The following is a 288,358-nucleotide window of genomic DNA, read 5'->3' as shown; positions in this document are numbered from 1 at the left end:
AGATGTCCCCTGGCACAGGGAAGTTGGAGGAGGATATAGGCGAGGGGAATGAGAAGCCGTAAACAGAAAAGGTATCAGGCAGGGACCTAAGGGGAAAGACAGTCCGTGAGACTTTAAGGAGATTTAAGAATGGAGATGTTGAGTGTTACATTTTTGGTTGTTTCCTGTTCTGCACTGAACTGTAATTCACTCCTGATATCACTAAACCTTCCATAAAAGTCTGCGTATTAGTTAAGGTAAAGGTTAAGCTGCTGTAACAAAGAACCCCCCAATGCAGTGGATTAAGGAAGACAGAAGTTTATTTCTTATTCGTGAAACTGTCCTGAGGTGAGCGGTAACTGGAATATGTCAGGCTTTCCTCCACACCCTCGCTCAGGGACCCAGCTTCCTTCCCTGACATTGTCATCCGTGTGGTTCGGTTGCATCGAAGCACATCCTTAGGCCTTTGTATAAAGGGGAAGGAAGTAAAAGAACATGATGCACAATTTTCTTTTAAGCAAATGTGGCAATGCTAAACATATCACTGCCAGGCACATTCCATTGGTTAAAACTTAGTCACGTGGTCCTGTGATGCCCCAGGGGAGGCTGGGAAATGTAGTCTTCAACTGAGCAACCATGTGCTCTGCTCTTACTATGGAACAAAGGGAGAATGGAATTTGTTAGAAACTGAGAATATCTGTTCTAGTCTTAGTCCGGGTCTGAATCACCAGAGCTCCTTACCTGCGTGGTTGTAATAGTCTCCCACTTGCACTCTGGCTCTGTTCAGTCTATTCTGAAAGCAACAGCTACAAGTCCTGGAAAAATATGTTATTCTCTGCTCAAAAATCTCCAGTGGTCTCTCGTATGTTCTGAGTAAAAGCCAAAGTCCTTGGAGTTGCTTACTAAGCCCTAATCCTAATTCCTAAATCCTACCCAGTTCTAACTTCATCTTCTAATGCCTCCCTCCAGCCACACTTTGCGCTGTCTTCTTAAAAAATGTCAGGCATGCTCCTACCTCAGGACCTTTGCACTTGCTGAACCATCTTCCTGAAACACTCTTTCCCAAGATATCCATTTGGTTCATCCCCTTACCCCCTCAAGACTTCACTCAAATGCCACCTTCTCATCCAGGCCTTCCCTGACTGACCCCGCTCCATTTAAAATGATTCTCTTTAACTCTCTTCCTCTGATTTTTCTCCATAGTACTTACCATCACACTACATACATCATATATAATGTATGTGTGTATGTGTTTGTGGCATGTGTATGCACATCTGGCTGTCCTCACGATTAGGATGTGAGCAACAGAGGGCAGGGATTTTTGTTAGATCCACGTGTCCATGCCTTCAGAGTATACCAGACTGGGGTTAAGACACTGGGTCTTAGGCTCTTACAGCGACCAGTGTCTATGCCAGCTGTCTTGGAAAGGGAATGAGACATTGGGCAGTGTACTCTCCTCCAAAGCTTGGGAAGTAAGCTTGAGGGGGATCTGAAAAGTGTAGCATAGTGCCCCCTACTGGAGTCATTCTGTGGATCAGATGAAGAAGGAGTCGGCGCAGAAACCGAGAGACAAGCCAGAAACACCTGGTGGGGAGTGATCTTCCAGGTTGGACGTGGTGGGGATCCCTAGTGACGGAAGGTACAGAGGTGGGACCGCACAGGGGGTCTTCATGCATTGTGAAGAGCTACCCTTCCTCCCAGGAAACAATGAGATGCATGCAAATGAAGGTTTGGGGGCTTTGCTGTTAGTTGGAAACTAGATGCCCCATCCAGGGAATGAAGCTCCGTGGTCCCCACACTCTGAGGCTGGCTCTTTAAGATCCAAAGGACAAAGCAAACCAACATACACATTCTTGGCAACCGGGTGCCTCGCAGCTAGTCCCCAGTTTTCTGATAAGCTGTGTCTCAGTATTGATGGAGTGATTACATTTTGTGCTGAACAGACTCGGGTCCTAAATAATGTCTCTGTAAGAGACCCACTGCCTGAGATGCCAACTGCATCTGTCCTGTATTTCACTGGGGCTCCCAAGGCAAAACAGAGCCCAGTGAGTGGGGAGAGGTCATGGTCTGAGCACTTTACATTCTGCAAGAGTTCTTTGTGGTTCAGCAAAAAGGTCGTTGGATTGGGGCTTCAAAACCCAAACTTTCAGGCAGGAATAGTGACTCACTGCGTGGCTTCGGGCAAGACATTTCTTTCTTGGGCTTCGGTCACCCCATATACAAATGAGTGGAGAAAGGAGGACATTCATTGGTCCCTAATGGCTCTTGAATATTCAGAACGTTTTCCTTTTAGGGAGGGCTTACGATGTTCAGAGCACTTTATAAGGATTATCTCATTTAATCCTTACAAGAATACTATGAGGTAACCATTTTATTTTTTTAAATTTTTTTTTCAACGTTTATTTATTTTTGGGACAGAGAGAGACAGAGCATGAACGGGGGAGGGGCAGAGAGAGAGGGAGACACAGAATCGGAAGCAGGCTCCAGGCTCTGAGCCATCAGCCCAGAGCCCGACGCGGGGCTCGAACCCACGGACCGCGAGATCGTGACCTGGCTGAAGTCGGACGCTTAACCGACTGCGCCACCCAGGCGCCCCTATGAGGTAACCATTTTAATGTTCATCTGACAGGTGAGGAAACTATGGCTCAGAGAGGGTAAGTAACTTGTTCCAGGGGACACAGCTATTTGGTGTTGGGTCAGGATTTGCGTGCCAGCAACGGAGCTTACAGTCTAAATCCCTCTGTTTTAGCTTTGCTAGCCACACTCTTAATGGTTTAGACAATTTTTAACCTTACGGTTAGGGGAGGATTATTTATCCAAGGTCACATACAATTAGGTTTGTAACCTCCAAATGTCAGTCCGATGCTCAGCTTGCTCTCCTGTCCTCTGCGCTGTCTTGCCCTTGGACTGGAATCGTGTGTAGGACTCCGTAGAATGTACTTTGGTATTGTCCCAAAAGGGCCAGAGTTTGGAGCGGACGTGTCGGGGAGGTCCTGACTTGACCCTAACAAAACTTTTCACCGTATCGACCAATCTTAGCCTGGCAAACAGCCAGATCTCATCCTGCCTCAAGTTTCCCTGGACTCTCTGCCTCTTAGATTCTCTGCAGCTGAAGCCTCAGGAGACAGCCAGGTCTGCTCTTGCTTCCTGCCCGCACAGCTAGGTACAGCAGGCAGCAGGCGGAGGGTCCCTGAGGACTTAACACTTGCGGCGGGAAAGAAACCTAACCCAAGGAGCCACATGGTCGCTTGTGAACCTGCTTGGAGTTTCTGTGTTGGTCAGGGTTCAGGGAGAAGGGCACTCATATTTTCTGTGGGTGGTGGAAATAGATACCTTTCTGGAGGAAAATTTTGGCCACTTGCATTGAAACTCTTGAAAATGTTCCTGTGGATGGTGCTCTCATTGAATATATAAATGTATTTACATGGGAAGGAGACTGGAGGTTTAACCACGGAACAGTGAACAGTGGTTGTTTTGTGTGGTGGGTTTTTATGGATATATATTTCAAAATTAATGGGTGTTTTTTAAAGCAATTTTAGATTTACTGCAAAATTGAGCAGAATGTACAGAGTTTCCAGTACTGCCCACCCCCCCCCCGTTTCCCTTATTATTAGCATCTTGCATTGGTGTGGTACATTTGTTCCTACTGATGAACCAATATTGGTACATTATTAATAAGTGAGGGCCACAGTTTACATAGGGTTCACTCTTGGTGTACGTTCTATGGGTTTGACAAAAGAATAGTGACATGTATCTACTATTACAGTGTCATACAGAATAGTTTCACTGCCCTGAAAATCCCCTATTCTCAACCAACTCACCATTCCCTTCCTCCCTCCCTCCTTCCAAACCCCTGGCAACCACCGATCTCTTTATTGTATCCATAGTTTTGCCTTTCCCAGAATGACATGTAGCTTGAACCATACAGTATGACCCCTTTTCAGATTGGCTTCTTTCACTTTGCAATACACGTTTAAGGTTCCTCTATGTCTTCTCATGGCTTGATAGTTCATTTCTTTTTAGCACCGAATAATATTCCGTCGCCTGGGTGGACCACAGTTTGTTTATCCATTCACCTGTTTTTTTTTTTTAATTTTTTTTTTAATGTTTATTTATTTTTGAGACAGAGAGAGACAGAGCATGAACGGGGGAGGGGCAGAGAGAGAGGGAGACACAGAATCGGAAGCAGGCTCCAGGCTCTGAGCCATCAGCCCAGAGCCTGACGCGGGGCTCGAACTCACAAACCGTGAGATCGTGACCTGAGCTGAAGTCGGACGCTCAACCGACTGAGCCACCCAGGCGCCCCTATCCATTCACCTGTTAAAGGACAGCTTGGTTGTTTCCAAGATTTGGCAATAGAGAATAAAGATTCTGCAAACATTCAAGTGCAGCCTTTTTTGTTTTTGTTTTTGTTTTGTAGAGATGGGTTTTCAATTCATTCGAGTAAATATCAAGGAGTGCAATTGCTGGATTGTATGGTAAGAATATGTTTAGTTTTGTAAGAAACCTTCAGGACTGTCTCCCCAAATGGTTGTACCATTTTGTATCTTCACCAGCAATGAATAAGCATTCCTAACTGTTCGACATCTTCATCAGCATGTGGCGCTGTCAGTGTTCTGGGTTTTAGCCATTCTAATAGGTATGCAGTGGTGTCTAATTATTGTTTTGATCTGCAGTCCTCTAATAACCCATGATGTTGAGCATCTTTTCATATACTGAGATGCCACCTATATATCTTCTTTGGTGAGGCATCTATTCAGATCTTTTGTCTTTTTTTTATGTGAATTGCTGGGTTCATATTGTTGAGCTTTAAAGGCTCTTTGTATATTCTGGATACCAGTTCTTTATCAGATATGAGCCTTCGAAGATTTTATCCCATCTGTGGTTTATTTTTTCTTTCTCTTAACAATGTCTTTCACAGAGTGGAGGTTTTTAATTTTAACGGAGTCCAACTTAGCAATTTATTTCTTTTGTGGGTCATGCTTTTGATACTGAATCTAACACATCATCAGCAACCCAAGGTCATCCAGATTTTTCCTATTGTCTTCCAGAAGTTTTAGAATTCTGCATTTTGCAGTTAGGTCTATGATCCATTTTGAGTGAATTTTTGTGAAGGTATATTATCTACGTTTAGAATCTTTTTTGTTTTTGCTTTTTGACATGTGGATGTCCAGTTATTCTAGCATCACTCGTTGGAAAGACTAGCCATTCTCCATTGAATGGCTTCTGCCTCTTTGTCAAAGATCAGTGGACTATACTTGTGTGAGTTTATTTCTGGCTCTCTATTCTGTTGCATTGATCCTTTGTCTATTCTTTCTCCAATACTACACTGTCTTGATTATAGTGGCTTTATAGTAAGTCTTGATGTCAGGTAATGTCCATCCTACAACTTTGACCTTCTCCATCAAAATTGTGTTCGCTATTCTGGGTCTCTTGCCTCTCCACATAAACTTTAGAATCAGTTTCTCAATAGCCTCATAACTTGCTGGGATTTTGAATGGGAATACTTTTTCTTTCTTTGCTTATTCTATATTTTCTAATATTTCTTCAAAAGTATGATGATCTAGGGGCGCCTGGGTGGCGCAGTCGGTTAAGCGTCCGACTTCAGCCAGGTCACGATCTCGCGGTCCGTGGGTTCGAGCCCCGCATCAGGCTCGGGGCTGATGGCTCGGAGCCTGGAGCCTGTTTCCGATTCTGTGTCTCCCTCTCTCTCTGCACCTCCCTCGTTCATGCTCTGTCTCTCTCTGTCCCAAAAATAAATAAAAAAACATTGAAAAAAAAATTAAAAAAAAAAAGTATGATGATCTAGAACATGGCCTTTAGAGCCTTCAAATCTGGGTTTGGATTCTAGTTCCGGTATTTATTAACTTAACAGACGATTTGTGTGTGTTGTGTATGTGTGTGTGTGTGTGTGTGTGAGAGAGAGAGAGAGAGAGAACAAGCAGGAAAGGGGCAGAGAGAGAGGGAGACACAGAATCTGAAGCAGGCTCCAGGCTCCAAGCTGTCAGCACAGAGCCTGACCTGGGGCTCGAACTCACGAACCAACTCATGACCTGAGCCAAAGTCGGCAGCTTAACTGACTCAGCCACCCAGGTGCCCCAAACCAGTGTATCTTTAAACTCTAAAACCATGCTCAGTGTGTCAAAGATGTCTTCACCCTGACAGACAACTGGGAAATGACACCAACTGGGAATTTGATGAATTCATGTTTCCCATCTCATGCCTGTTCTGGGGCATACACTTACTGAGTAGAATAAAGAAGCATAATTAACAGCACACTTGTGCTGATATTTCTCTTTTTATCTTAACTTTTGAGCCTCCCATTAATCATATTTCATCAGTTCTAAGAGGCACACTTTTTCTAATTTTAACCTCTCTGCAATTGAGATGCATTTTCCAGTCTGCTGCCGGCCAACCAGCAGGCATGATGTGGTCCATTCCCTTGTGTCCAAGCAAACTTGGCCATGGCTGTTCAAACTGTCGTCACTTCCGCTGAGTTATGCACACTGCGGGTCCTTCACCGGTTGATTTTTTTATTAAAAAATTTTTTTAAAAAATATTTATTTACTTTTGAGAGAGAGAGAGACAGAGCACGAGCAGGGAAGGGGCAGAGAGAGAGGGAGACACAGAATCCGAAGCAGGCTCCAGGCTCCGAGCTGTCGGCACAGAGCCCGACTCGGGGCTCGAATCCATGGACCGTGAGATCATGACCTGAGCCGAAGTCGGAAACTTAATCAACTAAGCCACCCAGGTGCCCCCACAGGCTGATTTTAGTTGCTGCTTAAAATGTCTTCCAAAAGATTACACTGTGATATGTTTTGGCATTGAAGTGGAAAGTTTCCCTATACACAAAAAGGCCTCCAAGCAGAACAATGGGGTAGAGGTTGCACATTAGTGAAGCAAATGCTTGTCTTTGGGGGAATGACTCCAGTCTTATATCCTTTTGCAAGGTAACAATCAAATTTTACTGCACCGCTAAAAAGTAAGAAACCACAGTAGATGAGGCTGTATTGCATTTTGTCACCGAGATAGCTGCCGAAGGATTTCTTGTCACATACCGAGTCAGGAAACAAGATCCAAGAGAAAGTGTCACATCCCTCCCTCAGAAGAGATGAAGGGAATTTCAAAGGAGGCATGGCGTGACCAACTAAGGTGTTGAAAAAGACTATTAAGGCATTGAGTGGTAACAGAATTACAAGAGTTTATAAAAAAATTTCTTAATTTTATGAAAAATCATGGTGCATTGAGATCAATGATGGGAGTGCATGGCTGGCTCAGTTGGAAGGGCATGAGATTCTTGATCTCTGAGTCATTGAGTTTGAGCCCCACAATGGGTGTAGAGATGACTAAATAATAATAATAATAGGGGCATCTGGGTGGCTCAGTCGGTTGAGCGTCCGACTTTGGCTCAGGTCATGATCTCACGGTTGGTGAGTTCGAGCCCCGTGTCGGGCTCTGTGCTGACAGTTCAGAGCCTGGAGCCTGTTTCAGAATCTGTGTCTCCCTCTCTGTCTGTCCCTCCCCTGCTCGCACTCTGTCTCTCTCCGTCTCTCAAAAATAAATAAACATTAAAAAACAAAACAAAACAAAACAAAAAGAACAGGAAAAAAATAACAGTAAACTAAAAAAAAAATCAATGATGGATTTAATGACAGTTGAACTCAAGTTAGTTAAATTTCTGTGATGCAATTCCAATTTCATAATCAAAGAAATCCCATACTCTAACATTGAAGTGTTGCTATGTTTCTCAACACATCTAAACTATTCCTTCTGTCTTTCTGAAAATGTCTCCCAACAAGAGGTAGGAAAGGGGGAAAAGAATCCCTTCGTTCTGATACCAAAATATATACGCATGTGTTTTGCGGACGTGCAACAATAATCAGCAAAACTGTGTATTTCCATTAATTCAGAAATACGGATCCTAGGAATTTGTCCTGAGAAAGAAAGCTGGAGTGAGTGCAAATATTACAGATCCTAGAAATTTATCCTGAGTAAGAAAGCCAGAGTGACTGCAAGTATTTAGTTGCTGGGATGCTTACCTCAGCTTTGTTTATAAGAATGAAACATGAGAAATCATTTACACGTGCGTCAATAGGAGACAACTTAAGTAAATATAAGACATCCATATAATGGAATAGCGGAGTCGGCAGACATCCAGAACGAAGTCAGTGTTTCTTGGTGTGGAAAGGTACTCGTGATGTATAATAATAAAAAAGAGGATACAAGCCAAGCTTGATACCATTTTTGTAAAATAGTAATTGTCATAGTGGTAGTAATAATAATGATAAGGTCTCTATTCAAAATATGAATGTGGAAGAGAAAACGAATCATAATAGTAGTTACCTTCTCTGAAAGAGGGGAATGTGAGTGATTATTTTCTTCTGAGTTTCTAATTCTCCTTCAAAACACATTTTTATATAGGGGTGCCTGGGTGGCTCAGTGGGTTTAAACGTCTGACTTCGGCTCAGGTCCTGATCTCACAGTTTGTGGGTTTGAGCCCCGCGTTGGGCTCTGTGCTGACAGCTCAGAGCCTGGAGCCTGCTTTGGATTCTGTGCCTCCCTCTCTCTCTGCCCCTCCCCCACTTGCGTTCTGTCTCTCTCTCTCAAGAATAAACATTAAAAAAATATTTTTTTTAAATTTTTTTTTTCAACGTTTATTTATTTTTGGGACAGAGAGAGACAGGGCATGAACGGGGGAGGGGCAGAGAGAGAGGGAGACACAGAATCGGAAACAGGCTCCAGGCTCTGAGCCATCAGCCCAGAGCCCGATGCGGGGCTCGAACTCACGGACTGCAAGATCGTGACCTGGCTGAAGTCGGACGCTTAACCGACTGCGCCACCCAGGCGCCCCAAAAAAATATTTTTATAGAGTTAAAAAATAATAAGGAGAGGGGGCAAAAAAGGAATTGATGTAAATCCTGTGAGAGGAAATGAAGACAAGCCGCCAGCGAAGGCTTCCTCTGTGACGTCTCTTTAAATGTCCACAGGCCCCTATTCCAGTAATGACTTTGTCTGCTGAAAAAAATCCTCATCATACCACTAATAAAAACATTTTGGTGGCAAATATGTTTAGTTTGGTAAACTAAGGCTGCAGTAATGGAAGCCTCGGGTGACTGCATTTGGGGGGGACGTCAGGGAGGGCTTTGCCCACTTGCCAAGTTTGTAAATACTCCCTGCTTGGATGAATATTTCTTTCTTTTGCCTTTCCTCTCCATCCCCTGTAGGAGGGAGGAAGCTTTTGTTTTAGCCACCAGCAATTTCTTTCTCAGTGGGTGTGCGTAGGAGAATGCAGCAGGGAGGTGGTGAGACCTGGAAGGTTTGTGTTCCCCACAACACTCGTATGTTGGGGCCCCAACCCCCAGGTTGGCTGTGTTTGCACGTGCGGCTTCCAAGGAAGTAACTATGGTTAAGTGGGGTCAAAAGGGTGGGGCCCGGATCTGATAGGATTGGTGTCTTTATAAGCTCACTGTGTGTGCGCACACACATGCACACACACATGCACGCAGGAAAGGCTGTGTGAGGACACGGCTGTCTGCAAGCGAAGAAGGCAGGTCTCACCAGACACCAAATCAGCAGCACCTTGATCTCGGACTTCCAGCCTCCAGAGCTGTGAGCACTAAATTTCCAGTGTTTAAATCACCGGCCTGTGGCATTCTGGGTAACCGTGCATCTGTTCGGGCTGCCTCTCTGAGACCCTGAGATTTCTCCTGGCCTGAAGGCAGAGATCATTGTTCCTGATCAACGCCCGAGATGTTTGGACTCTCATCCCCTCTTCTGCCCCCTGCTCACCTTCTTCACTCGAGTCTCCCTCTTCACGCCAAGGATGTTCTGGCAAACCATTCTCACTGCTGCCTTGTTTTGCAAACGCTGGTCTCTCGACCGGGGTGTCATCCCCTTCCTGCCCCGTCTCCCCAGTCCACACAAGTCTCTCCCTGCTCTTGCCTCACGACCATCGTAAGATGTGCGTGCCTGTGTCACTCAGTGGACCCTTGAGTTGATTTGCTCCCTGCCAGGAACTGTGTCTTGCTCTTTGCTTTATCCCCAGGATCTAGAAAAGTCTGGCATATAGGAAGCACTCATTAAATATGTGTTATAGAACAAATGAAGATGAATGAGGAACTCATGAGTGCTTGGCCCACAACAACCCCAGATTCTTGGACTTTCTGAAATAATCTAATCTAACAGTTACCAGACTCACTGGTCTCTGGTAAGTGACACTCCCTTGACACTGGATCCCTTGACTCTCACTGGGGACCCCCAAAGAGTGTGCTTGTGTGGTTATATCTGCCATTATGTACCATATTAGAAATTAAACTGATAGATTTTTAAAATATGTATGTATAAATCCATTTAAAAACAATAATAGGCCCACGAAATGCTTAGAGAGGTTATGTCAGTTGCCCAAGATCACACAGCTGGCTAGGAGTAGAAACTGGAATTCAAACCCAGAGTTCTGTGTTTGAGTTTTGGCTCAGTCCATTATCCACATTCCGGGAACATAACTAAAAGCTTGTGAATTGAAAAAAATGAAGAGGGCAGGCTTCTCTCAAAATGTAGCCTTCCCTCAAAGCCCAGAATGGGGAGGAATACCCCACAGGGTCAAGGGCAGAGCTGGAGGGTCAGGACTCTGGCCAAAGTTGGAGGTGAATCTTGGTGGACTTTCCTCAGATCTCATAAGAGATGCGCTGAGGCCAATCCACCAAAAATTCCACCAAAAATCCACAAAAAATCAAATCTATGATATGTAGTTCTCTGAAAAATCAAAATGCTAATGGCCAATTGTTCAAATCAAATTTTCCAATTTTTCTAAACTTTATTTAGGAGAATTCTCATCAAGTATTGTTAACGAATATCAACATACTCCTCTTGAATGTAGCCAATGACTACATTCTTCTACATACGGTATTTTAATATGCTCACTGATAATCTTCAGTGAATTTATACTTCTCGAATACTCTTATCAAAAAATTTATTCAAGATATTTTAATTATATTCAAGACTCTAAGATATTCAAGAATATATTCTTCATTAGAAGATAGTCATAAGAGAGTTAAACAGCTCCCATGATATTTAGCTTTTAGACAAAGTGAGCTGCTGAGAATATATTTAAGACCAATTTATTAAGAAGGCCATATTCATAGTCACTGAACATCTTCAAGAAAGCTAGTCTTCAAGGCATGTTTGGTAAACTTAGCAAGCTGGTGAGTTGGTGATCTGGCTTTGAGCATGTGATGGTCCGAGGCTCTTCTGCCCGTCTGAGACTGTGCATCTCTCGATTCTGGGAAGACGTGGGAGGGACAAGTCCTGTTACAAGGATAAGAGAACATTATGCCCCCAAACACCACCTTCACCTCCGTGAGAGGGAAAAATACAGAAGAGAAAAGGAGAGAGAGGCGCTCATGGTGGCTGCAACATACTGGCAAGGACTTTGTAAACATTATTTCTTTTAATCAACCCAAGGAGTTGAAATGAAAATTACCCTTTTTCCTAGTGAGAACACTGAGCCTCAGACACGAGAAGTGACTTTCTCAACATTCTCCAGTTACTCAAGGGCAGAATGGGAGTATGAACTCAGGTGGAGTGGGGATTTGAACTCAGGCAGAGTAGGGGATATGAATTCAGGTGGAATAGAGGATATGAATTCAGGCAGAGTAGGGATTTGAACTCAGGCAGAGGGGGCACATGAACTCAGGCAGAGTAGAAGATAGGAATTCACACGTGGAGGATATGAACAAAGGCAGAGTAGGGATTTGAACTCAGGCAGAGTAGGGGATATGAACTCAGAGAGAGTGGGGGTTACGAACTCAGATGGAGTAGGAGATTTGAACTCAGGCACTGGGATTTCAGAACCAGGGGCCTGGGCCATTGGACTGCACATTCTTCCACAAAGATGAAAAAGAATCAGTGAACAGAGAAACAAATGTATGGAGGCATGGGGCTTTGCAATGAAGGAATTTGGGAGCCGTAAGGGCATTTGATGGCATGTCCATTTGGATGTTGGAGGAACCAAGAGAGAAAGCCGGAGAAGGAACTTATGAGTTACATGGACAAGCCCCCTTTCCTTTCTCTTTGCCATCTAGAAATGAAGATGATGGAAATTCTGATGATCTACTTGTCTATTTATTTGTCCCATTGTCACTCAGAGCTTAGATTCAGCTATATTATGTTCCCTGAGACATAAGAAAAAGCTAAGCAGAGAACCATGGGAGACCAATGTTAGCCACTGGCATAGAAGCTTGCAATGCTTCAAGCAGCCACGTTACAGTTTTCCAAAATACTCACCGCATTCTTTCAAGGGGGAAAAAAGCCCTTTTATTTTGTTCTTTATTATCCAAGTAAGACACACATTGCCTATATATTGCTGATAAACAAACAAGATACATATAAGCTAAAATAATAAAACAGAAATCACCAATAAATCTTCCCTCCCCTACTCCAAAAAATCATTGTTAATAATGGATATATTTTCCTCCAGGGCTTTTGTTTTTATGCAATTTTCAAATGGGATCGCATTGCACATGTTATTTTGTAACCTGATTCTTTCATTATTATGATCCTGTTCAAAAAAACAAAAACAAAACAAATCCCAACTTTGCATCATTTTTATTAATTGCAGATTTCCGATTGTTGATGATTTTATTCTCTGTCCCCAAAGAGGTGAGAGACATGGCGATGAGGACTTACCTGGGGTGTTGGCTGACAGAGTCAGGGACCCTCAGATGGGACTTAAGAGGGTTTAGTGGGTGGGTCTTTAAGGAGGGGCCACTTGCAGTGGGTCCCTGTAATCGGGGCTCAGGAGTCTTCCTATGGGGAAAGTCTGGGAGCCCTTACAATAACATTCCGCCAGTGGCTTGAGGCTGTGGGCAGGTGCCCTCACCTTCTTAGGCTCCTCTGTCAAATGGGGCCGTTTGGAGAATTGTATGTAACAAACCCAGTGCGAGCCCCTTCTCCCTCTGAGATCAAACACAGACATCTCCAGTGATGCTGGAGAGTGTGCAAGCCCCTCCCAAGGACAATGGGATTTTAGTAGAGTTTGGCAGCATGCGGCAGAACTTGGCAAGGCAGCATGACCAGGCTCCTCTGAACGGCGGGAGCTTGGCTCTGAGACCCTGGTACCCTGGACCTCAGCATCCTTTCTCTCCCCACGGAGGTCGTGGTCTCGCAGTTCACGGGTTTGAGCCCGGAATCATGCTCTACTTCGTCAGTACAGAGTCTGCTTGGGATTCTCTCTCTCTCCCTTTCTCTCTCTCTGGCCCTCCTCTACTTATACTCTCTCTTTCTCAAAATAAATTAATTTTAAAAAACTTAAAAAAAAAAGAATAGGCATCCTCAAAGTAGTCATTTTCCTATGCAAAAGAAAGTCCTGGACAGTAACTTATTTCTAGCCTGTTAGTGAGAGAATGTTTACTTTAAAAACTCTCCAAAATGCCTGGCACATAGGAAGCACTCCGTATGTGCTATTACTAGAAGTCTGATCATTTTTTTGAAAAATGTTTATTTATTTATTTGGGGGGGGGGCAGAGAGAGGGAGACAAAGAATCCCAAGCGGGCTCAGCACTGTCAGCACAGAGCCTGACTCGGGGCTCAAACTCACAAACCTTGAGATCATGACCTGAGCCCAGATCAAGAGTCGGACACTTAACCCGCTGAGCCACCCAGAGCCCCTTGATCATTTTTAAAGGCAGAGAAAGCATGAGGACTTTGCTTCTGGGCATCGGTGGCAAGTCTGAGGCAAACACTATTCTGTGAAGAAACCCTCTCTCCCCTCCCACCCCCGCCCCTCCCCCCTCCCGCTGGAACCAGCCCCGGGCAGGGTGCTGGCTGGGGAGTGTTTTCGTACCCCCTCACTGCCTGAAGACAGCCAGGGTGTCACCAGGCAGATAAATGTGCTCCTCCTCTCCTGCTGAAATTGGCATGTCCGGTGTGGGGCCTCGATGATTTATTTACCGGTGACAGTTCTGCTCAGGGGTAGAACTGCCCTGGTTTGCTGACTGGTTCATTCATTTGTCTTTGTTGGCAGTGCAGGCCCCGTGGGATCCCCATCTCAGCTCCTGCCAACGCCTTATTCCTTCTGGATCTCGCTGCTCACACGGAGGGGGTAGGCACGAGGTGCTCGTGGTAGGTTTGCCTCCCCACCGGCAGACGCACCCTCTTGGGTCTGCTTCGGGTGGGGAGGTCCCTGGGGTGGTGCTGGAGGTGGAGGGCGTCCGTGGCATTAGAGAAACCACGTCTTACAATCGTGGACCTTTTTAAGATGCGACAGGAGTCAGATTGCTCTGGGCTCAAATACTGTCTCTGCTATTTATGAGTTGTGTGGCCTCAAGCAAATGGCCTGACCTCTCTGATCCTTGAATTCCTCGTCCGTTATGAGGGAATAATAATACCCATTTCCCTCTATCTCGTGAGGATAGAATACCTAAAGCACCTGACACATAGTAAAGTGAGCCTGACATATGTAGGAAGCTCTTAATAAAAGGCACCTATTATTCCTATCTGTATCCTCATTATTATTCCCCTGGGCTCACAGCTGGTCCCTGGAGAAAAGGGAGTGTTTCCTTTAGGCGTTTGAGATACCAGAGCAGGAAGAAACTTACAGGACAAGCCGGAGAACTGGGTTGAAGATCTGACTCCCTATACTTTCTCTACGTGAGATCTTTTTTTTTAAGTTTATTTTTATTTTGGGGGGGGGAGGGGCAGAGAGAGGAAGGAGAGAGAGAGAGAGAGAGAGAGAGAGAGAGAATCCCAAGCAGATTCCACAGTCAGTGCAGAGCCCCAACACAGGGCTCAAACTCACCAACCTCGAGATCATGAGCTGAGCCGAAACCAAGAGTTGGACACTCAACTGACTGAGCCACTCAGGTGCCCCTTATCTGTGTGAGACCTTAAGGCAAGGTACTCTGAGCCTCCGTGTTCCCCATCTGTCAAATGGGGATAATAAAATGAGCTACGTCATGGAAAGTATCCGGCCTCAGGGGCATTTCACGAAGATCCATTTTCTTCCACCTTGCAAAATGCTTTACAATTTACAAAGGGTCGTGACAGTCATTATGTGATTCCCACCGAGACACTGGAGCCCCATGGATGGATCATAATCCCTGACTCATGGAAGCTCAGGGGCTCAGGGAAGTGAGGCCAATTGTCCCAACTCGTATTCATTCATTTATTTAACAAATATTTATGGAGTGTCTGCTGCATACCAGCTTCTGATATGTCAGTGAACAAAACAGAAAAATATCCTTATCTTCATAGAGCTTACATTCTAGGGGTGCAACACAGACAACAAACAATGGAAATAATAAATGCATAAATTAGATAACATGTTAGAAAATGACAAGTCTTGGGTGCCTGGGTGGCTCAGTCGGTTAAGCGTCTGACTTCAGCTCAGGTCATGATCTCACAGTCCGTGAGTTCGAGCCCCGCGTCGAGCTGTGCTGACAGCTCAGAGCCTAGAGCCTGCTTTGGATTCTCTGTCTCCCTCTCTCTCTCTGCCCCTCCCCTGCTCATGCTCTGTCTCTCTCTGTCTCAAAAATAAATAAAAACATTAAAAAAAATTTTTTAATATAAAAAAAGAAAATGACAAGTCTTATGGAAAAAATAGATCCTGATGAGGGGGCTCAGGAATGATGGATGAAGGAGAGGTGGGCTGTAGTTTTAAAGAGGGAGTCCAGGATGAGCCTCAAGAAGAAGGTGACAGCTGAGCAAATGCTTGAAGGAGATGAGAGTGCCAGCCACGCAGAAGGAGGAAGAGCATTCCAGGAAGAGAGAAGAGCATATGCAAAGGCCCTGAGGCAGCAGTGTGCCTGAGGTGTTCACGGAAGAGCGAGGGGTGGAGTGGGGAAAGTGGGAAGGGGTGAGGTTAGAGGGGCACAGAGGTAACGCAATGTATGTGCAGAGAGAATCCTTTAGGGCTTTGTAGCCATAATAAGGACTACAGCTTTTATTCTGAATGAATTAAGGAGTTTAGGAGGGTTTGAATAAAGTTGAGTCATGGTCTGAGTAATACTTTCCCAAGATCACTCTGACTGTCCTGGATGAATTGACCGTGGGGTATCCAGCAGCAGAGGGGTGTATAAACAAAATGTGGTGTATCCATACAATGAGATACAGTCATAGGAAGGAATGAAGTTCTGGCACCTGCTACAGCAGGGACGAACTTGAAGACACGACGTGAGGTGACAGCAGTCAGACACAAAAGGACAACTATTACGGGATTCCACTTCTATGAGCTATCTAGAGGAAGCTCATTCACAGAGATAGAAAGTAGGTTAGAGATTACCAGGGACCGGAGGAAGGAGAATGGAGAGCCAATCGCTTAACGCCTACAGAGTTCCATTTGCAGTGATGAAGAGGTTTTGGAACTAGATAGTGGTGATGGTTGCATTATTTTTTTTTAAAGTTTATTTATTTGTTTTGAGAGAGACAGAGACAGTGCGAGTAGGGGGGGGCAGAGAGCGAGGGAGAGAGATTCCCAAGCAGGCTTCGGGCTGCCAACGCAGAGCCCGGCACGGGGCTCGAACTCTCGAAACCGTGAGATCATGACCTGAGCCGAAATCAAGAGTCGGAGGTTAACCGATGGAGCCACCCAGGTGCCCCATGACGTTTGCATTATTAATTCTGTGCATTGATGCCACTGGATTGTGCACTTGGGTTAAATGGCAAATTTTGTTATATATTTTATTTACCACCATGAAAATATTTTTTTTTCAACGTTTATTTATTTTTGGGACAGAGAGAGACAGAGCATGAACGGGGGAGGGGCAGAGAGAGAGGGAGACACAGAATCGGAAACAGGCTCCAGGCTCCGAGCCATCAGCCCAGTGCCTGACGCGGGGCTCGAACTCACGGACCGCGAGATCGTGACCTGGATGAAGTCGGACGCTTAACCGACTGCGCCACCCAGGCGCCCCCCACCATGAAAATATTTTTAAAAAAATTGTGGGGACAAGGGTGGAAGATGCTGTAGCATCTGTAGGCTCAGATCACGGTGGAGGCAGGTCAGAGGTGTTCAGATGCCCGCACACTTGGGACTTACGTGTTTCCTGACAGGTTCCAGATAGAGCTAGTGATTCCCAGGGCCGTGCTGGAACCCGGGTCTCCGGAACCTTCCCTAGGATCCCAGGACCACACAGCGAGTGTTTTGTGCTCACTGCAGGTCACACGCGCCCAGCCTCCCAAGGCTTTCCACTCCTGGTCGCCCTGCCGAGACTGGATGTTGGATGGCTCTGGGTCCTTTCGGGGCATATCATGGTAACTACGTAGAGGAGAGGTTCTGGGCTGGAGCCCTTGCAGACGTCAGTGGCCCCCAACCACCACCACATCCTGGACTCGCACCAGTCCTGCCCTGGAAGCTATCTAGGAGTTGGCAGGTCCCCTCTGTTTGTTGCATCACTCTGGTTGTCTAGGAGATTAGCCCAGATTAGGAACTGGGTGGAGCAAAGTGGATCAGATGAGCTCACAGACAACACTGTTGCTGTTTGCACGGGGGACCTTAGTAACCGGCCAGAAAGCGCTTGGCCCAAATCTTGTTCCTCCTGAATTCGGGCACATGGACTGGGGCTCCTGGGAGAACTGAGCATGGGTTATGGTCTCAGACAGTCCCACGTTCAAATGCGAGCTCTGCTTCCTACTTCCTGTGTTGACTTTGGGCAGATTGCTTCTCTTCTGATTCCCCATTTTCCTCCAGTTGAGGATACTACCCACCTCTGGGACTTCTAAGGACTAAGTGATAAGCAGGTGGATGAATGTTGTAAAGTGACCACACCTGGACAGAGAAGACTCATGTGACGGAGGACGTCAGAGTATGTACACTGCCTGGTGACCGGCTGATAAGAAGGGGTGTGTGTTAATGCCTTGTTCTAAAGTGGCAGAGGAAGGGAGGGAGTGGTCTGCAAGAAGAGACACCGAATTCTTTTTTGCAGGTGGGGAGTTTGAGAAGCCCCTGCACGGAAATGTCCAGGAGGCATTTGGAGCTCCAGAGAGCTGATCTGGGCCAGAAATGGGTGTGCTAGCTTAGACGAGATGGCTGGTGGGGCTACGGAGTGTGTAGAATAATCCCAGGGAGACTCACAGGGAGCTTAGGACAGGGTTCCCAGTGTCACTGGATCTGTGGGATGGTTCCAGGAGACAGAGGCTCAACGGAAGAGGCGGGAGGACTTTCCCAGCGTCACGGAAGGAGTCAGTCATCGAGCTGGACTAGATGTCCGGGTTTCACCTTGCAGTGGAAATGCCCCTCACCTGCCGTCCATCCCTCTCCCTCTCCCTGTCCCTCTCCCTCTCTCACTATAATAGCAGCTGATGTTTGTCATCTTCAAGTGAAAGAAATAGACTCCGCCTAATTCAGGGGAAAAGGATGTGGTGTAGCTCAAATAATTGACAGGAAAGCTAAGCACTGGACCCCAGAAAGGCCAGGAAGGGGGCCACTCCAGGGATCTAGGAAGTAAGAAAAATGAACATCTCTTCAGGGGACTGTCACTGGGATGAATCAGCTTCAGCTACTTCCCATCCCAGAATCTTTGCAAAAATGTCACATTCCCACGAGAAAGGCCTTGATAGGTTTGGCTTGGGACAGGGCTTTTTGATGGAAAGTCCCTGCAAAGCTACGCATAATCACGAGCTATCGAGGGGCTGAGACCAGAGGAAAGGGTCACAGATGCTGCCAGGCAGAAGCCCTAGGTAAGCACCCCAGGGACCTGCACAGGGCCCTCCGGGGCCTCCGGTACAGAGCTTAAAGGGCATCCCTGGAGACTTGAGCACAGATGCATGTGATGGGGCAATGTGATTCATTCATCGCTACCCACCTAGGCCTGGCAGGGCCCCAAAGGCGGGACAGGGTAGCTTTAACGAGAGGAGGAAGCACAAAACAAGACCTCAGCCATGCAGACTAGTCATTAGATCGAGGGCCGGGTAGGGGAAGGCGTCTATATTGCCAGGAATTGCTCTAGTGTTTTACATATCTTAACTCATTTATTCCCCACCGCAGCTCTACAGGACATTCTCTCAGCACCCCTGTGTCGTTGCCCGCAAGCCAGAGGCACAGAGAAGTTAAGATCTTCTCCCAGGGTCACCCAGTAAATGGTGGAGCAGAATTCAAACTAGGGCAGTCCCTGTATGCAGACTGTGTACATAATGATTTCTCCATATGGTCTGCAAATGCCACGTTGTAGGAGAGGAAGTGAAATCTGTATCAGGTGATGCATTACATCAAAGCATCCCTTACAAGAATCGAGTCTTAGATTTAACCACTCGGTTTGCTTTTCGTTGTCTCAAAGGCAATACATTCTCTATGCAGAATATTTGGAAAACCCAAAAACGCACAAAGGAAAAAAAAATAACTTGAACATCCACCTTCTTCAAAAAAAAAAACCAAAACACCTTATTTTTAATGTTTATTTAATTTTGAGAGAGAGAGAGAGAGAGAGAGAGAGCGTGCAAAAACAGGGGAGGGGCAGGGAGAGAGGGAGACACGGGATCCAAAGCCGGCTCCAGGCTCTGAGCTGTCAGCACAAAGCCCGACGCGGGGCTCGAACTCACAAGCCGTGAGGTCATGACCTGAACTGAAGTCGGCTGCTTAACTAAATGAAGCCACCCAGAGGCCCCCCAAAATAACAACTTTTACACAAATGTATAACAACTAAGTAACTAAAAAGCAGCTGCAATTTTCTTTTTCTTTTAAATGGACTATCCTCCATACTGATTATCTGAGGCCAGCTTTCCCCGTGTGCTATTTCCGCAACACTAAATCATCTCCAGGAGCGTGAGAGTTAATGGCTGCGTACTTGTTCCCAATGTATGGAAGGACCACCATCTGTCTACCGAACCCCGTACCTTGAGCCATTTTGTCATTTCCAATTCTTCGTGAGTATAAATGCAGCAGACACTGCCAGCGGTCTGCTCGGATTTCCTCTACACCTTTTTCTGTCTGTGCACACCTCGCCAGGCTGCTGGGTACCCTTGTGACACAGATTTGCATCTGTGACTCTTTGCAGAACTGTCCTGGGGCTACTAGGACCACTTTGCTCACAGGGTCAAGGAGCCTGATGTCTGCACACTCCGCTCCCATCCTGGAGGAGACCTTAGCCAATGAGTGTTGGCATGCAAGAATTAAAGCCCAGATCCCTTGACTCAGGTTGAAACAGACTCTGATCTGTTCTAGGTTCCTTTACAATGGGTCCCAGAAGTAGCCTACAGCAGAAGTGACAGCATGCCATATTCAAGGCTACATAGATCACAAAAGACATGTCAGACCTCCCTGCCTCATGCTCCCTCTGGGGCCACTTGCTCTGAGGGAAGCTAACTGCCGTGCCTTGAGGACACTCAACCAGCCCCATTGGAAGGCCCATATGGTGAGGGACAGAGGTCTCCGGCCAACAGCCATTACAGCGAGCTCAGAAGCAGACCCTCCGGCCCCAGTCAAACCTCCAGATGACGGCGGCCCCGGCTGACATGTTGACACAATGTAATGAGACACAGACAAGAACCACCTGGCTGAACCTCAGCCAAATACCTGAACCTTAGAAACTGTGCAATAATGTTTATTGTTTTAGGTCAGTACGTTTGAGGGCTAATCTGTTATCCATCAAGAGCTACGGGCTGTTCTTGCCTTTCGCAGCTCCCAATGCACATTGCCAGATTAAAGAAGGACATTTAAACAAATTTTTTAAAAATGTTTATTTATTTTTGAGAGAGAGAGAGACAGAGCATGAGCAGGGGAGGGGCAGAGAGAGAGGGAGACACAGAATCTGAAGCAGGCTCCAGGCTCCGAGCTGTCAGCACAGAGCCCGACACAGGGCTCGAACCCACGAACTATGAGATCATGACCTGAGCCTAAGTCGGCTGCCCAACCAACTGAGCCACCCAGGCGCCCCTAAAGAAAGACATTTAAGTTGGTCTACCCCAGCACTTTCCAAAATTCTATGGCAGTTGAACACACCCCATTTCTTTTTCTTTTTATGGAACTCGGGGAGCTGCCAATCTAGTGTGAAATCTTGGACGTACCCAGAGATTCTCAATTTCTGTCACTTCTGAAAAGACATTATTTGCCCTCCAACAACCGCGTCCGTGCCGGCTCGGATCTGAGGGTCTGACGGGCGCGTGTGTGCGCACAAGCATGCACAGCTATCGGCAGGAAGTTCTGTCATCCTGTCTGCTGTGGATTTTAGAAGCTGTCACTGTCAGGACCAGAACAAGCCCATCTGTCACGCAGCTCTGACAGAGCACAAACAGGCATAGGAAAAATGAAATCGTCCCGTGGTATCAGGTCACGAGGCATCGTTTCCAAGACAGCTGGCCACTGCCTTTCCTCTGCTCTCCCTGCTCTCCTGAGCCGCCGAGGTAGTGTCCTCTGTAGTTAATAAACTTTTTGCTCATCTTCCCAGCCACCTTCTGGGGGATACTCAGGGTGGCAACAAAGGAGTCCCACTTTACAGATGAAGACACAGAGGATTAAGGGTTCTGTCTTTTCCAAGATACACGTCTACTTGGACGCCAGAAACTCTTACCCCTTCGCCCGCCACCTGCTCCCTGGCTCAGGTAACACAGTGATCTGGCACCAGTCTGCCGGAGTTTAAAATGGTCTTAGCTTCTGTGCCACTTCCCAGCTGCAGGACCTTGGGCACATTTCTGGATCGTTGCAGTTTGGCTATAGATTAAATGGAAAACGGGAGGTGAAGGGCACAGACAACACCCATTTGGTAATTGCTATTGTTGTTAATACTAATCCTTGGGGTTTCCACCTTTGACATCAGTTCTTCCTGTTAGCCCCTGATAACCTCCCAATCTCTGTGGACAGAATCCAAGCTTCCTCTGGGCTCCTCCTGTGAGGCCCCCGTCCCAGCACCTTGTTCTCCAGTGGTTCCTAACCCTGGCAGCCAGTTCGAATCCCCCGGGGGAGCTTTTAAAAAATATCCACGTCGGGGCACCTGGGTGGCTCAATCGGTTGAGCATCGACTTCGGCTCAGGTCATGATCTCGCGGTTTGTGAGTTCAAGCCCCGCGTCGGGCTCTGTGCTGACAGCCTGGAGCCTGCTTTGGATTCTGTGTCTCCTTCTCTCTCTGCCCCTCCCCCACTTGTGCTCTGTATAACAACAATAAATAGATGTAAAAAATTTTAAAAAAAACATATCCATGCCCAGACTGCACCCCCACCCCCCCACTCCTAGGCCACTAACACCAGAATTTCTCGAAATGTTTCTAGAGCATGAGCTCACCCTTACCCTTCCCTTGGGCCAGTGAGAGGTGCTGGAGGCTGGGTGTCTGGGCTCCAGCCGAGGAGAGAATCTCAGCACCTCCGCTTGGGACCTGGAGGGGGAAAAGTGTGAAGCCAGCCAAGCAGGGTTCTGAGGGAACCTGCTTCCAAGTCTTCCAGGGAGGAAAATGCTACGGCCAAACCGTCAGTGTGTTCTCGGCCCCTTCCCTCTGTCCCTCCCTCTGTGTTCTCTTTTTAAATGAACCCTCTCCACAGTTTTGCAAGATATCCAACACTAACAATGGTGCTGATAACAGGCCATGTTCTGAGCCTTTGCCGTGCCCTAAGGACTGTGCTGACGGCTGAAGGGGCTCCAACCCTCCTCCTCTTTCATTAAAAATGCTGTTTTCTCCTGATGTACAATAACAGGTTCATTCTTAGGCAGGGAGTGCGCTTGGCCACTGAGGCTGTGGAGGTGTGGTGTCTGCTTTCTTCTAGAGCTCGGACAATGGAAGCTGATATCCCTCCAATGCCCCTCATTTCTGCTTTTCTTCTCCCAAATGGAGACCTTGAGCAGTGGGAGGCAGATGCTGGGAAAGTGTCAGCTCAAGGTGCAGACTTCAGGGTCTCCAGTGGTTCAGTAACCCACCATGGGTCCCTGGAAGACCCTGGACTCAGTTTCTCAGGAGGGGCCGGGCTGAGGCCACCTGCTGCTCCTTGCTTACTGTGGCCTTGCCCTGCGCTAGCACCTGTGGGCTCAGCCTTTCACACACACCTTGGATCCTCATATCAGCCTGGCATCACGACCCTCCGTTCTCGTGGGTGAAGAAACAAAACACTTGCAGAGGTCAAGTGACAAGGCGACACACACAGTGGTGTCTGAACGCAGATCCCTTCTGGCCCTAGTGCTTACTGATCTCAGAGCCCCTGCTCAGTCCTGCCCTGGAAACTGCTGTTTTCTTTGCTCGATCATTTATTGCCTGAAACCCCATTACACCCATGAGGGCGGATTCCCACATCTGTCCTGTTCTCAGGGTCTAGTACTGTCCCTGATACAGAGTAGGCTGGGCAGGGCGGGGTGATACTCCAAACCTTTAGCAACCGGCAGGGCTGGGCACTGACTATTCAGAATGGCCACGGCTCCCAAGGCAGTTGCTTATTCCCAGAGAGACTCGAAGGGCAGGGGAGGTATCTGTGTTTTAGAATGGAGGTTTTGTGATTATTTGGTTATGGCAAAGCCACAAGATCAGGAGATGATGGACTGTTGAAAAAGTTGTTCTTTATGCTCACAGGTCCCAAGAGGAGATGGCTTGTCACATTGCAGGGGGCCGTGTGGAGAAGCACCAGAGTCCGTTAAGAGGCGGAGGGAATGGGGAAATGTGAGCAGGAGTTTTCCCTGTGGTCTCTGCAGGAAGGAACAGGTGAGGCAGGGTAGACACGCTTAGCATCGGCTCGACCGAATAATTTCAGCCAGCTTTGGGGAGCGGGGGCTGTCTCTCAGTGTCTGGAACCTGACCTTGGACGATGAACGGCAGTGAACGGCCGGTGGATAGTGGTTCAGAGCGTAAGGCTGGGATGAAGAGCGTGGTTGGTATGGGCTCTGGATTCATTGGTTTTCATACAAAAAGTGTGCCTGCAGGTGCGCCCTTTACTACCTCTGGGAATTAGCCAAGCTTGGGGCGGGGGGGAGGGGGGGGCAGTCCCCAAGCAAGTCCCCAAGTGGTCAAAGCATCAGAATAAAAAGACATGCTTGAGACAGGCTAGGACAATGGGGTCACCTTAGAGGCTCAGGCAGTGTTGCTTATCAAGCGGTACTGAAGTATTTCAATATTTGGACACCTGTTGCCGCCCTACCTGGGCATACAGTTGAACTGGTGCCGACCTTGAAGAAAGGCGCTCAGTGAATAGACCTTGAATCGCTGAATTGGGGGGCTGGGCCTGGAGTGTCTCCCTTTCCCCATATCTCAGTTATCCTTGGAGAATAGCCACGGCAATGCTGTTGCACGCGGCTACCCTTCCCTTTCCCTCAGGAATCTCCAGGTAGAGCACCTCTGCTTGCACCCAGGAAGGCTTGGAGCTGGGGATCAGGTGCATTATTAGCCTTGCTGCAGACAAGGTGACTCAGCCAGCCCTCAGCAACCAGACAGCAGGTCCCCCAGCAGGCCTTGAGCCTTCCACCCCTTCGACAACTCCCGGGCTCCGGACATTGTGTGGGAAGGGACCTCCCAGCAGCCCCACCCCCTGCCAGCTCCAGGTGTTGGCTCATTTAAGAGACAGTATTGATTTTCACATTATGATGCACAACTCGTGAGGCCCCCGGTGGGGGGTGGGGGGAGAGAGAAGCCAGCGCTGATTCCGGGAATTTATTTCAAGACACATTAATTTGTTTCTTCCCTTCAAGGTCAAATCAAGGCATCTCCATATATCACCATTGGCAGCCGCTGGCTGGCAGGCAGTTGGGAGGGGGCAGAGGTGGGGGCTGAGAATAAGGCTTCCTGAGAGCCAGGTCAAGGGAGGCCGGTGGGGAAGCAGGCTCCGGGCACCCCCTGTCCCAGCATCATCATCGAAGCGAGGGCTCAGGAACAACACTCTTTCATTTCGCTGGAGATCTCCTGCAAAGGGCCGAGTCATCTAGCTTGATGTCAAGGCTTGTGTCTTTAAGCTGGAAGCTCTCAGAACTGAGATCATGCCTTTGGCCCAATTTTCCAGGGTGACCTACCCTCGCCATTCATTTGCTCACTACACATTTATTACTTGATGTCCGGAACATTGCACTTAGCACAGCAGACACAGAGGGTGGGCTTCCCACTCTCCCCACTCGGGGTCCCCCCGTTCATGAGCCCAGAAGTGGCAACCGTGGAAATAATGGCTTCGATTTCCTCCCTCTGTCACCAGACCCTCACAGTGTAAAGGCACCCGCTATGCTGTGTCACTCGTGGTAGGTGCCCAGTAAATATTTGTTGAACAAACATCAACGGAGTAGAAATTTTCCTCCTCCCATCCTTGAAAGTAGGACAGTTAGGGTTACTTTTGGTTTTTATGATTGTTATTACTTCTCCCGCTGCACAGACACCCAAGCTGTTATATGGTGTGCTGTGTGCGGATAGGGGTAAGTGAGAGGGGGCTCTGGCCAGCCTGGTGGGAGTCTGAGCTGAGACCCTAAAGAATTAGCCAGTGAGGAGGGTGAATTAGCCAGAAAGGAATCATGGAGAGAGAGAGAACAGTGTATCCAAGGTTCTAGTAGCAAAGAGAGGGCTTGTCTGGTTGGAGGAACAGAGGGGAAGTTAGGTGGGGCTGGAGGGTGTGGGTAAGGGGTTAAGGTAGGGCAGAGAGAGATAGCCCAAGGACAGATCCCATAATGCCTTGCAAGCCTCACCTAGTGGCGGGTACTCAATCCGTCCAACAATGGGGAACCATAAAAGGATTTTAAAAGGGGCATGCCTTTCATCTGGGCTCATGTGTTCTGCTGGTGAGGCCTCTCCCCCCACCCCTACCCCTACCTGCCCAAGTCGTGCAACCCTGCCCGTATTCAAGTCTGACAGGTTCTCCCCCTCTTATGATTACCCGTCATCCCTCTTCTCCTCCCCCTGCAAAGCCCCAACTTGAAATATCATCTCTCTCCTCTTCCCACAAGGTGACGGACTCACTGAACCCACCCTTAACATTTTCTTTGTCGAGAGAAAGGCAGCACGAGGTAATATTTCATAGTAAGTCTGGAGTCAGATTGCCTGGGCCCCCTACTTACCAGGTGTGTGATCTGGGGCAGCGCCCTTAACCCTTCTGTGCCTCGGCTCCCTTATCTGCGGTTGAACATGCCGCATAGAGTTGCTGAGCAAGAACACCGATTACACACAGGAGGCACTAACATGGTGTCTGGTACACAAGGAGTTAAGTGAGGGACAGGCATGCTTTTATCTGCCTGTTTGTTACGGATCTGTGAGCTCCTATGGGCAGAAATCGTGGCTCGTTGTTTACTATATGCTTGGCTCCTAGCACAGGACTCAGCAAGTAGGTGTTCGGGAAATGTTCACTGACTTCTGCTGTCATTTGTGGGTTTAGAGATGCCCTTGAAAATCAGCCCAGGAGCGCCTCGTTAACTCTTCTGAAAGCAAACATCTAGGTTCAAGTTCTGTTGTTATCCTGTGACTTACCAAAGCCACTTAGCGTCAGCTTTTTCATTGCAAAATGGATGTCTACTTCTCAGGGTTGTCATGGGGATTAAATGGGATTGGCTCCAGGGATAGAGCATGTGGCCCAGTTTTGGTCAATGAGATTTAAAAAAAAAAGTCTTCTAAGAGCTTCTGGAAAATATCTTGTGCACTTATAAAAAAGAAAGTCAGAGGAGAAGACCTTTTTTTTTACCCCCACCTTTACTTTCTATGTGTTGTCATGCGAAGATGAGATGACTGGAGCTGCTGCAGCCATCTTGCAAACATGAGGACAGATCTTGTAGCCCTGTCAGAGATGGCAGAGGAAGAAGATCTCTGGGCTCTTGGTGGCATAAGAACTGAAAAAATAGCTCTGAAATCACTCACCCCTAGACTTCTTACAAAGTTAGACACAGATGTTTATGTCATTTAAACCACTCCTCGTTGAGTATCACTGCTTGCAGCCGCGAGCATTCCCAATATTGGGTATCTAAGTGGCATAGCATTTAGTTTGTCATCAAAAGAAGCACACAAAGCTAAGAACATCAGCTTTTTTTTTTATTATTATTATTATTATTATTTACTGTTAATTCCCCCCTAAACAACAGCACAATTCAAATAACAATGACACACACATCTCACTCATATACACAATACCACTAGCCTGCCTGCCAGTCTGTCTGGCCTTTGCTTGGTTCCTGGTGGAGCTGTTTGGAGACAGCCCCCTCTGTAAAAATCCCAAATTGGACATAGGAGGCACGAGAAAGGGGAGACTCTAGCCAGAGAATACATCGGTTTCCAGAGTCCTCAGGGAGTGCCAACTTGGGAACATGCTATAAATGCCTGGGTGAAGAGCAGAAGGCACTGTTTTCATGTGGCTGTTGGATAAATCCCATATGGGGATGTAAGACCTATCTATACCCCTTTGTAGACCAGGGCTGCAGAAACACAGTGGGGTGAGCCAGTGGGCTCCATCAACCAAACCATGGAGCAGGCATGGAAACCAGGAGCCCAGACTAGGAATCTGGGTGACAGGGAGGTCCCCAGAGAAAAGCAACCTTTTGCATTAGCTGCAAGGTAAGATACAGTGTGAAATGTCATGTCCCCTTCTATCTGTTCTGCAACTATAGAATGTGCAACATTTTCATCATGATAGAAAAGGTAAAGAAACAATCTCCCAGCATTTTGGCCTAATGCAATTGAGCAGGACCCTGCCAATTGTACCGTCCCGTGGAAAAACCTACTACTACGCTATCCAGGGAGTCCGTGGTCAGTCCACCCCCACCCCTAACATTTTAGTCACTAAATCTATGAATTCAGCTAAAGTAATGTACTCTGGAATACAGAGAGGCCCTGCAGTTGGGGAGGGATAAAGATGGGCCAAGACTGGGGTCTCAGGAACAGGTGACTTCCTGGCTGTCTTGGGGAAGCTCGTTGTTGAAACTGCTCTCTCCAAATGGTGAGTAAGGGGGGACCTGGGGGGCTTCGATGATCAGCAGGCCCTCTGGGGAAAGCGAGGCGAAAACCGTCACAGGATCCACCTCTGCAGGAAGCCTAGGAGAGAGAAGCACAAGACACTCTTCATGTATTATTGTTAATATCGCTTAAACATTCTTTTTTTCACTCGAAAGAAAAGTTTTCTTAACTATTTTTTTTTTTTAATTTTTTTTTCAACGTTTATTTATTTGTGGGACAGAGAGAGACAGAGCATGAACGGGGGAGGGGCAGAGAGAGAGGGAGACACAGAATCGGAAACAGGCTCCAGGCTCCGAGCCGTCAGCCCAGAGCCCGACGCGGGGCTCGAACTCACGGACCGCGAGATCGTGACCTGGCTGAAGTCGGACGCTTAACCGACTGCGCCACCCAGGCGCCCCTCTTAACTATTTATTTTGAGAGAGAGAGTGAGAGACAGCGTGAGTGAGCAGGGGAGGGGCCGAGGGGGAGAGAGAATCCCAAGCAGGCTCCGCACTGTCAGCTCAGAGCCCCACGTGGGGCTCAGACTCACGAACCGTGAGATCATGACCTTAGTTGAAACCAAGAGTCGGATGCTTAACCGACTGAGCCACCCAGATGCCCCAAAAGAAAATGTTTCTGATATGAATTTGGGCTCTTAGGGCATACAACGCTGGGTCTGAATCCTGGCTCTGCCCTTTTCTAGCTGTATGATCTTGGGAAGGTCACTCAATTGCTCTGAGTTAATTTCCTCATCTGCAAACGGAGATAGTAATATTAAAATTGTATAGTATTTGAAATGAGACAGAGTCTGAACATGCTTTGCAAACGGTAAAGTGGTGTTCGAACAGTAACTTAAAAGGTCCCTGGGGCCCAGATATTTGATCCTTGGTTGAGGTCTCTCTACTCTCACTGGACCGGCTGCTGGCAGAAATGGCCACCACTCCCCTCCCTTTGTAGAACATAGGTAAGGTGTCACAGCAGGCAACACATTTTCATCTGCCATGTGCCTGCTGAGAACGCGTTATTGGTGAATTACTGATGGAACAGGATGGTCGCACAGTAAGCTACTCTATGATGCTTAGAATGAGTCTTGAGGGGCGCCTGGGTGGCTCAGTTGGTTAAGCGTCTGACTCTTGATCTCAGCTCAGGTCATGATCTCACAGTTTGTAAGTTCAAGCCACGCATTGGGCTCTGTGCTGATAGTGGGAAGCCTACTTGGGATTCTGTCTTTTCTTCTCTCTGCCCCTCACCTGCTTGTGCTCTCTCTCTGTCTCAAAGTAAATAAATAAACTTAAAAAAAAAAAAAAGAATGAGCCTTGATTTGGGTCACATCTGAAGCAGCTCTTGGCAGGTCATAATTGCTTTGTTCTCAAAACACATTTATAGGCTTTACCTGGCTAGAACTTTATAATGATCCTCCAATGGCTAATAGGTAGGAATTAATATGCCTGTTGCATAAAACATTTAACAGAGACTTGGGGAGATCAAGTGACATGTTCAGTGAGTGAGAACATCAAAGACAGGATTTCTGAATCCAACTCTGGTTCCCGTTCTGAAGCTATATATTATAATTTTTTGGATCGTTTTGGGTAAAATGAGGCAATCTTGAGACATGGTTCCTTCATCAAACTACTGGTATTGTGAGAACATGTTCATGGCCTCACTGGGATGCCATTATAAATAAAGATGATGGAAACTATGACCATCACCTGCATATCATCTCATTTAGTTGTTAACAATAATCCCACCAGGCAAGTTCCCTCACTGTCCCGATTGACAGACAAGGAAATTGAGGACAGAGACGTGAAGCGATTTGCCCGAGGTCACGCTGCTGGTAAGAAGCATATGGAAATGGAATTGGAATCTTGGTCTCCAAACCCATGATGCTCTGCTCTACTGCGTCCCCTGGCACCAAACTTTTGAGAAAAGGATTATGGTAGGGAAGCTAGGAGGGTCAATCAGCATAGATCTTTCCATTGGTCCAGGATGACTCTGCCTGTTATAAACGCAGGGGTTTTGATGACAGAACCAAGAAATGAGGCAGATCCATTCCTGGCCAGGGCAGGATCCTTCCTGAAGGGGCTGGGGAGTTTTCTCTGTGAGTAGCAACATGTAGCCACATGAGTGGAATCTACCCAGGAGACTCCTGCCAAATTAGAGCCACGGAGATTAACAAGGGGCCTTCTGGGAAGGATGGAAGAAAAAGAGGGAACTTGGGCAGGCACCAAGTCAAACTTGAAGCACAGACAAGGCCAAAAGTCTGGACCTCCGTCCCACTGCTGGGGATGGGCTGACTCCGTTTAACTATTTACATGCTAACCCGTAGCATACCTGGTGCAATGGGGCAGGGCAGCCATGGTCCAGAGCATGGCCCTTGCAGGCAGGCAGATCTGAGTTTGAATTCTGACTCTTGCTGACTGTGTGACCTTGGACTGGTGATCTAGCCTCTCTGAACCTACGTCCTTATATGAAAAGTGGGTTAACAGTTTCTGTCTGGGAGAATTACATGGGATAATGAAAGCAAAGGGCTTAGCCCAGTGCCTGGCATACCTTAAGTGCTCAATAAATGTTAGCCTCTACATTGTTACTACGGTCACTGACCATTTAAATGGGAACCTGGATGGCTGTGAATATTTTAGCACACATTGTGGTATCACCAAACTAAAAAATGTCTGAGCCTAAAAGAATCTTCTTGATTGTTCAGGACAGTGCTCTCATATTACATATGGGGAAACTGAGACCCAAAGATAAAAATAGACTTGTTCAAGGTCTCTCACCAGGTGACCTATATGTTGAACCACCATGGTGGGAAAATTATTCTTCTTCCATTCTCTCTCAATCCTTCCATTTGCATCCAAATGAACATCTCAGCTAAGTGTTACCATGATCTTTAACGCTGTTAGCCTCTATCCCTTGCTATTGTCACTTTTTAACAGAGACAGAGCTGATCTAAAGCTTAAACCCTTAAGCAGGTAATGCTATCTAGTTGGAACTTATCCACATTTTTCTTTCATTGGGTTTGTTTTATGACTGCCTTCTTCAGTGAACATATTAGTAGTAGTACTTTAACTTTCTCAAAAGCAACCTGATCAAAAAGGAAAGAAGTCTTAAGCAACTAATAATATGGGAATGTAAACACATAAAGCAGAGAGTAGTTGAAGATGGTCTTCAAATGACTGCAATCCAGTTTCCTCTACCCAGGCAGGAAGGTCATAGGCTTTGAAGGTGGGGAGATCTGTGTTTGAATCCCAGACCTGGCTCATCACTAGCTGTGTGACCTTTGTGGAATTCCAACATCCCTCTGAACTTCAGTTTTCTTATCCACAAGATGGACTTAATAACACTGGCTCCACAGGATTCTTTTACACGTGAAATAATATTACACCTATACCCCTCTTATGGCTCTTGACACATTACAGGTGTCAGTAAATAGCAAAACAGATACCTGGGAAGATGGAGAGCAGGGACCTAAAGTTTGCTTTGACTCTGAGCATCCTCCATCAATGACTTCCTGCGTCCCCTGCTTCCTGTCCTTACATTCAAGTTGGCTATGGAAAGATCCCATCTACCGTCTTGCCCTGCTCCCAACCCACAAGATCTCTCCTGCACCCCCTCATCCAATCAACATGGCACCTTTCACATGGGGATGGATGTGTTGGGACGAATTTCCTAGTCATGGCTAAGGCAAACAGCTGTAGCATCCTGCCTAGGTGGAAAACTCCAAGGATCTCATTCTGGCTGAAGGAACTTCCCCCTGTTCTCTGATGACCAGAGTTTTTCCGGGGAGAGTCAATGGAGCCTCCTGAGAGTGGGCCAGGGCCATCTTTGGTGTCTAGAGCCTGGGCAGAGCCAGGGGGTCCCGGGAGGTCCCAGCTGCTCTCATGTGACTCCAGCCTTGCAGAGTTTTTAAAATAATATTAGTCCTCACAGACTGAACACTGAGTCTTTACCCTGTGCTGAATGTTTGACACACATGTTCTCATTCCCCATCACAACTTGGTCCAGAGGAAACGCGGGGACAGAAGCTCAGAGCAGTTCAGCTGGTTGTTCTAAGTTACCCACTTTCTTTATCATGGAGCCAGGTCTCCCTATACCCAGAGGTGAGCTTCAAAATATTTAGCAACTGGCACAGCTGGACAATGACCAGACAGAATGGATGGATACATAGCATAGGGATGGAGGAGGGTCCTGGGGACCCCCTGTTGTTGGCATGTGGGGAGGCTCAGAGGATCCCAGAGACAGGATCAGGAAAGCCAGGTTGGCTAGGGAGGGCACTTGTGGGGCTCAAGACAATGGCTAGCCCAATATTATAACAAGAAGCTCAGCTCGGTTGCTGGACCCCAGCCGAATAGCAGCCTGTGCTTTGAGAAACTTTAAACATTTCTATTGGTCAAATCACCCCAGCAAGCTGTTTTCCCGGAGGCATCAGAGATGGGGAAATCCATGTTTTTAAAAGATGATTAACCCGCTGACTTCTTTCCAGCTCGATCCCTTCCACGGAGTTGCCCTGTCGGTGACTCCATCCTGAGACCTTATTTGAGTCTCTTCAAAGAAACATCAGCTCCCCCGCACTTGTCCCCCCTTCTTTTCCCCCCTCTCCCTCTCAGCAGCGTGTGGTCTGGCCGCTGTACCAGGAAGAGGTGTGGGTCTTGGGGATGGCAGGGGAGCCAACGAGCGTAAAGAGAAACAGCTGTTTGCCTTACTGGGAAGCGTCCATGGGCTTCTAAGAACTCAGAGGTGCCGGGGCGGGTCAGGAATGGGCACACGGCAGGAGAGACAGGACTGCAGAATCCCAAAGCTGAAGGAAGCCTCAGAATTCAGCTGGTGCAATCTCTCCAGACCAGGACATTTTGGCCAGGGCCGAGGGTGGAGTTGAGACTCCATAACCACACCAATGATAGTAATAATAGCCTGCCACTTATGAGGACCAGCTGGGTGCTGGTGGCTGTGCTCTGATCTCATTTCATTTTCAGTCGGCGGATTCCGGAATCAAGAGCCACCCCCATCCCTTTTACAGGTGAAGAAAGGGCATCCTTTGCTCCGGGGCACGAGCACTGAACCGAGTTCAGGGATCGGTTTGGAGCTAAATTCTAACTGTAAGGACCTTAGGTAGCCCCTTACACCTCTGGGAATTTAGTCTCCCCGACAAACAAGGAGGGTAATGTCTCTTCTGCCCGCTGCAAAGATTAAAGGCATTGACTGGGACAGGGCTTTGGAGCCAGAGTGCACACAGTGGACAACTGCTGAGTACAGGGAAGAGGTGTTTAGCAGCAGCACCCGGCTGTCGTCTCCCTCCCTACAGGCATCGTCCTTAGGGCCCCCGGTGTGGCTTCGATTCACTGGCCCAGCCTGGTGGTCTTCCGGCCGCTCCCATGATTCCCCCCGCTCAGCCCTTCCCACAGCCCTCAGCAAAACCCACCCTTCACATGTCCCAACCTCTCAGCCTCCAAACCCCTCCCAGGAGGAAACAGCAATGTCAGGACAAGTTCCGCCTTCATTCCTGTGGATACCGTAGGGAAGGCGCACGCTCTCCCGCGGTGGGACACTTAGAGCAGGCACCCTTTGGAAGGATCCACTGGGCACTCGGGCACCAAGGGAGGGTCTTTCTTGATGGTGGTGGAGATCCTCCCTCAAGCGTGCCACGGGATGAGTGCCTCGATTTTCACCGAATCACAGACAAATCATTTTGCTTCTCTAATTCTCGGGCTCTTCATCTGTAAAGTGACATTGTTAACTTCCCACCTCGCGGGGCACGGAGCCCAGGTGTGACGGCATGATCTACGTAACCTCTTCCGGGACCCTACGGCAGGTTTGCTGTGACACTTTCTCCCCTTTAGGTGTGAGGGTTCGATTCCCTCACTGGGGCTCGTCTGGAAAGAGAGATGCCCAAGACGGAGACGCTCCAGATCTTGGGTCCCAGGCCCTACCCACTCCTCCACCCTCACCCTGGAACCCACGCCACCAGGGCACTTACTGGATCTTCTTCGTGAAGTTCTTGGAAACGATGCCACCTTCTTGCTGCTTCTCTTCATGTTTGCCTAGAAGAGAGCGGAATGCCGCGCGTAAGCATCGATGTCCCCCAGACTTTGGTCAGGACTCAGACTTGGGTTCGAATCCTGCCCCTGCCCCTGCCTCGCCGTTTGACGTGGGGTCGGAGACACCAGTTTTCTGAGCCTCTCTGGTCCCTCGTCTACTAAACGGACCCCCCTGAGCCGAGGCTGTCGTAAAGATGAACTAAGACGACGGACCAGACAGGAGGCCTAGACGGTGGTTTGTAGGCAATTACAAGTTAGATTTAGGAAATCACGGAGACTGAACCACACGTTGTATCTTTTAAGTCTTGCCTCTGGGCCCTTTCCCCTAACCAGCCAGTCGAACCCTGAAGCTAACATCCCAGGAGGGGTGATAGAAAAGAAGTGGGGTCGCATGCTGAGCCCTAGTCTGCCACCCAGTTGACTTTACGACGCACAGAGTCTTTCCTAGCTCTGAAGGTGGGCTTCTTTCCCCCTTGGTTACTGATGTGGAAACTGAGGCCCAGTGATGGGTCCAAGGTCACCCAGCAGGTGTACGGCAGGCCTGAGCTCTGAACCAGCTCCCTCTGAGTCTACACCGAGGGCTGCGGGTCTGATGCCCCTCTGCCTGTTCCAGCCTGAAATTAGCTCTTTGAGCCACATTATCTCTACCTAAAACTGGACAAACTGCCTGGAAATAATGTTTCAATCTGCTAAAACAAACAAACAAACAAACAAAACAGAAAAAACCCACCCAGACTCTCGAAAGAGGGCTTTCTTTAAGAAATGACACCTTAGACACCACAGATTTGAAATTCCACCTGCCCCACCTTCTAGAGGGTAGCAGGGGTGGGGCTGTTTTCTTTCCTTAGGAAGAGAAAAGATAAGAAGGTTTGGGCCCAAACTGGCTATCGCCTTCAATTTACATAGCAACTTCTGAGCCTCTTGACTGCTCCTTACTCCTTTTTTATTAATTTTTTTAATGGGGAGAGTCTCTAACTTCTCTTTAAACAAACCAGATTAGGGCAGGGAGGAGCCCTTCAGCTCCTATCTTTATTTGTTCCTCATCTGTGGGGCCACATTCCCAGGCCAAGAACCCTCATTTCCACGGGGACACCCTTCTGAGAAGCTGTGGAATCCAGAGTGTAAATCACCTCGTGGGATTTTTTTTTTTTTTTTGGCAGCCCCAGTCTTAAAAAAACTGACGACGTATAGGCGATTATGTTATCAATTGCTTTTTCATTATTCCTAATTTCTTTATTACTGACTTTGCTCTGACTGTAAGATAATACATGTGTATGCTAGAAAATGTAGAAAATGCCGAAATAAATTATCAAAACTACCTGTCCTCATCACTGCGACAAGACCACATTTTTTGTATACGCTCCAGACTTTTCTTTCTATGGACATAAGTGTTATATAGGATAGATACATATCGCAGATTTTAGGAAATGGGATCATATTGCGCGTTATGCTCAAAACTGTTATCTCTTGCCAACACATCATAATCATTTCTCCACGTCTTGCCAAATATTCTTCGGCAACATGATTTCTTTAACTGCTGCGCAGCATTCCGCTGTAGGGATCCGTAAGTTCATTTAGCCAATCCCTGGCTTTTTGGGCAGTGAGACGGTATCTGACCTTAGAGAGAACCACACATTCTTACAGCTGGATCTTTGCATCTGGCCTGATGACATCTTTAGGATAAATTCTAAGTTCTAGAATTTCTGAGACTTGCTCTGTATTGCCAGATTGCCCTTAGGAAAGGTTGCATCAATTTATTCTCTCACGGGCTGGGTGGAAAGGGGTCCACTGTCTGGTTACCCAGAACATGCTATGCTTTGAACGCGCTGCCCCCGGGAGAGTTGATTTGGGCCCGCCAAATCCGTGAGTGCCAACTGTCCAGCCCTAACCGGGCCTGTGGCCCAGGAGCACTGTCTGTTCTCTGACACCCTCCCCCCAGAGCCTGGGCCTCCAGAGAGGCCTGCTTCCCCTGGGGACTGGCCAGTGCCTCTGACTCAGCCCTTTTGCACCGCTGGTGTCCTGGGAATAATAAGCAATAACGAACTCTTATACAGCGCTTTCTTGGTGTGAGCCACTGTCCCAGCCCCTTACTAATAGCGACTCCTTTAATTTTCGTGACAACCTTAGAAAGCAGGGACTCTCATTATTACCATTTTGTGGATGGGGGACAGAAGTTCAGAGAGGTTAAGTGATATGCCCAAGGTCACACAGCTTGGAGTGCTGGAGCAAAGGTATTTGGGTTTTGGATTTCAGTCTCTGCTCTAACACTTTCTAGCCCATCTCTACTCTTCTCTGAGCCTCAGTTTATTCTTCTCTAAAATGGGGGTGACAATAGCTTCCTAATTTGGGGGTTGCTGTGAGCAGCAAATGAAAATGAGTCACAGGACTGCTTTGTAAGTGGTAAAAATATTGTGTGAAGGCGAAGGCTTGTGGCTTCTTTTGATGTTTGGAGAAAGGACTACTCCTGAAAGGCTAAGCTTCCCTGTCCAGGCCCTGAAAATAGGGTATTGGGGTTGGGGGGGGGACGATGTCTGAGCAGGGGCAGCTCCAAGATTTCCATAAAGAGGAGCCTGGTTGAAAGTGGATGCTGCTACCAGAGGCTCATCGTGAAGCCTAATTTGCATATTATTTGAATATCTATTTATTGGGGCAGCTTAAGGATTAGGAGTGATTTTTAATTTCTTATTTTGCTTTCCTAGCTATGTCTTCTACCGTGGCAATATTTTATTTTCGTAAACAGAAAAAAGTAATTATGATTCTTTTTTAAAAAAAGAACTCATCTGGAGGCAGGGCAAGCCAGAGGCCCCTCACAGCTGCTGTTTTTTCAAACATGCCTCAGAGAAGTGTAGGTACCAAGAAGCAGGAATCAGCACTTCAGGGAAAGCCACTGGCCCAGCGAAAGAAAGAAGGTGCTGTTTCCAGGGGAGGCAGAGGCCCTGGGATTAAGGAGAGGGGGTGGGAATAAGGCCTCTGGGTTTTCCAGTTTCTTCTTGGCCAGGGCTGGGCCCAGTGGCCCATGAAGAGAACATTTCTTGGCTGCGGGCTGCAGGGTGCGAGTTGGGGTGTATAAGCATCACGGAAAGCATCTAATCTAGCATTTTCCAAACACTTGCCTGGAACTATACACTCATATATGGTCAGATAAGACAGGGCTGCCTCCAGAAAGCCATAAACTACATTAATGTAGCAAATCAAAGCTCTGATAAGTCCTGCAGTAAGGAGACCTGTTTATAATTTTGTTTCCTCTGGCACCTTTTAAAAATCTGTACCGCCTTCCTTCCATTTCTCAGGTGCCTCGTGATATCTTAAAATGTGCTGTTTGGCAAATACTGATTTAGTTCAACTCCTCCTAAGACCTAAGGCCAACAGTAAAACTGAAGCCCAAGACGTGGGAGGATTTGCCCGAGGCTGCATAATCAGAAGAAAATCCAGCCATCCTGACTCGGAACTGTCTCAGCAGGCCTGGCTTTGAATTTCAGACGTTGCCATGGACGACCAGGGGATCTCAGGTGAGTTACTCTCTCTGAGCCTCAATCTCCTCCTTGTAAAGTGGGTGTCACAAACCTACCTATATTTCCTTGCAAGTCCACATGAGGAACCTGGGAGCCAACATTTGTAGGCATTTAGCACAGTGCCTACACCGAGTGCTTGAAGAAGAATAGGTCTGTCATTATGAGATATAGGATAAAAGATTGGAGCTGATTTTAAATGGAACCCTGATATCAATCTGATTTCATATCCATTTTATGAGAGTCTCTATATATACTTTCAGGGGATTTGGATTCTGTCAAGCTGAGGGTGCTAAGTACATACCTATGAGGCATTTTACAACCTAAAAAGGCTTTGTCTGTCTTATTGAAGCACCCAACCACCCCATTTTACAAATATGGAAACTGAGGCTCCATGATTCACTCAAAGCCTCATTCAGTGCCATTGCATTAGTAAGGTGCTTAGCTGAGATCTCAGCCTGGAGCTGCCAGAACCCACCTGTTAAGAAGCATCTAGAAGGGCACCTGGGTGGCTCAGTCAGTTAAGCATCTGACTTGAGCTCAGGTCATGATCTCACGGTTCGTGAGTTCGAGCCCTGCATCGGGCTCTGTGCTGACGGCTCAGAGCCTGGAGCCTGTTTCAGATTCTGTGTCTCCCTCTCTCTCTGCCGCTCCCCCTCCCACACTCTGTCTCTCTCAAAAATAAATAAACATTAAAAAAAAATTTTTTTTAAAGAAGCACGTAGAAAGGAAGAGAATGGGGGAGATATACTTCAGGGGTCTCCTGGAGGGGCCAGAGGGCACGGGGACACCTCCAACCAAGGGTGGAAGACTCTGGAATCCGAATGAAAACCAGAGACGGGAGAGGTGGTGATAATAATCGTTTACAGAGTGCCAGGCAGACACTATTATTAGCTCCATTTTACAGACTCTCTGCATTTATTATCATATATTGTCAGCTCACATTTAATCTTCTCTACAGATTTGCAGGAGAGATATTATCATGATCCCCATTCTGCAGATAAGACAACTGAGGCTCAGAACAGTGAGAAGACTTTCTGAGCAGTCTTCCATCGGGCAGTGTTGGAATTTGAACCCAGGTCTCAAAGAACATCTACGATCTATGGTATATTGGGACCTTGCTCTGTGCCCAGCATTTTAATAACAGCAGCATCACAGCAATAACAATACTGAACCCTTGTCCGCACTTGACCCCCGTCAGCTCATTTAATACAACAATCCTCATGCACCAGAACCCCGATTTCCAGATAAGGAAACACAGCTCGGGAAAGATAAACATTCTGTGCATCCTGCTGGTTAGTGTGGCACAGCCACTTTCAGAACTCAGGCCTGGCCACCAGCCAACTCGGAACGCCCTGGCTGAACCCCTCCATCCGCACATGGCCCCAGCGTGTCTCCTGGCCCACCACCCCCGGGCAGAGCCTCTGATGTTTACAATTCCGCCCTGGGAGGCTTTGAAAACTCCCCCTACACACCGCCTGCCGCCTGCCCCACCAGGGCTTGTATCCGCCCAGCCTGCCTTGCAATGGCTTTTATTGATTCTCTGGCCTGCCAGCCTGTGCCGGGAACACACTCTTTTTAATGGAGCGTTAATTGGGAGGGAAGAGAGAGAAAGCTGTTCCCCTGCCCAGCAGGGACTGAGTCTCCTGTCTCCTCCTCCTTTCTCCCAGGCTGGGATGTGGCGGCAAGGACCCCAGGCCTGGCGTCCTGGGCAGGCCTAGACTCTTCCTGCTGCTGACTCATGGCGTGACCTCGGACAAGTTCCGCTTGGGCCTCAGCCTCCTCAGCTGTGAAATGGGAGCAGACAGCCCTGCTTCTCAGGGCCGGAGTGAGGATTACTTGGAAGAAGGAATCTAAGAGTCTTAGTCCAGTTTTTGGTACCTAGTAGGTGCTCAATAAATCATCAAATCTCTTCTGGCCTCCCAATTCCCAAGACAGCCTGAGTTTGAATCTGGGCGGCCTTGGACAAGTTACTTTCAGCTTTCTGTGCCTCAGTTTCCTCATCTGTGAAAAGAAGAGACAGACAGGCCCCACCTCCTCTGGTTGCCTTCACTGAGATGCTACAGGTAAAGGGCGGAGTGCGGTGCCTAGCAGAGAGTAAATGCTCATTCAAGGTCCCAATTAGTCAGCGCCCTAATCTGGAACAAGGGGCCCCATTCCTCTTGAAACCTGAGCTGATCATTAGCTCTATCGTGGCACAGCACTTAACACACTCTTCTAGACTGTGCTGTGACACTGTGCCCCATCTCGTCCTTGTCTTTGTATTTCTTCTCTATCTGTTTGACTTACCCTTTCTATTAATTTTTTTTTCCTGTCAAAACCTGTGACGTGGTTTCTACTTCCCTGACTGTGCTCTGACTGATAGATACAGCCCTCAAAGGCCCCAGCCACTGGGTCAGGTTGAGGTGTCTCCTGGAAGCCAGGGAGAGCACAGCTTTTCCACAAAGATAACTTCTGTGGCCTGCATTCCTGAGCCCTGAAGTCACCTGTGTCACGCCGTCACAGCTCACCCTCTAAGGGAACAAACATTCTCTTGGCCATTCCTGGGGCTGAGGCCTACACCCTTCTCCCGGGTTCTCTCTCACTCCTGCCCCTCACTCACCAGACACCTCCACGTATCCGTCCTTGGTCTTCACCATCAGCTCCTCTGGCTTAAAGCTGTGCACGTTAACACACACTTTCCAGGGCTCCCCAGGGAAGGGTGGGGGGCTCCTGCCCTGAGCAGGTACCCCGAACCTGGCTGCAGCCGTGGGCCCCCGAGGCACCATGCCTGACCTCAGGGTTCCAGGCCATGCTGGGGAGAATCGAGGCAGGGCCCAGTTGTGCCAAGAGGCAGTCAAGTCGTCCGGGAAGGGGTCCATGCCAAAGTCATCATCCAGCAGGCGCGAGGGGAGGGATGAGTCTCGGAAGGGGTCTCTGCGCAGGCGGCTTGGGAGGTGGCAGGAGAAGGGCATCTGACCATCAGCCATGGCTGCTGAGCTGGAGGGGAAACGGAGGCTCAGAGAGAGGGAGCCACCTGCCCAAGGTCACACAGCAAGGTGATGTGGGTGGGTTGGCCCTCCAAGCTTATTTTTCTGCTTCAGAAAATGCCGAACCGTCCACTGCCAAGGACAGAGGGTGTGCACCCGGCTGGGATCCCAGCCCCCAAAGACACTCCAAAGGCTACCACCAGCTGGTCCAGCAGAATTCCAGAGGGCCCCTCTCCGCTCTGCCTCACCAGAGATCCGCCAGTCACTGTCCTCCCAGACTGTCCAGGCTCTCAGCCAGAGCCACTGAGATGTCTAGAGGAGAGTCAGGAGCTTCATAAACCCAGGGACGCAGGCCTAGAAACTTCTCCTTGCTTCTTCAGGGCTGAGAGCCTTCTATTTATTGCTGCTTGGGGCTGGAGGCGGGTTTTTCGAGCGCGTCCTGTCACAGGAGTATTCGGAGGTGATGAACCAGCCCCTGAGAATCCGCTGAGGGAACAGCTGGGCTCCCAGGGGTAGGGGAGGGGCCGAGTTCAGCCAGCCAGTCGGACACTCTCCTCCCGCCCCCCTCCCGGCTGGGCTCAGCTCCGCCCCCTCTCCCAGGGCTCGCTCTGGAGCCGCCTCCCCACTCTCAGTGCAAAGGCCGGCTATTAATAACCCTCTGCCTGCTGAGGGCTCAGGTCACCCTCGGGTAATACCTTCCCCAGAGCCTGCTGCCTCCTGCAGAAGGAGGGGAGAGGGTTGGGAGCCCAGTGCATTTGAAGGCAGGTGGCTTTGGGCCGCAATGCCCACTTACAACCCGGCGTGGACACTTGCCTTCAGTGTCCTCTGAGAGCAGTAACATTATTCCCCAGCCACCTGTGAGCTGTCAGTTTTCCCAGCTGTAAAATGGACCCCATAGTAGCCACTGCATGGATGTGTCATGAGGAACACATGAGGTAACCATCCTTAAACATTTAGCAGACTGACACTTTCGCATATTCAGTTTGGAGTTCTCCATTACATGATGCTTGCTGTATGCTGGGTCCTGTTCTAAGTGCTTTCCACATATGAAACCGGCTTCAACGGCACCACCAATCCCGGGAGGTAAAGGGAGTGCCACTATCCCCATTTTACAGATGAGGAAACTATCACAGGAAGTGTTAGCCAATGGTAGCCCTGCATGACTGTTAATGATGATAATTGTCAGAAGGTGCTGTACCGGGGCAGGCGGTCTGGTCTGACACAGGGAGCCCACAGAGGACCTGTTCTAGACTTCCCTGCCCCTCCCACATAGCTTGGAGAATGAATTTGTAAACCGTCCTTCTACCTAACAGCCCCTTGAGCTTGGGTTCTAACTTTGATCTGTCCCCAACAACAGGTGGGCAGTTGGGCGTGCCATTCTCCCCCACCTCCCTCCCTCCCCCGTGGGCTTCAGGGTCTCAGCCCTGCCTTCCTCCTGGGGTGGGGTGGGGTGGGGTGGGGGTGTTAAGGAATTCAATGAGTCATTGGTTGAGAAATCGTTTTGATGTTCAGCAGTGCCTGCATGAGGCCGTTTGCTAAAAATAATTCTATGGAGAGCAACAGTTACCATCATTTTTGGCCTCCCCTTATGCTTCTGTGGCGAGCACGTGCCAACCCGTTGAACCCTCGCAACATCGGGGATGTTATCACCACCCCCATTTTGCAGGTATGCACACAGCTGCCAAGAGACAGGGCTTGGGGGGGGGGGCGGCCAGGGTCTGTGCTGAGCTGACTGGTAGAGACCCCACCCTCCTTCCCCCACTAGCAGAGAGAGGAAGGCTGAGGTGCCCCCGCTCCCCCATCCCGAGTGACTGGGTCCCCACTTGACTCTGGTGAGATCATCAGGCTAGAAGCTTGAGGCTGACGTCATGGCTGGGCACAGAAGCCTCAGCGCACCTATAATTACAGCAGGGGCGAGGCTGGCTGGCTCTGAAGCCAGAACGGGGAGAATCACGGTGTGACCCAGAGAAGAAAGCCGGAGCTGCCAGGGACCTGGGCCGGGGCCAGGGTGAGGTTTCTGGGTGGGTGGCTTGGTCCCCAGCCGTTCGTGTGTGGATTTGAGCGGGTGGAGCGCTTAGTGTGTTTATGTGTTTACTTATGGGTGAGTCTGCTGATGGGTGCGTTCTAGAAGACCCTCCTACTCCTTCCTCTCTAGGCCTCCTTCCCACAACCCCACGGAGCCTTCATCCGCCTTCTCATTTCAAGGATGCTGCCAGCAGGAGAGGAGGGAGGGTGTGCAGCTAGAAAACAGAAATAGCAAACATTAGCATTTATCCAGCACTTTCCACACTCCAGGTTCTGTTCTAAGCACTTAAAATTTATGTATATTAACACATGCGATCCCCCTATAGCCCTATAAGGAAAGGACTTTTATCATCCCCATTTTATTGCTGAGAGAACCAAGGCTCAGTGAGATTGCACGACTCACCCTTGTCTGCACACCCAGTTAAGTGGCAGAGCTGGGATTCGAATCTAGGCAGTTTGGCTCTTGACCCCTCTGCTGTACTACGGTTTATAATCACCATCATGGCTTACATTTAGCTGAGCGCTGACTGTGTACCAGACCATGTGCCCAGCACTTTATTCATGACCTCAGTGGACCCTCATGGCTCAGAGAGGTGAAGCCCCTTGCCGAAGGCCACACAGTGGGACTTGGGAACCCCTGGTCTTGTCCAGTGATCCTCCCACATGCCTGTTGTATGTGCTGCCTCCCCCAGCCCCCGCCCCCAGATTCTCACTACGTTTCTGGGTCAGGCCAGCCTTCCGTTTTGGGAAGCTGAGGGAGGCAGCTGCTCATCCTGCTGACCTAGCCTCCTGGAGAGGAGTCAGTAAGCCCTACAGACTGTCATCAGCCAGATGAAAACATGGGGCCAGGACCAGGAGAAGCCAGGTAGGGGAGGGGGCCCCCAGGCTGGCTCTCTCTGGGAAGGAAAGACCCTGTGGAGTGTGTGTGTGTGTGTGTGTGTGCACACGTGTGTGAGTATTGGGGCAGGGGTTGGGGGCAATATTCGACCCCGGGTCCCAGAACAAGTGTTTTCTTGGCTACTTTCCTCTTAGAGCTTTCACATGGGAAGGACTGCAGTTAATTCTCAAACAGCCCAGGGGGAGGGTGACATCACCCTGCAGTCCGGAAACAGGGGCCCAGGAAGGAGCAGTAGCTGCCTCAAGTCACACGGGAAGCGCCAGGACGCAGACACAATTCTGTGCTCTTCCTGTGCTGCCTTTCCATGGCAGCAAGACTCCACGTTCAGTGCTCCCCTAGGTATTTCCAGCCCCCGCACCACACCGTCCCACCCAGCCTCACCACCCCTGAGCCCTAACTCTACGGGGGGCTGGGTCTGTAGGGCCTGCAGGGGGGGCCCCTGTGGCTCCCTCAAAGGCCTGGCTTTCTGGATGTCATTTTTGCTTAGTGTTTTCTCTACAATTCTAGGGGTCTGGAGCCCTTGTTGCAGGCGTGGGCGCAGATCCTGGTGGCCTGGCGCATTCAGGCTCCAGATGGAGAAAGACCCACGTCAGAGTTCCCTCCGTTGGACACCCCAGGAGCCCAGCACATCTGCAGCAAATAGGAGAGGTGTATGCTCGTGTCTTTTTCCATTCCCTTTCTCAGACCCCCGATGGAATTTCCAGCACGTTCGGCTCCACGGGGGCAGGACCCTCGGGTGTCTTGCTCGCAGCAGCATCCCCGGTGCCTGGAAGGGTGCCTGGTGCGTTGTCGGAGCTCGGCAGGTCTTTGCCAAGCAGGTGATGTCCCGTTAGCGACCCAGTGTCACAATTGCCTGGCTCACATGTGGCAGACCCTGTACTCAGTAACAGCATTAGAATAGGGCTAGAATTTCCAGAGTGCCTAGAAGGTGCCAGCACCCAGTGGAATGCTTTCGAAGCATGCTATTTATTTATTCCTCACCACAACCCCCTCCCAGAAGTTCATACCATCATCATCTCCATCTGACAGATGAGGACACTGAGGTTCAACACGGGAGGGAACTTGTCCAAGGCCACCAGCTTGTGGGTTCTAAACCCAGCTGTGTCTGAACTTCAAGCCCCGTCCTCTTTCCTTGGCCAAATGCCCGGGCAAAAACAAGATGATTAATAAATGAAATAAATAAACAACCCACGTGGTCCCTCCCTACCCAAGTCAATGCCCTCATAATCCTACACAGCTAATGCTTATTTATTCAGCCCTAGCTTCCTGCTACTATTATGTCCAAAATTCTTTCCAGAATGTTCTGAATAACAATAATTCACGATAGCTACGCTTTCTGTTTTGTGGAGGAAAGTTTTATTAATTATAAGGGAAAGGGAATATATGGAATTAAATAATTCGAGTAAACATAAAGAGGGGGAGAGTATAGAGAAGAACAGAGAAGGGTTAACACATCAAATCAGGTACTCGCAACATCCAACCTCTGGCTGGGGGAGCCCCTCGGTGAACAGCCCCCTCTGGAGTCCCGACTGAGGGTCCTGGGCAGAATGTCCTCCCCTCGGGTGAGGCTTCCAACTATTCCCGCCAGGGCAATATATACACTACCCATGTGTGATCTCTGGTTAGTCATGAAGTTTGCCTAAGTGCAGTCCTGAGCAAGCTGGGTTTTTTCTCTGTGTCTCTTATCCTATCTCACAATCTTAGGAGCCTGGGCCTGTGCACGTTTCTCTTCCCGCCCTGATCCATTCCAGGGGACCAGCCTGGTCTGGCTCGAGAAGGTGAGGCAAGTTAATCCCCCTTGGCGTCAGGAACAGAAGGGCCAATTCTGATCCCGAGGCCAGACACGGAGCACAAGCCAACTAAGCCCCCCATGACGGTGTATGTGTGGCTCTGGGCAGAAATGCATGACAAGTCTCACAAACACGCTCTATACAGAACACAGGGATCGCTTCCTCTGACCACCTCTGCAAGTAATAATAATAATAATACTTATTTAACATTTTGTAATAGTTGTCTTTTGCATAAACCGATTTATTTAATCCTCATCCAAATTGCTTTAAGATAGGTATTATTATCCCTGTTCACAGACGACAATATTGAGGCACCAATATTGAGGCACAGAGAGGTTAAATTACTCGCACCAGCTCACACAGCTACAAAGTAGCAGAGCTGATACTCAAATCCAGACAGTCTGGCTCCAGAGTCGGTGCTCCGCACCACCACGTGAGCCTGTGGATAACAGCTCCCCAAACAACAAAATAGTAATGATCTCCACCATTGCTGGAGAACTCTTACGTGCCAAGCTCCACTAAAGACCCCCTACCTTACCTCTGTCATTCCTTATGACAACCCTATGAGATAGTAGTATATTGTTAACTGTTTTCTGTTGAAAACTAAAGGCACAGAGGCAGATGTGTGCTGATTGCTAAGCCTGTGTGCTTCGCTGTCCAGTGGGCTATGCTATGTGGTCCCTACTGAATGGCCAGAGCAAGCGCTGTCCAAACCCATAAGGGACCCGAAAGACCACAGTTCACCAGCCCACCTCTCCCTCCACCTTCTTGTTGGGCCTCCTTCTCTGGAAACTTCTTTGGGCCCTTCCAGACGTTGTCGGTAGAACAAGTGACACCAGGAACTCACTGATATTTGGAAGCCTGGTGGCTGCCTGGGACAAGCCATCACTGTGTCAACCAGAGAGATCCTTATGTGTTACCAGTGTGAAAGCTTCTCGGAGCCAAGGGCTCAGTGGACTCAATGGGAGCTCCTCTTAGCGGCATATGTCCCTGGGAGAAGGGAGTCAGGGGTCAGCTGTGGGAGGAGAGGCTTCACGCAACCCCCTCTCCACCCATCTTCAAAGAGGGACATCCCTAGCCAAGGGCTCTCAGGGGCCCTCTACTTATTCCTGGGCCTTTATCAGGGCTTTTGAAGTCCCCTTTCACAGCCCGAATAGTCATTCTGCAGCCAGGGAAATAGTATCTCAACTAACCAGGCTTTTTGTTTTTTGTTTTTTTAAAGAAGTAACAATGTTGGTACTTACTGCTTAAGAAAGATAGCGAAGCCTGGGGGGTAGGAACCTGAACAGACCCAGATCGGCTGCTCTGGGCCAGTGGCCTAGCCTCTCTGAACCTCTGCCTTGTCATCTGTAAAAAGGGGATGTCAGAAGTACCTACCTATCTCACTGGATAATTGGCATGGATCATGAGGGGGGAAATGGTTGGGGAGGTGGGCATGGGCCAGATGATGTAGGGCCTTCTGGACCCCATTTAAGAGTTAGGCTGAGCATTTTGAGGACCCATTGAACTATTTGGAGAAGGAGAGTGGTATGATGAGGTCTAGGAAAATCACCTACTACTTGTGGAGAGGGCACTGGGGGACAAAACTCCAGGGAGACCAGAGAAGAGGCTGTTGTAGGGTCCTGGGAACATGGTGGCTTGGGCTGGGTTGTTGGCTGAGGAGAGATAAAGGGTGGACACAATCCATGATGTATTAAAGAAGCAGAAACATTTTGGCTGAGGGATTGGACTGGAGGAGAGGAGAGGGCACATCAGACTCCCTGTCTGGTTGTAAGACATGGGCAACCGCAAGTTGGTGATGGCGATCGTTGACCATGTGTGGAGGAGCAGACACAGGGGAGTGGGGAGACTCCATTCATTCATTTACTCATGTGTTGATTCATCACATATTTACTAAGTTCTTACGTGCAAAGCACTAGACTAGGGGCTAGACATGAGACACAAGTCTGTGTTCTCACGCCTATCGATAAGCAAATCATTAGTCAACAGTTAAAACAATTTTAGATGCTACAAAAGTTTCATGAAGCAAATTGAGGCTCCTGGCTACCTTTCTGATCTGATTCCCTGCTGTCATCCACCCCTTGCTCACTGTGCTGGAATCTTGGTGGCCTTCTTTCTGTCCTTTGGACAGAAGAGCCACACATATTCCTGTCTGAGGACTTCCCTCATGCCGTTCCCACTGCCTATGACACTGTTCCCCCAGATTTCCTCAGGACTGGTCTCTCACTTCATTTGTGTCTCTACTTAAATTTCACCTACTCAGAGAAACTTTCTCCAACCATTTGATGTGAAGTCATGTTCTCTTACATCAGCTGGTTTTTCTTCCTAGCGCCGGCTGCGAACTGAGTTATATTTTAGGCCTCGATTGTTGTCTGCCCCTTCCATTAGAACCTAAGCTCCGTGGGGGCCGAGGGTAGGGACTGTGGTCTGATTGTTTAGGGCTGTGTCATGGGCACCTAGAACAGTACCCAGCACGTAGTTGGGATTCAGTAAAATTCAGGGCATGTGATAGGAAGCAACACACTTCCTGGTGCCATTGTGGTTGGTAAGAGCCATGTAACTAGTTGTGGCCAATGAGTGGTGAGCAGAGGTGATATCTGTCACTGTCAGTTCCAAGCATGTGAGTAACCCATGGGAGACCTCCGCTCCATGACGGGAGGACCCTTGGTTGATTTCTCTTCCTTCTGCACTATGGCCACCAACATCTCTGATGGGTAGGGTGTCCCTGCTGGTCCACAATGGACATGGCGGACAGATGAACCTTTGTTCCCTTAAGACTGAAATTTTGGATTTGTTTGTTTGCTCCATCATGATGCAGACAATTCTGGTGGATCGACCTCCCAATTCTGTGTTTTTGTGGTTGTTGGTATTGCTTCAAAAGAACTTCCTCAATGTGAATATCATTCTAATAAACCAGTCTATCTGCTTCTCTGCCAAGAGCCCTTGCTGGGAAAGTGGTACCTATTCCTCTCAGTTTGAGACCTTTAGGTAGAGTGCCATTGGAGGCACAAATGCAGAGGGGTGGCCCTGAGATCCTTCCAGGGAAGGAGAGCTGGAGAGCCTGTGATCTTGAGGCCCCCTTTTTCATCTCTGAGGTCAGAGCAGGAGCTGGTTTGACCAGTTGGTGACATGACACCGGGCAACTGCTTTGGAAAGTTTGTTTTGTGTTGTTTTTAGGTCTGGGAATGACAGCTCCTCGGAGGGTTTGGCCTGAAAGGGTTCTCACGGTTTGTGCTGGGAGGAGAGGAAGGTTGGAGGAGATGAGGAGGACGTATAGAGAAGGACAAGGATAAACAAGATACCTCCTTCTGAGCACTCTCTTAGCCTCACCCTGAGTATGAATTAAGATTCATTTTAGCTGTGAAAAACAGAGGCTCAAAATAACCGTGGCCGAAAGAGAAGAGAAATTTATTTCTTCTTAATAAAGCTCAGAGACATTCTGTCTTGTTACTGACATGCTACCCCTGTTCTGCAAAGCCCTCAGAGACTGGGAATCTTCCATCTTCTTGCTCTGTTTATATGGGCTCACTTCCCAAAGCCACCTCATGGACCAGGGAGCCACTTGAGTTCCAGACATCACGTCTACATTCCAGCCAGCAGGAAGAAGAAAGGGGTGAAGAAGAAGGGGAGAAGCACATAACAGTTTCTTTTATTGAAATGTGAGGAAATTCTGCCTGTATCTCATTGGCCCAAATTAGTCACGTGGCTATACCAGCTGCAAGGAACATGGGGAAATGCAGTCTTTATTCTGGGTGGCTATGAAGCTCGTTAAAACAGGGGTTTTACTACCGTGGATAAAAGGTAAGTGACTGCTGGGCGGCAACTAGAAACTGCCATACCCACGAGAATAACGACAGATTTTGCTGAAGCATCCTAAAGGCTTCAAGTTGGGCTCCTCTGGAAAATAGCGGGGAATATGTGCTTCTCTGCACCTAAATGCTGGTATTTTCATACATTAAAAGTTTGCCCATGATTTCAAAGGATTCACAGATTCTCTGAAGCCCAAGCACGGGAGGTCATGGAGCCTTAAGCTAGAAATGGGCTTCAAAGTGAAGGAAAAAAACAAACCGTGTGTGCGCGTGTGTGTACCTGTTCCAACCCCTTTCCATTTGGCAACATGAATATATCCGATGTGATTGGTGTTGTTTATTTGGGGTTTAGATTTGAGAGCAGATTGTCAAAGGGACCCAGTGTTACACCTTGAGGATGCATTTGACTAGTTTCACTGGCAATGGGTCAAAAAAAGACCCAAAGAAAAACTGCTTTGAGTCATCTCATCACTGGTGGGCCACGATATAGGATGCGTTAGAGCCAGGATTCAGAGGCAGTGGAAACCCTGTGGCTGTGGGAGGAAACGCCTGAACGGTGCCCCGTGTCGTTCCTCTAGTAGATTGATGTTAGAATTAATCTGGTTGAGGGGCACCTGGGTGGCTCTGTTGGTTGAGCATCCGACTTCAGCTCAGGTCACGATCCCACGGTTCATGAGTTCCAGCCCCGCATTGGGTTGCTGCTGTCAGCACAGAGCTTGCTTTGGATCTTCTGTACCCTCCCCCCAAATAAATAAGCATTAAAAAAATAATTACTCTGATTGAAGATGATCAAATATCAGGGTGGAGATATACCCGGGGAGATCGCCAAGTTCTTAGGAGACTCTAGATTCTTCTGAGAGAAGATACTCATGGAGGGCGGCGGCTGGGAGTGCCTCTCTTGAGAATTTGGTATTCGAGGTGATGAAAGGTGAGAGGAGAGGCTGTGGGACTTTTGCCAAGGTGACCTGAAACCCTTCCAGAAACTTATGAGCTCACCTGGGCAGCTGAGCCTCCCCCCACCCCCCACTTTTTTGGTATCAGCAACAATGATACTAACTCAGGCGCTGGGCAAAGTGTATCACCTCTGCTTTACGTTTTACCACCTTGGCTAATCTTCATGAGACCCTTATGAGATTGATTCTTTTAGTATCCCCGCTGGAAAGATGAGGAGCCTGAGGCTCAGAGAGGTTAAGCCACTTACACACAGACACACAGCTAGGAAGCAGCAGTCAGGTTCAAACCCAGATCTTCTGACTCCCAAGTGCTTGCTCTCAGACACTGCCTTCTAAAGATCACACCATCCTCTTATCCTAGGGACTACACTCAGTCAGTGCTGGGTGAATAGTAGGTGCTCACATGTGTCTGCCTCATCCCCCACGCTGCCTTCTCTCACTTCCAGGGAGGGACACAGCCCCTCGTTGGAAGAATGTGTGCGTGAGAGATCCTTAGGGTCCCTGTGTGGGACATACCACTGCTTTGCCAGAGTCTCCTAACCATACTCCCCAACCTCGACCTAAAGTAAAAATCAACCAGCTCAAAAATGCATGGGACTGGGAGGGAAGCAGAGCTGGTAACCCAGCAGATTTAATCATTTGACAGCTGCCCCTGCTGGGTACACAGGGACGGGGGGGGGGCGGGAAGGGGGGAGATGAATGAGGCAGCAGACAAAGCTTCTGTCCTCTTGGAGATGGGCAATGAAGACGTGAACAAGTAAACCAGTTACGTAGAACTGTGGAAGGAGTGCCCAGGGTAGGTGGGGGACCAAAAGCCTACTTTTGACAGGTGGAAGTCATTGCTCTGTTCCTGTACGCACGCACTTGTTCCTGCCTGGGATCCCCTGTCCTCCTCCCCTTTCCTGAGCTCCCTTTCCTGGCCTGACCCACTCTGCTCATTTCCCGGGCCATCAGTGAGTTTTCCTGCGATGCCTTCCTTGAACCTCCTAGGCTGCTTGGGGAGTCCCTTTGAACTTACCCACATCCTGGGGTCCAGCGGTGCCCCCCTGACTAGCTATGTTAGTGGGGCGACCGGTCTGTGCCTCAGCTTCCTGCGTCTGTGAAATCAGCATCAAAATAGTACCTGCCTCCTAAGGACCCTGTGAGGATGAAATAATGTAATTTATGTTGATATATGTGAAGTGCTTGGAATCATGCCCGGCACACAGTGGGTCTTAGGTAAGTGTTGGGTGGCGTTGTTGCTGGCGTTATCAGCACCTTTGTGGCGGCTGGTAACACGCCACACCTCTGATACCACACCTGAGAATTTAAGGTGACATTTAAGATGCCATGTAATTCAGTGGTTCCCAATCCTGGTTTCATATCTGCATGACCTAGGAAGCCTTTAAAAACACTGCTGGGGCGCCTGGGTGGCGCAGTCGGTTAAGCATACGACTTCAGCCAGGTCACGATCTCGTAGTCCATGAGTTCGAGCCCCGCGTCAGGCTCTGGGCTGATGGCTCAGAGCCTGGAGCCTGTTTCCGATTCTGTGTCTCCCTCTCTCTCTGCCCCTCCCCCGTTCATGCTCTATCTCTCTGTCTCAAAAATAAATAAACGTTAAAAAAAAAAAAGTTAAAAACACTGCTACCTTGGGACGCCTGGGCAGCTCAGTCGGGTAAGCATCTGACTCTCGATTTTGGCTTAGGTTATGATCTCACGGTTTGTGGGTTCGAGCCTCCACGTAGGGCTCTGTGCTGACAGCACAGAGACTGCTTAGGATTCTCTCCCTTCTCTCTCTTTCTCTCAAAATAAATATTTTATTTTTTTAACGTTTTATTTATTTATTTATTTTTTTTTGAGACAGGGAGAGACAGAGCATGAACAGGGGAGGGTCAGAGAGAGGGAGACACAGAATCCGAAACAGGCTCCAGGCTCTGAGCTGTCAGCACAGAGCCCGACGCGGGGATCGAACTCACGGACCTCGAGATCATGACCTGAGCCAAAGTCGGCTGCTTAACCGACTGAGCCACCCAGGTGCCCTTAAACATTTTATTTATTTATTTATTTTTTTAAATTTTTTTTTTTTCAACGTTTATTTATTTTTGGGACAGAGAGAGACAGAGCATGAACGGGGGAGGGGCAGAGAGAGAGGGAGACACAGAATCGGAAACAGGCTCCAGGCTCCGAGCCATCAGCCCAGAGCCCGACGCGGGGCTCGAACTCACGGACCGCGAGATCGTGACCTGGCCGAAGTCGGACGCTCAACCGACTGCGCCACCCAGGCGCCCCTTAAACATTTTAAAAAACACCACTGCCTGGCACCTACCCTCAGCAATTCTTTTCTTTTTAAAAAAAATTTTTTTTTTCAACTTTTATTTATTTTTGGGACAGAGAGAGACAGAGCACGAATGGGGGAGGGGCAGAGAGAGAGGGAGACACAGAACCGGAAACAGGCTCCAGGCTCTGAGCCATCAGCCCAGAGCCCGACGCGGGGCTCGAACTCCCGGACCGCGAGATCGTGACCTGGCTGAAGTCGGACGCTTAACCGACTGCGCCACCCAGGCGCCCCAATTCTTTTCTTTTTAAATGTTTATTTTTGACAGCGAGAGAGACAGAGTGTGAGTGGAGGAAGGGCAGAGAGGGAGACACAGAATCCAAAGCAGGCTCCAGGCTCTGAGCTGTCAGCACAGAAGCCGACGCGGGGCTCGAACCCAGGAACCGTGAGATCATGACCTGAGCCGAAGCCAGATGCTTAACAGACTGAGCCACCCAGGCGCCCCAAGCAATTCTTCTTATTGGGGGTGGGTGGGACTCAAGTGTGGGTGGCTTTGTAAAGTTCACAGCTCATTCTGATGTGTAGCCAGCATTAAGAACCACTGGCCTGACCCAGTTTCTTCAGGTGAAATAACTAGCACTCAGAGAGGGGCTTGATTTGCTTAGGTCACAAGACTCCTTGGCCCCTGCCTCTTGGGAAGTTGGATCTTCTGATGTCCTCCAGAACCCCTGTTTGTCTCACGGCCTTCACCATGAGGAGGGGCTGTGTGTGTCCCTGGGACTGCAGACGCTAAGGGTGCTGGCTGCATGCTACCTCAGCTGCACCCCTGGGCAGCTGCTAATCTGGCCTGAAAGAGAGCCATCTCCAGAAGCCGCTCTCCCTCTCTAGCAGCCAGGACGGTGGAGGCTGGGAGGGGGAGGGGGGCCTCTTCAGACCAATAGCCTAGCCAGAAGAACACCTGATTCCTGCAACCAGGAGCCAGAGCGGGACACAGAAAGGTGAAGGCCTCTTCCGTGAGTCACTGAGGGATGACTGGCATCACAGGGACAGCTTCCCGGCAGACACATTTTCCAGAAAAAGTCATCAGGGGCCCTTACGGAGGGCTAGCTCTGAGTTATGGGGCTCCTGCCTTCAGGGGTAAAGAGGTGCAGCAGAAACGGTCCTGGGCCCACAGACCGAGGTTCAAATACCCACCGGCTCCGTGGCACTCCCTCTGTGACTCTCAACTTTCTTATCTGTCAAATGGGGCTAAACAGGGTTGTTATGACAATTAAGGAAGGTAATGCCTGATAAGGTTCTGTGCGTGCATGATCATCGATCCATAAAAGGTAACTATTATTATTATGACCACTATTATTTATCAGTGAAGCCTCATAAGGGGACTCTGGTTGCTGCCTTACGACAGCCTGTTTGGGACGAGAGAAATCCATGTGTGTGTGGTGGTGTCACGGCGGTTGTGGCAGAGAGCAATGGATGTACCCCAGCGAGGTTAATCCCACCAGTTGATCTTCAAGGGAGATTTCTAGAGGGGCAAGCTACAAGGGGAGGTGACAGTAGGTAACCTATTTTGTTTGCTCTTTCTCCCCCAGCTGATACCCTAGTCGGGTGTAGACATTCTGCTAGACAAGGGGCTGTATTCCTGAGGACGGGGGACCTGTCTGGCCTCTGGGATGATACACATTATCCGTATGTGTGTTTGCATAACTTTTTTTTTTTTTTTTGCCTTTGCATAATGTTTGAAAAAAGATGGAGTTAACGCACGTTTTGAAAATCAGGAAATTTTGTCTAAAAATTCACATTCTCGGGTTACCTGGGTGGCTCAGTCAGTTAAGCGTCCGACTTCGGCTCAGGTCATGATCTCAGGGTTTGTGAGTTCGAGCCCCACGTCGGGCTCTGTGCTGTCAGCTTGGAGCCTGGAGCTTGCTTTGGATTCTGTGTCTCCCTCTCTCTCTGCCCCGCCCCCACTTGTTCTCTCTTTCCCTCTCTCTCTCTCAAAAATAAATAAACACTAAAAATTTTAAAAAATAATGAAAAATAAAAATTCACATTTTCTTGAGAAATGGGGAGATCTGGCAATCCTGAGCTGAGCTAGCGATCTGGCAATGGTGTCCTGGATTCCCCGGGTCCCCACAGTCCTAACCCTGCCGCCTTCCCTCACCTGCCTGTCCCCATGGGTGTTTTCAGCCTCTGTTCTCTACGGCAGGAAGCTCCAAAGTCGGACACCGAGAACATTTCTGGAGGCCTCCACAGGGCCTTGCAGGAACCCCACTGTTCCCAGTTGGCCACTTATGGCTGTCGCCACGAGCCCCACTCCCACGGCTCAGTCTCGGTTTAGGGAATGGTAGTCACGCTCACTAACATTCACTGAGCACTTCCCACACACATGATTTTTTAGAGCCGCCATCCATTTAATTCCCACAGCAGCCCAGGGAGGGAGCTACTGTCGTTTCCATTTCATAGATGAGCAAACCAAGTCCCAACAGGGTGTCGTCCTTGTTCAGTGCCACACAGCTAGTAACGTCAGGGTCTATATTAGAATCCAGATCTTTGGGGCCCCAAATCTGTGCCCTGCACTGAACTTCCTCCTGACCATTAATGCATGGGAGAAAAATTCTTCTACCGAAGAGAACTGATGACCCTTTGCATGAGCTGAAGTCTTGTGGGGCAGAGCAGTGAACAGTCTGGGATCTGGGGTCGGCCTGCCTGGATCCTATCATTGAATCTGTGGCCTTGGGCAAGTGACTTTGCTTTTCTGAGGCCTCAGTCTCCTTCTTTGTAGGAAGGAGACTCTAATGCCTACCTCATAGGGTTGCGATGACTAAGATACTGCATGTAAAATGCTTAGGGCAACACAGTGCCTACAGGTTTGTTTTGAAGATTAAAGAAATGTGTTGAGCAACGTGACAATGTGTGCATGCAGCAGGTACTGCTTAGATGTTCTCTGTCCCCGTCTCCCTGCCACCCTACCTCCCTCTCTGCTTCTGGGCACCCCCCATAGACAGAGGATGCTGGGCCACATATGAGAACACCATACCATGGAACCTTTTATTATAACAGAGACATGTTTCGTACAGGCTGAAAAATCAGAAACCCCGGAAAGGTTATGCTTAGCTGTGGACACCAGAAATCAAACAAGCCATGGCCACGGTATCACTAGGTGGAGGACAGGGTCCCAGGATGCTGGAGGACACAGGAGCTTCCTCCCTCTGATGTGGATGTCCCAGGCAGAGGCTGGCTTCTCAGGCCGAGCCGGGCTGGTACCGGGTCCCCTTGTTTGGGGTCTTCCGGATGAGAATTCCAGCCCCCGGTGTGGAGAGGTGGCCTTGGGGTGCACCAAGCCTACTGGGCTGATATAGTGGATCCTGCTAGGTCCTTGGCCAATGGCTGCTTGAGCGAGCAGCCAAGACTTGGGAGAGAAAAGACCCTGCAGAGAGTTCTCAAACATGCACCTGGCAAGAAAGAGCTACGGAGAGAGTGGGACACGGAGCCAGGTGGATCTGAGCTCCAGGGAGTTTAGGCATGCCAGCTCCCCCTTCCCAGGCCTCAGTTTTCTCATCTGGAAAATGGCAACATGACCTATGTCACTGGCTTGTTAGAACAACCATACAAAATACGTCCTGACACGTAAACAGTGATTAAATCCAGCGAACGCTGAAGCCTTCTTGGTCTCTCCTTTGAGATCTCTGGATGTCTGGGCTTGGAGAGAAGTTCAAGCTGAGAGAGAGGGCTTCTTTAACCCAGGATATAAGAGTTATATAAGGTGGCAGCACTAGAAGGCCTCCCATTTTTGACTGCGGGACTCAGCTACTACAACCTTACCCTGCAAATGAAGTCCATGCTTGGTGTTTTATTTCCTTCCTTGGGAGACATCCTTCAACCTATAGTCGGCAGAAGACATATGGACCATACATCTGACAGTTTGGAGTTCGTGACATCAGAGTTAGAACCCTTTCCCTCCACCCTGCCAAGAACACTTCGGCCAAATCCCATTTTACAGATGGTAACACTGAGGCCTGAGACCCACTCCGTTTCATCCAGACAGACACACACGGGCCAGAGAATCACAAAGGAATCCTGTTCCAGTCTCTTTGGCTCAACTCATTAGAAGATGAGGCATATCTTTTCTTGGCCAGAGAAAAGGAATTACAATTTTGTCTCTCTCTCTCTCTCTTTTTTCAAGGAGTTGTGACTTTTTAATAGAAGTTGGTTCGTGCACAGGCATTTTATTCCTCAATTAATTTCCATCAAAATGAGGTTTTCCCGGAGATAACCAGTGTTTTAGTTCCATTTGAGTTTAATTTGTATGACTGAAGACTCCGTTTCTGCCAATTCCAATTTGCTGGGTGATTCTAGCACTCATTACCTGGGGGATAATGCCCCTGCTGCAGACAGCCACACCCAGAGCTGATTGATGGATCGATTTCCAATAGCAATTTAGGGGAAGAGGGGTCCCTCTCCTCTCTCAATACCATTTAATAAATAGGGAATAAATTATTAAATAAGCCATGATCTGATGAGGGGGCCCCATCATGGTATTTACAATGCAAAACCCAAAACCCAAAACCCTCAATAAATATAAAAAACAAAACAATAGCCACAGACAGAGGGGAGATGCCAAGTCTCAGTACCACTGGCTCATGCGTGCAGAGATGACAAGGAAGAGGTTTCAGGAAAGCATTGCTTGATGACACTGTATCTAAGCAGAAGTTCCTCAACTGGATGCAGCTGGCTGATGGAGGAGGGAACATTTTGAGGAATCCTGGTTTGTTTTTTAATCAAACTTTTCGGTTTAGCTGGAGAGCCAAGCAAGGCAAGACAGATGCTTGTGAGACGATTGTGAATATTCATGGAAAAGAATATAGCAGGAGACATGATGGGAGTGAGACTTAAAAAAAAAAAAAAAAGGGCTTTGGAACCTTTAGGAGTACCCAAATGTTGGCTCTCTTCAAGGAAAGCCTTTGGGAAAGAGGACGGTTCTGAGCTAATGAAATGATGGGGGCTCTCTGAGACTGAGACCCTTGTGTCTTTCAAACATCTCAATTTTGTTTTTCTAAAAGACTGACTTTCCTTCACAAAGAAAGGAAGAGAGATAGGAATGCGTGTGCGGTCAGACCTCGAGGGGGCTTTGAGTGAGTTAGCTTTTCTTAATTGAAGGAATTCACATACGTTTTATTCTAATGATTGAGAACCTCCTGAAAATGTTTGAGGGTGTTCTCCTTTTTGCTTCTCAGTCCTGGTGAACTCACTCTGTCTTTAGACAATTTCCCAGCCCTCAGGTCAACATTTTGGATTGTATCTCAAAAACTCGCCTAAAAAGGGGGAATCTTTGGCCCAGAGGAATGAAGCGATCTGTCCCGGTTCATTCATCCAGAAAGGCTGCCGGTGGGCTGTATGTTTCTGGGCCTCAAGTCACACCCCCCAATGCTGGCTTTTAAAATGAATGCTCGCCACCAGCAGATTTCAGCCGATTTGTCTCATTCCCTGGAAGCAGAAGGTAATGTGGGCAAAATAGGCAGAGAAATAGGGATGTGGAGGTGTGGGGGGGGCCGGGGGGGGGGGGCTGGGGCCTTTGGTTAAGCAAGGTCACCAGCATCCCAAGAAGCTGTTTAATTTTGGATGCAAAAGAAAGGAAATGTAAAGGTAATTAGAGAAGCACATTGGGCAAGAGGGAGGCACAGAGGTTTTCCCCCGGAGGCATTTAAGCAGCCTTCTTGCAACTTTCCCCTGGCTGGAGGTACTTCTTGCTTGGGATAGAGCAGGGTAAAGTCACATTGCCAGGGAAACGACCAGGGATGTTGCAAAAGTCTCACCAAACTCAAAGCTGGACCAGAGAATCTGGCAATTTCAAAGCAGTGAATGATGACTTTGGAAAGAGGGTGGGGGCGGGGCCTCTCTGGCAGGCAGCAGGAAGACACTGCCAGTCAGAGGGGCAGGACTGGTAAAGAAAGGCCTCTAGATCCTGGCTTGATGTGACCCTCAATGACCTTCTTGGGGGAACTTCCGGCTGCTCCTTTCATCTTTTTTTTTTTTTTCCCGTTCTCTAATTTCTGAAATAGCTTTGTGCTCTTCCCTGATGGAAAGCAGGAGATCCCAGCAAAAGGCTTCTACGTTGGGTCTGTGTATCTCTCCTAGGGAGGTTGATACCACTCCAGGAAGCAGTGGGCCTCCTGCAGAAGGAAGAGAGCAGCCTGGAAAAGCCTCAGTGCTTGGGGAGAAATTAGCTACAATGGAAGCAAGAAGGATGTGTAATTTACACGAAACCCACCAGGATGCTCAGAGACGCTTAGGGAGTGATCCTGCCTACTATTGTCTCTGCTGGAGTAAGGGTGAGACCCCATGTGCATCTTCTCTCCACTCCCTCAGCCCAATTCCTGCCCTGCTTTCTCCTTGTCCACTCAAAGTTCGATCCCAGTGCTAAACCAGATGCCAGTTCAACCACCATGGCCCCCCAAACGCAAGACAGCTGCTGCAGTACTGACGAAGAAGCCTCATCAGTGGGCGACATACAGTACATCCGTCTCCCAGCAGGTGCCTCCCTAAAGCACTCACACCGACGATTTTGACGCTGCAAGTTTTACCTTAGCTTATGCTAACTTTAGACTCCAACCCCCATGTGAGCTGTGACTCCAGTGTATCATTTCAGGCCTTTAGCTCACAAGCCTTGTGGATGTTTTCATTTTTCTGATACCTCAGTGAGGTAGCTGGTGGGCAGGGAGCTGGGGAGCAAGCCTGAACCTCACTGACATAACGAACCTTAGGTCTGAGGTGTCCCCCTCCCCAGGCCAATTCCAGGCTGTTTGGACTTAGAGCTCTGTGGGTCTCACCTGCGGGAACAAAGCCAACATCCCTAGCCACATCCGGCCTCTCAGATCTCATCCACAAAAACACGAGGGAAAAAAAAGAGATTCACAAAAATAATTCAGAAGCACCCCGCCCCCTGCCAACACACACACACACACACACACACACACACACCTCTCCATATAAATAAATAAATAGTTGAATACTGCTAATGGCAACCAAGGGAGAGAGAGAGAGAGAGAGAGAGAGATCATCACATAAATAAATAAATAAACATAAATAAATAAAATAAATAATAGGTTTGCTAGGAGCCCCAGGCAAAATGGTCCCCTAGAGTTGTCTGAAGGCAGTCTGACAGGAGGCTCCCAGGCCTCTCTCACTGCTGTCCTGCTAAGGAGGGTCCGTGGCTCCAGAGGTTCTGCGGCTCGGAGAAGACTTTGTCTCCGTGATGGGAGACTGGAGCCCAGGCTGGTTTCCCGGGCAGGGAAGAGGGTTATTTACAGTTGCTGTACATGCCCTCCCAGGGCACCTGCCCCTGTCCCAGGCACCTGCCATCCGGCCTTCTGTGGTGACAGCACTGGCATCTGTCAGTCTTGGCGGGTGGGGCCCAGGGCCGGGCCAGAGGGCATCGGGGGAAGGCCAGGTCACCCCATGCTGTCTGGGGCACCTCTCGCTGCTCTCCTGGTGGAAGAAGGACTTGCGGGAGTTTGCAGGGCAGTTTCTGGCCCCACGGGCTGATGGACTGGGAAAGACGAGGGGTCGGGGAGACGGGTCACTGATGTCAAGAAAAGGGATTTTTTCCCAAATGCTGTCCCTGGGGTGTGAAGGAAGAAGAGTGTTTGGTCCCTGCTTCCCCATAGCTCACCCCCCAGTATCCAGAGCTGCGGACTGTCCCCCCTCACTATCTCCCTCCATGCCCTGCCCTGCCGCTGTTGCCACCGCAAGCTTGACATTCACCCACAGGGCTCCGGAAGGCCGGTCAGCTGGTGAGGGGGGTGCCCAGGAGTTTATTTTAAGGAACTTCTCCCTCACACCCCTGTTCTCAGTGCCTTCTGTGGGTGAAGCAGCTGGTGGTGTTTGTGTGTCAGAGATCAGCTTACCCATGCTGCCCAGCCCTGGGCAGGGGGAAGACAGGGAGAGGGCAGAAATAAAGGTGGGCTCTGGCTGACAGGAAGCCTCGGAAGCCATGGAGTTCCCAAGCCCCTGTCCCCCCAGACTCTCTGGACTTGAGTCTTTCCCCAAAACCTGAGCTACTATGCCCCATCCCAGCAACATTCCTGAGAGGCAAAGGGGGTAGCTTAGGCTGAGGGCGGGTTTAGATGGTTCAGCCACACTGGGTGGGATCCAGGGTGTGGCAGTCTGGGCGGTGGGGAGGGGGCAGGCGGGCTCCAACTGGAGGGTAAGGCCAGACTGGCTGGCGCTGGGGACTGGCAGCCGGCCACGGCCCTGGGGAATGTTCAGCAGATGGTCCTGTGGAATTAAGCTGGTGCCAGCCAGTGGGGGCTGAGGCAAACTTGGGATGTGGGGCTGCACACCAAGCTGTCCTGACTGTCCACTGTGTCTTTTCTCAGTGAGGTTCACGGGCCCTGTGAACAGCCAAGAGGCTGTCTAAGCCATGTGGTGGCCTCTCCGTTGCTAGAATCTACTGGACTGCTCTTCCTGACTGTGCCGAGATCTTGGGAGCGGCAGAATGACCCTTGCCCTTTGCTGCTATATTCACAGGCAGAGAACCCATCTCCTACCTCCTGACACTTCTTACCAACTGAAACATCCACATTCCCCACTCAGATAGGTCCCCTTCTATCCCCCGCAAGCATCCTCCGGGCCTTTGCTTGGGCCTGTTTGGGGAGGTGAAAGGCGCGACACCCTCTCCTGGGCCTCACTGCTCTTGGTTTCCTCTCATCCCCTCCCACCCCGTGAGGGTCCACACATGACGGGATGAGAGGAGAATGAGGGCAGGTGTGACAAATGACTCCTAGCCTCCCATATGCATCCTGTGAGCAGTGGGTTAGCAAAACTGTTTTTCCTGGCCAGGCCCAAACTGTTGAGTCACGAACCCATCGCTTCTTACAAAACCTGGAGGGTTTTTGTGCCAACAGAGGATGGTTCTCTCCATATGACCAGGCCTGTGTTGAGCCCCAGGGTGGTGCTGGTGGAGGCTCCTAGCAGCTTGACATAGAGGCCAAAGCCCCTGTACTTTCGTTTCCTACCCCCCAGGAGAGCAGGAAGGACAGGGTCCAGGAGCCCTCAATGTCTGTCACCAAGGAGAAGGCAGGGTGGGCAGGGAGCAGGGGAGGCCGGCAGAGGGAAAGGGCCCCCCACCCCCCAGGCAGCCGGCTCAAGGGAGGGCCCTCGTTTAGCGCCTCGTGCTGGAGTAGCTGTCTGCTGAGCTGTAGCTCCGGCTCCGGCTCCGGGAGCCCAGGCTGGGGCTGCGGGAGCCCGAGCTGCTGCTAGTGCGGGTCCTGCTCCGGGTGCGGCTCCGGCTGCGGCTGCGGCTGCGGCTCCGGCTGCGGCTGCGGCTCCGGCTGCGGCTGCGGCTGCGGCTCCGGCTGCGGCTGCGGCTGCGGGAATAGCTGCGGCTGGCAGAGCGGCCGCTGCTGCCGCTGTACCAGGAGGAGGTGCTGCTGAGGCTGCTGGATGAAGACGGGCTGGGCCGGTAGTAGGGGATGGGGCGCTTCCGGGCACTGCGGAGACCAGAGGGAGCTTGCTCGAGGGCCAGACTCCGCCCAGCCTCGACCCGGGCCGCGCCAGCCCGTCCCCCCGGGAGAGCGGCATGGCCTTCCACTTCCCAGGCCCTTGGCAGAAACACTCTTTTTAAGCCCCTCTCGCTGCCCTCAGACCGTCCAGGGCAAGGTCTCAGCCCTAGCGCTGGTGTCTTGAGAAGTGATAACCTCACTTTTTAACAAAGCAAGCCGGGGGCTCAGAGCCTCCAGCTGGTGAAGGAATCTACGTCTAGACTTTAATGGCAGTTTTGTTTTGCTATTTTTACTTTTACTGGAACCTTCTATTTATATTAAGAGAGGCTGATTTTCCATTTACTATAGTATACTGTGGTGTATTCCTTTTGAATTAGATGTATGGACCTCTAAGAAAGGGCATATCTATTTCCAGACATTAAGTAAACAGTAGTACACTTCCTAAACAGACGAAGCAAAAGATGCTGCTGGGTGACTGAAGTTTGGGAAACACTGAATGGGTTCATCAAGATGGACTGTTCGAGACCGACTAAGGAAACGAGAGAGCCTTTTAGAAATGCCACTTTGTCTCCCTCCAAGTCAACCCCAAGGACACCTTTGGTCACCTTTGGTCAAGGGTGTAGGAGTCCCTGTGTACCACGGTGATCTGTGGGATATCTGAGAAGGTGATGCCGTTACCCCCATTTTATTGTTTGGGGCACAGGTTCTTTTTCCTCCTCCAGGTCCTCTCTGGGGAGGAGGAACCAGGCACCCGAACTCCGCCGCAGCCCCATCCTGTGGGTCTCTGGAAGGAGTAGCTGACCCTTGGAGGGCCAGGAGGAGGAGCCCAACCGATTGCCAGGAGCCAGTTTTAGGGCAGCTCTCAGCCACTCGTCCCGGTTTCAAGGCCTGAGGAATTTGGGTCCACTCAGACCTCAGGCTTCTCTTCTATGGCTTTTCTCTGTGAAGAGCTTACTGGTTAGAAACCGTATCCACCTAGTCTGTCTATGCAATCAATAGCAATGGCATGCCTCGGGTTTCAGTGTTCTGCATTTAAGTTTACAAAGTGTGTTCACATCTCTTTGCCCCCTTTCATTTCATTTTCATGATACTCCTGGGAGTTATTTCCTTCAATATTTCATGGGTGAAAACACAGCGTTTGGAAAGTGAAGAGACTTTCCCTGCTCATCTGGAAAGTGGCACAGCCAAGAATGCACTCCAGATTCAGTGCTCTCCCCCTCTTAAGTCCCTCTGGCACCCAGACGATCCTTTTGCCCTCTCCTCAGTTGGTGCAGGGTATGATCAGAGTCTACCGAAGCCTGGCATGTGGGTCTGAGGGTGCTGGGCCTCCAGTGGCCGGCTCCACCCCCAGACAAAGGCCCTGCCCCACTGCTTTGGCCCGCATTGCCTCGACGCTACCCCAGCTCGCTCCACAGACCCTGGCCACACCCCCTCGGCCCACCAGATTCCTCAGGCTGGCCCCGCCCCTGTCCCAGGCACCCACCCTGGCCCCGCCCCGGAGGCCCTGCCCCCTCCTTGCAGGGCCCGCAGCGTCCCTGAGCTCCCACAGTCCTGAATTCCAGCTCCAAGGGGACACGGGGAGGGCCCGAGGCCCCAACGGTAGGAGGGGTGGGAATGAGGGTGGAGATGGGCACCCCCGGCCCTCCTGGCCTCACCTGGTTATCCTCCGCGCCTCCAGGTGGCTCGGGGAGTCTCTCCGGCGCTTCCGCATGGGCGAGTAGGACCGCCGTCTCCGACGCGCTCGCTCGCGCTCCCGCTGTTGCGAGTCCTTCTCGTTGTACTTGGGGTCCCGCTCCCTGAAGGGGTGCGGGGGTTATTGCGGCTGGCTTTCCCGCGTGAACGCGTGGGACAGGGGCACTCACTGCCTCTCACCTGTGCCCTTCACCCCACTGGGGCAGGTGGTGGCTTCCTCCCGAGGCCCCAGGGGGCTGTGGGTGTGTACTGTGGGGGTGAGGCTGGGCACGTGCAGGGGTGTCAGCCTTCGAGGGTGGGCATTACAGGGGCGCGGCTGCCACGGGGGCGAGGACGTGAACGTCAAGAGGACTCTGGTGCGTGCGTAAGAACTGGGGGCTCTGAATATGGGGAAGGGGAGTATTAGGTGTGTGAAGAGGCCGGGGTGTGGGAATAGCGGGTGCATTAGGGTCCCCAAACATAACTCCAGCGAAGACGAGGAGGCTGGGTCATCTTCCCATTCCTACTCGTGCAGTGCTGGACAAAGGGGGAAGCGGGGCGGGCTTGGGTGACGCTCCCCAGACGTGAGCTGGGAGGCGTGGCCTGTGCCTGGGGGGCGGGGCCTGTACCTGCTCGGGCTGTACCGCGAATAGCTGGGACTGCGGCGCGATCGAGAGTTTCTGCTGGGGGGGCTCCTCTTGCCAGACTTGGAGGAATAGCTGGAAGAGCGAGAGTAGGACCTGCGGGAGAGTAAACAGTCTCCGAGGGGCCTGCTGGGCTTCGCCGGGGTCGTCCCAGAAGTATAGGGTTTTATTCAGCTGGTCCTCAGGGGGTGACCTTTTTCTTTCTGGACTCCGGGCAGAGGAACCTGGCTGGCCCTTTCCTGGGCAATTAATAATAATATCGACCACTTCCTCTGATTGAATTCTTACTATCTAAGGCTATTTATTAGCTGTGTGACCTTGGGCAGGTGATTTCACTTCTCTGGGCCTCTGTTTTCTCATTTATATAAGGGGGTAAATAATCGAATTTACCCCATAGAATTGTAAATGAGTAAATTAGGGCAAATCACATACTGCACAGAGCCAGCACACAGGAAATGTTAGCTATGATTGTTATGTATTTTATTATGTGTCAGACATTGAACTAATGCTTTTTGTGCATTATCTCATTTAATCCTCAACAGATCCTAGGGTTAGGTACTATTAAGCCCATTCTGTAAGTCGGGAAACCGAGGCACGAGAGGTTAATGTTTTCATTTTACAGATGACGAGACTGAGCCTTGAAGAGGTTATCTGTGGCCCAAGGCCACCAGCTAGGAATGGGAGTAGTGGGCATTCAAACTCAAATCTGACTTCTTTCACCGGTGGGTCAAAGGACATGTCCAGTTACCTTAACTAGCTCCCTAAGAACGAAAGCGCTGCAGAACAGAGGTCAAAACTGCACTCACCTTTTCCCGGAGGAGGTGGATCGGCTTCGGGTGTACCTGGGGGAGGCCCTGGGGTTTGGGGATCGGGAGGAGTGACTGGAAGAGCGGGTGCTGGCATAGGAAGGGCTGCGGGAGCATCCTCTCATGGGGGAGCTCCGGGCTGTGGCTGGGACCAAACCGGATTTCTTCACCTCCGCGCATTCCAGACATGGCGACTGAAATCCTCTGCAGATGTGGGGAGAACACCTGTTAGCACTGGCCTGACCGCTAGCCTGGAGGCATCTCTAGGTAACACTCCTCTCCCTACCTTTGCCCAGGCTGTGGTGCCCTCAGAAACCCCTTTCCACCTAGTCCCATCTTACTACCTCTGGAAAGACTTTCTAGGCCACAGCTGGTAGAGGAATAGGGACAGAGGGGGATGCATTCCAGAGGGGGCACTTCAGAGTAGGTCAGTGGGCACGGGCATAATGGTAAATAACATCAAATCACATAGTGAGAGATTTATTCCCTTTTGAGTCTTTTTCAGCCCATCTGAGTACATTAGAGACACTGGAATGGGTACTAGTGGGTTTTCCACCATTTCTGGAACACTGGCAGTCTCCCAGACCTGGTGCTCAAGAGCCTTGGGCAGGCAACTGTTACTAGCAAGAATTAAATCCACTGTCTTTATGTATTTTCATATAAAAAAATCATGTATTTTTGCAGGTGCTTTCTATTTAGGATGAGTGCTATAAATTTTCTATGTAAGACAGTAGTATAAGTTTCCTTATATAAAAAAAAAGTGAGTTTGTCAAGGTAAATACGAGTACCAGTAGTACAGGGATATGATTAAAATCAAGCAGGTGCCATGTAGGTGGTTTAAGTTTGGGAAACTTTCGGTGTAGCCCATTTTGCAGATGGGGGAATTGAGACCCAAAGAAGAGTGATGGCTTGTTCAAAATCACCCAGTGGCAGGGCCCTGTCTTCTGTATTTCCACCCTGCCTAGGGCCATATAAAGCTCCTGTTGGATTCTCAGTAAGGGCATGTTCATTTGGCTTGTGCCAAGAGTCAAGTTCAAATCACATTAATAGAGTTTCCAGGCTCATAATGACCCAACCCCTGCTCACCCCTCCAATCTCAGCTCTTGGCATTTTCCTCTCTTGACTCCAGCCATAATGGACTACTTGTTCCTCATGAAATCCCCCTGCTCCTTCCCTGTCTCCAGGCCTCAGAACATTCACACTGCCTGCAACCCTCTTTCCTCCCCTCCTCACCTAACAATAACTACTCATGGTTCAGGTTTTAGTTTGACCTCACCTTTTTTGGGAAGCCTTTCTTGACATCCCCCTAAGTCTAGTTGGGTGACCTCCAATGTGTTGCCACAGCCCCCAGCCCCTAGGCACCACCCCCACTTCCCCTCCACCCCTCACGCCCCCGTCCCTAGAAGACCTCACTTGGTCTTAAAATTGTCTCTTCCTCCTCCAGTCACTGAGCTTGAGGGAGAGGACTCAGGTCTCTGGATACTGTATCCCAGCACCTTGGACAGAGCCTGATTCATCTGGCCTAGGTCATGAATAAATAGTTGTGAAGTAAACATTTGAGCCTCTTAGTGTCCTGGGTGCTAAACAAGAATCATCTTGTATGGTCCTCCCAATGACCTTATGGAACTGGCACTATTCTCTTCAGAAGGGTTAATTACTTCCTCAAGGCCACTCAGGGTCTCAAACCCTGATCTGTCCAGCTCCAAAGCCCATGCCCCTTCCACTTCATCAGTCTCCTACCTTCACTGTTGAAGGTTCCCTTGATTTAGAGCCAATGATACCTCTTCCATTCAGCCCTCTGCTCATTGCTGATATGACATACACAGCCATGACTTTAGAGATCAGTTAATTTCAAAATGAAAGGCTGGGTCTAAATTATTTAATTTGGCTGTCCACATAAGATCAAACTAAACAGGGAACTGCTGGATGCCACTCAGGCTTTAGCTTCAGCTCTATGACAGATACGTGTTTGAATCCTGGTGCTGGCCCTTATGAACTGAGTTTCTTAACTACTCTCTCAGTTTCCCCATCAGCTAAAAAAGGTCTATCGTAATGCCTATGCCATAAAGGTTCAAGGAGGAATCAAGGAAGATTGTCCATGGCAAGCACTTGGCATGGCCCCTGGCATATAATAAGGGCTCCACAAATGTTAGCAGCCATTATCATTATTGTGGTTGTTAGTGCTATTCTATTTTCTTCTGCCCTGAAGTATGTCCTTCGTCTCATCTGGGGACATCACTCCCTCTTCTTTGAGATGTTGACATTTGTTCTGACCCAGCCCTGGGAGCCCTGCTCCCAGGCAGGCTTGGGCGTGAACTGAGGCCAGAGATGTCCTGGGGCTGGCAAACCAGAGGCTACGTGTGGGTGCCAAGTTGTTTGTCCAGGACTGAAGTGGGCTGTGTGTGCTGGGGACAAAAGGGTGCTCTGTCCTTGAAGAAGCCATTAACAGCTTCACTGCTAGGGCTTCGGCTATCATCCTGAAATCTTGGCCACTCTGAACAAAAGCAGACTCCCACCCCCAGAAGAAAGAAGACCCCACTGTTAGCATGGCAGAATATACCCGCAAACCTTTTCCACCCCTCTTGTATCTCTGCATCCGCCCCATTAATTACATGCTCCCGAGGAAAGGGACCATGCCATTTTTGTATCTCCAGCACCAAGCTGAGTGGCTGGCATTCAGGAGGTGCCTGAAAACTAGGAGAGGGATAAGTAACTGAGTGAATGATATAGAGTAAATGATCAGCGATTTTTACTAGCTATTATTGTGACATTATCCTCAGTGATTAGCATTTTGCTGTGATTTCTTGAATGAGAGAGTAAGGGGGTAATGAACTAGAATTACAGCTGGCTCATAAGCAACTGCATGAAAGGGTTTTCTGCAGAAAAACTGCATCTAGCAAGTGGGTTAAGATACACATGCGTGCACACGTGCGTGCACACACACACACACTCTGCAGGTATATGGGAACCCTCTGTACTTTCCACACCCACAACCTCCCCCGCCTTTCAATAGCCCACACCAGAGTGATACATCTGTTATGATCAGTGAACCGCCGCTGACATCATTATCCCCCGAAGCCCAGAGTTTATATTAGGGTTCACTCTTGTGAACCCAGTGAGTCTTGACAAATGTAAAATATGTATCCGCCACTGCAATGTCACACAGAATCTGTGCTCCACCTGTTCATCCCTCTCTACCCCCTAACCGCCCCCCCCGTCACCACTGATCTGTTTACTATTTTCACAGCTTTGCCTTTTCCAGAATGTCATATAGTTGGAATCATACAGGATGTAGCCTTTTTAGATTGGCTTCTTTCACTCAGCAGTATACATTTCAGGCTCCTCCCTGTCTTTTCATTGCTTGATAGCTCATTTCTTTTTATTGCTGAATAATATTCCATTGTCTGGATGGACCACAGTTTGTTTATTTATTCATGTACTGAAAGATGTCTCGGTTGATTGCAAGTTTGGGCAATTATGAATAAAGCTGCTACAAACATCCAGGAGCAGGTTTTTCTGTTGCCACAGATTTTCAATGCATTTGATCTTTTTAAAATGACAGTTGACTTTCAATGGATTTAATGTTAGACTTTCTCCTGAGATTAATGGTAAAACTGACATTTGTTTTTGCCTGCCCAGCCTCTGTCCTTCCTTTAACAAAATTTTTTCAAAAAAAATTTTTTTTTGAGAGAGAGCGAGCATGAGAGCGAGAGTGGGGGAGGGGCAGAAAGAGGGAAACAGAGGATTCGAAGCAGGCTCCATGCTGTCATTGCAGAGCCTGATGCGGGGCTGGAACTCATGAACGATGTGATCATGACCTGAGCTGAGCTGAGCCGAAGTCGGAGGTTTCACTGAATGAGACACCCGGGTGCACCTGCCTCTGTCCCTCCTGATATCAGTACCCTGACTTTTCCTTCAGAGAACCAGACCTCCCCCAAGTTTTGTGTATGTGGGAAGACTACTCATTAGCCCTGATGGTAGCGTGTGACAAATTCTTGCCAAAAGCACAGCATCTCCTGGGCCAGAGTGATTGATCCGAGGGTGGGCAGATGAACCAAGATGGGCCAAGCAGAAGCAATGAGAATCTGCCTTGGCAGTTTGCTGAAACTTTTGGGAAAGAGGCATTCTGCTTCCATTGGCTGGCTAACCTGCAGAATGGTTGGCGTATGTGCCCATGCTTGGGAGGGTCTGCTTGAGAATGAAGCCAATAGAGAGGGAAGCAGAGCTCAGAGATGTAATGGGAAAGATAGATTCTCAATGATGTACTTTTCAGCCCCTGGATCCAGCTGTACCCGAAGCTGATATCCTTGGATATATATTTTTTAAATTATGCCAGTTTGAGTTGAGTTTTCTCTCCCTTGCAAATCAAAGAGTCCTGGGTTAGGAGTGGGGAGTGGGTGGGTAGAGGGCTAAGGTGAGAGACTGAGAAGGTGGAGCTAAGGCAGGACCCCCCACCCCCCACCCCCACCCAGCCTAAGTGCACTGACCTTGACTCTCTGCCCCTGCTGGTGGGGGAGAGATTCTCCAAAGTGGCCCCCTTGTTCTGGGGTGAGGAGGTGGTGAAGGAGTTCCCTGAATCAGAGGTGTTTCCACAGTTGAGTTCCCGGCTCTTGTTTAGGCCCCCACCGGGGCTCCCCTTCTCTTGACCCCGTGACCTGGCTGAGCTGATTTGCGTGGAGGGTGGCGAGGAGGTGTCATTGCCTGAGTCATACTCCTGGGAGCGTCCTCTGGAGGTGGTGAGCGGGCTGGCTGTTTTGGTAAAGAGGTCAGCTGCAGACCCCGACCCAGTGATCTGAAAGCAAAAACACCCGTTGGACACTGCTGATCGCCGGGCCTGTGCACTGTGTCTAAATAACCAAGAAATGTTTACCGTCATGATGCACTGTAACGAAAGGAAAGAGAGAGAGAAGAGGAAAGAAGAGACGCCAAAAAACAAAAGCACAAATTCCTGAAAGAATACCACAGAAAGGAGATATTTTTTTTTTACCCCCTGCTAGAATAACTGGAAGATTTAGGTATCATGCAGAGAAAAAGCATGCGATCCAGATTAAACAAAAGAAAAAGGAAATTATACAAAATTTAATTTCTAATGAATTAACTCAAACAAAACAGACAACTCAATCGAAAGGGGGGGGTGTATAAACACCCTTAAGCTAAAACAATAATAAAAATAAAGGAAGGGGGAGGGGAAAAGAAATGGGGCAATGGACATGAAAAACATATCTTGGAACTTAAAAAAAAAAAAGATAAAGCCAAAATTTTAAACTTCAACCAAATCCTCAACGAATTTGACCTTTTTTTTTTTTTTTAAAGAAAAAAGTTCCCTGAATAGAACCCTAAACAAATATGGCAAGGGGAAAAGAAATGAAATAAAGAGAAGTTTTTTTTTTTTTTTAAATATAAAGTCAAGGTCACAAAATGACATTTTAGTAGTTTTCAACTAAAGGGGAAAAGAAAGGGGGACAAAAAAAATGGAAGTCAAATAGTCTGACTGAAAACAAACGAAAAAAAAGCTCTCTACGATTATTTGTGTGTGTCCTTTTCCCCCTGGAGAAGGTAGCTAAGGCTCTCGAGTGGCTTCTAATAAATTCTCTCATGTCTTTGCGGATTATATCCACTTACCAAGCAAGAGCTCCTCCTTTAGTAGGTAGGTAAGGTGTAAGAGAAAGGGAAGAGCGGGCAACGTGAGTCCATCATTAGAGTCGAAAATGACAAGAAAAAACACACACCTTTCTGCACACCCTCACACTTGGCCCTCAGCTTTGAGTTTTGGTTTTTCAGTGTTCCTAACAGGTGAGGCATCAGATCTGTTTGGTTTTCTCAGCAAGGGGACCTCAAGGCCATCAACACTAACCTCATCAGTCCCTTAATGCCCAAGTTGGATCAAGAAACCCTTGCTGAAAATGCAGTAGGGGCTAGAGCTTGCCTCTGTCTGGGTATCCAGATCACGAGGGTGTGCTTGTGACAAAGGGCTTTGGGAGGGGCTTGGACATTTGGATTTGGGGTGACTGGGAACGGGGAGCATTTCCCAGAGTCCTGTTTGGGTCTGAACTGGGACAGATGAAGGAGGAAAGGAGGTTGAGCCAGCCCTTGGGAAAGCAATGGTGTCTGTGTTTAGAAGCACAGTGGGTGGTTTTCTTAAAACGTTCAGACCAGTGTCACGGCTGTGATTGACACAGTGGGTTTGGTCTGGCCCCTGCCAATACTACTGTGCTTCTTTAGCTGTGGGTGAGAGGAATCTTTGCCCTGGACCTCTTCCAGCAGTAACTATCCTCATGGGGCAAGAGATCTGTGAGGCCAGGAGGGCACTACCAGTTCATGGGTACCTGAGATCCCAGAATTCTCTGTTCTCTATTTAAATGGCCCTTGGGACCCCTTTCAGGATCTTTGCAGGCTCATCCATGGATCTGTTCTCCTGGGGACATAACCATGCTTTAGGTGTGCACACTCTTAGGTCCAAGGGTGACTCTTTGTACAGAGCTTAGATGTTCAGGCTGGGGTGTCTATGTGCATGTGTGGGAGGCCCATCACGGTGTTGGTTGGTGTAAGAGGCAGGAGGAGAAAGGCAGGGACCAGGGCATTGAGGCAGGGACACCGCCCCCACCCCCCACTGCCATGTTGTGGCCGGCCACTCTGAGGGGTCTGAGGTTCTAAATTCAAACCTGACTTTCCAGATCATTTTGGAGGTATGTTTGCCAGGATAGGAGAACATATTTTGTTTAGGTTTGCTGGCTTGACTTATAAACATTTAGACATCCAGTATGTAGGCCTCCTTCTATACTCTTGTCCTGGGGCCACCAATATCAGTGAGACCTCACCATCAAGAGCCTGCTTCCCTCCCACCCCTTATTACAGGTAACTTGGGCCTAAAGGAGTGGGACTTTTGGGCTTTCTTAAAGGACCATGTCTGCCTTCTCAGCAATTGGTCACGAGGGTGAGGCACAGAGACACCCGAACTGCGAGAATCACAGCAAACTCTGGCGGCTCAGGATGTCAGCTTCTGGACTGGGGAGGCGGAACTTCCTTTGTGGATTCTCCCAGGAGGCTTTGCACACAGACAGGGTGATGGTCCAGCGTTACCAAGTTCTCCCCAGCACAGCCGTCCCTGTCATCTTTATCTGCTTGGTGATCTGGCAAGCTTTGCTTTGGGACAAGGGACCTCAAAATAATGTTGCTCAAGTGGAGTTTTGTTGAGTGAGACTTCTTTAAAAAGAAGGTAAAGGCCCTGTTCCCATTCAGCGCCTCCTTTTTTGTCTTCCCATTTGCAGTTGCGGATGCTGTATCTTTCCCACCTCTGGGAGTTCATTGGCAACACGTGTATTTCTACCACCTCTGTCAGGAATGAGAAAACTGATGGGCTCTCAGACTGGAGCTTGGTTCCAGAATGGGTGCAGGGAATCAGGCAAGCCCTTTTTGGGGAGAACAAGGCTAGAAGGTAACTCAAACGAAGGGGCCTGTGAGTATAACAGCTTCCATTATCTATCCATTGTAACTGGCTTGCTACCCTGGGGCATCCAGGCTGGCCTTTCTCTTCCCAGGTACTTGTTCCCATCCCTGGCTACCACTTCCAATGCATTTGCCCTGGTGCATCATGGGTCCCCATAGGCAAGGATTTCCTGAGTGTGAGGCCCCTCCAGGCTAGTGGATACAGAAGGGGACTTTGCCCTGTTCGCCTTCTCAACCCCACACTCTGAGCTCACAGAGACGCTTTCAGCTTGTCTCCACCTGACCATGACTATTATGCACACGTAACTTGTGTAATTAGAACTGAGAACTGTATAAGGCATCATGCTTTTCCATCCTTCCAGAAAACAGAGATAAAGGTCCTCTGAAATGTTCTCATTGGGTTGACTCTGGTGCCTGAAAATACCAACATCTCCAGCTTGTTTAAACGTCCCATTTCTTCGGATGAATATAAATTCTTCAAAATGGATGACAGTATCCTTTGCAACCCACCCCTGAGTACTTCACAGACCTTATCTCTTCCATATACCCCCACCGTGACCCCCACAACCTATGCCGATATGTTAGAATTTTCTTGGCTTTGCCACCACATCTTGCCCTCCCAAGCCCAGGCCATTTGCACATGCCATTTCCTCTGCCTAGAATACTCTTCCCCATTACTCCATTTCACATGGCTAAATTTATACATCCTTTAGGTTACACATCACTTTCTAGAAAGCCTTCTCTAACCCCCCAGTCCATAGTCCATAGCACAACAGTCCATAGTTCACTCATTCATTCGCTCTTTCATTCATTTACTCCTTCAAAAATGAGTGGCTTCTGTGTGTCACAGCACTGTTACTCAGTGGGGCAATTTCTTGTTTTATTGCCTGTCTCTCCACCTGAGTGGGAGTTTGTTGAAGACAGAGGCCACGCATGACTAGTTCAGCGTTGTACCCAAGTAACTACCAGTGCCTGGCGCAGAGTAGGTGCTCACTAAATCTGGCTGAATGAATGAAGCTGCTCCATAGTCCTTTAGAAGCCTGAGCTCAGAAGCCTGGGCCCTTCCTAACTTAATTCAGGGTGAAGATGGCTGAGTGATCAGGCCCTGGTGAGGCCCAACTGGGTAACTGCCAACTTTGGGAACTTACTTGATGGCTTTTTAAAAGAGGGACTGGCCTCCATCATATTCAAAACAGTTCTAAAAAACTAGGTTGATTCTTAGCTGAAGGTTGATGTCTCAAGACCAGCTCAGGGCTGGCTCTGTGATCAAGAGATAACGTCTAGAACTGAGTTCTAGGTCCAGGCCTATGGCAGAGAAGGAATCACCTTCTGTTCTTCCTCTCCTTCTTGGCCCTCCTCGGACCCAGGACCCTTGGAGAAAGCACACAGAGGCTCTGTCCACATATTTCAATGGCATCAAGTTCCATGCTAAGGTGAGAAGCTCTGGATCTGAGAAGCCTTCCAGACAAGTTATGCTTGGTCTCCTTAATTCCTTTCCATCTTCTACTCTGGGAGATCAGTTTACAAAATGGACTGGGGCTGGCCATTTGCACATAATGGGGCTGTTAGCCCATACGGTGACTTTGTTCAGATTACAAAAAGGTGCTCCTCCTGGGTCAGGAGTTAGAAACAGGTGTTTCCTCTGGCCAGACAGATTAGGAAAAAGATATACCTTTCTCTAGGCTGAAGCAGCTCAGGTCAGTATTCACGGTTGCCTTGGTGAATGGAGGGTAGGTGGGGTTTAATTCCAAGATGAGTCACTTGCATATGGGGCACAACCAGCGTTCCATAGCATCCCTAGCAGGCACTGGACATACAAATCTTCTGATTCCAATTGACCTGCTTAAAGGGTTACTCTGTGGATGCCGTAAGAGGTGGGAGCCCAAAGACCTTCATTTCTGCTTCTTTTGGCTTAACCCTATTTGGTTTTGTTTTTACAAGCCTTGATGGGCTCTGTCTATATTTCCAGGTGAAGGGAACATTTTAATAAACTCATTAGAGATGTTTGGATAGTTTAATGGCCTCTTAGTTTCAGACTCTCCCTTTTCCAGAGCTCTCCATTCACCCTACACAAAGAACAGGAAAGATATGGAGGGGAGCTAAGCCGAAGGTAGGATGTGTGTGTGTTGGAGGTGTGTGACAGCCATGATCATGCAAAGGAGACCTTCAAGTCATGGACATCATGATAGACAACAGAGTCCTCTGTGTTCTTGTCTCTGTCCTCTCATCTCGGAGTGGCTCCTTTCTAGACAAATACTCATATAATATGCAAACAGTTGTCCACTTGACACTGACATGACAAGATGCCTCCTACTTGCTCCTCATTTAGATAACAGCCTTCGCAAAATTCATCTTTGAAGGGTTCTTCTGTTTGGAATTTCTCTTCTGTGTATTAACTGATCTTTGCCCCTGTCCTTGTAGCTAGGCTAAAAAATGGTGCTCAAGATACTTTCTAGGAAGAGTCATTCTAGACCCACCGTGATCCAGTAACAATGCCCTCACGGGACCTGGCATAAAACTCTTTAAGGCTTGGCATAAAAACTCAGCCCCTGTAAGATCTGCTTAATTACTAGGTGAAAAAACATCTGTCTTAATATGGATTATCCCCAAAATTGAGACAGGAATTTGAATGCTGGTAGTTATCTTGAGAGGACAGGGAACTTCGTAGGAGAGTGGGGAAATGAGGTGAGGGAGAGGAGGAACCAATGAAAGATGGGTTATCACAAACCGGCAGCCACGGTGAGCAGCTGGAGGACACTGTGGGAGCCAGTGAGGAACCGACTCCAGAGTTGATCTCAGCCAAGGAGGGAGCTGGGGTGTTAATGTACCTATTCCCCACCACTCATAAGTTGAAGGCTGCACCCAAGGGGTGTCATTTCGCTAATATATCCAAACTGCCACATGGCCAAGCAAAATGGTCTTTGGCGGCCAGAGAGCATCTTCTGGAAGCTGGAAGTTAGCTGTGTGCCCTGAAGTGGAGAGGGTGAAGGGATATAAATGAACAGCGTCTGCTTCAACACCCCACATCACCACTGGAAAACTGGCAGGCCAAGTGATGTTTTGTTTCAGCTATGTTTTCTTGAGCCCACTTAGTATATATGTGCTTAGTAGGGAGCCTGCTCGACAGTAAATCTGAATTAACTGCCAACATTGTAGAATGAGACAGTTTCACATTAACAACTCTGTCTCTGGTTTGTGCCAAAGACTAAGATCTGACAACATTGGGTCCATATTCCTGCTCACTAATAATCGGCTTGAGAGAAGTGCAGCTGCCCATTTTAGGTGGGGGGGGGGGCATGAGTTTTTCTGGCCCCCAACCCCATGGGGTTCCAGTTGGTTATATCAATTAACTACCTGGCCCCTGAGACATCTAGGTTTGTGACCCTGTGTTCTAAGTGTTTGCTGCTACCTTGACCGTGCATCCTGTATGCTCCATTTCTCCCTGTCAGAACCATGAAATAGATCTCACTGTCTTCCCCATCTCCATCCTTTGCATCCTTCTTAGGCTTTTGTCAATGGAAGGAACTAGGAGACCAAAGCCATTAAGTCATATCCAGACCCTGGAGCTATTACAAGCTATTCCCTTCTGGGTCAAAATTGCCAAGCTCAGATTTTTTTTTTTTTTTTCCTAAGAACAAACTGTATTTCACAAATCTATGACCACTGGGAGAAAGCAAACAAGTGTTTCCCCTTTACTCCCCCTCGGCCCCCTCCAATGTGAAGCTCTGATTTTTTTTTTTCTCTTGAACTCACAAGTTTGACTCATCTCCTTGTTCCTTAATATACTCCACATTAACACTTGGGTTTTTCTAATAAGTAATTAAATCCCCCCACCACAAACCCCAGTTCCTGGCGTTTCACTGGGAGTCTCTCTCAGCCCTCCAGGGAAGCTGGCACTGTTATTTATTGTTTTTGTTTCAAATCATTATTTAATCAAGAACGGGGGAAAAAAGGCAACCTCTCACTTACACTTCAAAATTTAATTTCAGCTGAATTCTGAGATCAAGAGGCAGCACGGCCTAATAGGTTACAAAAATACAATCAAGAAGAGAATTCCAATTAAACTGAACAAGTCCATTTACTGAGCTTCAAATGGCCCCATGGAGAGAAATGGCTATAAATTTTTTTCCCCTCCCTGCCATATGGGGGACTGGGAATTCTCATGTGAATATAGAGCTGTGTGGCAGAGCTTTTAGCTACAGGGTTCTGGTTATTCCTTTAAAAAAAAATCCTTTTGTTTCACAAAGACATTAAGTTTATTTTCCTTGCTGTTGTACATCTTCCTTTGTACACTAATTAGGAAGACAGCAAAAGAATGGGTTCATTGACCTTTGGGAGTTCGTGTGAGAGCAGGCGGGATGTGGGGACGGCGGGAAGATGACAAAGTCTTTCAGGACTGGGTGATCCCTCAGAGTGATACGCTGCAATTGACCTTGGACCCAAGGAGGTGGTCCAGCCTCCTGTCTCCCTCCACCCCCTCCCCACCACAGGAAGCTGAGAGGGAATCGCAATTTCAGTCCCATCATGCCTCTGAAGCCCCTCCTGCTGGCCCCCAGCCCACCGGCTCTCAAAACTCTCTATATGGATCCAGTCAGGCAAATTTTGCACCAGCCCAAATTGAACTGGAGGAAAGTAAGTTCACTGTAATGAGTTTTTCATCCGGCTGAATGTGTTTGATTCAAGGGCTCATCCTTTCTTCGGAGGGCAGGTCAGTACTACATCTTCTGGTGGTAAGAAGTCATTTACGTGATAGAAAATGGTGGTTTTCTTTTATTCTGAGCTGACGTGGTGGAAGTTGACAACCTCATGCCACTTTCCGTTAAAAAAACAGCAACGGCAACAACAACAACCAGAACAGGTCCTGCAAATTCCCATTTCATACTGCCCTTCCTCTGCATTCTGGTCCTTCTCTTCTCTATACTGCAGTGAAATGGTGTGGCATGTGGAGTCTCTCAGCTGAGCGAGAGCTTGAAAGGCTTTTGCAAGGATGTGTGAGAGCCTGGACCAGGGTTCCGAAGACCAGGGCTGCCATATGCTTTCCCTTAGCCTCCTTTTCCCTGCCTGCAAAGTGGGATGTATACCTCCATCCTGCCTTTCTTCTTGGCTTGTTCTGAAGGTCACCTCAGACCGTGGATATGATTAAGCTTTTTGAACCCATCACATCTGGGTTTATTAGGAGTAAGCTTAATAACACCACTACGATGACAAATAATCACACTAGCAATGATTGCATATGGAGTGTCGATTATGTCCCAAGCATTGGGCTAAGTTTCTCATACAGAACTGAAAGTGCATGAGGGTAGGATCCTTGTCTGTCTTGTTCACTGCTGTTCAACCATTGCCTGGAACGGTGCCTGGCACACAGTAGGTGCCGAATGCATATTTTTTAAATGAATGAACACCTCAACTCACTCCATCCTCACAACCGCCCTATGAAGTAGGTATGATTATTAGCCCAAGGTACAGAAGAGGACACTGAGGCCCAGGGAAGTGAAATGACACAAGGAAAGTCTTATAATGAAGCACATGGACTCTGAGGTCAGACTTTCTGGGTTTGGATCCTGGTTTTTCCATTTCATGTAGCTCCTTTTCACTTAATTGTTGTACGCCATGGTTTCCTCAATGTAAAATGGGCTCTCTTGAAGGGCTCTTATAAGAAACAGGTGAGGTGGCACGTGTGGAGAATTCAGCCTAGCAACTGGCACATAGTTGGTGCTCAGTTGGCTCCGTTGGTTGTTGTTACCCAGGGTCTCCCAGGGAGACAAGATCATGACCCCAGAGTCTACAGATCTGCTCCAAAGCCCATGTCTTCATCACTGCCCTCTCCTGCCTCCTCCTGTTAACAAATTTCATGAGGCCCTCTTTTATGGATCTCAGGTTCTTTCTGCTACCATTCTACCTTCTCCTTCCTCCTCTTCTTCCTCTTCCTCTTCTTCCTCTCCCTCTTCCTGTTCCTTTCCTTCTCCTTCTTCTCTTCTCTTCCTTCTCCTCCTCCTTCTCTTTCTCTTCTTCTTCCTTTTCTTCTTCTTCCCCTTCTCTTCCTTCTCCTTCACCTCCTTCTCCCTCTCCTTCTATTTCTCTTTTTCTTATGGCGTCTGCAGGTTTTTGTTGGCAAGGAATACATGGCAACTGTTGGCCAAAGCTGGAGGCTGAAGGAGGAAGGGAGCCTGTCCTTCTCCTTGGTCTAGCGTCCTAGAGATCAGCCCTCTTCCAGATTCCCTCTCCAGTGAGGGCAGATTTAACAGAGAGCCCCATGCCAACAGGGAAAGGGCTTGGCCAAGGCTTCGCACCACCAACCTCTCTGCCATCCAGTCGGTCCTCTGGCTATGAAAGTAAGCTTCTGAGACACAAGCCATGATACATACCAGCTCCCCTTCCTCCCAGCTGGGCCACCTACCTAAGTCTCTTTGGCTCTGTGAGCCTGTTTTTCTCTCTGAAAAATGGTGATAATAGTTGCATCTACCTCAAAGAAGTGTTTTTGAGACCAAAAAAACCCCAACAGCTGTGCAAAATATGGGATAGTTTATAATGTTACTTTACTTTTGTTCTAACAAAAGTGCCTGGCACATAGCAATATCTCAGGCTCCCTTTATTCATCAGCCATCTCAATTTGGGGAACCCATCCTTCAAAGCTCAGCTCAAACGTTCCTTTATTTGTAAAGCCCCGTCAGGCGCCAAGGCAACACTGTCTGGTCCTTTCTCTGTGGTCTTACTACCTATTATACTTACTTCCATCACCACCATGGTTGATAGTCACAATAGTCAGTAACTGGTTGAGTGTGGATACTGCCTCATCCAAAGGTAGCTGGCCTTGGTACTAAGGCTATCAGGTGTCACTCTTCAGTTGCGGAACTTGTGAGAAGGTCCAGAGGTACTACGGGAGGGAGGGGATACCTTTGGTGACTTGGGGGTAGTGTGGTGAGAGGGTCTGTTAACCAACTATTGTGCACGTTTTTGAATATTGTGGCAACTAAAGGGGGAACTGGTGCTCACTGACTCAATCTCAGCCCTAATCACAACACTTATTTCGCTGCACTGCAGCCTGCTGTTGACTACCAGACCGAGCTCTGGAGTTCAGGAAGAGTGTTTTATTCATCTCTGTCTCCCTGATGCCTTGGACAGAGATGGTTGAGTGGAGATAAAGAACGTGAATGAGACTGTGAAGGGTCCCTAAATCATCTCCTTGGGACCCTCCATTTGGATTTGGACTCTGACTGAGCAAGAGGGCTTCAGGTTATCTTTAGCTCACCAACTAGGATTTCAATAAGACAGAGCCCTGAATTTGCATATTCATGTATGCAGATAGGCCCCCCTTGATGTAATGTGCCGGTCCTTGATTTTTTAACGAGCCGTGCATAGGAAATACCTGCAGTGGAGTGTGGCAGGAACCATGGCATAGAAGACCCTTCACACTCAGGTTCCTGCTTATCCCCAGAACCCCATCTCTTGGCCTGGAATTCTGTCTCCATCCCTGACTCCAGTCTTTGCTTCCTGCTTCCTTTGGCTGATTCTTGCTCACCACCAGTTTCTCAGTTAGTTGTTACTTTCTCTGCCCTAACCTAATGCTAGCCCTAATTCCTTGCCCCGCCTGCTACCTCCCCCCCGCATCTCAGCATCTCTGCTTCGTTGTTGTGTATTGTCTTTTACAGTCTTTACCTTGTCTGTCTCCCTCGTAAGAAAGCACAGACTGTTCTATGTTCACCGGATCCTGAGAGTCATGGCACGGCAGACCCTTGATGGATTATTTTGTGGATATTTGGTAGATTTGAATGAGTGATTGAAAGGATTCTCCAAGGGCAGTGCCTTCGCTGTTCTCTTTAATAGGGAGCTCAGGAAACCTGTGGTCCAACCTGGCACCTTCATCCATCTCTGCCTTTTTGCAAGAGAGAAGAGGAGAAAGGGTCTAGCATGGAGGGCACTCGGAGGGCTAGACTTGGGGGTGTCTGATGCCCCCAGAAGTCAGACAACCGTGAGTAGGGTGGGGCTAGCCCCTGGGGCTGCAGCTGCTATTTAGGATGGAGGAAACTGAAAACAGAGGAAACAGAGGCCCCGGCTCTGCTCCCAAGTCCTGCGAGGACTAGCCTGGGCCTGGAGCCACACTCTCATTCCTGCTGCTACAGCTCCTGTTGCTACCAGTGCTGCTGCTATTGTCTTTGCCCCATTACTATTTCCACTATTGTTGGCAGCGACCGTTAAGTAGCATTTCTTCCTCTACTTCTGTTCTAACAAAAGTGCCTGGCTCATAGGGCTGTCTCTGTGTGTTACAGTCTGGAACGTTTACTTACATTAACTCATCGAATCCTCGTAACATCCCTCTTACAAGGCAGGTCTCACCGTTCCCCTCATTTTGCAGATTTAGAGAAGACTGAAGCACAGACAGTTTATGCAACTTGCTCAAGGTCCCACAGTTGCTAAGTGCACAAGCAGTACCCGGAAAGCTGTAGTCATAACACCCACTAATATTTGCTGAGTTTTCCCCTGGGCCAAGCACTGAGCCGAACAGTTTCTCATACTAGTTTGCTTTTGTCCTAACAGCAGGGTTTTTGAAGAAAAGACTTATTATGTGCATTTTTTTTAAACAGATGAGGAAACTGTGGCCCGAAAAGGTTTAAGTAACTCTCCCTAGCTCAGGGCCAGTATTTGACGGCATAAGCACAGCCCCATGTTTTGAACAACTCTAACTTGCCACAGCCCACGGAAGTCATTTCTCTTCTCTGAGTCTCAGTTTTCTCTTGGAATCAGGGCACTGAGCTGGGTGAGCTCTTAATGCCTGTCCCTTCTAAGTACAGATGGGCCTTCAGGTCTTCTGAGAGGGGTTGGACCCGTGGGAGGCACTGAGACTTCAAGAACCGATAGCCAAACTGGTTCCTTACCAGCTGGTGTGGGAGGACCACACTCTTTTGTTTTTTGTTTTTAGTAACATCCAGCCTTTTTCAACATCTGGACAGACCTGGCCTGTTGGGAAACCATCCCAGGAAGGGGATCAAACAGGCCAGTTGTGCCCAATGGCACTTTTTAGCGAGAGTCAGTTGGGGCCACCAATTGGGCTGCCACAAATACCAGGACCAGAAAGACAGGGTGAGTTTTACTCATTTAAATTCTTCTGCCTCTTCTTGCTGCTATTGTAAATTGATTTCTAACTTGGCAACAATTCCCCTGGGAGACAGATGAGCTTGGCATGCCCATTTTCCAGGTTTGGAAGCCAAGGCTGAGAGGAGTAGAAGGAATTGTCCAGATAAGCCAAGACTTGCACCACCTAGGCCTCCACAGACTCTCTGCCATGCTGGGAAGACATTTTATAACACATCAATGGTGGTGGGCTGGGGGGGGGGGGCGCGGAATGCAGGTGGGCATTTTCCATCAGCAAACTACTCAGCAACCACAAGGCCCTTCTACAAAGAGGGGAGGGAGCTGGGAAAGTTGTGGATGGTTCTAGCTAGGCAGAGGATGTGGACAAAACGAGACCTTGGTGAGCCAGGGTGCCTTGCCTGGTAAAGAAGAGTTTCCCAGAATGCACTGCAGGTGATAACTTGCGTCAACCAGGCCCAGCTAGTGTTTACCATGGCCTTCCCTTCCTTGACCTTCCTGCAAGCACCCTGAACTTCTCCTTTCTTTCACCTCATCTGAAATTTTCAGATTCACTCATAGCTAGAAGACACTCATAGCTGTCAGCTGCGACTGGAGTCTGTGTCAACGTTGCATCTCCTCCCGTTTGTGTCTCTATCCCCTGAGCATCGACAAAAGGCCTTCGCATACTTTATCTTACTGGATGTCCCCAACAACCCCATATGCAGGTGGTATTATTTCAAGTTTGCCAATGAGAATGCTGAGTTTCAAAGAAGTTAAGCAACTTTCCCAAAGCCACACAACCAGCAAATAGCAACGCTAGGACCTGAGTTCAGATCCAACTCTGAAGCCCTTGCCCGGGGAAACTTCCTGGTGTCAGACTGTCTGAAGCCACATTCCAGCTCCTCCTTATTGACCTGAGGGGAGCGTTCCAGGATTCCATTCAATGTGGGGTTGCTCAATCGGATTCACTCTTGCTTTGCTCTGTGGCTTTACCTCAGACCGTAACCTCTCTGAGCCTTGGTTTTTCTGTCCCATCTGTGAAAGGCACCAGTGAGAGCAGCCATACCCCCAATTCCCTGAGACCTTGTGTAGACACATGAGAGGACACAGATCAAGTGCTATGAGCTCCTTGAAGGAAAATTCTCATATACAGTCAAGGCCGTGTTTATATAGGTGAAATCAAATCCCAGCTGCTAATCAATGCTGCAGGCGAGCTGGTGTCAAAGATGCAGACTTCACTGAAATGCTGGAATGCCTCTGATACATCAAAGACCCCCTCTTTTCCTTCCTTCCCAAAGAAACCTCCTCCAGTGTCTCCTACATGCATTCCTGCAGATGTCACTCTGGAGACCGACATGTAGTTTTCAATGTTTCCCTGATAAGAAGCCTGGGTGTTTTAGCTTTACTTCCTCCCCCAACCGAGTGCTGCTAAAGGCTGGTGAATGACCCTTTGGTTAAGCAATACTGAGGTCTGAAAAACAGTGGGGTATTTGCCCAAAACCGAATTAAAATGTGCCGTACACTGCCCTGAACTTGTGTCTCCACCTCCCCCCAGTGTCATGGCCAAGACTGGCCGAGGAGGCTGTGTGGAATACTTACTACACCCCTGGCCGACAGGAGGCTGAGCATCTGGAGGGGCTGGCTGGGCGGGTGGCTGGAGCGGGCCTCGGGGCTGGCCTTGCCGAGGGTCTTGGAGCAGCGGCGGGAGTGCCTTCGGCGGGACTTCCGCCCTTCCTCGGGGGACCTGCCGCGGTGCCTGGGGGGCAGGGGAGACAGGCGTGAGGGTCTTTTGAAGGGGAGCATGGCAGAGGGGTGGCTGCAGAGCCAGTAGGATCTGAGGACTGTGGAATGTGTTTGGGTGTGTTTGTATGAACCACGTGTGCTGCCGTTCTCCCGTCCGTCCATCTGCCCATCTGCCCCCTGCATCTGCCCATTCATTCACTCACTCTCTCTCTCATTTGTTCATTCCAAAAATGTTTCTTCATGTACCTGACACTGTCTTTGGGGCTGGGAATGTAGCTGGGAGGATAGAAAACATCCCTAGCCTGATTGGTTTAGTGTCCTTTGCGTGTGTGATTGTCAGTGTGGTTGTATGTGACCGTGTGTATGCCTGGGTGTGTCCCACTGTGTTTGCCTATAGATATGACCGGACACATCCGTATGTCTTTGTGCGTGACTTTGCCATCTGTGACACAGACACATCCTATATTGACTGCCACCCAAAACTTTTGAAAAAAACGTAGCTGACAAAAATGCAAAGATGCCTTGCGTAAGCTCGTCAAGCTGTCTGCAGCGGAACCCAAAGGAATCTCTGACTCTTTAGAAAGGGCATATTTAGATTCTGCTAGCCTGTTAGCTCTGGGTCACAGTAGTAATAAAAGTAACACCTTACTGATTTGCATGGCACTTGCCCTCTTAGGGCATTTTTTGCAACTTGAAGACACAACACAAACACGGCAGGTAGTTCCCATTTTACAGACGAGGAAGTTGGGGCTCAGTGCTGTTTGGGAACCTGCCTGAAGTCACACAGCTTGAAAGTGGCAGCACCAGGGCCAGGGCAGACTTTTCCGCCCCACTAGGAAGCAATGCCTCTTGGTCATGCTCTGAAATGTCCCTCTGTACTCTGGGACCTCCCGATCATTTTCACTGGGTGTGTGGCCAGTGCCTACTGGAGCGTCCCTCAGCCCAACAGGCACTGGGGAGCTCAGACAGCAACATCACCAGGAGCAGTGACCGCAGAAGGGGGCCGAGGCCGGGGTCTGCAGAGGTAGCCATTTCGCTAAGAGGTGAGGTAGAGGGCAGCATGCTGAGGGCAAGCTCTCTTCACTGTCCTCTGACCCAGGCCAGCAGGGCTTAGCCGCCGAGAGCCGATTCAGCCTGGGCCTGGGGTCAAGGGCGCAGGCTGGGTCACCTCCGGACCCGGGTCTCTGTCCCAACTCTGCCAGTCACTGTGACCTTGCTCAGATGCCTTTGCTCACCACGGTGGAGTTTTCTGCATTTCCACGTCAGTGATGCACCTGAGCTCAGTGTGCCAATGCCCTCCGGACAAAGGCCACCAGGAGCACGCCTGTGGCTGAATAAGCGTGTTTACTGCTCCCTGCAGTGAGGGAGAGCACACACCATGGGGACGTGTAGGCTGTCCCTGTACGGGAGTGTTCTGGGCGGGCGGCAGGTGACTTCAAGGAACTGGGGCTTTGTTCTGGATTGGATGCTGTCATTAAGTGGAGGTGATCCTCTGGCCGGGTCTCTTCATAAATCTTGGAGCCCAGACCAAGGCCAAGGCTAAAACTGGAAAAGGAACAACAGTCCCTCATGCTAGCCAGGATAGGGAGACGCTGGGTCACTTTTGGGCCTTGGACAAAGTTCCTGTTTTATCTGGGCTCCAGCCTGACAACAGAGGGGCCTTGTTTTTTTCTGGCCACTCAGGGTCACAGAGCAACCTTGTCTGATGACGATGCTCTTTATGGTTTTTGGTGTTTAGGGGAAACGCCAAGACTTGGTGACGGCAGCACACGTCGGGGTCTGCGTTTCCTTCCTCAAATGCTTCTCACGCTCGGCTCCACATCTGCCTCGTGAAGGAAGATTTAAAAATCTCACTGACCTGGCCCCACCTCCTCTGAACTAGATCGGAACATCAAGAGGGTAAGATCCAGGAATTTGGCATTTCAAGAATTTTCCAAGGTGACCGTAAAGTACAGCCAAAGTGGAGAAGCCCTGGTCTAGTTGATGGTGTGACTGGGATGATCAAGAGAGAAAATGGGTGGCTCAGCCGGTTAAGCGTCTGACTTTGGCTCAGGGCATGATCTCATGGTTTGTGGGTTCAAGCCCCGTGTCAGGCTCTGTCCTGACAGCTTGGAGCCTGGAGCCTGCTTCGGATTCTGTGTGTGTGTGTGTATGCGTCTCTCTCTCTGCTCTTCCCCTGCTCGTGCTGTCCCTCTCTGTCTCTCTCAAAAATAAAAAAAACAGGGGCGCCTGGGTGGCGCAGTCGGTTAAGCGTCCGACTTCAGCCAGGTCACGATCTCGCGGTCCGTGAGTTCGAGCCCCGCGTCAGGCTCTGGGCTGATGGCTCAGAGCCTGGAGCCTGTTTCTGATTCTGTGTCTCCCTCTCTCTCTGCCCCTCCCCCGTTCATGCTCTGTCTCTCTCTGTCCCAAAAATAAAAAAACGTTGAAAAAAAAAAACATTAAAAAAAATTAAAAAAAAGAGAGACAATGTATTTGAAACTGTAGCACACTGCCTGTAGGAACTAGGAAAATATTCCCCCTCTCCTCTTTCTCCTTTTTCCTCTAGACATTGATATAAGTGGGATGAGGTGGGACCGGACAGTGACTTTTTAACTTAATTTAATTTAATTTAATTTAATTTAATTTAATTTAATTTTATTAAAAAATTTTTTTTAAATGTTTATTTTTGAGAGAGAGAGACAGAGCACGAGCAGGCAAGGAGCAGAGAGGGAGACACAGAATCCGAGGCAGGCTCCAGGCTCTGAGCTGTCAGCACAGAGCCTGACGTGGGGCTCGAACTCACGGACTGCGAGATCATGACCTGAGCCGAAGTCGGACGCTTAACTGTCTGAGCCACCCAGGTGCCCCTATTTTATTTTATTTTTTTAAAGAGTTTATTTATGTATGTATGTATTTATTTAGAGAGTGAGCATGTGGGGCATGTGAGCAGTGAGGGGCAGGGACAGAGGGAGGAGGGGCACGTGAGCAGTGAGGGGCATGTGAGCAGAGAGTGAGCAGTGAGGGGCAGGGAGAGAGGGAGGGAGAATTCCAAGCAGCCTCCACGCTGTCAGTGACAGCCTAACGTGGGGTTTGAACTCACAAACCATGAGGTCGTGACCTGAGCCAAAGTTGGACGCTTAACTGACTGAGCCCCCCAGCCCCCCCAGGACAGTGACACTTTAAAATCTCCCTGGGTGACCTGAGCGTGTCGCCAAGCGTGTGGGAAGCCCACAGGGATGAACAAAGCAGCCTGTGACATCCAGAAGCCGGAGGCCTTGGTGCATCCTCTGGCCATCAACAGTTCCAAACATCGACATCAACAAAGCCGCGCTCCGTTTCTTCTCACCCACAAGAGAGCCCTCCTCCCCTTTCTGAGGCCGGGACAGCTAATGTGTCAGCACAGAGAGGGTCCTGGTTGGGAGAAACCCGACTCGCAAGGGCCGCAGAACTAGGTACTTGGTGCTTTCATAGGCTGTTCAGCTTCTCTGTGCCTAGAGCAACGCTTAGAGAGTGCACCAAGTCCAAAGCCAGACTCCGCAGTTCATTCCTAGCTCCGTCACTTAGTAGCTGATTAACAAGTTCCTTAACCCCTCTGTGCCTCAGTTTCCTCATCTTTAAAACGGGGGATAAGAACAGTAGCTACCTCATGGGGTAGCAGAGGGGATCGTGTAGTTACTTCAGGGAGAGGGCTCAGCACCTCACACCATGGCAGTGGCAGTGGTCACTGGCCCTTAGGAAACACACACGTGTGCTTACTGTTGTTCCTGTACCTGGAGGCAGCCCGTCCCTTTTCTCTACAGGGAGGTGTTGACAGTGTCGGGGGAGGCTCCCTGGGGAGAGGGGTTACCTGCTCTCACAGCTTGAGGAGCGGGTCTCCGAACTCTGGGACCTGGAGGGGCAATGGTGATGGCGGTGACGGTGAGACTTTCGGGGCCGGCTTCGTGATCTTGGGGGCGGTGAAAAGGAGTGAGTCAGAGGAGGGGAGAGAGGGAGGGGGAGGGAAGGAGAAAGAAAGAGGGAAGGAGAGGGTGGGGGAGCAGGAGAGGGAAGAGAGTGGGGAAGGGGGAAGAGAGAGGGAGGGAGAGAGAGATTTTGATCTTGTGACATACATCATCCTCTTGCACCAGAGTCACTGTCCCTCCCAAAGTTAGGCATCTCCCCCTACCCACGCCCCACTCCCCATCACCGCAGCTCTTCGGGCGGTTGGCCTCTCCAGCCAGCCATACTGAACACAAGTGAGTGGCAAGGCTTCCTCTGGAGGAGCCAGCCTGGGACTCAGCCTGGGTCTCGGGTTCCCACCCCGCTGCACCCACCCGCCCTGACGCAGACCACACCTGCCAGGAGTGTCACGTCCCCTCGTCACCTCTCTCCCACCTAAGACAGGGATCTCAATCTCAGCCAGCCACTGTACTGTGTGAATCAGTCGGGCAAGAGCTAAAGAAAGAAGTGGCCTTGCCTCCAGAATATTGGCGTGCTGTTGGATCTTCTAATTTTCCAAGTGAATGTAGAAATACAGATTTTTATGCAAAAGATTCCTATTTTTAAGTGGAAGGTCATTTTTTAACAAGACACTGGGGGCAAAGAACGCACATTTGCAGAGTAAATTAGGCCTTTGGGCTGCCAATTTATAACCTCAGATCTGGAAAATTAAGTCCAGATTCTTCACATGGAGTCAAAGACCCACTTTCAGAGTTAGAAACATCACTGGCAACAGGAATTACAACAAACAATCGACAACCACCACTACCACTAATAGTGGTATTATTACAGGTTACTTCAGTTCCCCCTAAATGATAATAATGACCCAGAAGTAATAGCAGCAGAGACAATGGTCACTGAGTATGTACAAGGAATGTCAGTGGTTTGGGCCAAGGCACAATGTCAGTGGGAGTTAGAGAGGGCTCTATCGGGAGGTAGCCTGCTTATTCCAACAAAGGACTCAGGGATTTTTGCTAATGTGATAATCAGACCATATCCCTGCCCTGGTTAACCCTTCCCATTGCCCTCATGTCAAGTACGCATTCTGATCCTGAACCCCGAGCACCTTGAGGAGTCAGCCCCTGCCAAGCTCTCTAGCTTCCTTGTGTGGTGTCTCCTGCTGTGGCTGGGCAGGCTCAAGGAAGTCCAACTGCTTGTATTCTGGCTCATGTATGTCCCAGCTCATGATGTCCTTCTGAGGATGATGATGACAGGTGGCCCATATTTAACACATATTGCCTGCCTGGCACCATAGTCTAAATGGACCCATCTCTGCCTTCACAACAACAACGTATGAAGTAGCTTCTCTTACTTCTCAGATGAAGAAACTGAGGCAGAGAGTTTAAACCATGTGCCTAACCAGTAGCCTAGAATGGTTACCTCTGTCCTCACTCCAGTCAGTCTAGACACTTCCTCCTGTAGGGAGCCCCTGCTCACTACCAAGCCTGCCACCATGCCCTGGGCTCCTAGCCGCCATCACTGTGCTGTGACCTGTCCCTCGTCTGGCTCCTGTGTTCCGCTGGGAACTGTGAGCATCTTGAGTGTGGAAGAATATTTGGCTAAGCTCTGTCCTCGGGCCCAGTCCAGGGCCTGCCATGTATTAGGGCCTTATTAAGGGATGTTGAATACAAGCAGGCTCAATCTCTCCAGAGATCACTTGTTTAGAAGCATCCCCGGCCATAGAACCTGGCAAGAAGAACCATCCTTTATCTTAGGGGCGCCTGGTTTTTCTTGCTTCTCCCTCTCCTGATGATGCTTGTCTTTTGCATCACCTAGCAATTTCTGGGGCTCATCCAGCTCTTGGCACCAGGGAGGGTGGCCCCCTTGCTGCCCTCAAGCAGTCAGCCTCAGTGATGACCACCCCCACAATCCCCACCAGTGCTCTTAGAGTCTCGGTCCAGCCCCTGGTTCTGTGTGTCTATACTGCAGCCCCACTGGACAAGTGATACCGAGGTCTCTCAGAGTATGTGCTTGGTCTGCGCTTAGTGTGAATGCCTTTTGACTTGAACTGAACAAGCTTGATGATCGGGAAGTTGTTCCCTGAGCTAATTCAAGGCTCTACTGTTTCCTTCTGGAGCATTCCCCAGGCCCCTGTGGGGGTGGCTCAAATGCTCTTCTTTGCACTGACCTTGGATGAAGTGACCCCTCAGGCAGCAAAGCGAGGTGCCCTCCCTCTGCGTCCCTGCCTCCTCTTTTCCCTCCCCAACAGCCAACCGCCTTTCATCCTATTGCATTTGGTCCTCACTTTAGAAGCTTCTTGGCGGGAGATAAAATATTAGTTGATTGGAAAACACATGTGCTAACATTTGCAGGGTATAAAGTAGGTGGGTTGTAACCACATTTACTTTTAATTTGTCTGGGAACTGAACTCCGCAGGCAGCACTAGCTGATTTGAATTTCTACCACCAGCTATACACCGTGAACCAGCTGGGGCCCCGAGACCGGGGGCAGGAGCTTCGCTGCAATCTCCATGATGTAAGCCCCCGCAGCCAAGGCTCGGACTCACAAGCACACTCATGCGTGTGCTTGCACGTGATCATGCCCCCATGACCACTCACGCACACACGGCACACCTGTGTGCACAGGTAAAACCCACCCCACACCCTCCATACGTGTAATGCACGCGGGTAGATAAGCGGTGCACACGCAGGGTGCAGAAAATCAGCACGCGGGCAGACTGCACCCACGTGCACACTGTTCGCGTTCGTGCTTACGTAAGCAGAAGCATACAGAATGCTTCCGTGTGGACACAAATATACACCACACACAGACTATCCCCATTGCATACGTTTGTACACGCCTTCCACACAAATGTTTTCAGGATGGAAAAACGTACAGACATTTGCAAACAATGTGCATACTATACATACACGCCTTTCATAGAAATGTATCCACAAGGCACTGCAGGCACACAGACGCACATCATTCACTTTCACGCACACACAAATACACGCACGTCACATACACAATCTCGTGCACTTACACATACCCAAACCCACAACTGCCCTTCATCAGCCGGTTCTGCCTTTCCCTGCTTTCCTTCCTCTCACCCACCCCCACCTCACGTTTATTTGGCCACGCCCACACTCTGGCTATGCGGAGGTCAGGTTCCCCGCCTCCCCCCCCACCCCCGAAACTGGAGAAAAGAATGTTCCAGGTGCTCCCTACTTACTGTTTTTTGTGCCTCTTCTCGTCCCTTCTTTTGCTTTTTGGGCTGGAGGAGCTAATGGAGAAATGGCCAATTAATTAAAAGATGCAGAATCCAGTTCCAGATAAAAAGAAACAGTAGTTAAGATGCTTTACACACCAGGGTTACAAGACCCAGGCAGTCTGGGGACAGACGCTAATCATTTCCAAGAGGAGAGCAGTCACTGCTGATCTTTTCACCCAGCAGGTTCAGCTAGAGACAGTGACCCACACAGACTGAGAATGAGGTGACGCAGGGGGCCATGGCCAGCTCTGGGAGCTTAATTATACAGTCGTAAATAAAGGTAATAATAATACCTGCCATGTGTCAAGGATTTATTGTAAGCAAACACTGCTAAATACTTTTCGTCAACAGTCTTACTTTACTCTCCCTGCAATCTGTGGGCAGAGGCACATTTACTTAATACGTACTCATTTTACAGATGTGGAAACTGAGCCTCAGCTAGGCTGAGAAACTTGGCCGGGATCACACAGGTGAGCTAGGATGTGGCCCCAGACCATGGGTCCCCAGAGCCTAGGCTATTGGTTGATGTTCAATCAGTTTCTAAGAGCAAAGAATGGAATATATAGGGAGACACTCTGAAGCTTCATGAAGCTTGGCCGGTTCTGTAACGCACTGCCCGTGATTATCTAAGTATCTGTTGTTGTTTTTTTAAGTCAGAGGGCTGGGGTACGGACGGGTCCGGTGGACAGTGATGAGGCGGGTTCCCAGCATTACCAACTAGAGGCCCCAGAGGGAGGGTGAATGCTATTTGGTAGTTCAAGCCAGACTGGCTTCAGGGGGGTCACTAGGAATGCAGGACCGGCCTAGGTCCTGGATAAAGGGAAAACCTTATACAACTGCTGTTGCACCTTGACGTCAGCCGTGTGATTTATCTCCGTGTTTGAGACTCAGCCTGGGCAGTGGAAGAGCCCAGGACCTCACTGAAAGGTCCAGGTTCACGTCCCAGCTTTGCTGCTCAGTCGCTGTGTGACATCAGGCAAGTTACCTGTCCTCTGGAAGACCCAGTTTCCTTGACCGTGAGGTGGGGCCATTGCTCAGGCTGCTGGGCTGGGAGGCTGGCTGACATTGGTAATCGCTCTCTACCTGTTAACTGGATAAACAAAAGAACTTTGCACCCTGCCAACTGCTCTAGGTGTGGCTGTTATTTAAGAAGCCACTGTAGGGTGTCCTGATCCTGTGTCTGACAGACGTGGGTTTGAATTTTGGCTCTGTCACCTGACTCTGTGTCTGTGGACATGCCTGTCACATCTGTCTAAATCTCAGTTTCCTCATCTGTAAAATGGGAAGAATAAATACATCCACTGTACAGGGTTATGATGGAGATCAGTGGAGGTTAAATACGCACACACATGGCAGGGGCTTAGTGCAGGATCCAATTTATAGTGGCTACCCTGTAGGTGACAGCTCGATCTGTGCTCACCTAGTGTTCCAGTCCAGTAGGACTTGGCCTCTGTCCCTTGGCTAAGATCTGAGAAGGCTTTGGTGGGGTGGCTGGGGCCGATGGTTCCCTATATGCCCCAGCCTGGGATTTCAACGTGATAAAACAGACTGTGACCAGGGTAGCCAGACTTTCCAGGGAGGGGTATTGGTGGGGGCTGGTCCAGGAGCAACCATCCAGCCTGATGGAAGGCAAAAGCTGGCTTGGAAGTTTCAGGGAAACCAGACCAAGGCCCTCATTTTGGAGGAAACTGAGGCCCAGGAAGATGCAGGGGGTGTGCTCAAGAGCACAGAGATGGAGACGGAGAACTGACTCTAGAAGCTGCCTAAAACCTTGTTAGGAAAGCAGGAAGCAGAAGCAAGCAGCCAGAAATGACAAGGTTCTTACCTGTGCCTTCTCTTCTTGGAGAATGACCTGATTAAAGGAATTCAAAGGAAGAGAGACAGGGAGGGAGGGAAGGGAGAGAGGAGGGAGGAAGGAAGAAAATAAATACAGGTGAGTGTGAGGTTTGTTTTCCTGGGACAAACGTATCAGTGCATTTATGATCATGCTACACGGGGGTCAGGACACCCGGCGAATCCTCCTTCTGTCACAGATTTCGGACAATGGACACCACATGGGAGATACTGGTTTGCATTTTGAATTTCAGTCAAACCCACCGGAGCTTCAGTCCTCACCCCAAAATTGTCAGAGAGCCTGTCTCAGTTGGGGGTGGATGAAGGGGGTATACAAGAGTCCTCTGCCTCCTCCCCTACCCCCGGGGGGGGTGGTGAGCCTAGCGGTGGACTCTTCATCCTCCTCCTCCTCATCATCACGGGACAACCAGCTCCCACGTGTGGAACTTGACTGCGCCAGGCTCCATGCTAAGCGTCTCCCACACGCTCAGTCTTCACCCAAACCCTGGGAAGTTCTAGTAACAACTATTTTGCAGACGCTGAAGCTCAGAGAAGTTAGTTAAGTTGCCCAAGGTCACACAGCTCCACCCACGTAAGTCCTAGGGATTCTTCAGAGCTCCGCTCAGGTATCACCTCCTTGTAGCATTTTCTGATCCCCTCAGGCTGGTTGGGTGCCCCAAGCTTGGGTGAGCTTCTGAGCTTGGTCTTATACTACCCTCTGCACATTATAATGACTCATCTTCCCCACTAGAAGGTGAGCCACTTGAGGTCCAGGGCTGGGTTTTGGTCACTGTTCTGTTCCCGAAGCCCAGAATCTTATTCATGGCATATACTGGGTATTCAATAAATAGATGTGAAAAATGGGATTTTTTGTTGTTGTTGTTATTTTAGCCCTGAAGCCATGTTCATGGAGGGGAGAGAAAGAAAAATCTCTATGCATTCCCCACCCCTAGCTCCTATCTCCAAAAAAGTCCACTATCATTAACCCAACATCTCAAGAGCTTGGAGAAGCAGGGCCAGAAGTAGGGTGGTGCCTAGCAGGTGGTTTGGAAAATACCAGCAATAGCATCTTCCCCTCTTAATCTCCACCTCCTGGGCTAAGCGTGGCTGGCAGAAAAAGCCATTCCTAACTTTCTGGCACAGTCTCTTTCTCAATGAGGAGAAACCCTTGAGTGAGAAGCCATTTGACTTCTAAGATCCTGATATGGAAAGGTCCCCCCAAATAGGACAGATTGGTCAGCAGAGGAAGGCGGCATTGCCGCCACAGGGGACCCCACGTCGGGAAAGGTTTCTAACACCAAATTAACAACGTTTTGCTAATCAGCTTTCCCACATGTTGTGCTAAGCGTGGACTCAACAGTCAAAATGTCTGGGCAGGCAGTGGACATAGCTTGTGACACCAGACTGAGTTGAGACCATTCTGGCAACAAGGGCTGAGATGTGGCCACCCCCCTGGCTTGGAAAAAGCCACTTTGGGGGCAACTTTGAGCCAACGGTGGGATGCAGGGGGGAAACCCACATGCACTCTTCTCCTTTGTTCCACTGTGATTGTTTAATTGCACAAGTAATCCACCACCGATGTAGGCAGATTGGAAGAGAGGGATAAGCAAAAAAGGATATATACCGCTCTTTCCGTACCGTCCACAGCCAAACATAGCAAAGAACTTACACTGGGAATTTCAAACTCCCTGCCCCCCAGGGCCAAGCGGGCTTCGTAAATGTGTGTGAGGGGGCGCTAAGTGGGGCCTGTAGCACACGAAAGCACCTATGCTCTGTCTAAATGCACAGCGATCCCTCAACCCTAGCTGGTGGCCTCCTGTGGGAAAAGTGGCCCAGTGAAGGCAGAGCTGCTGATTTAACGGAGGAACTGGAAAACTTGATTTTTTTGTTTTATTATGCAATCTCCCAATTATAAAATGCTGAGTTGGCCCATGAGCCACAGATTTGAGTCCTCTGGTGTACATCCTTCCAGTTCTTTAATTCTCCCCCACCCCCCACACATTCATGTGTGTGTGTACGTGTGTGAGTAGCGGGCACCTTTCGGAATGTGTGTCCAGCTCACAATGGCCCTTAACAACGTCCACAAGGGTGGACAATCCCAGAAGCCATGTTTTACATGATCCCATCCTCTAGGACAAGTGGGACCCACCAGAGAGGCCCTTCCTTGGGAATCTGGAATAAGGAACAAGCCAGAGGGTTCCTGTGTCTTCTTGTGGCTGGGTCTGCCACGCGAAGACATGGGAACAGGGTGCAGCCGTGTCTCCCCGTGTGGAACAGGGACTGTGTATCCTGCTTGGGTGCTACCAGCTCTCCACACCCTGGTCCCAGCCCCTCACTGAGGCCTGACTGGTTCCTGAGACACTCCTGCCTCCTTATCATCACACATCCCTACGGGCCGGAGTTGGCTTTAGTGGGCCTCGGGTCCTTGCAACCAAGTTCCAAGTTAGACAAGAAAAAGGAAATAACAACACACAGGTGAGTATTGTACATAAGTGAAATGATAAGTTTCCCAGTGAACTTTGGGCGCCACCCACTCCCACCCCAACCCCCACCCCACCCGGAGGAGGAGGAGGGTGTTTGCCGAGGAGGAAGAAGGACAATACCTGTGTCGCTTATGTTTCTTGGAACCTTTCTTCTTCTTTTTCTTGACAGGCGATGGACTGTATGATGGGGACCTGCCGGGGGAGGAGACACCTTCAGAGGGATGTTCTTAAGGGCCAGCATGGGCTTTCAGAGACCCTTCTCTGGTCCCCACACAGGGTCTCAGCTCTTTCGGTAACACACACAAGGATAATACTGATACTGACATTAACAGTACTTGCATTTATCTATTTGATATAATCAAGTCTGCATTTGTTTTCAACGTTACCATGTGCTTTATAGGCATTACCTCATCTAATCTTTCCACACGCTCCCCACGTAGGGACAATTGCTACCTTCCTTTTTCAGACAAGGAAAGTGAGGTTCAGAGAGGTAAAGTGACTCGTCCAAAGACACACAGCTAGGACGTGCACGAGCCGAGCTTCAAACTGAAGCCTCACTGAGAGCAGGGGCCTTGCTCTCAATCCGTTTTTTGTCTGCTGTTCTCCCCTCAGCTCTGCCCTTCCTCTCAGATACTTGAGGTTTCTCTTGTGCCTCACCCTGTCTTCCCGGTAGGGCCGAGCCCTTGGAGGAGACCTCATCAGGCTGTGGTCGGCACGGGTGGTGCTCTCAGGGGTTACCCAAGAAACAGAGCCACCCCAGGAACCTGACTATGACTCAAGACTCAAGTTCAAGTGACCTGAGTTCCAAGCTTGACCCCCGACCCATGAAGTCACCTTGGGCATGTCACTGCTCATCTCTGCATCTTTCATTTCACCACTGACAAAATACCAAGGCTGAAACAGATTAGGAGTTTCAAAGTCAAAGCCAACAGGGGCCTCTCAGCAGGAGGGGTGTAAGACAATAGAGAGTGGTGAGGACTGTGGTGAACCAGAGAGCATCTGCTTCTCAGATCGGCCGGAGGTCTTATGTGGGAATGCAGCCCTGGGCTTTTCAACACAAGTCACCAGAAAAACACATCTTCGTGTGAAATCTGGTTTTTAAATGATGGCCACCAATTAAAAAGACAAAAGAGGAGCACTTGGGTGGTTCAGTTGGTTAAGTGCCCTGACTCTTGATTTTGGCTTGGGTCATGATCTCATGGCTCCTGGGATTGAGCCCTGTATTGGGCTCTGTGCTGACAGCGTGGAGCCTGCTTGGGATTCCCTCTCCCTCTCTCTTTTCCTCTGCCCCTCCTCTGCTTTCTCTCTTTCTCTAAATAAATAAATAAACTTAAAAAAAAAAAAAAGACAAAATAAGCCCTTGTAGGTCAAACAGAACATGTCTTTGGGGGGAAATGCAGGGTTGAGAACAACTTCTCTTAGGGGACCACAGCACCTGTCCCCCAAACACATGCCCAGGGGACATTTATTGGATGAACAATTGAATTAGTGAAGCCTGATTTCCTTCTTTGAAGTGTTCTGCCCACCCCTAAAATCAGGAACCTCAAAGCCACTTGCCCCAATTCCCCCCCTCAACCTACGATGTAGGGTCTTCATTCACACTCCCCTCTGGGTCTTCTTTGGGCCTTAGAACAAGGCTAAAAGGGCATAGCAAGAACCCAGAAAATCTGGAGTTGGGGCCCGAGTCGTCCAGACACTGCTCTCTGCTGCCCCCTGCAGGCCTCTTCAAACACTGCCTCAGGTTTGGCGAGACTTTCAACCTGACCCCCTCTGGGTCTGGAACACTGGACATAATTGTCGTCTTGAAGAAAATCTGGAAGTACTTTTAAATTAAAAAAAAAAAAATTAGAAGAGGTTTTACAAAGAAAAAAAATCCATGGGGTACAAAAGACTAATTTCTGGCCAAAAATATAAACTTCATTTTCCTTGGCATTCATCTGCTAGGTGGGAGTAGTAGAATCAACTGAGGAGCCTGGGATCCCTGTAAATCTGTCAGCCTCTGTCCCCTGCCTTTTTTTTCTCATCTCTGAAATGGGTACAATAATGTTTGGTAAATTGTGGTCAAAGGGAAAAGACAACATGGAGATCACAGTGCTTAGAGCATAGCCCTCCACACAGAGTAAGTTCTCAAAAAAAAAAAAATCATATTCATGGTCATGATTCTGCTGATTCACTGGTCATTTGTTGTGTGCCAGACACTATGACAGCTCCTTCCACAGCCATTTTTCTCCATCTGATTCTCACAAACGCCAGGTGTAATCAGTATTTTATACAAGTGGAAACAGGCACAGAGAGGTGAAGGGTCTTGCCTAAGTCACACAGCTAGATAAGAGAGATTCAAACCCAAGGGGAGTCACTGTTTGACTCTGAAACCCATTTTACCCCTACTTCATCCTTTCTCCCATCTTGAAGATTTCATCTCCCCTTAGGACGCTCACCTCCTTCTCTTCTTCCGGGTGGATTTCTTCTTTTTCTTCTTCCCCCTGGAGGAAGTTGGTGGCGTCAGGTCTTTGTCACAGGAGGCACTGTGGGGAGCACAGAGTCAGGTATTAGAGAACCCAGGACGCCCCAAGCCCCAACCAGGGCTGCTGCTGCCGAGGAAGAAGGACCCAGTTCCTTGGAGGATGAAGGACCCATGGCGAATACCTAATTACCACCTCATGGTTGATTTGGTCATACTGCAGATTAAGCACTTCAAATAAGGAGTTAATGCCGACCTAATGAGACAGACGTTGTACTGTTACCCAAACACCAATTGATTATTTAAAACAGAGTTATAGAGGTTAACTGCTCCTTAATAGATTTATTATTGAATTTGCAAATGGCTCACCTTGGTAAATAAATCACTTTTTAAATAATTAATCAGCAGTTCAGCACCCCCCCCCTCCTTCCCCAGTACTTCATGTCCATCGTTCTTGCCGGAAATTTAATAGGAGGAGGAAGTTATGTTAAGTAGCAGCTGATTATTAAAAGTATATTTGCCGAGGTCTAATGTAATGAGATACATATCTTATATCGCTTCACAGAACCTCAAAAACCTCTGCTCTTCAGGAATAATTATTTCCCATTCAATTAAATTCAAATGCTCTGGCTGCAGCTGAATGAAGTCAACTTATCTCCTTTTATAATTGGGGCAGGCTCCAGGGATTTTTTTTAAAACACTATCCTGTGGCAAAAGGAGATGGGTTTGGGAAGAAAAACTGCTTGGGGACTGAAACATGCCCACTCAGTTGAACGTTACCGGGAAAATGTAGTATCAATAAGAATACTATTGTCGTTGTTAGCGTTAAGACCACTATCATTGATCCCCTTATTATGTGCCAACCGTTTTACATATACGAAAACACTTTGAGGGTGGTATGACTTTTAGGGTCTCATTTTACAGGCACAGACCATAAAGCACAAAATCATGAACTGGCGGGGCGCCTGGGTGACGCAGTCGGTTAAGCGTCCGACTTCAGCCAGGTCACGATCTCGCGGTCCGTGAGTTCGAGCCCCGCGTCGGGCTCTGGGCTGATGGCTCAGAGCCTGGAGCCTGTGTCCGATTCTGTGTCTCCCTCTCTCTCTGCCCCTCGCCCGTTCATGCTTTGTCTCTCTCTGTCCCAAAAATAAATAAACGTTGAAAAAAAAAAAATCATGAACTGGCTTGCCCATGGCTGCATCTGAGGTGGGACTGCAGTCAAGTCCTGTGTAATTCCCACCCAGAGAGCTTTCCCACAAAACCAACTGCCTTCTCAAACTGGTTTATGTGGACATTTCTTTTGGAAGTCACCCAGCTCTTTAAAGGCCATCATCAAATGCTGCCATATTGAATTCCATTCTAAGAATCTGGATCATTATGGGTAGTAGAAAAAAATGACCAAGCGACTAGACTATCTGTTAAAGTCTCTGCATTGCCAATAAATAAAAATTGTATAGTTATATCTAGAACATTTTCAAGAGAGTCACTTTAAGCAGGCTTAAATCAAATATCACAGGATTAAGTACCTCACTACTTAACTACACTTATGTGTTATAAAGCACAAAGCACAGTACACATGTCCAGGAAGCAGACGGGCTGCTTGTGTAACTGTCGTAGACCACTTCCAAATTTTTCTGGCAACAAGTGCTTGACACAGAGTAAGAGCCTAATAAATATTTGTTGGGTGACCTAATGAGGGGTGAATGGATGCAATAATTTAGCCACTTGTTAAATTATCTTGTTTCACATAAACACTTCGCAGTGTAACCATTGCCAGGAATTTGAAAGAAAAAAGAAACCCTAAACATTTAAGGAAGAAATGCTTAAAAAGGAAAAAAATCCTTAAAGCTGTGTCTTATAAAATAGAGAAAGATCTCAATGTTTCAGACAATTATTCTCACTTCTTTTTCTGGAACCCCAGGGTCCCAGGGAAGCAGGCTTGGGAACCACTTACCCTCCTATGTGAGCGATGGGGTCAAACGGAGAAAGGCCTTGACTTTGGATTTGAGGTCTGTGAGGGGAAAATCAACCCCTTCTGCAAATCCTTTTTCTTCCTCCTGTACCTGTGTGCCTAGGTGTGCCCTCACAGCAGGGCTGGAGGGGCCAGACTAGTGGTTAAGTAAGTACACCGCAGTCACACAAGCAGCCACGAAATGTGCAGCAGTTAAGTGTTTAGTGATTACACACGGAGTGGCTCCGTTCAAATGGTCAAACATGCAGACTCTGCAACCATAAAGAACACTGGCTATAGACGCTGACACACTCCCGCTCCATTACCTCCTCGCTCAGCTACCTCTCCGGGTATCACGTGCATCATCTGTGAGATGGGAATAAAACATGATACCCGTGTCTCACGTTTGTCACAAGCAATGAGGCCCTCACTCATGCAATGCGCCCTGGTCTTCGGCAAGTTCATGTAAAAATGGACTTTCTATTATTGTTTTTTTTTTTTTTTAGCATGTCAGAGAGCGGGTCTCAGATGAGAGAAGGGAGCAACACGCTCCACAGTCAAAGGGACTCTCTGCAGCCAAAGTGACAGCATGGTATCCCTGTTGAGATTTTCATGCCTGGAGCCTGCTCTTCGGGCCCCGTGGCACCCCCACCGGCATTTCCAGCGCCCCCCACATTCTAGGTTCACGGTCAAGATCTGTACATGAGTATCTGATTTAATCCTCACTCTGATTAGGAGATATATATCTCAATATTCCCATTTTATAGTTGTGAAAACTGAGGCCTGGGAAGGAAAACTAAGTGCCCAAAGTTGCTCAGTTAGTACACGTCTATCTCTATGACACAGTCTCTCCCTTGGATTGTCTGAGAGACAGTGTTTTCGAAGTATAGAAACGCCCTTTCTCTCCCCTCTCTCCATCTCCCTCAGCCTCTTATGGAAACAGCTTTTTTCCTGTTTCCTGGAGAGAATTCTCCAGATCTGATGTTGACCTTCACTTCTCCAAGCTGATAGGACTTCACTCTTTCTCCCCCATTGACATCAGAGCCTAAATAAACCCCGTGGCCAAGACGGTAGGCTGGGTAGAGAAGTGGACTTCACCTGTGAGTGATATTCTGGCTTCCCAAACCACTTCTTCAGAATTCAGATTCTTAACTAGACAGCCCTGCTCATGGGCCTTGGGAGTCTACGAATCCTCTGAAATGGTACGTGGAATTTGGGGAGTTTTCTTGGAGCATATCCACACTTTCCCTGGTGGCAGCACTCATAGCTTCCATGTAATTCTCAGATGGGTGCCTAATATAGTTTAGAGTCTGTACCTTAGGAAACCAACAACTCCAGGACATAAAGAGAGAATCTGGACCAGATCAGGGGTCCTCAGGCTAATCTTGATCCTGCCACCTACTGTCCTCAGTTTCCACACCTGTAAAATGGCTTTGACACCCTCTGATGCAAGAGGTAGGGATTATATCTAGGGCACACCATTGGCAAGGACACTAGGTTCATTTTCCACGTGTCACTGAGGGGGTAGGTACAAGCCCAGGGTAGTGAGAGAGTGGTGAGTTAGTTTCAACCAGCTGATAAAACCAGATAATAAGGATGATGTTGTCAACAAAATTGATTCTCCAGAGGCCAAAGACAGACTAGGCTTTATATGTGCAAGGTGCAAAACTTGAAAATAGAAGCCAGGGGATAGATTAGCTTTTTCATTAGCATCAAAGTATAACATGGTAGGTGTTAGTCTAGGATTTAAGATCAGAGAGACCGTATTTCAAAACTTCACTTTGCCACTTACTGGCTGCCATATTTTTGGCAAGTTACATTACCTCTCCGAACCTCAGTAAAACGGTGTGTCCTCAGATGTCAGCACCGTGCCTGTCACCAATGGGTGCTCAAGAAATCCTGGTTGAATAACTGAATTTAAGGAATAAATGCAAAGATCTGGATCTCAGGAGACAGATCTGGGCTGAAGTCATGACTTGGGAGTAAGTAGCTTATAGAGTCATTAAAATGGACAGGAACTAGCTCGATCATCTAAGGCAAAGGCAACAAACTTTGACCCCCAGGCTGTATCTAGCCTGTCTTTATAAATAAAGTTTTATTGAAATGCATCTATACACCTTATTTACGTAGAGTCTGTGGCTGTTTCTGTGCTACAAGGGCAGGATTGAGTAGCTGTGGCCAAGTCCATCTGGTCCTCAAAATATTTGCTATCTGGTCCTCTACAGGAAAAAAAAAAAAAAAAAAAAAAGCGTGCTGACTTTTGATTGGGTTTAAGGGTCTGAAAGAGGAGTTTGCAAACAGAAGGAGAGGAAGAGTGGCCAGAAAGACAAACTTCACTTCTGCATTCTCAACTTGAACCTCCTCACTGGACCCCAGAGAGGGCTGGGTCAGCGTGTCACCTGCGTGCTCTGGCAGGGCTGAGCTCCCGGCAGGCCTTGTCTCTCTCCCAGCTGTTGGTGCCCAAGGCCTCGGTGGCCAGATGCTGGCTCAGCTTTTCCGAGGGTCCATCCTGAGCTGGAACCACAGGGCTGCTCTGGGGTTCTGTCCTACAGGGGAACAAATAAAGAGGCTGAAATTGTTAGGATATGACAAGGTCTTTGCGTTCATCAGACATTCAGAGACATCCTAATATGGCCCAACTTTCCTTGCAGTTAGGTTGGCACCGTGAGAGATTATCTTTGGCCACTGGTCTCTCGGTGGAAGTGACGTGTGTCATTTCCGATTTGAGCCAGCAAGGTCTGTGTGCCTTCTCCAGCTCTCTCTCCCTCTGTTGCAGTGACCTTGGAGGTCACAAACCCAGAAAGGTGAAGCTACTTGACGGAGGGGAGATGCCTGAGCCACATCGGACTTTGCATGATAGAAATAAGCCTTGGTTGGGTTGAGCCACTGGGATTTAGGGGTTTATTTGTTACTGTGGCATTGCTTATCCTATCCTATCCTGACTAAACCACAGGGAGAGGCTGGAAACCAGTGTTCCACATCCTTGCTCAAAACATTCAGTAGAGGCCAAAGCATGAGAGAATCCGTTCCAATGCCCCTTTGCCATTTCTGTCCATTTCCCTGCCTTATCTCTGGATGGAAGAGGTGTACATAGTTGGATTCAAACACTGTTTCCACCACTTAGTAGATAGAAGACTCCATCTCTCTGTTTTGCAGTTTCCTCAGTGATCAGATGACGAGTAACACTAGTCCTTATATTGCTGGATGGTTATGAAAATGAGATAACATAAAGCAAACAAAACGGCCTTAAAAAGTGTCTGTTCCATTCCCCTTTGCTCCACTTTGGTGTCCTTGGCAGGTATGAGGCCACCTACCTGGGATGCAATTCCCATGAAGGCCTGAAGCTCATCCCTCTGCCTCTGAGAAGAGCCCCAGACAACTCTAGGAAAACTACCTGAGTCCCACTTCCTTCTTTGGGACCCAGAAAGGAGAAGGAAGTCACCTAGGTTCTCAGTCTTTGAAGACACTGCCACTCATATCTCCTGGCCCCCAACCTCAGGAGTTTGGGAGGAACAGGTGGATTTGGCACCATCCAGCGAGTGCCCCTCCCTCCTCACCCTGCCTGCAGAGTCCGGGTCAAGCACTGACCACAGGCAATAGCATTTCTCCTGCACCAAGCACCTGCAGCCAGTGCGTCAAGACTGGTTTTATGACTCAGGATGAATGCATCTGATACGCCCCCTGCTCCTTAGGGCTGCCCAGAGAGCAGGCCAAACCCAGTCAATACTGAAGGAAGGGCAGCAAAACACATCTGTCTCTGTCAGCCGCTTATCAGTGCATCTTTAGAAGCAGAGCTGAGAGATGCGGCAAGCCCAGGAGGGATGGAGATTCTTGTCGGGGCCGTCCAGCCCTCCTCACTGCCCACGCCAGGCTTCCAGAACTCCGGTGTTCCCTACACCTGTCTGCTCTGCTTCTCCTACTCTGAGGGCTCCATTCCCATGCCTCCAGTCTCTTCATATGGAACTCTGTCCTGATTCTGCTCAAACAACTCAGAGTTTACAATTTCTGCCCAGTGCCCAGCAACACTTGCCTCCTGTCATACTTGACCGGGCCTAGGCTAACCTGCGTCCAGGCCAGTTCTAAGTGTGGGGCTGCAGTGAAGAAGAGAGAGGTGTCCCCTGTGATAACGGAGTTTACATTCCAGACCGGGGGGGGGGGGGAGCAGGTCTAAGCGCATACACAAGTAATAACGTGGCTTATTGGATGGCAATAAATCATGGAGAGAATGAAACAGTATTCTGTAATGGGAGGGGGTGACTGTTCTTTTGTACAGAGTATCAGGGAAGAAGGCCACTCTGGAAGTAACCGGGGGATGGGGGCTTAAAGGAATAGGAACTCACCTTGCAGTGAGTGGTGGTTTTAAAATGTGTTCACAGAGTCTTTGACAGCCCTGCCATGAAAAGATGCAACCTAATTTCCTTCCCCTTGAATACTGGCAGGGCTTAGCGATTCGCTTTTAATGACTCGAAGGCAGTGCAAGTGATAACACGTGACTTCCGAGACCAGGTCACAAAGGCGGCTTCTGCCTCGCTCCCTTTGGACTGATCACTCTGAGGGAAGCCGTCACCACGGGGTGAGAACCCTCAGGCAGCGCTATGGGGAAGCCCGCTTGCAGAACAGCCGAGGCTTCCGGCCACCAGCCACGTGCACACGCCAACTTGGAAGTGGACCCTCCAGCCCCAGTCGTGACTCATCAGATGACACTGCAGCCCGGGCTGACATCTGCCCACAGTCTCACTCGAGATGCCCAGCCAGAGTGGCCCAGCCAAATTCCTGACGGGGAGACATCAGAACTGTTTGTTGTTGTTTTAAGCTATAAGATTTGGGGGGGGGGGGTTGGGTAATCCGTTGCCTGGCGATGTACAGATTCTACACAAGTTATCCATGGGAAGTGGAAAATGTGCTCTAGGCAGAAGGATGGCAGGTTCAAAGACCCTTGGCATATATTCACAAGAAAGAGCAAGCAGGGCTAGTGTGTGGTAAGAGGGGAGACCAGAGTTCTCGTCTTGTAGGTCATGGGACTCTGCGGCTGAGATGGCACGGCTTTTGAACAGAGGACTGACTCACATGGTCTGCCTCACATTTTAGAAGGATCAGCCCAGTGGCTGAAGACACTAGACGCAAGGGAGGAACAACAGGGAGGGAGGTGCATGCAACTGTCCAGGTTCGGATCGGTGGGTTGGTGACGGAGGTGATGAGATGTGGTCAGATTCTGATATTTGAAAGTGGGACTCTAGCATCATTTGCTGCTGGCTAAAGGTGGGTGGGAGAGAATAAGAGAAGGGGAGGGGTCAAGGATGACTCCAAGGTTTTGAGCCTGAGCAACCGGCAGGATGGTTCCCCACTGATAAGGTAGAGATGGTGACGCCGGGGGCAGACTTAGGGGGAGATCTAAGCCCTATTCTCGGATATAACAGTCCTTTTGCTACTGTGACTGCAACTCCTGATATGAGCTGTTGCCATTTCATTATCTTTCCTCACGCCAGACTATGAGTTCCCTGGGAGTGGGACTGCGTCTCACTGCCCCAGAGCCCACTGCGTGGTAAACACTCAACATTTGTGCGATGAATAAATGAAAGAGCACATGCATTGGCTAAAGAGAACACGCATTTGTTTCAAAGAGTTAGAAAGGGATTTTGAGACGCTTTGAGTTAATCCCTTCACGTCACAGTTGGTGGAAATAAACCAGCCAATGCCTCAGTCAACTCCGATGGCTCAGTTGATGCATTTTCTATTGTACCCCGTATTTCTCCTAGAAAAGTGATCAGCGAACTTATCAATGGATGTGTGTTGCCTTGAGCTAGACACACGTAAGAATGGGGTTTTGGACTCTGGGGCATTATAGGAAACCATGACCCAAATCTGTATCTGAGGCAAGCCCTCAAAAGGGAAAAATAAACAACAATAACTGATGTAAGCAATGTGGCAGTGAATAAATAGACGATGAGTAAGAGCTGGCATTGTGTGGAAGGTCTCAGTGACTTCCTGCTGCTGGAGGGAGAGGAGGCATGGGTTATCTGTAGCACAGGGACAGATGGGGAATGCTACTGCCAGGCTCTGGTGGGCCAGGCTTAGGGTGAGGACAACCCTCATCCATCATCGCCAGCATCAGGGACTGGCAAATCCTGATGATGTTTTGGTGGGGTTGCTGCTGTTATAACCTGATACGGTCGATTGTTCTTTTCCCCCCATAACGCTGGCTTCACCTTCCTTGTGTTAGGTACCCCATCTGCGATTTTTGCAAACAAGCTAAAAAAACAAACAAAACCCGAATTAATTCTACCGGGCGGATAGGGAGTTGTGAGGGAAGGAAGAAAGGAATTCTCCATAATATCATACAACTTTTAAGATCTCTTTTCAAGATGTTCTGACACTTGGCTTCTCTGCTTCCTGAAAACTGAAAGAGGCTCCGAGACCATGCAGTCCCAGGCTTCCCAAACCTGGCACAGTATCAGAGGCTCCCAAGGAGCTGTTAAAAATACAGACTTCTCAGTCCCAACCCAGCCATAATAAATAGTCTCAAAGGGGTGAAACTAGGAAATCTGCATCTTAAAGAAACATCCCCGGTAATTTCCCCTCCTTTGGATTAAGAGTAAATCCAAACTGATTGCCAGAACTAAAAGGCTCTGCATGATCCGGCGTCTGCCCCGACCCTAGACCCCATCTCTCACCCTTCTGTCCATCCCTCACTCTGCTCCATCCACATGGCTTCCTTACTGTCGTCCCTCATGTGGAAAAGGGCCTTTGCTCAGAGGCTTTGCCCTTCTGTTCCATCCATCTGGCATGCTGTTCCTCCAGTTCTTTGCATGGCCAGTTCCTTCCTTTGGTTCAGAAGTCACCTTCTCAGAGAGACCCTCTCTGACCCCCTTAAGTGATTTTGCCCCTCTCTTCACCTGCCGCCAGCACAGCAGTCTGCTGTCTCTCCCCTCAGGGCACTTGTTACTATTTGAAATGACTATTTTATATGTTTGTTTGCTAACCACTTGTCTACTAGACTCCAATGTTAGCTTCACGAGAGTGGGAACTAGCCTCTTTTCTCACCACGGAATCCCCAGGGATATGGTGCCTGGCATAGTGTGCCCTTTTTTGCTCAATAAACATTTGTCGAATGAATGACTGATGGATGGATAGGTAAATGATGACTGATCTCAGGTGGGAACCACAGATCAGAGGCAAACTCTCCTTAGTATAAAGAAGCAGTGGTCCAAGGAGAAGGGCCCGCCTCAGTTGAGACAGCATCTCAGCGGACTCAGACCTCAGCCTTGGAGCCCCTCTCCCCCAAGCCACCCCCCGCCAGCTTCCTTCCCCACCTCCCGCTCTGCAGCCTTGCAGGGCTTTAAGAAAAATTCCGTGTTCTGTCTTTGCTGAGGAGTCCCGGCAGCTGCCTCATTTTTACCACAGGGCCCTTCGATGTTGCATAAAAAAGCACTTAAAAGGAGGCGAGATCTTCAGGGGACAGCTAAAACAGTGAAGTCAAGGGCCGGCACACTCCACTTCACAGAGGGAGGGAGGGGGCCGTGCGTGCTGAATTCCTCAAGGCCTTCCCCGCTCTGTTCCTGCTAATCAACGACCTGGAGCTTAGATGCTGCTCTCTGTAGTCATGGCAACCAGCAGATTCCCAGCCTCCGATAAAAGTCAGGCCTGAACTTTCTACAAAACTCTCCGAGATGCCCGGCTCCCTAGCTGCTTCCCTGCTTCTCACATCAAAGCGCCCTGCTCCCAGCAAAGTGCTCACCGGGCCCTGGGTTGGGTACAGATCCCCGTGCCCAAGAACTAGATTGAGTTAAACACCGACTGGGGAATAAGAGACAAATCATGTTGGAGGGGAGTAGGAAGGGCCCCCCACCCTGGCTCTCCTCTGTACTGAGTGGGGAAACTGAGGCCCCAAGAAGCAAGGGACTTGCCCAAGGCTGCACAATGAGTGACTCATGTCAGAGCTGTGGCTGAACCATGGCCTTTTGACCCCCAGTCTGGTGCTCTTTCCGTGTCACTAGATCACAGCAGCAGAGACAGCATTTATCAAGCACCTACTCTGTGCCAGACACGGGGGCCATGCACCATCTCATTTAAGCTTCCACAGAAACCCAGGAACAGGCATGGTCGTCCCTACTGTACAGGTGGAAAAACTGAGACCCGGGGATAGTAAGAGGCAAGAACGGTAGCTGCCCTGCCTGTTTACAAGAATCAACTGAGGAAAAAGGAGAGAAATCTGGAAAACACTTTGAAAATGTAAGGAAGTCATACGTGGGGGTATAGGGTGAATCTTGGTCATTTCATCATAAGACAGGGACTTGTTTTATGTGTTTGGAGAAGGGGCTGTATCTCAAGTTTGGCTTGGATGTTATATTCCACAAAGAGGAATGGCATTTGGTCATTAGACTGGGGACGCTTACTGCCTTCATCCCCTTAACGGCTTCTCCTGGGTGTAGAGCACTAGTCCAGCATCTCAACTGAAATCGACAACCCTCTGTTAGGTGCCCAGTGTAGTGAACTTATCCCCATTACACAGATGAAGACACTGAGACCTGGAGAGGAAAAGGCTCTTGCTTTCCATCCAAGGTTCACGCCTCAGGTTCTTATTCTACACGTGCATTCAGGCCTGTGGATGGTCCGTCCTTGTCCCCACGCCGACCAGATACCTACAGTCTGCCTGTTTCAGTAAGAGTGAAGGCCCACACCCTCAGCTCACGAGTCCACTAGAAAGCTCAAGCCTTATCACGGGGCTGACTCAGCCTACGGACAAGATGGATTGGGCTAATCTGTGCCTTGGTTCCTGGGCCTTCAGTCTGGGCCCTATTAATATCCTGGCCTGAGGTCTTGGTACCAAGTCCTTTTCAAGGTTAACTAAGCCTGGTTGGGGATAATCTGCAGGAGCTGTGACTCTTTGAGTTTGCTACCATGGCTAGAAAAAGTATAGGGGCTTGGGGGAAGACTGGGGATTCCAGAGAGCCACTGAGGGAGACATAGCTGGGCTCAGGGTCAGTAATGCTCATGCCACTAGGAACCGAATGAGAAATAAGAAATTTTATGAAGTTGGCATCTCCCTCATTATTTAATTCATTTGTTCAACAGCTGTCTGCTGAACCCCTACTTAGTATCAGATTTCAAGGACTGTATAGTAATTAAGACTTGTGTCTGCCTTCAGCCTGCAAGGGGAAGACAGATCCCTCAACTGGAAATATGGTATGGTAATCTCAGAGGGCCATGGAACCACAGAGAGACAGAGAGAGAGAGAGAGAGAGAGAGAGAGAGAGAGAGAACACTTAATCCAGCCATGGGAACGTGGGCAGGTGGCCATGGAAGGCTTCCTAAAGATACATGGAAATTGGTCAGGAGAGTGCAAAGGCCCGACATCAGGACACAGCAGTGAACTTCACGTAACTGCAGAGGAGGCAGTAGGCTGAATGAGACAGTGGGGTGGAGGGTGGAAAGCAACAGTTGAGCCTGGTTTATTTCACTTCAGCAAAATACCCTTAAGGTCCATCCGTGTTGTCACAAATAGCAGGACATCCGTCTTTTCATGGCTGAATAGTATTCTGTTGTGTTTACGTCAAATAATTTCTTTTTCCATTTACCCACTGATGGACATTTAGGTTGTTTCCATGTCTTGGCTATTGTAAATAATGTTGCAATGGACATGGGGTGCAGGAAAAAAAGAAGCTGATACCGGGGAGGAAGGCAGGGACTGGGTCCTTGAGGGTCATATGGAGGACAGACAGGTGCTTCTCACACCCTCACGTGCACATGAATCTCCTGGGGATCTTGTTAGGCTGGAGATGCTGACTCAGCATGTCTGGGTTAGGGCCTGAGAGTCTACACTTCTAACCAGTACTCAGGTGCTGCTGTGGCCCCAGGAACCCACACTTGGAGTAATCAGATTGTAGATTTCACAAAGGATTTGGACCCGACCCTGAAGGCTTGCCTATATAGACAAGCACAGCCCTCCGGCACACTCGCTCTTCGGGCAAGATGACAATGGTTTAGTTCAGCTCTCACGGCTGAGAGCATTTGAGTGTGGGAACATGTGTATGTGTGTGTGGTAAACACGCTTGTATATCAAAAATTGTCCAGTTCCCAAGTTCAGGTCAAAGGACAAAAGAACCATATGGAGAAAAATCAGCTCAGCATTTCTTACCCAGCTCAGCCAAGCAGGTCAGGCCCCCGACATGCCTGGGTTGTGGACTCTCATCACTGAACACATCCATCCTCTGCCCTCCCATCAACCCCAAATTCAGCCAGTCATTTCTCCCTCCCCAGGCTGGCCTGTCGATTGCCTATTTGCCTAGGGAGAGGGCAAGTGACTGAAAGGGGGATTGGATTGGATTGGATTCTTGGGACTGCCTGGAATATAGGCTGCCCGTAACTTGGGAAATAGCTAAGTTCCAAAGTGCTGTGGTTTTCCACTTGAACGGGCTGCAAAAAGTAATTAGGTGATGCTGAGAAAGTACAACGGTCCTGGGGTCCTAGTGACCTGGGTTCAAGCCCTGATTCCTCTAAGCTGTGTCACCACAGGCAAGAATAACATCTCTGGCTTCAGCCCAGGGCACCCTCAGGACCTTTCTACCAGCTGGAATTGCAGACAGGGTTTAGGTTTCTCCACAGAGCATGAGTGGCTGACTATATTTTCCTGCCGTGGGAGGGGCTGTGCTAGGTGAGTCCCTTTGGGCATCGTTACAGCCACTACTGGAGGAGGCACCAAGCAAGCAGGATCTTCTGGGAACAGGACAGAAGCCTCCAGTCCAGGGTAGGGAGGAGCCTTGGTTCAAGAGCCAAGAGAGTAAAGACTGGTTCCAACAAGTGCTGCCAGGGACCGTTCGCTTATTCTTTGCTCAGTCACTGACTCAACAAATATTTATTGAGCACCTACTATATGTAGGCCATGTTCTAGGCACCGGAGACACAACAGAAAACAAGGCAGGAACCATCCCTGCTTGGCAGAGCTTGCATTCTACTGGGATGGGCAGAGGGAGGAGGAGAGCAGAAAATACACATAATTAAGTGGGAAATACGTAGGCTATTGGAAAGTGCATACAGAAGAGAAACAGAGCATAAGGAAAGCTGGGAATGCTACTGGGAGGGGGCTGGAATTTTAAATGTGACCAGAGAAGGCCTCCCTTCAAAGGTAACATCTGAGCAAGACTTGAAGGCACTGAGGGAGGGAGCCTCATGCATGCCTGGGAGAAGAGCATGATAGGCAGAGGGCACGGTCAATGCAAAGGCCCTGAGGTAGGAACACACTAGACGCAATGAGGCTAGAGCTGACTAAGGGGGACAAAAATGAGGAGGGAGCATCAGACAGGTAATGAGGGACCAGATCATGGACTGTCTGGTGGACTATTGCAAGAACTTGACTTTTTCTCTGAGTGAGACAGGAAGCCATTGGAGGGTTCCAAGAAGGGGAACAATGAGATCTGACTTAGGCTTTACAGGGTCTCCCTGGAGGCATGCTGAGTGTAGTGGGCAAGCCAGCCAGGATAAATACAGGAAGACGAGTTGGGATTATTGCAATCACACACCTGACAGAAGATGGTGGCTGGGGTCAGGGTTATCACTGCCGTAGTGGTGAGAAGTGGTCAGATTCTGGACACAGGTTGAAGCTGGAATCCATGGAGTTTGCTCATGGATTGGATATGGAAGTGTGAACAAAAGGGGTCAAGGGTGACTCCTAGGTTTTCCTCTGAGAAACCAAGAGGATGGAGCTGCTGGTTACTAAGCTGGGGTGGCTGCAGGTGGAGAAGGGCATTTGGGACATGCCAGTTTTGAGATGCCAATTAGAGATCTATGTGGAAATGGCAGGTAGGCAGCTGAGTGCCCAAGACTGGAGTTCAAAGAAGACATTAGCGCTGAGGAAGTGCATTTGAGGGATGTTGGCATTTAGATGGTATTTAAGGCCATGAGATTGGATCTTCTTGGGGTTAGATAGGGCACCTCGCCACAGTGAGGTGGGAAACTGAGGAAGTCGGTTAAGCTCTGTGCCAGTGAGGTTTTCGAATAACAAGATGGCTCAACAGGAGTGCCCCAGCCTGGTGGACTGGCTCTTAAAATATACAATGGACCGGGGCGCCTGGGTGGCGCAGTCGGTTAAGCGTCCGACTTCAGCCAGGTCACGATCTCGTGGTCCGTGAGTTCGAGCCCCGCGTCGGGCTCTGGGCTGATGGCTCAGAGCCTGGAGCCTGTTTCCCATTCTGTGTCTCCCTCTCTCTCTGCCCCTCCCCCGTTCATGCTCTGTCTCTCTCTGTCCCAAAAATAAATAAACATTGAAAAAAAAAAATTTAAAAAAAATAAAAAAAAAAAATATACAATGGACCATTGAACAGCACAGGGGTTAGGGGCACCGACCCCCGTGCAGTCAAAGATTCATGTATAACTTTTGACTCCCCCCCAAACTTAACTACTAAGAGCCTACTGTTGACCAGTCAGCCTTTCTGATACGTAAACAGTAGGTTAACACATCTTTTGTATGTTATCTGTATTATGCACTGTATCCTTACAACAAAGTAAGCTAGAGGAAAGAAAATGTTATTCAGAAAATCATAAGGAAGAGAAAATACATTTACAGTCCTGTGCCGTATTTATGGAAAAGAATCCACCCATAAGTGGATCCTGTGCCATTCAAACTTGGGTCAGCTGCACTGTAAAGTGTCTGACTCCTCCCATTCATTCATTCATTCATTCACTTATCTGTTACGCCTTGTTTTACTCCTGGTGGAGGGTCCTTTTAAGATGCTCCAGACATGCTCCTTCCCCCAAGAAGGCTTTCCTTACAATTCAGAGGAAGACATGGGTCAGGTACATAAACTCTCATGAATGAAAGTGACCCAGGAAAGGAGAAGCCCTAAGGAAAGAGGACAAGGTTGGAGGAACAAGACAGGCCGTACAGACGGGGAAGACTGATTGGTCTCCGGAGGGTTCGGTAGAGCATGGTGATCAGACTCATCAGACAGATTCTGCCCGGCCGTTCACCAACTGGGTGGCCTTGGGAAAACCTCTTCACCTCTCTGGTGAAACACAAATCATATGACCCTCATAGGGCTGGAATGAGAATAAAATGGCACGATGCACGCCCAGCACTTCCACGGCGGCATTTTAAATATCAGCCACACTTCTCAGGATAGGTCACGTTGTTCTCTAGCCTCACTGCTGATTCTGAGCCCCTTTCCCCAAAGAGCCCAAGGCAAGGGATTCTGCAGAGTGGGAGCGCAGGGAGGTTGGTGTGCCCTTGAGTGTCTCAGGAGCTCCTCCCTACACCGGGACCGTGGCTCTCCACCACCAAGCCGAGTGGCTACCTCAGAACCTAGCAATGGCCCTTGCCCCATTCCCTTCTGTGTCCTGCCTTCTTTCTTTTTCAATAACTCAGGGATGAATTTGTTTCTCCCTGTCGTCCCAGAGCCACCCACTAGACTCTTTCATCATCTAGAACTACAGTTGAGGCTTCTGAGAGTATGGTGCAATTTGGACTTCGTATTCCTGTAGACATATACACACACATGCACATACGCCTCCTTCCTGATGCTGAGGTTTGGAAGAAAATTCCTAACAAGCAGAGAGTAAGCTGCCACTGAAATCTCAGAGAGGACAGAACAGACAAGCCACAAATCTCGATGGCAGGCGGCGAGCAGGCGGTGAGCTCCTGAGGTCTGGGCTCGTTAGTTTTAAAATAACACAGCAGAGCAGTGAGATAAAGGGCTTCAGTGGGGGAAAGCTGTCAGACACCTCGCCTCACACTGTTGGAACCACCCGAGGGGCCCCGTCTCTCCTCCTGGGTTACAGAAACACAGACTGCCAGCTGGGGCAGTGGGCCAGATCACAGAGTCAGAACCTGTCAGAGCTAGGCCAGGCCCGGGAGGACTTTGAACCCAAGCCTGGAGAAGCTGGTGTCCAGAGGGGGCAAGGGCTACATTCAAAGACACTTGACAAATTAGGGGCTGTGCAGGGACCACCACTCAGTTCCTTTGCTGCTGTAGTCGATGCTGTTGGTCAGATCCTAGGCTGATGTGAATATTGGCTGCGAATGCCTCACGGGCGCCCCTTTCCAGAAGGTTATGTCCACCCCTGGGTGGGGCAGAGAGGCAGTCCATAGCTGATGACTGACTCACTGTCTTAAAGTACAAAAGACCTGCCCACTTGCCTCAAAGTAGGACCAACTCTAAGGTTTAATTCACACTCCAGAGCTCCCCCTGGCATCAGGCTGAGGCTACACTCCAGTAGAAACTACATCTTCCCTTAGCTTTCTGCCCCTGACCTAGCATGCTCCCTCACTTCCTTTCTCCTGCGAGCACAACCTTAACAAGTCATGTGCACCCCAGTCTCTGTTTCGGGCTTTATTTCTTGTGAATTCCATCAAAGACCCAGACCCAAACCAAGTGTTTCCTCTATCAAACTACTAAATGCAGAAACAATGGTTAGTTAAGTACTGTAATTTCCGGAGTCAGGCAGACATAGGTTTGAATCTCCACTTTGCTACTTCTGGGCTGTGTGACCCACAGGATGTTAAATTTATTATCAACAAGCCTTAGTTTTCCCATCTGAGGATGGGAAATGTTAATGGGGTTGTTAATATTACCTGCCTCATAAGGTGGTTATAAAATGTTTAGCACATTTCCCAGATACATAAGAAACGCTCAGTATATGTTATTTGATGATGATGATGACAACGACGGTGGAGCCAGAATAAATGGAGAGGTTGGTCCATCAGAACTCCACCAATCAGCGGGAAGCTCTCAGAAGACTCCGCCCCCGCAACTTCAGCACAAATCACCAGCGAGTTCTCAAACCACGCCCTCTCCAGCCTCCCCGCCCTCCTTTAGGCTTGTCCCAGAGGCCCCATCCTTCGCCATCAGGGTTCTTTCCTGACAAAGGATTCCCTGCGGGACAGAGGGATCTCTGGAAGGAGCAGACGTCTGGCTTTACACAGAAGTGGTCATTTCTCAATGCCAGCCCAGGCATCCAGCTGTCCCACCTGTAGGAAATGGCTCCTCCACAGTAATTCTGATTAAGGAGTTGATGGGAAAGGTCTGTCCCTCCACTGGGACTTTTATCTGCCTTTTAAAAGTCAAACCCATTACCGCAGGATTGCGGGTTTATTAGAGAGCTTTATCTTTATTAGGCAGTCAGCTTCGTGATTATTGCCCACCAACTTTGATGGGTTCCTCTCGGCTCTAGGAGGACTTGGGAGCAGGAGTGAGTTGTGGCAGGGACACAGACATCACGGGAGATGTCAGGGGATCTTGGGACAAACCCCTCCCTAGCATATGGGCAGAGGTCTTTTTAAGCTCCGAGGTATCTCTGTGTACCCTGGGGAGCACCCAGGAGCCACCCAGACCTTTGGAATCAGACAAACTGGAGCTGGGAAGCTGGTTCTGCCGTTTTCAAGCTGTGATCTTGGACGAGTCACTTCATTTCTCTTCTGCCGAACAGGGTTAATGATATTGTCCGGCTCGTAGAGACGATGCACATGAAGTGCTTAACACCGTTCCCGGTGCAGAGTAAGCACTTAATCAATGTTAGCTGTCATTGTAATTGTAATTATTCATTGTAAATAGCCTTTGGGACACAGGCGCCCAACTTCCCTGTCTTTGCTCAGGCTAATCCTTCTGCCTGCGGCGCCCCCTCTTTCTTTCTCTGTAAAAAAGAAACCCACCCATCCTTCAAGGTTCAGCTCAATAATCATACCCTCCTTTTCTGACCACCCCCCGTCCCTGCCCGTAGCCCTATGAGGAGCACATTCTTTACTCCACCAGGCTCCAGAAACTCTGCAAATCCCTCTAAGATATTACAGCATGACCTTGAGCAAGACCTCTCCTCGATTTTAACCTCAGTTTTCTCATTTTTAAAATGGGAATAATACTTCATTGAGGTGGCGGTGGAAAATATATATTTATTTTTTATTTATTAAAAATTTTTTTTAATGTTTATTTATTTTTGAGACAATGCGAGAGACAGAGTGCAAGCAGCAGAGGGGCAGACAGAGGGAGACGCAGAATCCGAAGTAGCTCCAGGCCTCTGAGCTGTCAGCCCAGAGCCCGTCGCGGGGCTCGAACCCACAAACCATGAGATCACAACCTGAGTGGAAGTCGAACGCTTAACCGACTGAGCCACTCAGGCACCCGTGGTGGTGGTGGAAAATACACGCTTATTAAACTAAGCACAATATCACATTATTGTAATTATAATTTCAACTCTTATTGAAAGGGGCTTGATAGCTCCAATGTGAGAAGGAACTTCTGCCTGGTGGGGAGTCTTGTGGATTATCCATTTCCCCTCATCTTTGAGGAGTTCATGACTTCCAATCTGCCTAGAAGAGCTTGGGACCCTGCAGACCAGCCCCAATGACTTCGGAAGAGCCTAATTCCAAGATTTTCGTTAAGTCAGAGGCTTCTTTGGGTCTAGATCATCTCCATCTTCTGACCTTTTTCTGAACACATTGGGAATGCCACAGGAGGGCTCAGAACCTACCAACATGGCCCATTAGCCCCCTATTTAAGGATGAGAGTTGTCACCTACAAACATTTTCTGAGTCCATAAGCTGAAGCACAGGTATACTGACTAACTCACGGTGTTAAAGTAATGGCACCTCACATTTACTGAGTACCCACCATGTGCCAGGCAGTTCATCAGACATTTAAAACTCATTCTTTCATTTAAGTGCTATAATAAACCCTTGAGATGGTGTTGTAAGGGTTGGTTTTGGGTCAGAAAACAGAGGCTCAGAGAGGTCTAGTGACTTGCCTTAGGACATACAGCGAGCCAGTGAGGGACCTCAAGAGTTCTCAAGGAACTGTGCCTGGGTGTCCCTGGTCTCCAGACTGAGAAGGGCTACACAGTCCAGCCTGTGTCTCCCCAGCTTTTGGTATAACTGTGTCCCTCTCTGCTGCTGACCATGTCTTCGCCTCCCCCATGCTGACTGGCGTTCTGTCTTCTTCCTATTTCCTCGCCTGCACCCGGTTCCCTGGCTGCTGTCTGCACAGTCTATTGACCGAGACACTCAATCAATCAGCCAGCTTGCTCCGACAGCTAAAAAACACCCCGTCGACCAATTTCCCCTCCAGCGCCTTTCCGCGGACCATGAAACCTCACTAATTTGGAATTTGCAATGATTTCTGACACAGAACCTGCATTTCTCATTCTGGCAAAAAACAGTCTGAATGAAATGTCATCACATGAACCCCTGGGGGTTTCTGAGCAAGGCCTCGGCAGCCAAAAGGGCCTTTTGCCACTTCTTCCTCTTTGTTCCCGCTCCTAATTTCTTCCACCGGCATCCATTTTTATGTTGCATTTGTTTATTCTGGCAAATCTTCGCCACAATTATTTGAGACTGCTACAGTTATCAACCCTGTTTCACCAGTGAAGAAACCAAGGCAAGGGGAGAAACTGCTAACAGGTGGGAGAGACAGACCGTCTGCCTCTCGAATCCATGGTCTTAACCCCTACAGCATAGTGCCTTTGGGGCTGGGCACCATGGGGGCCGCTTGTGGACCCCGTGAAACCCAAAGTGTCTCCTGCTTTGGGCCTCTGAGAGCATCACGCAATGAGCCAAGAAAGCTTTGTGTCCCACAGCTGCGTGATCCATATCTAGAGCCGGGGCTTGGCGGTCGTGGAAAAGCTGCCTCCTGACTCCATCACCATGGGCAGAACTGAGAGGCACAGAGCCTTCAAAAGAAACTGGTGGCAAAGAGTTTGAGAAGGATATTTCCTAGGTTCAAAATCCTGTTTGAGAGTGTTGATCACCCTTAGGGAGCCACCACTGAGCTAAAGCTTTGGTTTCTTCCTATAGATATTTTGCTATATGCTGGCGGTAGAGATGAGAAACACACAGCTAGAAAGCTATATGCTGTCCTACTCATACCTTTCCTGTGCAAAGGCCCTGTGGCATCCTTTTGCATAAGCCCCGAGTGGACTTGCCTTTGTAGATTTCTGGTAGGGCATCTCCCTTTTCATGGAGGGAGATACTGGCCACTCAGTTGCTTTAGAATATAGTTTGAGTGGGACAGAAAGCTATGCCATTAAAAAAAAATCATTGGGGCGCCTGGGTGGCTTGGTCGGTTAAGCGTCCGACTTCGGCTCAGGTCACGATCTCACGGTCCGTGAGTTCGAGCCCCGTGTCGGGCTCTGTGCAGACAGCTCAGAGCCTGGAGCCTGTTTCAGATTCTGTGTCTCCCTCTCTCTCTGCCCCTCCCCTGTTCATGCTCTGTCTCTCTCTGTCTCAAAAATAAATAAACATTAAAAAAAAATTAAAAAAAAATATCATTGAGGGGCACCTGGCTGGCTCAGTCAGAACAGCATGTGACTCGTGATCTCAGGACTGTGGGTTCAAGCTCCACGTTGGGTGTAGAGATTACCAAATAAATAAAACTTAAGACAAAATCATTGAGATGGCTTGATCCTACCAATTGCCCATTGGGCTGGTGGAGTGTAGACAGAGCCTTGGTTCCCTCAACAAACTTCTCAGTCCCTGGTGTGGGACCCGAGGGCTGAGACAAGTGTGGGCGCCTGGCAGGGCTGAAGCACAGATCTTTAGATGAGTCCAGTGCTCCTCAGCCATAACGATGCTGCCGCCCTAGGAAGTGCATACTCATGGCCACACTTTTTTTTTTTTAATTTTTTAACGTTTATTTATTTTTGAGACAGAGAGAGAGCATGAACAGGGGAGGGTCAGAGAGAGGGAGACACAGAATCTGAAACAGGCTCCAGGTTCTGAGCTGTCAGCACAGAGCCCGACGCGGGGCTCGAACTCACAGACCGCGAGATAGTGACCTGAGCCGAAGTCGGCCGCTTAACCAACTGAGCCACCCAGGCGCCCCTCATGGCCACACTTTTACTTGCACCCAGAATGACTATTCACAGGAACACACAACATGTGTCCAGATGTGTGTGTGTATAAGGCAGGCGGAGCCTGGACCCAGATGTTCTCAATGTCAAGGCACGTCGTGGAGCAGGGTCAGTTATGTCCAGAGTGACCGTGTAATTCATAGTCCGCCGGGACACTGGGGACTAAAAGGGGGGCACTGACGGTAAGTGTCCTAGGGGGGTATAGTCACCCCAGTTATTTCCTGTCTCTGACTTTGAGACTGGAGTGTCAACCGTCCCTTCTACCTCTCCTCCTGAAGGGCCTCTGGCGCCTCACCCCTCACCTGTGCAAACCTCACTGGCCCCACCACTTTCCTCTAGCTCCGCCTTCTACCTCCTCATCCAAGCGGTGACCTGGCCATCACCCTGGACCCTCTCTCTCTCTCTCACATCTGCATCAGCAGATTGAGCATCCTCATTTCAGAGAACCCCAACATCCATCTCCTTCTCTTCACCTCCTCTGCCACGCCCCTAGTCCAAGCCCCCCTTCATCTCTCGCCAAGACAACAGTGGCAGCGTCCTCTGTCCCCCTGGCCCTGTCCAGCCCACCCTCCGTGCAGCAGGGGGGGTCATTTCCCAAGCAAAGGTCTGAGCACGTCATTCCCTTCTGCAGAGCCCCGAGGAGCAAGCCCCGCCTTCTCGACATGGCTCTGGTGGTGGCCTTCAAGGTCCATGGCCCCAGGGGCGCTCGCCACGTTTGCCATCCTCTGAGGCTTCTCAGCCATTGTGCTCCACCTTAGTTCTTCATCTATAAGATCTATAAGATGCGGACAGTAAGAGTACCTACCTCACAGGGTTCTTTCGTGGATTAACAGTGAATAGACGTAAAGCTCCTGGAACAGTGCCTGGCACACAGTAAGTGCTCTGTGTTTACTAATTAAGAAATGATGTCTCTTACCCTGCCTTCTTCGACTTGAGGACCTCCTGCCCATTTTTCAGATTGCGATTCAGAATGTTACCTCCTCTAGGAAGCCTTCCCAGACTACTAAGTCTGTTGTGTGCCTTCTCTATTCTCACAATACCCCTCCACTGCGATTGTCTAATTCTCTGTTCCCCACCACAAGACTATGAGTCCTTTGAGGCCAAGTCTGAGCCTTTTGCTGCACTGCATCCTCAGCACCTAGGAAGGTGCCAGGCCCATCGTGTATCTTCAATAAATATTGGTTGGATGGGAAAACTGAATGGATAAATAGCCTAATCAAGCCAGTGGCTACAGACAGCCTTCTAGGGACAGTTTCTGAGTCCCGGGACACTGACCCGAGTAACCGATGTTTCTCCAAGGTGGGCAGGCACAGAAGGGCGGCCAGGTTTCCCCTGAGGACGCTGCACGCAGAAAGGGCGTGTGGCTCTCCCCCTGGCTGCCTGCTGCAGGTGTCCATCCGTTCCATCTGCCAGAAAACCAGCTCCTCAGCTCCAGGGTGCAGAGGCCGAACTGAATCCCAGCACTCGGTGTCCAGGGGCCCCCACCCCCACTGGCCTCCCTCTTCTCTCCTCCAGGTGTTCCCCTCCCGCCGGTCAGACTTTCTGAACCCAGAGGCCTGGGTTTGGATCCCAGCTTTGCCACATACTGGCTATATGACCTCGGGCAAACAAATGCACCTCTCTGTGCCTTGGCTTCCCCCTCTGTAAAGCGGAACGTGTAATAGTGCCGACGTCACAGGGCCAACGTAAGTGTGCCAATGTCTCTGTGTCGATGAACACAGAGAGGTCACACATTTTGTGATGTGTCCAGTACACGGCAAGAGCGCAACAGTGCTTTTCAAGACTTTTTTTTAAAATAATGCTTGCAAATTCCATGTCTTGTTCGTGCTGTTCTCCCCACTTCCGAAGCCTTCTCCCTGCGTCCCTGCATAGCCAAGTCCTGTTGGGTGGATTTCCCCTGTGCGTCTGGACACCCCACCTGCTTTTACATCCCCTAGAGAAGATCCAGGGTCACGTCAGACACCTGGCAATATGTGGGCAGCTGCACTGTCCCCTTGGCTCTATCTGAACACAGTGGGTTTGAGCCCTTTTCTGAAGCATCATCTGACCAATAAATGTCCCTGGCCTTTGGGCATGGGACCATTCCCTTTCTCTTACGTCCAGCCTTAGCGAGAAAGACGAAGGGGCAAGTCATTTATTTGTGATGTGATGCCGGGAAGCTCTGGCAGGGGCGTGGGGAGGGAGGATCTGGAAGCAAGGAGCCACTGATGGGTGTGATATCAAGCCAGTTACCACTGTGGGCACCAGGAGAATAATCCCGCTGGGGAACCCTGGAACCCGCAGACCACACAACACCTGAGGCACCTCGAGGCTTTATTCTTCAACTCTTAGCAGCCACGACTGAAGGCCTGCTCCCAAGGGGCACTAATTCCTGCCCTGTGTCTGGGCGGAGTGGGCTCGGTGGCCAGAGAGAGCCCTCAGGTGAAGCGACACAGGTCTGTTGGCTGGAAGTCAAGCTGGCATGCTCAGGAACTCAGTGGTCACTGAGGGTACACGGGCAGGGCAATCGCGGCACCCCTGCTTCAGCCATGCCTAGGCACCAAGTGAGGCGTGCCACTAGGCAAATGCCTGACCTCTCTGGAACTTTCACAAAGGAGTCCCGAACTCGGAGAAACGCTAGGCTTCACTTCTCTTGTCATACCCTCCCTTTCCTGCTCCCCTTTCCTTTCCACTTTCACTTTCCTTCCCCAGACATTCTCGAGCATGCGCTCTTCCAAGCATTTTTAGGGTGCAAAGACTGGACAGGACGCTAAGGTTCCCCCAGCCCAAACCCTTCTTCCAAAAGAGCACAGACAGGGGACCCGGCCTGCTCCAGTGAGGGGCAGACGCCAGCCCTGTGCTGCAGGCTACCCCGCTGATACTCTTCCTGGAAACTGCATCCCTGCCCGTCTGTTCGGCCAGAGCTGCTTCCTCTGGCTGGAGGCCCAGGGCAGGGCTGGCATGAGGAGGAGGAGGAGGAGGAGGAGGAGGAGGAGGGGGAGGGGAAGGAGTATGAGGAGGGGGAGGAGGAGGAAGGGGAGGGGGAGGAGGGGGAGGGAGAGGAGGTCAGGCCGGGCTGCTGGGTGCAGGGCTGGCAGTGGACGAAGCCGTCCTCCCACCTCAGCCAGGCTGGCATGGCTCAGCATTTCAAACGCATCCTTATGTACTGGAACAGTCTCAGGAAGAAAATAGGATTTTTCCTTTTGTTGCAATTTAAAAGAAGGGGGGAAATCACAAACACATTCTTCCCTCTCGCCAGAGAATGGCCCATTTGAGAAGATCAATCAAATGTTTTCAACCAAAGCCTGTACAGGTCCACATTTTCCCAAATTACCTCAGCTGAAAGGAAGATGGGAGAGACAGAGGAAGGGGCCATGAGGCAGGGGTGAGGGGGGTGGTGGTGGAATTAGCCACACTGGAGTGGAGGGAAGGGGTTCTACTGTCCGTCTTCACACCTAGCAGAGGACAGGAGGGGCGGGGACAGAGACTGGACAGGGTGTAGGGCTCCTTCTCTTTGTGGAGAGTCTCGGCTTGTGTTCGGGAGAGGTGCAAAGCCCTCCAGAGACCCCCCCACTGAGAGATCAGTCCACTCTCCGTCACTCGTGGATCCTGAGACCCACACGCCAGAGCCAGGGATGCTACCAACTCATGGGAGAAATGTCTCCCTGAAGAACGACTCCACGCTTGTCAAGCATAGCATGACACGTGGACCCATCACGATCAACTGTATACTCTGTCATGGGTTTGTTCCTAATGGTAATGAAGGTCAAAAATCTGGGAACAGTTTCCAATTAAAATAGATGTATAATATATGGATCTTCATCATCTCAGTTATTAAGTTAATCCTCTCCTTTCAGGAGGTAACCTTGGAGTTGTCCTTGACTTTTCTCTCGCAAGGCCCAGGTCTGACCTATCAGCAGTCTAGACACTGTCTTCAAAATATATCCGGCATCCAATCATGCCTTTGCTCCCAGGTGGCTTCCACCCCATCATCTCTCACCTCCGTTTTTGCAAGAACCTCATAATGGATCTCCCTGCTTCCGTCTTGTCTTCCTGCAGTCTATTCCCCAGAAGGCAGCTGGAGGGATCCTGCTGAAATTCAAGCCACATCAGGCACTCCTCCCTTCAAAACCCTCCAGTGGCTTCCCTAAAGCCAATATAATTACAAGGCCCACACAGTCTGGCCTCTGTTGTCACTCTGATCTCACTTACTACTCTTTACTCCTGCCCCACTGGCTTCTGGGCTGTTTCTCCAACATGTCAGTCATAATCTTGCCTCAGGACCTTTGCATATGCTATTCCCTGAGACATCCTACTGCCTGAGACATTCTTCCCCCAAACATCCACATGACTTCCTCCCTCACCTCCTTCAAGTCTTTGCTTAAATGTCACCTTCTCAGTGACATTTCTTCCCTGACAACCCTATACAAGCCCTATTTAGAATCACAACCTCTCCCCATTGTATGCTGATCTCTTCCTGCTTTACTTCCCTCTCTAGTACATTTTGTACTATAACACAACCATTTACGTGTTTGTTTTGTTTAGGTATGCGTTACCCACCCCCCGCCCTTCCAGAATCTAAGTTTCATGAAGGCAGGGATTTTTTTTTGTTGTTGTCCGTTGTGTTTCCCTAGACTCTTGAATAGTGCTTGTACACATTTAGGGTCCTGTTCATATCTGTTAAATGAAAAAGCGAATGGACTCAAAATTCCTCCTATAATAGAATCCTTTACCCTGAGTTGTGTTCTGAGATGCTTCCTAGAGCAGGAAAGAAAGGTGTGGAATTCAGTTTGTGAGCTGAATTGTTATCATTATGTGATCTGGGGTCTATGCAGGGGTATGTGATGTGTAGGTGAACGTCATCTGTTATATGTATGGACTGTTGGGGGAAGAATGTTGAGAAAAATAGGATTAAGGAGCAGCTTTAGGGTATGGTATAGCCCTTAATTGCTGTGTGACTTTAAAGAAGTTGCCTGCCCTCTCTGAGACATAGCTGAGGAACAATGGGACCATTACTGCACTCAGAGCACTTTGGCTCGGGTCCCAATTCTGCCACCACTAGCCGGGTGACCTTGACTAAAGAAGCTATAAATAGAGGCTCATGTTCAACACGGGAAGAAAGAAGCCACTAGGTAGGAGGGGCGGCATATGTGAGTGTCAGCTTTGGAATTGAGATGGGGACTTGAATCTTGGCTCAGCCACTCACTAGCTGTGAGCTTCCTTTTCTATACCTTGAATGGGAATAACCCAATCCCACAGCAATATAGAGGATTAAGTGAGTCACTGGACAATGATACAGAAATAATAACATCTCAGCGATATTTTTAGCATTTCTATTCCAGTCACTGTTCTAAATCTTTTATATATAACTCTTTTAATCCTCATGACAAGGCTATGAGGGCAACATTATTATTCCTCCTATTTTGAAGATGAGGAAACTGAGACACAGAGTGGTTAAATAAGTCACCCAATGTCACAAAGCAGAGCCAGGTTTCAAAGTCTAAAACCAGCCCTTCCTCTCTCCTCCCTCTCTAGCCCTGAATAGAACCAGCTGGCTCCTCAACACCCTGACACCTCTCACACCAGCTAACCAAGGTTGGGGATCCTAAACCGACACCCTACATCTTCTGCACATGGCCCTACATCTTTAAGCGCCAGAGTTCTCCTAAGCATCCGAGTAGAGAAGGGCACCCAGGTAGCTGAATTTGGGTTGATTAAATCAAGGAGAAAATCAATTAAATTTAAATAAAGAAAAAAGATTGGAAATCAGGCACAATGCCTTCTTAATTACAGCACCTAATCACTGGCTGAAAAAAAAATAACTCCAGAACGTTTCATTTCATATATGGCCTTGTGTATTTGAAATGAGAGGCTCCTAATGAAATGCACATTACCCCACTTGACTAGTAATTGACTAGGCGATCCTGACAGTTTCACGGGTGGAAATGATCAGGCATAATAGAGCTTTTTGAGGATGGGACAACACAGGATACTTTGGGGTTTACTGGGGGGTAGCCGACCCCAAGGTCCCCTTTCCTGGCAGTACAACTCACAATGCTTCCCACAAAGAATGCGTCCACTGGTCAGGGCTGAGTGTGCAATGCAGCAGGCGGGCATGATTAAATGGCTTTTCTCTGCACCGTTCAGAGTTGTTGCAACACACGGGGCTGGGGAAGATCGCCGGCAATCAGTGACCAAATGCCTCAAAGAAATTACTCTGACGAGTATCTTTGCAGTTCAGATGCTGGATTATAGCCTTCTAATTGGTCTCCCCGTCTCCCTTCTCTGCCCTTCCAATCTCTGTCTGCGGCAGCTAGGGGCATCTTTATAAAGCACATCTCATTAAGTCACTTCCTTGATTAAAATCCATCATTGGATTCCTGTTGATGTCAGAGCAGCCCAGACTCCCTACCACGGATCAGAAGGCCAGACATGATCTGGTCTCAGACCATCATTTTCCAGCCCTTGATTCCCTCTCCTGCCTGAATTCTTTGTTCCAAGCACATCAAACCAGTGGAGTTTCCCCAAACCTTTCATGTGCTCATGATTTCATGCCTGTGCATACGCAGTTCCCTCTACCTGAAACACCCTTCCCTCCCCTCCCCGCCTAAGTCCCGACATCACATATTCCCGAGCCACTCCCTCAGTGTCTGGTTGGCCCTGCATCCCCTCTTCAATGCTGTCAGAATAGCCACGCTTTCTCCTGTGATGCCAAGCATTACCTGAAATGGTAATTGTCTGTGAGCGCAGGGAGGGCAGGGGCTTAAGTCTGTTGATTCTTTTTGTCCCCAGAACCTAGCACAGTGTCTAGCCCTCCTTAAAGATGTTGTTGAATGAGTGGGCATCGACTTCACAATAACTGTTGTGATAATGTGGGTGATTTTCAGCCTCCTTGCAAAACAAAACATCAAAACCACCATCTCTCATCTGGGAGGCTTTCTTGCCTCTTTGACTATGAGTGAGTGTGATAAGGCTTAATGTTTGTTTGCTTTTCTGGCCCTGTTAGGATGTGGGCAGCAGTGACAAGAGCTCTTGGGGATATCATGATTCAGTTATCAGTCATTCAGTCAACCAGCCCCCATTTACTATACTTCTGCAGGAAGTATACTGGGATTGAGAAAGCTACGGTGAGATCAGGAACCTACAATAACTCACAGTTCATGCACAACAGGTGTGCAAATGCTCACGACACCAGGGTGTAAGCGATGGGTAGATCCTTGCAGCGGTTCCTTTTACAGAGCAGAGGACTGAGGCACAGAGATGTGCGATGGCTTTCTCAGGATCACAAATATGATACCCAGCAGATGTTTGAATATCATTCATCCCACCTGCCCCCCCCTCCCCAAGATCCCCATGTCTTCTTGAGGCGGGGGAGAATCTTCAGAGCCACCAAATAAGTCAGATCCTGTGGAGCCATCCCTCAGATGGATGCATTTGGGAGTGGGTGGGGTTTAGAGTGACATGAAGATTAGGGTTGTGACAGCCACAATGACTCCAAGAAGTAAGGGTCTAGAGATCAAGAGCCCCATGCACTGGGTGTGTTTGTTCCAGGTACACCTTACAGTGTTGGAGAGGGGAAGGTCTCTCAAAATCACTCTAGTCTGTGGTTCGTGGAAGGCAAATGTTGAACCACTCACTGAACTCATTCATTCATTCATTCATTCATTCATTCATTCATTCATTCATTCATTCATTCATTCATTCATTCATCTATCCATCCACCCATCCATCCACCCATCCATCCATCCATTCAACAAATACATATGTGGCACCTACTATGAGCCAGGCAGTGTGCTAAGAGCTTTGCAGACATTTTCTCGTGTAATACACAACCCTTGAATTAAAGCTGATTTTTAGATATCATTATAATTATTCCCACTTTGCATATGTGGAACCTGGAGTCAGAAAGGAAAATAACTTTCCCAGGTAGTTATAATTAACAATAATGATAATAGTTAACATTTGTGGATCATTCATCACATGCCTGGCACTGTGCTGAGCTATTACATTGAATGTAATTCTCACAACAGAGTTACAGGGTAGGTGCCATTAATATCCCATTTTATAAAGGAGGTGATTGGTATTAAAAAAGGTGAAGTAAATTGCTCAGAGATAGTAACTGCAACATGACAGAGCCGGAATCTTATCTTAGGGCTGCTTGACTCCCTTCTCCAGTATTTCTCAGGGTGGTCCGTGGATCACCCTGCATCAGGATCACTGGGGATGTTTGTGTAAAATGAAGAATCCTGGGCCCACACAGAGCCCCGGAATCTGAGGCCAAGGCCCAGGAATCAGCATTTTCTACAAAGTTCCCAGGCGATTCCTACACTCACTGAGGCTTGAGAATTTTGTTGCCACTCTTCAGGTAGCGACCCAGCAGCTTTCAACAGAAAGGAAAATATTCCATTTGACTTTCTCACTCAGTTGATTTGGAAAAACATCATGAAAGGAAAAAAAAAAATCAGTGAAACTCTCCCTGGGTCCCAGGAGGGCTGCAAGAGATATAAAATGAAGACGATGAAGACGGCAAAGACATTTTGATGCCAATACTCCAGCAGATGTGTTTACGCAAGTCGGTTTGATTACAGGTGCTAAAAATACCCCCTTTAAATTTAGGAGCCCAGAACATTCCCCACTGCTTTACCAAAAAACAGTTTTTCAAAAAAAATTTAATTCATTCCTAACCCCCACCTCCTTCAACTAGTTATTAGTATTGATGCTGGAGTCCTGAGTTTGTTATCGAGAATTATAATGGCAAATCATGGAGACATTTCCTCTGATTACACAGATTCTCAGTGTATTTGGCTCCCATCTCCCCTGCCAGCCGTTCCTCTGAATCAGCAAAGTGCCAGCTGTACTCTGACTTCCTTGGGGGGGAGGGGCGGTTGAATACCAGACCTCGACAACTTCTCAAAATAAATCTTCCATTCCAGGGGGCCAGCCCCCACTTGCTTCTCCCCAATCTCTCTTATATTTTTGTATTTTACACCTTTGAGTCATAAAATCTTAAGACCTGAGAGGTTCAAAGACTTAATTCACATATAAGGAAACTGAGGCACAGAGTGGGGTGAGGAATCACTCATCTGAATTGACAAAGAGCACGCGAGTCGCAGTGCTTGGGTCCAGAACCCAAGCATCCTGCCCCTGAGCCCAGGGGTCATCTGATCAGACCAGGCTGCTCCTCCTGGAATTCAGATCTCTACCCATAGCTTACGACAACCTTATGGAAGTTACTAAACCTCTCTGAGTCTTGGTTTTCTCATCTGTAAGACGGGGAGAGTCAAAAATGCTACCTCAAAGGGCATTGTGAAGACTGAATGAGTTAATCCATGCAAAGGGCTAAAAACAGTGGCTGGTACATAGTAAACCCTCAATAAATGGCAGCCGGTCACCATCATCCTCATCGTCATCAGGTGGTCCAGAACACACGCTCACGCAATGAGTGGTTATTAATATAAAACTTTCATTGATTTTTTTTTATCCTGCTCACATTTTTTTTTTTTTTAAATAAGAAGAAACAATGCCTGGTAAGCAACATCGTTAAGCGTTCAATAAAAATGGGTTAGATGTTTTAGGAAGGAATAAGAAAGATCCAAAATTACTAACCTCAAGGTTTTGACCAGCTTAACATTTATTTCAATTGGAGATTAGGGATGACAGCCACTGATTAACCTCACACAAATCATCAGCCCTATAGAAGGGACACTGGCCTCTATCATGGTTCCTCTTTCAAGAAAGACTCACTCAAATCCCCCCTCCCCCTGGGATCTTCCTCCATACCCCATGAGGGTTCATTATTTCCATTCTCCCTGTGTCTGAGGTATCCTAAGGACGAGCATGATAACTCTAGTGTGTCACATACACTAGATGGGGTAAATTCACTGGCTCCTTCGTAGCCAGCGATAGCCCATCTAGCACCCCTGCCCTCTAGACCTGTGCCTCACACAGAGTCACCAGAGAAGCTTTTTAAACATGGTGTTTCTAGGTCCATCTCCCATCAAGTAAACACAATCTCTAGGACAGGCACCTGGGCACTTACATTTCTTAAAAGCACTCCCTTCCTCCCAGAAATTTATTCCCGTATATAGCCAGAGGTGATAACCACTGCTTTAGAGCATTTAAATAATGTTTATATATATGATTTTCTAGCCCGCCTGGCTGGGCTCTCAATGGGAACGGATCTTACTGGTTTTGTATCTGCAGCCTTACCAGAGGGATTAATAAGCACTTAATATTTACTGAATTAAGTGGCGGTAATCTTCCATACTAGACACAATGACCCTTGCTGGTTTGTGAAGATGGGGTTTCTGATCCATGCAACCTCGCAGTCTCAGTTTCCCCGCCTCTGTGTTGGGGGTGAAAATAACGTCTATTTCTTGGAGCGATTTATGGTGAGTAACGAATAAGGATGATGTTGGCCAAGTGGCCTAGATGGAGCCAGGAACGTCAGAAATGCCCACAAAACATGATTTGGCTTTTTCTTTTCCCTTTAGTAAGTCCCATGGAAAGCAGAGGAAAGGAAGGTAAGAAGCAGTGTTTAACCTAAGGGGGAAATGTACCCAATACCCGAAATGGCCACAGCTCACCACCACCAACGTCACCATCAGCCACAGCATTATTAATGAGACCACACTCTGTGTAGGCTCTTAAGAAAAAAATAAAAACACTTTACCTATATTGTTCTTTTAAGCCATGACAACACTACAAAATAGGTAGTATGATGCTGGCTTTCAGATGAGAAAATGGCTCCACAAGGCTCTGACAGGTTACACAACTTGCCCAAGGTCACACAATGAAGTGGTAATGCCAGAGTCAAGCCCTCTTGCATATTCATCACTGCCCTTCCCTATTTTTCAGGGACAGGCAATTCATTCTGCAAACTAGCTCCAGCTCTTTCCTTGGAGAGTCCTATTCTTTCCTTCTTTGTGTGTCCAGCTGAGATGACACAGGCCTCTTGTCCCAGTGGTTCACTCACGTCGCCGGACAATGGACAAGTTGGCTGTTAGGTGTTGGCCTCATTTATTTGTTCACTTTCAGAGGCAAGAGTGACTGTGGGCACATCTGAATCCACTTGAGCTAGATTCACATCAGAACCTTGACTCGCTCTGTGACTCTTGGGCTAGTGTCTTAAAGCAGCTGAGCCTCAGTTATTCCTTCTGTACAATGGGGCTAATGAGAGTAGCCAGTTCGCTGGGTGACCTTGAGGATGATGTAACAAAGTACCTTGAATCTAAGGGGGTGGGGGCTCAAAACAAGCTAGGCAAGTGGTGGCAACAGCAGTTACTGTTCCTCTTGGGGGAAGATGGTCTAGCTGCCCAGAGGCCGGCCACCTGCCTGTAACCGGAGCAGACTGGCTGGCTGGGACCCGGAGATGTCCGACGTCTCCGTTCAATTACCTCCATCTGTGGGTAAAACAGCCCCTGCGTAATGGACTGATTAATCTCCTTATCGCACGGAGCACACAGTGTAATTACATCAGAGAATTCAGATCCCCAAGCGCGACATCAATCAACTCAGAGAGGGCAGCTCTGCCCTCCCTTCCCCAACAGCCTGGGGGGAGAAAACAAGTCTTCTTTCTGCCTCCCTTGTTCACGCTTCCCTCAGATGCGAGATCGAGATCGGGGACTAAGAAGGCGTGGGAAGGGCTGTCTGGGGAGCAGGTAGGGAAGGAGGCAGACAGGAGGGATCTTTCTTCAAATCCGTTGCCCCTCTGGTTCTGTGACAGCTGCCACTCTCTCCCTCTACCCTCTAGTAAGTCAATTTGCTCTTTTAGTTTGGAGTAAGTAGAGGGGGAAAGGACCCCGCTTTTCTTAAAGAATAGCTGGGGGCGCCTGGGTGGCTCAGTCGGTTAAGCGTCCGACTTGGGCTCAGGGCATGATCTCACAGTTGGTGAGTTCGAGCCCCGCGTCAGGCTCTCTGCCAATAGCTCAGAGCCTGGAGCCTGCTTCAGATTCTGTGTCTCCCTCTCTCCCTGCCCCTTACCTGCGTATGCTCTGTATCTGTCTCAAAAATAAATAAACATTTTACGGGGCGCCTGGGTGGCTCAGTCGGTTAAGGGGCCGACTTCGGCTCAGGTCATGATCTCGTGGCTCGTGAATTCGAGCCCCACGTTGGGCTCTGTGCTGACAGCTCAGAGCCTGGAGCCAGTTTCAGATTCTGTGTCTCCCTCTCTCTCTGCCCCTCCCCTGTTCATGCTCTGTCTCTCTTTAATTTTTTAAAAAATTAAAAAAAATAAACATTTTAAAAAATTTAAAGAATAGCTGGACTGAAGAGTAGTAACACCTTCTCATGGTTACCTTTGATTGAATTCTTCCTCTTGTGCCTGCAAAGAGTTACCTCCTGATCTCACAACAACCTGAGGAGGAAGGGTGCTATAATTAGTACCCATTATGCAGATGAAGAAACTCAGGTTTGCATATTGCCCAGTCACACCCTAGGGGGATAGTGGAAGGGTGGTCTTGGGACCAGAAAAAAGGACAGCCTGAAAAGGAATTAAAGCAAATTCTCAGTCCATTCTAGCTCTTGTGTGGCCAGGAAATGAAGCTTTTCTTGCTGGCTTGGTGACCGATTTCTGTGTGATCCTTAGTCTTTCCATTTGTAGATGTGGTGGCCAGCTAAAACCTTCCCCCATAAGACAGATAAAAACAGAGCACTTCTGCTTGAAGCAGTGTTGGTAATTTGGATACCTCAAGGCAAGCCCTGAGATAGTGCCACAGAGTGCAGTTTGGAAGCTACAGAGATAGGTGAACTCTAAGATTTTCTAGTTCTAAAATATGACGAAATTAGGGGGCTGTGGTCTGTCTCATTCATCATTGAACCCTCCACGCCTAGAACAATGCCTGGCCCCAATAAAGAGATGTTGAGTAGGCAGGTGATTCGAAACTCTATTCATTTAGAGGCCAGGTAAAAAGTGGTCAGATGCTTTTTTATTTTTATTTTTATTTGAAAAAAAAAAATCCCCTGTGTGAAGAAGCTCCTGGAAGGAATGAGCCCATGGACGTGTTTTGGTTGTACTGCACAGTACTTGTCAAACACTCAAATTTATTGCTAACATTTCCAAATTAGGCATTTTGTGTACACATTTTAGTTTTAAATCATGATTGGAGACAAAGGACCTGAATTCCTCTCCTGAGGAAGCCACTGGCCAGATCTAGCAGTGGTCCCAGTGGTACCCCCCAACTCATCTAGCAGTGGTCCCAGTGGTTCCCCAGTGTCTCCCCCCCCCCCCACTGTTATCCTCAAAAGTGCTGGGAACACACAAAGCTGGCCACATCTGGGTCCAACCTTACCAAGCAGCCATTACTTAGGTGATAGTTGGTAAGCTGGTGGTGATTCCAGGCACCTCTAAGAAACAAACTGGCCTCTGTAAGGCTGGCCCAGAAGATAGAGGCCCATCCTTTTCTCTTCCATCCAGGAAGCAAGAGGGTGGGTGTGTATCCATCCCATTGCCTAAGAGTGCTCCAGGAGCTGCCCACCTTAGCTCAGCATCTGCGTCCTCATTTCCCTTGTAGGAAATACACAATCAGTCCCCCACCTGCTCCTTTTTCTCACAGGCTTCTTTTCCCCAGGTTCCAAAATACAGGCTCAGCCCTGATCAGGTTTGGAGCGCGCCATGAAGCTGACGCTGTGGTTTCTGGCTGCTGGCGTTATATTTCAATTATCAAAATCTATGGTTCCCAAATGTGTGTCTGCAGCCTGTGCTCATTGGGCTACTTCAGAATCACGGAAGGTACTTTCGGTAAATGCACAATCCTGGGCCCCATTCTCGGGTTGGGGAGGGGTAAACTCTAGTATCTATATTTATAGAAAGCTCTCCAGGCGGGTGATTCTAGTGCCCAGCCAGGGGTGTGAACCATAGATAACAGGCCAGACCACTCACTTTATTCTACCTGCTCTGCTTTCCATCTCTTTAAATGTTGACTGTACTATGTGGGGCTCTCCTGTTTCTATTTTTGCCTCACCTTGAACTTCCCTCAAGGATATCTCCCTAAGCCTGATGGCTCTTTCCTTCATTTTCTCCCTCAGCCTGCTAAATTACATCCTTTGGGCTTAGCTCAAACCCCCAAATGCCCAGTTCCACAGTGCTACACAGGCAGGGAAAAAGGACACCCAGAACAGTATCTTCATGGAGAGGCACTGCCCTACCCCCACCCGAAGCCTTGATGGGGATTTCTCCCAGACCCCAGGCCTTCTTGTTCCTTCTCCCCACCATCCCTGTCCTCTCCATTTCTAAGCCTTGCCTTCTTTTCAGGATCAGTTAATGGGAACTAGTGTCATTTTATCTCTAGGCTTTGGAGACCCATCAGCTGTTCCCGACACCTCCATGGCGGGTATTCGGAAGGAGTCAGCTCTGAGCAAGGGCAGTAGAAGCTCCGTGGCATACCGAGTGTGGATTACCGCGCCCAGGGGTCCACCACGGATGGGAGATAAATATCTAAAACTCCCAAAGCCATGGAAACAGCAGCTCTTCAAGGTGATTTTGCACACACACAAAAGGAAAAGCCAGTGGAGTTCCCCCACCCCCACTGCAGCCACCCAGCCTTTCTCTTTGCTGGTCGGAGGGACCAGTTTAGGAAGGGGAGGAAAGGAGAAAGAGGCAGAACAGAGGATTCGGCTGTGGGGTAAGCAGTCTGCACAAAGGCTGCTTTTTCTCCAGCTCCCAGGCTGGATCACAATAGCAATGATGGTGGTTATGATGATGATGATAGCCAGCAGTAATTCAGTGCTTGCCACGTGCTGGCTTAAGCCCAGCACTGTTCTATGTGCTCTATTTGCATTGGATTCTTGCAACAGTTATGACATAGGTCCTGTGTTACCATTGCTGGATTACAGATGAGAAAACTGAGGCACGGAAAGCCCTGAAACTTGCCCAAGCTCATGAAGCTGGGAGGTTGAGGAGCAAGGCATTTCTCATTCTGAATCAGGAGCCTGACACTTAAGTGCTAGGTTATGTGGCTATGGTCCCAGGCTCTGTCCCCACCTGGATGGACATCCCCAGTTGACTTGCATTTTGTGAACATCCTCAAGGTAGGGTTATGCCACCACTATTTGATAGCTGGGAAGACCTGATTTAATAAAAACCAATCGCTAGCCCACATCTGCCGGGCACTGGGCTAAGAGTTTTACGTGCAACACTTCATCTAATCTCCCCAACTACTCTATTATTCCCACTTAACAGGTAAGGAAACTGAGGTTCAAAGCGATTAAATCACATACTCCAGTTCACAGAGGCTGTGGGTAGAGGAGCTAGGATTCAAATCTACACTTGTTGGCTTTTAGAGCCCAAGCTCTGACCCGACAGATTCACAAAAATGTAACAAACTATACTAGGGTGGTTATAATATGGTATGCTGTGATGGAAAGCACAGGGCTCCAAGGTATTGTCTGTACAAATTATTGAGCACCTACTATGTGTCAGGCATGGTTCTAGGCTCTGGGGATAGGCTGTTGAGAAAAACCGATATGATTCCTGCCCTCATGGAGATTACAGTCCTGTGGAAATGCCAAAGGTACATAATTAAACCAAAGAACTATGAAGGCAGTGGACAGTGGACAGTACTGGGTGGCCATGCAGTAGGGGTGGCTGGAGCAGAAGGAGGGAGCAAGAAGAGAAATGAGACTGGAAAGGCCAGCAGGAGCCGACTTTGCAGAGCCTGGTTGGCCATAGTACTGTATGGACTTTATCCTGCGGGCAGTGGGGAGCTATTGATGGTCATTAGGCAGGAGAGTGACATGGTCAGGTCCACTCTTTGGAAAGACCCCTCTGGCTTCAGTGTATGCATGATATTACGAATATGTATGTGTGCATGCATGTATGAATAGTGTGGAGAATGGCCAGAGCCAGTGGTAGGAAGGCAGGCAGGAGGCCCCTGAAGGGATTCTGACAAGAGATGACAGTAGGTTGAGGAAAGAGGGGGCGGTTTATATAACTTGTTCCCTGGCACAAATTCCTTCCCTAAATCCAGTCGGTGAAGGAGTGTAGATAATTTAGGATAAATGCAGCTGTGAAATCTAGGGAAGCAACTTTTCTGGATTAGAGCAGTGGTTCTCAAGATGGGGTGGGTATCAGAAACATCTGAAGGGTTTTTTTTTTGTGGCATAGATTGCTGGGGGCCCCCTCCTGGAGTCTCTGATTTGGTAGGTCTGGGATGTGTCCCAAGAATTTGCGTTTCTAACAAGCTCCCAGGTGATGCTGCTTCTGCTGATGTGGGGACCACATTTTGAGAACCAGGAGAGTGGAGTAAAAAGCACCCACTTTGCAGCTGCACTCATTTAGAGTTGAATCCAATTTCTGCCCCTGTTTAGCCTGGATAGACCTGGACTGCCTCTCCAACAGTCAGTATTTTTCATCTGTAAGATGGGGCCAGCATTATCAACATTGTGAGTTTGTTGTATATTTATAGTAAATCAGGTAAAAGCCTTATTACAGTGCTTGGCACATAAAGAAGGCTCAATAAATAATAGCTGTTGTTATTGTTATTACTCAGGGGAAAAGCTTAAACCAGCACTTAGCCAATGACACATTATGACTGGGACTGAAAAAAATGATATCTTCAGTGAGCACTCAAAACCTGGGGCCACTGAAGTGATGGGTAGCTAATACCGGTGAATAGTAACGACAATTTGGTAACACATATTGAGGGATTACTCTCTGTCAAGCAAGACTTCAAAGGTAAACAGGAAACAAAGGCTACTTCTTCATGGATCCTAAATCAGCTGGTCTATCTCTTTATCCATCTATTAAGTGTGAAATCCATCCATCCATCCATCCATCCATCCATCATCCACCATTTTTCTATCTATCCATCCGTCCATCTATCCATTCATCATCTATCCACCCAACTACCTACCTATAGATTTTTCTAAACCCCTACTTTGGATGAAAAACTGCTCTAGCTACTCTGAAGTTCAATGGAGAACAACCCTTACTCAAGTGCGTCTATGATTTGTGCTCTTCTGGCATTCCAACCATCTCACATTTCCATGTTTCATTCAGGGGATCTGACTTACCCAGAGCAGACTACACCCTGGTGGAGGTAAGCAGGAGGCAAAAAAGAATAGCGTGTCCTCAACCAACATGAAAACCAAAGGAGAGAGGTGATTAAGAATTGAGCCCCCAGAGACAGATCCAAGGTAGATTCCTGATTCTCTACCACTTATCAGTCCAGTAGCCTTGGACATGTGTGAGCCCCAGTTTTCTTCTCTAGAAAAGGGGAGTGCTAATAGTGCCCATCTCATGGGGGTGGATGTGAGATAATATATATAAAGAGGTTGGCACGATTTCCTGGTGTATATTAATTAAATGCTAAATAAATCATAACTTAATGCTAGCAATAGAACAGGGGACATATGGGTTGATGGAGAAATCTGCTCAGATCAATGTCTTCATCAGCAGAAGCTAAACTTAGCTTGGGGTTTTCCCCGAGACTATATAAAAACTCCCAAAGGGACAAACAGGCTCCCCCAACCCTTTCCCACAACTTTCTGCCAGATAAATCAGTGTCTTATTTAAGGAACAAGGAAGAGTTATCAATCTAATTCTGATATTCATAAAGCACCTGCTGCATTTCCAAAGCATGTTTATATCTTTTTCTCTCATTGCATCCTGACCAAAACCCCAAGTTTTAAATAAACGAAGTTTTCTTAGTCCCATTTTTCAAAAAGAAGAAAACAAGCCTAGGGAGGTTAAGTGGCCTGCCTATAGTCACACAGCAAGTTAATAGCAGGGCTCTGCCTAGTTTTCTTAAATATTCTTTCCACTACACCACATAACAACCTAAGTTCAATTTCTTGGTTTTCCCCCTTTTAATAAATAGGAAACCAGAGGACTTTGGCTGACTCCTCTGCTTTTTTTATACTCTAATGCCATCACTGAAAAAAATATGTATATGCGTGCATTTTTGGCTATTGTGAATTATTAATGACAATCTCTTTAGTGTGTCAATTCCATTTCTTTGTTCGAAACATTCCTTTTGGCATTGGCAACAGCACTGAAATAAATAGTTTATTTGCCAATAACATAGCTTGTTAAATTTTAATCAAATAGAGTATTGTAAGCACGTAGTTACTGGGATATACCCCTTGGGAGTGAGAGAGATCACTTTAGAAATGAATTAATAATGGAGACTTTGGAAGCCAAAATGAAATGGCCAATGGAGCCTTGATGTGGATTATCCCTATTTGAGCTATAAATCAATGGAGTTGGTTTTACCCCACTCCAATTAAAATTTCCTTATAATTATTTTCAGAAGATAACAAGAACAACCAGATGTGGGGGTATTGTTTTGTTTCTTATTTTCTTCTGAAAAGCATGAGCCCTTTTATGATGTTTTAAGAATGTAGTCTAATATCACTGCATGTTAAATACTGGGAATCTGATGTTGTGGCTTAGGAATAGAGGTGGAACACCAGACTCATGGCTTCCATTAATTTCTCTCCATCTTCCTCCCTCGTTTTCTCCTGTCTGCTCTCTCCTCTTCACGCTCAAGAGAACAGGATGCCATATTTTTTTGTGTGGGGTGATGCTTCTTACTCATCACTAGAAGGATGGAACTATTGGGTTGTTTCTGGGGAGCGCTTTAGATCGAATCCTTCACTTTTGCTCACAATATCCCCCCACAAGCCAAATGGCTAGCTTTTATAAAATGGCTGTGTAGTAGTTATTAAGGCCATTAATCAATATCTCAGTTCTGCTTTCAGGCACATAGTAGGATTATACTTACCCTCCCCCTCAAATTTAAGTAGGATGCCATGACTTGCTTTGAATATGAAGTGTGAAAGGGATTTTTGTGTGTAACCTCTGGATAGAAGCCTTTAAAGGCAAGTGTACAGTTCACCATTTTCCCTTTACCCCTGCCCTAGTAACTACAGACATTCCAAGTGGTAGAGGTTCATTTGATCTGGGCTCTTGACAGAGGACAACATGGAGCAGAGATTCCTGTAAACTCATGATGAACATGTAGTGTGACCATAAAAAGAAACCTTTGTTGTCATAAGCCTGACATTTGGGGGTTGGTTGCTGCTGCAGGAAGACTAAGCCTATCCTTACTGATACATGCAGGATAAAGTTTCATGCATACTTACCATGGGAGTCACATGCACTTATGACCATGAAATAAAATCTGGGACTTCTGGTTCTTTGGGGAAAGAGACAGTACCTTATTCATCTTTGAACACTCACTGCCTAGCAGAGTATCAACTATTTAATAGATAACAGCAATGCTTTCTGAATGAATGATTTATAAATATGACAGCATGATCTCTGGAGTTAAATGGCTGAGATGGTGATGAAGAAGGAGAAGGAGAAGGAAGGAGAAGAAGACAACCACTTTATTGATGATACTAGTATCTATTGAAGGCTTACTGTGCCTTAGCACTATGCTGAACAAGTTGACAAACGATAGCTTATTCAGTCCTTACAGTAGCCCCATAAGGTAAATACAAATGTTGCCATCATTTTGCATATGAGAAAGAACCATGGAGCACAAAAAACAACTGCCCAAGGCCATTAATAAGTGGCAGAACCAGGATTCAGATCCGATACATCTATTCCATACATTCTCAATAAATGCCGGAGATTTTGGCCTCAGAGGGCATTTGACAATATCTGGAGACACTTCTGGTTGTCACAACTGAGGAAGTATAACAGGCATGTGTGTACAGGCTGCAGATGTTGCAAACATCCTACAATGTACAGGGCACTTCCCCAGACAAAGAATTATCTGGGCCAAAATGCCAATAGTGACAACAAACCCTGATATATTCCTACAATGCTCTTCACCACTAAGTCATACTATATCCTCTAGATACATCTATCTTTTCAGAAATCGGGACGACTAAAGCTTCAAAACTCCTACACTAACCTCCTGGAAGATTTATTGGAAATATATAAATGTGTTTCTGAACGGATCACATTATAAAATATAGATTTACATAGAATTTTTCAGGACCACACATTTCTCATAAAGAGATATCTGAAAGGTGATGTAACTAGTAGGTTCAATAGGTAAGGATGGCTAGAATTGCAGCCAGGTAAGTGTTCCACGGTTGTATTCACTGCATCTTTAAATTGTTTAATCAATGACCGCTGTCCCCGGTGCTGAACCACTGTTGGGCTCTCAGGGACATGAATCAGCAAAGCCCCTGGGTTTGAACAGAAGTTCTGCCTACATGCCAAGTGCACGCGCAGGGCTACACCTTTTTCTTTTCTAGTCTCCAATCTCAAGGACATTGCCCCCACCTTTGGAACAGATTAATTAACATGTGGGAAACATTGCTATTTTTGAGTCCATCTTGAAGAATTTTCGGTCTGGGGCTTGACAAGGGGGATTGTTTCCCTTCCATTATTCATTCTTTCAACCTTCAAGGACTTTTCTGCCACTGTGTACACAGCCCTGCCACACATGCTGATACACACACACACACACACACACACTCCACATTAAGAGGTGCAGGGAGGGAGCAGGCATGTTCAGATGAAACCAGGAAGCAGGGTGTCCTAAAGGAGGAGGTGGGGAGTAAAGTGATGGAGTATAGGGCTTCATTATTAAACTAGCCAGTGACCAGAATTTGATTGACTGGTGAGGATTATGTTCGGCCCTCCCATCTCAGACTATGAGCTAAGGTTGATAAGATGCTTGATAAGAACAGGAGTGAGTGGATCTCATCCCAGAAGCCTGTTTTTGGATGTCATTATGTCTTTAGTAAGTTGGAAGACCTGGAATTTGAGATGCAGAGAATCCAGCATATGGAAATTGTTATCCAAGGCTTAGATGGAATGGGAAGTTGAGTGCAATGGAGCTGAAGTCTCTGTCCTTATACTTCTCTGGGCCAAACTTGGGAGAGATTCTTGTCAAAGACATACAAACAGGGGCACCTGGGTGGCTCAGTTGGTTAAGCGTCCAACTTCAGCTCAGGTCATGATCTCATGGTTCGTGGGTTCGAGCCCTGCATTGGGCTCTGTGCTGACAGCTCGGAGCCCTGAGCCTGCTTCAGATTCTGTGTCTCCCTCTCTCTCTCTTCCCCTCCCCTGCTCTCACTCTGTCTCTCTCTCTGTCTCAAAAATAAAGATTAAAAATAAAAATAAAACAATACATACAAACAATGCATGGAGGGGTTGACTAATTCCCAATCAGCTAACTCAGACCTCACCTCCTTTGTTTCCACTAAAACTTGGCTGAACATCTTAGGGCCTGGGATATTCTGCTTGTGTAGGCTCTAAAAAATACAAGAACTTATTCTTTGTGTGTGTGTGTGTGTGTGTGTGTGTGTGTGTGTGTGTACCAAACTCAGGTACAACGGTAGAACATTTACAGAGATCTGACCCCTGTAAAGAATATTTGGGGTACTCAGGGAGTTTGGGTAAATGGATGAGGGTGTGTATGAGTGTGCATGTGTGTGCATGCATGTGCATGTACACACATCTAGTCATCCATGTCATGTATGTGTGAATATATGGGAATGCTTGCATGGACACACGTGGAAATGCCCATGAATGTTTAGCAGTGTGGGACAGGAGCGTCACATCAACACATCAATAGCCATTTCTCCTTGGGACCCATCATTCTCTTTAATTTTGTTTTTGTTTTGTTTTGTTGTTTTGTCCATGTGTCTGCCAAAGTGGTTAAAAAGGGGGATTTTGCATCATGGACTGACATATGAGATGTTTTCAGGTCTCAGTTGTCTCCAATATCATTTTCCTTTTCTTCGATACCCACTACACTCATGGAATGTTAAAGTTGAAAGGTCCTCCAATCACTGCCTTTTATAAATGGAAAAACCAAGGTCCAGAAATGTAAGTTAAATCTACACAAAGTCACACAGCGGTCAAGGTCAGTGCCTGGACTCAGCCCACCCTAAGGCTACTTCCTCTCTACTAGTCATGCTCCTCAGCACCAAGGGATTGCATTGGCATCAAGCAGAGAACTGCCTAATGAGCCAATCAGCCCAAACCTCCATCTATCTCCAACACGAAGTGATCGTGCACCCTCTCTCCTTTCCCCAGAGGTGCTGAACACTTCGGTCTTGATATATAGCCTGCTCTGGGCTACCAGGATCTGATGTGGCCCTGGACAAAGTTTTCCTAGGAGAGATACAAAAGAGAGGTCAAGAACCAGCTTAGCACTGACATGAGAGACACAGAAGACGTAACTGCCTAAAACCTTCTGAGGCTTCCCATTGCCTTTAAGGTAAGATCCTGACTCTGATGCTCAGGAGAATTCAATCCCTTCCTATACTCACCATCTCCCTCTCTTTCAACTCCCAACTACCACGCTACATTGTAGCCATTTCCCTAGGTGGGCCTGGCTTTCTCACTTCAGTCTGCACGTATTGGGTTCACCTTCCACTACTTCTCTTTCCTAGCCAACTCCTATTTATATCTCAGTTTCTGTCTTGTTTATATCCTAGTCATCCATTGTCCTATTTGTCCTAGTCATTACCTCCTCCAGAAGCTGTCCTTGGCTACCCAAGCCCTTGATAAGTGTCCATATTCTGTAGCCCCGTCACCCAGGGAGAGAGAAAAGGTAAGTTCTTATCAGGTGTCTGTATCTGGTTGGCTCAGTGTTATACCCCCAGAGTCTAGTTCAGTGCCTTTCACAATGAATGAATGAATGAACGAATGAGTGAACATTACTGAGCCTCTTCAGCAGAGTAGGCAAGGGACTAAGGGTGAAGTAGAAGTCCTGAGGAGGGGGTAGGGGAGAGGGCATTTAATTGGTAGAATCAATGTTTCTTAAGCCAAGACGCACACAGAAGTGATTTCAGGGCTGGGAACTGCCCTAGGAGCCCCAAAATGCTCTTCTGTTATTCACAGGCCTTATGCTTGCTGGGCACGCAGGAGGGCCGGGCGGAGGTGTCTCCGGCTAAATAGCTGCAATCCAGGGAGAGGTAATTGCAGGATTTGAAGGCAACTTTTTCCATGTCTGGCTCTGCTCAGGGGAATAAATGATCACAGACCTCTCAACTGGAGAGTCCGCTGAGTATCAGAGACAGCGGCAGGTGGGGTGGGTGGTACTGAATTTGGCCACCATGGGCAGGGACAGCCTTAGAGAGAAGGTGAAGCGTGTTAAGGGGACAAGTGTCTGCGAGAAAAGGGAGTGGGGGAGGGTCAGAAGAATGGGGCCAGAGGGTGTGCTCCAGGAACAACACAGTGGCTGGCGGGTCTCCAACTGTAGGGAGTATCAGAAGAGGTGGAGAGGGATTATGCAAGCGGCTCACACTTCTCAAGAATGCTCCTGCCATTATTTCTGGAAATCTTCTGTAACATGATGGACCCTCTTCCGAAGAAGAGTTACAGGAGGGGCGACATGACCACTTGAGTTATGAACTTGAGTGTTTGACTTATGTTGTCTGGATTTCAGTTCCAGCTTTTCTACCTACCTGAGTGACCTGAGAAAGTTACTTAATGTCTTTTTAAAAAATCTTTTTAATCTTTATTTATTTTTGAGAGAGAGAGAGAGAGAGAGAGCGAGCAGGGGAGGAGCAGAGAGAGAGGGAGACACAGAATCGGAAGCAGGTTCCAGGCTCCGAGCTGTCAGCACAGAGCCCGACGTGGGGCTTGAACCCACGAACCATGAGATCATGACCTGAGCTGAAGTCGGACGTTTAACTGACTGAGCCACCCAGGCGCCCCTAGAAAGTTACTTAAGGTCTTTAAGCCTCCACCTACCCCTCTGTAAAATGGGCATGACTCCTGTACCAGTCTTAGGGAGTAGATCTCATTCTTAGGATGGTAATGTAATGAGATAGTCCAGGGGTGCCTGGATGGCTCAGCCGGTTAAGTGTCTGACTCTTGATTTTGGCTCAGGTCATGATCTCACGGTTCGTGAGGTCGAGCCCTGCGTCAGGCTCTGTGCTGACAGGATGGAGTGTGCTTGGGATTCACTCTCTCTCTCAAAATAAGTAGATAAACATTTTTAAAAAAATGAGAAAGTCCACATAAGGCACTTAAAACAGTGTCTAAAACAATATGGGCTCGATAAATATTAACTAATATTATAGGTGTCTTGGTTTATTATTTACCTATGTATTTCTAGTGCCCCCCAAATGCCTGGCACATAGTAGATCTCAAGGAAATATGGCACAAATAAATGAATGGATGGATGAGTAAGTTAAGGAAATATTTGTTATATGCTCAGTGCTTGCTATGAGGCACTTACATGCCTTGCATTTCCTGTTCCCTCTGCTGGGACCACCATCCCCCATTCTTCTTTTTCAGTGATCAAGTATCCATGAGTTAAGATTTAGTTCAGTCTGTTTGCTCGGAGGAGACTGTCCTCGCATCACTTGGGGAAAATCATGGTTGCATCACTGTTCTAAAAGCAGCTGTGAGGGGTAGAAAGAACCCTGGATTGAGAGTCTGAAATGAGTTTTGATTTCTGTTCTGTTCCTAGCCTTGAAGGTTACCTTGGAAAACTCCTCCATACTTTGTGCCTCTGTCTTTTCATCTGTTGAATGGGGGGTGGTGATGCTTCCCATATAACATTGTGGTCAACATTACCTCTCCTTCAGCAATATTTATGGAGCTGCTCTTATGGGTCAGGCACACACTGTGATCTGGAGAAAACTTCGTGAACAAGACAGGTAAGGTCTCTACTGTAATGGAGCTCACAATTTAGTATGGGAGACAGACATTAAAGAAATAAATGTTCTGAAAAAATATAATTATAATTTGCAGTACGTGCAACAAAGGAAAGCAGGGTTGAGAGGGACTAGGAAAGACTTGATTGAAATTTGAATGGCAAGAAGGAAATAGCCATTCAAAAGAGGGCTAGGTAAGAGCATCCAGGCAGAGACAGCAGCATGAGCAAAGGCCCTGAGGCAGGAGAGAGAGTGCTTAGGGAGTCTGAAGACCTAAAAAGAGGAGAGACAGGCATGAGCAAAATGGAAAAGAGGGAAGAGAGGAGTAAGATCATGTCAGAAAGGTGGGCACTGGAATTGGGTCTGGCAAAACCTTACAGGCCACAGCATGGACATTATAAGCGAGACAGGGATGTTGGCTTTCTTAATAAATGGGAAAGCCACGTGGAAATGTCACATAAGACCATGGCTATGGACCTGTAACTAGCCTTTTGATTTCTCTGTCAAGGCAGTGAGGTAACATCATCTGTCCAGCCTCCATCCCCAGCCAAGTATAATGACAGGTGTGACTTCTCCTCACAAGTGAAATCAAGGTGTATCCCTACATGATGGCATAGCATGCCTAAGCCTAATTGTGGCTGCATCAGGCACTGTGGCCCTGGTTATGCCAGCATTTAGACAGGGCTGAGCTATTATCAAAGGGGAGGAAGCATCCTGCAGGCTGTTTTGGAGCCATGATGTATGTGGCTATTCTGGGCCTAGTGGGAGGGAGCCTGGGAGGGGGGCTGGCCGGAAGAGCAGAGTTATTTCAGGACATTGCAGCAGCAATTTGTAGCCTGAGTATACAGAGCAAATCTGGACAGACTGGAGGGGCCAGAGACCCTGAATCGCTGGAAGCTAAAGATGACCCCAGAAGAGATGTGTTTCTGTTGTAAGGCAGTTTGGCCTGAGTCTGGAGGCAGACAGGGCTGGAATTGGAGCCCACCCGCCCTGTGACCTTGGGCAGGTGTCCACTAGGTGCTAGGCATGTTGCTAAGCACCTTATGTTCTACAGCTTATTGTGTCCTTCCAATAACCTTACGACATAGCTTCTGTGTTGTTCCCATTTTACAGATGAGGAAACTGAAGCTCAGGCTTGCGGTGGGTCCTGCTTCTATTTTAGAGGCAGATTTGAACTCAGTTCTCCGGCATTATTTGTGTTATTTGAACTTGGCGTTATTTGAACTCGGCTCTCCTGTGTTCTTCTCCCTGCCTCTTGTTACCCATGACGAAACAGTTGTCAGGGCAACAGAAGGAGGTGGTGCTTGCAAAATACTCAGCACAGCTTTTGCCCTGTAGTATCTTGGCATGTAGACATCTTGGTAAGATGTCACTTGATTTCACTTGTGCTCTTTGAAACTGTTTATTTCAAAGTGCATACTGAATGTTGTGGCCCTTTATTCTTGTGGTACTCTATTCTCGATAAAGGCAAGCCTTAAAAATCCAGCAGGGACTGGTAACATGGGGATTGGGAGAGGATTATTAGCTATTTGGGAAAAGAACCCCCAAAACCTGGACTAAAGTGTGTTTTTTTATAGAAACCATGGAGGAAGAAAAGCTGCAATGTTAATCACATTTATAAATAACACTATTTCATGTGCTCTTTAAAATAATCTTGGGAGGCATGATGACAAGAAGTCACTGAACAACCAAAGACACAGAGACCCACGAGGGCTTACAGGGCTGTCCAAGGTCACAGAGCAAATCTGCAGAAGAAAGGTCATGAAACCCCAGTCTGCTCCTTCCTGATGCAGGCCCCCAGCCCGTGAATCTTCTCAATGAAGATTATAAGATTTTGCAGGCAGCAAAGTTTGCCCTGCTGAGCATCCATTTGCTGAAGTTATAACATAAGCACTGGGTTCTTCTCTGGGGGTCCACCCCTTTTCATTTTCAGTCCACCTGACTCAGGCAAAGGTGTTTTCAGGCCAGCTCCAGGCCACAGTGATTGGCTCATAGGTAGGCACCTATCTAAACCAGGCCAATTAGACCCAGTAAGACTCAATTCTGGGACTTCTACTGTAACCATTGGGAAGGGACCTTCCTTTGCTAGGAGTTGTTAAAAAGGATAAGATGAAAGTTTGGAGCTAATGAAAGCCTTCTTGTCACTCCAAGAAGAGAGCTTGCCTAAGAAATCAATAGGGGGACAAGTCTTTAAGCTCCTGGATCCAGCTAGACCTGTAGCCTTTCAACTTTTAAGTTATGAGAATCAACACTTCTCTTCATTACTGGAGCTACTTTGGTGTGGTTATGTCCCTGGAAACCAAAGGACTCCTAACTAATACAATCTCTCTCATCATCAACAAAAAAATTTACTATGCATCTACAAAATATAGGGGCTTCTGGTATCCACAAGAGTAGTTAAAAATTGTTTTTTCATGTTTGTTTTTGAGAGAGGGAGAGAGACAGCATGAGTGGGGGAGGGGCAGAGAGAGAGAGAGAGGGAGACACAGAATCTGAAACAGACTCCAGTTTCTGAGCTATCAGCACAGAGCCTGATGCAGGGCTCAAACTCATGAACTGTGAGATCATGACCCAAGCCGAAGTCAGATGCTTAACTGACTGATCTATCCAGGCGCCCCTCCATGAGAGTAGTTAAGAGCATGCATGCTAGAATCAGGCTGCCTGGTTTTGAGGCCTGCCTCTGCCGCCTTTTAGCTGTGTGACTTTTGGTAAGTTACTTTACTTACCTGTGCCTTACCTGTAAAGTGGGATACTAATATCCCCTAACTTTGTGGAATCACTGGGAATGTTAAATGAGATTAGACATGTCTAAGGCTTAGAACAGGGCTTGGCACAGAGTTAGTACTCAATAAATATTCCTATTATAGGATGTTGAGCAGCAAGTTTTTAAAAGTTTTTTTTTTAATGTTTATTTATTTCTGAGACAGAGAGAGACAGAGCATGCATGAGGGGGGGAGTGGCAGAGAGAGAGGGAGACACAGAATCCGAAGCAGGCTCCAGGCTCTGAGCTGTCAGCACAGAGCCCGACACGGGGCTCGAACTCGCAAACTGTGAGATCAAGACCTGAGCCGAAGTCAGTCGCTCAACCGACTGAACCACCCGGGCGCCCCAGAGAGAAGTTTGTTTTACCCCAAACCTGATACCTTTACAGGCACTATGTATACAAACTAATGTTAATCACAAAATATGTATAGTGGGAGTTATCCCTTTTTGAGCCTTTACTATGTATCTTATATGATTATTTCACATTAACCATATAAGATAGGTAATTTTCTATCCCTACTTAATTGACTATAAAACCGAGACTCAAAACCTTGCTCAAGACAATACAGTTAGTACATGAGGGAGCTGGCCCATAACCCAGACCTGGTTTCTCCAAAGCCACGTATCACTCGAAACGTTTCCTAAACCTCAGCTGCTCACACAAGGCCAGTCGTGATTTTTGTCCATTTATGCATGTATTTCTTATACCCGCGTTTGTTTAATATTAGTTTTGAAATTGACTTGCTTTTTGACCTAATACATTCAGTTTCAAAAGAAACCTCATCTCACATCTGAAACTGTTAAACCAGTGTCCTGTTCAGAAACAGCCCTAAAAATAGATATGATGAAAACAAAGGAACATTATTAAATTCTAGCTATCTACTGCTACCCGCCCCAGGCTCTGAGCTGACACCTGCTCCCTCTTTTGTTAAGAAAGGAAGATTAGCGAGTGTTGAGAGGTGTTAAAAACATGGTTGTCCCAAACTGAGACAACTCTTTGACGACAGGGAAGGATAGAAAGCATATTGAAAGGGCAGTTACTTTCTCCCCTTGTTTATTACATGTTATTTCAAGCTGTGTCCATGGGGCCACCTAAAATATCTCAGACAAAAAATAATAGGGGTCCAGTACCCTGGAAAACACACACCCCAAACTCTATCCTCTAAGGACCTTTTCTTTCTATGTTCTACCATGTCTTCTCTCTCTGTCACTCTCTCTCATCAGTTGGGCACCCTAGATTATCTCTATGTTGGTACTTGGTTGGAATTAAGCTAAACTAAAAACAAAAGTCTTCAATTCCCAAGGATCTTACCCCAGGTGCGTCTTGCAAACATTGCATTGCATGCTGACATATACATCCACCCAATTTCCACCTGACAGACACACATGGTCCTTATCAGATGAAACTCATGCCCTACTTCTCTCTTTTGGAAAAGCCAGCACCCACCCACATCCAATGCTACATGGGAGCCATCCACATCCACACAAGAACAGCCGCTGTTGCCACGGTGATATATTTTAAACAAGGCAGGTGATGTAATTCTCCTTGGGAATGTGGCATCAGAGAGATGATAGGGACCCACTGCGTCTGATTTAGGCTCTGGAGCAGAAAGACTTCGCATTGAATCAAATATACTCCCAAGAGTCAGAAAGAGGAAAATGATAAATAAATGCCTGCCAAGCTTTGAAATGTACATGCTACTTGTGTGGCCCTGGATAAGTCATTTAGCCCAGATCCAGACACACCAGATGACTCGCCGAACACCAAGACTTGCCTGTGGTCACACAGACAGTAACAGAAGCATACACAGACCCAAGGGACAGGGGGATTGTTTGATAATTCATTCCATGCTTGACTAAGCTATAAAGCTGCATTTACCGAAAAGCGCTGCACTGAACACTGGCTCTATGTTAATGGTTGCTTGCTCCCCTATATGGCATGAGAATGGGACCGTCTACTTAAATGGGATTGAGAAACACTGGGTTAAACAAAAAAAATCAAGTTTTGTTGCTGGGACTTATCAGAGCCTGTAATGTATTCACTGCAATATGAAAGCCCAGAAGGGAATGGGTTATTATGCAGCCTTTCTCAAAAATCTGTGCAATAGAGCCTTTGTTTTGTAATCTTGCAGGCTAGTATTCCATGGAGTACTGTGGGCAACACAGCCCCATGGAGAAATCTCAGTCAGAATACCTTCAATGATATGAAACTCACTCCTACTTGAAGAAAACTCTGATGGCTTGAAAATTCTTCCTTAACTGAGAAAACCTAGCCTCCTTTTAACTTGCACCCTTGAGTTCCATTTCTGCTCCCTCCTGAGACATCACATCTCTGAGCCTCGCTCTCTTTTTCTCATAAAGTGGGAGTGATTCTAGCCCTAGAGAATTACAGAGGACACCTCAACTTTGTAAACTGTCGAGTGTTATAGATATGTGAGCTGTCATCCACCAAGTAGCAGCACAACCTCATGTAGATACAAAGTGCCTCAGGTGGACACCCTTTGGACTAGCTCTCATGGAGACAGATAATTCAGGACAGGGTTTCCTAATCTTGATACTACTGTTGCAGGGGGTTGTTGTCCTGTGGATACAGGATGTTGAGTAGCTTCCCTGGCCTCTCTCTCTAGATGCCAGTAGCAACCCCTCAGTTGTGGCAACCAGAAACATCTCCAAATGTGGCCAAATGTCCCTTGGGAGAGAAAATCACTCCCGGTTGAGAAGCAGTGTTCCAGATCAGCGATCTTTCTGTACTGATGGAGATGCCGTGTATCTTGTATCTGCGCTGTCCTTAGGGTAATCACTAACACACGTGGCTACTGAACACTGGAAATGTGGCTAGGGTGACAGAGAAAATGCCTTTTTAATTTCAGTAATAACTTTAATCTTAAGTAAATAATACACTGAATAATGAAACTTAATTTTGTTTAATTTTTAATTTACACAGACAGAGGCACAGGTGGTGAGTGGTTACCATATCAGATAGTGCACCTTGAGGTCCATCTATTCATTCTGCAAGTATTTGCTGAGCACCCACTGTATGCCAACCATGATGCTACATAGTAGATATGTAGTGAAAAATGAGAGCCATGACGCCTGTCCTCACCAACTAGTAGATGCCAACAAGTGAGCTAGTATCCAAGACAACATATGCTTCAGGTTCCAAAGAACTGCAAGGTCTCTAAAAGAGGAACATTTATTAGCACCCATTGACTTATCAGGATGGGTTTGTTTATGTGATTGGATACCCTGAACAAATCTCTAGGAGCTTCCTGAAAGTACAGCCCTGTCCTGCTCAGCATTATCATCACTGGAGCCTGGCACAGTGTCTGGCACATGTAAGTAATCAGCAAGTACTTCTTTTATGTTTACTTTATTTTTTTAAGTTTATTTATTTCGAGAGGGTGGGGGAGGGGTAGAAAGAGAGGGAGAGAGAGAATCCCAAGCAGGGGCCGTGAGATCATGACCAGAGCTGAGATCAAGAGTCGGATGCTTATGGGAATGCAAGCTGGTGCAGCCACTCTGGAAAACCGTATGGAGGTTCCTCAAAAAACTAAAAACAGAACTACCCTACAACCCAGCAAGTGCACTACTAGGCATTTACCCATGGGATACAGGTGTGCTTTTTCGAAAGGACACATGCACCCCCATGTTTATAGCAGCACTACCAACAATAGCCAAAGTATGGAAAGAGCCCAAATGTCCATCGATGGATGAGTGGATAAAGAAAATGTGGTGTGTATATATGTATGTGTATATATATATATATATATATATATATATATATATATATATGATGGAGTATTACTCGGCAATCAAAAAGAATGAAATCTTGGGGTGCCTGGGTGGCTCAGTCAGTTGAGCGTCCGGCTTCAGGATGCTCAGGTCATGATGTCACGGTTTGTGGGTTCAAGCCCTGCATCGGGCTCTGTGCCGACAGCTTAGAGCCTGGAGCCTGCTTCGAATTCTGTGTCTCCCTCTCTCTCTGCTCCTCTCCCACTCATGCTCTGTCTCTCTCTCTCCTTCAAAAATAAATAAAAACATTTAAAAAAAAAGAATGAAATCTTGCCATTTGCAACTATGTGGATGGAACTGGAGGGTATTATGCTGAGTGAAATTAGTCAGTCAGAGAAAGACAAAAATCATATGACTTCACTCATATGAGGACTTTAAGAGACAAAACAGATGAACATAAGGGAAGGGAAACAAAAATAATATAAAAACAGGGAGGGCAACAAAACAGAAGAGACTCATAAATATGGAGAACAAACTGAGGGTTGCTGGAGGGGTTGTGGGAAGGGGGATGGGCTAAATGGGTAAGGGGCACTAAGGAATCTACTCCTGAAATCATTGTGGCACTATATGCTAACTAATTTGGATGTAAATTAAAAAAAAAAAAAAAAAGAGTTAGATGTTTAGCTGAATGAACCACCCAGGCTCCCCAGCGAGTACTTCCTGAAAGGAGATCCAGACAAGATTTAGAACAGTCTGTTAAATATGGTGAAGGTTCTCAAAACCATGTCATGTCAAGAACAACTGAACAGCCTGACTGTACTTGCTTAGTACAGTATCCCACTACCTGGAACAGAGTCTGTGCTTAATAAATATTTGTTGACTAAAGAGTGTGGGGAAGGGGGTAGGAAAAGGCTCAAAGTGTGTGTCAGTCCTTGGGTGGTATTGCTCAGACAGAAGAGTGTGTAATTGGCTGAGACAAGAGACGTCCTAAATGGGGCATAAAGATAGTAACAATAATTTACAATTAGGTTTTTAAAAATTTATTTTATTTTTGTATTAAAAATTTTTAATGTTTATTTTAGAGAGAGAGAGAGAGATAGAGTGGGAAAGGGGCAGAGAGAAAGGGAGAAACAGAATCTGAAGTAGGCTCCATGCTTCAAGCTGTCAGCACAGAGCCCAATGCAGGGCTCAAACCCATGAATAGTGAGATCATAACCTGAGCCAAAGTCAGACGCTTAACTGACTGAGCCACCCCAGCACCCCAATTTACTAGTGCATTTGTTATTACTATGTATTATAAACTGAATTGACTATGTCTCCCCAAAATTCATATGCTAAAGTCCTAACTCCCAGTACCTCAGAATGTGACTGCATTTGGAGATAAGATCTTTAAAGAGGTAATTCAGGTAAAATGAGGTTTTATGGGTGGGCCTTAATCTAATATGACTGGTATCCTTTTAGGAAGCAGAGACTAGAACACAGACAATTCAGAGACTGATGGAGGACCATGTGAGGACACAGAGAAAATGCAGGCATTTCTAAGCCAAGGAGAGAGAGGCCTCAGAGAAACTTGAACCTGCTAACACCTTGATCTTGGCCTTCCAGGCTCCAGAAATGTGAGAAAATAAACTAGAGTTTAAACCACCTGCTCTGTGGTCTTGTTACCAAAGCCCTCAGCCCAAGCCAACTTATGCACTCCTGATCATTTAAAACATATCAGGCTCTGTATTAAGTAGTTCACATGTAGTATCTCATTAAATCCTTGCCCTAGTCCCCGTAAGTCTGTTCTCTTAAGGGATGACCCTTTCTAATGGAAGTCAGACTGTGTGTCCCTGTTCTCCTCAAACCCAGGCTGCCCATCTCACTCCAATATAAAGAGTATAGATCAAAGTCCTTATAAATCACCCAAAATCATTGTGCAAACTGGCCCCCTGTTGACTCTCCAATTTTCTCATTCTCCTCTTCTCTCAACTTTCCCCAACCATCCTGCATTTGCACATCCCTGCCTGGGAAAGCATCCCCAGATGTCACCTGGACTGTTCCCACATTTCCTTCAAATCTTTGCTCAAATGTCCCTTCATCAGTGAGGCCTTCCTTAAACATGATATAAAAGGCACCTGGGACCCCCATCCAGTTCCAGGCTTTCCCTACCCCCATACCCTGATTTATTGTTCCCGTGGCATTTATCACCATCTATCACACTGTGTATTTTCTGGTACATCTGCCGATAGCCTCTTTATTTCCACTAAAATTTAGGCTCCACAGGGCAAAGACTTTCTTATATTTATGGCTATACCTCTAACATTTAGAATAGTGTCTGGCACATAGTAGGTACTCAATAAATATTTCTTGAATTAAGGAATGGGTCCTCACAACCTCTTTCGGCAATAGCTATTATTATTATCCCCATTTCACAAGTAAGGAAACTGAGGCTCAAAGAAATCAATTCACATACCCAAGATCAAATTACAAATAAGAGCTGGAGGTAGGATTTGAACCCAGTTCTCTTTTCCATGCCCTTCAACACCAGGTGGCATTTAGAGAACTCTACCATAGGAAGATAGTGAGAATAAACCCTACAGCATATGATTTATGCTTATTCTGCCTGCTCTGTCTAGCTCCTTCTTCCCCATCACATGGGCAGACTGAATATGTCTTGATGGTTTGATTCTAGAAAAAAAGAAGGAAGGTAAGAGAGACTGGGAACCATCTCCTTCCATATGAGATCCTGGATCCAGCTCTGATATGGGGCTGAGGTAAAGGGACCCAGGTTTAGGCCAGCTCTGTGATCTGGGAGGTGAGACCCAGTTCCCCACCCCCCCATTACTACTCTTGAGACCCAGTTTCCCAAACTGTAAAACGGATGTTCTAATTCTTGTGTTGTGGTGAAGGCAACATATGAGAACATTTGAGAAAGGGAAACTTTGAAAACTGTAAAATGTCATGCATACATAAGGCAGTATTAGTTTTCAAACTACTGAGTTCAAATATTTGCCTCTTGTAAGAACTGCCAGCATCTACTGTATATTGTGGTAGATTGTATTATTGTTCTCTGTTCTTCCTGCTTCCTTCCGTCCACACCCTTTTTCATGTGACTTTGGAGTTCCTCCCACTAGGAGTAGGTTTATTTCTCTACCCCACTAAGGTTGGGGAGGCCATATGGCTTGCTTTGGCCAATGGAGTGTGGGTGGAAATGACAGCATCAGCTCCAAATTTGGGCCTTAAGAGACATCGTGTGCTCTTGCTTGTCTCTCTTACGCTTCTACTATCCCATGAGAACTTGTCCTGGGTAGTCACTTGACCCAAAGAAATGAATGATCTAAACCCAAACCCAGCTAGACTCAACCTAAACCTGCCGATGCATCAATAAGAATAAATGATTAATGCTTTAAGACATCTTGAGGTGAGGGGCGCCTGGGTGACTCATTGGTTAAGTGTCCAACTTTGGCTTGGGTCATGATCTTGTGGCTTGTGAGTTCAAGCCCACGTTGGGCTCTGTCCTGACAGCTCAGAGCCTGGAGCCTGCTTCGGATTCTGTGTCCCCCTCTCTCTCTGCTGCTCCCCCCCCACTCTCTCTCTCTCTCTCAAAAATAAATAAACATTAAAAAAAATTTTTAAAAAGGACATCCTGGGGTGATTTGTTACATAGCACTATTGTGGCAATAGCTAATAAACATATTTGCTAAATGTTACTTTACGGACATTATCTCCTGAACTATGTCATAGCTTCAATGACTATCTCCATTTTAAAGATAAGGAAACAAGAACAGCCAGTTTGAGAGGTTTGCTTATGCCATCCAGTAAGGAAATGGAATAGCCAAGCCATAAAACACTGAACTTTGTGAGTGCAGAATCCTCCCATGTTCTACTTCAGGCCATACTTCCTTATACCTGTGAAATAGAAGCCAAATTGTATTCAGATAATTCAGGCTGAAGCAATGTCACATCAGTGTTCTGGATATATCTGGATATATCTAATCAAGAGAGATTAGACAATGAAGAGTTCAGGTACACCATGGTGAAGTGAGACACAAACAAAAGATAGTAACAACAGGTCCAAAAGAAACCTGGGTTCTTATCCCAGATTTACCACAAACAGTGGGTCCTTGGTCAAGTTCTCTTGCTTCTCCGGGCCTTAACTGCACAATGATGAGACTGAACTCTGAATCCTTCATGAAAATAATTTATAAAATGTCCGCTAAGCTCCACAATGTTTCAGAGGTTTTCTCAATTAATCCATACAATGACCCTTCCAGGTCCTGCTGGCAATCTGAGACTCAGAGAAGTTAAGTAACTTGCTAAAGGCCACAGAGCTGGAATTCAAACACAGACCTCCAGACTTAACCCAAAGTTCAGAGTCCCTTCCAGCTCCAAGATTCCCTGGGTGAGCTTCAGTGTGGACAGGAGCCAAGAGATCTCCTTACCCTGGCTAAGAGGTTACACTTGTGATTTCCTCTCCCTCCCACCCTCACAGGGGCTGTGGCAAAGGCTTTTTGATGGGGGTAAAGCAGGATCTCTGCTTCCCTCCCATTCTGTCCAGGCCAGTCTAAGAAGAGATAAAAAGGCCCAGAACACCAGCTCTGGGATAATTAATGGTGCCGAAAGCAGACCTCTTTTCTCCACCAGTGAATCGTTGAGATTGTTAATTATTTTCTTTATAAAAAGAGTCCCAATCAAGACAGGAGCTCTCCCGAATTACAGCTCATTAGCTACACATGCATTTTTTCTGTTCCATAAAAAGTCATGTCACCCCCATTTCACAGATGAATATGAAAATTACTGGCCCCTGGAATCAGCACTGGAGGCACATCCAGCCATGTTCCCAGTTGGTTACTATCAGCCACGTTGACTTAGCTTTTGTAATTACACTTGGAGAGGGAGGCGTGTCCATGTGTGTATCTGGGTGTGGATGCCTATGTGTGCTGGGGGGGTGAGAGGCGGTAGAGAAAGGTCTGGGAGTTCCAAAGTCTGGGTCACAACACTCTCTGCTGTCTCTCCTCAAAAGAAGGCATCTGCATCAACGATGTGGCTAAGGCTTGAGAAGCTACACATTGCTGGCAATGGGGAAGGGTTGGAGTGGAGGGTCACCACCTTTGGAAAGTGTGGCAATGTGTGAAGACTCTTGAACAGGGATTCTGGAGTCTTGGGAAATCCTAAGCCAACGGTCAGGTCTGGGGTCAAATCTCAGCTCTGCATCAACTGCATGTGCCTCTGGGTGTATCCACCTTTTGGTCCTTGGTCCCCACATTCATATACCCCAGTAATACTAATAATGAGATCTAACAGGTATCTAATACCTACTAGGGATCAGATCAGACCTTGCTCTAAGCATTTCCTCCGTATTACTCATTTGATCCTGGTGAACAATCCAGTGCGGTAGGAACTAGTGTCATCCCTGTTCGAGATGAAGAAACTGAGGCATGGCAAGGTTATTAACTTGACCAAGGTCATTCAGTAGCAGAACTGGAATTGAAACACAACCATTCTGGTTTATAGGATTCATTTTCATAATCACAATGCCATATAGCCCTTCTCAAGTCCTAGCTAAGGAGAATCTGCCTGACTCTTCTGGGTGTCTCAGTGCCTTCTTTTATTAATAATAAAAATCATAATATATCAAGTACTTTGCATGTGCCAGGCTTTTTCCAAATACTTCTGATATATTTTTGTCTCCCTGGTGCCTTATAGCAACCTTGATCTATGTTTTACAGAAAGTGCAGCTCAGAGAGGTAAATTAACCTGGCCAAGGCTGCACAGGTGGATCTGTGTGGGTCCGACACCTGTACCCACAACCACTGCATGAAATTATCCCAACAACCCAATGTTGGGGTTCCGGCTCTGATCTAGGAGGCAGAACAAGCAGCTTTGGAAACTTCACTTCTGATTCCATTCCCTTCTTTGGGCCCCCATCTCCCTATCTGTGAAAAAGACTATGTCTTTGCAGATCTGAGATGCTACCAGTCTGTAGCTCCCAGCTGGATCTCCTTGTCTCCAGAGGTATCCACAGGGAGCTGCTCATCTATATGCTCATCCATCATTCGGATGGACAGAGCACTGATGACAAAGGAGGGCTTCCTTTGCAGGAGACTGGAAAATAGCCTGGACCATGGCAGGCAGACCCCTGGTGCCCGCTAGTCCAGAGAATGTCTAGCCAATGAGTCCTCAGGAGATGCCTGGGACATAGCTGTGTGTGTGTGTGTGTGTGTGTGTGTGTGTGTGTGTGTGTGTGTGTTTATAACTCATTATTCCCCTTACACAGGCATACCTCATTTTACTATACTTCATTTTAGTGAGCTTGTTAGAGACTGCGTTTTCTACAAAGTGAAGGTTTGTGGCCACCCTGCATTAAAGAAGTCTATTGGCACCATTTTTTTTTCCAACAGGATTGCTCACTTTGTGTCTCTGTGTCACATTTTGGTAACTCTCACAATATTTAAAGCTTTTTAATTATCATTATATTTGTTATAGTGATTCATGATCAGTGATAATGACTGAAAGCACAGATGATGGGTAGAATTTAATAATAAAGTATTTTGAAATTAAGTTATGGACATCGGGTTTTCTTTTTAGACATAATATGATTGCACACTTAATAGACAACACTATGGTGCAAATATAACTTGTATATGCACTGGGAAACTAAAAAATTCATTTGACTTGTTTTATTGCTGCGGTCTGGAACTGAACCTGCAATATCTCTGAGGTGTGCCTGAATTTTTTTTAAGTTTATTTATTTATTTTGAGAAAGAGAAAGAGAGAGCAGGGGAGGGGCAGAGAGAGAGAGAGAGAGAGAGAGAGAGAATCTCAAGCAGACTCCCTGCTCAGCATGGAGCCCAATGCGGGGGTTGAACCCACAAACCATGAGATCATGACCTGAGGCAAAATCAAGAGTTGGACGCTTAACCGACTAAGCCACCCAGGTGCCCCTGAAATTTTTTCTTCCTTCCCTGCATCCTATCTCTCTTGTTTACCTTTTCTTTGCTTTTGCCCCTTTGAGCCTCCATACTCTGTAGCTTTCTGACCCCCTTGGTCTCCATTGATCCTGACTTCCTCTTTGCTGCATTGATTTTCTTCTGTCTTCTCTCCCACCCTCCGCATTTCTTTTCCCTTCCCCTCCTTCTCTGTCTCTATCTCCTTCCCTCACCTCCATCCATCCTACCTCTCCACACCACCCTGCTTTTCCTCTCTCTCATCTTCTGTTATCCCCCCCTCCAACTCCTCCTCTCATGTCTGCCATTTGTGGCTGTTTGTGAAGCCTGTTTGTGAAGCAGTGCCCTCAGTGGGCAGTGGACCACACACATCAGAGGTTTGAATCAAATCAAACCACAACTGAATGACACTAATAAACCAATTAAATGCCATTCAAAAAGTAATTTCTGTAGCATTCCTCCTATTTATTGCAGATCTTGTTTCTCTAACATCATGCCTCCTCCTGTTCCTTCCCCATCTCCCCTCTTCTCACCCCTTTCCCTCTTGGCTCTTTCTTTATCCTGTACCCTCAGCCTCTTCCTCATTTCTCTCTCCCACCAAGCCTGCCTGCAGCTCCCTATGCCCACTCACCCCACTGCACAACCTGCTTCGCCAACCTGGGATTCTAACTACATTATGGACTGCTGGTCAGATGGAAAGAGCACTGACCTGGGAGTCAGGAGGCTTGATCTCTGGCTTTTGGCTCTGTCACTAACTGGCTTTACGTTCTTGGGAAAGTCCTGGGGTCTTTCTGAGGCTCTTTTCATCTTCCGATTTGAAGACATTCGGCCATGTGATTTCCAAGGTCATTCCTAGATTCTGAGGTCTGTGGTTTCATGACCAGATCAGCTTATTAGGCTCAGATGGAACTGGATTTGAATCCCAGATGCGCACCTATTAGCTGGGTGTCTTAGGCAAATGGCTTCACCTGTCTGTGCCTCAGTTTCATCACTTGAATGATGGGGGTAACATGTCTTAGACAGTAAGGACTATTATGAAGATCAAATAAGTTAGTATAGGTAAGAAGCTTAATATGATGCCTGGATCATAATGAACAATCAGTAAAGTGTAGCCTCTATTACTACTGTTGTTCTCATTGCCATGGATGTTGGGACAGGTGCCTCTTTCCTCCTTCCCTCACATTCATACCTTGCCACTTAGCAGAGGTGACTTCCACCCATTCTGTCTCCATTCTGGGAAGGTTATTAGGAGAATTTCTGGCCTCTTCTGCCAGGTGAACATTGTCAGTCCAATTGGTCAGAGTATGGAAATAACTAGGTCATGTTTAATCAGTGTGTGAGGTCATTGCATACAAAGGCAGTGCACATGCTCTACACACGTCTGTCTCCTGTCCCCACGTCTAGGTGGGTGAGGAAAGCTTTCTCGATCTCCAGCCACTTCTGAAAATGTGGATGTCAAGTTCCAGGATTTCATTCAGGTATCAAAGGCAAATGTCATAATTCAGCCTCAGTTCCAGGTCACATTTTCTATTCCAGCTTTCCCAAGTCCAGCACTGAATATCCATGTCAGTATTTTCTTTTTTGTTTCATTATTCAGCTGCCACATTTTTTATATATTACATTGGTAAGATGTCCAGCCATCTTGGTTTATCCAGGACTCGGGGTGGGGGGCACTCCTGAGATACAGGACTTTCAGTGCTAAAACCAGGAAAGTCGTGAGCAAATCAGCACCAACTGATCACCCTGCACATTGGTTCAAACTTTGATGTGAGGAGTGATATGCTAAGTTCCCAAAACAAATAATAATAATATTGGTGATACTAGTGCTAAAACATGAAAATTATAGAACATGTGAAACATGCAACAAAAGAAGGAGAAGAGGGAGGAGGGGGAAGAAGAGGAGGAGGAAATTGAAGTCACCCCTAATCCTATCACTAGGGGACTACTGCAGCCAGGTGCACCTGGAGACATTCCTGGGTGCTCAAGGACATGCCCTTTACACGGGCTACAGTGTAAACATGCCTTCTTGGCACTGTGCAATATGTCAACACCAACCACAGCACCATGGTCTTGTGCACTAAGGGGAGCACCAGAAAGCTCTATGGCAGAACATCATATGTCAGTGCTTGTTGGTGATGAGAACTCATTTGATTCAACTGTTAGAGTGCTGTGAAAAATAAAGGTTGAAATGATGCCTGTTGTGTTTGAGCCAAGTCCCATCCCTGACTTCCTTAATTCTAGTGGCTTCTTGTATTTAAACAGTGTTGACACGAAGGACTGAGGCAGGCAAATCTGCTCTTAGTAAGTGGTGCCAGATACCAAGAGATCAGCTGGACATCAAGAGGCCCATCCAACTCTTTCCCACCCCCTTGCCTCCCATCTTCATGGAAGGTGAGGGACAGTGAGGGAGAATCCTAAGCTTTCCAGGAAGAGCTGAAAATAACCTGGGTCTACGTGGGCAGTGAGAGTACTCATTAGCAAGTTCCTGGGGACACTATATCCTTGTAACATTCCATGAAGATGTGGAAAAGAGGAGGATAAAAAAAAAGAGAGATGGGGAGCATGAATGCAGGACACTCGATATTGTCTAATAAGAAGGAGAAAAAAGATCAGGCAGAAAAACAAGGAAAACTTTGCCAAGTGAAGAATGACTTCTATCGGCAAATCAAATAGACTTAGCAAGTTCTGGGAACAAATAATGAGAAAAGACAAACACCTAAAAATCTTGGTAAATGTTTCGACTTTCAAAGATAAAGAAGCAAGTCTACAAGCAAAACAAGGAGGAAGGATTAGTTATGCGTTTAGCCACTGGGCTGTGAGCATAGTGAAGACAGTGATGGTGCCTACTTTGATCATGGCTGTGTCCCCAGCACCTACCAAAGGGCATGACCCATAGTAGTTGCTCAATAACGGTTTTGCTGAATGAATAACTAGACGGATATAATAGTATTATTGCTTCCTGCTGTAGTATTCCTACAGTACTCTTTTTAAAGTTTATTTATTTATTTTTGAGAGAGGGAAAGAGAGAGAGAGACAGCATGAGCAGGGGAGGGGCAGAGAGGGGGAGAGAGAATCCCGAGCAGGCTCCACGTTGTCAGCACAGATCCCAAAGTGGGGCTCAGTCTCATGAATCGTGAGATCATGACCTGGGCCGAGATCAAGAGTCGAACGCTTAACCAACTGAGCCACGCAAGTGCCTCCATTCCTATGTATTTAAACTTAGTCATTCCTATAGTCTTTCAGCCACAATGAAACCTCGCTGACATTTTAGACCAGCAGGGAATATTGCTACCCCCATTTTACAGTTGAGGAAACTGAAATTCAGCCAGATGATGCTATTTACCATTTATGTACCCAGCAACTAAGGGGTCTGAATAAGAATCCAGGTGTCTTGGGGAGCAGCCCTGGACTCAGAGGCAGCCCAGATACATTTTCATGCCTTCCTTCTCCTTATCTTTAGCAAACGTGTTACAGGGATTTTACCACGTGCTCAGGCAACATATATATAAGCCAGCTGTCCCTGTGGTGATCACAGTCTGAGAGGCCTAATGGACACCCACAGGGTACACATATAAATAAATCAGCCATGTTGACCCATAAAGCAATTCCATGTGCTAACGTGGCCCTTGGCAACAAAACCTTGATTCACACAGAACTATTTTCCTTGGTAGGCCTGGGATAATTTTTCACCCAGACTGTAATGTGATGGAGAAGCACAAAGACATCTATATAAATTTAAGAGAAGTCCAATCCTTATTCTGAAGGGTTAGTGGTGCCCTGTCTCTCTTCTTGTCTTCTAGTGTCCCCTCCAGCTCCAACCACATGGCCTCACTCTCTTGCATTCTAAACAGGAAAGTCTATTTTCCAATAACAGTCCTTAACTCCTACGGCATTTCCTTTCTCATATGGTATGGCACTATGCAGTCTAGATGGCATTCATTCTGAGATTTCTCTCTCTCTCTCTGTTTCCCTCCCTCCCTTTCCCCTTCTGCCCCCATCCTCCTCCTGTCCCCATCTGAGCAAGAGAGGTCAAACCAGTGATCTACCCCAGACCTGGAGGAAAAGAGATGGTGTTACTGCTTGCTTTTACCAGCAGGGGGTGTGGACATCTGCCTTACCTTCAGCATCCCCTGTTGCTCCCATCACAACCTATTTTTAAGACCTGTTGGAAACAAGACAAAAAAAAAATTCCTCTGGGTGCTCTCTTTCCCTCGAGCAGCAGGTAGCAGAAGTGAAGAAGACTGGCAAGGAGTTCACCCAAAACAGTACCCTTAGCATCATCATTCTCCTCAAACACCACCAGAGGATCTGGGGACATCCTAGGGACCCTCGACATAGTTAGCTAGAGCAGTGGAAGATACCATAAGGTTCAAGTGGGCATCACAGACCACCTTGTAGGTTCATTCTCCTCTCTGTTCTGTGTCTTCTTTCTTTACCCCTCACTTCGTTACCTTTCTGCACTCAACTTCTTCTTTTCCCCTTTCTTTCTCCCTTAAACTTGGACAGTTATTCCCTAAGGCACTACTCATAATTGCTGTCAAGCAATCAAGAACTCCCCAGGGGTGTTATCCACCTTGCTCCCCTTGTGGCCCCCAAAATGCCATCTGAAATGACTAACAGACCATAAACATAGAGAGAAAACAGTGTTGTTCCTTTATTCGACCATAAGACGCTCTGTTTATGCTAAAAGCTGAAGAAGAGCAACTCTCACTAGACAGAAGAACATTCAAAATTATCAGCAAGGTATAGGGTTGACACGAAGAAAGGCCCAAGCTCAGTTTTAAGCCACTGTGTGGTGAAAACAAAGGGCCTAGAAATAAATGGAAGAGACAATAGCTGAACCTTATAAACACCTGGCAAGAAGCCAGGGTGGGCTATGAAGTCATCAAGGGACAATTTTGGAACCCACCAGTATCTCTGGAAAGTGAAGTGAAGCCAATGGCCACACCAGATGGAATTCACTATGGCACTGATTCATACTTGGGTCATGAAGAAAGTCAGGGCACTGCTGTGATCTTGCTGACCAAAACTGAGGCCACTTCTGGCTTCCCTACAAATAAGAAAAAGAAAATCTTTTGTACAGGCAAAGCTCCTTGCCAAAGATATCTTTGGCTCCAGCTACCTCTCTTATCTCTCCAAGCAGCTGAATCTATGAAAAGGAAAAGGAAAATTACAATAAATCTAAATGTTTCCCTTTTCTCTCCATCTGGCCTGAAATATCCTACCAAAGATCTACTAAATCCCTCTTAGAACCCACACAGGCTTCCAATTTATAACAAGCTTGGACCTTACTCTGTAAGCATGGGCAAACAGAGAATAATGCTTGGCCATATGAAAAGACTCAAAGTTTAGAAGAGGGGAATAAGAAGACTCAACCATAAAGAGTTAATATAAATGCCCTCTTGATAAAAGAGAGCATTGCATCTATATAGCTAGAATAGATCATCAGAGAGTGGTACCCATGAAATCTGGAAAATTCCAGGGAAATGAAAATCATGTTGGCTGAATTCAAAATAAAATTGCAATAGAAGCATTAAACAGTAGGTTGCATATTACAGAGCATTAAAAGAAAAATGTATAGATAAGTTCAAGAAAATATCCCCTGATTCAGAAACATGTAAAGGAAAAAAGAAAAATAAAAGACACAGAGAATGGATCCACAACATCCAACATTGTGGAATGAGGAGAGGCAAGATCACCAATAAATAATAAAGAAAACTTTGCTGAGCTGAATAATTATTTTTATCTGCAGATCAAACAGACTTAGCAAGTTACAGAAAAAAAATGAAGAAAGACAAACAACTATATATCTTGGAGAAATTTTCTCAGTTTCAATGATAATGAAGCAATTTTACCAGCAAAGCAGGAAGAAAGGTTAATATTAAGGGGGAAGAAATCCCAAATCAGGCAGTCCTCAAACTTCTACACCAAGAAATGTAATGAACAGTACAGTTTTGAGGGGAAATATCATGATCCAGAGATTATGTACTTAATGAAGTCAATGTTCCAACTGAAGAGTAAAAAGTCCACATTTTAAAAAGGTAAGTATTGAGGCACCTGTGTGGCTCAGTCGGTTGACCATCTGATTTCAGCTCATGTCATGATCTCACAGTTCGTAAGTTTGAGCCCCACATCAGACTCTGTGCTGACAGCTCAGAGTCTGGAACCTGCTTCGGATTCTGTGTCTCCATCTCTCTCTTCCCCTTACCTCCGCCTGCCACCAGATATAAACATTTAAAAAATTTTAAAGACAAATAAAAATTTTTTAAAAAGGTAAGTATTAAATGTTGTAATTTATATATTCTGAAAAAAATTCAAGAATATAGTGCGGCCCAGTAAGAAATTAATCAACATAATGAATTCTATAGTTCATACATTAGAAAACAGAAAATGAAGCAAATATTAAAATAAGACATAAAGTAAGATGTTATATTGGTTATGACTATAATTATAAAGGGGTTAAATTCCATTATCAAAACACCAGTATTCTCAGTTGTGTGTCAAAAATTAAAAACCAAAAATTAAACTTTACTATATGCTTTTTATAAGGGACATACCTTGAAAATAACACAAAATGCTTGAAAATAAAGGTATGGACAAAGATATATCAGACAAGTAAAAGGAAACAAGGGATGAAAATATCAATGAACACAGAATCCAAACCAAAGGAAAACAATATTCAAAGAGGGGGTTTCATGGGCAGGAGATTCATGCCATAATGAAGATACAATATTGTGGGTATTTATGTATTGAATGGCACAACTTCAAAAGGTATAAAGCAAAAATTATAATAAATGAATAAATAAATTAATTAAATAAAAAATACAAGGAGAAACAGTCAACTCATAATTACTTGAGAATACTTTAATATTCCTCAACAAACCAAGTAGATAAAAACCAGTGAGTTTGAATTATATAGATTACATATGTTAGACATTTAGCCTTCTTAAGAATAAACATGATTCTGGAATATTGGCAGATAATTTATAAAAAAATAAATCCCAAAGTTAGAAATTTCTGCAACTGTAGTGGAGACTAGGATATCCTACCCAGATCCATTTTCAATAATGAAGAGTGTATTCTCCCAGCCCCTGGGAGTCCTGCCAGCAGACAGCATTCAGCTGTCAGACCCTTCAGAGGCTGCTCCTACTGCAAGAGTCCAAAGCTTTGCCCCTTTCAGAGGCAGCCTGCATTCAGTGATTGATGCGGGTAATAAATGCGTTCCCTCACAGTTGCCCCAACTCCAAGCAACTCTGAAGGGTTCTCCCAACTTCAAAGCTCTCTGTGGGGTTAGTTGAGGCTTCCATGGAGACTCTCTTGCAGCTCAACTTGTTCCCCTTCCTTCCCTTCCCTACCACAGGTGTCACTTGACCCCAGAATCCCTTGTCATAAATTCCTTGCATGCTAATCTCCTCAGAACCTGCTTCCCAGGGAAAGCAACCTGCAAAACAGGTCACACTGCAATAAAACTGGAATTGCTTCAAAAATACTTAAACAAGAAAGCTAGAGGGATATAAATGAACACATGTATTGATTCCATATAGTTATTAGACTAAGAACCAAAACTTTAACTGTAGCTAACTTTGAAAACTGTGGTATTGAGAATATTACACATCAAATTTATTAATATATGCTGCTAGTTCTGTACTCAGAAGTAAATTCATAGTTTTAAATGCTTTTCTTTTAAGAAAGAATAAAAAATCAATTAAGAAAAAGCAATCTAATAAAGTAGAAGAAGAACCACAAAATATATCTAAGGAAATTAGAAAAATATTTTTTAAGAGATGCATTCTGAAGTATGCAGTGATTAAATGAAATGATTTCTAGGGTTTTCTTTAAAATATGTCAGCAAATACAAGAGAAGAAAGGAATACAAATAAACAAAGACATTAATGAATTAGAAAAAAAACTAAAAGCTAATAGAATTGATATTTAAAAAAAATTTTTTTTAACGTTTTATTTATTTTTGAGACAGAGAGAGACAGAGCATGAACGGGGGAGGGGCAGAGAGAGGGGGAGACACAGAATGGAAGCAGGCTCCAGGCTCTGAGCCATCAGCCCAGAGCCAGACGCGGGGCTCGAACTCACGGACCGCGAGATCGTGACCTGAGCTGAAGTCGGACGCTCAACCGACTGAGCCACCCAGGCGCCCCTAGAATTGATATTTAAATACAAAACTTCATTCTAAAATAGATAATTCATCATATCTAATCAAGGATAAAAGAACAAATGAATATATATATGTATATATATATGTATATATATTCATATATATATATGAATGTATATATGTATATATATATGTATATATATTCATATATATATATGAATGTATATATGTATATATATAATTAGGAACATAATTACAGATCAAAACTTATGACAGGACTATAATTATAACTTTTAGCTGATATGTTTTAACACTTTCAATGAAATAGTCAACTTATAGGGGAAATATAAATTACCATATTAGCGCAAGAGGCAGAAAAACTGACTAGACCAGTGATGGGAGAGAATCTGAACAGTTTGTTACATAGTTAACTCTGTTAAGAGTCTTGGACCCAGATAGCTCTAGAGAAAGATCTTTCAAACTTCCAAAAATCAGCAATCCCATATCTTATAAAATGTAATGAAACATAGAAAAAGGAGAAAGTTTCCCAAAGTATTTAAAAAGATTAATATAAACCTAGTACCAAAATAATAGTAACAATAATAATAATAATAATAACAACCAATTATCTCACTGTAAATGCAAATGCCAATCCTACATCAAATAACACCCAATGGAAACTAGAAGTTTATTGAGATAAAAGGGCCATAACCCATAAGATTTATCCCAATAAGTCAAATAAGAAAAAATATTGGGGTTGCTTAAGTTAATGCCCCCTTAAAAACCAACACTCATTATAGATAATTTTGAAATGTTCCTGAACTGGGAATAAATTTGATAAAGAATATCAATTTCAAATGAACAAAAGAACATCATGCTTCATGACGAAACACTAGGAACATTTTTGACAGACACCTGCTACTATCTCTTATTTTACAATTTCCGTCAAAGGTTACAATCAATGCAAGAAAGCAAAACAACAACAACAAAACTAAAAACAACCCCCCTGAAATAACAGGACTAGTGTCTCCACCCTCCATCCTTTTCCTCCATGCCACTGAGATAGATTCTGACACCCTACTTGGGGCCCCTTGCTCTCAGTCAGAAATCCACACTAGTGAGGTGCTATCACACCATCACCCAGCTGAGACAGGAGAGAAAAGATGAACCACTGGTTTGTAGAGTTGAAGATAAATAAGGCAACAATAAAAGAATTATAAAAAATAAACTTTAGATGCTAACATACCTGATTTGGGGGTGGAAATAAAGGTAAAAGAAGAAATCACAAAGCACATGATTGTTGGATTTGACCATGTAGAATATTAAATATTTTTGTAAACTTCTCAACCAAGATTTTAAAACAAATGACAAAACCTGAAAAACATCTAAAACATGCATTACAGATAGTTATTGAAACCCTTATTATATTAGAACTGTGAACAGCCTTTAAAAAAAATGGGCAAGGGACATGAATTGGAAATTTATAAAAGAAGAAACACAATGACCAATTAATACATGAAAAAAAATGTTATGGAAAAAATACAAATAAAAACAGGATAACACCTTTTCCCTATCAAATTGAAAGGACTTTTTAAAAAATGAAAATAGGCAGCATTGGTGAGACTGCAGACAGCTAGGTCCTCTTGTTTACTGCTGGTGGGAAGACAAATTAATGCAACTATGGCAAGGGGAAATTCATCCATAAATCTCAAAACACTAAAAATTGTTCTTACAATTTTACCTAGCAGTCACTTCTGGAATGTGATAGCCAGACTCTAAGATGACTATACCCTCCCCACCAAATCTCCATCTCCTTGTGTAACCCCCTCCCCTTGAGACCTATGACTTGCTTCTAACCGAAAGAAAATGGCAAAAGTGATGGGCTGTCTCTTCTGTGATTCAGTTACATTAAGATTATAACTTCCATCTTGCTAGCAGACTCTTTCACTTGCTGGCTTTAACAAAGACAGCTACCATGTTGTGAGCTTTTCTATGGAGAAGCCACATGGCATGGACCTGAGGGAGGTCTCAGGTCAATGGCTGACAAAGGCCTGAATCCTGCCTACAACCACCTCAGTGAACTTGGAAGCAGATCCTACCCCAGCTGAGCCTTCAGAGGAGACCTCAGCTCTGCCCACCCCTAGATTCGGCCTTATGAGAGATCCTGAAGCAGAAGACCCAGTTAAACCTGATCCATGAAAACTAAGCCAAAAAGTGTGTTGTCTGAGCTGCTAGTTTGTATAGAGTTAATTTGTTACACAGCAATATATAACTTGCATGTAAGGATTTACCAGAAGGAAATAATCATGGATGTGTGCAAAGATCTGGACACATGAAGTTCACTGCAAAATTTTTGTAATTGAGAACATTTGGGAACAGTCTAAATGTCAATGAATATAAGGCTGGAGAAATCAATTATAATACCAGTGAACCATATGAAATTGCCATTTTTGTAGGTTAAAACCGGTTGAATATCACTTATTGTATGTTTCAACCAGATGTATTTATACAATATAGGCATTAAAATAGTATTCATGAGAAATAGTTTTCAATATGGGGGGGAACTCATGAAAATTTCATGATATATTGGTAAGTGTGAAAAAGACAGTTTCTAAAACTATGAATTTATAAAATATGATTTTAATTTCGCAAAACAGAGAGATGTATGCGTATGCATAGACCAAAGACTGCAGGGATATCAATAAAAAGTTAACAGTATTTATCTTTAAATTATGGGATTTGAGGTAATTTTTATTTTCTTTTTTGCTGTACTTTCCCCAGTGAACACGTATCATTTTTTATAGTCAGAAAGCAGGCTTAATTAATACAAGTCAACAATGGAATAAATTCCTAAGCCAGAACTAAACTTTCTGCTTAGAACACGGTCCCTGGTTTCTCACAAATCATTCTGCCTGATTTCCTGGGCTTACAGAATCACTAAGAGTGCATTTATAAGTGCCCTATGATATCATCAACAGCTCTGCCGGATTAGCTTGCTGTTTTCTGGAAATCTGTCATCCCTCCCTTGCGGTTAGGTTCTTTCTCATCCTGTGGCATACCCCAGGTTCTCTGAGTTGCTCTTTACAAATCCCTTGGTTTCTGACATTTCATGATGCTGGGCAGTAGAGGGAATTCTGAAGACAACATGTGTTCTGAGAAAATATGGAAGCTCACTGTGTATTTTTCTCTCGTGTTTCAGTTACCTCCGCCCTTCTGTCGCTGTTCAGATTCATCTGTTACCCAGCTAATGACCCTATTAGAGAGCTGAAGCGCTCCCCAGCTTCGTCGTGAATGGCTGATGGATTTTCTCTCTCAGACCCCAGAAATGCCTTGGGACAGCTGTGTGGGTCCCTGAGGGATGCGCCATTAGCTGGGAGGTCGTCCTCATGGAGAAACGCATTCTCCTACATCGGAATGCACTCCTATCACGTTTATGTGGTGCAGCCTGCTTAATGTGTCCCTGACCATGTCATGTCTGCATTTAATCCAAGGCTCCCGCTCCCTGGAGGAGAAAGGACTAGGAGTGATGTGACTTTTGGCATATTCAGCAAGTGTCATTACAACCAAAGCGTGTATTATTACTGCAGGAAGAAGCGGGGGTATAGGACAAGGGTTAGTTGTGACTATACACATTTTCTCTCACTGAAAAATAGCTTAAAATATTTTAACTTCAAAACTAAGCCTAAGTTGTAACAAGATGGACTTAGACCAACGATGAAGGCAACAACCATTTCTGTTTGACACAACGAGCTCTTAGGACCATTCCTGGCACAGAGCAGAATATTGGCAGATCATTTATAAAAAAAATAAATCCCAAACTTAGAAACGGCTGGTTGGTGAATGGCTCGATGACCGGATTGACAGATGACATCAAGAATTATTAGCACGTTCTTAGTTTGGGATTTCCACCTATTGGTCCAATTTCTAACCTTGATGACCACACAGCATAAACCTTCTCTCTTCGGTGTATAGTTTTTGAAGTGTTTGCTCACACTTGTGTCTCTGTCTTCATTGATTGTTTCCTTGAGGCTTAACAATTGCAGTGCCTTCAGTCACAGAATATTATCACTTTTCATTCAATGACAAAGGAGAAATCACTGCCCTTGTCCTTGGCTTTGATTGAGGAAATTAGTATGGGAATAAGGGAGCAGATTCTGATGGGCACATATCCAAGCCATGTTCTTCATTCTTACTTGAGGGAATGAATAGGGGTGGTGTAAAGGCTACTCATCCCTTCTCACGAAAGAAGATATTGCAAGTTGTTCCTCACCTTTGGGTATGGGGCATAGTACTTACTTTCCCACCTGTGTTTACCTTTTAAGTGGTTTCCTTAATCAGTCCCTTCCTGCCTCTGAGATCCCTGCTATTATCCTTCTCCAGGATATGTAATCTGCCCATACCTCCCTTTTATGGAGCAGCTCTTACTGTGTGTCCTCACCACAATGCCTCCCACTAAGTAGAAATCCAAGCAGGAGTGTTTGCGTGCTATAATGTGGCAAGACCAGTGTTCCTCTGGTCATGTCTATAGCTGGAAATGGCTAATTTAAATTCATTTTCCTTCAAGGTCTCCTCCTCCTCCAGGAAACCTTCCCTGAGCAGCCCACAGTCTTCTCTCCCAAATTTGTGGTGCATTTCTATCTTGAGGTATTGTGGTGCAATAGATAGAACATGGACTTTGGAGTCAGGCTGAACCAAGTTCAAATCCTGGGTCTGGCACTTACCCACCGTGAGGTATGGGCAGATGATTTGTTTACTATAAGCCAGTTTCCCCGCTTGCAAAACGGGGGTGGGGGGTGGGGGGGTGGGGTAGTAATCTCTCCTTTACAGAGTTATTCTAAGGCAGTGGCTTTCACAGTGCATTCAGTATCACCTGGAAACTTGTTAGAAATGTAAATCCCAAGACTCCCCTTCCCATCCCGTACCTGCTTAATCAGAAACTGGGGGTAAGATCCAGCAATTTTTTCCTTAACAACCCTTTCAGGTGTTTCTAATGCATGCTTAAGTTTGAGAACCACTGAGGATTAGCAATAACATGTGCAAAGTACCTACACATACGTGTTTAAGAATTTTAGCTATTATCAACCTGTATGTACACCATTTGGCTTCATTCTATCTTGCATGAATCAATCTCTGTTAGGAGAGGCAGTATAGCATAGTGGTTAAGAGTACAGGCTCTGGAGTCAGGCTGCCCTAAATTCCATTTATACCAGTTTTGTGATCTTGGGTGACTTAACAGCCTCTCTGTGCCTCTATATCTGATATTATTATAATAGTAATAATAATAATAATAGTAATAGTAAATAGCAATAATAGTAATAATAAATAATAAATAGTAATTTATTAATAATAAATAATAGTAATAATAGTTATAATAAATACTCTGTTGTCTGTTGTGAGGAATAAACTCTAAGATGTATTGAATACTTATCCCATTTTCTAGTACACAATAAGTGCTCTTTAAAAATGATCCACTATTCTAGTCTCCAGTTATGTTCATTTCTCCTCAGTTATATCATAAACTTCAAAAGCAGGGCTAATAACTAGGTCATCTATGTCCTCCCCAATGATTTGCATCATGCAGAGTATACAGCAAGGGCACAATTAGTGCTTGTAGATCTGACTCTCATTGCCCTGTATTTTAAGATCATACAGGGCAAGAGATCTAGCTTTATCCTTATTAATTGATTTGAGTTGACATCAAAGAGGAAAGTTGTCAGGGTACCTAGTTGGCTCAGTCGATTAAGTGTCGAACTCTTGATTTCGGCTCAGGTCATTATCTTGTGGCTTGTGGGTTTGAGCCCAATGTCTGGCTCTGTGCTGACAGCATAGAGCCTGCATGAGATTCTCTCTCTCTCCCTCTTTCTCTGCTCCTCCCCCACTCTCTCTCAAAGTAAATAATAAACATTAAAAAAACAACAAAGAGGAAAAATGTCATTGACAAAAGAAAGTGACCTTGTCAGAAGACCTGGGATTGTGTTCAGACTCTGACATCTATCATCCATGATAGATAACTTTAGGATTCCATTTACTTATCTATAAAACAGGGATTATACTTTGTATGTGTTTAGAAACAGAACGCTCTGGCTCAAACTGCCGCAAACCGTAAGTAAATATATATGATCTTAACTCCACGAAGTCCAGCTGGTCAGGTGGACTACAGGGTAGGTTTATCAACTGACTTAGTGATGTCTCTGAGAGCCCAGGTTCCTTCCATCTTTTTGCTTTCCCATCCTTGATGTGAGGGCTGTGCTCTCAGGCTGCTCTGTCATGATTTCAAATTGGCTGACAGTCCCAGACATCATACGCAAATTACCAGAATGTCCAGAGAAAGGAAAAGACCATCTCTAAATATGACTTTTTCTTACAAAGGAAAGATCTTTCCAGAGTCTCCCAGCAGACTTCTCTTTATGTCTTATTGTCATAAATTGGGTCACACACTCATTCCTAAAACAACTGCAGGTAAGAGAATGGGATGTCCACAATTAGCTTAGGCTGATCACTTGGTGTGGTGTGGATGGACTGGGGGGCACCAATGTCACTATCTAGAACCATAACATTTACCAGGTTGTTGTGACAATTAAACGAAATTGTTGTACCACATACTATATTTAGCACACCAATGATATGTGATGGATGTTCTCCTCATTCTGTCTCTGTCTCTTTGAGTCCTTGGTTTCACCTCTCACATACAGCCACCAAGTTCGAATTATTTGTCTCCTGAATATAACTTCAATTTGTCCATTTCTGCATGTGACTGACCCATAACCCTCAAGTCCAGGTCAACATCATCTCTTCCCTGTGTTTCTACAACAACTCCACCCCATAATTGTTGGTTTTGAACTTATTCTATGACTGATTTTTCCCTACCTATCCTCACCACTAGAGTGATGTTTTTAAAAAATAACATAAATTGCTTAAAGCCTTCTGTGGCTTCCCATTCTCCCCAGAAGAAAATCAAACTCAGATGTGACAGTCATAAGCATGTATCTCCCATATCTCCAACCACGGGCAGCATAACTGACCCAAGACCTGCAATGCTGAGCTCTGACCTCTGTAGAAGGGAAGGTCATACTTCCCACTTGCTGCTTCCAGTCAGAAGCTGGAATACTAGCTGGATACCAAAGCAGGGACACACACAACTCCTCTAATGGCCAACTTTGGCTTGAGGACTCCCCAAGAACCTTGCTGAAATTTCCACAGACTGCACAGCTGGCTACGATGCTTCCACTCAAGCTTTCTTCCTCCTCCTTTCCCTCTTTCCAAGGTCTGATGCTCTCCCAGCCTTCCCAGTCTCCCTCCCCCCACCCCCATTTATCTCTCAGGCAGTTCCCCTAGTAAAACCCTTCCATGTGTAATCCTGTCTTGGCAACTGCTTCTAGAAAACTTGGATTCACAGAACTAACACCTCTATAATCTGGATTCTGTCTACATGTCTAGCCTCAGCTCTCACTGCTTACCTCTTGCATTAGATACACTGACCACCCTGAAATACAGACAACTCCCCCTTATTTCCTAGTCTTTGTACGCACTGCTCCTCTGCCCCAACACTACCCCACTCCTACACTCCGTGTTTGGCTAACGTCACAGTACAAGTGTCATTGCTTGTGGAGATCTTTATCCTTTGTGTACACACACACACACACACACACACACACACACACACACTGAGGTTCCATGTCTTTGCTCTGGATACCCAGAACAGTCTTCCCAGACCCCTGTCAAGGCACTCCTTAGTCTATGTTGTATTTTTTTTTTTTTTAACTCAGGTGCCTCCCCACATACAATGCAAGCTCTGTGCAGGGCAGAAGCATGTTCTCTCATTTTTCCTATTCGCCCAGTACCCAGAACGGTACCTGACACACAATAGATGCTTATCATTTGATGGTCTCCTTCTCCTCTTATAGCCCCAATACAAGGCTGGGGAGACACATAGAGTCCCTGATAGAGCTCTGAAAGACATGTATGTTATGCCCCCCACATTGGCCTGGTTGGAATGTAGAGGGACCAGAAAATGTCTTAAGGCCCCAAGATCCAGCTTAGAGACCTGGCCAGACTGTCTGTCCCTGTGCTTCCATGGGAGCAGCTCTCAGCCCCAGGGAGGCTCAGTTTAAAAGCACGTCAATCATGCTCTGGCGAATCCTGGATTAAAAGATCAAAGCTGACAAGCTGCCTGTTGGAGGAGGGGGCCAGCCAGGACATATAAGGAAATGTTTAGAGTAGAATACACACAGCGCAGGGACTTGTGAAGAGCAGGGTTTCTGTGTGTGTGTGTGTGTGTGTGTGTGTGTGTGTGTGTGTGTGTGCAATTGATGAGTTGCACAAAGGCGTCCAGCCTACAGGACTTGTAGAGGCTGAACCCAGCCCACATTCCCTCCACCACCCTGTGTGCCCTGCTATCAGGCTGCATCAGCCAGAACTCAACCACCCAGAGAGGGCACCTTTGGTAATCACACAGAAATGCACCATGAGCCTCCCAGGCTCCAGGAAAGAACTTAGGGCTGGAAGCCAGCAGAATTGGGTTCTGGCCCTCATCAGCCCCTAATATGCTGGATGATGCCAGACCACCCTGTTTCCAGGGCTTCAGCTAGTATTTTTAAGCCCCATTATGTGTCAGGCACTGGGAATACAGGGAAGACAGAAAGATAGACAGTCCTCTTGAAATGCACAAATAGATGGAGAAAACAGACATTAAATAAATAACCACATAAATACACCAAAAACAACTGTGATAAGCACAGTGAAGAAAAGTCTAGCATTCTGTGAGAGAATTGCAGCGAGGGTTTCATTTGCAAGAAGAGAAGGAATCATTAAGGAAGAAGCATAAATAGGAGTTAACTAGAATGTGGAAGAGGGGAAGTAAGATTTTTGGCTGGGGAAAAGCAATTATCCATGCAACAAATATTTATTAAGCACCTATTATGAATTGGGTGTGGGGCAATGAAGAAAGGGAAAGAAGTCGAGCAAATGGAGGAGAGGCAGAATGGTGTGAGTTTACAGAGAAGCAAATCATTCAGCACTGTGGAGGGTAAGTTAAGGATTTGGAGTTTTCCTCTCGGAATAATAAGAAAAAAAGATGTTGGAAGGTCTTAAGCAGCTTGGTGACATGATCTGATCTGCATGTGAGATCACACTGGATGCTTTCAGGAGACCAGAGCCTGGTATGCACTAAGGTCTCAGTGCCTGTGGGCTGCTGTTGGGATGATATTAAGGACTTGCCTAGCTCTGCTCCCCCAAGACAAAACAGGTGGCCCTTGGCCATGTGACCTGAGACCTGTGGCCTCTTTCTTTGTCATATGGCTCTCAACTGGGACCAAAGGAGTTGCTACACCTTTTGGGATCTCAGCTGTCATAGTCCCCCTAACTCCTGGTCTAGAAGGAGTGAGGGAAGAATAAAGATACCTTACCACTCAAGTGGTAAGCCAGTCACAGTGTTCATCCCTTTGCCAAGTGATCCAGGAATGAGTCCTTGTTAACCAGAATCCTGATTCTGTTCAGGCATTTGGGCTGGGGCAAGACAGCGTGCCTCACTGGGGGGAGGCTGGGCTCTCCCACCGTACCAGAGAATGAATTTTGATTGATTGAAACCAATCATGGATGCCCATTCTCCTCAGCAGTAATTGGCTTAGGTACAGCACGTGATATAATTCTACAAGAGGACGTGAGAAAGTATGCTCTGTCTTACTGTGTCTGCACATAATGGAAGGAAGTACTGTGACCTTCGCGTCATGGTGAGGGGAAACATCTTTAACACCCTGAGAATGGCAGAACCAAACCTGAGATCTAGTTGAGTTGCTGAGTTAACCAATCTTCCTGCAGGGCTTCCTGTAAGTGGGAGAATACATTTTCCTTATTATTTAAGCCATTTTCCATTATAGTTTGGGGGAGGGGTAGGGCAGTGACTGAAAACACTCTAATTGGTGCAGTGGTCTGAGCCTCAATTTGAGGTGTATATAATGATTTACAAATTTCACAATCCCTCTGCCAGTACTGGGTAGGCTATGGCCTGCAACTCAGCTCCATGACATATGAAATCTATGTCCAGTAAAGCTTCCCTCCTTCATATCCAGCAGTCAGGAAGTTCTGCTTGGCATCTGGCTTAAATTTTTACTGCTGACTTAGGAGCTCTTTGTCTGTGAAGAAAATCCTGTGGAGATCCTCTCTTTGCCTTCAACAGCCACCTAGAATCTTGCCCCTTGGGGTGATCGCCTTGGCTGTGGTTATATCCCTAGCATTTAGACCAGTGACCAGCACAGAGTGTTGAAATGAACACACAAACATGAAGCCCGCATCAGAGGGTGGAGTGGAGGTTTCTCTGTTAGAGAAAGAAAACAAGCATTCTCCTCTTCTGATTGAGACATAAACACATCCAAGTCTACTAACTTCAGTTCAGGCATAGGACCCCTGGTGGGATAGGACAAAAGCCTGAATTCACAGCCCTGTAGAGGGATTCTGGCCTCAGCGGCCACTGGGGGGCAGTGGTGTGCATATCCCCTCATAGGTCCATTCTCTGGTCTGCCCAGGCTCCTGCCTGCCCAGGTGACCCAAGGTGTCCCAAGAGTCCTTATTCTCTTGATGAAACCATACGTTGCCCTACCTACAAATCAGCTGATCTCTCCTGACTGTCACTGTGCCTCTTTTCCATAACTCTTTAGTTGTCTGCCTTGAATTCCAGGTGGCCCTTTCCCTACAGATTCTATTTCCTCAGAGAGACTCTGAATACAGGGTCAGCTCCTTTTCTTTGTTTAGGCAAACTTTTAAGAAATAGATACAGACTTAACAGAAGAGTCCCCAGATTATCAAGGCAGAGCTCAATGAATTCCACCAGATTAAGAAACAGAATATTCCCAATACCTGGAAACACTCTCCCGTGCTCACTTCTTTCTGGTCACTCTCTCATCTCTCTTTGCTGACTGTTCTAACTTCTAGATGAGTTTCGCTTGTTTTTGCGCTTAAATGTAAATGGAATCACACAGTAGGTGCTCTTCATGCCTAGCTTCCTTGGTTCAACACTAAGTTCGCAACTGTTGTTGCCTAATAGAGTAATTCACTCATTGAAGAAACTAAGGCTGAGAAGTAGCAAGTACCAGCAAAGTCAGTCAGGCAACCAATGGAACCCAGGGTTCCTCTCCATTGCCTCTGAGTCACTCACCTGTTGCCACGATAGTGCCCTTTTGCAGGGCAATCAGCATCCATCCAACAGGACCACATTTTCTTTGGAAAAGACCACCTTCACCCCTTTCCAAAAAAAAAAAAAAAAAGAAAGAGCCCTTCCTCATTCTTGGCTCCAAAATAAGATCCTCTTTATCTCCCCAGCTCTTTCCTTCCTGTGCTCTCGATATAAAACCTTTCGCCGGCTCCGCAATTACCACTGAGAGAAATCTCATCTATTTTGGGCGATTCATTTGTGCCTTCACACTGGGCCTGTCTTTAACACACCTGAACAACCCTCTTCAGGACAGCCTCCCCCTTCTGAGTGGCACCTTTTCAGTGCCACCAGCCCCGACTCACGCCCCCTCCATCCTGACTCTTATCCTTTTCATGATTTCATTCCCTGCGCTGTTGGAAACGGATCATTCAACCCAGACTGTACTGATAAGGCGAATAGCTCTTCCCTGCCTGGGGCCACTGGGTTTACCAACACTTCAATGTAAGCATCTTCTACAAGGATTTAATTTAGATATTTAGACAACAGATTTTTATCTGCTACACTGGTGGCTTTGCCTCGGAGTAGAGTGAGGATAATCAATTGGCTATTTAATCAGGAGGCAGGTGGGAGGGTCTGTGTATGTGGGGTGAGGGGGATAACACAAGAAGGGCGCAGAGTCAAGACTCTCAGCCTAGGTAACTGACTCCGTGTGTGACCTTGAGAATGTCACTTCCCCACCCTGAGAACTCAGCGCTCCATCAGCAACATGAGAGTATGCACTAAACTGGAGAGGGAAAGCCCTAGCAGGGAGTTCACACAGGGCTACCACCCTCAATTGTACAAGTGGCTATCTGCACAGGGATACTCTATTCAGGGGGTAAATGGAGGCTGAAGTCCATCCAGAGAAGGGGACCCCCTTCTCTAATTCACAATGGCACCTCGTGGCTATGCAGCAGCCCTGGTACTGTGATATGTGTGTGATTTTTTTCTGAGAAAAATGCCTTTCCAGCTGCACGAAACATCCTAGTCTGCAGGATTCAAAACCGTTAGTTCATGTAGCCTCTTGGACCCCTTGATTCCCTGCCATTCTATGAATTTGCTGGTATTTCCTTTCCCTTTCAAACACCCCCCTTCCCGCTCTGAAATGCTCAATACTCACAGAGCCCTACTCTTCAAATAAAATAGCTGGAGAAGGGATGTGTGGCCGGGGCCATAGATTGCATTTCTCAGGGAGACAGTTTGACTTCAGGGAGACTGAGGCAGGATGTCTGTGTGGACAGAGAAAGGGGCTTTTCTGAAGTGTGGGGTTAAAAATGAACAATGTGTTATTTGGGGAGGTAACAGGGTGAAGTGGCAGCTGCTGTCACAGAAGGCAAAATGCTGCTGTTGTTTGGGGTTTCGGGCTGCGAGTGAAAAAATGAAAACAAACGTAGCTGAGGTGGGTGGGTGGTGGGAAAATGCTTGGGGGAACTTAAATCCCAGGGATCTGCAGGGACTGCTGGTTGCGGGAATCCCATGCTGGTTGCGGGAAAGGAGACAGCAGGCTTGGGTCTGCAGGCAGCTTCCGCCTGCAGAAAATTGGTGATTTTAACCCAGGGATGGTCGACATGTCTTGGATTAGGGCTTCGTTGTTGATATTGCACAAAGGATTTTGTGTTCAACTTCCTTTTTTTAAGCCTCTCTTAAAATATTTAAGGAGCCAGCCCCTAGAGCATTTAAATTAGGATTTGATTTACGTCAAATTGATTTGCACGTCGCCTCTGACAATCAGGTCCTCTCTTCAGGGAATGTGGAACTGAGGACAAGGAGACTCGGTCTGCCAGTTGTGGGGAGCAGATTAGGAGGTGATGGAGAGCGAGGGCTGAATCTGGCAATTTGGAGCAGTTGTGTTCTGGGGGAATCTCTCTGTGATAAACCCCTTTCTACTGAGTGAGTCTGGGATTCTTGCAACCAAAGCATCCTAAGGGAGACACAAACTTCAGCCACCACTAGGAATGACGGCAGGATGGATGCTCTAGAATCTTCAGTGGGGTCCTCGTGACTCCTAGGGGGCTTGAGAGTGGATACGCCCCACTTTAAATAAATCCAGGATATCAAACTTCAACTTATAACAAAGAAAATTGGACAGAGTAATTCCCTCTGTTACTCTGGAGTACTGGCCATGGGATTCTTCTTCAGTGTGAGTGCTACCCAGTATTTTCAATTAAACCCATTCATCTCGGTCTTCTTTCTTCAGGTGCCTGAACAAATGCATTTCTCTCTCCCTCCCCATTTCTCTCCCTCTCCCTCTCTCTCTCTCTGCTTCTCTTCTTCTTCTGATAATTATAATGGCTAGCATGTTGTGAGCTCATACTATGTCCTAACGCTGTGCTAAGTCTTCTGTTTACAATATTTCACCTAACACTCACAACAACCTACTAAGTTATCCTCCCCCCATCAGTGATGAGGAAATTGAGGTTCACATGGGTTAAGTAACTTACCCAACATCACAGGGCCACTAAGTGGTAGAGGCAGGAATTGAACACAGGGCAGTCTGAGTCCAGAGGATGGGACAGAGAGCAGCTGGCGGGTGGGAGCAGAGGGCTGGGAGGAGTGAGACAGAGCTGCACTTGTCGAGGGTGGGAAAGAGGGGGTTGAGGGAGGGTCTATGCTGGAGTTAAAATGACGGGTGCCTGGGTGGCTCAGTCGGTTAAGCGTCTGACTTCAGCTCAGGTCATGATCTCACGGTTCATGGGTTCGAGCCCTGCATCTGGCTCTGTGCTGACAGTTCAGAGCCTGGAGCCTGCTTTGGATTCTATGTCTCCCTCCCTCTCTGCCCCTTCCCTGCTTGTGCTCTGTCTCTCAAAAATAAATAAAAATGTAAAAAAAAAAAAATGAGATGGACCCCTCCCCAAAGGATGCCAGAAAACCTTCACTCTGGATCGCTTTCATTCTTCACCTCCTTCAGTGTAAAGAATTCACTCCTATTTCCTGCTTTTAGGAATCTCCAAGTCCCCAAGATTCTAGTCTCCCAGTGTCCCCTGCATAGTCCTACTCACCCACACATGTCTCCACCCCTGCTTCACAAGACCCTTCTAATCCTGCCACCCTCCCCTCCTCCTGCTTTCCTCCTGGCTTCCCCAGCTCAGGGAGCACAGCAGCTGCCTGCCCACTGAGCACGTGCTTCATGGGCAGCCCAGACACCCAGGCCCATGGTCTGTAGGGGAAAACTGCAGAAGAAAGTATCCAGAGACAGGGCAATGTCTCACCCAAGGGCCCTTTAGTGCACAGTGTGCCACTTTAGGCATAGAATCAGGGAAACTTTAGAACTGGAAGAAACCTTAAGGTACATCAGTTTCACGCTGAGGAGAGTGAAGTCCAGAAGGGGACAATGACTTGTCTACCATGGTGCACCTGATGGGTGAAAGAACTAGGTTTCATCCATTCATTCACTCATTCATTCACTCATCCAACCAAGATTTCTCAAGCAGCTATCAGTGCCAGCCATAGGAGCTGGAAATACAAAATGGAATAAAGAACATCAAGGAGCTTGTGGCCCAGGCTGCAGAGGGACAATGAGGCTCCCACCTCAGGAGAGGTTTTTTTCACGAAGATATTGAAGTTGGCTACTTAACAAGCACAATAGTATTTACCATGTTCCAGACCCCACGGTATTTATAAATATTATCTAATTCAGTCCTCACCACAATCCTATAAGGTAGGTATTACTTTATTCCCAGCTTGCAGATGAAAAAAACTGAGGTACAGAGATGTGAACTAACCTGACTCAGTGAGGCCGCCGAGCCAGTAAGTGTTGGAGCTGGGATTCAGACTCAGGCTGCCTGGCTGCATTATGTCCCCTTGCCATTCTCAAGCACTTTCATAGCATGATGGTGTAAAAGAAAAAAAAAAAAAAACTACCAATATGCTCTTCAAGCCACAGTAAATAGGTAAACACACAAATAAAGGATGCAAAATCAGAATTAAGAGAAATAAATGACACTCAGAAGTCAAGGGTAATGAAGGGAAAACAGCAAGGATTTGTAAGGTACAATCTTTCCCAGGGTCACGAGTGTTCATCCACAATTGGGGTGTGAGTCTCCTGGTAGACAAAGAGGAAAATTACAAAGTCTGAGTTATAGGATTTGCATAATTCTTGATTAGAAAACTAGTTCTTTTGGAGAAGTGCAATAGCCTTTTGTTTTTCTTAAAAATCATATATTACTGGCCCCTGAATTCTTGAGGGCAAAGACCACAGCCTATGCATTTCTAGGAAGGATCCCTTGATAGAGTGATGTGGAAGGTGTTTAGGGGCAAGGGTTGATTGGAGCAGGGGTGTATTAATTTCCTAGGGCTGCCACAACAATGCATCATGAACCAGGTGGCTTTTAACAATGGAAACTGACTCTGTCACAGTTCTGGAAGCCATAAGCCCAAAATCGAGGTGTTGTCAGAACCATGCTCCCTCCAAGGACTCAGGAGAGGGTCTCTCTTCACTTCTTCCAGCTTCTAGTGGCCCAGGTGTTCCTTGGCTTGTGGCTACGTCACTCCACCTCTGCCTCTGCCTTCACATGGCTGTTTCCTGTATATCTGTGACTCTTCTATTCTAATAAGGACACCAGTCATACTAGCTTAAGGGTCTGCTGTACTCTATCTAGTACAGCCTCATCTTTTTTTTTTTTTAATATGAAATTTATTGTCAAATTGGTTTCCATACAACACCCAGTGCTCATCCCAAAAGGTGCCCTCCTCAATACCCATCACCGACCCTCCCCTGCCTCCCACCCCCCATCAACCCTCAGTTTGTTCTCAGTTCTTAAGAGTCTCCTATGTTTTGGCTCCCTCCCTCTTTAACCTCTTTTTTTTTCCTTCCCCTCCCCCATGGTCTTCTGTTAAGTTTCTCAGGATACACATAAGAGTGAAAACATATGGCATCTGTCTTTCTCTGTATGACTTATTTCACTTAACATAACACTCTCCAGTTCCATCCATGTTGCTACAAAGGGCCATATTTCATTCTTTCTCATTGCCATGTAGTATTCCATTGTGTATATAAACCACAATTTCTTTACCCATTCATCAGTTGATGGACATTTAGGCTCTTTCCATAATTTGGCTGTTGTTGAAAGTGCTGCTATAAACATTGGGGTACAAGTGCCCCTATGCATCAGCACTCCTGTGTCCCTGGGTAGTACAGCCTCATCTTAAATTGCAACTCCAGTGACTCTATTTCCAATTAATGTGACATTCAGAGGTTCCGAGTAGACATGAATTTGAGAGGAGACATTTTCCACTCACAACAGATGGCCAGAGAGGGCCTCTCAGAGCAGGTGACGTGTTTGCTAAGATCTAAAGAATAGGGAGGACCTGGCCATGCACAAATCTGGTGGAGGAACAGTCCAGGGCAAGTGTGCAGGCTCTAAGTCTGGGAGGAACATGGTATACAGGAGGGCCAGCAAGGAGACCCCTGTGGATGCAGCAGCATGTGGAGGAAGGAACGGTCGGGGGCAGATGGGGGTAGGGAGTAAGGGTAGAAAGAGGCTGAGGTCATTGCCATTGGGATTTCATCACAGTAGAGGAGAGCAGGTTTTGAGCAGAGCAGTGACAGGCACTGGCTTGGTTTCTCAATGACCACTCCAGTGACTATAGACAGCACATCTTGGTGTGGGTAAACAATGTAAACAGATGCAGAGATTTGGAAGACGGTCCCTAAGAGCCCAGGTGAGAGATGATGGCAACTCTGACTAGTTCAGAAGCTCTGGGGATGGAGAAGGAGTTCAGGCTACATATAGAACTGATAGACTTGCTGATGAATCGATTCTGTGTTGGGAAGCAAAGGAGGATCCTTCAGTCCTAGTTATTCTCCTATCCATCTGTCCACCTGCAGCTGGCATTTTTCACCCAACAAAACACCCTCAGGCCCTCTTCCCATGCCCAAACTTAACATTTCAGTCCTTTCAATTGCTTCGTTGAATTCCATAGTTTGGGTAGATGGTGATTTATCATTTATAAATTCCTCCTTTGTTGGACACTTAGGTTGTTTCTAATTTCTCACAGTTGCATCAATCCTACAGTAAGAAACATTAACCCAATCAGTCATGTCTTCAACCAATTTCTTGAACAGAATTTGGACACATCTGAGGATTTCTCTAGGCTAGTGTAACTGGGTTGTAGGAAATTCTCATTCTAATGGGATTTAGGTTTTTGCCAAAATATATTCCCATGGGTTCAGTGGCCATTGATGTGCTGGTCCCTCACTGAGCAGAGAAAGCACATCCCTTCCCCACCTTCTGAAGCTGAATAGTCCCAGAGGAACCCCCACCTCTTCACTTCCTGTGCCTTCCTAAATTTAAAATCTATGGAGTTCCTGTAGGCCACATGCTACCTTATGTCTGGTCTTTAAAAACATGGGAGTGGCATTTTGGGAATGGGGGCCAGGCTGCTAACTGTAGCTTGGATCTGGGAAATAGCAGGATCCTCCTTGCAGATGGCTTTTCTTTGTCCTAATACATGCCCTCATTTGAACCCAGGTCCAGTAGGAGGAGAGGAGATTAAGTCCTCATACCTGTTCTGACTCATGGCTCTCTACCTGTTACAGCAAATCATTGTTGGTATGAGTAGGACTTGGGAGGGAGACAGAATCCAGCTTCACTTTCTATCTTTTCTCTAAAAGCCACCTATGATTTTTTTTTTTTTTGGTCTGTTCTGAATCTCTATTCTCACCAGCAACAAAATAAAATTTGAGGCAACACACATGACAGATAGAAGAATAATTCCCTTAATATGCAAAGAGCTCTTACAAACTAAAAAAAAAAAAATCAACTCAATTCTACCAAATGGATGAAGGACATCAGAGGTCAAGCAATCACAGAAAAATACAAAATGACCAACAAATATGTGAAGATGTGTACTTTTATTCATTATTAAAGTAAGGGAACTTAAATAGGCAGACACTACTTCTAACTCTCAGAAGGGCATGGAGGAAAGAGATTGATAATCCTCCCCATTCCCCCCCTCCCCCGCCCCCGCAGTCTCACAAAGGTCAAGGAAAAAGACCATGCCCTTGGGAGGGGCAGGGGTTGCAAACTGTGGGGAGAGCAATTGGGCAGTATCTTCTGGGAATTTCTAACAATTCAACTGCCATGAATTTATAGCATATATACTTACTCCCAAAGTGTATAACAAAGATGTACCCAAATGCTTATTGTAGTATTTTTTTTGTTGTTGTAGCAAAAATCCTGAAAACAACCTGATTGTGAGTCACAGGGCATTGATTAAATAAAAAATAGTACATCCACACAAAAGAATACAATGTAGCTACTTCTAACAAAGAACATGGAAGCTCCAAATGTAGTGATTTTTTTTTATTTTTATTTTTAACGTTTATTTATTTATTTTTGAGACAGAGAGAGACAGAGCATGAACGGGGGAGGGTCAGCGAGAGGGAGACACAGAATCCGAAACAGGCTCCGGGCTCTGAGCTGTCAGCACAGGGGCCCGATGCGGGGCTCGAACTCACGGACCGCGAGATCGTGACCTGAGCCGAAGTCGGCGCTCAACCGACTGAGCCACCCAGGCGCCCCCAAATGTAGTGATTTTTAAAAAAAATTTTTTAATGTTTAGTTTTGAGAGAAAGACAGAGTGTGAGCGGGGGAGGGGCAGAGAGGGAGAGGGAAACACAGAATCCAAAGTAGGCGCCAGGCTCCGAGCAGTCAGCACAGAGCCCAACACAGGGCTCGAACCACGAACCGCAAGATCATGACCTGAGCTGAAGTCGGATGCTTAACTGAGGCACCCAAGTGCCCCTGTTGTGATATATTTTAAAACCCAAGATACAAAGTTAAGAAGAAGAGACACATTTCCTGAGGCAGTGTATAGTATTCTCATAGGAAACATTTCTAGAAAGATGTATAAGAAAGCAAAATAGTAATTGTCTCTAGCAGATATGAGTAGTGAAACGCCTTTCACTACTTTTGTAGTATTTTTGATAAACTATTGCCATGTGTTACTTTCATGATTAGAACTTGTTTTAAAAATAGCAGAAAGCTGATGATTCAGTACTGCCCTTAAAATCTAGAAATCAGTATGAGTACTCACCCCAGCTCATGTTCTATTTACACCTATGTTACACTGAGTTAACTGCTCAACCTCTCTGGGCCCGATTTTCTCATCACTGAACTAGAGATACTAGGAGTCCTTTAGTGGTGTTGTCATTGCTGATGTTCTTTACGCTGCTGGAGGGATAAATTGGTACAGAAAAGTAAGCAGCTTAACTGTTTAACTCCAAAATTTGTTTTGTTTATTACTCATGTGCAAACATCGATCTGATATTCTTGGAGTTCATGTCACTTAGTTAAAGAAATAATAACGATGCTTCCCCATTGTGCAGGCATATCTGGAGACATTAGAGGGGGATCCAATTTTCACCTATCCTTCTGTTAATTACACCTGTAGCCCAATGCATGCTGGGAGTAAATAGCATTATCTCCGGGTTGATGTAAAACACCTGGTGAGATTTTTCTCTCCTGCCTTCCCTAAGGTTGAGAAGGTAATTGGGTCAGACTCTGTCTTGGGTAGGAGTAAACAGAGACATAAGAAATGTCAACAGAGAAAATCACTAAGCAGGGGTGGTATTATCAATTGGGACAGGAAAACTAGAAATGCTTAGGTAAGGGGTAACTGACAAAAAACAATAAAGGAAATCTGCAGGGTCTTTGCAGAAAAAATAGCAAAGAACCATGGTTTAAAGAGCAAAGATGGAGGCCACGTGGCGTTGAAGGGAGAAGTTGGTTGAGTCAGCTAGAGTGACGCTGAAAAAAGAGAGAGGGCCACTGTTGCAGGCAAAGATAATCACTGGATTGATTAAAAGACGAGGGGGGGGGAGAGGGGCGCCTGGGTGGCGCAGTCGGTTAAGCGTCCGACTTCAGCCAGGTCACGATCTCGCGGTCCGTGAGTTCGAGCCCCGCGTCGGGCTCTGGGCCGATGGCTCAGAGCCTGGAGCCTGTTTCCGATTCCGTGTCGCCCTCTCTCTCTGCCCCTCCCCCGTTCATGCTCTGTCTCTCTCTGTCCCAAAAATAAATAAACGTTGGAAAAAAAAAAATTAAAAAAAAAAAAAAAGACGAGGGGAGACAGGCAAGTTGAAAAACAGGAAAAATAACAGAAAACTATATTATTAAGGTTGCCATCATTTTGCCCTCCAATTCCGAAATGAGAAAAGGAAGACAGGTAGAAAAGGCTGACTATGGAGGCAGGGAACATGGGTGGTAGAGAATGGTTCACAGAAAGCTTTGTCTCCAAGCAGTGTTGCTGAGTCAGGGGATGTCCTCCTGGGAATTGTGTCATGGGAACCTTGATTAGAAAGACACCCAGGTGAGTCCCAGGTCAGATGCCAGGTTATAGTGGAGCACTGGAGCTCTCTGTGGGTGGAACCCTGTGTGATTCATCTCTGTCCAAAGGAAGTGGTCCATAGTGAGCACATGGTAGACTCCTGCTGCATGAATGAATGAACGGTGCCCATTCACTTTAGGGCAGACATCTGGCCTTCGGGGGGAGGTGGAAAAGAAAAACTCTGATGCCCTTCCCCATGGAAATCCTACTGGCTTATATCAGGTCAGTGGCTAATGTTCAATCAACAACATTGCCGTCCAAAGCATTATGGCCACCATTTACTGAGCACTCAACCATACCAGAACACTGGTAAGTGCCTGCAGACATTATCTCATTTAATCTTCAAACCCAACCCACAAGATTGGTATTATCATCATCCCCCTTTCAGAGACTTAGGATGGTGAAGTGGCCTGCCCAAGGTTACTCACTTGGGATTTGAAACTAGGTATGTTGATTTCCACCCAAGCCATTTGTATCAAGACGCCCAAGACCTACAGTGACCCACATAAAAGAGATGCTAGTCTCCCCATTTCATAAATGTGAAGATGGCTACCCGGGAAGCTGTAGGTCAGACTGTCAGACTCCAACTGGGCTCCTTCCACTAAGCAACTGCTCCTCCCTAGTCCCATAGGAAGGCAAGAGACCACTCAATGTGGGTTTTTTGTTTTTTAATTTCCAAAGCTTTCAGACATCTTTTGATTGGTAGCAGTTGCCTTAAAGTCCTGATTGTCCAGCCATTTTGGACTTCCAGGACTGGATAAGTGGGTGCCAACCAGTGGCAATTTGGCTCCCCAGGGGACATTTGGCAATCTCTGGAGACATTTCTGGTTGTCACACTAGGGGGCAAGGGAGATTCTACGGATGCTGCTAAACATCCTAGGCTGTAGGGTGCACAGGGAGGGTCCCCACAATGAAGAATGATCTGGCCTCAAATGTCGACAGCACCAAGGTTGAAAAACCTGACTATGGAAATCCTAAGCTTCTTTGTAGGACTTGTTTGTTTGTTTTGCTATTTATTTGCCCTCTACCCATTCTTTTTTAAAATTAATGTTTGTGTACAAAACTAAAACAGAGAAGAATCTTGACATTTATGAAAACATTCTCATTAAATACATAAGCCACCGAGATCAAGCTAAAAACCCACCAAGTCCCAGGCCCCTTCTCCAGCAGTGACATGTCACTTGCAGTTTGGTGTACATCCTTTGAGAAATTTTTCTATGCATATATATTTATATACAGTATATGGTGTCCTTTGGTATGTTACTTATACAGACACCTAGAGCGCTTTTGTGTACGCACAGCGTACAAAATATTATCATCATGCTGCAAATTGCTTTTTTCTCTTGCAATCTCTTAGAAATCTATACTGATACATCCTTTTCAAGTGTTGCACTGTATTTCACAGTTACGCAGTGTTTCTTTAACGATTTCTCCTACTGAAGGGTATTTGGGCTGTTAGTGGTCTTTCTTCCGCAACAAACCTGGCTGCAATGAACACTCTCGAACTCACTTCCTTTTTTCCTCTAGAAATGATATCAAAAGCTGGGCGTAGAGTAGGCAACTTTTTTTTTCTTTGACAAATTCCAAACTATCATACAAGTTTATACTCCCACCAGGAATGTACAGGTATACCTGTTCTTCATCAAAATATGCTGTTATCACACATTTTAGTTTATGCCAATCTGGAGAGTGCAAAATGTCTAGTTTTTAACTCTAAAAGAACAAAGAGGATTTTTGAAGTGCATAATCCCCTCTTGGCCTCCCATGTAAGGGCTGGTCCTTTCCACCCCCCACCGCTTAAGATATGTAGGTGTGTCTGAAAATATTTTCTGAGCACCTGCTATGTACCAGGCGCTGAGCTTGATGCTGTTTGACACAGGGAAAATATACTTGCATTGGCAAACAGTCATGAAACATTAGAATATCCCCTTACAGAAGTGCCACACACCAGCTCAGAAACTAAGAAAGAAAGGGGAAAAATTGTTGTGGCTGACAGGAGAGGAAGGAAAAGTTCCTCGAAGTAACTGGCATTGTGGCCCTAGTCACAATTTACTTTCTTTTATTAGTTGGTTTCCTTGTGCATTGTTTGCACCTCCCCTCCTCCCCTCTCTCTTATGTTCTCTTGTAACTCTGACTAGCATAGGGCCTGGTACACCACAGGCCCTCCATAAACATTGCTCTTTGCATGAATGATCTTATCTGCTTCAACAACCCCATGAGTAGGTATTACTGCTATTTCCATTTCACACAGAGGAACCCCAAGGCTCAGAGGGATGAAGTAGTTGGCTCAAGGTCACAGAGCCAGCAAGGAGCAGAGCTGAATTAGAACCCAGATATGCAGAGTCCAAAGCCCTGCCCTTGACACCTGCCTTGCTTTGGAAGGTAGACCTGTCGCCTGTGTGAGAGAAAGCCATGCAGGGCAGATGGACCCAGGAAGAGAGAGGGAACCTGCAACTTCTCCAGATCTTTTCTTCAACCCCTGGATTTGAGAAAGGTCTGGCTCTTTGTGGCGAGGAGCCACGTGAATTTCCCCGTCACTCCTCTCCATTAGCTAGCTAGCGCACCCCTTCTTGCCCCCGGATGGATTCTCTTATTTAATTGTCTTTCTCTCCCCTGCTTTCCCTCTTCCCCATTTCGTCCAGTCCCTGGGGGCTGCCAAAGATGCCATTCGGTAGGATAATTAAAGTTCCCCTCCTGTTAGCATTTCGCTCCTGAGCCCTTCTAGCAGCTGTTCAGCCGGAGCAGGCCAGAGAGAGCTGCACAAAAGCTTTGCTAATAATTGTGTCTATAAGCGTGTGTGTGTGTGTGTGTGTGTGTGTGTGTTCCAGCTCGAACTCGTGTTTGCGGCCAGCATGTGCCTGGTCTCACCCCACCCCCTTGGGCGGGGGGCCACAGATTCATTACAGATTTTTCTTGGTGGCTCTGAGAAGAGGGAGGGGAAGGGGACCAGATGGCAGACAGGCGGGTGGCGGTAGGCCCTGCCTCCTCCTCCTCTCACCAAGCAGATGCCCTAGGAACAAGGGCCCCCGAGGCAGAGGCAGGATTAGAGGGAATACTCCGTATCAATTAGTGTCAAAGGCCCAGAGAGCTGGTGGGGGAGGGGAGGCCAGTTGGCTCTGGCTGGTGGGGGAAGAGAAAAAATCATTGATGGAGGAGAGGAGGCAGACCAGGCCTGCAAGGGTTAACATGCATTCTCATAGGGAGCTGGGAGTGAGAATAGAATCACCCTCAGAAATCATCAAGGGAAGCATCCTGCTTTCAGACAGGTAAACTGAGGTCAGCGGAGGTAAGGGGACTTGCTGGAAGTCTTACAGCCCCTGGACTGGGGCTAATACTACTATTAGAGCTCTGATATTATTAGATATTAGATAGCATGAGATAATATTAGGTATTAGAAAATGCTAATAGATATTAGATTATATTAATATTATTCATATTCTTGTAAGTAATAATACCAAAAATTCTAGCAACAATGGAATAGTATTAGCTTCACCGTCAGGCACCCACTATGTGTCACATACTTGGCAAGCAATTTCTTGTCTACTCTAATCCCCCCGATGGCCTGATAAGCTAGATTTTAATAGTCCTTTTTTTATGGATGAAGAAATTGAAGCTCGGAGAGGGGAGTGAGGCTGCCCAAAGTCACACAGCCAACAGAGATCGGACTGAGACTCTAACCCAGAATTGAGTGAACTGAAAAATCAGTAAGCAAGGCTTGTCTGGATTCCCCCTTGGAGTGAGGTTGGTTCCATATTGGTGTAGAGCACTAGCACTCTTAAACCTTCACTTCTTTTACCCTAAAAAAGAGAACTGAATTTCAAGTCCCAAGACCCAAGTTCAAGTTCAAGTTCTTATTTACAAGCTGTGTGATTTTGGGCTAGTTACTGACCCTCTCTGAATTTGTTTCCTCCTCTATCCTACGATGTCACCCAACAATGGGAGATGAGTAAGTGTTACTTTTGATAAATATCTGCCATGGAAGACTATGCAGGCATTAAAAATGATGAGGTGGATGGGTATTTACTGGCATGGGAACATACTCAGACTATATTGTTAAATTAGAAAAAAAATATGAAGTGAAAAAAACATACCCAATATTATCCCATGTTGAGTAAGACGTAGTGAAAGAAGTAGTAAGATAAAAAAACGAGAGAGGGGGAAAGAATAAGAGTGAGTTAGTGAATCCAGAAGACTAAACTCCAAAATATTCACAGTGTGTAGTGATACTTTCTTCTTTGTACTTAATATTTACCAAAATTGGTGTTAAGACAATGACAAATATTAAAAGTATGTTCACCTCTTGCACTGTTGGTGGGAATGCAAATTGGTGCAGCCGCTCTGGAAAGCAGTGTGGAGGTTCCTCAGAAAATTAAAAATAGACCTACCCTATGACCCAGCAATAGCACTGCTAGGAATTTACCCAAGGGATACAGGAGTACTCATGCATAGGGGCACTTGCACCCCAATGTTCATAGCAGCACTCTCAACAATAGCCAAATTATGGAAAGAGCCTAAATGTCCATCAACTGATGAATGGATAAAGAAATTGTGGTTTATATACACAATGGAATACTACGTGGCAATGAGAAAAAATGAAATATGGCCCTTTGTAGCAACGTGGATGGAACTGGAGAGTGTGATGCTAAGTGAAATAAGCCATACAGAGAAAGACAGATACCATATGGTTTCACTCTTATGTGGATCTTGAGAAACTTAACAGAAACCCATGGGGGAGGTGAAGGAAAAAAAAAAAAGAGGTTAGAGTGGGAGAGAGCCAAAGCATAAGAGACTCTTAAAAACTGAGAACAAACTGAGGGTTGATGGGGGGTGGGAGGGAGGGGAGGGTGGGTGATGGGTATTGAGGAGGGCACCTTTTGGGATGAGCACTGGGTGTTGTATGGAAACCAATTTGTCAATAAATTTCATATATAAAAAAAAAATAAAAAAAAAATAAAAGTATGTTCAATCATCAGTCTTGCCCAGCCCTGAGTATCGTGAGGATCCAAAGAATCTGGCTCTGCATACTGTTAAGTGTCCCATACGTGCAAGGAATGGTTTGTCCCTGGTGGGGGGAAGGGAGTGGTAAGATGCGGGCCAGGGTCTAGTCTACAGCTCAGTTAGAGACCTGGTAGCTTCTGTGGGTCAGGTCAAAGTCAAAACTAACTAGTGTCTGAGGGCTGCTGGAGAGGGAAGGGTTAATGCACAAATCCATAAAGCTGACCCTGGGGTGGCCCACTTAGGAGACCATCTGCCGGCAGGTCTGCAGCTGCCAATCCCAGGCAGGCCCTGCCTTCTCCCAGGCTCCTCCCAGCCCACACAGCTCTGAGCAGCCCAGATGCCTGTGCCTGGTTCCCCCCCATCCCCCACCCCGTTCTGCTCTCTGGCCAGGGGATGGGGCTGGCGGAATCAGCTCATCTCCCTCATCCCCAGCAGTAGTACTGGCATCAGAGGCAAGAGAGGAAGAGAGGTTACAAACCTCCTCACTAATGGTCTCATTTGACCAGTAGATATACAGGTGGTGGTTTTCCCATCGCATGGCTGAGGAACCTGCATCTCAGAGGAGTTACATGATTTGGCTAAGATCATCAAGGTCACGAATTCCCCTAGGGAGACAGCCCAGGCTCCTGGGGGAAGCAGCAACTCCCACCTCCCACCCCCCTAACTCCCCCCCCCCACCCCGCCTCCCACATCCCTGCTCTAATCTCTGATATTCTGCCACAGGCACTAACTCTTCCAAGAGAAGTTGAGGGACTAGAGGAGACCCATGTTCCAAAGCCAAGCACTCAGCATTCAGAGCCATGGGGTGGGGATGGTATAGCACAAGAACACTAGATGGGGGCTCAGGGCACTGGGTTCAAATCCCCACTCTACCTCTCCACTCTGCCTGGAACCTGCTGTTCCATCTAGAAGATCTCAGGAAACTTCCAACTCTTCCACTGGCTGAAATCCGAGATCTTTGGCTCCTTCCTAACCCCAGGGAGAGAATAAGATGAGCACCTCTCCTCACATACCGTCACCACACACTTTGGAGTCAGATATTGGGCCTGGTAGGCCAAATGAGGAGAGAGAAAAGAGTTAACTTGAGGGGCAGATGGAGGAGGGGCAGAATCCTCCCTGGAACCTGCCCAAATGTCAGACTGAGCAGTTCAGGACTGGCGGCCAAAGGAGGCAGAGAGAGACCCAAAAGCTCCCAGAACAGATGGGCCAGCCAGGGCACGAGGGGGATGAAATGGCCGTCATAATCATAATATCTGAAATTCCTCCGGTGCATTCCCGTTTTCAAAGCTCATTCAAATCCATTATCTTATTGGAATCTCACAACTTCTCTGGATGGTAGATGGCCAAGGGCTGTGAGATCCATCTGGCAAGATGAGGCGACTAAACTCAGAGAGGTTAAGAGATCTGCCCAAGGTCACACAGCTCGTTTGCTGTCAGAACAAGAGAATCGGGTCTCTTGAATTCCAATCCCTCCATCAACGGACTAGCAATCTGAGCCTCCATTTCCCAACATGGGGGCTTGGGGTAATGATGTATATTAGTAATACAATCTCAACAATAATGACAATGATAAAACCAACAAGTGTTGATCACTTACAATGTGATAGGCGCTGCTTTAAGCACTTAGTGTCTATTATCTCATTTAGTTCCTACTTTGACCCTATATGGCGTAGATATTACCATTAGCTCCAATTTACAGATGAAGGACACTTAGGTGCACACGAATGAAATCGTTTGCTCAAGGACACAGTTATAAAATAGTGGAGCTAAGATTCAAACACAGATCTCTCTGTTCCTTCACAGTTGCTCCATCGGTTCACAATCATCATTGCACATTAGAATACCCTAAAGAGCATTTAAAAACTCCTGATGCTCAGATATCACCTTGAATCAATTAAATCAGAATGTCTGGATGTGGGGTCCAGGCATCCGTATTTTGTAAAGATCCCCAGGGGATACCACCGTGCGGCCAAGGTTGGCAACTGCCATATTACAGTCTCCCTGGGGACAATTCCACTTAACATCTCAGAAGGGCTCCTGAGTTTCTGTTTCTCCATCTGCAAAATGGAGCCCATTCAGCTTTGAGAGATTAGGATCCAGCCTCTCTAGGCTCAGGCTAGGAAACGGTTAACCACCAGCCTCCCCCCCCCCCCACTCCTAGAACTTCATGTGGAGAACTTCAGAAGGGGGAATGGTCCCCCCATGTCCTTCCCCTCTCCCCCACAGTCAGCTAGGGCTTGGGGAGTCTATACCCAGGACCAAGCCTGTTGTACAACTTTCATTCTGTTTATTTCAAATTAGGCTTTTGTGCAACTGTAGACACTGGAATCTGCAGCCACAGGGACTGTGATATGGCTTAGCGGTGGTTTTTTTTTTTTTTTTTTCCATCTTCTCTGGGGAAACCAGTTGGGTGCCCCCAAACTATAGTGAAATCATAATGGAGGAGGAAGCCTGGGGTATTGCCAACAGAACGAAGGAAAATAGCTCCTGAAGCAGAGCCTGTGGCTTGGTGGCATCTGGGACATACTTATTTTCCAGGCTCTGGAAACTGTCTCCACTTCTTCCCCAGCAGGAAGCAAAGAGCCTTCTCTGCATCTGGGGGAGCAGAGCATGCAGGAAAGCTGGTCTCTTCCCTGGGTTTGAGTCCTGGCTCTTGGCCGACTTGTTGAGTAGGCTGCCACACTCCAGCCTATTTGCTTGGGGCTGGAGCCTCTCCTCACTCTGACCTACCTAGTTCTCTCACTCGATCTGTCAGCGTGGGATGGAAAATAGAAAAACCCCAATGAATGTAGAACTCCAGTGGAAAGCAGGCCTCCTCGGAGAGCTCTCTGCCTCATTCGCCCCTCCTCCATTGAGAAGCAGATGCCATCGACACTGCAGGGCTTTGCTGAACCCCTTGGCATTCACCGTCCTGGTTCACAAATATTTGGGGCACAAAGGGGGAACTTCTAGGACTGTGAGGTCTAGGAACCAAAGGTCCTAATGGACACTGTCTCCTAGAGGGTAGGAATAACCCCAAAGGGCTCAGCTGATGACAAACGCTGGATCCATGTGGCATAAAAACCACAAAATCCTAGGAGCGTCCGGGTGGCTCAGTGGGTTAAGTATCCAACTCTTGATTTTGGCTCAGGTCATGATTTCATGCTTGGTGAGTTCAAGCCCCTGCATCGATCGGGCTTTGCACGGACAGCGTGGATCCTGCTTGGGATTTTCTGTCCCTCCACCCTCCTCTCTCTCTCTCAAAATAAATTGATAAACTTAACAACAACAACAACAACAACAACAACAAGACAGAATCCTATGGTTTTGGAATCTTTGAACCAGGAGCATAACCAAGTGTGTGAGGCCTGAAGCTTACACAGTTTGGGAGCCGTTTTTTAAAGAAAAAGAGTAAGAAATCTCAAAAATGAAGTTAGGTCCTTATGTGAATATTTATTTAGAATGAGAAGGTAACACATGATAAAAAGTTAAAAGCCAGGAAAACCTACCAACATGCCAAATCCAGAGTATAGCACTTTTTTTTTTTGATTAACATTCTGAAACACATCTATCATACTTTATTCCCTAGAATTTTTGGCTGTATATTCTGATCGCCTCTTCATATGACAATTTTGTAATATTGTCATCCCTAGAGAGAATACAAAGATAATTCAGCATTTTCTCTATGATGGTTTGCTTAGGAAGACTTTGTGGTGTGTGGTTGACAGGTCCAAAGATCCCACTGAGATATGAGAGGACAGGGACCTTCCTGTGTCCCTCCAATCTTTCTACTGCCCATTAAAAGGACTTCCTTTTGGGGCCGTGCTGGGAGTGGTATCTTAGCTATGTCTGGATATCCATGCATTGGAGATATCTCACTTTTAGTTGGTGACCTCCCCTTGTAACCTTTACCAGCTCACCTGCTTAACAATCTCAAACCCTTGAGGGAAAGCAAGTAGAAGAAATAGGAACTGAAAAAATATATAAAATTGCCCTCATTTTTGACAGTCAGCGATCTACACAATTGCTGACTTCAATCTTTTGCAGCATGTCCCCGAGAGCATCAGGAATTCAAGGATGTCACAGAACCCTGGGGACCAGGGCTCAGGCAGGCTAGAGACAATGAGGGTAAAGAGCCCTGCAGTTTGGGGGTTTGATCGGATGACACAGTTCTTGGGGAATAAGGGGAGGCAGAGGAGTGTAGCCCAAGTGAATGAGTTCAATCCACTCACCCCTGGTCCTTGATCAGGCTGTACCCCAAGGCTAACAGAGCTTTCTCACATACCTTTCTTCCCTAGGACCTAGATATAACTATACAGACATAATACAGCAATATTGTAGAGTGCCTATGAGCACAGGGTCTGGGGTTCAAATCCCTGTTTTATTTCTTACTAAATGTGTGACCTTGAATCAGTGCTATCACTTCTCTGAGCTCCAGGTTTCTCAATGGTAAAATGAGGATGATGAAAAAGTACCCACCTTATAGGGTGGTTGTGAGGATTAAGCAACATAGTTCACATATAATGCTTAGCATGGTGCCTGGCATTGGGGTAAACATTCAATAAATGCTAGGTGTTACTATTACTACTGCTATCCAGCTTGGCCTTTCTCACCACCTGAGTCCAATGAGAGCCCCTCCCTTGCACTTGATCCCAGAGAAGGGCTGAGACTGGCTCTCCTAGTATCATATGCTAGCTCTATATCAATAGAGTGTCTATAGTAATTGAGAAATATAATTGTGTCTATTGTGGCCCTGAATGGTATGGAAGTAAGGTACTGTCACTATCAAGAAAAGGAAAACGTTCTGGAAAGACCTAAATAATACAGTCCTTTATATCTGCCTTCTTACTTGGTTTGTCCCATGAATGGGAAAAAGACCCTTCCAGTCAATTGGGTTTCTATCCCATCCCAACAGCCAATCAGAACCCAAGTTTCCGGCAACGCTTGTGTCCTTTCTCATAATCTCTAAGAATTTGGGGAGAATGAATCCATCCGATACCCTACCTCTCCTCCTTGAGAGAAGAGACTGTGTCTAGTTCATCGTTACTTCCCAAGCATCCAACACCAGGCCTGTCACATAAAACACACTGAATAAATAAGTTACTGAACGTTCAAGTGAATAAATGGTTTTGCAAAGGAAAAAACAATCAGGGGAGATTACTTCCCAAAGATCAAAAAGGAACTTTCTAGAGGCTAAGTTCTTCTCTTGGTTTCTTTTTTGTAACCAGTGTTAAATAAACAGTAATGGTGGCCCATGCACTGGCTAATTGCTTTGTCTGTCACCATGTTTTATCCTCCCCCAAACATCTGGAAAGCTGCACTTCATGTGGGCAGTGTGGTCAAATGGTTAAGATCTATCTTCAAATCCTGGCACCAGAGGTTTCTAGCTGTGTGATTTTAATCATTCTCTTCCTTTCTTTGGGACTCCCTTTGTCTGTAAAATGGGAACAACAGCATATACTTGAAAAAAAATATGTACATTAAACATGCTAATGTCTGTGAAGAGTTTAGCACAGTACCTGAGTCGTAGTAAATGCTCAATGGACAGTAACTTATTTTTCTTTCCCTCTTCTCATAGGGAGAAAAAACTTATTGGGCAGACCTCAGATGCTCACACTGGTATGTGATTTCAGGAATGTCAGGCAACTCCCATTATGAGAGAGGATGGTACCAAACTCCCTTCCCTTTCCACCCAGACATGTTACTAGATTACACTTCCCAGTTGTCTCGGCACCCAGATGGGATCTTGTGACTAGCTTCCACCAATGAAATGTAAATGAAAGTGCTGGGTTACTTCCAGGTTGAAGCAGTTAAGAGCAAGTGGGATCTCTCCACCTTGGTTCATTTTCCTCATCTTTCATTTGGATCATGCCATAGAAACTTGAAGCCATGCCATGGAAATGGGTCCCTGTATGGCTACATGAAGAAAAACCCTTCTTCAACCCACATAGGACGGAGATATGAGCAGGACATGATTGGATCATATTAAGCCACTGAGATCCCAAGCTTTATCTGTTATAGCTGTCATTCTTGCCTACCCTAACTACATTTTCCTCATTTAATGACCTTGCAGCATCCAAGGTGATATCTATTCTGCTTATTTTTTGAGGCCAAATGGTATCAGCAGCCAGCAGGCAGGGTCAGAGAATATGTTTCTTGGAGAAAGGAGTGCTAGGAATTGATTGCAGTGGTCTGAGTGATTCATAAGAAAGAAAGGGAGGAGTGGAAGTCCTCATCTCTCCAGTGGCACTGATTCCCAGGTTCCAATGGTCAAACAACCCAATGACTCAAGATAGCACTAAGGTTTCACTTAGGTTAGGCTCTGCTGAAATGCCTCCATCTCTAGCTTTCTTGAGAAACCTCAGAACAAGCATAATTACAGCCCGAGGATAGGGCTGTGCGTGGCTAGATGACTTGTAATCACAAAATCTATGTTCCAATGGTAAATACATTTTCTGTGTTCTTTTTGCCTGTACTATTTCAGAGGTGCCTCTTGCACCTAGAAACAGTTTAACCCAATCCTGACTAAAGCTCTGGCCTGGCACTGTTCAGGTGGAAACCAACACCACCAAGGTCTTGAACACAGGACCCATCACTGGAAATGCTGCATCCATCCACTGGGGTTAAACATATCGGAGATTTCATGGCTCCTGGGCCCGAGTCCCTTCCTTTCTGGTGATCAGGGGATCACAGGGGAGAGAAGAGGATGCTAAGAATAAACTTGGTGCAACTTCTCAGTTACAGATGACCAGGCTAACTCCAGCCAGTCACCTCATAATTGTTCATCTCCATCTTTAAAGAGAACCAGCAAGGGAAGTAGTTGCTCACTCCTATAAAATGGCAGACTCCACAGTATATAACTGGGTGCTTCTTTGATGTATCAGGTATATTAGGTCTTCTTTCTAGTTTATCGTCTCCAATGCTCACAGTAACCTTGGAAAAAGGTTCTCTCTCCCATTTTAGAGATAACAAAATTGAGGCTTGGGGAAGAGAAACACAGTACAGTGCAGAGATTACATTGTTGTACTATTCAAGGTATCATGTATATCAAATGGGCCGTACAAAGCACGGTACAGAGCAGAGTTGAAGCATCTTTTCGACTCAGGGCACCATTTCTGATGTGTCAAAGGATGCGAAGCAAAAAAGAATACCTCTTCCATCTACCTTTATAGTATGAGAGTTCAACCACAGTACAACTCAAAGACACAAATATACATAAAGTATGCAGAAAACATAAAACACTACATAAATGCAAATTCTTAATTAATAAGTGAATTGGTTGCTTGACAAGGAGGCAGTACAGCACGGAGATTAAGCCACATGGGCTCTGGAATCAGATGGGACTTGAGTCTAATGAAGTCTTGACCTCTTTGGACCTCAGTTTCCCCATCTGCAAAACAGAGACAATATTCCCTGTCTCACAGGGAATAAAGCTCAATATTGTGAAGCCTTAATGAGTTACCATGTATGAAATGCTTAGCATAATGTCTGACTTATACTGTTGTAGTTGTTACTGCTGTTATAAATAACTCGATTAGTCTTAGTTTTCTCATCTGTGAAACAGAAAAAAAAATCATTCTACTCATCTCATAATGCTTCATAATTTGAAACTCTTTAAAAATGTAATATGCCAACTCTGCAGATAAGATAATTCACCCCCAAACTTGACAGAGGCTGGACACAGCTGGGAAAAGATGTGGCGGAAGAAGATTGGGCTCCATGAGGAGCCAACCCTCCCCACTGCCGTCCCCCTCTTACATGGCATTCAGGTGTTCCAGGCAAGACGAAGCTGGCATTGTCCTGACTCTGAGTAAGCCCCAGCAGCAGATCCAGCTCCTACAGCCTCCCAGCATCCTGCTGGCAGAACACAAAGCCAGAAATAGCTCCCTTGGTGCAGGACACCCGTTTCCTCCCCCTTGTCCTGCTTCAGCTCCCTGACTTGCCTGAGGAGATCGTGAAATGTGTCCGCTTAGCTTGGCATCTTGAGAATCAGCAGTGGGCAGGCTGGCCCTTGATCCTGTCTTCCCTGTCAATATATGCACAGCCAAATCTCTTTACTCTCTGAACCACCCCTTTAAGGGTGTCTGCCACAGTGCCTGTCCGTAGTTCTAAGTAACTATGCATTGGGTGCTGGCTGTCCAACATGTTGGGTGTCCTGGGCCCTGTGCTAGCTACTGAGTGTATGGAGATAAACAAGACAAAGCCCTCTGGTCAAATATATACATTTACACACTAATTAACAAGTTCTGGGATTGCTCACCTATTGGTAGTCTATCCATCACTCTAATAGCTTATGTATTTACCAGTAGTTATCAGAGCTGGTTAACCACTGACTAGCTTCTTTAGCCTTGGGAAAGTGACTTCATCTTTCTGAGGTTCTGTTTTCTCACTTGTAAAATGGGGGAGAGAGGGTGTCCTGAGATCAACAGTCATCGAAACAATGAATGTAAAAAAGCATGGCAGCAGAGTAAGTATTCAATGGTTGGTACTTGATCTGCTCCTTCCAAGAACTGTAGCATTCCCATCCTGGGAAAGATAAATATATGGCATGCATTCTGTCACCTCCCTTTCCTGCACTAATGACAGACATAACTAATCAATCAAAACACTCTTTGCTACTGATTCAGCCCCAGAAGTCATCTTAACACAGTGCTTCAGGCAACTACTACCAATTAGTTGAAGCTGAAGCTGCTGACACTTTCTATGAAACATTTTTTCACCATCCTGTCCTTACCCACTCGGGTGCATAGGTCTATAGTTTGGTTGACACTCTAAGGAATGTCTTTTTCCTCTCTGAAATTTATTCTAGGGCTCAGTTGAGTATAACCTCCTTAGAGACCGGAGGATGGGAGCATAGGTCAGATGCACGCAGGGGATGCCCATTAAATGTCAGTACTCATTGATGTGCCTGTAATCAGCAAACTGGGTTCCCGTTCTGCTGACTTGCTGAAGGATCTTTGGGAAGTCACTCCTTGTCTCCGGCCAATTTTGATTTTTTTTTTTTTTCTCACAAGTAGTGCATTAGTGGGACATGGTGGTTAAAATCTTGACTACTGGAGCCTTACAAGCTTGGGTTTGAATCCTGGATCTAAGTGTTACCTTGGAGAAGTCACATAATCCTCCTGAACTTTAGCTTCCTCTCTTATTAATTAGAGATAATAACATTACCATCTCAAAAGCTTAAGGGATTTAAGGAGATATGAAATGGGATAATATTTTGAGATACTGACCTGTGTGGCTTTTTTCTCCCTGTATTTTCTCCTTTTTTTTTTTTAACCATTTAAGCACATCATGGGTTGAAAACAGGAAGAATATGAGAGTGTTTTTAGCTTTTTCTTTTTGAAAAAGTCAAAGCCTGTAGAGGAAGGGGGATTTATGGACTTAGGAGAGAGTCTTGAAGAAACACAAAGGGAAGAAAGATTTCTCCAGAGTAGAAAGAGACTGCCTCCAGGCTAGGGAGAGGAGAGACAGAATGAAGGTGGAGGAACCCACAAGAACAGAGAGGTGCCATGCAGGCAGGAATGATGGATGTCTCCATGGTAACGTGTGAACCGATGGCCAATAGTCCGAGCTCTGCCAAACCGGGCAAACTTGGACAAGTAAAATAACCTTTCTGGACCTGTGTTCTCACTTATAATGTAAGGAAGGCTATTTTTAATCACCCTCCAAGTTAGCGCAAGGAAGTAGGAAATCCTGGTGCTTAACAAATATCTATTATCCCACCCTCTTCCTCAACACCAATGATTCAGCTTGTGGTCCTCTTCACTGCCGTCTCTGAGTTTAGCTCTGGTCAAGAAAACACATGGTTAACTATCAATATCTCTCGTCTCCTTGTCTTAAAGGGTTATCCCTCTTCAGGGATGGTTCAATAATCCTCTTGCTGGGAAGAGCACTTCTACCGTGAGTGATTGCCCAGTGTGGGAGGGAACCATCAATACCCTGGGGCAAGCCCTCATCCACCCCCGTGAGGTCAGTGTCACTGCTGGACAGGCCCACACCCTTCTGCCTGAGCCCAGTCCTGGAGTAAGCCTCCGCCAGCGTGATCATCCAGAAACTTAAAAGCAGGAGAAGAGCTAGGTCTCACAAGTGACATTTTGTGCTCCATATCTCGCCTCTGGGGAAGAAAATGTTGGGTAAGAGAGAAGTCTGGAGCAGTACATCTGGGCTGTAATTCTAACTCAGATCCCCACAAGGTGAGAGCCCTGGCCAAACTGCTTACATCCTCTGAACCTCACTTCTACCACCTACAAAATGGGGACAACGGTATCTACTGCATAGGGTTGGCATGAGGATAAAGTGAAATAATACCTACAAACTGCCTAGCATAGATCTTGGTTTATTGAATAGGAGAGATCTAAAATTGCACGGCATCACAGCTAACTTGTATGATCTTGGGCAAGTCGCTTTACCTGTTTGGACTTTGATTCACTTTTCGATGACATTAACTCTTGCCCTGCCTGCTAATTGCTTGTTATTTATAGACATGTCTTTTTTTACACATTTATAGACAGGTAAACAACTTGAGAGTAAGAGAAAATTTTATTCATTATTATGCTTTGCCTGAGAAGAAGTTCTCTGCTGGATGGAGGTATGAATGAACAATCAGAAGGGAGATATAAAATCCTTTGCATAAGTTAAAAAAGGGATCCTGGCAATCACGATTCTTTGTTTCTGATAGGAATGAATTTGGATCCATTCTCAGTGCAGAAGCTCGTGGGGTCGGAGATATTGTCCCACAGTGGGATGGAGACCCTGAACTTGGAGTCAAGAGACCAGGGGTTTGTTCCTGGAGACCTTGAGCCTCAGTTATTCATTTGCCAAATGGACACAAAACTGGCACTTACTGTTGTGAGGGCCAAATGAGAATGAACAATGATGATGCAGCTTTATTTCATGATATGACTTCAGACAAGTCATTTCACATCTCTGAGCCTCACTCATCCTATTTGTAAAATGGGAATAAACTCGTTTTTCTGCCTTCTTCCCCAAGGAACTCTGAGCACTCTGATATCTTAGGATTGGGTGTCAAGTGGCCCATATCTCAGCTATAACTGCGCAAGTGACCTTCTGATGCTCCGTGAAGCTTCCTTTGCTCTTTCTGTGCCTCAGCTTCCCCATCTTTGAGTTCCTCAAAGATGCCCTCTGGCCCTCCCATCCTGACTGCAGGCTGAATGCCGGAGCAACGTGACACTGGTTTGGAAGGAGCTGACCAATAGAAGGTGCTGTTATGATGGTGGGTTCCTGCTGGAAACAGCTCTCCACATGGTGAACAGTGGCCCTGAGCCCATCCTGCACCACTGCACAGACACCTACCCCTTATGGGAGTGGGCTGAGCCCCAGAATCACCTGCCACCTGGCTGTGCAAGGGAAGCTGGCCAAACAAAATCCTCCTTATCAGCTGGAAGCTCTGAAACATGATCCCAGAAACAGCCAGAGCTGCTCACCTGCTCTGTTAGGCACAGGATGGGTACAGATGGACACCTCATCAGGATCCCCAGACCAGGCTGCAGGCAGCATATGCCACAGGAGGTCTTTATGGGGCAGGATGCCTTATCTCACAGTAGGGGATAGGGTGGCAAGAGAGAGCAGTGTCTGGTCACCTGATCACAGCAGGGAAGTTTAAACACAAACACGACATTGGGCAAACACCACTTCACTGAACCCAGAGCTCACCCAGGCTGACTCAGGCTATGAAACTTGGGCAAATCCGTCTCCCTTTGTGGGTCTCAGTCCCCCATCTGCAAAATTGAAGATCTGAATTAGAGCAGTGAGTCCTAAAGACCTTTTTTTTAAGCACTTAAAAAAAAGTTTATTTATTTATTTTGAGAGTGACAAGAGACAGTGCCAGTGGGGGTGGGGCAGAGAGGGACAGAGAGAGGGAGACAGAGAATCCCAAGCAAGCTCCGTGCTGCCAGCACAAAGCTGGATGCAGGGCTTCAACCCACAAATGGTGAGATCACGATCTGAGCTGAAACCAGAGTCAGACGCTTAACCAACTGAGCCACCCAGGCACCCTGTTCCTAAAGATCTTTTGATCTTACATCGATCTCAGTAAGAAATACATGCACACTGTGGTTCCAATACATTACACATAGTATAAAACATAGCCCTCAGACCTCCTCATGGAGGAGATTGGATGATCTTGAAAGTCTCTTTAGCTCTAAAATTCTGATGTTGGGGGCTCCTGGGTGGCTCAGTCACTTATGCGGCCAGCTTCAACTCAGGTCATGATCTCATGGTTTGTGAGTTTGAGCCCTGCGTTGGGCTCTGCACTGACAGCTCAGAGCCTGGAGCCTGCTTCATATTCTGTGTCTCCCTCTCTCTCTCTGCCCCTCCCCCGCTCACTCTGTCTCTCAAAACTAAATAAATGTTAAAAAAAATTTTTTTTTTAAAATTCTGATGCCGTACCTCTGTAAGTTTCTGGGTTTCCCCTTCAGTACCATGTGTTTATTCCTCACGTCCTCATTATTTGTTCATTCAACAAAGATCCTCAACTGTGGACCACTGTCCTAGGTGCTGGGATACAGCCAGGAAAGAGACAGATGTGGTCCTGTCCTCAGCAGTTCCAATGTTTCTCTTGCAAATCAAAGGAATTAATATTGCTGTTTTTTAGTACTGGCAATTCCATATGCTTGACTATTAGGTGTGAAAGTAACTTGATGAGGGAAAAGTGTTATAATTCATGCATTCAACAAGCACTTGCTTAGCCTCCTGCCCTGTGTCAGATGAGAGAGATCACCAATGAGCACATAGACATAGTCCCTGTCCCCATGATGCTTTCAGTCTCTTAGGAGAGGTACACTTTAACAATGATCTCACAAATCAATATAAAATTACAGGCATGTTGAGAACCATGAGAGGTACTGGGATGATAAGAAAGTCTGTAACTCAGACAGCATTGTGGAAGGAATCCCTGAGGAAATGGCATTTGAGCTGAGATCAGAAAGTGCAGTAGATATAAATTAGCCACCAGGGGAGGGGGGGGGGGGCTTTCCTGGCATCATGTGCAAAGGCCCTGTGGTAGAAAGGGCATGGGAAATTTGGATGACTCAAAAGAGAGGGATATGGCCGAACAGAAGGAATGAGGGTAAGCATTTCAGAAACAATCTTGGGGAGGTGGGCTAGACCATGGAGAATATTTAGGCCTTAGCAGGGGATCAGCTCTGTATTCTGCAAACCAAGGGTCAGTGATGAGGGCTTTAGATGGGTGGAGGGGGTATATATGGTCTGACTTGCTTTTCAAAGAGGTTCTTCTGGCTTGATGTGGAGAATGGGTAAGGAGGGCAAGGCAGCGTTCTAGAGAGTGGCGTGAGTTGGGATTGTAACAGTAGCTATTGCCTAAGCCGACTGGACATAAAACAAGATGAGCAAGATGAAACAAAAACACCCACAACCTTGAAAGCCAAACCACAGTGACAGGATGTACAGCAGGTAGAGAAGAATGTCGTTGTAATCAGGCAGACCCGAGTTCAGATCCTAGGTTCACCTCTTAACAAACTGTATGACCTTGAACAAGACACACCTTCACCGCCTCCCTGGCCTGTTTTTCCTCCTCTGCAAAGTGTACTGGACTACACACACATCTCTCAAGAGCTCTGGGTTCTTATCCCAATTCTGACTCTTACCAGCCATTCATCCTTGAGCAGGTCACTGCCACTCTCTGAGCCTCAGTTTCCTCATCTCTAAGACAGTTAAAAATACATCTCTCCCAGAGTTACTGTGAAGACAGAATTAGCTAACAGAGCAAACATGCTTGCTTAGCACAGGGCTGGGCCCATGATGCCATAAGGAGCCCAAAACACACTTTCTCCCATGAGTGAGTGTGCACACACACACCAGGAATACACACTTCAGGCCCAGATGGCACCTCTCTTCCCGCAGGAGTGGTGACTGTCTTGTAAAATTCCAGCTCACTTGCATAAGCTCAACTTTTAATGAAGCCAGAGAACAGTGATCCACTGGTGTTTCTGCTCAGCGAAGCTGTCAGCGGGATGTAAGCCCAGGGAATCCGGCGACGAGGGGATTCTCCTGATGAGAAACATTTGCGTCCAGAGGATCTTAATATTTGTTTTGAACAGACACATGTAGACGTGAATTACTTAATGACTGTTTTAGGGTTCGGCATTGTTCCTGTATTTGGTTTGGCTTTGTCTCTATGACATCTTAATTCTGTGTTTTATTTCACGGAGCTCCGCACACAGGCTGTGACATATGGGAGCTCCCTCAGCAAAATCTCAAATGAAGATGGGGGGGGAGGAGGGAGAGAGAGGGAGAGACTGAGAGTAAGCAGACTGTAGCTTCAAAGGTGTGCAGTGAAGGGGGGCGGCTGGGTGAGAGGGATAGTCTAAATTTGCACGCATGGATATGAGAGATAGACCGAACCCTCACCGTCATGGGAACAAGATTTGCCACTGCTATTTGGAAGTCTAAACAGTGTGTTTTTCAATTTCCTAATCTGATTGATCACAATCAGAGAGATTGTAAATTTCATGCTTGTCCATAACACATGCAGGGGCCCAGCTAAGCTTCTAACACTGCTATTCAAAGTCATCCTGGCTGCATTCGAGTCAGTGAGAGGAGCCAAGAGAAGCAGATCAGACCCAGGACCCCGAGGTAGAGGGCAGAAGCACCCCTGTTACCCTCTTCCCGCTCCCAGTCTAGAAGCCGAGGGTCTGGGAAGTCCTTAACTGGCTTACAATGTTAATTGCTTGATATGTTTCCTGCCTGCATCTAGGGAGTCATCCCTGTTAGTCTTCCCGTCACTCACTCTGCTCCAGCCACACTGACTTCCTTGCTATCTTTAAATACATCAAGCATGCTTCCACCTCAGGGCCTTTGCACTTGGTGCTCCCTCTGTCTCAAACACTTTTCCCCCAGTTATCCTCATGGCTTGCTCCCTCCTTGCATCCAGGCCCCTGGACCACTCCATCCAACAAAGTAGCCCCATCCTCACCTGCTGTCCCGTTCCCCTGCTTTATTCTTCTTTATAGCACTCATTGCAACCTGACCTTATATGATTTGTTTGTTTGTTTGTTTCTTCATTTATTACCTTTCTCCCTCATGACAGCAGGGACTGGTGTTGTTCACGGCTATGTCAAGTAGGAGCTCAATAAAAGTGTCCAATTAATGGAAGCATAACTTTATTTTTTAGCCACATGTGGCCTCTTCACTTTGGCGATTCATTCCCTCTGGGTTATTTTCTCTTTAACATGTGTGGGCTCACTCCAATCCCCCCACCATTGGTGGCTGCTCAAGGAATGCAGACTGGATTTTGTTTCAGCCAGAGCTAGACCATGAAGGACAAGAAACCTAATGGCCCACACCAGAGTCTGCATGCTTGAGCCAATGACAGAGGAGTTGGAAATTTTATATAAGGGCAGTTCCTTTCCACAATCCTCCTTTAATAGCACTCACTATGACCCCCTCCCCCACAACAGATAATGTCCCCTCCAGAAAGTGTAAATTGCTTTTTCTTCTGGGGGGGGCGGGGAGAAGGTCTTTTTTGAGACTCTACTAGTGACAAATACCTTAATCATTCTGATGTTCCTTGCATTTGTAGGTAAAATTGACAATATAAAAGAATCATTCCCATTTCACAGGTCAGACAACAAAGGCTAACTGTGTGACTATCAGCAAAAGACTTCATGCCTCAAGGAGGGTGCCTCTTCCTCTGGTTTTCCACATCTCCTTTTCTTTATTGCTACCTATATTACAGTACTTAAGACAATCTGCCTCATGTCATATATACTGGTGTCTGTGCCCACCTTTGCTGCTAAACTCTGAGGCCCCCAAGGGAGAGACTGCCTTTCATTCATCTGTTCCTCCTTGATGGGCCTGGCGCATAGTAATAATAAAAACTGCAATTCATTACTAATGGTAAGAGCTAACATTGATGGAGCCCTTACTGTGTGCCAAACAACACTTTCCATAAATTAGCCCAGTCAATATTCTCAACAGCTATTGGAGGGGGCTGCTAATATTAGCCCCATTTTATGGATGAGGAAACCAAGATTGAGAAGGTCAAGTTCTGGCCAAAAGTCATGGAGCTATTAAGTGTCTGAAAAGAGTAAAAGGAAACATGTGTTTTGGTTAGTTTACCATTGGGGTTTGTCAGATGTTTTAAAAACAGCTCTACACATCTCCAGTGGCTCTTTAGGGAATCCTAAAACCACATCAAAAACTTATACAGAGCACTGGGATGGTCAAGTGGTAAGGCCAAGGAATCCCAACCATCACCACCAAGCAGCCCACCCAGCTCAGGTGGTGAGGGGCTTAGCACTCTCTCCCGACATCTCATTAGGTAACTCATGTCTTGGTAACAAGAGCACGTTAAATGGAGGTCTTGGCCAGGCACTGTGTCATGTTCTTTATATAAATGATCTCATCCACCCTTCACTATGACCCCATGAGATCAGTCTTTCATAGCTGGGCAAACTGAGGCATAGAGAGCTGAAGTGATTAGCAGATTCCAAAGGTAAGAATTGCACAGCAGGATTTCAGCCTGAGCAGATCTGACTTCAGAGCCCAAATTCTTTTTTGTTTCTCAATGTTTATTTATGCGAGAGAGAGAGACAGAGAGAGAGAGACAGAGACAGAGACAGAGTGTGAGTGGAGGAGGGGCAGAGAAGAGAGGGAGACACAGGATCCGAAGCAGGCTCCAGGCTCTGAGCTGTCAGCACAGAGCTCTATGCGGGGTTCAAACACACAAACCGCAAGATCATGACCTGAGCTGAAGTTGGATGCTTAACTGACTGAGCCACCCAGGCGCCCCTTCAGAGCCCAAATTCTTAACTGTTCCACGTTCTCCCCTTCAGAGCTGTTCTGTCACATCTCAGATAAGTCTTGGTAACGAGCAATTAAGAAACTCTGGTTTTGTTAAGCCCCTGAAAGCCTTTCCACCTCACAGGAAGGTAAATCCAGCCACTCTGGAAGAAAGGATATTTTTAAAAATTTATTGTGCCCCTGCGGCATGCTGGAGGTGCTCACAGTGCGGGAAGGCGCGTGACCCAGGCTTCTTTCCTTATCAGAGGAGTTAGGCTTTTAGGGGTGTTCCCCCCTCTTTTTTTTTTTTTTTCTGGTGGCCTGGAGTGGGGATGGAGTTAACAGAGGTTCACACAGGCCTGGAAAACACTTCCAGGTGGTATTTAGTCCAACCTCCTGTACCCACACCAGCCGACATGTCTACTCACTCAGCCAGCCAGACATCTATATCCAGAAAGCTTCCTTCTGACACTAGTCAGAGTCAAATCTATCTGCAGAGTGTGTGTCTCTTAGGCTGCATTGATCAGAATCCCCAGCCCGTCAGGAGTGGGGGTGGGCTGGGAGAGAGCGAATCTGATACGGATTTGGACCGCGTGGACTCATTCAATTAATGCGTCCAACTTTCATTCAGCATCTACCGCAGCCCGAGTCTCTAAGACAGCACAGTTGCCAAGTGAAAACAGCCGTGTCAGAAATAATACGCCCCGACACCCCCACTGACCCCTGTACACCATTCAGCAAATTTCACCTTTCAGAAGGAGAAAGGTTCGACCCAAACAATAACACTCCCTTTCCAGGGAAAAACGATCATTTCATCGCCAGGGCAAGCATTCTCCACAACCCTTGGTACCTTGGTTTTTAACCACAGGCTGTCAGGAAATCACCTCCCAGCTGCCCCTCACTCTGCTCCCGAGGACAGAGTCAGCAACAAATGTGCTAACTGATCTCTTGGCACAAAGGGGGAGTCTGGAATTAAACGGTTCAAAGGCATTTTTCCTGCCTTACAATTTGGCCATCTTTCCCTTTATGCAGTAAAATCTCCAATAGTTTGGAATTTATGATCCTTTAGACAGACCTGGGCTGAAGTCTGCTTCTGGACTATTCTGCATAGAAAGGATTTTCGAAGAAAATTAATAGCGTGCCAAAAGAATTATAAAGAGAATTGCTTATGCTGTTTAAGAGGGCCGCCTTTCTAGCCCTTTGCAAACACTCCTGCATCTACAAACAATTGATACGCTAATTTCAAATGGGTTTTTTACTCATTCATTAAGTCCTCAGCTACTGTTCGGTGATAGGATTATTACAGTTGGAGTTGGCCTCAACCACTTAAGTTTTCCATTTTGAGCCTAAACTTTTTGGGTGCAAACTTTTCTGGACCAAATAATTAACAAAGAGAATTAATTAATGTCAGGAAAAATGACTATACTTCTTTGGTGGAGACAAAAGAGGGGTCTCTTACTCTCCAAGTGTCTTACTGATTCATGCTGACTGTCTTCCAGCTGGTATAGGGTGAGGCTTCACTATGGCAACCATACGTCCTGGTTCCTCTGGGGTAGTCCCTGTTAGGTCTTCCATTGGATAACCACTCACAGCAAACCTTTTCACTCTTGATATGAATAATAAATTATATTGGAACTAGGGGTTCAAACTGTGATTTTCAAGGAATTTGAGCCTTCTTTAGATTGACAATAGTACCTGGTCATTGCTACACAAATGAAAAGAATACTCTGTGTGATGTTATACCAATCCATTCAGAATCTAGATGATTCTTCAGCAGCCCTCCACCCGATAACTAAAAAAGTCATATCAGAAAGCAGCTAACCTTCCCTCAGGGAAGAGAATTATGGGACCACTCCCAACCTACCTCCTGTGTGTTAATTCCATCTCAATGCATTGCCTGTCAGAAGCTGAAATCCCATAATGTTTACTGCCAGCATTATTTGGGGGAGAAACAGGCAGGCCTGAAGAACACAATACTGAAAGAAAATGTTCATTTCCTTTGGCCATTATAAACTCTGAACTGTTTGTTTTAGAAACAATGTCTGTTAAGCAATCACTATGTACCACACACTGTGGGAAGTGTTTTACCTGACTCAATCCTCATAACTCAATGTCTGAGATGGCTACTATTATTATTTCTATTTTCCAGCTGACAAAACAGACTCAGCAAGGTAAAGAAACTTGTCTAAGACACTCAGCTAAATGGGAGAGCCAGAACAGGAATCCAGGTTTGTCTGAAACTCAAGTCTGAGCCCTTAACCACTATGATATACTGCCTCCCACTCTGCTATACTGTTCTGACATTTGAGTCAGACATCTGCTTGCAATTTGATACATATAAAGCTATTGCCTCATCAAATATGCCTCATGGAGGGTGGGGGAGTGGAAGGGGGGAGGTAAGGAGAGGTTTTGCTTGGAGTGCGATTGTATGATGTATGCATAGTGCTATGAAATCAACCAATTGAATGTCAGCTTCTATCCTGGTACTAAATTATCCTCAGAGATACACTGAAAATATCCTGGGGAAGTTCATTCAGATGAAGGGTAACCCTTATCTATAAACACATATTAAGCGTGTAACCAACAGAACTGTCTGGTGTTTTCGTCCACCCCCTTCCCCCATCTCCCTACAGATCTGCTAACTATGTGCTGGGCTTGACTCATGGAACTAAAAGACATTTCTGATGAGACCAAGTCCCTAGCTTGCCTCTAGATGAAGCCACTGGCGCTCAGCTGATGCTATGCCAGTGTCTCTGTCTCTTTCCTTCCTGAGAACTCAGCTTTGGAAACATGGTACTTCCACTGTTAAGTAAGCATGCAACATTAGAAAGGAGGTAGAAATTGACCTCCGCACTGGATGTGGCTGGCTTCAATGAGAAGGGGGATGATTCCGGTTTTATAGACAGTCTGTTAAAAGACCACTCAAACCCAGCCTTCCATGAAGACTTGGATACAAAAGCTCCCGACTCACTTTCCACCCCAAACCAGGAGTAACAGCTATAAAACAAATCTATCCTACAGAGAGGCCACACCTGTTACAGAAGTATTGAAGGGGATCCTTCCCAGCATGACATAAATCAGGGGCTTATGACTCAGACTTTCACTCCAGGGGTGGTTTCCAGGGGAAAGGAGACCCAGGACATTAAATGATACCTAGAGAAAAATGATACCTGGGGGAGGAGGGTTGGCTATTATAAGAGTACCAGATGCATGATATTAAGATTTGCTACAGAAAGCATGAGGGTTTGGAGACTTTGGGCAATTCGTATGATTGAGAACATGACTAAGAAAGGGGCATGACAGTGTCACAGACAGACAGGGAAAGGGTGAACGTGCCAGGTCACGTGGACTTAGGTATGTTCTGTATTAAAATACCACCAGGAATCTCCTCTCCTCTTCCTGTATCCCTGAAATATATGGAAGACTCCGGACCAAATGTCACACTTGTAGTTTTCAATGAAATTGTCTTTAGTTTCTTCTACAAGGGCATATTCTTTGGCTAACACAGCAATGGATTTGCCAACATAGCTTCACTCCAAAGGTGGAATGGATGGCTGAAACCCAGGAAGATAAAACTGCTGACGTCAAAACTCTCTACAAAGAACCTTTCTTCAAGCAGAGAAACACCAGGTTTTGATGGCATTTGCTGCTATGATTCCTTTTCTCCAGACTGTGTCACAAGGTGTCCCCCCGCCCTCCCCAATCCACAAATACTGGCCGCTGCTGCTGCTGCTGCTTGAAGCCTGCCACGTCCGGACTCTAGTCCACCCATTCCCAACATGAGGTACCCGTTTTTCTAAAGACCTGTATGAGCTAGGTTCCTATCAGACTGTGAAAAGTTCTCCAGTCCGAGTTTGCTTCTTTAGATATGATTCCCTGTCGACCACCCCACACCCACTGGAAAGTTCAGATCCAGTGGTTCCAGAACAGGCATTCTCTCTGAACCGCTCTCGCAGACATGTTTTCAATCTACTCTCTAATGTAGCCAGGATCAATAAATCCTCCAAGTGGTCTCCCCTGCTCCACTTCTTTCTTTTTCTCCCACCGAACCACTCATCCAACACCAGCAAAAGATGAGTTTTCCTGCTGCCTTGATTTTCCCTGACAGAGGGCACAGTCTTCCTTTCATTCTCAAACTCCTCTAAACTGGATGCTTTATGAAAAGGATTGGGTTTTCTCTGTCTTGGAATGTTCTTCCCCACCTCCTCTCCGTTTCACCCCACAACCTCCTCTCCTTCTTTCTGCCTTTCTTTTCTTCCCTTATTCCTCCCATCACACTGTTTTCACCGTCTAAGGGTCTTCTCCTCCTTGAGTTCAAAGCAATCAGATCCTTTTTGAAAACCAAATAAAACTCTTCCAAGATCATCTTCATGATCCTGGAAGTCTCCCCCCTGACTCCAGAGCTCAGAGTACTGGTTTTGGAAGCAGGAGAGGAGAGGATTCAGCAACGGTGGCAGCCAGAAAGGCGTGGAGGAGGGTGCTGTTTAGGGGGTATTTGAGGGAACAGCATATGGGCTTTTGTCGAATGTTCAGAGCTCGCTAGTTTCTGAGCTGAGTATAGAAATGTGCCATTACCTCTGAACACTGCTGAGAGCTCGTTCAGCCCTCTTTTTCTCTTCTTGTACAACACCCCCGACCACCCTGAACCACCATTCCTTTGCCTGCCCCCTCCCCCCATCCTCTGGGCTCTGATACCAAGAAAAGTTTCTTAGTTAAGTCCTATCTCACCTACACTGCCCACCCTAAGAAAGCAAAATCTCTCAAATAGCAGTTGCCAGGTCAGCAGACCATTGAGTGTTGCTCCCCCTGAAGACTCCCTGTCCCTTCTCACCAGCCGCCACCTCACACAGGCAATTAGTTCCCATGTTCCAGCGGGAGATACCGAGTAGTGACGGGAAAAGACAGGCGCCCTGGCCCAGCCGCCTGCATCCACCCTTCAGGGCTCTGGGGCACACAGGCCAGAAGGAAGGACCATCAGGGTCTCTTCTCTCTTAAGAAGGAGGTCATTACCTTGGCAGCGGCTTGCGGGCCGTGATACTGGCGACAATGATGCTCTCGGGACGCGGGGTGGCCACAGCTTTAAAGGTTCCTCGCCAGAACTTCTCAAAAAGCTGCTTCTCGCCTTGCTGAACGCTCGCCATAGCCAACCCAAAGGGGCCCGGGGCGCCCGGGCGCTGTCCGAAGTGCTGAAACGTGGATTCCAAACGGGGGCACACCGGGCTCCGGGCTCAGTTCGCGTGGAAGCGAGAGGGGTGGGGTGGGAGAGATCGGGGTTCAGGGCGGGGGATGGGGCGCCTCAGCCCGGGCAGGCAGGGGAGAAAGAAGGCTTATCCACCGTCTTTCTTCGCCTTCTGTGTTGTCTCTGGGCTGAGCTCTGAGCTTGCTGAGCCTCCGCGCCCCAGAAAGGGAAGGCAGGGCTGGCTTTCTCGGCAGCGCCAGGAGAGAAGAGGCGACAGGGTCGTCTGTGTGTGCGTGCGCGTGTGAGCTCAGGCGCGCCCGGGTTTTGTCTCTCGCACAATGTGACGTTGGAAGAGGAGGCTGGTCGCGCGAGCTGTACTTTCCTCCCCCCTCTCCGTCTCTCCTCCTCCCCACCAACCCCCTCCTCCTCCGGCACAGCCTCCTGCCGCCATCTGCATAACAAAAGCCCGCAGGTCTTGGGAGGAGAAAGGGCGGGGCGTGTGCCTGTCACCGCTGCCCCGAGGCGACAGAGTTGCAGCGCTGACCCCTCAGAGAAGCAATCCCGGCACCCCCGAACTGAACCGTGCCGGAGATCTTGCTTCCCAGGTGCCCTCTGGGCCCGGCCACCTCCCTTCTCAGCCCCTTCGCAAGTCTTGTAGCGGATCTTTTATTGAAGAGGGAAGTAAAAAAAAAACTTAACCTATCCGCCCAAACCAACATGACCCCCTCACTTGTGGGAGGCACTGCCTAGGCCAGCAAAGGGGGTCCCTTGTATTCCTCTTTGCGCCTGGACGCCGCGAGATCCCCGCCACCCAGAAAGTGCCATTTGATGGACAATCCCTACCCAGTTCGGCTTCTCGCCATCTGCCAAGCCGGGTCCCCGCCCGCAGAGGGGCGCAGCGATACATCTGTGCATGTGGCGCTGTAAGGAAGATTTCTTTTGTGCCTCACAGCCAGCCAGCCCAATGTCTCCTTTGCCAAACCCGTCCAAAGGAAAAAGTGTCCCCACCCCACCCCACCCCATCCCATCCACTCCTGGGGAATTCAGCTGTAACCACTGAAAAGTGGTTAAGAAATGTTAAGAAATTAAAATAGCTTGTCTCAGGAGAGGAGTCCCTTTGGGAAAAGTAAAGCGGGTAGGGAGAGGGATTTGAGGGGGAAATCAGGATTACAAGGGGGAGTTACTTTTAGATCTCTCTCCCCATCTTCTACCCCATCCCAATTCAACACTAATCCCAGAAAGTAAGAGTCTAGAATCACAAATAAACCCTTAGAGGAGAGGGTATGGCCAAAATTTCCCTAGTTTCACCTCCAGGGTTTTCATTAAGAAAAAGAGACAGTAGCAGGACCCCTCGGTGCATCTCTCCCTTGGAGCCCTTTAATTTCAGCAGAGTTACTACTCCCCCTACCCAGGTTGCAAATTCCTGGAAGGAAGCCTTGCCAAGTCCTAAAGGTCTCCAAGCGCCTGGCACCAAGTCTGAATCACAGCCAGGATAAACCCATGCTTCTTGCTGATGCTGGTAAGGACAGGAACCAAGAGACCTGGACACCCATGTGAACTTCAGAAATTCTTTGAAAGGAACAGGTGGGGAATGGGAGAGAAAGGGGAGAAGGAAGGCAAAGAGAATAAGATGGGAGAGAAGAAGGAAGAAAGAACCCTGGAGAAACCGAGTATGGCTTCAGAAACGTATATAGCTTTGGATATGTGTGTATTTGGAGATTTGTGAGCCCGCTTATGAGGGAGACTGAGAGCGCTGCTCGCTCTCCAGCGACCCCTTCTGGTCGACAACTAGCTATGCATTTGCCGGCTTCTTGAAGTGGGTTGCGGCAGCCAGGAGGTGGGGTTCCGGCTGGGGAGCTTGGAGGTGGAGGAAAGTGGAGAGTAGGCTCTGCAGGTCTCCTGCCCTCCCTCCAGCCCAACCCCACTCTGCTATTACTCTCAGGCCCAACTGCCCACCCTGAAGTTGACTGTCATTTTAAATGCCACTGAGGGCTGGCCCCTTAAGTAGCCTGGGATATTTAAAACCATCTTTAGTCATGACATTTGGGGTCTGAACTGAATCACTTGCAGGGGAGATGTAGCTGGGATCCTACCCCCACAAGATCAATCAACATCTCTCAGCCCGTTCCAGTTCTAAGTTCCCAGAATGCTGATAAAGTGCCATTTGCATAACATTGCCTCTTTTGACCCTGGAACTGTAGCAGGAGGTGGGAAGGAAAGCTGCTTTTACTCTCTTTTAAAGGTGAAAAAGTTGAGGTGTAGGATGGTCAAGTGACTTACCCACAGTGACTCTGTCGGGATCAAAGGATGTCTGTGAAAAATAGCTTCTGTTTTTGCTTGGGGGTCCTGGGGATACCAGGCATTGCAAAACAATCAGATAACCCATGGTGGTGAGGCTTCTAAATTGAGAGTCTTGGGTAGATAAATTTAGGGCCTGAAAGCCAGGCTGCTTGGGTTCAAATTCCAGCTCGGCCCTTTCCTAACTACATGATCACGGAGAAGTGACTTCACATGTCTGTGCTTAAATTTTCTCATCAGTAAAATGAAGGTTCCATAGAGTGTAACTATCGTGTGTTTAAATGTAAGGATTAAAGGACCTAATGCACGTGCAGGGTACAGAACAGCATTTGGAACATAGTTTACTACAAAGGAAGTTATTATTTGCATTGTTAAGAGCACAGCCTCTAGAGTCAGACAGAACTAGGGTATGAAGTATGGCTCTGCCAGTTTTGCTGGATGGCGTTGGGCTAGTTACAAATCTCTGCCAGAGCTTCTCCATCTGCAAAATGGAGATATTAACCCATATTTCGATGGTTTTTGTGAGGATTAGGTGAAATATTACCTGTAAAGGATTTAGCACAGTGTCTGGTTCCTAGCAAATACCCATTAAATGGGAAGTATTGTTGCTGCTGTTGTTGGAATCATTACCTGTTAGCATCGTAAGTCAGCCCATTTTTGGCTTGATAATCATTCATCAATACCTACATTGGTTAGGTATAATCCTGGGCATGGAGGGTTCAATGGTAAACAAGACATGGTGCCTTCCCTGAAGGGGTACACAGTCTAACTCACATTCTGGGGCCTCCTTGCCTAACATTTGTCCTCTTTCCACCTTACCAAGTCCGGAATGCCAACACCAACTGACTTGTAGTGGCTATCTAAAGAATGTGTTGAGGGGCGCCTGGGTGGCGCAGTCGGTTAAGCGTCCGACTTCAGCCAGGTCACGATCTCGCGGTGCGTGAGTTCGAGCCCCGCATCGGGCTCTGGGCTGATGGCTCAGAGCCTGGAGCCTGTTTCCGATTCTGTGTCTCCCTCTCTCTCTGCCCCTCCCCCGTTCATGCTCTGTCTCTCTCTGTCCCAAAAATAAATAAACGTTGAAAAAAAAAAAAAAAAAAAAGAATGTGTTGAGAAAGTTTCTGAAGTCCTTGGAAATGCAGGCTGGTGCAGCTACTCTGGAAAACAGTATGGAGGTTCCTCAAAAAACTAAAAATAGAACTACCCTACGACCCAGCAAGTGCACTACTAGGCATTTATCCATGGGATACAGGTGTGCTGTTTCGAAGGGACACATGCACGCCCATGTTTATAGCAGCACTTTCAACAAAAGCAAAGTATGGAAACAGCCAAAATGTCCATCGATGGATGAATGGATAAAGAAGATGTGGTATATATACACATGGAGTATTACTCGGCAATCAAAAAGAATGAAATCTTGCCATTTGCAATACATGGATGGAACTAGAGGGTATTATTCTCAGTGAAATTAGTCAGAGAAAGACAAAAATCATGACTTCACTCATATGAGGACTTTAAGAGACAAAACAGATGAACATAAGGGAAGGGAAACAAAAATAATATAAAAACAGGGAGGGCAACAAAACAGAAGAGACTCATAAATATGGAGAACAAACAGAGGATTACTGGAGGGGTTGTGGGAAGGGGGATGGGCTAAATGGGTAAAGGGCACTAAGGAATCTACTCCTGAAATCACTGTTGCACTATATGCTAACTAATTTGGATGTAAATTAAAAACAAACAAAAAAAAGATTCTGAAGTCCTGTCCCAGAAAGAGTACTATGATGGATTAGTGATCTCAGCCACCAGCAGAGCACAGAGATAGGCAGCGATTGTGCCACATGTGACTTAGACTGTAGGTGTGGCTTCTCTAATATGACATAAACTCCAGTCTTCTATCAGTTTCTCAAAATATAACCATCTTAGGGGCACCTGGGTGGCTGAGTCTGTTAAGTGTCTGACTTTGGCTCAGGTCATAATCTCCTGGTCTGTGGGTTTGAGCCCCACATCGGGGTCTGTGCTGACAGCTCAGAGCCTGGAGCCTGCTTCGGATTCTGTGTCCCCCCTCTTTCTCTGCCCCTCCCCCCACCTCCCGCTCACACTCTGTCTCTGTCTCTTTCTCAAAAAAATAAACATTAACAAATAAAAAAAAAACCATCTTGTTCTCATTCCCTCAGGGAATTGCTTTGTTTTCCCAGGTGCAAGCAGTCCACCTCATAAATTGAGACCTGTCGATATGCTGGTTAGTGAAAACAAGTATGTGCACAATTGCTGCCTATCCTCTGTGGTGGGCTGGGGCAGACACCAACCAGCAGTCTATCAGTCAGTCCATCACAGCACTCTTTCTGTGACAAGACCTCAGAATCCTTCTCAACACATTCTTTGAAGAGTTACAGGAGGGCACCTTTTGGGATGAGCACCGGGTGTTGTATGGAAACCAATTTGACAATAAATTTCATATATTGAAAAAAAAAAAGAAAGGATTAACATAAATTGTAGTATATCCATAAAATGGAATAAAAATTCAGCTAAAATTGAAAAAAAAAAAAAAGAAGAGTTCCCACTTGGGGCGCCTGGGTGGCTCAGTCGGTTGAGCGTCCAACTTCCGCTCAGGTCATGATCTCACAGTTCGTGGGTTCGAACCCCGCATCAGGCTCTGTGCTGACTGCTTGCTCAGAGCCTGGAGTCTGCTTCAGATTCTCTGTTTCCTTCTCTCTCTGCCCCTCCCCTGCTCACACTTTGTCTCACTGTTTCTCAAAAATAAATAAATGTAAAAAAAAATTAAAAAAGAGTTACCACTAATTGGCCGGGGTTGGCCTTCCAGATAAAATCAACTTGCCATCCATGTCTAAAAGGTGCTTCTTTGCCTTTTGGTATTGTTCTTTCATTAGAGAAAGGGGAAAACAGGGAGAAGTGATTCCATGATTTGCAAATCCAGGCACTTTAGGACATGAGCTTAAGAGATTTTTATGTATCTTTCCTCTTAGTGATTCAAGAAGGGCAGCATCTGCAGCTCAGAAAAATAGCTACCTACCCCTCATTCTGAAGCAGTTTGCACCCCATTTCACCAATGTTACTGTGTTACCTTAGGTAAAACCCTTACTCTCTCTGTGCCCATGACTTCTCTGAGTATAATGAAACTAACCATTATCCACCAGCATCAAGGGACATCAGGGTACTTGACAGTCTGTTCCCATTTCCAGATGTCCAATGAACAATGAATGATTCAAATAATTTCTGAGATAATAGGAAATATGATAATGAGACCAATTCATCTGTCCTTGTGCCTTTAAACTTTGTTCTAAACTATGCGAATTATAAGATTCTGTACTTCTTCACATAGACTTTTGGGGAGGAAAGAATGATTGCACTACTCAGGGTTTACTAATCCTCACTGCTGGAAAGTTTCACCTTATGGCTAATCTGAATCCCACCTTTGCTGTCAATTGTACATTTCTAGTACATAGATATACACTGCTTCCAATGCCCCTAGGCTAACACAGATAGTTCCCAAAAGTCTATAAGACAAACACATTCATTGCTGTCTCAGATAATAATAATAATAGCTGCACTTATCATATATATGTTACTATGTTGGATGTTATAATCACCATTTAACCTTCGCAACGAACTACCATTATCTGAATTTTGCAGATTTGGAAACTGAGTCTCAGGGTGGTAAGAAGATTTGGTATGTGCAATGACCTCCCACTGAAAAAGAGTTGCATATACTCAAGGAAGAGGCTGAAGACCAGAGAAAATAGTGATGGAAGAGTGTGTTCTATGCAATTATTCTGCCCAGTTTCAAAAGCCAATGATAATTACGCCATTATTTCTCAAAGTGATGTTCCTTGGAACCCTGGTGGTACTCCCTGAGAAAGTTTTAGGTGGTACCAAGGCAGATGGGAGCTTTAACTACCATTGGAGTGTGTGGTCATGTATGGTGAGAAAATATTCCTTTTTATCAATTTTCTTCCTAGCCATTATAGGTAAATCTCCATACCTTGAAACGTCTTGAACACATCTATTAGTACCTACTTTTCAACAATGAAAAACTGACTTCAGATTCAGAAGCTTGGACAACTAAAATTTAATAACATAGTTTTGTTTTCGTTGAATTTATTTTTATAGTTATCTTCCACTATGGGCATGTGATACTGGTTTTTCATTTCTTTTTTTTTTTTTTCTGGTTTTTCATTTCCTAAAATGTCCTCTTAAATAAACTTGTTAGGTAAAGAGGTGACTCACTTTTCAAAAAACCTTTTACTACAGATAATTTCAAACAGATAGAAAAGTAAAGGAACTAGCATGATGATCCCCTGTATCCACTTCTAATTTCAACAACTATTGATACATACTTGTTTTTTTTTAATGTTTTATTTAGTTTTGAGAGAGAGATAGCAGTGCGAGCAGGGAAGGGGCAGAGAGAGAGGGAGACACAGAATCCAAAGCAGGCTCCAGGCTCTGAGCTGTCAGCACAGAGCCCGACGCGGGGCTCGAACTCACGAACTGTGAGATCATGACCTGAGCAGAAGTCGGATGCTCAAACGACTGAGCTACCCAGGCGCCCCATAGTTGATTTTTTTTACTCTAACCCACTTTCTATACTTCTAAATTATTTTGAAGCAAATCCAAGACGCTGTGTTATTCCAGTTGGAAATACTACAGGCTGTATCTCTAAAAGGTAGAAACTGCTTTTTTTTTTAGCGTAACTGTAATATCATCTTATCAGACAAAATTAACAACAGCTCCTTAATTTCCTCATTAATGTCCATTTTTCCTGCAATTGTCTTTCAGTGTTTGTTTATTTATTTGTTTGAACTGAGATTCAAATAAGGCCCATTAATTTGCTTGGTTGATGCAGCCTCCTTAAGTATCCTTTAATCTGTAAACCCATCCCCCACCTCCCACATATATACATTTCATTTTTCTTTTTTTCTTTATTTTTGATAAGAAACTTGGTTGTTTGTCTAGCAAACTTTCCCATAATCTGTATGTTTCTGATTGCATACCTGTAGCATTGATAATGTTTCTCTGTGCCCTCTATTCCCTGTTAAGTGATGGTAGGACCTAGAAATTTAATCAGATTTATGTTCAAAAGAATTCCACCCACTTAATAATGTGTGATTTTTTTTCTCTTTTCTTGTCATGCTAACTGACATTGAAATCTTTGCCTAATTTATTAACCTATTAGAAGTTGCAAAATGGTGGTGGTGTTCTATCATTTAATTTTCATGTATTAGCTATAATACTTCTATAGAGAAGTATCCTCTCATCAACTATCTGGGCAACTCAGGGCACCCTTGTATAGAAAAGGCAGAATAAATACTTGATCCTTTCCCTTTATTTACTAGTTAAAAATATAATGGGTTGGTGTACTAACCAACCTCATTAAGGTATTATTGAGTGTTATTTTTTTCCCTTAGGATGAACTTACAGATTTAAATATACTTAATATGTTTCAATTAATTTCTATTAGTATTCTCAATAATGCTATAATTGTCCCACCTTTAGTCAGGAGAGTATTCAATTGGGTTCTGTGTCCTTTGATATGACCCTAGAAGCCTTTGGCCCTCTGTTGCTTTCTGATATATCAAGATGTCCCAAACTCAACTGCCCAGATCTGGAATCAGCCATTTCTCCAAATGGCTTTTGGAGGGCTCCTCTTCCTTTTAGTGGGCTCCAGGGTTATTCATCCTGACAGAGTTAGTCAGTCATTGTTTCTAGGACTTTTTAGCGTAGAGACCTAGGAAGTTTTATTTTTAGACAAAAAATATATGAAGTTTCTACTGACATGTCTAGCTCAAATAAGAGCTGAAGGTTTTTCTTATAAATCATAAATCTTACATTTGTATTTCCTTGTTGATATGCCAGAAATCCAAGTTTAGCAACACCAACATAATTACTCATTTCCTTTCTCCCCAAATACCACACATGCCTATTTTGGAACACTCAGACTTACATTGCTACCTATAATATGATTCCTAAAATCAGTTCAAGATTTTTTTTAAGTTTATTTATTTATTTTGAGAGAGAGAGAGAGAGAGAGTGTGTGTGTGTGTGTGTGCGTGCAAGCAGGGGAAAGGCAAAAAGAGAAACAGAGAGAGAGAGAGAGAGAGAGGGAGGGAGAGAGAGAGGGAGAGAAAAAATCTCAAGCAGGCTCCATGCTTAGCATGGAACCTGATGCAGGGGTCGATCTTATGACCACAAGATCATGACCTGAGTGGAAATCAAGAGCTGGATACTTAACTGACTGAGCAACCCAGGTGACCCAGTTTAAGAGTTTTTTAACCTGTCAACTTACTATGTATTAAGTCAATTGGAATAGAATCACATTAAGTTTTATTTATTTACTTTTACTTTGGATTTTTAGGGATTATATTTTAAAACAACTTTTTAAAAATTATGTCAAATATTTACATGTTTCTAGAGTCAAAAATGCCAAAAAGGTATAGTGGGACAAGTCTAGACACCCTATCTACCTACCCCCATTTTCCCCTTCCATATATAATTTTAAAACCTTTTATGCTTTATCCTTCCACTTAAAATAATATTTCTCATTCAGAATTGTTTCATTTTTTAACAGTGCAAATCATAAGAGCACAGGTGAGACAAAATGCTACAGAAATTCTGAAGTTGTATTTACACAACTAATGTTCAGGGCACACTGGATTATTTCTCTGTGGAAAAGCCTGACACTACCTTTTCCTGGCCTGGGAAGGGGCACTGCTAGCGTCTGGTTCAACAACCTTTTTTTTCATTAAGTGTATTTATTTTGTAAGAGAGAGAGGGCAAGCAGGGGAGGGACAGAGAGGATCCAAAGCAGGCTCTGCACTCTCAGCACAGAACCCAATGCGGGGCTCAAACCCACAAACCGCAAAATCATGACCTGAGCCAAAATCAAGAGTTGGATGCTTAACCCACGGGGCCACCCAAGCGCCCCTGATGCAACAGCCTTTCGTGCAGAGGTTTAGAGCATAGCTCCTTTATTTACAAGCAACGCGTATTTGTCATGTACACACTGGGCATCACATCTACTACACTAAGCTGATGTCTTATTTAGATTTGTATGTGGACATACAAATCCACGTTCTTCTAAACAGGAAGCTGGAAAGAGAACTTGGCTGAGAGAATCCAGTTTTGCATCTAAAAGCAGCCTTCCATCTGCCACGGCTCACCTTATTGTGTGTGTTTGTGCGCGCGTGTGCGTGTGTGCACGCGTGTGTGTGTGTGTGTGTGTGTGGTGTTACATTGCCTCAGTGCCTTCTTCTTTTAAAGACAGGCTGCAACTTCTGAATGTGGCTCACTTTGTCTTGTCTGCTACTTCTTTTCTACTGAAAGGAATACAGAATTCTCTCTGGGAATGTTTTGAAGCAGAAGACAAAGGCAACTGACCTTTGGTTTGGAGAGAGAAAAAAAAAAGAAAAGAACAAGAAAGAGAAAAGCAAAGTCTGTTCATACGCCCCTATACACTGCAGATGTGGAGGCTGAGCCGGAGTCAGGCATCTTCTGCAGCCAGGGGCTTTGGGGATACCTCTCTGCAGCAGCACCCTTCCTCCCACTTTGCCCCTGGATTGGATGTTGCAGAAATAATTACCAAACAAATCGATAGCCAGTGTAGTGATGTGACCACGGTTGTTAATGCATCATTTTCCTCCTGGAAACTTAGTTTGCCTTATAGGCAAGCTGGATTCTACACAAGCTCCTGACAACCCAAAAGCCCAGAATAACTTCTGGTGTATTTAATCTTTTCTCTCTGGACAAGCGCTTTAAGAGCATTTACCTCTTGCAGTGACACTCTGAAGCAGGCTCTGTAGAAGTGAAGGCACTTGTCTGAGAGTATATAGCCAGAATGGCTAGGGTGCCATTTTTCTCTGGAAAGGAAGCTGATTAAATACATGTGTCTTAGAATTTTGTGTTTAGAAAAGTGATAAATGCTATTGTTTAAGAAATCCCTCCCAACTAGACTTTATGGAGAATTCACTAGGTTTATTATTTGGGAATTTGAATCACAGCTTATCACTCCCAGCCCCATCCATATCCTTCAAGGGATCTTTACGTGAGGTTGGGCAATGCATAGAGGGCTTGAAGGGCCAAGACTCCTGTCCTCACTGAACTTGAGCAACTCTTGCACCTAACTCTGGCCTCAGCTTCCCCATCTGTGAAATTTAGGGGTTGGGCTCCTGGAGATCTCAAACTGGCAGCTCACAGAATAAATATGGCCTACAGATGTGTTCTATCCTACAGATGGATTTCTGCATAATATGTGAAAATAGGAAATTTGAATGATGACAGGTCAAAGGCAGATGCTCTCCTTTTTGCCACAGACCCCACCACTCCTAATTGCATCTCATCCAGCTTCTTCATGCGTATATATTTCCCACCTGACCTCTGTAGCAGCTCTGAGGCTTAAGCACCAATCAGCAACGCCCCCCCCCCCCCCCCGCAGAGGTGACATTCTATAGTCTCTTTATGTTTTTCTCTGCTTAGACTATTCATAACCACAATTTTAATAATAGCAGAAGTTAGCATTTGTTGAGCAATTACTATCTGCCTCGCTTTGGATTAAGCATTAATTAATAAACCAATCAATTAATTAACACATCATCTCGTTCCCTCCTTATAACAATCCAAGAGGGAAACTATTATTGTAATCCACCTTTTGGGTATGAGGAAAGTGAGGCTTGAAAAGAAACACAGGTGATGGTTAGTACAAGGGCTGGGATTTAGATCTAGGTTTTTCCAATCCCAAAGCCCATGCTCTTAACCAGGGGTGATATTCAATATACTTAACTGGCACAGCATGGAGCTGACTGATCAGATAGATGTTAGGTATAGGGCAGTCTGGGTACCAAGGATATGGCTCTGGTGGCCAGGACAGTGCAGACAGTGGGCCCTGGAGAGGGATCAGAGGAGCAGTCATTTACTGAGCTGAGTAAAAGTACTTCAATATGAAATGTCTAATGTGGCTATAAATGTGCTTTCTGGCTGAGTGGTGGGACTGCTCTTAACCATTCCACTCACGAATCTTGCTGAGTCAGAGGCCCTGAACAATCTTTAGAACCTGTGTTCACTGAACACAAAGAACATGGTGCTGACTAGACCCATGCCAGGTGATTTTGGGGGTGGCCAGGTCTCCTGAGACGTGGGGAGGTGGGGAAACTCAGAAACAAAAGCCAGACTCCCTGCTTTCAGAAACTTAGAAATAAGGAAGGGAGAAGGAAGAAATAAGGAAGGAAGACCTGAAAGACAGTTCTGTGGGTTTCTACATGAGCTGAAGGAAGCCAGAATTAATATTAAATGGACCATTTAATGTGGCTCTGGCCCCAAACCACGGAGAGTATGGCTGACTCTTAGAAAAGTGATTCACGTCACATGACCCTTCTAATTATTATAACACACTTATAAAATTTATTGGGCACAGACTACATGCCAGAGATTGTACCAAATGCTGAGGTTTCAATAAGAAGAAAATCTCTGCCTTCGATAGGCTCACAATCCGGGGTGGGGGACAGACAAGTCAACTGGCCGTGACTCTGTGGTGTGATATCATGGGCTAGACTCAGAGAACTGAAGACACACAGGGAAGGAGCACTCTTCTCTGCGTTGGGGCAATCAGGGAAAAATGAGAGCCAAAGTTTGACGTATCCAGGGGAAGGAGGCAGGGAGAGGGAAAGAACATTCCTGGGAGAGAACTCTCCTGTAAGAAGACCTAGAAATAAGACAGAGCTTAGAGCACACCAGGGGTTCAAAGTGCAGAAAGGGCATCTCCTGGGACTTGATAGAAATGCAAATTCTCAGCCCCCCCACCTCACCCCAGACTTTCAGAATTGCACATTCTAAGAGGTGGGACCCAGAGGGCTGTGTTTTGACAAGCCTTCCAGGTGACTGATTTAAGTTTATCTTTGGGAAACACTGAGAACAGGATTTTGTGGATGAGTGACCAGAGTATGCCTGGATAGGAGGGTGAGGCAAGGTTCCAAAAAACCTTATATGATCAAGGCTCTATCTTCAGGGTAATAAGGAGCTTTCGAGGAACTTTAAGAAAAGCAGGACATGACTCTTCCCTTCCTAAGTGTTCCTCAAAACAACAGAGCTGGTTCATACTTTTAAGCCTTTGCATTCACTGTTCCATTTGCCTGGAACATTCTACCCCTACGTTTTTTAAAAGTACTAACTCCTCCTTATTCAGATCTCAGTTCAAATGCTAGTCTCCTCTGACCACACAGTAAACAGTTCTCCTGCTCTCATTTCCCCAATCAGCTTGTTTTATTTTATTTTTTTTTACAGCTCTTATCTCCACCTGCAATCATCTTGTTTATTATGTGCTTTTTTTCCCTGTCTCCCTCTGCTGAAACACAGCTCCAGAAAGGAGGAAACCAGTCTGCCTTGTTCACTCCTGTGCAACCTGCCACTCTCACCCTGTGCAGTGCTTTCAGTAACTAAACTCAGAGAATAAAAGACACACAAAGACCATGACAACTCCCACCGTGAAATTCCCCCAATGGTCATCAAAATATACAGACACTGAGGGGTGCCTGGGTGGCTCAGTTGGTTAAGCGTCCCAACTTCAGCTCAGGTCATGATCTCATGGTTCACGGTTCGAGTGCACATTGGGCTCTGAGCTGACAGCGTGGAGCCTGGAGCCAGCTTCAGATTCAGCGTCTCCCTCTCTCTCTGCCTCTCCCCTGCTCGCCCTCGCTCTCTCTCTCTCAAAAATAAACATTAAAAAAATTAAAAAATATATATACAGACACTGAGAGAGCTCAGAGGAGAGGAAGGCTCAGCCAGGTGGGTTTACTTGGAATAGCTTCCAGGTAATAGGCTTTTAATTTTCTTCAGGACAATAAAGTAAGGTGAAGAGGAAAAGGAAGAAAGCAATACAGAAAGAAAACCCAGAATGAAGTCAGAAGCCAAAAAAAAAAAAAAAAAAAAAAAAAAAAAAAAAGCCAGTTGAAGGCAAGGAGTCCAAGCGAGTTAAGTGTGTTAGAAAGTGTGGGCGGGAGCAGGAAGGCAGGTATGAGGAGAGGAGGGGATCTTCATGAACTCTAAGACCACAGATGAGTGTCCCTTCTCAACCACCACTCCAGGTACCACTGAGCCATCTGTCCCTCTGTCCATCCATCACACCCAGACTATTGACCTCTTCTAAGTTAGAAGTGAGTGTTCCTAGATATTGGATTTCCACAAGCAAATAGAACTTTAAGAATATAAATAAGCAAAATAAGTAGAGGCTGCCAGGTTTTTTTGGTCAGGTGCAAATAATTATGATCATTTCACAAAATTAAGTATACTTTATATCCAAAATGTAGGAGACAGGAAAATATCTCAGAATAAAGAATTTACTCCTGAATTGATAAATCTCACTTGTTGAAAAACACACAATATTGTCCATAGTGGGTTTTTACTCCTTTTGCCACAGATTGGTGGAAAAGACCCACATGAGATCAGGATTAAGCATCAGGAACAGAGCCCTAGATGCTCTATAGCCAGCTGCCAAAAGGAGGTTGGAATGTGGATTAAATGCATGTATTTATTATTTTTTATTTTTTAAACATATATTCATTTTTGAGAGACAGAGAGAGACAGAGAGCGGAGGAGGGGCAGAGAGAGAGGGAGACACAGGATCTGAAGCAGGCTCCAGGCTCTGAGCTGTCAGCATAGAGCCTGACGTGGGGCTTGAACTCACAAACTGTGAGATCGAGACCTGAGCTGAAGTCAGAGGCTTAACCAACTGAGCCACCCAGGCACGGCTAAATGCATGTATTTAAAATAAATAGTAAAATCAATGGCTTCTTACCAAGGCTAGAAAGTTGAAGTTAAGTTCACAGAATCACTAACCTTACAGACCCACCTGTCCAATCCCCCTCCCCCAACTGTTTTTGCATTTTGTATTGTGATAAAATATACATAACCTAAAATTTGCCATTTTTATCATTTTTTTTAATTTTTTTTCCACGTTTTTATTTATTTTTGGGACAGAGAGAGACAGAGCATGAACGGGGGAGGGGCAGAGAGAGAGGGAGACACAGAATCGGAAACAGGCTCCAGGCTCCGAGCTATCAGCCCAGAGCCTGACGCGGGGCTCGAACTCACGCACCGCGAGATCGTGACCTGGCTGAAGTCGGACGCTTAACCGACTGCGCCACCCAGGCGCCCCGATTTTTATCATTTTTAAGTATACAACTCAGCGGGATTAAGAACATTCACAATCTTGTATAACTGTCACCAATATCCATTTCCAGAACTTTTTCATCATCCCAAACAGAAACTCTGTACCCATTAAACACTAAGTCCCTCTCTTCCATTCCCCAACAACCCCGATAGCCTATCTTCTCCTTTCTGTCCCTATGAATCTAGGTACCTCTTATAAGTGGAAACATGCACTATTTATCTTTTTCTGCCTCACTTATTTCACTTACATGGTATTTTTGGAGTTCATCCATGTAGTAGCATGTGTCAGAATTTCATTTCTTTTCAAGGCAGAATAATATTCCATTGTATATACACACTACCTTTGGCTTATCCATTCACTCATCAGTGGATGCTTGGGTTGTTTCTACCTTTTGGCTACTATCAATAATGCCACTATGAATGTTGGTATACACACATCTGCTTGAACCCCTGCTTGAGTTATTTTGGGTATATGCCTAGGAACAGAATTAGGGAGTTGCTGGCATTGCTAAGATCATATGGGGATTCTATGTTTCATGTTTTTAGAAACCTCTCATTTTACATGTCAAGGAACTGAAGAAGGCTGGAGTGGGTTCAGGATCTGCCCAAGACCATACATTGAGGAGGTGTTAAGAGTTGTAACTGGACTCCTGAACTGTCTATCAACTCCAGACCGTGGGCATTAACCAAGGCAGGGGAGAAACCACCAGGCCACCATCATGGAGAGTGACAGGTGCTGGGTATCCTCTGGGAAGAAGAGTCTATCCTTTGGCAGCCAGTTTTTCTGATACTGAGCCAACAGCACACACAGTTAAGAGTCTACAACTGTATGCCTAAGAGTCTGGGTAAGCAGTATGTTGCAGAAGAAAGGAGGTCATGAATGGACAGCAAATAAAGCAGTTTCACTCAAGTGCTTGGGGGAAAGCTCCTACATTCAGAGAAAAGTTAGGAAACAAAGAGAACTGATGTGAACATCCTGGCTTTAGAACTCTGGGTTAGTTATGTAAAAGAAAGGCTTGCTCCTAAATAAATTAAAAGCCAAATTTTGGGGAACAAGATCCCCACCCATGAGACAAACTCACACATTAGTACAGCAAGAAATAGAAAAGCTTCTTTGTTTAAATGCAAGTTGGGGATAGAGCCTGAAGACCTGGATACAAATTCTTGGCTCTTCCACTTACCAAGTTTGTGACTTCTGGTAAGAGATAACCTCTCTCTTAGCCTCAGTTTACACATCTGTAAAGTGGGGCAAAACACTCACTGGGAATTGATATGATAATGGTGATGCTGCTTCTGCAGCTGGGTCCTCTATCCCTGGTGACCCTGGCTGCACACTAGAATCACTGGGACACTTCTTAAAATTCCTGATGCTTGGGCTGGCCCCACTCCCCCAAATTATGATTCCATTAGTCTGAGATGGTGTCCGGTCCCCTCCCCCACTTTTTTTTAAGATCCCCAGAGGATTCTAATGTGCAACCAAAATTAAAAAACTATGTTCCAGTGCTTATCAAGAATCCCCTGGGGATCTCATTAAAATTCAGATTCTGATTCAGTAGGTCTGAGGTAGGACCAGAGATTCTGCATTTCTAACCAGCCCCCAGGTGATGCCATGGATGCTGGTCTACAGACCTTTGACTAGCTAGCAAGGTTTAAGAAAGTCTAGTCTAGGGGCACCTGCGTGGCTCAGTCAGTTAAGCATCCCAGTCTTGATTTCAGCTCAGGTCATGATCTCACAGTTTGGTTTGTGAGTTCAAGCCCTGCATCATGCTCTGCGCTGATAGTGCAGTTTGCTTGGGATTTTCTCTCTCTTCCTCTTTCTCTACCTCTCCTCCACTCACACTGTCTCTCTCTCAAAAAAAAAAAAAAAGCCTAGTCTAGTGTGGTCTCATCCACATTAAGTGCTTTGGTAAATGTCAGCTCATAAGTATAATGATATTTAGTGAGTTCTGGAGTCATGGGGAGTGATCCAGCAGTAGGAGTAAGTCTAAAGACTCCTGGAAGATGCAAGGGGTCTGGTGCTTCAGTGTGGGGCTTATTTGAAGTGACTAACTCTTTAGAGTGGCTCCTGTTGCTCAGAGAGATGGGGGTTGTAAGGCCTGAGTGTAATGATAATTGTGAACCAGCGTCCCTTGCTTAGAAGTCAGCTGGAGTCTGTGTTTACCCAAGGAGGTTCAGGTCCACAGGAATCAAAGCTACGAGGCTAGGAAGTGAACTTCTGGGGACAAGTTAGGGCACCTTACTAATTTATTCAGGAAATTTTTACTGAGTATCTACTAATGCAAGGTGCTGTACTAGGCACTGGGAGTCTAACTATAACTATAGCTCCTGCTTTCAAGGAACTCACAATCCAGTAGGAGGAAACCAAACCATTAAACAGGCAACATCCAACATTCAGAATAACTGATGTTCTTTTTTTTCTGTTTATTTATTCTTGAGAGAGAGAGAGAGAGAGAGAGAGCGAGCAGGGGAGGGGCAGAGAGAGAAGGAGGCACAGAATCCAAAGCAGACTCCAGGTTCTGAGCTGTCAGCACATGGCCTGATGCGGGGCTCAAACTCATGTAACAGTGAGATCACGACCTGAGCCAAAGTCAGACACTTAACTGACTGAGCCAGGCACCCCTCAGAATGACTGATGTTCTAATGGGAAAAGTTTTGAGGGGGGTCCTTGGCTCAGCTCAAGGGAGTTATGGAAAGATTCCTAGAGAAAGCAATGGCTCAGTCATGAAAGATAAATAAGAATTATTCAAGAGTGGAGGTGGGAGCAGATAAGGTCCCAGACAGAAGAGAGAGCCTAGGCTAAAGCAGGTAGGTAGGAGAGAACAGAGCCTCTTCCCAGAAGCAGCTTAGTTTATGGGTACTGGGGCTGGGGATGCAGCCAGAAAAGAACCTAGAGGTGTAGAGAGGACTTGAATGTCACACTAAGGTATTTGAAGCCAGAGGTCTATGGGGTCACTGAAGCCCCTGAAGCTCTCTGCAAAGTTTGTGTTTATGTGTCTGTGTGCAATATCCTGGGATAAAACTATTTATTGGGTTTCCATCAGACTCCAATGGATTCTAGAGCTCCAGATGGGTAGGAATCCTAGGAGCTATAGATGGGCTCTAAGCCTCCTGTTGGTTAGCACTAGCTCTGTTTGGCAAGGAAATGTCCCAAACCCTGGGATGGAGGGTCCAATGATAGAGGAAGAGCTTACCACCCTGTTCTTTTCTTCTCCCTTAAATCTTTGCACATCAACTCTTTCTGCCTGGGACGCTCTTTCTCACCCCTGCTGCCACCCATGTCTCACCTAATTAATTCTTATTCATCTTTAAGATTTCAACTCAAAATCTCCCCTCCTTGGAGAAGACTAGCTTGATTTCTCCCATGAAGTCAGCCCCCTCCCATTATACACACTCATAACTCCTTTGAAACAGTTGCCACATGTTTAATTACATAATGAATAATGTAATTCATCACTCAAAGCTATCTGTATCCCTCCCACCTACTAGAATACACACTTTTTTGTTGGAAGATAGCATCTGTTTGTGTTCACCGCTGTAATGCCAACACTCTCAACAAGTCTTGGCACACAGTGGGGACTCAATAAAGATTACCGAGTGATTGCCCAAATATTTGAATGAATGAATGAATGAATGAGTGGACTGACACGGTTAATCGTTACTACCTGAAATCTTTCCCCTCTCAGCCCTAATCCCAACCCTCCCCCAACTCTTCATTGTGTATTTTAAGCTCTGACCCTTGATAACCAGATTGTTGCCCATTACATGGTAAAAAAAAAATTGCAGCAGAGAATTGACCATACCAGGCATATTTCTGAAGCCTGCCCTAGTGGCTATATATCGATGCTTTTAATCACTTAGTGAACAGATGCAGTCTATAGGCTAGAATCCAGGGACTTTTCCAAAGTGGTCAGCAAACCCCATCACTGACCAGCACCAGCATGCCACTCACACCTGTATTTGGAAAATCCCGATATCTATTTTCTAATGAGCAAGTTGCCCTTATTTGGATTATTCCTTCTGAACTGTCAGGAAGGTGGGAAGACTTTGACTCGTTCTACATCATCCCATGTGAAGAGGAGAGAAGAAAAATACCTACATTATAAGAGTAGCTTTGGGTTTAATATTATTAGAGTAAGGGTGAGTAACCCTGAAGGCAAAGAGCAAGGAGGGTGAGTCAACAAAGTCTTTCAGCGGGTGTCAGATTTGCAGCATGAGCCTCTGTGTTCTGACTCTCACCTGATGACCATGATTTCCCAAACCTTCATCTTACATCATCTGGCCAGAGCTTCCCTGAGCCTCAGTTTCCTGATCTGCAAAGCAGGCAGAACAGTATTTATCTGATAGGATTGTTGGGAGGATTAAATGAGATAATGTATACAAAGGGTTTGCCTCTAAATTTCCTTCTCCCCATACAGTAGCCCACACTTCCTAGCAATCTTAAGATTAACATAACTATCAGACCCCAAATTTTAGGCAGTCCTAGCAATACAGAGGGCAAAAATGTGAAGCTCTGGGTCAGAGGGTTTGCAGAAATATGGTAGAACAAAAAAGAAAGAACTCTGTAGGACAGTGTTATGTTTCATTAGCCTGAAAGGTTTGATTATGCATCTTTAACCAACAGGGAACTTTCTATGCCTTTTCCATGCAGTAAGCATTTTCCCTTCAAACTGTCAATTTTTTTTTTAAGCTGATGGAACAGGAAAGAAGAAGGGAAAGAAGCCATTCTTTTTCATTTCTTCAAAGGCAACCCAAATTTGATCCCTTTAGTGAATGGCTCAAGATAAAAACTCCACTTCAGTCTGCTTTCTGTGATTAAACAACCCTCTTGTTTGTCAAATAGCAGGGAGAAGAGAAGAAAGGAAAGCTCTTGTCGCTGTTAAGTGCTCTGAAAGTGTACTCCCTCCCAGCTCCCACTGGTTAGGTGCACCAATGCCTACAAAGAGATTCTTGAAACAGGAGGCAAAAGCTGAGGAGCAGCTGCCCGCAAGAGGAGAGAATGTGAGGATGGGGTGGGAAGCCCTAAAAAGCCCCCATAGGATCATGGAATCCTCAAATTGGAAAGGTCTAGAACTCTTCTGCCCCTGCCTTTCTTTTAGAGACTGTTGGAAACCAGTCTGTTCCATGACATTCTCTCCATACAAGTCATATGCTTGAGTGAAACAAATAGCTCAGAAAGTTTTGGGGGTTGGCGGGGGCTCACCTAAATCCATCTTGCTTCGCTGAAATCCAATTTCAACGTGGCAATGGGAGAACTTTTAGATTCTCAAAGCTCTAGTTAGAAGATAAATGGAAATGAATTGGTCTGTTGATATGGTGGACAGACGTACAAATAAAGATATAGGACACCCAGTTAAATATGAATCTCAGATGAACAATGAACTTTTTAAGTACATCCCATGTAATGTTTGGGACATACTTATATTAAAAACGTTTCAGGGGTGCCTGGGTGGCTCAGTGGGTTGAGCGTCTGACTTCGTCGACTCAGGTCATCTTATGGCTCGTGAGTTCAAGCCCCGCGTTGGGCTGTGTGCTGACAGCTCAGGGCCTGGAGCCTGTTCCAGATTCTGTGTCTCCCTCTCTCTCTCTCTGCCCCTCTCCCACTCACTCACTCTCTCTCTCAAAAATAAATTAGAAAAAGTTTCATTGTTTATTTGAAATTCAAATTTAACGGGACTTCTATTTTATTTGGCCAGTTCACCTGACAAGGTAACTCCAGCTTGCATTCCCTGTCTCATGTCCTTGTCAATAGTATCAGGACTATGGACAAGAGCAGACAGACATCGAAGGTCTTCTGAGGAAGTTTCTGGGGTGGTTATATCCATGGGTTTGGAATCAGGCAGGGCTTGATTCAAACCCCATACCTGACTCTTACTAGGTGATCTCTAGCAAGGGACTTTCCCAACTGAGCTTCCTTTCTTTATGGTAAAATGAGAATCATAACATCCACCTTACAAGTTGTTGTGGAGATTACAATGAGGTGACATTAAAGTGCCTTGGGGTACCTGGGTGGCTCAGTCAGTTGAGCATCTGACTCTTGATTTTGGCTCAGGTCATGATCCTAGGGTTGTGAGATCAAGCCCCATGTCAGGCTCAGGGCTGAGTGCAGAGCCTGCTTGAGATTTTCTTTCCCTCTCTTCCTCCTTCCCTGTCTCCCTCCTTCTCTCTCTCTCTCTCTCTCTGTCCTCCCTGCCCCTCTTCCCTTCTCCCTCTCTCTGAAAAAAATTTTTTAATTATAAAAAATTATCTAGCATCCTGTAAATCCATAAATGCAGCTCTTACTATCTTGTCCTCCTCCCATTTCCTCCTCCCTGTGAAGCTTTCTCCACACTTTTCTTTGTTGCACCCATAGCATTTTATCTAACCTTCAAAAAATGCCCCTGTCGTTCTGACATATTGAATTGGAGTCAACATCACTGTTCACAAATGTCTTCCTAATCAAGAATGAATCCTCTGGTCTCAGATACCAAGTTTCCTTCATCTCCGTTAGTCCAGCATTTAGTCCAGGGCTTAACACATAGAAGGAACTTGATATTTCATGAATGAACATGTTATTAAGTCATTAACAGCATAAATTGCCTATGACTGCAGTTTCCAAATGATAGTTCAGTACATATGCGTGCACACACACACACACACACACACACACACACACACACACGCAGAAGCAGTAGAGGGGAGTTTCTCAAAAAGCTAAACATATTTCATTGAAAGAATTGCCTTTTATTTGAGTCTAGCCTTTCTTCTTTGGAGTAAAAAACCAAAAAACAACAAAAAACCCCATAACTTGTCATTTATGGAATAAGTTTTAAAAGGTATTTGACAAAATAGTTAGCAACCTCCGCGGTGAGACATATTCATATCTCTGTATCTCTATCTGCATCTCTATCTCAACAAGGAAGTTTCAACATTGAAAATGCACTGCTACTTAGCTCAAATTCTGAGAAACACCACTTTATGAGATAAGAGAGTAAAAGGTACTGGAGGGACTACAACCCATGACTGGTAAGTTTTGATGGGATGGAGGAAAAGGAAAAGACTACAACAGGAGATGGCCAGGGAGGTGCATTTTATCTGAATAAATATGCTTAACAGAGTCTAGGGGTGGAAAATGATGGGTGAAAAAAGCAAACAAATTTTCCCCACATCCCTAGGACAAAACCCCACCATCCCAGAGTTCAGGATCTTAATTTACTTTGAGTCTGAGACCCTCCCAATCATCCCTTCTCCAGTTGCTCAGGTCAACAAACTCCTTCAAAGAATAACAACACAGTACAAGGAAGGATGTCCAGCACATGACCTCCAAGGACCCTCTGGTCTTTGGAACCCAAGTCAGACCCCTCCCTCTGAATGAGACCCTCTGTGCCAGTGCCCCAGGCAAATTCTGGGAACTTGCCCTTGCCTTGGCCTCTGAATTACATTTCTATAAAGATAGTTCCTTAAATCTCTGTAGCACCATTGACCATGATTCCAGGCATTGTTAGGTCATTCCTCAGTCCTGCCTCCCCCTGTCCCTCCCCTTTTTGTGCTATCCTAGATGGACACATCTGTCACTTTTAAGTCCTCATTGCTCATCTGTCATGCTCCACAACCAAGAAGAGAAAAGGGAAAAGGCCAGAGGAATGTTTTGCCACTAAGAGGAAGACTTTGACATTTTTAAATCCTCTATGTCAGGGTAATCATGTCCCCCACCCCCAATGCAGAAACAACAACAACAACAACAACAACAACGACAACAACAGTAACTAACTTCTTGTTGAAAGCTCATCATATAACAGGCAGTGTGCTAATAAGCACTATATAGTGTTACTCCATTTCATCTTCACAACAAATGGTACCATGTTAAAGAAGAAGAAACTGAGGTTCAGAGAACTTAAATCACTTGCCCAAGGAGTGTCTCTCGGATGGTAAACAGGGATTGGAAAGCCAGTGTTTCTCATTCCAGACTTCTGTGCTTAACCTTACTTGATACGGGCTCCACTCAACCACCATCAAGGACTCCTAGTGGTCCAAAAAATGCGACTCAAATGTTCTGTGGGCTGTTAGGACCCTCCAAGGCCTGGTCACCATCCGTTTCCTCAGCCTCGTCTCCCGCTAAGGCTCTGCTAGAATCCTCCAGGGCAGGAATTTTGGGGTTCCTTTTACTTAAGAAGCCTCTCACCTCTGAGCCTTTCACCATATTGTGCTATTGCCTCTTCCCAAATCTACCACGTCACAAGCCCAGCTCCAATGTCACCTTTCCCAGCATACCAGACCCAATGAGCTCACCTTAATCTAAATCTCCTAACACTTGGGGTCTGCTGCCCACCTGGCAGATAACCCCGAGTTGCCATGTACTCATCCCTCATGTGGGTGTTTCATTTCCCCAGCTTGATGGACACCCACAGGGTGCAGCCATGTTATGGCATGCATGCCTTTGTGTCACCTTACTAGGAACAAGTAGACGTTCAAATCAGTGTTTGATAACTCAACCCCTTCCTCCTCTTCCTTTCTCTTCTGTCTTATTTCTTCTTCCCTATCTTCTCCCCATTCTCTCCTTTTGGCATCTCCTTCCCTTCTCTTCCCTCCCCTCTGCTCCCCTCTGCATTTTTAAGTGCTGTAGGCAGCCACTGACATGGCTCCCAATGATCTCTGCCTCCTGATATTCACAGCCTTGTGTAATCCCCTCCCCTTGGTGAGGGGCCGTGCCTAGTGGCTTGCTTCTAATGAACACAACACAGCAAGGGTAATGGTATGTCACTTCCATGATTAGATTACAGGAGACTATCTCTTGTTAGCGCTCTCTTGCTGGCACTCTTGTCCTTTCTCTGGCTCGCTCTAATGAAGGCCGTTCCATGTTGTGAAATGCTCTATGGAGAGGCCTATATGGCAAAGAATCAAAAGAATGCCTCCAGCCAACAGCTCATGAAGAAGTGAGGTCTCAATCCAACAATCTGAAAGGAACTAAATCCTGCCAACAACTACATAAGCAGACTTGGAAGTGGATCCTTCCCAGTTGAGCCTTGAGTTGACTACAGCCTTGGGCCATACCTTGATGGCAGCCCTGTGAGAGACCCAGGGCCAGAAGATTTACCTAATCCATGCCCAGACTCCTAATCCACAGAAACTATGAGAGAGTAAGCATGTTGTTTCAAGAGGGCAAATTGTCAAGCAGCAATAGATAACAAAATACACTAAATGTTCCTTTACTCCAACATTTGTTGGGGATTTAACATGATGTTCTTGTTAAATAAGGGGACGTTTTGATGACTCAGGCATGGTTCTCTAGTTTTTTGTTTGTTTATTTATTTATTAATTAAATATAATTTATTGTCAAATTGGTTTCCATACAACACCCACTGCTCATCCCAACAGGTGCCCTCCTCGATGCCCATCACCCATAATGGTTCTCTAGTTTTAAAAATGTCCAGCCTTATTGGGAGTTGGGAAGAGAGACAAGTCATAAGAACAGTCATATCATACCATATCATATCATTTTTAAGAGTTTTAATAGAGAAAAGAAGTAGAGATTTAGTAGATACTTGTAGAGTCAGAAGCTTATTCTGCTTGAATATGAGAAGGCTCCAAAAAGGAGCTAGGTCTTGAAACACAAACGGGAGGTCACCAAATTGGGAGAGTTGAGTCAAGGGGAGGGAAGAGAATTCCAGGCAAAGGAACACCGTGAGCAAAGATGGAACAGCATGAGGAGGCTTATCATGTTGGGTAAGGAAAAAAAGAAAAGTTCAGCATTTCCTCTTCTGACTCTTCTATAACAAAAAGAACAATGTGGCTTTATTCAATGTTCACTCTGTTACGTTTTAACACTCAGTATCTCACTGAATTCTTGTAACATTCTATGAGATGGAAAATCTCCATTTACATGTGAGGAAACTGAGGCTCAGAGAATAAAAGTGTCTTGTTCAAGGTCACAGAGCAAGTCAGTGGCTAAGCTTGGATTTGAATATTGATCTGCCTGACTCTAGAGTTGCCCTCTCAACCATCCACTACCTGTGTTGCATTTATAACAGGCAATGCACAAGGGAGAGGCCTCAGTTTTTGCTAGATAGGACAAGTTTCTAAATGCCTGTGGACCCACACATGCCTTTCATAGTTTGGTATGCAAACAAAGAGATAAGGCTGGGTCAGTCAGGTTTCTTGTCTGTCCTAGGGCAGTAATGGAGGGCAGTGGATAAAGGCACAGGCCTAGGTCCAAATCCTGGCTTCCCCACCTACTAGCTGAGTGACTTTGGGCAAGGTATTAAACATCCCTGACCTCCCACTTTTCATCAGTAAAATGAAGAGATGATAATAGCAACTAACTCAGTAGAATCAGTGTGATAACCCACAGAAGGCAGAAGCAATAAAGGAGAAAATATGCTATGCAGGTGACAGGCTTCAGTAAGTCTGTCCATGTAAAAATCTAATAACAAGGAACCTGGAAAAGAGTGGAATAGAACAGGTGGCCCCATACATTTTCCTCAGATTCTGATAACTTTGCAGTTCTGAATACCTTATATCCTTAAAGCCAATATACCATTTTCTTCAGACAATCTCATATTGTTGGAGGTGATGCAGTATGGAAGAGGGAACATTTATTCCCTACTCTTCATGTTTCCCTGTAGAGGGACCTCCAGGAGAGTGACACTCCTGGCTCTTGCCCCACCTGATTGGTGCATCAGTATTCTCTTTTGGGATCTGCCTACCTGAAGAAAAGGTACATTTTGGGCTTAGTAGAGCAAGCTTTGTCCTATTGGTTTGCTTGAGGTTGGGTTGGGGGTTAAGTTCAATTCAAAAGAGTATTAGCAATCTATGTCCTCCAAAAGGTTTTTTTTTTTTTTTAATCAGTAATAAAGCTGCCACTTCTTGACTGCCTCTTTCCTGTCTCTTGTAATTAGTTTGATACCACCTTGAAAATGTTCACTCCTCTCTCTTTATGTTGCTCATTCCAATCCTTCATTAAGTTTCCTTGTCACGATTCCAGATGGCTATCCTTTCTGCAAAGATAGCTCTTCCTTTGGCTTTCTTCTCCCTGATATTCTTGTTCCCCACCCACCCAGGTCCTGAATCATGGAACAATTTGGCAGATTCACTTTATACCTATGCCTTCCCCTCTGCCAACCCTACAGAAGTTTCAACGTATCCAAGTCATTTCTAATTACTTCTTGGCTGATAACTATTCTAGCAATTTCTTCATGTCTGGTAAATGTTTCAATTTCTCCACTTTGTCTTTCTCACTGAATCCTTAAGAAGAAAAAAAAAAAAGAAAAGAAACTTGGTAACTCTGGCATTTTTGAATCATCATTAATTTCAAGCTTGTCTTATCTTATTAGCTGTCCTACATTCCCATCGAGAACTCTTTCCTCCTTGATGCGTTTGAAAGCCCCCATTTAATTTTCTTTCCCATTACTGAGTGAAGACTAGTTTGGACTAACTTGCACCAATAATGTCCTTGAGAAGCAGCAGTAGACAGCATTGGGGTAGGGGTGGGGGGCGGGTTCCCAGGTGTAGACTGCTGGTACTGTGAGCCATCAAAACATCTCTTCCCAGGGCTTGCTGCTCCTCTGTCTGTTCTGAAATACTTTCCAAGAATTTAGGCAAATGTTTTCAGAAGAACATTAGTGATATACATGTTTATTGAGAGGAAGGCGAGTTGATCAAATAGCTTTCTCCCATTAACACATACGAAATGATTTTCTTTTCTCCATCCAGATAAGCTCTCTTGTCACCCATGGGGATTTCCCTAGGGAATTAGGAAACAGAAAGAGGAAGGGGGCAGAGAAGAGGGTAGGCTCAGAGCCTGATTGCCAATAGTGTTGTCCTGTAGAATGTTCTGTGATGATGGAAATGTTCTATATCCACGCTATCTGATATAGGAGCTATAAAACTACATGAAATGTGGCTACTGTGACTAGGGAATTGAAATATTAATTTTATTTAACTTTAATAATTTAAATATAAACAGCTACATGTGACTAGTGGCTACTGTACTGAACAGTCCAGCTCTACAACATGTTATTTGGGGTTATCTGGACCTTCCTTTTTCATAACTGCCATAGTTCTTTGAGAGTCATAGAATAATGCCCAACAGGACAAAGATCCATCTGACTCACAGAATCAGGGTCATGGATGGATGTCATGATGCCACATGCCCATGGAAGCTGCAATCTAGTGGATGTTTCAAGCAGAGGTCACAGATTGGTGATCTACAGGCTAAATTCAAACTGTAGGCATTCTTGACTTATACAATGAAAAATAATTAGTTGCTGGCGTTTAAAAATCAAAAGATTTCACATCAAAATATGGATTTCCAGCTTCTACTGAGAAATCAGAAGACCCCACCTGACAACATTCAGATGGAGATGAGTAGCAGCAGCCTCCTTTATTCAGCACCAGGGTTCTTCAGTTTGCCACACTCCCCACCATGCCCTATGGTCTAAATGTCTCATGCAGGCATTTGGTTTTATTTGTCCTTGTGTCATGTTTCTAAAGCATGAGCTTTGTTTGGTATCCTACAACCTGGGTCTCAATCCCATTTTTGCCTTGTAACAAGCTGTGTGACCTTGAACAAATGACTTTAACTCTGAGAGCCTCAGCTTCCTCCTAAGTGGAGAAGTGATAGAATAGACCCCAGAGTGTTGCAAGGACTCCATAGAACAATGTAAGAGTCTTGATATAGAGCCAGGCTTATGGCAAGTGCCCAATAGATGGTAGCTGTTGGAAAGAAATGAGGGAAGATGGGGAAAATGGAGGAAGAGGTGATAGAAAAGCAAGAGGAAGAGGACAAAGAGGGGAAGGAGGAAGGGCAGGAGGGAAATAAGAGCTCCTAGTCGGTTTCCAAACACATCTAAGGCCTAACAAGGGTCAAAACAAAACGAAACAAAAAAACCTCTTTCTTTACCACCCCCTCCCCCTACAGCTTTAGCTTCCTTCCAACATAATACCGTGACCACCCACATCGTAAGCCCATGGACACAGGGTGAGAGCTGAGAGGCTAAGAAGGAACACGTGAACAAAAGCAAGGAAATAAATCAGTTGGTCCCTGGGACCTTTGCCCTTGGATCTGCAACCTTTGCCCTGAGAACCAGTTCTCTTGCCCACGTCCTGGGAGCACTTGGGACCTTGTGACAGAAACACCAAAGGGTCTGGACTTCATCACACTTGTTGGGGTTTGTGTCCCTCCCCCAGATCCAGCATCTATAATCAGAAAATATCTCCATGTGGCATAGTTTGTACACATCTGTCAGAAGAAATGCCAGCCCCTCCAAGATAGATGGAGGGAAAGTTAAAAGCTAGCTATTTACAAGAAATAAAGAAATGCAGGAGACTGGGCTACATTCCTAAGCAGTTTTGACCTGGGGTTCCTAGGGTTTAACTTTGCCCGTTTCTCAAAGTTGATTCAAGGATCATGTAATTCAGAATATGTTAAAGAGGGATGTTGAAATGTTGGTTATTGGGCCTTACGCCCAGACACTTGAATTCAGTCCATTTGGGGTTAGGGTTAGGGAATTTGTATTTTGTAAAGCTACAAGCTGATTTATTTTATGTGATTCACTTAATCAAGGCATGTGAATACTGAGGAAGCATAGTTTACAGCTGGTGAGAATAGCCCAATACACCTTCCATCTCTGGAGAAGCATGACGATCACTGAAAATTTGAATGGTCAGGGAAGGTTTCTCAGAGGAATAGCGCTGGCCTTCTGCTGGATTTTAAGGTATCTAGATGGGGGCCAAGGGAGGAGATTAACTCATTTATTTATTCATTCACCACATATTTCCTGAACATCTACCATGTGCCAGCTTTGTACTAGACACCAAGAACAGAAGAGCAAGGAAGACAGAGAAACCCCTCTGTCCTCATGGATCTAGTTGGGGGAGGCACACAATAAACAAAATGCATAAGCAAAATACTTAGCTTGTAAGATGGTGATAAACACTGACGAGAAAAACAAAGCAGAGACCTTTGGTAGAAACATGATTCAAATTTGGATATCAGATGATATTATACAAGTACAAGAGCTTGTCTAATGGTCAGACCTTGGCAGGAGGCCTCTCACAATGGTGAAGCATCACAGCCAAGATGTATCCACCCATCCATCCACCCATCTAGCCATCGGCCCAACCACCCACCCATCCACCCAACCACCCATTTAGCCATCCATCCACCCATCATCCATCCATCCATCTACCCATCCACCCATCCATCTACCCATATACCCATCCTCTATCCATTCTTCCATATTCTATTCTTTCCTTCCTCCCTACATTTATCCAACCTACTTAGCCAACTGTGTGCTAGACCCCCTATGAAGTTCTGCAGATATGAAAATGAACAAAACAGACACTATTATGGAATGAATTATGTCTTCTTTCAAATTCTTAAATTGAAGTTCTAGCCCCCAGTGCCTCAGAATGTGACTTTATTTAGAGATAAGACCTTTAAAGAGAAGATTAGGATAAAATGGTGTCATTATGGCAGGTAACCTGGTGTCCTTCTAAGAAGAGGAAATTAGGACCCAGACTGAGACTGGACTGAGACTGGACACAGACTGGACACATGTATGCACAGAGAGATGACCACGTGAACACAACATGAGAAGGCAGCCTTCTGAAAGCCAAGGAGAGAGGCCTCAGAAGAAGCCAAACTTGCTGACATTGGTCTCAGACTTCTAGCCTCCAGAACTGGGAAAAAATTTTCTGTTGTTTAAGCCACTCAGTCTGTGGTTTATTTTGCCATGGCAGCTCTGGCAAGCTAACACAGACACCCTCACAGAAACAGGTGTTCACAATCACAGAGAAGGAAAATTAAACAGACAATGATAATACAAACATATCCCTTTGCCTTGCCTAGAAGTCCACTACTAGAGATATATACATTTGCATTAATCTTGCTCTCTCATTAATCTGACAAATATTTGTTGAGCACCCTACTATATTTCTGGGGCTACACTAGACACGGGGGATAAAATGATAGATAAGGTAGACATATCTGTTGCCTCTAGAAGTTCACAAACTCCTATACCCCTCCCTAGAGACCCAATACTGTTCTCTACCCAGACTCAAATAAGGGAGTGCTGTGTTGTGTAGTAGATATGATCACGGACTATGGAATCAGACAGACCTGGGTATGGGTCCATGCTCTACCATTAGTGGGGTTGTGTGGCCTGGGGCAAACTATTTAACCAGTCAGAACCTCAGTTTATCTCTAAAAGACAATAACAATACCCATGTATGATTGTTATGACAATTGAAAGCATGGACATAAATCAGAAGTACTCCATAGATGTTTGTTCCACTTTTCACTCCAGCCTCTGAAGCAGAGCCAATCAGACGATAATAAATATGATCACTAATATGGAGTGCTTTCTTGATACCAGAGAACTCTAAGTAATTTGCATATATTATAATTGTATATCTATGAGGCATCTTTCCGACCACCCCAGCCTGTCCTAGTTTAATTTTCTGGTTTCTCTTTTGTCTACTTAGTGTTTTATCACTCCCAGGAAAGCACTTAAGGCCCAAGATAATCTGAGGGAGAGGTTATTACCCTGTCGGGAAAGAACTGTGTCTTTCCCCATCCATAGCTCCCCTTGTCCCTCCAGTTGGCCCACTGGTCTGGGCAAACTGGAAAGGGTGTCTGGAAGGAAGAGTGCCATAAGGCTCTCAGTTTATAGCTGCATTCACCCACAACACATTTGATTACACATTCCCATCAAGGGGGGGGGGGATGCTGGTGTTTCTGTATGTGTTATTCCTGGTGGGTATTTGTATTTAAATTTCCTCCAGTGCCATTGGGGGGTAAGATCCACCTTCCCTTCTGAGGGACTGGTGACTGAGCCAGCAAGGAGTTGTTAGCATGGAAACCACGTCTCCCTCTGGGCCCCAAGGGGCACTTCTGGAAATGGTTCGGAATCTGATCACAGTCTTCAAGCATAAGAACTGTGTTTAAAAGCTGTTATTTCCTTGCTTCTGATAAACGGTTGTCGAGAAGCTGCCAGTTCTGGTTTCACTGGGGGATATTGGACTTGGGGAGGATGTGGGTCAGGAGAATGGGAAGAGATGACAGGATGGGGGTCCTGGAGCCTTAAACTTGAACAGCACCCCAAACTGAGATGACAGTTTGGAGACAGTCCTGTCTGACTCCTTGTCAAGAATGAGACAGTTAAAAGGACAGTGAAATTAGACAAGGTGAGTTGTAAGTGACTCACTCTCTCAGGTTGGAAGGAGGTTTGGTGTTAAGTAAGGAACTAAAACACCTGGATAAGAATCATCAGTTCTAAGGGCCTTGAAAAAAATTCCAGATACAGGGGTTTCAAACTCAAACATCTATGGATACCAAGAGGAAAACACCGTTAAGTGAAGCTGAAAGAGCTTGGTGAGGTGTTAGGGGAACATAAAAGCAAGCTCCTCGTCTAAGGGAGGTGGTGGCAACCAGTTCCAGCTACTGGCTGCCATGTGGGTCTCCAGTCCCAGCATGAGTCAATTACTTACTTCTTTAGGAAAAGCACCAAATCTGAAACTTCAGGTGAAATCTCCTGACATTTACATGTAAGGTATGGATTCAAACATTTAAAAACATTTTTTTAATGTTTTATTATTTTTGAGAGAGAGAACACAGTGCAAGCCGGGGAGGGGCAGAGAGAGAGGGAGACACAGAATCTGAAGCAGGCTCCAGGCTCCGAGATGTGAGCACAAAGCCCAATGCGGGGCTCGAACCCACAAACCATGAGGTCATGACCTGAGCTGAAATTGATTGCTTAACCGACTAAGCCACCCAGGCGCACCTGGATTCAAACATTTTAAAATCACGTTGCAAGTCAAATAAAACACGTCTAAAGATCAGATCTAGTCCATTCATTCCAGTTTGCAAACTGTTATGATTGCTGAAAAGAAATCTGAAATTTCAGAGGCAGAAGGGAATGTTAATATATTATCAATTACCACAAAAAAAACACAGTAAAAGAGAACAGTTATGATTTGTTTAGTGCTTACTGTGTGCTAAGCAATTTGTTTATATTACTCCATTGAGTCTTCCCCCACAACCCTGGGGATGTAGGAATTTTTACCCTAACTTAGGAGGAAACTGAGATTCATAGAGGTTAAGTCATTTGTCCAAGGTCATACTTTAGTATGTTAGAGTCTCTGCAGGAAGAGTAATCATTTTCCCATGCATCTCCCACAGCACAGAATGCCCCAGACACTGCCATAGGTCTTTTCTTCATCCAAAATTTTGCCTTGCTATATGTGTTAGGCTTGTTCTAATGCAGTGGCTTTTAACCAGGGGACAATTTTGCCTCCCAGGGGATATGTGACAATGTCTCTAGACATTTTTGGTTGCCACAATTGGTGAGGAGTGAGGGGGCCATCTGGCATCTACTCTAATGGGTAGGAGTAAGGAATGCTTCTAGCCATCCTACAATGCACAGGACAGCCCCTCATAATAGAGAACTACTTGGCCCAAGATGTAAGAAATGCCAAGGTTGATAAGCCCTTGTCTAAAAGGATTAGAGGTGGGGCACTTGGGTGGCTCACTTGGTTAAGTGTCCAACTCCCACTCAGGTCATGATCTCATGGTTCATGAGTTCAAGCCCTGCATCAAGCCCTGCATCAGGCTCTGCGGAGAGCCTGCTTGGGATCATCTGTCTGCCTCTCCCTGCCCCTCCCCCATTCTCTCTCTCTCTTTCAAAAATAAATAAACATTTTTTAAAAAAATTAAAAAAATAAAAGGATTAAGGGAGGGAGAGCTGAGGGCTGGGAACTTACTAAGGAGATAAGAAGCAGGAGGAGGATACTGAAGATGATACTTGTAAAAACAGCTCTATTGTTAAAGACGCTGCATGATTTACCAAGTGTTCTCAACCACACTGTTCACTGGAACTTCATGACTCCCTGAAACACATCTTCTTATTCCCATTTTACAGATGAGGAAACTGAGGACCAGAGAAAGAAAGACAATTTTCCTTCAGGCTTCATGAATGGCATTCCACAAATACTTATTGGGTATCTTGTATATCTTGGTTCTTGTTAATGGATCTGACCCTTCTGCTAACACTTATCAAGTGTTTTCTAGGGGCCAAATCCAGCCTGTGGCATACGGCCATGTCAATTTATTGACAGTGCTTACAGATGCTTTTGAGTTAAATACTTGCTACAGAGACCACCCGGCTGGCAAAGCCAAAAATATTTACTATGTGGTCCTTTGCAGAAAACCTTTGCTGGTCCCTGCTGTAGGAGGAAAGAGAGATAACCAATATTAAAAAATTGCCTGCCCTCTGTGCTTCTTTCTAGACCCATCAGTGATTGACTGTTCTTCATAAACATTGGGATGATGAGCCATGGATATGACAGTAGCAGCAATGACATTAACAAATTCCATGTACTGGGTGCTGACTGTGTGCCACTCACAGACCTAATCCTCTCCAGCTCCCTCAACAAACCCATCAGATGGGTCTCATTAATCCCTTTTATACATGATGAACATGAAGCTCAGAAAGGTCAAGAGGCAAATCCAAGTTCAATTAGCTATCAAGGGACAGAAGCAGGGTCCAAAGGTGGACATGTACAGCTCCAAAGCTTTTAGCCACCTGCATGTGAAATCACTCAGCATGAGCCCTGGCTCTGCTGAGTCAGAAACTGAAAAGTTTTCCATAAATAAGGTTTTCTTCTTCTTTTCTTCCTTGACTAGGTCTCCCACGCTTATAAACCAGTGTGATACTCTGATTTTTTCAAAAGTTTATTTTTAACTCCAGTTAGTTAACATACAATTAACATACATACGTTAACATAACATATACATAATATAACAATATTAGTTTCAGGTGTACAATATAGTAATTCAACAGCTCCATACATCACCTTGTGCTCATCATGAAAGTACACTTCTTAATCCCCATCACCTATTTCCTCCATCCCCCCACCCACCTCCCCTCTGGTAACCACTGGTCTGTTTTCTGTAATTGAGTCTCTTTCTTGCTTTTTTTTTTTTCTCTATTGTTTTACTTTTGCTTGTCTGTTTTGTTTCTTAAATTCCACATATGAGTGAAATCATAGGGTATTCATCTTTCTCTGACTTATTTCACTTAGCATTATAATTCCTATCTTCATCCACATCATTGCAAATGACAAGATTTCATTCTTTTTTATGGCTGAATAATATTCTTATATTTCTTACCAATTCATCAACTGATGGACACTTGGGCTGCTGCCACATCATCGCTATTGTAAATAATGCTGCTATAAACACAGGGGTGCATGTATCCTTTTGAATTCACGCTTTGGATTCTTTGGGTAAATACCAGTAGTGCGACTGCTGGATTGTATGTTTAACTTTTTGAGGAACCTCCATACTCTTTTCCACAATGGCTGCACCAGTTTGCATTCCTGTCAACATTGCATGAGGGTTCCCTTTCTCCACAACCTCGCCAATACCTGTTGTTTCTTGTGTTGTTGATTTTAGTCATTCTGACAGGTGTGAGGTGATATTTCATTGTAGCTTTGATTTGTTCCATTTCCCTGATGATAAGGGATGATGAGCATGATGCTGGGATTTGTAATAAAATATATATATTTAGTCTTCGTCCTCATTCCTGGCACAGGGCTTGTAAAACCCTTGGAATTTCCTAAGTGATGAAAGGATGACGGTGTCTTGTTTTAGAAATGTTTGGAAAGCCCCTAGGTAAACTAAGGGTGAGGACTAGTGGCCAGGGGAGCAAACCATGGGGTTAGAGCGTTGAAACTTTCAGTCCTACCCCCATAACCTCTAGGGAGGGGACAGGGTCTGGAGATTAAATTAAATCACCAGTGGCTAATGAGTTAATCAATTTTGCCTATGTAGTGAGGACTCCATGAAAACCCAAAAGGACAGCTTCTAGGAGCTTCTGGTTCGGCTGGTGAACACGTGGAGATTCAGGGGAGAGTGGCCTGCTTGGAGGGAACACTGGAAGCTTTTCGCCCTTTCCCCGTTTGCATCTCTTCCATCTGGCTGTTACTGAGTTATATCCTGTGATAATAAATGGGTAATCCAGTAAGTAAAACCTTCTCTGAGCTCTGTGAGCTGCTCTAGCAGTTTAAGTGAACCCAAGGAGAGGGTCCTTGGAACTTCCCATCTATAGCCAGCCAGCCAGAAACACAGCTGACAACCTAGACCTGCAATTGGCATCTGAAGTTGGGGAGTCTTGTATTACTGAGCCCTTACCCTGTGGGCTCTGATGCTACCACCAGGTAGACGATGCCAGAATTGAATTGAATCCTCGGACACCCAGCTGGTGTCGGAGAACTGCTTGGTGTGGCGAGGGGAAAACCCACATGTTGGAATTGGTGTCAGAATCGTAACCAGTAAGACGCTCCTGCCAGGCACAGAAAGGCCCAGAAGCTCTTTTCAGAACCAGCTCATCTGTCTCAGAGCACCCAGCAAATCCCAAGTTTCAGTGAGTTGCAAATCTGCCTGCTCAGTCTCACCTCCGGGAGCTGTGGCTGTTTCCAGGCTGGCTCAGATCCCTTCCCACCCCCAGCAGTCCAGCAGCTGATATTTACACAGCACTTTACAGTCTCCCTTGGTTAATCCAGCGTGTTCCCCGGTCACTTCTCATTAAGCCGAGCGTAGCCTCCTTTTCACTTGTTCTGAATTAAAGTGTCACTTTTCCCAGCAAGGGGCTGCAGGTGGAAAATATAGGCACAAAGCTTGGAAGATAAGGGAGGGAAGAGGGGACAGCGCCCAGTCAGCTCCCACTCTCTTTCCCAGAGCTGAAGTGATGCTGTCATGCTTAGCACCCCCCTCCCACCTGCAAGTTAAACAAAAACGAGTCCCAGTATGTTGAGGATTTTTAAAAACTGAGGGTATTTGGCCCAGTTTGTGTAGGAAAATATCTAACGACAGCAGTTGGACCTGTAAATGTCTTTCTTGGTGTTTCTGGGATAGCTAATTATCCTAGCTGTGCAGCCAAGGACCACCCTAAATGTTTTCGAAGGAACAAGCTCATGGCAGACATGCTGCTCTGATCCCAGCTGTCCCCCGTCAAGGGCCCCAGTGCCTCTTTCTCTTCCCCAGCCTGATCTCAGACCATAAAAGCCAACTGCCTCCCCAAGGCACTCGCTGACTGACAAATCGCTGCCCAGCAATGGTGAAACGGTTACCATGCCTCCCTAGGGCAGCAAATCCAGGAGCAGGTGAAAGAGAGGCTGTGTACTTTAATGGAAAGGATTTGGGTTGAAATCTTCCAGCTCTTTCTCTTCTTAGCCATGTGATTCTGAACAAGTGACTTAGCATCTCAGAACCTCAGTTTCTTCTTCCATAAGATGAGTTGTCATTGGGTTTGTCTTCAGGATGTAATTACAGAACGACAATATATTTTTTAATTGTAGTAAAATATATAGAACATAAAATTTGCCATCATAACCATTTTTAAGTGTACAGTTTTATGGTATTAAATACATTCACACTGTTGATGCAAGCATCACACCATCCACGTACAGAACCATTTTCACCTGTGTAACTGAAACTCTGACTATTAAACAACTCCCCATTCCTCACTGCCCCCTAACCACCATTCTACTTTCCATCCCTACAAATTTGACTACATAGGCACCTCATATAAGTGGAGTCATACAGTATTTATCCTTTTGTGATAGGCCTATTTCACTTGGAATGATGGCTTTAAGTTTCATCTATATGGTAGCAGATGTCAGAATTTTCTTCCTCTTCAGGGCTGAGTAATATTCCATTGTGTGTATACACTGCACATTTATTTATCCATTCATCCATTGATTGATATTTGGGTTTCTTTTCCATTTTAATCATCATGAATAATGCTATGAACATGGTTGTACAAACAGCTCTTTGAGTCCCTGCTTTCAATTCTTTAGAGTATGTTCCTAGGAGTACAACTGCTGAATCACATGGTAATTTAATTTTTAATTTTCTAAGGAACCACCTTATTGTTTTCATTAGCGACTGCACCATTTTACATTCCCATTAACAGTACACTAGAGTTTTAATTTCCCTATATCTTCATCAGCACTTGCTCTTTTGGTTTTCTCATACTAGCTATCCTAATGGATGTGAAGTGGTTTTCTCATTGCAGTTTTGACTTATATTTCCATGGTGATTAGTGATGTTGAACATCTTTTCATGTGCTTGTTAGCCATCTACAACAATACTTTTGATTAGTGCCTGGGACATGTTAGGGGCTGAGGCTTGATCCCATAATTACAAATTCTGTAAGATACAAATCATAACTCCAGCTAAATCTTTCGTGCAGGTCTGAATGCTTGTCTGCTCCAAGGCTCAGAGCTATTTAGAGGAAGGAAGCTGGTGCCTTTTTCAGCTGTGGAAAGTCAATTCATTTCTCTCAGCCTCATCAAGATGCTCTGAAGACACATAAAATAAATTCAAGACAACCTTATAGGTGGTGGAAAGATCACTGTACTAGGAGTCCTACAGATCCCAGTTTGTATCCTGCTCTGCATTTATTAGCTGTGTGTGTGTGTGTGTGTGTGTGTGTGTGTGTGTGTGTGTGTGTGTGTTTGGTCAAGCCATTCATTCATTTATTTAACAAATAATTTGGCAAATACTGCATGGATATTTGTTAAATAGATAAATGAATAAATGATTGAGTGAATGAGTGATTGAATGATCTCTTTCTCATCAGTGAAATTACACCTATTCCTAGAAAATCCTATCAACTAATAGAATGGGCTTGCAGAATGCTTTGCAGTTTTGAAAATACTTGGGATGCAGTATGGTTGTTGGTTGAGAGTATATATTTGCATGTTTACAAGTAGATAGATCTCAGTGTGAATCTTAGCTCGGCCAATACTGTGCATGTAATTGTAGACAAGTTATACAATCCTTCCAAGCCTTAGTTGCTCTGTTTTTAATATGAGAATGATAGGACTCCTTGCTGTGCTAGCCAGCCTCCAAGATGGCCCCCAGTGATCCTTGCTCCTGATATTCAAGTTTGTATGTAGCCCTTGTTGAAAGTGAATAGGGCTGATTCAGACAACCAATAAGATATTGCTGAGATAATAGCACATAGCTTCTGAGCCTGCCATAAAGGACCCTGTGGCCTCTGCCTTGGAGAATTGCTCTTTCTTGAATCAGTTGGTCTGGGGAAAGCCAGTCATCATGTCATGAGGATACTCAGCAGTTGTACCCAGAGAGGTCCTCATGGAAAGGAACAAGGCTTCCTGCCAGTAGCCAGCACCAACTTGCCAGCCATGTGAGTGAAACACCTTGGAAGAGGATCCTCCAGCCCCAGTCAAACCTTCAGATAAGACTACAACCAAATGGGCCACCTTGAACTAGAACCACTCAGCCAAATCACTCCCAAATTCCTGACTTCAGACACTATATGTGAGGTAGTAAGTGTTTATTGCTATTCTAAGATGTGAAGTTTTGGTGTGGTTTGTTACATAGCAATAGACACCTAGTATACTCACCTTATAGGGCCACTGTGAACTTTATTTTTTTAAATGTTTGTTTAGTTTTGAGAGAGAGAGAGAGAGAGGAAGAGAGAGAGAGAGAGAACACAAGTGGAGTAGGGGCAGAGAGAGAGGGAGACACAGAAGCCGAAGCAGGCTCCAGGTTCTGAGCTGTCAGCAAAGAGCCCGACACGGGGCTTGAACTCATGAATTGTGAGATCATGACCTGAGCTGAAGTTGGACGCTTAACTGACTGAGCCACTCAGGTGCTCCTAGGGCCACTGTGTACTTTAAATGCATGTGAAGGATCTGCCTTGCACAGGGCCTGGCCCATAGCTCAGGAAATACCATTTGTTATTGCTATTTTGGGCCATAAAAGGAATTATTTGATTTTTTTCTCTGATTTTGATTCAGGGTGCAGGGGGTAGGTCTGTAAAACTATGCACTGGGAGAGGGATCAATAAATTACTTAAAGCACATATGATACAGGGCCAAGAATATAACATTTCTGTTATCCAACCTAAAAAGATGGAAGATGAGGCAAATCAAAGTCTAAAAGGCTGAAGGTTCTTTCCAGCACTGCCAAGATTTAAGTAAGCCAATGGCAGGAACTGTGAGGCCCAGATTAAACACAGACTATGAAGACTGAAATATTCAGATCACTGTATAAACAGATGTGTTATTAGGGTTCCCTGCACTTTATAAAATCTACAAAGTGCTAGAGTTATCTCTTTTTATCTTCAAAATAAGCCCGTAGAGTGGTTATTCTTGTGCCTATTTTATGGATGGGCCAACTGAGGCTCAGAATGCTGAGGCAACCTTCCCAGGAACATATAGTCAACAGGCGCTAGTGAGGGTTTGAGACCCAGGCCTCCAGTCCTCTTGACTAGGACTGAGCTCAGAGATGGGTTCTGTGATGTCAGGCTTCAATCTTTTCTTGTCTCTGAGTCTCAATTTCATTAATGTAGAGTATGGAAGAAACCAGATCTGACACGTTCAGAAAGCTTAATGCACAAGGCTGATGATTTAAATGAGAAAAGAAGGTCAATAAAGAGTGATTTTTCTACTATAAGGAAAACAAGAGTACACGTGCAACAATACATAGTGAATGACACTGGACCTCGGAGTGGGGGAGGCAATAGGAACCGGTCATGACTCTGGCAAATTGAAAACCCTGTGTCCTTGCTTGAGAAGGTCTTCTTCTTAGCTCCACCCAGGTACATTCCATGCACAAATAAAAGCCTAGGGCTGGCAGATCACCTACTTTTTTTTTTTAACAGAAGCCCAGACCTGTATTTTATATGAATTCTTCACAAATTTAAAAGTTGGCTCAAAGGATATAAAAGTAACACAAAACACCGTATGAGTCAAACACACACATCTACAAGCCAATTCAGTTCCTGGGCCACCATTCAGTGACCCCGGAACTAGATAATTTGCAACGCCCCTCTCTGCTCCAAAACAGCCTAGCTCTACCAGTACGCAGCATGCACTGTTTGTTTACATGGGATGCTGGACAGCCTCATAAATATTCCAAACTGGTTTTCATGTGTGGATGTGAGCTGTGTCCTCAAATAAATTCCAGACTCTCTGAGGGCAGGGACCAGGTCCCAGGTTTCCTGTGGGTCTCTGTTTCTGACTCTCCCAGTACGAGGTGCAGCCCCTCAGGGTGAGGGCTCATCTGTAGCTGGGGCAGAGGCTGAATGATTCTCCCCAGGCAGTGGCTCTGGAGAGCTGTGAGTCTCACATCATTTGGGAGCCTGAGCTCTGAATCTTATGAGGGCAGCTTCCATCATTCCCAGTGTTCGAAGGAAGTGAGGTGAGGGAACCAAGGTTAACGACTTGCACTTACATCATGTCTGCCAGATTTATAAAGGAGGCTTCTGTTTCCTTTGGGAATCCTGCCTGCTGCTGGACAGATGTGGCTGCTTTTGCAGAGTGAGGTGCCTTTCTCCAAATCAACCCAAATGAACAGGCAGGTTCCTCTGGGTGTCCTCTCCTTAGAGTCCCCCAATCCATCACATCTGTGGCTTTGGATGACATAGTACCTACAAGCAAAGGTTCTGAGGCTACCCTACCCGGGTTTGAATCCCAGCTCCTCCACTTACAAATCAACAAAACTGGAGTTGCCTTGATCATCCCTGTGCCCATAGTGGTGGAGAATGTGTTTAAAATATAGTTTATGTCCTCTGCCCTCCAGGAGCTTATAATTTAATTGAGGAGATAGAGCAAAAAAGTTACAAAGGCTTAATATAGATATGAGAAATTATGGTCCATGGCAGTAAATGATCACTAGCAAATGACTTGTGCAAAAAGAAGTACCAGAACAGAAAGGAGGAAGAAAAGAGCACAGTGAGATTCACGCAGGAGGGCTAAGCTTTAAAAACTGCTGGAGCTGGTGGAGGAGCAGAGATTTTCTGCAGGGAGCAGAGGAGCATTAATGAAAAAAGCTGTTTGCCACCATTGAAGAAGACAAGATTGAACAGCAGTGAGAAGAAACACAGATTTTAGAGACAGACTGAGGTTTGAATCCTGAATTTACCACAGGATTCTCTTAGTTGAAAATGACAGAGACCAACTTCAGCTGCCTTATGCAAAAGGGGGCTTTCCTGTTTCACAGAGGAGGGGTTAGTTCACAGAATAGACAGAAGTCATTAGGGCAGCTACTGGGACCAGAGAAACGAGGCCAGTGGGATTGTCTCTGACTCTGCCCATCTCACTCCAGCTGTTTTCTGCCCAGCATCACATTCTCCTGCAACAGACAGGTCTTCTTCATAAGGCAGAGCATATGGCACCTGGCAGTCCTGGATAAGGACCTTCCGAGTTCCATGACCGAAGGGAACAGACTATTTCTCCTCTAGCTCCAAGCAAAATGTCTAAGGGAAGAGCTCTGATTGGCTTGGCTTGGTCACATGACTTCCAAACGTTCTTCTTAGTGACCAGAGGGCTGTGGTCCTATGATTGGATAGACTTGAGTCTTGGATGGTGTCCTGAGATTGACAGCTCCATTAGAACCATGGCAGTAGGGATGGTGTGGAGAGAGACTTTGACTAATCCACCACTCCAGAAGGACAGATTTTATCAATCAATGCTTTGTTTTGGAAAAAAGGTCTTAGAAATAATCTAGCTCAATGTTTCCCACACCTGGATGAGCTTGTTAAAATTCAAATTCTCAGGCATCACCCAAAGTTATAAACCTTTCTCCAGGGACTGGAGCCCAGAAAACTGTTTTTTAACCAGCTTTCCACGTGACTCCAGTGATCAGTGAAGTATGATAACCACCAGTCTATTCCAATCCTATCATTTTAGTGAGGAAGAAATCAAGACACAGACAGGAAAGTGATTCACCCAAAAATCACAGATCCAAGAAGTGCCAAAAGAGGAATAAGACTTAAGTTCTCTGCAGCTCCCTGTTCCTTCTCCTTACAACTCCTTGCTTTTCCAGGCTGTTTCAGTGTGTCCCTAGACCATAGAGGGAAGAGGGACGCTCATCTCCTCCACAACCATTCTACAACCAGAAATCTCTATCATTGAGTCCCAAGCACTGACCCTCCCAGCATACGTGTGCACACATGTATACACACAGCTAGACACTCTTCCTCTCCCCCCAACAGCTGTGACTTCCAAAACACAACTATAATCTGGCAAATAGGACTCAGCTTTGGGGAGGAGAGCCTAGCAGGCTGTACCCAATTGGATGCCATAAAACAGGGTGCTCAAGAAGGCACTTCAGGCAGGGGGAACCGCCAGAACAAAGGCCTGGAGGTAAGAACAGGCAGAGAAAATGTAAAGAATGGACAAAATGGTGGCCTGGGATTGAAAGGATGATTGAAGGGACACTAGAACTTAACAAGGGTGTGGTGTGATAGCAAAGGGATTTAATGTCATGTTCTTGGATAAAGAATCTGGTGGGGAAAAGGGATTCGTGACCTTCTGAGGTGATGTTTATGTCTGAAAGAACCCAATGAAATTCCTTTTAAAATAGAGAAGCTGTTTAATAGCTATACCTATGTTCAATGGTCTGCCCCATAAACATACGAATCCATTTCATGTTTGACAGTTCTGACTATGTAACAATCAAATTCCATTATTAGAATTTTGCAAATGTTTTTGAAAGATGGTATTGTGGAGCCAATCCGAAATGTTTTCTCTGTAACACTAGCCTTGTGATATGCATGTCTCAAAAATGGTTCCATGTGGAAGAGTCAGGAAATTCTGCCATCTGTTCCCCCTCATGGAAAACCTTAATGATCATTAGCACATTAAAGTCTCTGAGAAGTCTTGCAGGAAAGACACCCATTGAAAATTTTTGAGTTCAGTGTTCCCAAATTCCCATCACAGAAATCTTCTTGATTAATCTCACAAATAACCTGTTTTGATGGACACTTATCCTGTATCCCTCTGGGGTGGTGGGGGTTTTGCACGTCTCCAGGTTAGCCTGTCAGATAAACCAGACTTCGCATGCTTTCTCATGGCAAAGGCATACATGGCTTCATATACAGGTGTGCATCTGATAATCTGGGGGAAAACGCTAAAATGTAATAGGGTACTATACCAAAGGAAGAAGGGGGAAGCTTCCTGATTTACTGTATAAAGTGAAGAGTCACTCTCATTTACCTGGCTTCTAGGATCTGCTGTTTGCCACAGCATTTTTCCTCAGTGGGTTATACTCCTCTTGTCTTTGCTAACATCCCCAACATAGAATCCTAACATGCAGTGTGGACATCTTTTGTTTGGCCTGACCTGATCCATCCCCCTTCTTCTGATAAAAACACCAGTAAGTTACCTTCGTTATCCACCCCTCTCCCATCCTCAGGCTGTGGATTCTGGTAGGACTGACACCCTCTGCCTTCCAAGGATGAGCAAAAAACCTGACTGGAGTCAGTCTGCTAGCCACAATGATTGGTTCACACATGGGCACATGACCCAGGCTGGTCCAGTGAGATTTCAGCTCTGGGTTTTTACTGGGATCAAGAGATATTCATTCTTTTTCCCTTGGGTTTGTTTATTTAATGGGATGTATGCTCAGAGCTGCCATTCCAGAGAGCCCAGCTGAGAAAGAAGACAAAAGAGGGCAAAACAGGCCGAGAGATGGAAAAACTGAGTATATATCATTCACTTGGACCTCTTTTTTTTTTAAGTTGATTGATTTATTTTGAGAGAGAGAGAAAGAATGTGAGCAGGAGAGGGGCAGAGAGAGAGAGGGAGAGAGAGAATCCCAAATAGGCTCTGTGCTGTCGGCACAGAGCCGTACGTGGGGCTCAATCTCATGAACTATGAGATCGTGGCCTGAGCCAAGATCAAGAGTTGGACACTTAACCGACTGAGCCACCAAGACACCCCATCACTTGGACCTCTTGATCCAGATGTTCTTAAAGTTATTTTCACTGCAATTTTTAATTTCTGTGTGTGAATATATTTTTGTATCCCCTCAAGCTGGTTTCAGTCATCTAAAAAACAAAACAAAAAAATACTTCTATTAAAGCATTTATAAAGTTTAAGAGGTCGGAATCCTCTAGCAAACATTTACTATGAAACTATTCTGTGCCAGACCCTGAGCTATGAATGGGGTTGGAGGAACAAATACAAATAAAACACTTAAGCTGCCCATAGTCTAGTGAAAGATAAACACAAAAGTAAATAATCCAGTGCAATGTGATGCATGCTCTAATTGAGTTATATACAAGGACTCAAGGGAGCAGACAGGGATATATGATGGTGTAAGGGAGTCAGGCAAGACTTTCTAGGGGAGGTTGAAGGTCTGAATTTGAAAAGTTGATAATATTTAAAATGCACATTTAAATATGAATATTTAAAATGAAGCCACCTCTGAGACAGACTTTAGTGTGCAAGAGACTTATTAGGGGCACTGTTGGGATCAACACCTGGGGAAGGAAGGAAGGGAAAGCAGGATGGGGTAAGGCATCCCCCAAGATGGCCATGGCTAATCCTGTGGGGTGCTCTGAAGCTAGAATGGTCCTTCAGAGTTGTTGCACGTTGGGGCAAAATGGCCAGCATCCACCTACAGACACCTTCTTTCTCTTGTGCTCACAACACAATCACAGTCCCCAAACAGCAGCATGCAGATGGTCCTGGATTTGTTTTCCAAAATTTCTATTCTGCACTGTACCTCTGTGGAGCTAAAAACACTGGGCCCATTAAAGGAGCGCTGAGACAAATGACAATATAATGATATTAGCATGTATTTACAATTCACATGAGTGGCTTCAGCTAGGGTGTAGCAGAAAACAGGCTTGTGAAAACACGAGGAGGTTCTTTGACTGGATTCCTTGGTGAAATGTAAATGTGCCAGTAGTTATCAGAAATGTCTAGTGCATCGGGGTGCCTGGGTGGCTCAGTGAGTTAAGTGTCCGACTTTGGCTCAGGTCATGATTTTGTGGTTTGTGGGTTTGAGTCCCATGTCAGGCTCTGTCTGGACAGCTCGGAGCCTGGAGCCTGCTTCAGATTCTGTGTCTCCCTCTCTCTGCCCCTCCCCCACTGGCACTCTGTCTCTCACTCAAAAATGAATAAACATTAAATTTTTTTTTTAAATATGCAATACATCTAGTTAGATGATTTATTTTCAAGTTTTCAAGGATGAACATTTAGTGGCAAAGAGCCTGGGTCTCCATGTCAGCCAGACCTGGGTTCAAATATTGATCCCTCCACCTCCCTCCTTTGTCACCTTGGAAAAGTTATTCAACTTCTCTGAGCTTTTGCACTGTTCCTGGCACACAGTAAGTGCATGATCAATATTAATCATCTTAATTACTAGTAGTAGTAGAATTAATACTATTACTCTACTGCTAGTATTATTAACTAAAGTGCTGCAAAGTCTTCTGGAGCCAGAGAATTCCCCTAACTCAGTGTATTAGCCCTCTCCCCATTATGTTGACCCAAGTCATGGATCTGATCCTTGTGCACACTAATTACCTTCATTTTCTCTTATTAAATGTATGCTCTCTTAGCCTAATTAGCAAATGTTTCAGTCCCATATTTCACAAAGTGTAGAAACAGTAGGCTTACAAATATTAATACTTGTTACTAGACAAAAGGCATTGGTGATCAAATACGTTTGGGAGAGACTTGGTTAAACAAACTGAAACAGGGGCACCTGGGTGGCTCAGTCAGTTGAGTGTCTGGCTCACAATTTCAACTCAGGTCATGATCTCACAGTTTGTGAGATCGAGCCCTGCATCTGGCTCTGCCCTGGCAGCATGGAGACTGCTTGGGATTCTCTCTCTCCCTCTTTCTCTGCCCCTCCCCAGCTTGCACTCTCTCTCTTTCAAAATAAGTAAATAAACTTAAAAAAAAAAAACAGCTACAAAGTGAGACAGATTTCTTTCCTACAGGACTTGTCAGAGTCTTTTATGTTCCAGTAGGATTTCTGTCTCTCTAAGAGGCAAATATAATATTGTATTAATCTTGGCTGCAATTTTTGGCTGCAAATGGGAGAAGCCCAACTAAATCTAGTTTAAATGAAAAAGAATGCATTGGTTCATATAACTCTAAATCCTAGGATTGTATACACTTTAGGATAACTGGATCCAGGGGTTCAAATTATGCCATCTAATCAATCAACCAGTCTCTTTTTCTCTCCCTCTCTTCTCCCTCTCTCTCTTTATCTCTATCTCTCTCTCCCCCTCCTTCCTCCCTTCAGTCCCTCTTTCACTTTTTCTTTCCCCTGTATTTTCTTCTCATGTATTTGAACATCTCTTGGCTTTTGCATTGGACAGTGATATTGCTCCATGGAAGTCTCAAGCTGACAATCTATGATACAGAAGGAAATAATTTTTTCCACAATTTACCTTTTTTGGATCATGGACCCATGTCCAATTCAATTTCAGTGTCCTGGGGTATGAAGTAGGCTCTGAAAATAAACTAAGCATGGGAGAGGGGGAAAGGCATTTCCCCAAAAGAAGAGTTGTCATGAAGACAAAGACTACGTATCTACTCTGAATATTTAGCATTTCACCTTACTGGGCTAGTATTCTTTAAGAAATGCTGACTTTACAGTCATAGAAAGACAAATATATGATTTCACTCATATGTGGAATTTAAGAAAAAAAAACAGATGGGGTGCTTGGGTGGCTCAGTTGGTTAAGCGACTGATTTGGTTTCAGCTTGGTTGATCACACAGTGGGTTCGAGCCCCACAACGGGCTCCTTGTTGTCAGTGCAGAGCCTGCTTGGGATTCTCTCCCTCTCCCTCTCTCTCTGCCCCTCTCAACTGGCTCTCTCTGTCTCTCTCAAGAATAAATAAACTTTAAAATTTTTTTTAAAGAAACGAAACAGATGAACATAGGGGGAAGGAAGGAAAAATAAAACAAGATAAAACAGGGAGGCAAACCATAAGAGACTCTTAATACAGAGAATAAACTGAGGGTTGCTGGAGGGGAGGTGGGTGGGGAGACGGGTTAAATGAGTGATGGGCATTAAGGAGGGCACTTGTTGGGATGAGCACTGGGTGTTATATGTAAGGATCACTAAATCCCACTCCTGATACCAATACTACACTCTATGTTAACTAATTTGAATTTAAATTTTTTTTAAAAAAGAAAAGAAATGCTGATTTTATACAAACTCAGTCTCGCCAGAGGAAAAAGAAATCTCCATTTTGAGCTACCATTTTTGAATATCTATCATGTTCCTGTTACTGTTCATGGAACTTGGATACAAAGATGAATGAGACCCAGTCATTGTCTTCCAGAAGATCATGGTCTGGGAAGCAAAGATCTGAGGCAGACAGTAAGCAGCTGGTACAAGGGAATATTCTAGACATTATAGCAGAGGTACGAAAAAACTGCCACAGGCACACAGACTGGATCATTCATTCTCCCTTGGTCATGACAGAAACACTACACGGAGGAAGAAACGTTTGTATTGAGTTTGGGAAGAGGCCAAGTTTGAGAAGGGCAGGTTATCCTGGCATTGAGAACTACCTAAGACAATTCTTCAGTTTGAGAGTGCATGGCTTAATTTGGAAGCAAATGATAGCTATGTGATTCAGATGCAGCCTGTAGGGTCAGGCAAGAGATAGAGTTGCAGAATGCTGGAGCTAGGTTGGACTCCAGATCTGCAAGCCACTTCTTCTCCAACACCTCTCCAGAGAGTGTTCTGCACAAGAGAATGGACTATGAACACTGTTGCTTTGTGTCTGTCCAATAAAGTTCCTCAACCACTTCCTCCAGGTGCACGGGGGTTATTATTATATGACCCAAGCTGAGCCAATCAGGTTCTATATTATCCTGTTCAGTGTGATTGGCCTAGGGGTGGTCATGTGACCCAGACACAGCCAATTGTAGCTTATCTTTTTATAAAGATATATTTGGGGGTGCCTGGGTGGCTCAGTCAGTTAAGTGGCCTGCGGTTCAGGTCATGATCTTATGGTTTGTGGGTTCTGGAGCCTGCTTCAGATTCTGTGTCTCCCTCTCTCTCTGCTCCTCCCCTGCTTGCACTCTGTCTCTCTTTCTGTCTCCCAAAAATAAATAATAAACATTAAAAAATTAAAAAAAAAGAAATATGTGATTATTTGTTTAAAAAAAGATATATTGGAAGAAAGTTGGATTTTTTTTCATACTGTTGAGTAACCAGCAGAAAACATGAATCTAGGGCTGCCCCAGTATCCTTCTATGCTACATGCTTTTGTAGCTTAAATTGGATTTCTGTCCCTTGCCCTCCAAAATGGTCATTTTTCTCCAGCATTTACCTGAATGCTAAAAAGTCTCCCTGCAGGTTCTAGAAAAGGGCAGGAAGCCTATACCACATGGAAGGAAGTGGTACAACCAGTAGGTACAATCTTTGGAGCAATGCTTCATTATTGTCATGCTCCTCAGGACTGTGACTGTGATTGAGAGGTCAGAGTCTGTCAACCTAATTCTGCTTCCTTGAATCATGGCTTATCTACCGTGTCCCCGCCCAACTTTCAGACCCACCTAACTTGCATGCCTGCCTCCAAGTCTGCCTCTACCTCCAATGCATGGAGGACCCTGCACGGAGGAGCCCAAATCTGACAATGTCACTTGTTGTGGAAACCAAGGCATATCACCTGAAAAAAAGTGATGGGAGGGGGGAGCTCCACTTCCTCAAGTTAGCCTATAAGCCCTCCAAAGCTTGGCTCCTTACAATCTTCTAGTCTCATCTCTCACCACTCTTCACAATTTGCATTCCACCAACATTGGATGGCTTCTATCTCAATGTACCATTTTTAGAGCCTCTTCTTCTCTTGGAAAAAAATGTCACCCATCCTGTAAAATTCAGGTAAGATATCTCATTACTTCTATGCCAGGTACCCAAGAAGGACTTGTGTGTACCCCTACCACCACACCTCTATCTGCCCTGTAATCGTTTGCTTGGTGTCTGTTACCCCACGAGAGCAAGGGCCCTGTTTTCTTCTTTCTATCTAATTCACATGCAAATATTGTCAGCTCTACCTTTAAAATATACAAATATAAAAAAAATAATAAAAAATATATATACCAATATATTCTAAATCCAACTACCTGTTATCACTACCACATATTGGCTTGCTCTGAGCCCCCACTACTTCTCACTTACATTGTTGCATTGGCCTTCCACCAGGTCTCTCTTGATTCTGTCCTAACTACCTTTTAGGTAGTTAAGACACAGTCCATTGTCAAGAGCACAGTCACAATGAACCTTGAAAAAACTGTCATTCAGTTCTTGGTCCTCTGCTTAAAAACCTTCAGTTGAGTTTCTCTTTCACCCAGAAAAAAAGTTCAAATGCTTACAATGGTCTACAAGACTCTACATGATCTGGCCCCTGTTCCTACCTGACATCATCTTTCATTATTATCCTCCCAGCTCATGCCACACCAGCCCGCAGTGGCCTTCTTGCAGTCTCTCAAACACACCAGGCATGCTCCTGCCTTACAGAGCCCACACTATTCCCTCTGCATGGCTCATTCTTCTACAAGTCTTGCTCCCTCACCCTCCTTAAAGCCTTTTCTCAAATGTCACTATTTCAGTCAGACCTTCCAAGATACCCTGTTTAAAATATCCCTATCTTCAATACTTACTATATTCTTTACTTATTTTCTTAATTTTGTGCCATTATATCATCTATTTCACTTGCTTTTTTATTTGTTGTGTGTCTCCTGAGTGGTCCCCCCATCTCTAAAAGATAAGCTCCCTAATGACAAGGAATTTTGAGTGTTCTGTTCACTGATAGACTCCCAGTGCCTAAAACAGTATAGTAGATGTCCAATAAATATTTATCAAATAAAATGATAAATGAATGAGCAAATTATTTGAATACCAAGTGCCTAGCACAGAATAGGCACTCAATATACTTTATTGAATAAATTAATTAACTAGTGAAGGCTTCTTCTAAGTCTGAATGAGCTTTTTCCTGGCATTTTCATGTTTCTTAATCCCCTTCTCAAGATTCCAGATCTCCAGTTTCCTAATCAATTGTCCATGGAGATTTTTTCCAGTCTCTGACGTGATTCTGTAAATGTCTTCTCCAGCAGTAAGAATAGAGTCAATCAATGAGTAGTTGACAATGAAGGGTCATATCTCATCTGACAAAGCCCAGCTCCATTCAGGAGAATCTGTCATTCTTAGTGACACAAAGCCAGGTAATGCCACAATTCTTTATCACGAGTTTCCAAAATACTGGGCCAGACATTTATGTGCATGTAAAACTAACTAAACTCTTTGAATTCTATGGTTCTATAAGAAGGGCTGGATGGAGAGAAGTTGATATTGAAATCACCAAGACAGTCCTCAAAGAACATGGGGAATATATTTGAAGACAAACAGATTTCTAAATAAATACAGAAATGCACAAAATATGTCTCCACTCAACCTCTATGAGACCCATAGAGAATTTGGCATTAAAGGGTAATAATTAGCTTGAACACAGAACTTAATACTTTGTAATAAACTTTCATGTGTATGATTTCATTTGGGCTACATAACTATCCTGTGAAGAAGAGAGTATTATTATCTCATTATGGTAGGTACAACATACCAAATTATTTGTTGTCCTGCCTGTAAGAGGGTTATACGACCCTGTTAGCCAACATGTGATTTGCACTGCCTCTCTGTGGGAGAAGTATAATATCCCTGCCCCCACGGCAAATGGAACGTGAGCAAAAGTGAAGATAGGGGACATCTGAGTGAAAGAGACATTGCATGACTCTACCATCACTCCTTAACCCATATGCATCCATAGGAAAGTGGATGATTCTTTATTTTAGATCGTGAAATGAAGAATCTACATGGAGATGATCTATAGAACCATAGGTGAGAGTTAACCACAGCTGAAACATGAGAAATAAATCTCTGTTGCCGTAAGCCGCCAAGATTTGGGGGACTATTTGTTACTGCAGAATAACTAACAACTGACTAACACACCCATTTTACAGATGAAGGATCTAAGGCTTAAAAAGATTGGTGATTTTTCTAAAGGTAACCACCTAATAAGTAGCAGAGCCAGGACTAAAACTCAGGATGTCTCACCCCCCAAACCATGTCACTCTGCTAGATTATTCTGGTTAAGAACAATGTCTGCTTTTGCATATCTCCTAGAGTAATCTGGGAAATTGGGTATAACCAGACTCCAAGCTGGTATGTCTTTCACTGATGAGAGCCCTTTCCTCTCTGAGACCCTGCCAATTCAGAAAAGGGCTCTAAATTTCATAGTTATTTAGGAAAACAGAGCTGGCTCAATATAGCTGTTTTCATAAACTGGTCTCTGGAAACCATCCCAGCCCAGGGTAAAATATGAAATTTAATCACAGTGGGAATTTAGCCAGTATCACCAAGCCCCATTGACTGTTCCTCTTGTTTCCTTTTAGAACTCAATTGTTTTTCAGAAGCTCTTGGATGGGTCTGGCAGTGCTCTGGGGGCCAGGATCAGAATGTTAGCTTTACTTAGGCTTTTTGTTCTTTGGGGTCTTGTCTCATATTCTTCTTAGGAAAGAGAGGGACATCTAGGGACCCAGGTATTCCTAAACATGTACATTCTACACATACACAACTTGCTCCTTAGGGGCACAGTTCAACACATAAACATTTTATTCTCAGGAGCTAAAATCTGGGCCACAGGTATCAAACATACAAAGAAACTGCCCATGTCACCCAGGCAACCTGACTACCTAGCAAGGTTTCCAAGAATTCTACAAAACAAATGCCCTTGGGCTCTCCTGAGACAAAGTAAAGGTTGGTGGTGCCTGGAGTCTGCTCATGAGGGGGGAGGAGAGAAAGGTTTAAGTCCGTGTCGATGTCCTGCTACCTTAGCATTAGAGCCCCAGGATCGCATACAACAAAGCCCCAGAGGAAATCAGCTAAGTCTTGGCCAGGTTATTAGTCCAGGAGCTACGTAGGGACATGCAGTGGAAGTTTCATCTCCTTAACAAACCTTTATCCGGCATTTAGTATGGACCAGACACCTTTCTAAGTACTTTGTAAGTATTCTTATTTAACGCTGGCAACAACTCCCTGGAGTAGAAATTCTTATTATCCCCATTTTACAGATGAGGGAACTGAGGCCCAAAGGGGTTAAGTAACTTGTCGCAGGTCTAGAAGCCAGACATAGAGAAGGCGGGATTTGGACCCCAGAAGTCTGCCTCCAGAGTCCATACTCTAATTCTATGCCACGATGCTTCCAGGGGTCATGGAAGAATCAGACCTCAGCAGAAATTGAAATTGATTGTCTCTGAAAATGGCATAGTTTCTCTTCCAGTTTGACTCCACTCAAAATGAGAGGGGGAAGATCCCACCTTCCCCCCCCCCCCACCGAGGTAAAGGTTGAATGCAATACCCTTTTCCCATATTCTATGCCCCTGGGAAACTTCTAGACTGTGAACTCTCAATATGCAAGAAAGAGAGCCACTCTGTGCAGTACTGTCTTCATAGCACCTAGTGCGGTGTCTGAATCAGAGAATTCTAGTGAGTATTTGTCAGACAAAGGGAAGGAAGGAAGTGTAGGGGGAGCCAGGGAGGAAGGGAGAGAGGGTGAGAGGGAGGGAAAAAGTAAGAAGAAAGGAATGAAGGAGCTATTTGGTTCTCAGTTATCCATCAGCTTATCTCCAGTTAGGGGTTAGCTGAGGAGAGCCTGAAGTGTTGCTCTTGGTAGGGATGTTTAAAGATACTCTCAAAATAAGTAATTTCTGCAACTGCTGTGGCTTTTGTCCCTCTGGCTCTTTCTTCTCTGGTATATTCCTCCTGGCTTTCCAGACTCCTTAGTTACCACTGAACAATACACACACACACACACACGACCATGCATACATGCACACATGCACATACAAGTGCACATGCACACACATGCACACACAAGAACATGCATACACGCTCATATACTTGGCACACACAAGTACATGCATTCACACTCACACAAGCACATGCATGCATGCACTCACACACATACAAGCACACACAGACACACATGTACATGATGCACATTCACACAAGCACATGCATGCATACATTCACACACATACATGCATATGTGTGCACGAGCACACACACACAATTACAGAACGCTGTTTGTCCAAATAGTTAAGACACAAGATGCCATGTTCTGCTATTCTTTCTTGTTTACAAAGAAAACAGAATGGACCCAAGAGGGGGCATCACTCTGACCTCTCTGTGTTTTTGGCAGAAGAAATGCCCATAGCTCCAATAGCTCTCTGGCCATGAGAACCTCAGCTACTAACAGCACATAGCTGCAGGTGAAATGTCACAGAATCTGAGAATGCAATAGCCTAAAGGGACCTGTTAGATCACCCTGCCCAAGAATTCTGAATCTTAATTTTGGGGAATCTGTTAGTGTCTCTCCACAGCCGGACCCTTCTCATTATACTATACTGTCTTTCTATTCTCATGTCTTTCCCTATTACTTCCTTGAACGGGGCAGTGTAGCGTTTCAGCTCAGAGTGCTAGAAGTGCAGCTAGAGAGACTTTGGTTCCATCCTGGGTCATCCAATTATGAGCTGTGAAGCCTTAAGCTCATGTCTTGCCCTCTCTGAGCCTCAGCTTTGCCATATATAAAATGGCAGTAAGAACAGAACTACAGCAGACTTTTTATGGAATCAATGAGATAATGCATCTAACGCACTTAGCACAGAGTCTAGCACATAGCGAGTACCCAATAAATACTTATGATTATCTTAATTCTTCAGGCTTTGTCCATATTCCTAATAGCAGCATCGTGTTTATGATTCCACATGATTTCGCGTGTTTCCAGAGTCAGGAAAAGCCCTCCCTTGTTAACCTTCATTTGGAAAGCAATTTAACTCTCTGACATTAAAAATTAAAATATAAACAGCCCAGTGCCTGATTTAATGGACAATTAAAAATTAAATTAACAGTTAGTAAGTGATGAGCTAATTTTGTTATTGTAACCACATTAGCCTCATACTTGGAGGAATATAAAAAGGGGAAACAGACCCCTTAAAATAAAAAGAAAAATTGCAGGCAATAAAAGACTTAAAATCATATATCATAGCCTTGACAGATTCATTCTTTGAAGCCACTCGCCCCAAAACTCAGCTGATATTCATGCAAAAATGTTTAGATGACAAAGTAATGAGAACTGATGATGTGGCAGAAAGACAAAGAATACTCACATGATATTTTATTGTAATATATGGAGCAAACAGCTGGATGAAGCAGCCTGGGCCATCTCACCCTGTGCTGGTTGGTGGCCTCACAACAGACCACAGATTTCCTTACCTTGTCTTCAAGCACATGCATCTTCCAGAAGCGTTCATTGCAGGTCTCAGGTCTGCACTCTCTGTCAGGACCCTTGCACTCAACTCTGACGGAAGGGAAAGGCAAAAAGCAGCCCATGTGACCTGGAGAGCCAACAACAGAAGATGGGTCCTGGAAGAACTGTCCCACACTCCAAAAAAGTCACAGAGCTCACCTTTTCTTCCCTCACCCTCCTTGTCTCATACCTATTTCTCCCTCTTCCCCCAGGGCCTTATTGCTCTCAAAATCACTTTGTCATCATTTAACTGTAATGAACCTGCCTTTCCTGCTGGTCTATAAGGTCCATGAGTTTAGAGATTGCTTCTATCTTGTTTATCATGCTAAGCTAGCATACAGCATAGTTTCTGTTATACAATAGGTGTTCGGTGTTTGTTGTCTTGAATTGATTTAATGTAAATGAGCAAAAAAACTGTTCAGTATTAGATGTTAAGGATTCACAATGCTGTCCTTTCTAGAGCCATTTGCCAGTTGAATAGGGGGGATGGAGATAGCGATACTGAATCCAAAGAGATAGCTGAAGCACGGTGTGATTCCAGGCATCAAGAAGTGGCTGGGGGCTAAAGGGATAGTGTTGGGAAGGGAGGCTTCCAAGAACTCATCAAATCACAGCTTGTAGATGTCTATCTGCTCTGATTACATGCTGGTCTGGCTTCAGTGAACAGAAACTGTCTTAGAAGCAAAGAACACCACTCCATTCTCACAATGTGTGAAGTGTCTGACAAAATACAATCTGATTCTGATAAGATGTGATCTGAATGAGGCAGCCTTCTATCCAAAGGGTCCTCCACTCCTCCATTTTTTTTCCTTGAGATCCCTACTGTCATAGTCTCTGCTTTGCAGTAAAGGACATTTGTTAGCTTTTGGTAACCTAGGATCCATTCCCTGTAGCTTTAGTAACATCTCCTTAATTTCCTTTGGGAGAATTTCCTCTCACTCATTGTGTGTAGTCTTAATGATACCTCCCACCCAAGGGTATATGACTCAAGTGTGGCAGATTGGCCCTTTCCTATTGTGACCTTGAATCTTGAGTAGAGTCATAAGGAGACAAAGTAGATGACATCACTTCCTCCAGAGTGACACATTTTCAAGGATGTTGTTGACTTCACACTGCCAAGATACCAGAGCACTTTTTTTTTTTTCAACGTTTATTTATTTTTGGGACAGAGAGAGACAGAGCATGAACGGGGGAGGGGCAGAGAGAGAGGGAGACACAGAATCAGAAGCAGGCTCCAGGCTCTGAGCCATCAGCCCAGAGCCCGACGCGGGGCTCGAACTCACGGACCGCGAGATCGTGACCTGGCTGAAGTCGGACGCTTAACCGACTGCACCACCCAGGTGCCCCAGCCAGAGCACTTTCTGAACTGGGTTCCCGAGCCTTCTCATTGATTCGATGATCCAATATCCTACTACTAAATTTGTTTTCTGCTTAAATTAGCCTGAGTCTATTTGAACATCTTATAATCCAAGATCTCTAACTTGTATTTGGGGGCTGGAGAGAAAGCAGTGAGGGTAAGAGGAAGCCCTCATTTGGGCTTCCAAACTCTCTCCAGTTACACATGTAATTTATCACATTTATTAGCTGGCTTCTTCCAAGGAAAATAGCCCGAATGCATTCAATAACTAGTGAATGCGAGGAGGAAAAGAAATAATAGGGTAGAATCATGAGGATAACAAATCTTCATGATGGATTTGGTGGTGGTAAGAAGCCAATAGGAGAGGTTTTCTAAGACAACCATTTTTATTTTTGTCTATTTGCTTGGCTTCAACCTTAAGTAAATGAAAAGATCCTAATCAATTTAGCTTCAGGTATGAAGACAGGGATTCTGTGTAAATAATAGAACTCAAAAGGTTTTCCCGATATAAGTCCCCCTTGATCCCAGTTTCTCTGTCTCACTTCCCAGTGAGTCCAGACATCTAACCGTGGGATCCCTACCTTATCTCTACATAATGGTCCAACCTCACAGGCTTCACAGAAGGAAAACCTCAAGGACATACATTGTGGGGACACCACATCTGAAAACATGGTTTTCCAATGGTCCATATGTTAGTAAACAAACTGGAGGCTTATGAAATTGGCCTTCCATCTTTAATTGCTGCCAGTCATGTGCCACAATGGTAGTATTAAGTTATTTTACAGAATTGAGTATTAGGCAGAGTCTATAAAAGGAAGGGAGAGCACAGAGAGGGTCACATTTGGGATGTCATTTAGTGTCTGCCCCTCCATCCCCATCGCTTCAATGACCTCCTCCCACCTGCCAGCTAATTGGGCCACATGTGCACTATGTGACCCAAGAACAACAGATCCAAAATATGGTCAATGACTTATGGCCCCCATGACCTGGGATGAAAAGATACATTTGGCCAACCAGACTGTTCTGAGGTGTTGAAAGTTATAAAGCTGGGAAACCAAGATGGCACAGTATCAGAGGATGAAAAGACACTTTGAGCTACAGAAGACAAACCGTCAAAAAACCAAACTTCTGCATGAGCAGAAAAGATGGAGTGTGAGGAAACTAGCCAACAGACAGAAAGGAGAACTGAACAGATGATTACAGAGAATAGAGAGACGAAGAGAGAGAGAAAGAATCGGAGAGACTAGTTCCTAAAGCAGTCGCAAGTCCTGCCAGCTTTCTGGTTCTAATTATAGTTCACAGCCATCCTAATGATACACCTCTGTTTTTCTGAGGTAAGTTGAAGGCATCTGTTTCTTGCAACTGGAAGAACCAAACTGAAACAAAGGGAATCCAGCACACAAAGGCTGATGTCAAGAACAAGTGAGCTAATTCCACTTTTCTATGGCCAGAAATGGATCTGCCTAAAATAGCGTCTTGTGCTGGAGCATGTTATGTTTCTCAGACTGTGTGCTCTCCTATCCCATTTGAACCTTATGACAACTCTGCAAGATAATAATGTTGGACACATATTCATTCAACAAACATTTGTTCAGCTCCTGCTGCATATATCACTGGCACTCTTCTGGGAGTGAATGCAGGAAGGAAAGAAAGGCCAAAGAACGATGGCCCCTGTCCTAGAGGAGGATGCCAGCTGTGGACAGAGATATCTGCATTTTAGAAATGAGGAGACAGACCAAGATAGGGCACAGGTGTATTACCACAGGTGTATATTTAGAAATGAGGAGAGAGACCAAGATAGGGCACAGGTACACACAGGTGTAACCAACTAGTTAGTCAAGGAGATGACACTTCTGTTGTAACAGGATCCTACTTCTTTCATAGCCATGACACCACCAGGGATTTTTACACTTTTCCTCTTTTTTTTTTTTTAAGTTTATTTATTTATCCTGAAAGAGACAGAGACAGCGCAAGTAGGGGAGGGGCACAGAGAGAATCCCAAGCAGGCTCCATGCTGACAGCTGTGGACCCCAATGCAGGGCTAGAACCTTTGAATCGGAGATCATGACCTGAGCAGAAACCAAGAGTTGGAGGCTTAACTGACTGAGGCACCTAAGTGCCCCTGGCAGACTTTTTCTTATAGGGCCAGACAGTAAAAATTTTAAGCTTTGCTGGCCGTTTTCAGTCTCTACATGTCTACTCAACTCTGCTGTTATAGCATAAGAGCGACTTTGGATACGATGCAAACAGGTATGGTTGTGTTCCAATAAAACTTTATTTACAAAAAAAAAATGGTTGATGGGTTTTGCTTGTGGGCCATAGTTTGCCAACCCCTAGTAAATCCCCGTGTATTTGAAGGACCCTCCCCCTCTCATAGCTATGACCTATTAAGCAAGAGCCTTAAAGAAGACAAAGCTGTGTGAGTCAAGTAACATTTAGATATTTTATTAACCTTATGACGCTTGACTGATTGGACCACAGGAGGAGACAATTTGCCATCCCTAACCTGACTTAGAAATGGATCATTTCACATAGATAATATATTTTCTCCAAGAGCCTCTCAACATCCCAGCTGCCCATCACCATAACAACCCATACTCTATAATGAAAAAGTAGAAGCAATAACAAATAAGGGAAGAATTCAGGCATTGAGTTTTTTGGATATAAGTTTTGACATTTCAAGTTATGCTACTAACAGACTCGTCATCGATGTCTTCAAATATTCTGAATTTCTTGGATCCGCATGCTACAGCAAATGTATTTGTGTTTTCCTAAAGGCCAGTAGTCACATATCAAGAATTTTAAATTATTTAGAGTATATATACAAACCAAGGAGAAAACTCAGTCTGTATCAGGAGAGGCAAAAAATATAGAATCAGAGGTGAGAGATACACTAAAAATTAACTAGAGAAAAGCTAATAAAGGCTGTTGTGTAAACATAGATAATTTAGCTTTATGCAAATTGCTGATGGGGTAGATAAAAAGAAAGCCAGAATTTATTTCACGTTTTTCTGCCCTTCAGAAGAATGCATTACAATTCTGTTTGAATATTAAGTCTTCTTTTTCAGAAAGTTATGCCTTTTCTATCAACAGAGTCCACTATGATTAGGGGGATGAAAGACAGACCTCTGAGTTAGACACATGTCCTCCCCACTTCTTTTGGGTCCCCAAGTCACGGATATCAGCACACAGCATCCTTATCTTCTAGATAGGCCTGTGCAATTCCCTGATTCTGAACTCGAGGAAGGACTGAAGAGCACAGAATGATGGAGGCTGCTTGCCCAGGATACAGCCTCCAGAAACATCCTCTGCCCTATGGCTCCCTGAAAAAATGGGGAGGGAAGCTGCCTTAAGAAGCTCAGACAAGTTCTGCTCACAATGCCCTGACTCTTAAGGAAAATGGTTGCCTGAAAGTGTTTGTTTAGAATTCTCAAGTTGTTGCTGTCCTACTATAACGATGGCTTAGTTTCAGACAATCCCTTCCCTTCTTGCTCTCAGGGCTTCTGTGGAGATGCTATAAAGGAGGGGGAGAGGCTAGTGAGGTGCATCTGCCTGCAGTTATGGGTCACCTGGGGGCTGCCATTTCAAGCTCCCCAGCAGTGGTGGCTCATGAATGTTTTATTAAATACCCTCCTTGGGATGGTTCTTAATGAAGGCTAAGAGCTACTCTCTTTAAGGCTACTATGAGCATCTTGCAGGCTTCACGTTTAGGAGACTGACCCTTTTCCTTGCTCATGTCTTGAAAATACCAAATAACAATAAAGATAATTATATCTGACATTTATTAAGTCCTTACTATGTTCCATGTGCTCAGCTAAGCATTTTACCTTCAATGGTTATCACTTAATCTCCAGAACACTTCTGAAGTCGGTATAAGAAGTATCCCTGTATTTACAGTAAGGCAGTAGATTCCAGTCCTTAAAAGCATGAACTCCAGAGCCTGATTCCCTGAGTTCAGACCCAGGTCCTCTACTTACTAGCTATGTGATCTTGGGCAAGTGACTTAAACTTTCTGGTTGTATTAGTCATCTATTGCTGTTTAACAAACAATCCCACAACTTAGTGGCTTAAAACAACATTCATTTATGATCTCACAGTTTTGGACATGGCCTAACTGACTCTTCTTATTTAGGTTCTTTCACTAGGCTATACTCAAGGTGTCAGCCAGGGCTCAGTCATCTCCATACCTAACTGGGGTAGTATCTGCTTCCAAAGTTCACTTAAGCCTGGCAGGATTCAATTTCTTGAGTAACATTGGATTGTTGGTCTCAGTTCCAGTATGGCAATTTGCTTCACCAAAGCCTGCAAGCTGAGAGGGCAAATGAAGCAGTCTTCTAGCAAAGTGGAAGTCTCAGTTTTTTTAACCTAACTAGGGAAATGGCATGCCATCATCTTTGCCATATTCTACTAGTTAGAAGCAAGCCATTAATCCAATCCACTCTCAAGGAGAGGGGATAACACAAAGGCATAAATTCCAGGAGATGGGGATCACTGAAGGCTATCTTAGAAGTTGGCCTTCCATACCGGGTCTCAGTATCCTCATCTGTAAAATGGGAATACTAGTTCTTACTTTGTAAGGTTGTTATGTATATTAGATGAGTTATTATATGCAAAAGTACCTAGATTGGAGCATGGTATATAGAAGTGTTATAAAAGTGCTTGCTATTATTATAAGAAATAAATATAACAATGAGAGTTTAAGTCATTTGCCCAAGGTCATTCAGCCAGTGAGGGCCAGACTAGGGGCTGAATCCAAACTGTATTCACTAATTCTCATCTGTGTGCTTTGAGATGAAGCATTGACCAGATGGACACAGCCCCTGTTAGCACTGGATGTCCAGTCTAAAGGAGGACAGACATCCAAGTAAGAGGGGTGTCTAACCTAAGTATGGCTTGTCAAGAAAAGTTTCCTTAAGGTTGGGACAGACGAGCTGTGATTGAAAGGATAAAAAAGAACTAATTGGGTAAAAGGGGAAGGAATCATGCTCCAGAAACTGAAAACAGCCTTTGGGAAGACCCTGGGCAGAAAACCCACAAACTTGATAACATTATTCTCACATCTTCCTCTCTAGTCTCTTATGCACATCTCATACTTCAAATGACAGGTCAAATACCACCTCATCCATGCAGGCATCCAATATTTTTTCCCCAATGTTTGGAAATACTCCAACTATTCTCCTAAAGCATTTATATCCATTTTAGAAGGAACTGTCACACTGTTCTGCTTTGTCCAATAAGTTTGCCTCTAGGGTTCCTTTACACTACTCCACTTGCCCAGAAATTCTTTGAGGGCAAGGTCCATGGACCTCTCATCTCTTCCTTTCTGGGGGATGTTCACTGTCAAACTTTAGGACCAGAAGACAGAAGTGGAAAGGAGTTTTATGCTATATACTGCTGTACCTTTGGCTTTTTGTAACATCTGCAGATATTACTTATTCAAAAAGGTAGAAGAAATTAAAATTAATAATAACAAGGGGAGGCAATGTTGCATAGTTAGAAAAGCATGCCCTTGGGAATCAGACATGTATACCTGTGCCTAGAGATTCTAGCTGTGTGTTCTAGGTAGGTGTCGTAACCTCTCAGAGCCTGTTATTTCATGGTTTTTTTTTTGTTTTTTTTCTATAAAAGGGAATTATACCACCTGCTTTGAAGGGTTGTTGTGATACTGTATGTGATGTACCCGGTGAAATACCTACCACACAATGGGAACTATGATCTCAATAATGCAAGCCAGTGGAGCTATTATCTTTTTTTTATCCTGCTGGGATTGTAGATGGTTTAGCTCAGATTTCCCCTCCTCTACCTGCTAGTGGCATGGGGATTTTCCAGTGCTGAGTTGTTAAGCATTTGTCTTTGGTGAAGGAAGAGAGCCAGGATCTTTAAAGATGTACGAAATAAAACTCAGGCAGCCTCCCCTACAGTGTTTTTTGTGGAGCTCAGCAAAAATGAAGCCACACAGGGCAAAGGTCATGTATCAGGAAGCCAGGATGCCTTCCTCATGTAAGTATTCACGTTGGGAAAGGAATGGGAGCAAACCAAAGGTTTGCAGTGGACCAAACTTGGGTGCCAGCAAAACCCATTTGAAACAGTAGATCTCCCTATAGACTAAGACTCCTGAGGACTGGGCTACATCTTTTCATCCTTGTATCTCAAAAGCTACCACTAAGGGTAGGTCTTTTTTTTTTTAAGTTTATTTATTTTGAGAGAGAGAGAGTGTGTGTGAGCGGGGAAGGGGTATAGAGAGAGGGTGAGAGATCTCAATCTCACCAACTGTGAGATCATGACCTGAGACAAAATGAAGAGTAGACTGAGCCACCAAGGCGTCCCTAAGTGGACGTCTTGTAAATGGTTATCAAATCACCGATCTGGCCAGCTAGCTATTTACCCAGCCCTCCAATTTCTCATGAGCTCTGAAATTCTTCAACTGTTCACCCACATTGTATTCCCCAGTTATTGACTCAAGCTTGGACTCCCCTCCCCAAACACACACACACACACACACACACACACACACACACACACACACGTGGGTTTTTTTTTTTTTTCTCGCAGATCTGTTCTTCAGAGGAGGGTTTTTAGATGAGAGGCTACTGTAGATAGTCAGTAATCCAGGTACTGAAGTCAGACATCTCAATGTCAAATCATAGCTGTGCCACTTCCTAGCTCTGTGATTTTGGCCATGTCATTTCACCTCTCTGGATCTTCATTTACCCAAGTGGACAAAGGAATAATTACAAATAGTAAAATACATTGGGAATGTACCATATGCCACGTGCTGAATGAGTACTTCACACATATGCATTATTAATGGTACCTACTTCATACAACTGATATGAAGGTTAGCTCAGTGCTCAGCACAGGGACCAGCACACAATCATTGCTCAATAAATGCTACTTATAGCTGTTACCATTCTCCCATTGGGGCATGAAGGCTTCACTTCTCCTTTTTGGTCCACCACCAGCCTGATACCTAAGACAACTTCACAGCCACTGCCATCTACCCCAAATAGATGAATGATCTTTCCAGTAGAGAATAAAAGCTCAACTACAAATCATGGGCATTGGTGTTCTGCATTTGTGATGATACTGACATCCACATTCTTAGCAACAGGTGTTTTTACAGTAATACTAAATACATTTGCAAAAAATCCTTCTGGTCTAATGTGAGATAAACACCGACTGTCATCCCTTTCAGCAGTGTCTGCTGCCCTTAGGGATTCACATGTTAAAACACTCACACGCAAAAGCTGTATCCTTCAAGAGGAGATTTTGCTACAGTAGCTGTTTTTTTTTTTGTTTTGTTTTGTTTTTGTTTTCAACGTTTATTTATTTTTGGGACAGAGAGAGACAGAGCATGAACGGGGGAGGGGCAGAGAGAGAGGGAGACACAGAATCGGAAACAGGCTCCAGGCTCTGAGCCATCAGCCCAGAGCCTGACGCGGGGCTCGAACTCACAGACCGCGAGATCGTGACCTGGCTGAAGTCGGACGCTTAACCGACTGCGCCACCCAGGCGCCCCTACAGTAGCTGTTTTTGATTGCATAGTTGAATAGCATTTTCCTTTGCTTATGAACACGCCTGCCTCTGGCACATGCCAGAAAGTTAACTGGAGGCAGAAGCCCCTCTCTCCACTTTGGAGTCCCCTCATATTAGGTACCATCCGGCCCTGATGACGAACCCCACACCTGCTAAATTGCTCCTAACCCTTCTCATCTCCTATTGTGCATTACCACCTCGGCTACATTGCAGCATTAATTTGATTTATGGCCCAGACACCCCACCTGAGGCCTGAGAAGATGGCTCCCCTCCGATCGCTTCCATCAGCAGCATAAGTGGAAAGTAATAAAAACCCATACGTGGCTCAGACTTTCAATTTCAATTGGAAATTGAAACTGTGCAATATGATTAAAGTTTAATCTGCATCATCAATAAACATGTGTGCTAAAGCAATGAAGGCTGTTTCACCTCCTGGTCGCAGGCATGGATTTGATGAGAGCGTGTTTGCTGTCTCTTGTCTAAACGATGTGTTTACTGGGGTGGGGGTTGCGCCACCAATATACATGCGTGAGCATGCAGAGAGTTGACATAGTTGTAAAAAAGATGAAAATAATCAAATGGGCATGATGTAGAAAAAGGCTGCTCATGTTCAGATGAAACTGGACTGAATCAACATCTCTATAAGGATTTGCTCAGATGCAATGTTTTTTTTAGGGAGTACTAATATCCATGTATTCATTCATTCATTCATTCATTCATTCACTCAAAGTATGTGTTGAGTGCCTATGGTGTGTCAGACCCTGTGTTGGACCCTGGGGTCATAAAGATGAGAGGGGGAGACAGGACCATTTCTGTTGTCATGGAGCTTACAATAATGGCAGAGCAGAATGTTAGTCAAAAAACTAAGCAATTATAAGTAAAATTGCTCCCATATTAAATGCCCACATTACATAAGCTTATAATGTTCTGAGTGCTGTAAAGAGGGAGATGTGACCTATTCTGGGAGGTCAGGGAGAGCTTCCAAGAAGTGGTGATGATTTGAGCTAAGGTCTAAGGAGTGAGCCATGTGGGAGGTAGAGAGAGGGGTTGGGAGCTGGGACAGACAGAATAATGATCCAACCACAGGAGGCCATATATGCAAAGGCTGGAAGGAAGAGGAAGCATGGCAGATCTGAGGAAGGGTTGAAATGAGGCAGAGCAGCTAGAGCAAAGAGATGAGGAGACTCAAGATGAGCCTGGAGATTTGTGCAGAGAAGTCACACAGAACTTTGTAGAATGGCAAAGGACCTAGAGTTCTTTTTCTATGTGCAACGGGAAGCTATCAGAGGGTTTAAGCAGGGAGGTTATGTGATCCATTTAAAAGACTGATGCACAGAGAAGGGAATGGGGGAAGCAAGAGTGGATGGGCAGAGACCAACGAGGGGGCTGTGTCTGTGGTCTAGGGGACAGGGGAGGACAACCTGGACTCAGTGATGACAGCAGAGGTGCAAAGCAGAAACACCTTCTACAATGTAGAAGTCAATACCTGCCCTTTAAACACATAATAAATTGGCTAATCTCATCTCCAGTCTCACAGCCCTTGCTCAATGTCTCCATCACCTGCATTACCATTTCCAGCCTCCAAGAAGGCAAGTCCTTCAATATACTCTTTGGCAATTCTGGCTTCCACTTCCAAACTTACCTGCATCTTTACCCCAACATTACCTGGCTGATCCTCCAGTGGGTAAAAGACAGACCAGGTTTGTTTCAGCCTCCAGACCTTCATACACATTGTTCCTTCTGCTAAGAACATCCTGTCCCCATCCCCTTCACCCAGCCAACTTATACTCAATTTCCATATCTCTGCTCAGAGTTTTTCCTTTGGGAATTCTTCTGAGACCCTCTCTAAACAACTGGCTAGGAGACCATGTATCACAACAACTACAACTGCCTGCTTAGTTGGATTTTAGCAACCAGTAGACTAGAAAAACCTTGAAGACAAGACCAGGCTTTGTTTTCCATTACATCCTCTAGGACCCCATATAATGGCTGGCACACAAGAAGAGCTCAATAAATATATGTTGGATGATTGAAGAGCTATCCCTTCTTTCTAATGTCAACCCCTCCTCTCATGCTGTTGATCCCAACTCCTGCTACTTCAGCAAGACCCTGTTTATCAATTGTCTCTTCTCTCTCATACATTTCAAGCTCATCCTCTTAACTAGATCCTTGCTTACAAGAAATGCCTTATCCTAAGGAGCACCTTCAGTCAACCCTAGCTTCTCCCAAGGGTTGAAGTATCCCCTAAGCTTCTACTGTTCATCAAACTTATAGAAAATATAGCCTATACACTCTTTATATTCTTCACACCTTATTTCCTTTACTACCTGGCATCCAGTTCTACAGTTCCACTGAGATAGCTCTAAAGAGCCCTGGAGACCTCTCAATGCCAAGTTCAGTGGTCACTGTTCAGTCTTTGTTCTACCTGACACCTCAGTAACATTTGATGCTGTTGACTACCTGCCTCCTGCTTGAAGCTCTCCTATCCCTTAATTATTATAGTAATATTTCCTGGCTCTTCACTTACATCATTAGCTGTTATTTTTCATTTATTACCTTATAATGAGTTTTCAAGGGTTTTCATGCCATTTCACAGATGAATAAACTAAAATTATAATAAGCCATATGATCATGAGTAAGCTTTTCTCAAAAGTCTTCATCTGTTGGAAATAGTCAAAAGTCTTCATCTGTTGGAAATAGTCACTAAAGTACTTTTGAGTGAAATAATACCATATCTTGGAATGCTTTAAAATATTACAGATATAGTCAAATATTATTAGTGTAATTAAAAGGTATTTATCCAAAGGATACAAAAATGGTGATTTGAAGGAGCACATGCACTTTATAGCAGCAGTATCAGCAATAGCCAAATTATGGAAAGAGTCCAAAGGTCCATTAACTGACGAATGGATAAAGAATATAATGGAATATTACTCAGCAATGAAAAATAATGAAATCTTGCCATTTGCAACAATGTGGATAGAACTAGAGTGTATTATGCTAAGCTAAATAAATCAGTCAGAGAAAGACAAATATCATATGACTTCACTCATATGTGGAATTTAAGAAACACAACAGATGAGCATAGGGGAAAGGAAAGAAAAATAATATAAAAACAGAGAGGGAGGCAAACCACAAGAGACTCTTATATACGGAAAACAAACTGAGACTTGCTAAAAGAGAGGTGGGTTGGGGAATGGGCTAAATGGGTGATGGGCATTAGGGAGGGCACTTGTTACAATGAGCACTTGGTGTTATATGTAAGTGATGAATCACTAAGTTCTACTTCTGAAACCAATACTACACTATATGTTGATTAACTTGGATTTACAGAAGTAAAAAAAAAAAAGAAAAAGAAAAAGAAAAGTTATATGATTCACCACCATGATTCCATCTTTCCATCTTATGAAGACTCCTTTGGAGTCCTAAAACCAATGGTCTTTCTAACCACAAAGATCAACATACTTGAGGTGATCCAGGTGAGGTCGTGATCTGAGCAAGGGCTCATAGTGTTCTGCCTTATATAAAGGAGACAAGGGCCCATGGTGTGTATGTTATGATGGAGGAAGCATGTACTATGGAAATATTTTCAGGAGACCTGAGTTCTAGGTTTCACTCTGCCAGGATCCACACATGGGACCTTGAATGGCATATTTATCCATGCTAAAGAGTGAGTCTCTCCATATATGTAAGTATACTTTAGAAAAATACACTTTTCCAAAGGAAATCAATTTTGGATCTCTCAAAGCTTAGAAATTATAACTATCAAGAAATTTGAAATGTTTTGTTATTTGTAAAGAAAGGCAGTATGGTGCCATAGTGAACACCATGAGTAAGTCAGTCGCCTGCTCCATGACTTACTAGCTAGGTGAACTTTGACAAGTCACTAGGGGATTCAGAGCCAATTTCTATATATTACCAAAATGGGAGAGCAATTCCTTACCCTACAGGGTTATGAGAAGATTAAAATGTGGACACACCTGGAACACAGTAGACAGCTCCAAATTCTTACTGGGGTATGGTGGACAAATGTGACATGGGGAGCACTACTGGCCCTCCAGGAGAACCTTAGATAGGTCCCTCTCCCCATTTTCTGTGTATCTCACTCACTCAGAATGATTTGCAGTTGGTGGCAAATTCAGCCCTGGGACCAGAGATCTGAGACTGGTGATAAAACCGTCAGCCAAGATTTGCTACATCTTTTTTTCCGCCCCCTAGTCTCCCATTAAAAATGATTTGTCGTTAGGGTGAAACATGGGAAAACAAACGTGATTAAAATTTTCCCATATTAAATACCTGCATGGCAATGGCAGCCTGAGCTGAGCTCTCTGGAAAGGCTCTGATTCATCCATCTGGAGGGGGGATGAGCAGCTGGCACAGTCAGGAAGCAGAGAAAGAGTCTGGGTTTGTTTCTCTGCTGCCTCATACACATCCCCAAATCTTCCTTCCATCAGGGTGACTTCATCCCATTGACTTGTCAAACATAGGTATAGCTACTTGCCTTGTAAGTGCCCCTGGGCACATGCTAGAAGCCAGTGAAAGTCCCAACTAGAGAAACTACCTTCATCCTAGACTTCAGTGAAGACTCACAAATAATTTTCCAAGGAAAATTAAACACACACACACACACACACACACACACGGAGAGAGAATCAAGGATTAAATGTGTCTGAAACAAGGGTGGGCATCATCACAGCACTGGGAAGGTGGGAGAGGTAGGGAGGGAGCATGTGCTCTACTCTCCTACTCTGCCTTCTCAGAGGTGCAAAAAAATCTCTTGTAACTTTCAGAAACGTGACAGGTCTGTCAAAAATCCAGGTCAGTCATACAGGTTATAAAACTCACTTCACAGCTTTTACATTTCTCAGAAACCTTTTGTTTCCACAAGGTCTGTGTGTGGTAGATCAATTGCAAAATCATCCACAATTTTTCATCCCTCCCCATGTCCATGCCCCTTGCCATATGACTTTGCAACTCCTGTCATAGAGAGGCAGAGATTCTTCCTAATCCTTGATATGGGATGGTCTTGTGACTTGCTTTGGCTAATTGAATGCAGCAGAAGTGAGTATGTCCTGGTTCCAAGGTTAAGGCTCAAGAGATCTTGTACACTTCACTTTCTCGTAACAAGCTTAGGTTACTCTACTGGATGATGAAAGCTACATGGCCCAGGTACCATCCATCAGTTACTCCATCCAATAACCAGCTAACTTCTAGATGTGAATTAGGCTATCCTAGACTAGTCAGCCTACAGTCAACTAACATCTGACCATAGATTCATGGGTAAGTCCAGCTGAGATCAGCCTATCTTGTTCTAGATCAGCAGAACGGCCCAGGTGACTCACAGACTAGCAAAAATAAATATTTTTCATTTGAAGGCACTGATCTTTGAGGTGGTTTGTTATGCAACAAAACTGATATGAAGTCCATATGTGGTGTAACATACCATGACCATCTACATAACACACATCTCCCCTGACTGCCCCAGATATAACTTTAATTGTGCCCCCAAATTGAAAGGGGTATTGTTGTTTGGCTCTTTAGAATATGGTAAGATTCTTGGTTAATGTGAAAAGCCTACCCAAGGGCTCAGACAACATCAATACCTCCTCTTCCTCCTTTTTTTTTTTTTTTTTTTAAGAGATGGAAGTGTATTGAATGCTGAGGAGAGGCTGTCTGCCAGCAATTCCTTCTTGAAGATGCCAAGGTGTTCAGTCACTCAAGGGCCAGTGGAGAGATAAGCCTTTGTCCTACCAAAGCCAACTGAACATGATGCACAGGGCTCCTGTTATCCCAGTGAGGGCACAATTTACTGAATTGGTTTCTTCTCATGGTAATTGTAATATGGTTAGTCATAAACTGATCACAAAATGGGAATCTGAACACATTAGAAATGCTTGAAATGTTTCCCTAAGTAGAAATCGTTCCTCCTCAAATCTATCTCTATTCCCTAACTCTTAACATAGTCAGAATTATGAATAAAAGGGCATTTCTCCATATTCTGGCCCCTGCTTACCCCTACCAACCCCATTCCCTAACACTCCTCTTCTTACACCTTACCTTCCAGCCATTATTCCACCTTGGGGGAGACTGGGTTAATTCCCCTCTCTGCGTTTGTACAGATACATTTTCTCTATCTTGGACCTTCTTGTCCCTTGTGTCTTCCTAGATAATTCCTACTCATCCTTCATGTCTCAGCTGAGATGTCCTCTTCTCCTAGAACTTGTGTCAGTTCTTGGACAATTGTATTTCAGCAGGTAGAGAATTCCTGGGCATTTTCTATGCATCATTGCTTCCTCCTCTTGAAGATACAGAGCTGGATAAATTGTCACTTGGGGATCATAGTACCATAAGGCTTGGGCCATTCCATGCCCGTGAAATAATTTCTATGAGTTACAACAAGGGAAGAAACAAAACCATGACCTTTAAATTCATCTTGCTTTAGATCATAAAAAATTTTGCATGCTTGCCAGTTATTTCTATCACAGTAAATAGGAAGCCTGCCCCTCAGTGCCCAAATATAAATAAAAAAATGTAATTGGATGTCACCACTGTCAATCACCTTGGGTACATATTGGAGGGCAGGTCAGTTTTTGTAGGGAAGGAATAGTAAAGTAGTGACCAGGTGGTGGTCAAGGACAAATCTTGTTCTGTCCTACTTTCCTAAGACTGAGACAGGGGAGGGGAGATGGAGGTGCTTTCATTTCAGTTAGACCCTTGAAATCATTTAAGGGAGAGCCTCCTGAGCAGAGAGTTGAAAAACTGATGGGGTAATATCTGGTTATTTCTTAATGGTACCATGAGTAGACAATAAAAGGGTTTCTTGGGGGGAAAAAAAGCTGTACTGATCGATTTCTGCTTCTAGGAGTTCTGAAGCTTTCCCTGACTGCTTTTTTTTTTTAATTTTTTTTTCAACGTTTATTTATTTTTGGGACAGAGAGAGACAGAGCATGAACGGGGGAGGGGCAGAGAGAGAGGGAGACACAGAATCGGAAACAGGCTCCAGGCTCTGAGCCATCAGCCCAGAGCCTGATGCGGGGCTCGAACTCACGGACCGCCAGATTGTGACCTGGCTGAAGTCGGACGCTTAACCGACTGCGCCACCCAGGCGCCCCTTCCCTGACTGCTTTATAAAAAGAAGCAATTAATGAATGCACAACTGGTAAGAAGACAGGTGTCCAACCTGTTGAGTAAGATTACCCATAGAATAGAATTTTGTCTAATCCTGCTAAGAATAGGTTTGGGGTTCCTCCTCTATCCCCCACAGACCTTGTGGAGGCTAGAGGCAGACCCTCGCCCACAGTCTGTTTCTACTCCCTCTCCCTATTATCAGACTATGAGCTTCTTGAAGGCATGTGCTACATCTTGTTAATATCAGTGTTTGCTGGTCCTCAGAGCTTATGGGAATATTAACCTATGAGTCAGGCCCACACTTGTGGGTCAGTTCAGCATTCCTTTAGCTTCCACAGAGCTAACCACCAGTTTGATTCAGACCAACACCCCCAAATCAATTACCAGCTTTGGTCTCACCAATTCGATTGACTAAAGCAAATGACCCCGCTGGCAGTTCACCCACCCTAAGTATCCAAGAACAGAATGGGCCTCAAATCTAAGTCATGTAACTTACTTAAGAAAGTTACTTACTCTTTGTGTTTCAGTTTTTTCGTCTATACCACGGGGATAATAATAGTACCTCCTCTACAGAGTAGTTGTAAGGAATTACAGAGAAAAAATAAACATATATAGTCTTTGAGGTACATGGCAGACTTATGTGAGTGTTTGCTATGATGATAATGATAATGATCACATTGAAGATGACATCATCAATGATACAAAGATACTTCACCTGTTTCATTCTTGGAGAGTATTAATTGCCTAGGAAATAGTCCAAACAAGATGAAGAAAGGATATGGACCCAATATATATCTGGTACCCAATACTGGCTTAAACATAATTAGCATCTTTTGGGCAGGTTGACAGCATGTTTCTGTGTCCTTGTTTATGTTCCTTCCCTCTTGTCTTTTAGTATTTTTATCAGCTGGTAATTTGCTATGCACAAACATTTCCTATTGACAGGAAAGTCAGAGAAAGTGCAATCTTACAGCTCAGATATTAGTTCAGTTGCTCCGAGTCTTGGTGGTGTGATTGATGGGAGTTTTATTGCAAATGTAAAAATCTGCATCACTTTCTTCCTGTTTTGGCACACAGATGTTTTGGTCTTGCACAGCACGTCCTGGAGCATTGAAGATAATAGAGCTCTAATGTGCCTGATGGCTCTGCATCAAAGCCGGTCAATGCACCAGTGGCATCAACTTGGATGACAGAAATGACTGGATTAACGACACTCAGACACCCAGTACCCAGTAAAGACAGAGAAAAGTCCCAGAACCAGAACCAGAGAATATATGCCAGTACAACACCAATTCTACCAACATTTATTGAGCACCTATAGGGGTGAGGCTTAGGTGAGTACGTCTCCTAGTGCATGAGAAGGGATGAAATAAATTCTTGTTGAATGAATGAATGGATGGAGTAATGGAAGTCTGTATATTGCGAGTCACTAAGGAATCCATAATGCTTCCTCTTTTAAAAACTGAATTTTCAAAAAGCAATCAAATCCAAAGGAAATTAGCTAGAAGAGATGAATATATGGCGAAACCGCAGAGATGTTAGTCCAGCTGCTGCAAATGTGGCAAAGCACAAACCCAGGGGAAGGGCTTAATGACTTGGCTGCTAAAGAAGGAAAATCCACAGGGACTTAGCTCAATTTCAAGGAGAAAGTGTTTGATCATCAGCCACAGGTGTAAGTTGGATCATGCAGAGATGGTGAGGGTGGTCTGTGCCTTAGCCTGTGTGCTTCAGAAACCTTGATGTTGTTCTGGTGACTGGATTACTGTGGGGGTTAGGAGCCAAGGAGTTGAGTCTTGGGAAGGAGAGACAAAAAAAAAAAAAAAATTCCAGGCTCTGTGCCTAGAGATCCTGTTACTCTTTCTTGCTGCTGTATCCCCAGTAGCTAGCACAGTGCCTGGAACATAGTAGATGCTCAAAATATAGTTGAGTGGATGCATGAAGACATCCCCAAAGCATAATACCTATCTCTATTATGATGTAGCATGTTACCTTCATTACTGTGAAAGTAATATATAGTGTATAATTTACATGTAGTGTATCTGCATTACTCTTTTGGTTCTCAAAGACAACATTTCATCTGTAATATTTAGTCTGTAATCTATACACTAGATACCATAAGATGCAAAAGAGATAAAATTGTGTGGGCAAACAGAAGAAAGAGAAATGCCTTCAAACTTGGGGAAATTGGGAAAGATATTATGGAAGAGGAGACATCTAACACTCAAAGCACAGGCAGAATACAGACAGCAAGGACACTGCATAATACAGGCTGAGGAAACAAGGGAAAATTTCAGCAAAACACAAAGGTAGAGCAGTGCTTCTTCAAATGTATCCTAAGGAACCTTATACATAAAACCATCTGGGAATCACCATCCCTAGCCTACTGGGTGAGAATCTCTGTTGGTAAGGCTGATGAATCTCAATTCTAACAGACTCCCTAAGTCATTCTTATGAGCTACATTTTGGAAACTATTTCCAAAAAAGTACCAAGCTCACCATTTCATTTAATTCCCTCAACTCTACATGTCATCTAGCCTGTAGGTCGAGGAGCTATGATTTGAACACATAACATAAGACATTGAACCTTTGGTTTTACCTACCACGGGCCACTGGCCCTTTGAATGCAAGACCACAGGACAAGGTGTGTGAGGGGAAGCTGTAGAAAGTGACTTTGAAAGAGTAAGTTCTGATAATAATAGTAGTAGAGATCAATAAAGACAATGATACTGTTTTATATCTCTTAAAAGCAAGAACGCACCACCACTCTGGCTGCAGCAGACTTTATCAGGAGGCTCTGATTAATGAGCAAAGCGCCGGACTCTGCTTCCTAATAGATGCCTGTTATATCACCAGGAGATTTCCATCTCAGCAATACACTTCTATAACGTACTAGGCAGCCCTGTGTTTGATCGGGCTCATCTCTGTTTTTAAATAAAAAGGTCAATGAGTACATGCATCCAGTAGAGTAACCAGTGATCAGGGGAGATGAAGTTAAAGCAAATGTTACATAATTATTGGGGTTCAGCTCAGCATTGTAATGTGAACTGTGTTGGGCATTTCATTTATGGTCAGCCAGACAGGGAAGGTTAAGACATCCGAGGTCCAAGGTCATGGGTCCAACTGACCAAGGGAGCCAACCTTCCTTACTGTTTGAAAGCCTCACTTGCCTTCCAACCCTATCTGGCCACCTAAAAAGTCCGTGGAGGGGAGATCCCATAAGGTTTGGTGGATTGGAGGTCCATCCTGTTCCTTCTCTTCCTCCTATTCTCTGTTCTGTGTCAACTTCTGAAGAACTTCTCTGACCTCCCACTGGGAATAGCATGGCCTCATCCTGCCTGTCTGGGCTTCTACACCCCTGTCCTTTCTTTTGCCTTTCTTCATGACTCTTAGTGATACCCAATATTAAACTATTTCCCTATTTGTCCTTTTGTTTATTGCCTTTCTCTCCCCACTAGACTGTAAGCTAGAGACCTTTGTTCTCTTCCATTCCCCAACATCCAGGGTTGTGCCTGCTACATCGTAGACACTGCATAAATTGTTGAATGAAAGAACAACGTATTGGCACAGAAGTGTTCTCTACTCCAAGGAGCAACTTCATTCTCAGTACTAACTGCCTTCGTTTAGTGATGTCACTTAAAAATAAAACCACTATTTCTAGTTACATTTCTCAACAGCTTTTTTCTCATCATCCCTAGGATGACATACATTTTGTGAGGTGGTTTATTGGACCCTCTGGTTTTGGCCAAGGTTCCCCCTCTGGACTATCCTGTGCCCCTTTCTGTCTTATATCTGGGCATCATACATTCTTCAGCATGACAGTAGTACCCTGCTTTCCCCCACTTTCAGTTCTTTCTATGTGTACCCTCTCATCCTGAAATACCCCTTCTTCTTCTTCCTTTCTTTGCCTGGTTAGTTCCTGGGCATGCTTCTCTCTCAGCTTGAACACTACTTCCTGGGGGGTGGGGGGCCTATCCTGAATTCTGAGGCTCAGCTAGCTCCCTTCTTACATTTCTCCATAGCATCCTGCCTGTCCACCTTCTGCCACATTTAAACATTTGAACATTTGTTCAGTGTTTGTCTTCTCTGTAGACTCCACTTCATGAACTCCACCAAGGTGAGGATGGTCTTTCATCCTGAGGCCTGAGTTCCCAGCATTTAGTACAGTGCTGGAGTCAGTGCTCAATAAATATTGCTTTTATGAATGAATGCATGCAGACATGAATAGCAGAGCCCAGGAGTTATCTCCCACTGAAATTACCTCTCAACACAGGACAGACATCTCTATCCCCTGAGACAGTGTTCTAGGACACATGGGTGACTTCCGGTCTCAGTGTTGGCAGCAGAGCCTCATTCGCCCCCTTCTTCTCCAGGTCCATCCCCTCACTGAGTGGATTAAGTGCTCTTCTGATCACCAAAGACCTGTGGCTTGTCCCCAGGAGCTGAGGCCATTACCAAGTCCACACCCTAACCGGCAAAAAAACGTTAGAGACTTGGATATTTTGCAAATGTATTATTTAAGCCTCTAGCTAAGGTGAAAAAAAAAATGCAACTAACTCAGCATCTAGAATGCTAGCAAAATTTGAAGCAATCTAGAGAACTGTGCTGAAATTGCAAGCAGGAGGCCAAGGGGAAGAGGCCAAGGGGAAGAGGCCATGCTAGCTTTATATCCATAGAGAACCCAGAGCAGGTCTGGAAACCACAGGGGAGGAGGAGAGGAGCTGAGTAGGGGAGAAAAACACATGGAGACCTTTTATTGCTTTTGTTTAACTCCAATTACAAAAATCATAAACACATGCAAAAATCTCCCATAATTAACCACCCAGAGATAACAACTTTTAATATTTAGCTGCATGCCCTTTTGGTACTGAAAAAAGATGGGCTGGAGGCTGCACTTATTATTTAATAGCCAGCTTTCTTCACTTAGCAATACAACATGATTATATTCCAATGGGAGGCAGATGGCATCAGTTAAAAACATAGACTTTGTAATCAGAGAGACCTGAATTTTACTCTTGCTGAACCATATACTATTTAGATCTTTTGGCAAAACGCTTAAAACCTTAATTTCCTCATCTATAAACTTGGGGGGAGGGGGGGAGAAAAGTGGAATCGATCTCTCTGTGTCAAGAAAATTAAATGAAGTAAAATATATAAGTTATTAACACTGAGCCTGTTGCATAATAGATATCTGAGTTGCTGTCATTATTACTGGTATAACAGCAATTACTTCTACTCAACCTCATTTCTGATGGTCAAAAGTGTGATAATGAGTGGATTTGCTTACCCAATCCCCTATCGTTGGACATACACATTATTGTCATTTTTCTTTTTTGTTGGGTGGGGCTTTGGGATGAGTCGCCATGGCAAGGGTCCCCAGGAGAAGAGAGAGCACAAGAAGAATGGATACTTCTAGCAAATGTCCTGGTGCCAACAGGGGCAGTGCCAATGACACACGAGCTCCCAAGAAGGAAGGAAGAGAAGAGGGGATGACAGGTGGGACCACTCAAAGGAGGACAAACAAGTGTTTTTCATTTTTACACTAACTGACCAAACCGTTTCACTGGGTGGGAAACAAGGGTGATGGAACAACCGATAGCAGCTAGAATGATATTTCAAAATGTAAGTCAGACATACTTTCTCCCTTAAATCCATTCCCTTTATCCTGAACTGCAAAGTCTAGGATAAAAACCTGGCACCTGTCTCCCTCCCTGACTGCATCTCTTATCACTCTCCCCATGCTGGCTTCCTCACTAGTCTTCATACTTGCACTGTTCATTCCTGCCTCAGGATCATTGCGTTGGCTGTTCCCTGTGTCTGGAATTCTCTCCTCTAGATCTTTTCATAATACACTGTTCATGAGGCAGGTCCTTATACCTCCTCTGAAAGGTCTTTCCTGATCACCCTCTCTCACATAGCTCCCCTCTGTACCACCATCACTCTATAACCCCTCACAAGTTTTGTTTTTCTTCATACCATTTACTTCTACACGGAAGTATACATGCATTTCTTTTTTGTCAGTCTTCCCTACTCAAGCATAAGCTATATATGGTGGAGCAGTGGCTGCTTGATCATTAATGTTGGTGCTCATTATATATCTTTAGAATGAATGAATGAATCTCTAAGCTGGCCTGAGGTGCTGGGACCAACATCTATGGAACAAAATAAGTTCACACAGTCCTGATCCTTGACATACCATAGAAGTTAAAGGCAGTGGTTAAAGCATTCATTGGTATTCTAGCTGCATCACTTCCTGGCTGTGGGACCTTGGGCAAGTTATATGACCTCCAGAAGTCTCAATTTACCATATATAAAATGGGAAGGACAATGACAGCTACATTATAGGGTAACTGTAAGAATCAAATGAGAAGTGTAATTAAGTTGCTTAGTAGAGTGGTACTTAGGAAGCCCTCAAGAAAAGCTGTTCCTTATTAGTCACCAATTAATTCATTAAATCATTCTCCCTTTTAAGTATTTCAGTCATTTATTCATTCAAATATTCATCCACAGAGTTAATATTATCAAAATGTCCATCTACTCAAAGCTATCTATAGATTCAATGCAACTCCTATCCAAATTCCAATGGCATTTTTCACAGATGCAGAAAAAACAATCCTAAAATTTCTATGGAACCCCAGAAGCCTTCTAATAGCCAAAGCAATCTTGAAAAAGAACAGAACTTCCCACTTCCTGACTTCAAACTGTAATTACAAAGTTGTAGTAACCAAAACAACATGGTACTGGCATAAAAACAGACATAGACCAATAGAACAGAACGAAGAGCCCAAAAACAAACCAAACACAGTCAACTAATATTTGACAAAGGAAACAAGAACACTCAATGAGGAAAGGATAGTCTCTTCAATAAATGGTGCTTGGAAAACTGCATGTTCACATCCAAAAGAATGCAACTGGACCCCTATGTTATACTATTCACAAAAATTAACTCGAAATGGGTTAAGGACTTAAATGTAAAGGAACTGGAATCATAATACTCCTAGGAGAAGATGTAGGGGGAAAGCCCCTAGACATTGGTCTTGGCAAGAGTTATTTTGATATGACACCAAAAGCATAGCACAAAAGCAAAAATCAGTAAGTGGGACTACATCAAACTTAAAAGATTCTCATAGCAAGAACAACAACCAACAAAATGAAAACTCAACCTACAGAATGGGAGAAGATATTTGCAAACCATATATCTGATAAGGATCCAAAATATGTAAGGAACTCATATAACTCAATGGCAAATCACCATCACCATCATCATCACCATCACATCATCTGATTAAAATGGGCAAAGGACCTGTAAAAATGAAGACATTTTTATAAAGGAAACATACAAGTGCCCAACAAGTACATGAAAATATGCTCAACAACACTAATCATCCAGGGAAATGCAAATCAGAACTACAATGAGATATCACTTCACACTTGTTAGAATGGCTATCATCAAAAAGATAGCAAGTGTTGGTGAGGATGTAGAGAAAAGGGAACCCTCGTGCACTGTTGGTATGGAACGGAATAGAAATAGAAACAATATGGAGGTTCCCCCAAAAAGTTAAAAGTAGAACTACCATATCATCCAGCAATCCCATTTCTGGGTATATATGCAAGT

General features: G+C 45.9%; 2 protein-coding genes across 2 annotated transcripts; both read right to left on the bottom strand.

Annotated features, from left to right (window-relative positions):
- Positions 1 to 27,703: 27,703 nt before the first annotated feature.
- On the bottom strand, positions 27,704 to 40,277 carry HSPB8 (heat shock protein family B (small) member 8). Its single transcript, XM_047088536.1, has 3 exons — positions 39,911 to 40,277; positions 33,739 to 33,802; positions 27,704 to 27,863 (listed from the first exon to the last, which is right to left on the bottom strand). Exons 1-3 carry the CDS (start codon positions 40,275 to 40,277, stop codon positions 27,704 to 27,706), a joined length of 591 nt encoding a protein of 196 aa, XP_046944492.1.
- A 20,886-nt stretch (positions 40,278 to 61,163) lies between these two features.
- Positions 61,164 to 211,089, bottom strand: SRRM4 (serine/arginine repetitive matrix 4). The gene is made up of 13 exons (XM_047088535.1): positions 210,959 to 211,089; positions 101,178 to 101,324; positions 96,805 to 96,891; positions 94,487 to 94,558; positions 91,876 to 91,902; positions 90,012 to 90,062; positions 86,709 to 86,807; positions 82,739 to 82,895; positions 69,112 to 69,416; positions 64,625 to 64,828; positions 63,804 to 63,914; positions 63,159 to 63,299; positions 61,164 to 61,491 (listed from the first exon to the last, which is right to left on the bottom strand). Exons 1-13 carry the CDS (start codon positions 211,087 to 211,089, stop codon positions 61,164 to 61,166), a joined length of 1,860 nt encoding a protein of 619 aa, XP_046944491.1.
- Between the last annotated feature and the right edge of the window lie 77,269 nt (positions 211,090 to 288,358).

Source organism: Lynx rufus, unplaced genomic scaffold (assembly GCF_022079265.1).
Source record: "Lynx rufus isolate CCGP_SWC_20201006 ecotype Redwood Valley unplaced genomic scaffold, mLynRuf1.p SCAF_24, whole genome shotgun sequence".
NCBI classification, from domain to species: domain Eukaryota; kingdom Metazoa; phylum Chordata; class Mammalia; order Carnivora; family Felidae; genus Lynx; species Lynx rufus.
This window is presented reverse-complemented; position numbering and strand designations above follow the sequence as displayed.

What these genes read in the sequence shown, in the direction of transcription:
- SRRM4 (XM_047088535.1), bottom strand. Translation starts at nt 211,089, where the DNA reads ATGGCGAGCGTTCAGCAAGGCGAGAAGCAGCTTTTTGAGAAGTTCTGG. An exon ending in GAGAAGAGGCACAAAAAACA is followed by an intron (nt 86,808 to 90,011) that starts GTAAGTAGGGAG and finishes ACCGCCCCCAAG; the next exon opens with ATCACGAAGCCGGCCCCGAA. An exon ending in AGCAGGGGCAGAGAGTCAAG is followed by an intron (nt 64,829 to 69,111) that starts GTCAGTGCACTT and finishes CCACATCTGCAG; the next exon opens with AGGATTTCAGTCGCCATGTC.
- HSPB8 (XM_047088536.1), bottom strand. Translation starts at nt 40,277, where the DNA reads ATGGCTGATGGTCAGATGCCCTTCTCCTGCCACCTCCCAAGCCGCCTG. An exon ending in CGGATACGTGGAGGTGTCTG is followed by an intron (nt 33,803 to 39,910) that starts GTGAGTGAGGGG and finishes GCTCTCTTCTAG; the next exon opens with GCAAACATGAAGAGAAGCAG. An exon ending in AACTTCACGAAGAAGATCCA is followed by an intron (nt 27,864 to 33,738) that starts GTAAGTGCCCTG and finishes TCTCTCTCCTAG; the next exon opens with GCTTCCTGCAGAGGTGGATC.